Source organism: Nycticebus coucang, chromosome 3 (genome assembly GCF_027406575.1).
Source record: "Nycticebus coucang isolate mNycCou1 chromosome 3, mNycCou1.pri, whole genome shotgun sequence".
Lineage (NCBI taxonomy): Eukaryota > Metazoa > Chordata > Mammalia > Primates > Lorisidae > Nycticebus > Nycticebus coucang.
In genome coordinates this window covers 5,613,683-5,893,908 of record NC_069782.1, presented here as the reverse complement: position 1 = coordinate 5,893,908, position 280,226 = coordinate 5,613,683, and the positions used below count along the sequence as shown (strand labels likewise).

The following is a 280,226-nucleotide window of genomic DNA, read 5'->3' as shown; positions in this document are numbered from 1 at the left end:
GTGGCAGGTTCAAACCCTGCCCCAGCCAAAAACTGCAAAAAAAAAAAAAAGCTAAAAGTCCCCAAAGGATGGCCAGGTGAGTCCTACCCCCCTCCTAAGGTGAGGACATGGAGGCTCGGGAAGTCAGGTGAGCAGCCTGAGGTCTCTGGGCTGTCAGAATCGGAGACCCCTCTCAGGCTCGGCCAGGCTCCTGCTGCAGTGTTCTCTCCCTCCACCACCCGGTCTCTCCCTCTAAGTTAATTCAGCAGACATACGATCCTGTGTCCATGGTGCTGGGTGTGAATAAAAAACACAGGAGACTCATATTGGAGGAGGGACTCTTGGAGGAGGAGTTCAGGACACCTTTGAGGGAAAGGCAGTGGAGCATGAGAGTGGAGAGCTGGAGCCAACAACCTCCTGACAGTTTAAGAGCCAAGGTCAATGGTGGCCAACAGGGCCTGAGCTGGTACCTGGCCCTGGGCTCCCTCTCAGCAACCGCTTGCTCAGCATCTGGATGCTGGCAGCCTGGGGTGGCCTAGAATACAGGAGAGCAGGCCAGCCCCCTCCTGCTGTCCCTGTGGCAGGCACTGAACCGCCCTTCCTGTTGTGACAGCTCTATTCTCTGTGCAACTGGTTCCAGCCTGGGGCTCGGGTTTCAGATTGCGGCATATGCCACTGGTTAGGGCTGGTGGAAGTATCATGTGGGCCCTGGGGACAGCCCGCCCACCTGCCCGCCTGCTGAACCAGCCTAGGTTAATCCCAGGGCACGGCGCTCCTGCTGTGCACCCATGCCAGAACTAGGTCCTCCCTGGGACTGCCCTAGGACCCAGCCACCCACTCACAGCTGGTGGGGCAGCCCCTGTCCCAGGTGCCCAGGGAGGGTGCAAGGGGCTTCACTGGCTGCCACTCAGGTGATCCCCTTCCATGGTGCACAGACACATGCTCAGCGTGTTACATGTAGCAACTCATGACTCCTCCCAACGGTCCCACTTTGAGGTTGGTGGGACCAACAGGCAGAGGCTGTACAACTCTTGTATGGTTCCCAAGCCATGGCCTTCTCACTCCCCTAAGCACTGGCCTTGGAGCCAGGCTGGGTCTCAATCAATGGTGTGGCACCCTCACTAGTCCAGTCCCCAAGCCCAGACAGAGGACTTGATAGTGCTTCTCCTGGGAGACGCTGGTTGGGAGACTCTTCCTGGAAGGCCTCAGACCACCCTCTCCCTCTCTGGAAACAGTGCTGCTTCCTGAGGAAGCAAACTAAGCTCCTAGGACTCTACTCCAAGTAACTTCTGCATTTTTTTTTTTTTTTGAAACAGAGTCTCAATTTGTCGCCCCCAGTAGACTACCCTGGTCTCAGAGCTCATAGCAACCTCTAACTCTTGGGCTCAATTGATTCCCTTGCCTCAGCCTCCAAAGTAGCTGGGACTACAGGTGCCCCCCACAACACCCGGCTCTTTTTAGAGACAGAGTCTCGCTCCAGCTCAGGCTGGTCTTGAACTCGTGACCTCAGGTGATCCACCAACCTCAGCCTCCCAAAGTGCTGTACTTCCGCAATTTTTTAATTCTAATCTTCTTTTATTATTTTTTAAATTATTATTATTATTTTTTTTTTTTTTTTTGCAGTTTTTGGCCGGGGCTGGGTTTGAACCTGCCACCTCCGGCATATGGGGCCAGCACCCTACTCTCTTGAGCCACAGGCTTTGCCCTACTTCTGCATTTTTAAAAAAACACCTGGCCTCCTCTTCCCAGCCAGATGACAAGGGACCCAAGGCAAGGGCCATAGCCTAAGCCTAATGTTACGGGCGGGTGCCCAGACATGCCACAGGTCCTTGCACTGACTATGACCCTCCTGATTTACTGAAAAGAAAAGTTGGGCTCAGAGAAGTGGGAAACTTTGCCCAAGAGGGTGAGGGGAATACCAAGGTCTGAAACCAGCCATTTCTGACCTGGCTTCTGAGGGCCCCTCCCAGGTTGGACCTGACCCAAGCCCCCTAGGCCCACCACCCAAGCCAGGTCTTGAGAACTGTTTGCTGACCAAACCCTCAGTGTGCACACTCTTTGGCAGCAGATACACCGTGTCGCCCATAGCTGGCTCCCCCACAGCACAAGCATGATAGGAAGTTTGTCAAACCTCTGCTGAGGTCTTTGAGGAAGAAAGGGGGGATTGAGTAGACTTCCAAAGGGAGAGCAGAGAAATGGGGCAGAAAAAGAGTCTTCGGTGCAATACAGAAGAAGGTATCTATCTAGCTATCTATCTATACATATACACACTATATGTATTATATATTTTTTTTTAAATTAGTAGACTTTATTATTTTAGGGGAGTTTTGCTTTATAGAAAAATTAATGGGGGGCAGTGCCTGTGGCTCAAAGGGATAGGGCACCGGCCCCTGGAGGTGGCAGGTTCAAACCCAGCCCTGGCCAAAAACTACAAAAAATTAATTAATTAATTAAAATAAATAAATAAATAGAAAAATTAATAGAAAAGTGAAGAAATTTCTCACATACTGCCTTTCTCCCTTCTCCCCCAGTTATTTACATCCTGTGTTAGTGTGGCACATATATTACAGTTGATAAAACAATTTTGATATGTTTTTTTTTTTTTTTTTTTTTTTTTTGTAGAGACAGAGTCTCACTTTATGGCCCTCGGTAGAGTGCCATGGCGTCACACAGCTCACAGCAACCTCCAACTCCTGGGCTTAGGCGATTCTCCTGCCTCAGCCTCCCGAGCAGCTGGGACTACAGGCGCCCGCCACAATGCCCGGCTATTTTTTTTTTGTTGTTGCAGTTTTGGCTGGGGCTGGGTTTGAACCCGCCACCCTCGGCATATGGGGCCGGCGCCCTACTCACTGAGCCACAGGCGCCGCCCTTGATATGTTATTATTAATTCAAGTTCATAGCTTACATCAGGGTTTAGGGTCTGGGCTGTACAGTCTATGGGTTTTGACCAACACATGTGTCCATCATTGCTGTATCCTACATAGGGGTTTTACTACCCTAAAAATCCCCTAGACCCCATCGACTCATACCTCCCTGTCTACCTCCACACCCCTGGAAAACACTGATCGTCTTACTGTCTCCATAGTCTGGTCTTTTCCAGGATGCTGTAGAGTTGAAATCACACAGTATGCAGCCTTTTCATTTGGCTTCTCTCACTTAGCAGCATGCTTCTTCCCTCCCCCATCCTTCCTTACCCTTACCCTTCCTTCCCTTCCCTACCCTGAAAAGTTTTTATTTAATTTATTTATTTATTAATTCATTTATTTTTTGAGACAGAGTCTCGCTTTGTTGCCCTGGGTAGAGTGCTGTAGCATCACAGCTCACAGCAATTTCAGTGAGCCCAAGAGATCCTCTTGCCTTAACCTCCTAAGCAGCTGGGACTACAGGCATCTGCCACAATTCCCAGCTATTTTTAGAGATGGGGGTCTTGCTCTTGCTCAGGCTGATCTCAAACTCCTGAGCTCAAGGGCGGTGCCTGTGGCTCAGTCGGTAAGGTGCCAGCCCCACATACCGAGGGTGGCGGGTTCAAACCCGGCCCCGGCTGAACTGCAACCAAAAAATAGCCGGGCGTTGTGGTGGGCGCCTGTAGTCCCAGCTACTCGGGAGGCTGAGGCAAGAGAATCGCTTCAGCCAGGAGTTGGAGGTTGCTGTGAGCCATGTGATGCCATGGCACTCTACCGAGGGCGATAAAGTGAGACTGTCTCTACAAAAAAAAAAAAAAAAAACTCCTGAACTCAAGCACTCCACCCTCCTCAGCCTCCTAGAACACTGGGATTATAGGCCTGAGCCACCGCACCTGGCCTCCCATTTTAGTTTTTAGAGACAAAATCTTGCTCTGTCACCCAGGGTGGGGTGCAGTGATCTCCTCGGATCTCACTGTAACCTCCAACTCATAGGCTCAAGTGATCCTCCTGCCTCAGCCTCTTAACTGGCTGGGACTAGAGGTGCCTGCCATGACACTTAACTAATTTTTCTTATTTTTTCATAGAGACGGGGTCTCACTATGTTGTCCAAGCTAATTTCAAACTCCTGGGCTCCCACACCTCAAGTCTCCCGAGTTCCTCAAGTCTCCCTAGTTGACAGCCTCAACTAGGTCCTCCCTGGTTGTTTTTTTTTTTTTTTTTTTAGACAGAGTCTCACTATGTCACCCTCAGTAGAGTGCCATGGTGTCAAAGCTCACAGCAACCCCAAAGTCTTGGGCTCAAGTGATTCTCTTCCCCAAGTAGCTGGGACTACAGGCACCCACCACAATGCCTGGCTATTTTTTGTTGCAATTGTCATTGTTGTTTAACTGGCCCAGGCCAGGTTCGAACCCACCACCCTCGATGTATGTGGCTGGAGCTATAACCACTGTGCTACGGGCGCCGAGCCCTCAATGTCTTTTTATGGCTTGATGGTTCTTTTCTTTTTTTCGGTGAATAACATCCAATTGTATGTGGTGCCATCTGTTTATGCATTCAGCCATTAAAGGACATCTTAGTTGGTTCAAAGTCTTAGCAAGTACTCATGAAGCTGCTTTGAGCATTTGTGTGCAGCTTCTTTTGTGGACGTAAGTTCTCAGCACCTTTGGATAAATTTCAAGGAATGGCACTATCATTTCTCGGTACAGACTCTGTGTCAAGGATGGAAAACTATGAGAAGTCTGACTATTGTAGAGCTGAAAATGCTCAAGGTCATCAGAACTGTTAGACATTAGGTAACTATTCAAGTCGGGGCAGTAAAGAAGGATGGCTTCATGGGAGGAGAGCGGTGTTAACACCACTGAAAGGGCGGCGCCTGTGGCTCAGTCGGTAAGGTGCTGGCCCCATATACTGAGGGTGGCGGTTCAAACCCAGCCCCGGCCAAACTGCAACCAAAAAATAGCCGAGTGTTGTGGCAGGCACCTGTAGTCCCAGCTATTCGGGAGGCTGAGGCAAGAGAATCGCTTAAGCCCAGGAGTCAGAGGTTGCTGTGAGCTGTGTGAGGCCACAGCACTCTACAGAGGGCCATAAAGTGAGACTCTGTCTCTACAAAAAAAAAAAAAAAAACACCACTGAAAGCCAGGTGTTATCAAGGACTGAAATACCAAGGACAGGCCGAGGGTGGTAGCAGGGGCTGTGCCATAAGGTGGTCGAAAGCCTTGGAGCAATGTGAGGTTTTGTTTTGTTTTGTTTGAGACGGGGTCTAACTCTGTTGCGCAGGCTGGAGTGCAGTGGCATCATCAAGGCTCACTTCAGCCTCAAATTCCAGGACTTACGTGATCCTCCTGAGTAGCTAGGACTACAGGCACCTGCCACCACACCCAGCTAATTTTTTTTTTGTGTGTGATTTTTTTTTTTGGCCAGGGCTGGGTTTGAACCCGCCACCTCCGGCATATAGAACCGGCGCCCTACTCCTTGAGCCACAGGCGCTGCCCAGCTAATTTGTTTTTTTTTTTTTAGATACCAGGTCTCACTATATTGCCTAGGCTGGTCTCAAACTCCTGGCTCAAATGATCCTCCCAGCTCAGCCTCCCAAAGTTTTGGGATTATAGGTGTGAGCCACCATGCCTGGCCATGTGTTTTAGTTGGGGTTTAGGAATGATCAGAATTTCAGCTGGGGGGAGGGAGAGTGAACACGAGGTCCAGGCACAGCACGACCTGTGTCAGAGGCAGGTAGTCAGGGGCACTGGGGATGCTGATAGCTGGGAAGGTCAGCTGCATCTGTGACAGGGAAGGCCCCTCCAAGCCAAATGGAAGGATCGGGCCTGGGTGGGTTGAGGTCTGACATTCCAAAGATGAAGAGATACCTGGGCAGCTATTGGTCACAAATTTGTATTTGGGGGCAGTGCCTGTGGCTCAGTGAGTAGGGTGCCAGCCCCATATACCAAGGGTGACAGGTTCAAACCCAGCCCTGGCCAAACTGCAACAAAAAAATTGCCAGGCATTGTGGCAGGTGCCTGTGGTCCCAGCCAGTAGGGAGGCTGAGGCAAGAGAATCACCTAAGCCCAGGAGTTGGAGGTTGCTGTGAGCTGTGACGCCACAGCACTCTACCGAGGGTGACAAACTAAAATTCTGTCTCAAAAAAAAAACAAAAACAAATTCGTATTTGGCCTCCCGTTTCCTCTCTTTCTCAAAGCCTTTCTGCTTGACTCACTTGCCTATGAGGCATGAGATGTAGCACCCTTCAGGCCGGAAGTGGATGTCCTGCCACCATGATACACTCCCAGTTTTATGGCTGTGACTCAGCCTTCACCCAGCTCAGGGCTCTTCTAGCCCCATGTCCATCCTCCCTTGGCACTGGCTCACATTCCAGCTCCACCACCAACCTGCTCTTCTCAACAAGCCAGCGGGCAGCAGGCAGGACAGGGCACACCCAGCAACAGGTATGTCATCATCACTGCTAACATTAGTAGGAAGGCAAGGGGGCTGGGCCTGGGTGCCCGTGCACGAGCTCAGCCACCAGGCAGGTTGGCGTAACTGTTACCCCACGTCACTATCTGCAAGGAAAGAGACTCAGAGAAGTGGAGGAGCCAACCCAAGACCACACAACCAGAAGGTGGGCAGGGCTGTCCTCAGGGCCTCAGATTCCAGAGCCCAGGCTTTGAGCACCAATGTATTGCAAATTTTTAAAACTTCTTTATTTTCTCAATGCCATAACATCCCCACACACAGGCTGGGGGCAACTTGCCCTGGTGACCAGGTGCGCTGATAACATAAGCCTATCCAGCCTTCCCTTGATGGTGACCAAGTTATGTCCAAGCATCTCAACGATATCCCCCATAAGTCTTTAGCTTATGTACTCCACATGGACCCCCCAGTCAAGGCACTGGCCCCCAGGTCTCTCTCTTGGCTGCCCACCTGCTAGGTGGAGCCAGCTCCCACTGGGTCCTCCCATCCAGCCCCCTGTGGGGTGTCCCATCCTCCCTCTCTGGACCCTTGAGGATAACCAACCCCAAGTCTTTCCTTGTGTGTGCCTCTCTGAGTGTGATTGCCTGTTAGAATGCACCCAGAGGCTCCCGCACACTGTCCTGCAGCTGGCCCAGCACCCAGCACCCCCCACCACACATTCCTTCTGCTGCATATCTGTCCTCAGAACACACATCACATTACACTCTGCATCACCTCACGGCTCCTAAATATTTCCTACAAGTATTTTAGCCTGAAAATACTTCGTACCACTCCTAAATCTTCCCTTCCTGAGACCACACTTCTTTGATATTCTCACCACCCCTCACCAGCCTTCTGGTCTTTCTCTGGCCTGTGTGTTGCTCTAGCATTGTCCAGAAATGGTTCACCAAGTGACCATGGAGGGCCCTGAGCATGGAGGACAGAATGGCATTCCTACCCTTGAGTTCCCCCTTATCTCAGCTCAGGGGTGCATAGCAAAGACCCAGACCACAGGAACACCACTGGCAGAGGGTGTGGACCCCCCAGATGAGTGACACCCTGGGTTCCTCTGTTCATTCATCTGTCATTTGTCGAGTGCCTGCTGCATGCCAGGTCAGGGCCAGATGTGGGCTCATGGTTTTAGGGGAAGAAAGCAGGAAGGCAAGCCAGTGCCCTAGATGGATTCAGAGAGCAATTAGTGCTTCGCAGGGAACAGGAGGTGATGCGAGAGCAGGACTAGAAGGACTTCGGGAAAGCCCCTCTGGGAAGGCCAAGGACAGGCTGCTGCAAGTGATAGGAAGGAACGGGCCTTCCAAAGGTTAGAGAGCGAGAATTCTGACTGCCCCTGCACAGGCCCTGAGCTCCGCATGCTCACAGATTGAGTGTGGTGTCTCCAGGGAAACCAGCAAGAACAGGAGGGAGAGTGTAGTGGGGGACGAAGCCAGAGGGGGGGAGGCGCTTGAGTTTAGTCTACATTCCAGGGGAGGCCCTTGGAGTGCACCAGGGCTCTGACAGGATCTGACTTATGCCTTAAAATCTAAGATAAAGAAGAGTCTAGCATTGGCTAGGTGCCCTTAGCACAGCGGTTACAGCGCCAGCCACGTACACCAAGGGTGGTGGGTTTGAACGGAGCCTGGGCCAGCTAAACAACTGCAACAACAACAAAAAATAGCCAGGCGTGTGGCAGGCACTTGTAGTCCCAGCTACTTGGGAGGCTGAAGCAGGAGAATTGCTTAAGCCCAAGAATTTGAGGTTGGCACTCTACCAAGGGTGACATAGCGAGACTCTGTCTCAAAAAAAAAAAAAAAAGGCTCAGCGCCTGTAGCTCAGTGAGTGGGGCACCCACCAGCCACATACACCGAGGCTGGGGGGTTCAAGCCAGACCTGCTGAACAACAATGACAACTGCAGCTTTTCCCAAGCAGCTGCCGAAGATGGCGGAGGGGCAGGTCCTGGTACTGGATGGCAGAGGCCATCTCCTGGGCCGCCTGGCGGCCATTGTGGCCAAACAGGTACTGCTGGGCCGGAAAGTGGTGGTTGTGCGTTGCGAGGGCATCAACATCTCTGGCAATTTTTACAGAAACAAGTTAAAGTACCTGGCCTTCCTCCACAAACGGATGAACACCAACCCATCTCGTGGACCCTACCATTTCCGGGCCCCCAGCCGTATTTTCCGGTGCACTGTGAGAAGCATGCCGCCCCACAAGACCAAGCGCGGCCAGGCTGCCCTGGACCGACTCGAGGTGTTCGATGGGATCCCACCACCCTATGACAAGAAGAAAAGGATGGTGGTTCCTGCTGCCCTCAGGGTTGTGCGACTGAAGCCTACAAGAAAGTCTGTCTACCTGGGGCACCTGGCACACGAAGTTGGCTGGAAGTACCAGGCAGTGACAGCAACCCTGGAGGAGAAGAGGAAGGAGAAGGCTAAGATCCACTACCGGAGGGCAGCGCCTGTAGCTCAAAGGAGTAAGGCGCTGGTCCCATATACCGGAGATAGTGGGTTCAAACCCAGCCCCGGCCAAAAACTGCAAAAAAAAAAAAAAAGATCCACTACTGGAAGAAAAAGCAGCTCATGAGGCTACGGAAACAGGCTGAAAAGAACGTGGAGAAGAAAACTGACAAATACACAGAGGTCCTCAAGACCCACGGACTCCTGGTCTGAGCCCAATAAAGACTTTACGCCTTAAAAAAACAAACAATGACAACTGCAGCCAAAAATGGCCGGGCGTTGTGGCGGTGCCTATGGTCCCAGTTGCTCTGGAGGCTGAGGCAAGAGAATTGCTTGAGCCCAGGACTTTAAGGTTGCTGCGAGCTGTGATGCCATGGCCCTCTACTGAGGGTGACATAGTGACACTCTGCCTCAAAAAAAAGAAAGAAAAAGAAAAGAAAGTGGATCTGTGGTCACTAGGGTCTGGGAGTAGGAATGGGGAACAACTGCAAACGGGCATGAAAGATCTTGCTGGGGGTGACGGAAGTGTTCTAAAATTGGACTGTGGCAATGGTTGCACAATTCTGTAAACTTAAAATCATGCTAAAAATCACGTAACATGAGTGAGTTTATGGTATGTGAGTTGTACCTCAATATAGCTATTCAAAAAGATGCTTTCTCTTCATGCACCCACTGGACCTTTGTGTGTGTGTGTGACAAAGTCTCACTCTGTTGCCTAGGCTAGAGTGCTATGGCATCAGCCTAGCTCACAGCAACCTCAAACTCCTGGGTTCACGTGATCCTCCTGCCTCAGCCTCCTGAGTAGCTGGGACTACAGGTGTGCCCGCCACAATGTCCAGCTAATTTTTTTCTATTTTTAGTAGAGACAATCTTGCTCTTCCTCAGGTTGGTCTCAAACTCCTGACCTCAAGCAATGGACTTGACTTCCCAGAGTGCTAGGATTATAGGCGTGAGCTACTATGCCCAGCAACTCATTAGATCTTATGCTCCATAAGGCCAGGGGCTGTCTCCTTTTGTGGAGCAAAATGTCCCAGGTGTCTAGAACAGCTCAGAACACACAGGGAGCAGCCAGGAAACTGCCAGGAATGAGTGAAACTTATAAGACGTCACCACCTTGAACTGAGTGCACAGCCCCTCCTGGAACCCCCTTTTTTCTCTGATACTTGTTGTCACTTATCTACTTGAAAGACTTGTCTATGCAGCTAAGGCACTTCCTCATGGACCTGGCTACCACACTGTGTCAGAGCTCTCCCAAGGCCACCCCAGATGCCAGCAATGAAGTCCAAGGCCATCTCTCAGGCCCTAGCCCAGGACACTTTCCTATATTCCTGGGGTACCCTCTCCCCTCCTCAGGCAATTTCAGTCTTTTCCACAAAATCCCTTCCTCTCTGAAACATCCCTCAACTCTGTGTCCCTGTCCAGCACAAGGCCCTCATATTGCCCATGTGACATCCCATTTGAGTGTCCCTGAGATTCCTCAAGTTCAACATCTCTAATACAAAAGCTGTAAGGCCAGGCGCAGTAGCTCATGCCTGTAATCCCAGCACTCTGGGAGGCCAAGGCAGGTGGATTGCTTGAGCTCTGAAGTTCAAGATCAGCCTGAGCCAGAGTGAGACCCCTATCTCTAAAAATAGCGAGGTGTGGTGGCAGGCACCTGTAGTCCCAGCTACTTGGGAGGCTGAGGCAGGAGGGTCTCTTGAACCTACGAGTTTGAGGTTGCTGTGAGTTATGACCCTACACCACACTACACAGGGTGACAAAGTGAGATTCTATCTCAAAAATAAACAAACACATAAATAAAGTTGTAGTCTTCCCTTGACCCCAGTTCCCACCCCCACCCCTACCCCACCATCCCTCCGAGCACCATGGAACCTCCATCTAGAAACCCAGGCATCCTCCCTGGGACACCTGTGTACCTAAAAGAGTTTGCCTACACATCCGGCTTTCCCACAGAGTTTAACTCTTACTCTGAAAGTTCTGATTTCCTTTTAACCAGTACAAGATGCAGGAAGGGAAGCAAACCAGTGACTTTCTCATGATCTGTTACCTCAAAGCAGTATTACTCCATAACCACAAGTAACATGACCTCTCTGATCAGCTGCTGGAAAGTAAGTAGTTAAGGCAACTTTGCAAAGTTTACCTACTTCTAGTTTGAAGGTTCCAACCCATTTTACATATACGCCCCCTGCTGGGCCACTGAGAACTGTTCCTGGCTCTGCGGGTGCCCTCTGCCAAGTGCGCAAGGCTCCTTGGCACGCTCCCACCCGGCCCCTTTTCCACAGTGTCCTGCCTTAGTCCCTATCCTCATCAGCCACATCCACTGCTGGGCCTCTATCCAGACTCTCCCCACCTGCACAATCCTCTGGACCACTCCCAAAAGCACATCCTTAAGAATACAGATGTCATCATTCCATTCCTCAAAAACACTCAATGGGCCTGAGCGAGGTGGCTCACACCTGTAATCCCAGCACTCTGGGAGGCCAAGGAGGGTGGATTGCCTGAGCTCAGGAGTTCAAGACTAGCCTGAGCAAGAGCAAGACTCCATCTCTACTAAATATAGAAAAAATAGCCAGGCATTGTGACAGGCACCTGTAGTCCCAGCTACTTGGGAGGCTAAGGCACGGAGATCACTTGAGCCCAAGAGTTTGAGGTTACTGTGAGCTATGACCCCATGGCACTCTACCCAGGGAAATGGAGTGAGACTCTATCTAAAAAGAAACAACAACAAGCTGGGCGTTGTGGCGGGTGCCTATAGTCCCAGCTACTCGGGAGGCTGAGGCAAGAGAATCGCCTAAATCCAGGAGTTGGAGGTCGCTCTGAGCTGTGAGGCCATGGCACTCCACTGAGGGTGATAAAGTGAGACTCTGTCTCTAAAAAAAAAAAAAGAAAGAAATAACAAACAAAAAACAACATTCAGGCTTGGCACCCGTAGCACAGTGGTTGTGATGCCAGCCACATGCACTGAGGGTGGTGGGTTTGAGCCCAGCCCGGGCCTGCTAAACAACAATGACAAATGCAACAACAACAACAAAAATAGTTCGGCGTTGTGGTGGGCGCCTGTAGTCCCAGCTACTTGGGAGGGCTGAGGCAAGAGAATCGCTTAAGCCCATGAGTTTGAGGTTGCTGTGACATATGACACTACAGCACTCTACCAAAGGGGACATAGACTCTGTCTCAAAAAAAATTCAGTGGTGCCACACTTTATGGGGGCAAGACATGATTGCAAGAGGGACTTTACCTAACAAATGCAATCAGTGTAACCTGGCTTATTATACCCTCAATGAATCCCCAACAATAAAAAAAAAAAAAAAAAAATTCAGTGGCTCCTATGGAATTGGTCCAAGTTCTATTTTTTTTCTTTTTAGAGACAGCCTCATTTTGTCACCCTCGGTAGAGTGCTGTTGCATTACAGCTCACAGCAACCTCCAACTCCTGGGCTTAGGCGATTCTCTTGCCTCAGCCTCCCGAATAGCTGGGACTACAGGTGCCTGCCACAACGCCCAGCTATTTTTTTGTTGTTGCAATTTGGCCGAGGCTGGGTTCAAATCTGCCACCCTCGGTATATGGGGTTGGCGCCCTACTCACTAAGCTATAGGCACCGCCTCGAAATTGGTCTAAATTCTTTAGCCAGACACCCACAATCCTTCATAACCTAACCCTGAATCACTGTGAAATTGACCCCCACTCTTTCCCTCTCCTGTGCAGTTTCCCCTCACTCGCTTAAGATGCAGCTTGAGCTGCTCCTCCTCCAAGAAGCCACCCTGGATCATATAGCCAGCCAGATCAGAATTGTCCGAGCACCTCCTGTGCACACGACTTCTCTGGCACTGAGCCTACACTCTCCTTCATCACCACATATGCCTGTGCACGTATGTTGGTAAACTCCTTTAGGGCAGGAACCAGGTCTTTTCTTTTTTTTTTTTTTTGAGACAAAGCGTCACTATGTCACCCTCGGTAGAGTGCTGTAGTGTCACAGCTCGCAGCAACCTCCAACTCTTGGACTTAAGCAAGTCTCTTGCCTCAGCCTCCCAAGTAGTTGGGACTACGGGCGCCCACCACAACACCCAGATTTTTTGTTGTTGTTGTTGTTGTAGTTATCATTGTTGTTTGGCAGGCCTGGGCTAGATTCAAACCTGCCAGCTCCAGTGTATGTGGCTGGCGCCCTAGCCATCGAGTTATAGGCACCGAGCCAGGAACCAGGTCTTAAAACAAAGGTTACAGCAAAAATTTGAACTAATACTCGTTTGACATTTTTTCAGCCTTTATCTTCCCTTCCTCATCATGGCTGTGTGAGGTAGTGGGGCACAGTTTACAATTGCCACTGAGCAAGTGAGGAAGCAAAGCTCAGAGAAACGAAATAACTTGCTTGCAGTCACACAGCCAGCAAACTGCAAGGCAGGCAGACAGCCTGGATCTTCTGACACCTGATTCTGTCCTTGTGTCATTACCCCAAGCAAAATCTCTTATATATCTTCTGATTTCCCAAACCTTACACGTGGTGAATGATTGTCAGTATTTGTCAATTTTATAATCTCCAGTTTCACCCCCTCAATTTTACCCCACTGCCATTGTGACCAGAAGTTTCCTGCTAATACAGCCTCAGTCTCCACCTCTGCCTTTCCGATTCAGACGCAGCACCTTGTGCTGGGAAGAACTAAGTGTTAAGTCACACATGACTGGTTCTAAAGCAGCCTCTGCCTTTTGCTAGATACCTGACCTTGGGGAGTCCCTGTGCACTCCTCTGGACTTGCTCCCCCTTTGAAGGACTGAACCTGTGAGGGCCAAGTCTTTCTCCTACGGCAACATCCTTGGTTAAGGTCTTACTTTTTTTTAATATGTAATATGTATGTTTGTTTACATGCACACATTATATATATATATACAGCCTTTCAACATATTTGTGTATATGTATACTGCTACTATAAATCCTTCCTTCCTTTCTGCCTTCCTCCCTCCCTTCCCACTCTTTTTCCCTGGGAAGCGTGCCCTGCATCATCATACCTCATAGCAACATCTCGCCTCAGCCTTCTGAGCAGCTGAGACTACAGCTGAACGGCCAGCTACGGAGGCCCTCTGGTTGGAGGGTGGCGAGGAAGGCGGTGGCACAACAGAGGCCTCAATCCCTGAAAGTCAGCTGGAGGACAGCTCCCTCTCCCCGTAAGGAAGAGACTTCCCCCTCCAGGAGCAGGAGGAGCTGCTGGTGCCACCGCCGCCGCCGCCGCCGCGCGCGTTCCTTCTCCTTCCCAGCGACCCCATCCTGCAGGGGTCAAGTTTTTGCTGCAGCAGCAGGGGGTCTCAGGGCTGGGCGACCAGCACACCGAAGGGGCTGAGGACTCACCACACAGCCTTGCTGTTGCGCCAAATGCAAGAAGGGGGTGCAGTTCTCGGACACGCTGGGGCTGAGCCTGGCCAGCGTGAAGCACTTCAGCGAGGCCGAAGAGCCGCAGTTGCCGCCCGCAATGCTCTCGCGCCTCCACAGCTTCCCCATGCGGGCCGAGGACCTGGAGCAGCTGGGGTCCTGTTGGCCATGGCGACTGCGGCCGCGTCCCTCTCCGCGCCGCCTTCCCGGCTCCGACCTCGGGGGCGGAGGTGAAAGACTCTGGCCGGGTGCTCTGCTGCCTCGGGCCCAGGGCCATGACCGTGCGCTACACCTTTACCGAGTGGCGCTCTTTCCTGGACATGCGGGCCGAGCTGCAGCCCGAGCCCCCGGAGCCTCAGCACCCAGAGGAGCCTTCGAGGGACGCCAGACCAGGGTCTGAGGAAGCTGAGAAAGAGCTGGGCGCCGAGCACTTCCACGTCTCGCTGTGCCTGACCCTAGGCCTGCGCCCTGAGGATGTAGAAGCGGGTGCGCACGGTGTAGCCATTCACTTAGCTGTCTGTTACCGCGCGCACAGGACCAGTACTGGGACCACAACGCGGAGGCCAACAGCACCCTGCGCTACACTGATGCGCCCTGAGCACCGAGCGCTTTGAAGGGCTGTGGGGCAGCCGCACTCGAGGGCCTTGCTGACGCTTTACTGAGTATTCTTTTTTTTTTTTTTTTTAATTTAGTGCATCCTTAAAGCTTTCTGGGAATGCAATTTGTAAAGGTAAAACAATTATACCACTGCCCCCTGCTAGCCATGCCCAGGCCTGCCTGGTCCTCCCTCCACTTTGCAGCTAAGGCAGCAGCCCCTGCACAGTGACACCAAGGCAGCTCCCTTCTCCAGCCACTTCTGAGGTCCTACCACCTATGACACATTCGCCACTTACAACACCTGCAGCACCCAATGAAGAAAAAATGTGTTTTACCTGTTGTCCAAGGATAAACAGGCCTTCTGCCAACCTTGGGTAAGAATTCAATCTTTCTTCATACTTAACCATGTCCAAACTAGTGAAATTACGCACGATAATGTTCTCATAGTCTCCTGTTCTACCCCCAAGGCCCGCAGGGAATTCTCATAGTCTCCTGTTCTATCCCCAAGGCCCGCCGGGAGCAGCCCTATGCGGAAGCAGGTTGGCGATGGCTTGTTGCAAAAATAGAGAAGAAAGATGGGTGCAGTGGCTTTCTCCAGTAATCCCAGCACTCTGGGTGGCCGAGGATTTGAGGCTGCTGTGAGCTAGGCTCACACCATGGCACTCTATCCGGGGCCATGGAGTAAGATTCTGTCTTAAAAAATAATAGTAATAATAATTTTTTTTTGAGATAGAGTCTCACTTTCTTTCTTGAATAATCAAGTGAGTTTAAACATGAAGAAAAGCAAAACATTGGCAGGCAGTGAGAGCCTGGGCTACTTCAGAAGAGGCCACAGGCCCCCAGGCTTATTTCTGCCAACAGGGCCTGATGGCCTTGGCAGGAGCATAAGCAGAAACTGGGGGCACTCCTGCTGAGGAGCACCCGGAATGCTCCCGCGAACAAAAATAGGAATGCTTTTCTTCTTATTATTTTTTTATCTCTTCAAATTTCTTTTACCAGAGAATGCTAGTTTTAACTTAGCATATGAGATGCACTATGATCCAGGGCAAATCAGAAAAGACTTAAAATTCCTTGTCTTGCTAAATAAGAAACAAGAATCAAAATTAGACGATGGTCCTGTTGGCTCACAAAGCGTCCTAAAGTGGCTGCAGGCACTCCATTTGGGCACAGTTCAGGGTAGGTAAGTCTGGGGGCAGGGCCCCTTAGCAGGGAGCTTGGCCCTTGGCCGCTGGCTAGAAGCTCAGAGGCCCAGGGCCAGCAGTGCTGGACACAGAGTGGCCATCGGGGGCGGAGGAAGGGTGCCTCACACAGAGAAGAGTCAGTGAGTTTGGGGCTGGTGGCCTCTGTGTACAGAGCCGTGTGAGCTGGGCAAACAGGCCAGCAGGGCAGGCAGATAAGAGCCTGGACCAGAGGACCTCCAGACCCTGCTGAGCTCAGGACTCTCCATGGAGCGTCCTGGAGAAGCACTGTGTGAAGGGGCAAAGTAACACCACATTAGAAAAATCCTGTGGGCCAGAGGGTGGAGCTCAGTTGTCCGCAGGCTGAGACTGGTGGGGACTCCAGCAGTGGCCTAGATGGGAGGTGGTGAAGAAGGAAGACAGAGTGAGGAGGCTGTCACGGGCGTGGGGACTGCCGCGGGAGAGCCGCACCTCACTAGCATGGGAAAATCAAACCTATCAGGGAGGTGCCTGTGGCTCAGTGGGTAGGGCACCAGCCCCATATACTGAGGGTGGTGGGTTCAAACCCAGCCCTGGCCAAAACTGCAACAACAATAAAAAACTAACACAGTTTAATATAAAAAAAAAAAAAAATCAAACCTATCAGACTGGGAAAATGACCAGATGGTGCAACCCTCAAGCCAGGCCTGGGGACCCACCCTGTCAAGGAGGAAACTGTCATCCTGGACAGTTCCCAACAGAGCCCACTTTGGGGGAAACCAGCCAGGCTCCGAGCAGTGCTGTGTACAGCCCTGCAGTTGCCCAAGGCCAGCTGTGGACACCGCACACTTCCCACCCATGTGTGTTCTGGAAGCTCTCAGAGGAAACATCTGCCTAAAACATGACATCACTAATGCGACAGTCAATATTTGACATAAATCCATTTAGCAGAGACCCACCCTCACCTAGCAACCTGGCCACCAAATGAATAACTCTGCTCCTCCAAGGAGACTAGTTGCCCTCAAGCCTCAGAGGCCCACATTCCCAGCCAGGGCCCCACCCTTCTCCCACAGCCATTGAGAGGCAAAAAAAAAAACAAAGTAACCGAGGGCTGAGGGCTGGGGTTGTCAGGACTGGTGGGTGGAAAAGCGGCAAAGATTAACAGGCATGTCTTTCCCTCTGTGTGTGGGGCTGAGGTCACCAGCCAGGAGGTCACACCCTTCCAGGTGAGGAGGGCAGGCAAGGTCCCTGCACTGTGGCACTGTTTACTTCTGAGGCAGAGGTCATTAATTCCCATTTTAGACACTGGGAAACAAAGGCCAATGAGCCTGGAGGACAGCCTTGGCTAACACACACAGAGCCAGGCCTGAGCCCAAGTGTGACTCAGAGACCCAGTGCCACACCCTCCCTCAACTTCACAAACATTAAACCTAAACATGAAGGAACGCACAGAACGCACATCTCGGCCACGTGGGTAAGTCAGAGAAGCAGACGTTCCCCCCAGAGCAGTTTTCTGATTCTGGCAGCGCCCCCTGTGGTGTGCTTCCTTCACCTTGTGTTGTACCATCTGCATTGACTTATCACCACCCCACCCTCTGCCATGTGCACTACAAAGGATCTGCTCCCTAATTGGCAATGAAATATCATTAAAGATCTGTGCATCACAGGACAGATGCCAATGACAAAAAAAAAGTGTGCAAACATACGGTATGACGCGCTTACTCCACACGCCTCATACAGGTGCTCAGCTGGAGTCAGGACCAGGGAAAGACCCAACCTGAAATATACATTCCGTGAGAGCAAAATCCTGCTACCAACATTTAAACAAAAAAATAGGGCCTTTGTTTTTGTTTTTAATTTGGTGCAAAATATATTTTCCTTTTTTTTTGAGACAGAGTCTCACTTTATCCCCCTCAGTAGAGTGCAATGGTGTCACAGCTCACAGCAATCTCCAACTCCTAGGGCTTAGGTGATTCTCTTGCCTCAGCCTCCCGAGTAGCTGGGACTACAGACGCCCACAACAATGCCCGGCTATTTTTTTTTGTTTTTGCAGTTTGGCCAGGGCCGGGTTTGAACCGGCCACCCTCAGTATATGGGGCTGGCGCCCTACCCGCTGAGCCACAGGTGTCACCTGTGCAAAATATTTTAAAATGTGTATACCTTGTAATAAACTAAATCCCAGGCCAAAGTTGTGTGTTTCTGTCTAAAAAGCTAGTTTTATACATTTATGGGAATCAGTTCTCCCAGCACTAACAGACCTTTCAGAGAAGTGCCTTTATTTATTTATAGGGCTCATGAAAGGAGAAAAGCTCTAGAAAAAGGACATTTCAAAATAGGTCTTCAGCAGGAGCCCAGGTAGAGTGAGTGGTCTCGACAAGGTCCAGGTGGAGTCACTTCCAGGTTGTGAGGACAGTTCTCCCCAAGTCTCTCGATCGACCCGCTCTGGGCCCTAGCGACTGGCCTGAGCGACTCCTCATCTCCCGGTCAGCCCCTTCACCCTGGGCCAGTTCCTCATCGTACCTAGAAACAGAAGCAGCTACAAGGCTACAAGATCACAGTGAGCTCCCATCCAGGAGTAGCAGCTACAAGCACTGAGCTGCCATGTGGCAAACGTGACATCACCATCGTGACTGGGTCCTGGCTCCCCTAGCCCCACCTGACTCCAGCCCTGCTCCCACAACTCTACCCAAGGCTATGGCATCTATGAGTACAACCTCGTGGAGTTGTTACTATGGACAGTCCTCCCTGCCCACCCTGCAGGGGACATCTCATATAGGCCACCAGATCAAATTTGGCAGTGACCCCAAAGGAAATGAATGAGATGAACTTGAACCAGTCCGGGGTGGACAGGGACAGAACTTACTGTGCACAAAACATCTGTGTGCAGGGGTTAACTAACTTCATTTTAGCCTGGGAATGGGGGTGTGAGTAACCTGCCAGGAGGGGACCAGGACAAAGAGAAGCCCGACAGTTCACACTGGGCACAAGACTGCCTGTTTCTCGATTAACATTCAAGCTTCAGGCCATGGGAGTGCTGAGGAGATGCCACACCCCAGCAGATCACGACAGGGCAAGTCCCTGGCCTTTATGGCTGCAGAAGGTGCCCTGACCCAGGTTCCCGTGGGTGGTGAAATGCTGCCTGCACCTGGTGTGGAGTGGGGCCACCTACCCCGACTTCACACCACCCTCCAGACTTACATTCTGGAGTGCATCAGAAACAAAGTGCATACCCCCCTCTTACCTGAGGAACTGGGCTCTACAGGCCTGCTCAGTGACCCAGGGTTAACATCTAGGACTCCTGACTCCAAGTTCAGAGCCCTTCATGCTGCAGAGGGACTATAAGAAGCATCTCCATCCACTGTTAACCCATGTCCCCAGCTGTAAACATTGTCACCCTGATTAAGGACCCACATTACACGCAGATATCTATGTCAAACTCACAGGGACTCAGATGCTGGGTGACACTGCATTAGCTAAATGCTAATTTTGTTGACTTCAGAAAAAGGGTGTGATTCTATGTTAATTTCCAAAATTGCAATCTGTGGGCTGATTGCAAGTAAGGAAATAGGCCAGGCATGGTGGCTCATGTTTATAATCCTAGCACTCTGGGAGGCCAAGGCGAGTGGATTGCCTGAGCTCATGAGTTCAAGACCAGCCTGAGCAAAAGCAAGACCTCATCTCTAAAAAATAGCCCGGCATTGTGGTGGGTACCTATAATTCCAGCTATTCCAGAGGCTGAGGCAAGAGGATCACTTGAGCTCAAGAGTTTGAGGTTGCTTTGAGTGACAAAGTGAGATTCTGTCTTAAAAAAAAAGTGAGAAAATAAAAAAGAATGCATTTTCTGCCTTGGTCCCTATAGCACAGTGGTTATGACTCCAACCACATACACTGAGGCTGGCAGGTTCGAACCTGGCCTGGGCCAGCTAAACAACAATGACAACTGCAACAAAAAAATAGCCGGGCATTGTGGCAGGCTCCTGTAGTCACAGCTACCTGGGAGGCTGGGGCAAGAGAATTGCTTAAGTCCAAGAGTTTGAGGTTGCTGTGAGCTGTGATGCTACAGCACTCTATGGAGGGAGACATAATGAGACTCTGTCTCAAAATAAAGAAAGAACGTATTTTCTTTCTTTCTTTTTTGCAGTTTTTGGCCAGGGCCAAGCTGGGTTTGAACCTGCCACCCCTGGTATATGGGGCTGGCGCCCTACTCCTTGAGCCACGGGCGCCGCCCAGAATTTATTTTTTACATGGAGGTTCTGGTGGCTGAAAGGGAAGGAGGGAAGCAAGCCTGTGTCCTGTTGCCCATGTGGCAGACACTCCAGGGACCACTGCGCTAGGGTGGGGATGTCAGGATGATAACAAGAGCCTTGCTCTCCTCCCTGGCTCTGGCTCTCCAAGGAGAGACGTGGCTGCAGTCCCTTCGAGACAATGAACCTGGGCAGAGGACATCCCAGGACACTGAAGGTTCTGTCTGTGAGGGGCTCTCCCAGGTTACACACCTCTGCCCCAGGGGACTGCTGAAGCCCCCTGGACTCCCATTCCTATTATCTTCCTGTCTGCCTGTGACTATGTTACTGACTCACGGGCTGGAGTGACAGCCTGCCCGGCTCATGGTTACCCCCAGGAGCTTGCTCAATGTGGGCAGATGCTGTGAGGGGGTGGAGGAAGGACCACGAGCAGGAGCCAGTGCCCCTGAGCATGGGCTGCTTGCTCTGTGTTGCTTGAAAAACAAAACAAACAAAAGGGAGCATTTGGCAGGCAGCTGGCACCTGGACGGGCTGTTCTTGGGGACACTTTGGCCACTTAGGAGCTAATGCAGAGAGAAACAAGCAGAGACGGGGTGGTTCTTCTAAGTTTCTATTCTAGAGGCTTCTCTTTTGGGTTTGACAAGCAGAATCTAGGCACAGGCAGGTTTCAGCACAGCATTGTTTAAAAGGCTCTAAAGAGGCCTGAAATATTTCTAAATATTCCTTCATTCGAAATTTTAAATGGAATGCTCCCTTTGCTTTGACGGTGTATGTAAATGTGACCCTGACACACTCCCCTTCTGCCATCTTTTCTCTTCTGTTCCCTGCTCCCCCCGCAGTGCATATTCACACGGATGCACAGGTGTCCCTCCACATCTCCCTGCTCATCCAACCTTGAGGCCCCCAGCACAGCTCTGAGTCAGCCACCCGACATCCACCACGTGAATGAACCATCCTTCATTCAGCCACTGCCCTCCTGATGGGATCTGCTCCCCTTCTGTCACTACGAACATGCTGCTCGACTCTGTAAGCCTTTGTTTCCACATCTGTAAAATGGAGCTAATATTCCTACTTACTTCACAAGGTTGCCAGGGAAAGCAACGTGACAACGTGCATAAAGCACTCGGCACAGTTCCTGGCATGTAGTCAGCCCTCAAGGATGAGCTATCATCATTTCATTCTTCCCCACTCTGTAAGACAGATCTTCTTACCCCCATTTAAAGGTGCCCAAACTGAGGCTCAGACAGTAGCAGTGGGGAAAGCTGTAGAGCTGGAGCCAGGGCGTGAGCGACTACGTGAGACCAGAGTGCCTTACCAAAAAGCCGAGGGGTTAATGCTGCTAGGAAAAGCCCTCAGCCGATAACATATAAGAACGGGAGGATCAATTCTCACTTCACCACCCCCGTGCTGAGACAACCAAGGATGCTCTGGGAAGTTTCCCAGAGGCTTTCTTTTGAGACAGCCTCAAACTGTCGCCCTGAGTACAGTGCCATGGCCCAGAGGCTTTCAAAGGGATTGAGCCCGAGCGCCTGTCCATCCTGCTCCAAGTTGTCCCGACAGCCAATGAGAAGCCTGGCATGTGGTGAGTGCTTCGTAACAGAACAGACCACGATCTAGTTTAGCTCCCAAACTGCTTTTCTGCTACCACATGACCTGTCCCCTACTGTCATTAATAAATGACACACTCTGCCCAAATAATGTGAGTCCACATGTGCCCGGAAAACCCCTGTGGGGTCTTGGCATCCCTTAATCTGACACGCAGAAGGACAAGTGTCCACTCCCATGCAAACTTACAGAATTTCGTAATTGCCAAGAACTTCCTTTGGGGGGGACTTGTTCCATTTGCAGTCTGGAATTTCGCCATTAGGGACGGCAATATTGAGAGTGTCGTTAATCAGGTTGTACTTAAGGATTCGATCGTTGGCGGTGCTGGAGGTGAGAGACGGGGACGCATTAACCTGTGAGAGGGAAGATCATGGTCCTCACGGGCACTGCGGGAGACAACGCGGGCTGCCACACCCTTCAGATGAAGCTGTTATCATTTTTTTTTTTTTTTTTTTTGTAGAGACAGAGTCTCACTGTACCGCCCTCTGTAGAGTGCCGTGGCGTCACACGGCTCACAGCAACCTTTAACTCTTGGGCTTACGCGATTCTCTTGCCTCAGCCTCCTGAGTAGCTGGGACTACGGGCGCCCGCCACAACGCCCGGCTATTTTTTTGTTGCAGTTTGGCCGGGGCTGGGTTTGAACCTGCCACCCTCGGTATATGGGGCCCGCGCCCTACTCACTGAGCCACAGGCACCACCAGAAGCTGTTATCATTTCAGATTGCCAATATCTGATGCCCTCAGAGCACCTTGCACGGGAAGCATTTTGTGACCTACTTCTGTTAGCTGTTCCATGAAACATAAATAATACTTAATGATGGGATTAGGACTAGGATTTGCAAATCAGCTATCATATAAATGGAAATTCTGGGTCAGCAGACACACAGACGTAATTTCACTGTGTACCAGTGTGATCAGCTCTGTCCTAAGGACTGAGAGCTGCCCAGTGGTCTGCTAGAATCAGTGAACCATGAAACCCTTTGCAGGGTTTCAGTATACCTAACAGGCTCCCTGCTTTTGCTAAGCGCGACACCTCATCAATAAAGCCGTATTCTAACTCGAACTCCAGGAAAGTTAGTCCCATAAGCCCTCTGAGAAGCTCAGCAATGTCACAAAGTGTGTATGTTAAAATGCAGGCATTCGCTCTGTGGAGAATCCCCCCGACCCTCAGTCATTACCTGTTCACTCGGGCTTTAGGCAAACAGTTCTGGTGACCAGGGTTAGCGTTTCAGGCTATGGGAGACCAGGCCAGCAAACATGCGACCTGCCCAGGCTGCCCGGCAGACCGTCCCTCTGGATTGCCAGCAGGGCATCTGATATGCATGCCCTACCCTAAAATGACCACCGTGGTATATCATAACACTAATTCTTACTGTCACTATGCGAAGATTAAAGCATTATTATAGTAAGAAGTAATGTTCACAATTAAGATCCTCACTCATCAAGGAAAGCATGATTCTGTTCAAGTTACTGTTTAAGAAGGTGGATAAGAGGCTTGGCGCCTGTGGCTCAAGCAGCTAAGGCACTAGCCACATATACCTGAGCTGGTGGGTTCGAATACAGCCTGGGCCCACCAAATAACAATGATGGCTGCAACCAAAAAATAGCTGGGCGTTGTGGCGGGCGCCTATAGTCCCAGCTACTTGGGAAGCTGAGGCAGGAGAGAATCACTTGAGCCCAGGAGTTTGAGGTTGCTGTGAGCTATGATGCCACAGCACTCTACCCAGGGTGACAGCTTAAGGCTCTGTCTCAAAAAAAAAAAAAAAAAAGAGGGTGGATAATAAAATGTCAATATTGTATGTCTGTTCCCCCTCGCACACACACTCTGGCAGCGTAATAAGTGGGCTGCCTGGAAAACACCCTCAAGGAACCAGCTTGCTTGCTGGTAACCTGGCCCTTCCAGCAGCTTCCTGTGTGGGGTTCTCACTGACTCTCCCTACAGGGGACCACTTCTTGCAACTTGCTATTGGAGATTTAGGTACCCTGGTTCAAAATGTGACCAAGGCCTTTCTGCCTCCAGGGCCGCCATGGTTCCATGTAAAAAAACTTGTGGCAAAGGGGGACAAAAAAAGAAACAAGTTCTGAGGTTCACTCTTGATTGCACAAGTAGGCTCTTCTCATTCATTAAAAATAGCAAGCCAGGGGCGGCGCCTGTGGCTCAGTCGGTAAGGCACCGGCCCCATATACAGAGGGTGGCAGGTTCAAACCCGGCCCCAGCCAAACTGCAACCAAAAAATAGCCGGGCGTTGTGGCGGGCGCCTGTAGTCCCAGCCACTCGGGAGGCTGAGGCAGGAGAATCGCTTGAGCCCAGGAGTTGGAGGTTGCTGTGAGCTGTGTGAGGCCACGGCACTCTACCGAGGGCCATAAAGTGAGACTCTATCTCTACAAAAAAAAAAAAAAAAAATAGCAAGCCAGGCCAGGCACAGTGGCTCATGCCTATAATCCTAGCACTCTGGGAGGCTGAGGCTGGCAGATTGCCTGAGCTTACAGGTTCCAGACCAGCCTGAGCCAGAGTGAGACCCTGTCTCTAAAAATAGCCAGGCATTATGGGGGGCGCCTGAGACAAGAAGGATACCTTGACCCCCAGAGATTGAGGTTGCTGTCAGGCATAAGGCCATGGCATTCTACCGCGGGGCAACTGAATGAGACTCTGTCTCAAAAACAAACAAACTAACAAAAAAAACCACCCAGGTAACTTTTAAGATTCTCTTGTGGAAAGAATGGCAGTGTCAATAAATGCAGGTTTCTGCTCCAAAAAAAGTGACCAAGCTGAAGAGCCTGAGCCATCCACCTCCAAATGAGCTTGGCGAGAAGACACGGAAGGTGAACCAGATGCCTTTGTTCTGATGTCCCAGACGCCTGAAGCTCTTCCTCTCGGCTTCAGATCAACTGCAGGGCAAGCCTGGTAAGGCTGGTCTGAACTCTGGGCCTCAGACGGGTGCACCTGCAACCAGCCAGGCTCCACACCAGGACAGGGAGGCTCCACAGTGGGGGTAGGGTCAGGCGCAGTGGCTCCCACCTGTAACCCCAGCACTCTGGGAGGCAAGAGGATGGCTTGAGCCTAGCAGTTTAAGTTAGGCCTGGGCAACAGAGAGAAGCCCCGCTTCTAAAGTTCCAGTTACTCAGGAGGCTGAGGCAGGAGTATCACTTCAGCTCAGGAGTTTGAAGCTGTAGTGAGCTATGATGATGCCACTGTACTCCAGCCTGGGCCACAGAGTGAGACCCTGTCTCTGAAAAACAAAACAGGGAGGGGTGCAGTGTGTACACTTGGCCCTTTCTGGAACAGCCGCCACTGCAATTTCTCAACTTGGAATAGACAGATGAATCCATTTATGAATCGTGCCTTCACATACACCAAAGAACAGCACAGTCCTTGTCTCTGGACAGTATGCTACGCTGGCCAGGGTCTTCTGAATTGGTGAGCTCCTTTCCAGGATGGAAGCAATGTCATGAGGACAGTGCAGGGCCAGGGGACAGGGTGCGAGGCTGATGGAGCCCACCCTAGCCTTGGTAGCACCCTGGATGCCACGGTGGCGTCACAGCATCCCTGGGGATGGCTCCCTCCCCGTGGGTGGGGCTCCCAGAAAGTGAGAGAGCCGTGTGCTCAAACTTCCACCACCAGCGACTGTCAGACCTGGCCAGGGGATAGCCTTGCACAATTCTGGGCAGAAGCATCTTGGGGGGTCAGGGAGGTATTCACACTGGTACCTCGATCAGCCAGGGCTTCAGCTTGTCGTCAATGATGATATCGTAGCCGTAGCATTCAAAGCAGTGCTTGTCGTTGTTCATCACCGGCTGCAGGGAGAGTGACCAACGGGTTACACAGCCGGGGTCCGAGGGCACAGCCCAGAGCCACACCTCGGACACCTCCTCACGGTTCCCATCCCCCACCCCCAAAGATGCCCTTCCCTCCTTCCACTTTTCCTCCCGAGCAGTTTCCTCCACCTGACAGAGGGAGCTGAGGAAGGGGTAAGTGGAGTCTCTGGCCCCCACTTGTCAGAGGCTCGACCACTAGCACTGAGCACCTCTGTCAGTGTGATGCCATCCTCAGAGTGGACAGACGTTGGCCCCAAGCCTGGAAACCAGTAGGGAAGGCCTGTGCAGCTTCACCAGACAGACACCAACCACGGCCAGCTGCCTGTTACCCCTCCCCAGGCCCTGAGGGAGTCATATTATCACCTGTTGCCAGGGACAAAAGTAGATCTGTTTACTTACAATGTTTGAATTTCCTTTGTAATTTTCTTTTTTTGGTTTTTGGCCGGGGCTGGGTTTGAACCCTCCACCTCCGGCATATGGGACTGGCGCCCTACCCCTTGAGCCACAGGCGCCGCCCTCCTTTGTAATTTTCAATTCTATTTACCCTACACGGACCCTGGATCAGCTGTTCTCCAGGGAGAACATGGGGAACACAGACTATCTGCTCAATATGCAGATTCCTGGGCCCTCCTCAGCCTGCCTGGGTTCAAACCTCTGAGAGCTCCCCAGAGATTTGGTCACCAGTCAGTGAGCCAGAGATGAGCAGTGAAGCCTTTTGAGACATTAGTGGGCATGTAGATTCTGCTTCAACAAGACACTTGATTAGCTGGAAAACTCCACAAGGAGAGAACTGGGGCCACCCTCCTTACTCACCGAGGGAGGAGAGCCAGGCTCTGGGTGCAGATATATTCCCACTAAAAGTCTGCCGCCCTAACCCAGCGAGTGTTCACACCACTGTTCCAGAAAAGTGTCTGTAAGACAGGAATTTGCTAGCCGGGCGTTGTGGCGGGCACCTGTAGTCCTAGCTACTCGGGAGGCTGAGGCAAGAGAATCGCTTAAGCCCAGGAGTTGGAGGTTGCTGTGAGCTGTGTGAGGCCACGGCACTCTACCGAGGGCCATAAAGTGAGACTCTGTCTCTACAAAAAAAAAAAAAAGACAGGAATTTGCTAGCCCCACTGCAGTTCCCCAAACCCTGCTGTTTCCAGCCCCACAGGCTCTCAGCACCTCTGTCCCACCTCCTGCTCCAGGGCTGTCACCCTGGGTAGAGTGCTGTGGAATCATAGCTCACAGCCATAACCTCTAACTCTTGAGCTTATGTGATCCTCTTGCCTCAGTTTTTCTATTTTTAGTAGAGAGGGGGTCTCAGTTTTGCTCAGACTGGTCTCAAAGTCGTGAGCTCAAGCAAGCCACCAGCCTCAGCCTCCCAGAGTGCTAGGATTACAAGCTCGAGCCACCGTGCCCGGCCAGGAGCACAGCTTTTCTTGATTGAACAGCCAACTTTTTCTCAAAGTTCTGCCAATCCAGGGGGAGGCTAAAGTAGGCTGGGAAGGGAGTGGAAAGGACCGGTTTAATCAGGCAGGAAGAGTCACAGAGGCACATGTGTTAAGGAATTAACCGTACTGAACTCTTCCCAACAGTTACATTAACTCTGCAGAGCACTGTTCATATAACCACCCCGTGACGCTGGTGTCATGGTCCCAATTTCACAGATGAGGTGTCTGAGTCTATGAAAGGATGGGCCCTGGAGCAAAATCACCCATTAGGTCATGGTAGGGCCTGGCCTGAAACCACACGGGGGTAATAAACCACCTCCTAGACTCCAGCCATAAAGCATTGTGGCCAGCGGCCAGCTTGCAGGCTCGGTGTGCACCTGCTTTACAATGGTAAACCAAGCCTGAGTATCACAAGATTGGAAAACAAGCATCACATGTACTTAAAACCAATTTGAAACTAGGTTAATAGTATGACCATGGTCTCCACTCACACAAGAAAAAAAATCTCAATTAAACTCAAGAAGAAAGCTCTAGACTTAAGACCCCTAGATAAAAGAGCCCACATGGAGAATCCCAAGAGAGTTCTTCAGTTCTTTCCCCTTTCCAGAAGCTCTGGTGCTTTTTTGTATTCCTTTCTAACTTCTAATAAAAGTCCTATCTTACCACTGGGGGGAGGGGGGAAACTCAAGTAAAAAGAGGAGGGGGATCAGCAGCTTCCAACCCCATGGTCACAAGGACACACCTGCAACTCTGACTTTACCCTTTCATATGCAAATCGTATAACCTAGTGGTTATATTAATCTCATATTAATCTGAAATTTTAAAAGAAAACTACAAATCAAAACACAAACACTGCAAACCAGCAAGCAAATAGATCTGAGTTAAATAAGATAGAAAAGGCAGGATATTTTCAGTCCTAAACATCTGTGAAATTAGTCAAGATGCCCCAAAATGAGACTGTTAAAAATCCACCTCTGAGTTTCGGTTCGTGCCTAAATATTCACTATCAGCTCCGTGGGTGTAAGCGGAGCTGTGGCTGCCATGGCCAGGGCCCAGCTATGGCAGCACCTGGCCCCTGGCCCTTCCTGAAATCCGCTGGCCTCTGTAGACACAGGCAGTGAAAGGAGAAAACAGGTATTTTTAGCAAAAGAACAAGAAGCATCCTGCCCCCCACACTCACCGCCACGGCCTTGAGGGACTGTACAATGATCCAGTGCACCTCGTCGAACAGCTTGCTGGTCACCTCCCTGCCTCGGGTGCTCTCTAGGTAGAGACGCAGGTTGCTCACCGTCCACTTGCCCCCGTGGATGTGGTTGTAATCTTCCTGGCAGTGGAAAGGCAGGGTCCCCTCAGGCTGCGCACCCCAGAGGAATCCAGCCGCTTGCTCTTGTGCTGCTCAGACATTTCTGGGGGTGCCTCCTGGGTGTGGGGCAGGCATCTGGCACCAAGGCACACAGGAACCCCCCAGGCGGGTCTGGGTCTCCTATTACTGTGCATGGTTTTAAAATGCTTAGCTCCCTAATGTTCGCATAATGAACCCCCTTTTTTTTTTTTTTTTTGAGACAGGGTCTGACTCTGTTGCCTCAGGCTAGAGTGCTGTAGGGTCACAGCTCAGAGTAATCTCAAACTGCTGGGCTCAAGCAATCCTCCTGCCTCAGCCTCCCAAGTAGCTGGGACTACAGGCTCCTGCCATAATTCCCAGCTAGTTTTTCTCAGCTCAAGCAATCCTCCCACCTTCGCCTCCCAGAGTGCTAGGGTTACAGACAGGTGTGAGCCACTGCGCCCGGCCTAATCATTTCTATATTACAGTGTGCTGTGCACTGCTGCCCCGATCTCCAAGACCAAGGACTTATTCTAGGAGAGACCCTCCCTGGGAGCTGCCTAATCCAAGCTTAAACCTCTCCCCAGGGCAACTGGCATGACCTGGTAACTGGCTAATGTCTGCCGGGGGACAGTCATGCAGGGCCACCCCGGCTCCACAGAGCTCTGGGGCCAGCTGGACCTTCCCGGCAGCAGCATCACAGCTTCCCTCCCAGCTGCTGCTCCTGACACTGGACCCCATAAACATCATACACGCTGATCTCTGCCCCCAGCTCCCTTCCTAAGGAAGCCAACCTAAGATACACCTGTTCTAGGCACTATAGTTCACAAACACCACACTTGTATTTCTCTAACAACCTAGCAAAGTCACCATTACCATCCTGTTTCACGGATAAGACTCACTCAAAGAGGCTGTGACTTGTGCAGAGGGGATGACACTGCACCCCAGCCCAGGTGTTGTGATGCCGGCTCCAAGCTCCTCCTACTTTACTGTTCCTGAAAATTAATTCTCTATACACCACTTGCCTTTGAAGGCAAAGAGCTAGAAAATGGAATTTGCTAAGTATAAAGTTGAGAACTGTGAGCCAAAACAAAACCAGCCTACTAATAAACAAACACCACTGACTCAAAGCAGATTAGAATCAGAGATTTAAGAACATTTTAGGGGGTGGCGCCTGTGGCTCAAAGGAATGGGGTGTCGGCCCCATATACCCGAGGTGGTGGGTTCAAACCTAGCCTTGGACAAAAACTGAAAAAAAAAAAAAGAATATTTTTTAAAAAAAATTTCTTTCCAAAATAGGAGATAATGAAATCCCTTTTATTCTTTTTTTGGGCCCATTTTGCGTGTGCATTCTCACCAATCTCTGCTGCCCCCTCCTGGGCCACTGCCCTCTTGCTAGGGGCCGAATTCCTTTCAGCTCCTGCAATGCTCCTGCCTGCCGCACGCTGTACCTCCCTACTCCAGCTCTTTCCCCACCTCCTCCGATTACTTCAGATCTCACCTCACGCACCACTTCTGCAGGGAAGTCTTCTCCATGCACCGGGCCAGGGGAGTTTTTTGTTCTTTGCTCTCCCTTCTCAGCGGTTGGCTTAGTTTATAATTACATCAGTGTGATTACTGGATAGCTGACTTTCCCTCGGCTGCTCTGGGCTCCATGAAATTAGCTACCAAGGTAGTTTTTGCCCATTACTGTACCTATCTTAGAGTGGGACCAACTCACACAGGTGCTCAATGAGTACAGATGCTTCTCAACTTATGATGGACTATGCCCTCGTAAACCTATCACATACTGAAAATATCATATGCCAAAAATGCACTTAGTAGACCTGATCTCTCCAGCCAGGCGTAGTGACTCACACCTATAATCCCAGCACTTCTGGGAGGCTGAGGCAGATGGATCCATTGAGCTCAGAAGTTTGAGACCATCTGAGCAAGAGTGAGACACCGTCTCTACTAATAACAGAAAAACTAACCAGGCGTTGTGGTGGACACCTATAGTTCCAGTTACTCAGGAGGCTGCGGCAAGAGGATCGATTGAGCCCAGGAGTTTGAGAGTGCTGTGAGCTATGATAACGCCACTGCACTCTCTCCCAGGGCAACAGAGTGAGACTCTGTCTCAAAAAAGAAAGGAAGGGGGCGGCGCCTGTGGCTCAGTGAGTAGGGCGCCGGCCCCATATGCCGAGGGTGGCGGGTTCAAACCCAGCCCCGGCCAAACTGCAACCAAAAAAAAAAAAAAATAGCCGGGCGTTGTGGCGGGCGCCTGTGGTCCCAGCTGCTCCGGAGGCTGAGGCAAGAGAATCGCTTCAGCCCAGGAGTTGGAGGTTGCTGTGAGCCGTGTGACGCCATGGCACTCTGCCCGAGGGCGGTACAGTGAGACTCTGTCTCTACAAAAAAAAAAAAAAAAAGAAAGGAAGGAAGGAAGGAGGGAGGGAGGAAGGGAGGAAGGGAGGGAAGAAAGGAAAGAAAGAGACACAACAACAAAAATAGACCCAATCTTCCAAACACCAGAGCTCAGCATAGCCTACCTTAAATGTGCCCAGAACACTTGTATTAGCCTACAGTTGAGCAAACCATCCAACACAAAGCTGTTTCATATTAACAATAAAGTGCTGACTCTTGTGTAATTTATGGAAAGTAAATTACATCAGAATGGCTGTGTGGGTACTTGAAGTGTGGTTTCTACCAAATGTTTTAAGTACTTGTACCATCGTAAAGTGAAAAGTTTTAAGCCCAACATCACAAGTCATGGATGCTCTGTACTTGCAGGATGGATGAATGACCAGGCATATAAACCGTCTCATGCAATCCTCCCAACAACCCTGGGAGGTGATAATCTCCTTTTACAAAGGGAGAAGGTGAGGCTCTGACAGTTGAACTGACTTACCCAAGGTCATAGAACTAGAAAAGTAGGATTTGAATTTGCCCCCACCCCATCCCAAGCCGGTATCTAGCTGAGGTACCCAGGACAGCCACACTGAGGCTTAGAGCCTCCCGTTCCCCCCAGTGCTGGCAAAATAGAAAAATAAAGAAACCCACACGGTCAGCCCATTTTGGTGGCACAAATGACAAGACACTCACCCCGTGTTTCTGAATGGCAACGTTGGTGAGATGGACGAACATGTTATCCAGCTCACTGGTGCTCGGGGTATACTTCACAGTGCAAAACCGGCAAAACCCAAGTTTGTACCTGTGCAGGAATTTAGATTAATTCAAAGTCTGAGGAAAAACATAAACAAAATATGCCACTCTGTGCTCCATAAAGAGCTGCTTTGTTATTTGTAAGATTCACATTAGCTTGGGGCTGACTGCTCTTATTTCCTTAATCATTAGCCTGTGCCGGCGCCATACGTAGTTTTACTAAACTTTATGATGGTGTTTAAGTAAGAAGCATTAGATTAAAGCACAACCTTAAGAAGAGAAACAGGGATGGGTGGTGCCTGTGGCTCAAGGAGTAGGGCACCAGTCCCATATGCCGGAGGTGGCAGGTTCAAACCCAGCCCCGGCCAAAAAACGACAAAAAACAAAGAAGAAGAAAAACAGGGTGGTGGGGCCTTGGTGTGTGCCACATCTTTTGGGGGCAAGACACGATTGCAAGAGGGACTCTGCTTAACAAATGCAATCAGTGTAATCTGGTTTATTGTACCCTCAATGAATCCCCAATAATAAAAAATTAAAATTAAAAAGAAAAACAAGAAGAAGAGAGACAAAAGGGTGACACCTGTGGCTCAAAGGAGTAGGGTGCTGGCCCCATATGCCAGAGGTGGCGGGTTCAAACCCAGCCCTGGCCAAAAACTGCAAAAAAAAAAAAAAAGGGAAACAAAACCCTAAAGCCTCTTACATGTAACAGCGCAGTGGGCGATACGTAGACACCAGAACATACAACCGCAGATCGAACTTCCTGCCACCAATGAGTAACGGGTTGTTAATATAGAGAGAGATCACGTAGGCTTCTTTAGTAGACTGAGACACAAACCTAAACATCAGAGAAAAAGAAAAATGAGACGGGAAAAGATATGACACCAGAGACACACTCCATGAAAGAAAGAACTGACAAGCTAGACTTCATTAAAATTAAAAATTTCTGCTGGAACATATTCTTCTTAGTAAAGTATCTCAAGAATGGAAGAAAAAGTATCCAATGTACTCAGCCCTACTATGAAACTAATTTATGGCTTTCATATGAAAGCTATAACCCAGTTATAACCTAAGAATAGGGGGAAGGGAGAGAAGGAGGGAGGGGGGAAGGGGACAGAGGGAGGGTGATTGGTGGGATTACACCTGCGGTGCATCTTACAAGGGTACATGTGAAACTAAGTAAACGTAGAATATAAATGTCTTAACGCAATAACTAAGAAAATGCCAGGAAGGCTATGTTAACCAGTGTGATGAAAATGTGTCAAACGGTCTATAAAACCAGTGTATGGTGCCCCATGATCGCATTAATGTACACAGCTATGATTTAATAAAATAAATAAATAAATAAAATTAAAAATTTCTGCTCCGCAAAAGACACTACCAAGAAAGTGAGAAGACAAGGCACAGACTGGGAGGAAATATTTGCAAAAGACATATCTGATAAAGGACTGTTATCCCAAATATACAAAGAACCCTTAAAACTCAACAATAAGGGCTCGGTGCTCATGGCACAGTGGTTATGGCGCCAGCCACATAGACCAAGGGAGCCGGTTTGAACCCGGCCCAGGCCAGCTAAATGACAATGACAACTGCAACAAAAAATAGCCAAGCATTGTGGCGGGTGCCTGTAGTACGAGCTACTTGGGAGGCTTAGGCAAGAGAATCTCTTAAGCCCAGGAGTTTGAGGTTGCTGTGAGCTGTGATGCCATTGCACTCTACTGAGGGTGACATAATGAGACTCTGTCTCAAAAAAAAAGGGGGGGCAAAGACTTTAAGAGACACCTCACTCAAAAGATGCACAGACGCAGTTCGGCCTGTAAAACTGTGAAAGATGCTGCACTTCGCACATCACCATGGGATACAAGATGAAACAATAATGAGATACCACACACACCTATTAGAATGCCCACAATTCACAACAGTGACAACATCAAATACTGGTGAGGATGTGGAGCAACAGGAATGCTCACTACTGGTGGGAACTCAAAATGGTGCAGCCACTTGGAAAGAGAATCTGCCAGTTTCTTACAATACTATACCCATTCTCACCATATGATCTAGTAACCACACAAAGGAATTAAAAACTTATGTCCAGGGTGGCACCTGTGGCTCAAAGGAGGTGGCGGGTTCAAATCCAGCCCTGGCCAAAAACTGCAAAAAAATAAAAAATAAATAAAAACTTATGTCCACACAAAAACCTGCACAGGGATGTTTACAGACGCTTTATTCATAATTGCCAAAACTTGGAAGCAGCCTTTAGTAGGGGAGTGGATGAACTGTGATCCATCCAGACAACAGAATGATATTCAGTGCTAAAAAGAAAGGAGCTATCAAGCCATGAAAATACATGGAGGAACCCTAAGTGCTTAAATGAAAGAAGCCAATCTGAAAAGGCTACACGCTGCAGGATTCCAACTCTATGATGTTCTGGACAAGGCAAACCTATAGAAACAATAAAAAGATTGGTGGCTGCCAGAGATTATTGTGAAGAGAGGGATGAACAGGCAGGTCATAGGTATTTCTAAGGAAGTGAAATACTCTGCATGATCTTATTACACATTTGACCAAGTTCCAAGAATGAGTTACACAAGAGTGAACCCTAATATAAATACCAGCTTTGGGTGACAATGATGTGTTGATGTCAGTTCATCAATTTGTAACCAATACACCACTTTGGCAAGGAGGCTAATCACAGGGAGACTGTGCACTAGTGCGGAAGGGCAGGTGTGAACTCTGTACTTTCTCTTCAAAACTGCAGTGAACCTAAAACTTCTCTCAAAAATAAAGTCAATTGGCTTGGCGCCCGTAGCACAGGGGTTATAGCCCTGGCCACATACACTGAGGCTAGCAGGTTCGAGCCCGGCCTGGGCCTGCTAAACGACAATGACAACTGCAACCAAAAAGTATCTGGGCATGTGTCAGGCACCTGTAGTCTCAGCTACTCGGGAGGCTGAGGCAAGAGAATCACTTAAGCCCAAGAGTTTGAGGTTGCGGTGAGCTGTGACGCCACAGCACCCTACCAACATAGTGAGACTCTGTCTTAAATAAATAAACAAATAAATAAATAAACAAAATAAAGTCAATTAAGAAAACCTGACAGTGAAGACCAAAGGTGCCTTTATTTGACTGGTAGCAAGCTCTTTGCCCCTTGCAGGGTGAAAGGATGGTTTGCCAGGGAGGAAATGGGGAGGAGGTGGTAGTCACAGAGGACGGTGGCTAGGGGACAGTGCCAGCAGATGCAGGACAGCCCCTGCGAGCCAATTCAGGGAAGTCCTCCTTGGGGGTGACCCTCTGGGGGCTAGCAAAGTGTAATCACATTTAAATGGACACAATGAGAAAGTGTCCCCTGCCACCCTGGGAATCCCTGACGGATAAGTCAGCTGCCTCTCTGGGGAAAGATCACACCGAGGCTTTGCTCCAGTGGCCCCTGGGCACGATCAAGTGGCTAAGTAAACTGCAGAGGCAGGGCAGAGCCGGCAACCCAGGAGGACACTGGACTGGACCTGCGGACTAGTGATGAGAACGGTGACTACTCACACTGAGGTGTGCTCAGTCCCCATGTACTTTACACCCCTATGACGCCACTACCGGTGCCTCCGGTTTACCCAGATGAAGAAGTGAGCCGCTGAGAGTCTAAAAAGCAAAATGTATTCAGTAAGTGTCAGACTGGGATGCAAACTCGTGACCTCAGGGCTCTGAGCCCCAGGACTTTAGCTCAGTGCCTTGACGCTTCAGAACTCCAGTGGCGGGCCGGGCATGGTGGCTCATGCCTGTATTCTCAGCACTCTGGGAGGTTGAGGCGGGTGGATCGCCTGGGCTGAGGAGTTTGAGAACAGCCTGAGCAAGAGTGAGACCCTGTCTCTTAAAAAAAAAAAAAAAAATAGCCGGGCATTATGGTGGGCTCTGAGGCAAAAGAATCACTTGAGCCCAAGAATTTGAAGTTCCTGTGAGCTATGGCGCTACAGCATTCAACCCTAGGGCAACTCTGTGTCTCAAAAAAAAAAAAGAAAAAGAAAAAAAAAGGCCAGGCGTAGTGGCTCATGCCTATAATCCCAGCACTCTGGGAGGCTGAGGTGGGATTGCTTGAGACCAGCCTGAGCAAAAACGCGAGAACCCCATCTCTACTAAAAATAGAAAAACTGTGTGAGCCTAAGAGTTGGAGATTGCTATGAGCTATGATTCGACAGCACTATGACTCCACAGCACTCTACCCAGGGTGACAGCTTGAAACTCTATCAAAAAAAAAAAGGAAAACAAAAAGCAGCCTGCCAGTGACCACGCCCATTCCTCCTAACTCCCAACCTCGGGAGAGTCTGTAATTAATCACACTATTTCAGCCACAGAGTCCTGCTACCGTGTGTGCCGCCTGACAAGTGATGCACACCTGTAAGGGCTTGGGCCACCCAGCAATTAGCCAGAAGACTGCAGAAAGGCACGGAACTGCTAACGGGACCCAGCACACGGATCCCACACTTACGAAGACGTCTTGCTGTCCCGGGACCACTTTTTAATCTGGGAGAGCTTGTTGATAAGAAAGATGCCCTTTCCCTGGGCCTTGCCACAAGGCTTCATGATCCAGGTGCTGGACGGGCTCTTCCGGAACTCCTCCACGAACAGGTTGTAGTCGGCAGGCAGCATATAGGTGACCGGGACAAAGTCTGAAAGGCAAAGACACCCGGTGCTGGTAATAAGCCAGCCCAAGAGTGGCCATGAACAGAAAAATACTGCCCCTGCCTGGTTGGGCCTCTCATCATCCCCTGCACACCGAGCACCTACAGAGCAAATGCAGGGCACTGACAGGCTATTGCTGTCAAACTCTGCCAGCTGCAAGCACTTCACAAACATGCATCATTTAATCCCACAGCTGCCCAGGAGCCGTGAGTCTCACTTAACAGATGAGAAAACTGAGGCCCAGAGAGGTCAGTTTTATACTGTAATTCTGCCCAGGAATGAGCAGGGATTGTGGAACTACCCAACAGTCCAGCTTTTACCCCAGATGGGACAGGGACACACAGTCCCTGTGTCTGGCTAGACGTGTGATGATGGCAGTATGGGGCAACTCCAAGGGCACTCACAGAAATTTGGCTTGTAAACTTGAGCCCTGATTCTGAAGAGGTGGCTCACACCTATAACCCCAGCACTCTGAGAGGCCAAGGCAGGCGAATTGCTTGAGCTCAGGAGTTTGAGACCAGCCTGAGCAAAACTGAGACTGTCGCTAAAAAATAGTCAAACGTGGGGTGGCGCCTGTATGCTGGAGGTGGCGGGTTGAAATCCAACCCCGGCCAAAAACTGCAAAAAAAAAAAAAAAATAGTCGAATGTTTTTGTGGGCACCTATAGTCCCAGCTATGTAGGAAGCTGAGGCAAGAGGATCTCTTATTTTTATTTTTTTTGTAGAGACAGAGTCTCATTGTACCGCCCTCAGTAGAGTGCCGTGGCATCACACAGCTCACAGCAACCTCCAACTCCTGGGCTTAAGCCATTCTCCTGCCTCAGCCTCCCGAGCAGCTGGGACTACAGGCGCCCGCCACAACGCCTGGCTATTTTTTTGTTGCAAGTTTGGCCGGGGCTGGGTTTGAACCCGCCACCCTCGGTATTTGGGGCCAGCGCCTTACTCGCTCTTTTTTTATCTTTGAGATAGAGTCTTACTTTGTCAACCCTTGGTAGAGTGCTGTGGTGTCATAGCTCAGAGCAACCTCAAACTCTTGGACTCAAGTGATTCTCTTGCCTCAGCCTCCCGAGTAGCTGGAACTACAGATGCCCTACACAACGCCTGGCTATATTTTAAAGATGGGGGTCTCACTCTTGCTCAGGGTGGTCTTGAACTCCTGAGCTCAGACAAATTCACCCGCCTGGGCCTCCCAGAGTGCTGGGATTACAGGCATGAGCCACTGCGCCCGGCCTGCAAGAGGATCACTTGAGCCCAGGAGTTTGAGGTAGCTGTGAGCTATGACACCAGGGCACTCTGCCAGAGGCAACAAAGTGAGACTCTGTCTCAAAAAAAAAAGGGCTAGGTGTGCACAGTGTCTCACACCTGTAATCCCTAGCACTCTAGGAGGCCGAGGTGGGATGATTGCTTTAGTTTACAAGTTTGAGACCACCTGAGCACAAGCAAGACCCTGTCTCTATTAAAAATAGAAAAGCGGGTGGCGCCTGTGGCTTAGTGAGTAGGGTGCCGGCCCGATATACCGAGGGTGGTGGGTTCAAACCCAGCCCCGGCTGAACTGTAACCAAAAAATAGTTGTGGCGGGCGCCTGTAGTCCCAGCTGCTCGGGAGGCTGAGGCAGGAGAATAGCGGAAGCCCAAGAGCTAGAGGTTGCTGTGAGTCCTGTGACATCATGGCACTCTACTGAAGGCGGTAAAGTGAGGCTCTGTCTCTACAAAAAAAAAAAAAAAAAAAAATTTAAAAAATAGGGTGGTGCCTGTGGCTCAGAGGAGTAGGGCACCGGCCCCATATGCCAGAGGTGGCCAGTTCAAACCCAGCCCTGGCGAAAAATCTGCAAAAAACAAACAAACAAACAAAAAAATAGAAAACCAAGGCAAGAGGATGGCTTGAGACGAGTGGGAGGTTGCTGTGAGCTATGTCACCAGAGCACTCTACCAGAGGCAACAAAGTGAGACTCTGTCTCAAAAAAAAGGGCCAGGCGAGGCATCTCACACCTGTAATCCTAGCACTCTGGGAGGCCGAGACACGTGGATTGCTTTAGCTCACAAGTTTGAGACCAGCCTGAGCAAAAACAAGACCCGTCTCTACTAAAAATAGAAAACTGGGGCAAGAGGATGGCATGGGCCCAAATGGGAGGTTGCTGTGAGCTATGATGCCGCAGCACTCTACCCAGGGCAACAGCTTGAGACTCTGTCTCAAAAATAAACTAACAAATGAAATAAAGCAGGGTGCATTGGCTCATGCCTGTAATCCCAGCACTGTGGGAGGCTAAGGTGGGAGACTTGCTTGAGCTCAGGAATATAAGACTTATCTGAGCAAGAATGAGACCCCCAACTCATAAAAACATTGAAAAACCCAGCTAGGTGCCGTGGTGAGCACCTGTAATCCCAGCAGCTTCTGGAGACACAGCAGCTGGATAGCCACAGCCCAAGTCTCAGGTTGCAGTGAGCTATGACGCCATCGCACTGCTCAGGGCACAGAGTAGGGCTCTGTCTCAAATAAATAAATAAATAAAATGTTGGGCGGCGCCTGTGGCTCAGTGAGTAGGGCGCCGGTCCCATATGCCGAGGGTGGTGGGTTCAAACCCGGCCCCGGCCAAACTGCAACAAAAAAATAGCTGGGCGTTGTGGCGGGCGCCTGTAGTCCCAGCTGCTCTGGAGGCTGAGGCAAGAGAATCGCATAAGCCCAAGAGTTAGAGGTTGCTGTGAGCTGTGTGACGCCACGGCACTCTACCCGAGGGCGGTACAGTGAGACTCTGTCTCTACAAAAAAAAAAAAATAGCTGGGCGTTGTGGCGGGCGCCTGAAGTCCCAGCTGCTCGGGAGGCTGAGGCAAGAGAATCGCTTAAGCCCAGGAGTTAGAGGTTGCTGTGAGCCGTGTGACTCCACGGCACTCTACCCAAGGGTGGTACAGTGAGACTCTGTCTCTAAAAAAAAAAATAAATAAATAAAAATAAATAAATAAATAAATGTTAAAAAATAATAATAAACTTGAGCCCTGCCCCCGCCCCAAATTTTGGGAGCTGCCTGGAATGAAACAAGTGCCCACCACGACCTACATGGCACATTCACAACTAAAAACATGAGGCTAGGGAAAGCGCTACAAACCCAGGTAGAGGTATTTTCCATTTTCATCTTTTTCTGCCAGGGGACTCCCTTCTTTCTCCAGCTCCTTCCTGTATCTTTTAATATTCTTCACCATCAGATCCTTGCGGGTCAGTTCATAGTGGTTTGGAAAATGGTTGACTATTTGGTCATCTGAGAGCCGATACCCAGTTTCAACGCTGAATACGTTTCGGATGGTTTGCACGCTCATCCTGAAAAAGAGGCGCAGGGGAGGACATGTGCAGGATGAAGCTCAGTGGCCACCTCAGTGGCCACGTACTCATTACAGACCCCAGACCGCTGACCAGGGGCTCAATGCCTCAGCGCCCTGTCCCACTACCCCCCCAGCCACTCCCAGCACCTGAGCCAGGGGCTGCCCAATGCCATTGGCACAGGACACTTGTCTGGGGACTGGCCACGGCCTGAACTGTGTGAGGGCAAGAGTTTTGATTCTGCACCATGAACTGTTTCACTCTCTGGCCCAGAGAAAGTACTAGATAAATGTTTATTGATTAGTGACATTACTAAAAACACTGTAACAAAAAAACAAAAGAGAAACCCCTTTCAGACTCTGAAGTCGGGAAACTCACATAATATTTTCACCCAAATTCAGGAGGGTCAAGGACCCCTTAAAACTAAAATCACAGGGGTTATTTTGGGGCCCTGAGTCAGCACTTCAAGTTCTTGGCGAGCTTCTTGGGGAGGTGACAACAGAGTAGAGAGAGAACTCGATTCCTTCAAGCCTCTGAGAAAGCCATCAGCTCCCTACCATACCCTTGTCATCGCCCACCCCCCAGAGGGGCAAAAAAGGGGTATAGAAAGGAGCCTCCCAAAGGGAGCCAAGGAGTCACAGAACAAGACAGGTTGCCAAGTGGCCTCTTGGCTGTGGTCTCTGTCCCCCCAACCCTATTCCCACTGAACAGCACCACCCAAAAGAGGGTGCCCAGAGAGCCCAAAGAGTTTCTTCAGATTCCATGATCATTAGAATAAAGGGAATCTGGGCCAGGCAAGGTGGCTCAAGCCTATAATCCTAGCACCCTGGGAGGCCAAGGCAGGTAGAGTGCCTGAGCTCACAAGTTCGAGACCAGTCTGAGCAAGAGCAAGACCCCCATCTCGAAAAATAGACAGGTGTTGTGGTGGGTGCCTGTATTCCCAGCTACTTGGGAGGCTGAGGCAAGAGGATCGCCTAAACCCAAGAGTTGGAGGTTACTATGAGTTGTGATGCCACAGCACTCTACCAAGGGCGACAAAGTGTGTTAGCCAGGCATGGTTGTGTACTCTTATAGTCCAGCATTCAGGAGGGTTGAGCCCAGTAGTTTGAGGTTACAGTGAGCTATGATGACACCGCTGCACTCTAGCCTGGGCAATAGAGCCAGACCCTATCTCAAAAAAAGGAAAAGAAAAACTAGCTGGGTGTTGTGGTGGGTGCCTGTAGTCTCAGCTACTCAGGAGACTGAGTCAAGAGAATTGCTCAAGCCCAAGAATCTTTTTTTTTTTCCTAGACAGACTTTCATTGTGTTGCCCTGGGAGAGTCCCAGGGCATCATAGCTCACAGCAACCTCAAACCCTTGGGCTCAACTGATCCTCCTGCCTCAGCCTCCTGAGTAGCTGGGACTACAGGCATCCACCACAATACCCAGCTAGTTTTCCCGTTTTTAGTAGAGAAGGGGTCTCACTCTTGTTCAGGCTGGTCTCAAACTCTTAAGCTCAAGCAGTCCATCTGCCTCAGCCTCCCAGAGTACTAGGATTACAGGTGTGAGCCACTACATCCAGCCTAATAAAGAGAACCTTTTACTAAGGAAAAGCTTAGCCACACACAAAAGTAGAGAGAGACTGTAACATAGCCCCTCTGCCCAGGTTCGACAGTTGATAGCACATGGCCAGTCCTGTCTTTCTTCATTGCCTGTGTCCCCACCCACTCCTCACAGCACTGGCTTATTCTGGAACAATCCCCAAACATTGCATCATTTCATCCATAATATTTCTTTCTTTTCTTTTTTTTGGAGACAGAGTCTCACTATGTCACCCTCAGTAGAGTGCTGTGGCATCACAGCTCACAGCAACCTCAAACTCTTGAGCTTAAGCGATTCTCTTGCCTCAGCCTCCCGAGTAGCTGGGACTACAGGTGCCCACCACAACACCCCATTATTTTTTGGTTGCAGTTGTCATTGCTGTTTTAGCAGACCTGGGCCAGGTTCGAACCCACCAGCCTCAGCGTATATGGCCAGCACCCTACTCACTGAGCTACGGGTGCTGAGCATTCATCTATAATATTTCTGAGACTCTCTAATAATTCTTTAAATCTCTAATAGTTAAAGACTCTTTTATATTATATGATATCCTGTTTTATACCATTATCACAACTAAAAAGACCAGCAATAGGCTGGGCAAGGTAGCTTTACACCTGTAATCCTAGCACTCTGAGAGGTTGAGGTGAGAGGATCCTTTGAGCTCAGGAGTTCAAGACCAGCCTGAGCAAGGGTGAGACCCCATCTTACTAAAAACAGAAAAATCGGACCAGGAAGTGAGAGCCAAGATTGGGAAGAAGGAGGAATCAAGTCCAGTCAGTAGTGGAAAGGTGACAGAGCATCAGGACTCGCCAGTTTCCTTCTTTGCCGGTTACTGGGCTGAGGTCCCTTCACAGCTGAGAGCTAGCATCTCCGTTTGCTTGTCTTTTGGAGGAAGAGGCTGGGGGAAACACCTGAACATGTGGAATCCCAATGCTGGGCAACCAGGGCCAAATCCATATCCCCCTAACATCACGTACCCTGGAGGTTGCAATCCTGCCCATCCACCACCTGTCAATCCAGCCTTTCCTCCTGGCCCCATTCCTGCTCCCCCAGGAGTTCCCCAGGGAAATCCAGCTTTCCCTCCAGCTGGGCCTCCTCATCCTGTGCCACAGCCAGGTATCCAGGATGCCAACCTCCAAGTCCCTACCCTCCTCCATACCCACCACCTGCTCCTGGCATGCCTCCTGTGAATCCCTTGGCTCCTGGCATGTCAGGACCAGGAATGATGAATGACAAGAAGATGAGGAGGAAAATGAAGAAAGCTCATAAAAAGATGCACAAACACCACAAGCATGGCAAGCATGCCTCCTCCTCTTCCTCCTCTTCCAGCAGTGACTCTGACTGAATACAGGGCCTGGACCCTTCCCTCAAGTCTCACCAGTTCTGCTCTCCCAGCAAGCTTCAGATATCATGTTGTACTGGTGGAAATTACCCCTTGCACCTCCTACCCCCATCTGAGCCTCACTCTGCTGTTCAGCCCTGACTGGCTAGGGAAAATGGGAAAAAGATTGTTATGGGCTAGCAAAGGCTGTCTCTTCTTGCTGCTTGAATAGATCTTATAGCTGATGAGTTTAGCAGGGGAACTATTTCTTGAAGATGGTGAGATCTTTGAGCTAAATGCTGAAGACAAGTTTAAGATCTATAAAATGCAATTTTTTTTTTTTACTTCCTTTTGTAATACTTGTGGTTGGGAGGTGTTGTGGAAATTTAACTGTGAAGAAAAAACTACCTTTTTTGTAATGCTTGGCACACTTGGGCAATTAGTGAGAAGTATACTTCCCAGCAGAACTTTTATTGGTTATACTAACTGCAGTGTTCTTGGGAGGTAGATCCATGTGGTTGATGAGCTCTGTCATATTGGAACCTAGTCTCTACTCCTTAGCTCTATATGAGATTTCATGTCCTACTTTCATTATCCAACTCTCAGACCAAATAAAGCTATTTCTCCTGGAAAAAAAATAAAAAATAAAAACAGAAAAATCATCTGAGTGTTATGGCAGGCACCTCTACGCTCAGCTATTCAGGGGGATCACTTAAACCAGGAGTTTCAGGTTGCTATGAGCTATGATGAGGTCATAGCACTTAAACCTGGGTGAGAAAGTGAGACTCTTGTCTCAAAAACAAAAACAAACAGGGCATCCCCTGTGCTCAAAGGAGTAGGACACTGGCCCCATATACTGGAGGTGGCGGGTTCAAACCCAGTCCCGGCCAAAAACTGCAAAAGAAAAAAATTAAAAAAGATATGTAGCCTCATGCATTTGGAAGGGGGAGAAGGGAAGTTACTGGGCTGTCCCAGTTACATGTCTCAAGGCGGGGCAAGAAGAAGGGTAGGGCAAAAAAGCCCCCACAGGGGCTCAGCACCTACAGCTCAGCGGTTAGGGTGCTGGCCACATTCACCAGGGCTGGCAGGTTCGAACCCAGCCTGGGCCTGCCAAACAATGACAACTACAAAAAAAAAAAGAAAGAAAGAAAAGAAAAGAAATAGCTGGGTGTTGTGGCAGGTGCCTATAATCCCAGCTACTTGGGAGGCTTAAGAGAATTGCTTAAGCCCAAGAATATGAGGTTGCTGTGAGCTGTGACGTCATAGCACTCTACGGAGGGTGACATAGGAAACTCTGTCTCCAAAAACAATGAAAAAAGCCCCCCGGGTGGTGCCTGTGGCTCAAGGGAGTAGGACACCGGCCCCATAGTCTGAAGGTGGCAGGTTCAAACCCAGCCCCTGCTAAAAACTGCAAAACAAACAAGAAAAAAAAAAAAAGCCCCCAAAGGCCCTGGTATGCTCCCCCACCAGTCCCCCAACACCTCAGGAAGTCATTGAAATGCTCCAGACCGAGGGAGCTGTAAGGGCTGGGGATGGCAGAACCCAACACCAGATATATCTGCATATTGGCACCAGGTAAGCCTGCTGGTGAGGGGCTGCCCCAGGCAGGGAGACCAGTTCAGAAGCCATCACTGTCAACCAAGGGAGGGAGCAGAACAGGCCCATCTTTGAACCTGCCAGCCCTGGTGTATGTGGCCACTGTGGGAGGAGAAAAGAGGAGAGAGTATAAGAGGACATGAACCTCACCCCAGGAGGTGGGGGAGGCGGAGGGAGGAATCCAGGGTGGATCCCAGCGGCACCTACAGGCTCCCCTTTCCATTGTTGTTGCTCCTGTCTATGGGTCAGCCCTCCCTCCTACACTTTCTGTAACAAACACTCACTGGCCAGCGGGGTGGGGGCTCTTGTTTCTCACCCCAGTTCCCCACAGTGTTAACTACATTTGGCTGTGCAGATGTACCTTGGACTTCACATCCCAGACTGACAGGTGGCACCTGTGGGAACATTCCACAACGTGTATGCTCGTGATGCATGTGACTTAATAACAAAATGTGTCCCAAGAGGCGGTGACTGCCTCTGAGGACACAGTCCCTCACAAGGCACACTGCATCTGCGAGTTAATACCAGTAAGTTGGCTTGAGAAAAACAAGAGTCCTCCCTTTTATACTTACCAGTAAAAATTCCAGTCCTCATTTTCTGTCACTTGGACCCATCCTCTCTTTTCAAAGTTATTGATCAGCACCGACTTCTCGATATCAGTGACCCATTTCACTTTTCCGGCCATAATCCTGGAAGAGATTGAGTGATTAGAACTATGAAACTTCAACTAACTACCCCTCAAGCCAAAGGGGTCATCTGCCCCACAGAACCAGCCTATGTGCCCCCACTCCAAGCTTTACCTTACCCCAGCAGTGGTCCTCAACCAGAGGCAATTCTGTCCCCAGGAGACATCTGGCAGTGTCCAGAAACACTGGTTGTGACAAGTGGGGAGGTGGAAGCCTCTAGGCAGGGGTCCTCAAACTTTTTTTTTTTTTTTTTTGCAGTTCTTTCTTTGGCCGGGGTTGGGTTTGAATCCACCACCTCTGGCATATGGGACCAGCGCCCTACCCCTTTGAGCCACAGGTGCCGCCCGGGTCCTCAAACTTTTTAAACAGGGGGCCAGTTCACTGTCCCTCAGACCATTGGAGGGCCGGACTATAGTTTAAAAAAAAACAAACTATGAACAAATTCCTATGCACACTGCACATATCTTATTTTGAAGTAAAAAAACAAAATGGGAACAAATACAATCACGCTGCCTCATGGGGCCTGAGGGCTGCAGTTTGAGGACCCCTGCTAGTGTCTAGCATGCAGGGGCCAGGGATACTGCTCAACTTGTGACAACGCATGGATGGCCCCTTATGACAAATTATGCAGCCCCAAATGTCACCTTGTGTCAAGGCTGAGAAACCCTGGTCCAGTGGGAGATGAAGGCAACTGTTAAATAATCACCAACAAGTGTTCAACTGCCATTGTGCCAAGAACCACAAAGGACAGATGCACAGCCCAGCAGAACTCTTGAGCCAACTTCTAAAGGGTGAATGGGGATCAGCATGCCTGTCCCAACCAGAGTACTCCTGCATCTCCTGCAGGCCTGGCCTGTAACCACAGAGTGACCTTGAATGTTTACCTGACCACATCCTTTTCATTTAATAACCTCCATGAGCTATCAGGCTGGGATGAGATGATTTCTACAGAGTATGGGAACATCTGCCTGTTGGAGAGGCTTACAGGCCCAGGAAGACAGACACTTTGCCAAGAGGCTGTTCACACCTAGTTATTACTACCCCTAGACAAAAGTCAGGCCAACCTTCCAAGAGAAACAGCAAGCCGGGGAGAACATACATTCACAAGAATCATTCACCCTTTTGCTCTAGCCATCAGAAAAATGGGAGTCCTATCTTCGAACCCTGGCTCGCGCCTGTAATCTCAGCACTCTGGGAGATTGAGGCGGGTAGATTGCTTGAGGGCAAGAATTCAAAACCAGCCTAAGCAACAGCAATATCCTATCTCTATTAAAACAGAAAAATTATTATTATTATTATTTTTTTTTTTGCAGTTTTTGGATGGGGCTGGGTTTGAACCCGCCACCTCTGGCATATGGGGTTGGCGCCCTACCCCTTTGAGCCACAGGCACTGCCCAAAACAGAAGAATTAGATGGGAGTCATCATGTCTACCTGTAGACCCAGCTATTCAGGAGGATCACTCTAGCCAGGAGTCTGAGGTTGTAGTGAGCTATGATGATGACATTGTACTCTAGCCAGGGTGACAGAGCAAGGCTCTGTCTCAAAAAATAAAAAAGAGAAAAAATAAATAAATAAAAAAGAGGGGCGGCGCCTGTGGCTCAAAGGGGTAGGGTGCCGGCCCCATATACCGGAGGTGGTAGGTTCAAACCCAGCCCCGGCCAAACTGCAATTAACAACAAAAAAAAAAGAAAAGAGAAATTGGGAATCCTGGCTGGTTCAGTGACTCAAACCTCTAATCCCAGCACTTTAGGAGGCCAAGGTAAGAGACTGCTTGAACTCAAGAGTCTGAGAACAGCCTGGGTAACAGATTGAGACCCCGTCTCTACAAAAAACTAAAAAATGAACTGGGAGTGGTGGTTCATGCCTGTATTCTCAACTACTGGTAAGGCCAAGTTTGGAGGATCACTTGGGCCCATGAGTTTGAAAATGCTGTGATCACACCACTGCACTTCAGCTTGGGCCATGGAGAGAAATCTTGTCTCTAAAAGAACAAAGAGAGGGCGGCGCCTGTGGCTCAGTGGGTAGGGCACCAGCCCCACATGCCGAGGGTGGTGGGTTCAAGCCCAGCCCCAGCCAAACTGCAACAACAACAAAAAAAAATAGCTGGGTGTTGTGGCGGATGCCTGTAGTCCCAGCTACTTACTGGGAGGCTGAGGCAAGAGAATCGCCTAAAGCCCAGGAGTTAGAGGTTGCTGTGAGCTGTGTGACGCCACGGCACTCTACCGAGGGCAATAAAGTGAGACTCTGCCTCTACAAAAAAAGAACAAAAAGAAAGTGGAAGTCCTCTCCATCCCTGCTACCCTACACATTTTATTTATTTATTTTTTTTGTGTGTGGTTTTTTTTTTTTTTTTTGGCCAGGGCTAGGTTTGAACCCACCACCTCCGGCATATGGGACCTGCGCCCTACTCCTTGAGCCACAGGCGCCACCCTTATTTATTTTTTTTGAGACACAGTCTCACTATGTTGCCCTGGGTAGAGGACCGAGGCGTCACAGCTCACAGCAACCTCAAACTCTTGGGCTCAAGTGATTCTCTTGCCTCAGCCTCCCAAGAAGCTGTGACTAAAGGCGGCCTCCACAATGCCTGGCTATTTTTTGGTTGCTCAGCAGGCCCAGGCAGAGTTCCAATACGCCACCCTAGGTGTATGTGGCTGATGGCCAGGGCCCTGCCGACTGAGCTACGGGTGCCACCTACCCTACACATTTTGATCACTACCAGTTTGAAGAATTCCCAACGAGGCTAAGATTCTGGGGCAACTGGATTGTTTTCTTGCAAATCTTCTTTGTAAGGGGAAAAAGAACCATCTTTAAAGAAAAAAATAACAATGTAAACGATGACTTCACATTGGCACAGTGCATTCATTCGAAGCTACACGTCACTGTCCATCTCCACACTCCCACCAGTCCACAATGCACCCTCCAGTGAGGCTGTTTATCACCCTCTGTAATTCTTTGAGGGCAGAGCAGGGCCCATCTTTCTGTACTGCTACAACCCAGTACCATAACGTGCTTGTTAAATGTTTCCTGAACTAAGAAATGCTTACAATTATAAAATGCTTTCACCTCTAGAATTAATCCCCAATAAAGTCCCAGCTACTCTATGGATTAGGCAACTGGCCCAACCCGGCTCCGCCCTCTTAATAGAGAAGGAACCAGGGAGGGGAAATGTCTGGGTCCAGTTACCCACAGGCTCGTCTCCTGCCCTGAGTTCTCTCCACAGGTGCACTACACCCTGCAAAAGATGCCAACGGAAACAACCCAGATCGCAAATGAATGGGAAACGTCTAGGAACAATGAAAGTCTAGGAATCATCAATAATAAAAATAATAATGTAATTACAATAATCGGACGACACAAGGTAAGGCATAGGAACTCAGAGGAGGTAGAGGAGCCCAATGGTCAACGCAGGCTTCCTGGAGGACGCGGGTTCCGAAAGCAGCATCTAGATCGCTCGGTCGCCGCCGTGTAGACACAGCCTCTCGCTCACGCATGCGCGCTGGCCCGCACGCGCACGGCCACACCCTCCGCGGCCTGGAGGCGGCGGGGCCTGTGGGCTCGGAGCGCAGCAGGGTGTCCAGGAGCGCGCTGGCCCCAGCCCGCCTTACTCGGGCTCGCGCAGGAGGACACCGCCCGGCCTCCTGGCGGACCCGCTGGTGGCTCTCTTCTTCCGGGGCGGTGTCCTGGCAACCGAAGACGCTACTGCCGAACACTGATTATTTCCGGGATCAGACGATCCTGGCGCGTCTTCCTGCTCGCTATCCCGGGAGCCCGCTGTGTCCGGGGCTTAAATACCAGGAAAAGCCAGGCAGTGCACTACCCTGGGATCTTCTGGGCCGGGAAGGGAGATTGAGCAAGGTCTAGGGCGCGGTACTGAGTCTAGTAAGTGAGGGATAGAGTGTCTGATGCTCAGCGCCTTCTGTTCAAGCCGCTGTTGGCCCCTCTGCCCCCTCCCTCTTCCTCTCAGCTTGGTGACTGCCAAGTCCGTGCTGTTGGTAGCACCTACCTCGTAGGGTTATTGAAGGAAAATCATATCTTGCGCTCAGCATGTAGGAATACCCTTTTGTTAGGAGGAGGCTGACCGGATCAGTGAGAAGTTTAAAATTGAAACTGAACTTGGATCTGAATCCCAGCTCCAAAAATTAACTTGCTTTGTGGATTTAGGCAGGTTACTTCACTTCTCTGCACCTCAGTTTCCTTGTCTGTAAATTGAGGATAACATCTACATTGAAGGGTTGTTGGGAAAATTATATATTAAAAAAAAAAAAAGCCAGAAAAAGGCCAGGCAGATGGCTCACTCCTGTAATCCTAGCACTCTGGGAGGGTAGGGCAGGAAGAATCCTTGAGTGCAGAAGTTCCAGACCAGCTTGAGCAAGAGTGAGATCTGTCTCTATTAAAAATAGAAAACTTAGGGAGGTCTTGTGGCGGACACCTGTAGTCCCAGCTACTTGGGAGGCTGAGGCAGGATGATCACTTGAGCCCAGGAGTTTGAGGTTGCTGTGAGCTATGATGACACTGCACTCTGGCCTGGGCAACAAAGTGAGACCCTGTCTCTCCAGCCCCACAAATTGTAGAAACCTGTGCCGCTTGTAAATGGCAGAGACTGAATTTAAACCCAGAAAGCTTGACCATTCATTCTGCTTCCCTGGAAAATAAAAAGGGGCTGGTGACAGGCTTTCCAGGTGATGCTCTGAACTTTACTTACATCCTTTTTTATGTCTTCTCCCACCCAGGGCCTTGGAGCTCTTGCAGTCCATCATCATTTAGTTTTGGCACCATATAGTGGAACCAGAACTAATCTTGAGTCCAACTTGCTGAATTCAAACTGCTTCTTCCACTGTCCTGTTGTAAGGCCTTGGGACATCTCTCTAGCTAGAGTTCCCACTCTAAACTGAGGTGAATGAGGCCTTGCACAGCACCTGAGGGAAAATTACACAGATGCTGAGCTTAGGGCCTGGCACTGCTGACTCTCAGCAAATGTTTATTTAAACATTGTGGCCTGGAGGTGACTTAATTGCAATGGCTAGTTTCTGGGGCTCATCTTTGGGGCCAGGTTCTTCTCAAAAAGACTTGAAATACCATCTCCGGCATGGACAGGGCCCTATTGTAGGACAATTTGAGCTCAGCCCTTTTCCAGCTTCTGCTGTCTGTGAATTCTGAGATGTACACTCAGTGAGAAGCATCCAGGGCCTGTGTCGATATCCTCCTGGGCAGGTGGTCCTGCTGCTCCTCAGCTCCTCACCCAGATGTGGTGCTGTCATCACATGGCCCCGGGCTCCTTCCTCACCTACACTCCGACACAGCCCTTCCCCTAACTATTGCCCAAAGTTGTTGATAAATTCAGTTCTGGTGATTCTCCTACCAAGAACCCCAAGCTCCACCAGCCTTACTGACAAGGCCAGAACTGGATGCGTAATTCATGCAAAACGAAAATGTGGGTCCCCTCAGTCAATAATTTAGAATTTTAAGATGGTGACAGTAGCATTAAGGCAAATTTGGGGCTGTCTGAGCATGGGGCCCTGTGGGACTACCCAGGTCACAGGCCTATGAAGCCAGCCCCAGTCTGTGGCAGGCAGGACACTACCCTAAGAAGCAGGCTACAAGTACCCTCAAGAATCCCCCAAAGAGGTTGGCGCCTGTGGCTCAAAGTAGTAGGGCGCCAGCCCTATATACCGGAGGTGGCGGGTTCAAACCCAGCCCCAGTCAAAAACTACAAAAAAAAAAAAAAAAATGAAGAATCCCACAAAGAACCTGGCTGAGTTAGTGGTATCATCTGCACTTTTTTTTCTAAGTGTCATAAAATTTACTATCTTAACCATTTAAAGTGTAGAGTTCAGTAGTGCTAAGTATATTTACATTGTTGTGCAACCAATCTCTAGAACTTAATCATCTTACAAAACGGAAGCACTGTACCTGTTAGATCAGTGATTTTCAACCAGTGTGCTGTGGCATCTGGGTGTGCCGTGAGAGGAACTTAGGTGTGCCACAAACATTTTTAAAGATCATTAATTGGCTGGGCACAGTGGCTCATGCCTATAATCCTAGCACTCTGGGTGGCCTTGGCAGGTGGATTGCCTGAGCTCACAGGTTCAAGACCAGCCTGAGCCAGAGCAAGACCTCGTCTCTAAAAATAACTGGGCATTGTGGCCGGCATCAGTAGTCCCAGCTAATTGGGAGGCTGAGGCAAGAGAATTGCTTGAGCCCAAGAGTTTGAGGTTGCCATGAGCTATGAACCTCAAAAAAAAAAAAAATATATATATATAACAATAAAGATCATTAATTAAATTATTTTTCAAAAGAAGTTCAAAGTACAGTAAGTATACTCTTTATCTTTACTTTTTTTTTTTTAAACAGAGGTTCACTCTGTCCCCTGGATAGAGTGCCGTGTCATCATCTTAACTCACGGCAACCTTAAATTCCCCAACCTTCTGAGTAGCTGGGACTACAGAAGTTTACCACAACATCCTCTAGTTTTTCTATTTTTAATAGAGAAGGGGTCTCACTCTTGCTCAGGCTGGTCTTGAACTCCTGAACTCATGCAATATACCTCCTTGCCCTCCCAAAGTGCTAGGATTACAGGTGTGAGCCACTGTGCTCTGCCTTTAGTGTTTTTTTTTTTGTTGTTGAGACAGAGTCTCACTATGTCACCCTTAGTAGAGTGCTATGGCGTCACAGCTCGCAGCAACCTCAAACCCTTGGGCTTAAGCGATCCTCTTACCCCAGCCTCCCAAGTAGCTGGGACTATAGGTGCCCGCCACAACGCCCGGCTGTTTTTTGTTGTTATTGTCATTATTGTTTAGCAGGCCCAGGCTTGGTTCAAGACAGCCTCTGTGCACGTGGCCGGTGCTATAACCACTATACTACAGGCGCCAAGCCTTTTTCTTTTTTTTTTCTTAATCAACATAAGTTAAGTGTGCCATGGAATTTCAACTATAGGTTCAAATGTTCTGTGAGATAAAAGAAGTTGAAAAACAGTGTTTTAAGACAATAACTCTCTTGGCTCGGCGCCTGTGGCTCAAGCGGCTAAGGCACCAGCCACATACACCTGAGCTGGCGGGTTTGAATCCAGCCCAGGCCCACCAAACAACAATGACGGCTGCAACCCAAAAATAGCCAGGCATTCTGACAGGTGCCTGTAGTCCCACCTGCTTCGGAGGCTGAGGCAGAAGAATCGCTTGAGCCCAGGAGTTTGAGGTTGCTATGAGCTGTGATGCCACGGCACTTTACCCAGGGCGACAGCTTGAGGCTCTGTCTCAAAAAAAAAAAAAAAAGACAATAACCCTCCATTCTCCCTCCTTCAGTCCCTGGCAGTTGCCACTGTACTTCCTGTCTCTATGAACTTGACTCCTCTGGATACTTTATACCAGCGAACTCCTCCACTATGTCTTTTTTCAATGGGCTTATTACACTTAGCATAATGTCCTCAAGGTTCATCCCTGTTTTAGCATGTGACAGGATTTCCTTTAAGGCTGAATAACATTCCACTGTATGTTTATACCACTTTTTTTTTTTTTTTTTTTTTTGGCCGGGGCTGGGTTTGAACCCGCCACCTCCAGCATATGGGACCGGCGCCCTACTCCTTGAGCCACAGGCACCGCCCTATACCACTTTTTTTTTTTTTGAGATAGCCTCAATCTGTCACCCTGGGTAGAGTGGGTAGAGTGCTGTGACATCACAGCTCACAGCAACCTCCAACTCTCGGGCTTAGGAGATTCTCTTGCCTCAGCCTCCCAGGAGCTGGGACTACAGGTGCCTGCCACAACACCCAGCTATTTTTTTGTTGCAGTTTGGCAGGGGCAGTTTGAACCCACCACCTCGGTATATGGGGGCGCCACCCTTCAGCAGTTTTCATAGAGACCCCGTGTAGGCGTTCTGTAGGCAGGAGAAGCAACAGAGTCAGAGTGAGCAGGTCCATAACAGAATGCGCCCCTGACTGCCTGTTCCTCCAGCCTCTCATAGACACACTCTCGTGGCTCTCAACACCACAGGTGTAGAGACTGCCAATCACCGCTGCTCTCTCCTCGCTCTCATGTTGTTAGGAGCGCCAAATCCCTCCGCATGCCCTTATCGCCAAGGTGTTACATTACCGAGCTATACAGATGTTTCTTATAACCCTCACTCCTCTTCGCCCTAAACTATATGGGCTGCTACAGCTCAGGCTGAGCTCAAGCGGTCCGCCCGCCTCAGGCTCTCTGAGTGCTAGGATTATAGGTCTGAGCCACGGCGCCAGGCCCCTATCTTGTTTTTTTGATAGCAGCCATCCTGATGGGTGTGACATCCTCCCCACCTGTATACTTGGGAAATGAAAGAAAGGGCATAAGTAACTTGCCCAAGGTTAGGCAGCTGTGGCGCCCGATACAACAGCCCCACACGGACCCTGGTCAAGGTGCCAGCCAAAAGCACACTCAAGGACTTCAGTGCCCCACCCCATTGCTCACTGAGGCCATCATGAGCTTCCCAATGATGCCCCAGCTTCAGCTCACTGGCCCAGTCTCCCTACTCCTCGAAAGGCACTGGATTATGAGTCCCATGGCCTGGGTTCAAACCTCAAAAACATCACCCCTGAGTACCCTACTGTTTGTGTTCCATGACCCGTATCCTGGGCACGCAGAGGGGAACCTATGGGCAGTGCACCCTGAGCTTCTGGACTGCTGCAAGAGAGTCCCCAAGGAGGGACTGGTGTGGAGTAGCCTAGTGAGGAATAAATGCACAACTTGGTCACAGTGCCACCTCCCCTGTGTCCCAGGTCTATCCTGGAAGCTCACTGACCTGCAGCCTATGAGAAGAGAGGACATGTCACATATGAAAATTTCACTGCACAGAGCTGGGCACTCTTACACAACTAACACATCACTCTTCCCAAAGAAACTTCAATCCCCAAAGCTGGTGGGAGATAAGGGCCACTTGTCACCTGTTCATTGCTCTAAGAACACCCATCTGGCAGGACTATTGCCTGTGGGAGCCTGGCCTTCAGTCCTCTGCTTCCCTCCCCTGCCCCTTCCATTCCTTCTGCCCCTGCAGTGACCTACACCCCTTTACCTTCAGGCTGGGCAGCCAGGCCCCCCTTCCCTAGTTCCCTAGCCCTGGGAGTCCTGGGTGTCCAGACCCTCCACCAGATAAAGCTGAGTAGGTGTTTAGTCAGTGATGAATAAAAACAAGAACAAAAGAATCAATTTATAATCCAGGTCTGGTGGTGGCACATGCCTGTGGTCCCAGCTCCATGGGAGGTTGAAGCAGAAGGATCACTTGGGCCCAAGGAATTCAAGTGCCCACCACAAGGCCCAGCTAGTTTTTCTACTTTTAGCAAAGACAGGGTCTCACTCCTGCTCAAGCTGGTCTTGATTTCCGGAGCTCAAGCAATCCTAACGCCTTGGCCTCCCAGAGTGTTGGGATTGCAGGTGTGACCACTGAGCCGCCCAGGGTGACACACTTGTGAGACACGTATCTACTGAAGGTCCACTATTTGTAGCACAGAGAAATGAAAACACACAGCCTGATGGCTGACAGATGGGGGATGCCAGGCCAGAAGAGGCCCTTCTCAGGGTGGCCTGAGAGCAGTGTGGACAGCGGGCACTGACCCCATGGCCAGCCTGTCCTCGTGAATGCTCATGTCAAGCCACATGAGCTACTGTGGCTGCCATTGTTTGAAAAAATCTGCTGTCACTCTGATAAGCTCAGCTGTCAGAAGGGATGTTATTTCTGGGCAAAAGGAGATTCTGCAGGACCAGGCTCCTTCCTGCCTACAGCACGTGGGCCTGGGCCCTCCTGCCAGACCTGACTTGAGTGATAACCTGGGGTCTTGAGCCTACTCCTGGCAGGGGACAGCAGTGGCCATCGCTGCAGGACATCCACAGCTTGCTGCCCGAGGTCTCCACAAGGCAGCAGCTGACATCACCGCCCCTCCGACCCTGGATTCCTGGAATTGTCTGACAGAATGAAGGCCTGCTCTCCATTCCCCTGACAGGACACACAGATTAGGTTATTTTGGTCACACCAGCCATTGCCTTTTTGGCCCCAGTGAGTGTCTGTTAAATTGCTGTGGCACTGCTCCGGAATCTGCTCTAAAATGCCCCAGTCCTGTTTTTTCTTTCTCTTTTTCTTTTTTTTTTTTTTTTGAGACAGAGCCTCAAGCTGGGTAGAGTGCTGTGGCATCACAGCTCACAGCAACCTCCAACTCCTGGGCTCAAGCGAGTCTCCTGCCTCCGCCTCCCAAGTAGCTGGGACTACAGGCACCCGCCACAATGCCTGGCTATTTTTTGGTTGCAGCCATCATTGTTTGGTGGATGCTGGCTAGATTTGAACCTGCCAGCTCAGGTATATGTGGCTGGTGCCTTAGCTGCTTGAGGTACAGGTGCTGACCCCCGGTCCCATTTTTTCAAATATGGACATTATTCTTATCACCAGCAAAACTGGCCCCTCAGGTCCCACTGGGGACTTGCCCTCCCAAGTGCCCCTGGTAGCTGTAAATCCAGATCTGGATTAAAATCCTCGTTCTTGGCTATTTTGAGTCTGATCCATTGTGCTTTGTTTTGTTTGATTTTTTTTTTTTTAAATTTATTTTTTTATTTTTTATTTTTTTGTAGAGACAGAGTCTCACTGTACCGCCCTTGGTAGAGTGCCGTGGCGTCACACGGCTCACAGCAACCTCTAAGTCTTGGGCTTACGCGATTCTCTTGCCTCAGCTTTGTTTGATTTTGTTTTTCAGGATTGAGTTTTAATCTATAAACCCAAAAGTGCACACATCTGAAACATTCAGCTCAATGCAGGTGTTCAGATGTGTGTTTCCCTGTGACTACCATGGATGTCATCCCAGAAAGTTCCCTCATGCCCCTTCCCACCCAATCTCCACTCCTCCCCTCCAGAGATAGTCACTAATCTCGCCTCCACTGCCAGACATGAGATGTGCTGCTCTGTACTTCATATAAATGGAGTGACAGAATGTCTTCTTTTGGGTCTGGCTTTTTCCACTCAACGTGAGCCACCATGCCTTGCCTAACACAATTATTTTTAAAAATCAAGGCTGGTTCTAAGCTGCTCGAGTAACTTCTTGGAAACCCAGACAAGTGTGTTACCCAGGCCTCCCCCGAGGCTGTTGGCCCAGAGCAGCTGTGGATATGCAGAAGGCTTTCTCCTCTTCAGCCTCTTACACTCTTTGACCTGTCACAAACCACTAGAAACAAGAGGTCCCAGGGCCCGCAGAGCTACCCATGCTTGCAGGACTCCTGGGCCTCTTCTGCCTCCAGCCAGGTCTGCTGAAGCAGGACCCGAGAGTGGTGAGCTGGCGCAGGCTGAGGCAAGACGGAGAGCCGCTGGCCAAGACCACAGTCCACAAAGAGTGGGACAGAGGTGTCTGAAAGCAGCTGGCCAGGCCACCAGGAGAGTGGTAGACAAAGAGGAGAGTGGAGCGGATAGAGTTGGAAGAAGCCCCCCTCAACATCTCCACGGGTGGGGTGAGAGGCCCTACAGGCCCCGCTGAGCTCCTCCTCTCTCTGTCTTCCTGTCTCATCCAGTGACAGCTCCATCCTTCCAGAGGCTCAGGCCAAAGACTTCAGTGTTGTCCTTGACTCTCTCTCTGATCCCTCACCTTGAACGTGGGCCAGGCTTGGGACTCACTTCTAATGAATATAATATGGCAGAAATGATCTCTGTGGCACGTCTGAGGCCAGATCAGAAAAGAATAGCTCCTGCCTGGCCCTTAGTTTCCTGGGGAATCCAGCCACCATGTTCTGAGGATGCTCCAGCAGCTCTGTGGAGAGCCCTGGGTGGGGAGGAGCTGTGGCCTCCTACCCATGTCTAGCACTGAGTGACAGAGCCACTGCTGAAGTGAATCCTCCTGCCCTAAGCAAGAGGGAGACCCCATCTCTAAAAATTAGCTGGGTGTTTTGGCAGGTGCCTATAGTCCCAGCTACTCAGGAGGCCGAGGCAACAAATTGAGACTCAGCTTTAAAAAAAAAAAAAAGACTTAGGGCAGCGCCTGTGGCTCAGTTGGTAGGGCGCTGGCCCCATATACCGAGGGTGGCGGGTTCAAGCCTGGCCCCTGCTGAACTGCAAACCAAAAAAATAGCTGGGCGTTGTGGTGGGCGCCTGTAGTCCCAGCTACTCGGGAGGCTGAGGCAGGAGAATCACTTAAGCCCAGGAGTTGGAGGTTGCTGTGAGCTGTGTGATGCCATGGCACTCTACCGAGGGTGATAAAGTGAGACTCTGTCTCTACAAAAAAAAAAAAAAAAAAAAAAAGACTTGATTTAAGTTGAAAAACAAAAAAAAAATTTTTAAGACAGAGTTTCACTTTGTCACCCAGGCTAGTGTGCAGTGGCATCATCACAGCTCATAGCAACCTCAAACTCATGGGTCGTGGGCTCAAGCAATCCTCCTGTCTCAGCCTCCCCAGTGTGTGGAACTACATGTGCCCACCAAAAGGCCCAGCTTGTTTTTCTATTATTAGTAGAGACAAGATCTCCCTCTTGTTTAAGCAGGTCTGGAACTCCTGAGGTCAAGCAATCTCCCCTCCTTGGTCTCCTAGCGTGGAAACATATTTTCATTTGCCCTGAAAAGTATGTAAGGTCCACATTAGAAGGTCAGAAGTGGTTAACTAGATGGACTTTTTTTTTTTTTTGGAGACAGAGTCTCACTTTGTCACACTTGGTAGAGTGCCATGCCATCATAGCTCACAGTAACCTCAAACTCCTGGGCTCAGGTAATTCTCTTGCCTAAGCCTCCCAAGTAGTTGGGACTATAGGTGCCCACCACAATGCCCAGTTATTTTTTAGAGATGGGGTCTTGCTCTGGCTCAGGCTGGTCTCAAACTTGTGATCTCAGGCAATCCACCCACCTCGGCCTCCCAGAGTGCTAGGATTACAGGTGTGAGCCACCATCCCCAGCTGGGGTGGACTTTTTTTTTTTTTAATAATCCATTTTATTTATTTATTTGTTTTTGTGTGTATGTGGTTTTTGTCTGGGGCTGGGTTTGAACCCACCACCTCCGGCATATGGGACCAGTGTCCTACCCCTTTGAGCCACAGGTGCTGCCCCTGGGGTGGATGTTTTTAAGTGGTATTTTCTTTCTCTTGTACATTATTTGGAAATTTTTCAATGAACATGTATTATGTTTCCCCACAGAGAGTGATCCAGGAAAGCAAGGGCCAGGCAGAAGCTATTCTTTTCTGATCTGGCCTCAGACGTGCCACAGAGATCATTTCTGCCATATTATATTCATTAGAAGTGAGTCCCAAGCCTGGCCCACGTTCAAGGTGAGGGATCAGAGAGAGAGAGTGTCAAGGACAACTCTGAAGTCTTTGGCCTGAGCCTCTGGAAGGATGGAGCTGTCACTGGATGAGACAGGAAGACAGAGAGAGGAGGAGCTCAGCGGGGCCTGTAGGGCCTCTCACCCCACCCGTGGAGATGTTGAGGGGGGCTTCTTCCAACTCTATCCGCTCCACTCTCCTCTTTGTCTACCACTCTCCTGGTGGCCTGGCCAGCTGCTTTCAGACACCTCTGTCCCACTCTTTGTGGACTGTGGTCTTGGCCAGCGGCTCTCCGTCTTGCCTCAGCCTGCGCCAGCTCACCACTCTCGGGTCCTGCTTCAGCAGACCTGGCTGGAGGCAGAAGAGGCCCAGGAGTCCTGCAAGCATGGGTAGCTCTGCGGGCCCTGGGACCTCTTGTTTCTAGTGGTTTGTGACAGGTCAAAGAGTGTAAGAGGCTGAAGAGGAGAAAGACTTCTGCATATCCACAGCTGCTCTGGGCCAACAGCCTGGGGGGAGGCCTGGGTAACACACTTGTCTGGGTTTCCAAGAAGTTACTCGAGCAGCTTAGAACCAGCCTTGATTTTTAAAAATAATTGTGTTAGGCAAGGCAGGGTGGCTCACACCTATGATCCTTGCACTCTGGCAGGCTGAAGTGGGTGGATCCCTTGAGACCAGGAGTTTAAGACCAGCCTGGGCAACATACAGAGACCCTCTCCCTTGTTTTTTTTATTTTTTTCTGTCTTGTTTGTTTGTTTGTTTGTAGAGACAGAGTCTCACTTTATCGCCCTCGGTAGAGTGTGGTGTATCACACAGCTCACTCCTGGGCCTAGGTGATTCTCTTGCCTCAGCCTCCTGAGTAACTGGGACTACAGGCACCTACAACAATGTCTGGCTATTTTTTTGTTGGAATTTGGCAGGGGCTGGATTTGAACTCGCCACCCTCGGTATATGGGGCCTGCACCATACTCACTGAGCCATAGGTACCGCCCTTTTGGGTTATTTTTGAGACAGTGTCTCACTATGTTGCCCTCGGTAGAGTGCTATGGCATCACAGCTCACAGTAACCTCAAACTTATGGGCTTAAGCGATTCTCTTGCCTCAGTCTCCCAAATAGCTGGGACTACAGGCTCCTGCCACAATGCCTGGCTATTTTTTGGTTGTAGTTGTCATCGTTGTTTCTTAGCAGGCCCAGGCCAGTTTCAACCCGCCAGCCCCAGCGTATGTGGCTGGTGACCTAACCACTGAGCTATGGGTACAGAGCCTTTTTCATTTTTTTCTACCAAAAAAAAAAATTATTATTTTTTTTGAGACAGAGTCTCTTTATGTTGCCCTCAGTAGAGTGCTGTAGTGTCACTGCTCACAGCAACCTCAAACTCCTGGGCTTAAGCTATTCTCTTGCCTCAGCCTCCCAAGTAGCTGGTACTACAGGTGCCCACCACAACACTAGGCTATTTTTTTGTTGTAGTTGTCATTGTTGTTTGGCAGGCCCGGGCTGGGTTCGAACCCGCCAGCCCCTGTGTGAGTAGCTGGCTCCCTAACCACGGGGCTACAAGTGCTGGGCCTCTACAAAAAATGTTTGAAAATTAGCCAGAGATGGTGGCATGCTTCTATAGTTCTGGCTACTCTGAGGGCTAAGGTGGGAGGAACACTTGAACCCAGGAGTTGGAGGCTACCGTGAGCTATAATCATGCCACTGCATGCCTGCTTATGTAACAGAGTCTTGTCTCAAAAAGAAAAAAAAAAAAAAAAAAGAAATTCTGGAAAACACGAAAAACACTAGGCAGAAAACTAAACTGCCTATAATCCTTATGCCAGAGACGAACATTATTCCCATTTTCCTGAGGTGCATTTCCTTCCATACTTTTCATACGTGGGTTTTAAAAAATATACGGGAGGTGGCGCCTGTGGCTCAGGGAGTAGGGCGCAGGCCCTATATGCCGAGGGTGGCGGGTTCAATCTCAGCCCCCGCCAAACTGCAACAACAACAAAAAAAAATAGCTGGGCGTTGTGGCTGGCGCCTGTAGTCCCAGCTGCTCGGGAGGCCAAGGCAAGAGAATCGCGTAAGCCCAAGAGTTAGAGGTTGCTGTGAGCCGTGTGACGCCACGGCACTCTACCCGAGGGCGGTACAGTGAGACTCTGTCTCTACAAAAAAAAAAAAGAAATACATAAATAAAAAATATACGGGGATATGCAAGACCCACTGATTTACAAAGCATGTCACTCATCGCACAGTGCATCTCTAGGATAGTTTCCTTGTGAATGCGTGCAACTCTTTATCAGTTCTTAACCAACATATGCAGTATCCTCTGCATTTATTTATTTATTTTTTGTAGAGACAGAGTCTTACTTTACCGCCCTCAGTAGAGTGCTGTGGCATCACAGCTCACAGCAACCTCCAGCTCTTGGGCTTAGGTGATTCCCTTGCCTCAGCCTCCCAAAGCAGCCGGGACTACAGGCACCCACCACAACGCCTGGCTATTTTTTTGTTGCAGTTTGGCTGGGGCCGGGTTTGAACCTGCTACCCTCGGTATATGGGGCCGGCGCCCTACTCACTGAGCCACAGGCACCACCCTCTTCTGCATTTATTAACCACCTACTGTGTGCCAGTCACCAGACTGAGGGCTTCGTGTGCTTTCATCCTTATAACAACCCTGGGCCATGCAAAATTTAACAGAGGAGAGACTGAAGCTCAGAGAGGCCTAACCCCTTGCTGTGAGATTGGTGACAGGGTTCAACTGGGTCTGAGGAACTGCAGAGTCCTGGCTCTCATCCACGTGTGGAAGGTTCCCCATCCCAGAAAAGGTTCATATCTTAGCTACAATTTTGTTTTGCTTTGAGGGGCTCACAGACCTGAAGCCCAAGTTAAACGGGACAGAAAAACCTGGCCTCAAACCCCAGCTCTCCAACCTCTGTGCTGTATGGCCTTGGACTGATTAGGACCCTTCTCTGGTGCTCAGTTTCCTCATCTGTAGTCTGCAGGGGGTATGAGGGGTACAAGAAATAAGCCAAGTATGGGTGGCCCCTGTGGCTCAGTGGGTAGGGCACTGGCCCCATATACCAAGGATGGCACGTTCAAACCCGGCCCCAGCCAAACTGCAACAAAAAATAGCGGGGTGTTGTGGCGGGCACCTATAGTCCCAGCTACTGGGAGGCTAAAAAGAATCGCCTAAGCCTAAGAGCTAAAGGTTGCTGTGAGCTGTGACATCACAGCACTCTACGGAGGGAAACGGAGTGAAACTCTGTCTCTAAAAAAAAAAAGAAAAGAAATAACCCAAGTAAAACACTGATGCCCCAGGGCTCTTGATGACCTCTGTTCCCATGAGGTGTCCCTATGCTGGACAGGTGCAATACTGCCCTGAGGTGCTGGCTTCTGGGCTCTTTCAGCTGCTGGTGGGGAGCTCAGGCCAATTTAGGAGAGGACAGAAAACCCTTTTGATGATCCCTCTGACGTTACAAAGCTTCTCCCAAAGCTGGAGGATTTTTCCAGGTAAGGTGTCACCACAAGGTTGGGGTTAAAAGTCTGGGTTGGTCTGTGGTATATGTATACCATGGAATACTATTCAGCTATTAAAAAAAATGGAGACTTTACATCCTTCGTATTAACCTGGATGGAAGTGGAAGACATTATTCTTAGTAAAGCATCACAAAAATGGAGAAGCATGAATCCTATGTACTCAATCTTGATATGAGGACAATTAATGACAATTAAGTTTATGGGGGGGGGAAGCAGAAAGAGGGATGGAGGGAGGAGGGTGGGGCCTTAGTGTGTGTCACACTTTATGGGGGCAAGACATGATTGCAAGAGGGACTTTACCTAACAATTGCAATCAGTGTAACTGGCTTATTGTACCCTCAATGAATCCCCAACAAAAAAAAAAAAAAAAAAAGTCTGGGTTGGTAAATGGAAAGACAGGGCCACTTAAAACCAGAGAATTGGGGTGGCGCCTGTGGCTCAAGGAGTAGGGTGCCGGTCCCATATGGCGGAGGTGGTGGGTTCAAACCCAGCCCCGGCCAAAAACCACACAAAAAAAAAACAACAGAGAATTGTAGGGCGGCTCCTGTGGCTCAAAGGGGTAGGGCATCAGCCCCATATGCCAGAGGTGATGGGTTCAAACCCAGCCCCGGCCAAAAACAAACAAACAAAAAAAAAACCCCAGAGAATCGCTTAAGCCTGAAAGTTTGAATCCCAGCTACTCAGGAGGCTGAGGCAAGAGAATCGCCTAAGCCCAAGAGCTGAAGGTTGCTGTGAGCTGTGATGCTACAGTACTCTACTGAGGGCGACAAAGTAAGACTCTGTCTCTAAAAAAATAGTTTGAGGTTGTAGTGAGCTGTGATGCTACAGAGTCTGTCTCAAACAAACAAACAAACAAACAAACAAAACCCCTGTGCTGGAGGAGGTGTGTATGAGGAATGCCTGGCCAAACTCCTTACCCAGCTGCTCTCACCTGCCCTTACCCCTCTTTCTGACCTTTGTTCCTGGAAGTCCTGTCCTCACTTCCCTCAAGTTTACAAAAGGTCACCTCTTTACCAGGGTTCTTCTGACAACCCTGGCTAAAGGACCCCTGCCTCCCACTACTACCACCTGCCTGTGGGCCTTCTGCTAGAAGGTGTCATCTCTAGAGCCTAACACCTACCCTATGCCTGCTGAAGTGCAGGTATCCATTAATATTTGTTAAATGAATAATTGAAAAAAGCCAATAATTGAAAAAAAACTCAACCTGAACTTGGCGCCAGAGGGGCAGCTGGGCCTCAGAACCTCCATTTGATCAGCATATCCTGATACCTTCCAGAATAAACCACCCCCAGCCCTTTCATCTCCAAATCTATCCCAAAGCTTCTATCCCAAAACTATCCTTCTAGGTAGCTGAGACTACAGATGCAAGCCACCACACTAGTCTAATGTTTACTGAACAGCTACCGTGTGCCTGGCACTGCGCTTTCAGCCTCCAGACACCTCTGCAAACAACATACACATCAACTTTTTGGCTCCTGAGACTGTGTCATTGCTTCCCCTCTCTGGAAAGTCTCACTATCTCCATCTGCAAAATGCATTTGGATAGGGCTCTTATTAGGTAGGGCTCTTATTAGGTAGTGCTCCCCACTGCTGTCAGACTGCAAGGCACCCTGTGGCTGTTAACAATAGTCAGGGTAGCCAGGCTTCTTAGGGCATAGAGATGATGCAATCTGAGGGTGGTAGAAAAGGAGGGCAAAGGGGCCCTGCAGAGTTTACGGAACTTTTATCTCCTCTGTTCCTCCCTACAGCTCTGCTGGGTAGGTGCTGTCATCCCATTTCACAGCTGAGAATGTTGAGGGAGACGTAGGTATTTTATCATCCCAGAGGTGGGAAGAACAAGGTGAGGGTATTGAACAGGTAGCAAAGGACAGCCCGGGGGGAGGGGGGCCCTCTCTGCAGCCAGCCCCTCCTCAGGTTGCAGAGAGGAGCAGGATAGAGGTAAACAAGCTTCGTTGTTGTGCTCCAACACAATCGCTACTTTGTTATTCTAGCACCGGCTTTGGCCTTCCTCTTGACAACCCACCCCTAATCTCCAGGTTTACGGATTTGAGACCCCACCCACCCCTGGGGCTGGCTCCCTCCCAGCCTGCCAAGAAATTTTCCGATTTCGCCTTTCTCCCTTGGCGTGTCAAGGCATGGGGGGTTGGGGGTGTGTCAGTGGTTCCTAGGCTGCCCACCTCCCATCCCTTTACCCGGCCTTGCAGACAGGGCTGCCCCCCAGGGTTGCGGGGGAGAGGGGCTGCAGGGAGGCGGGAGTTGGGGGAAGCCCCCTGGCTTCGGGTCTAGCGCGCTGCTTGCGGCTTCTTACCAAGTGGGAACCTCAGTGTCCACCATGGTGATACAGGCTTAAACACACCTTGGCTACCAAGGCTGCTGGCCTAAAGAGCATGCATTTTTATTTTATTTTTTCCGTGCTTAACTCTGAACAGAGAACACTTTCTTTTCTTTTTTTTTTTTTGTAGAGACAGAGTCTCACTTTATGGCCCTCGGTAGAGTGCCGTGGCCTCACAGAGCTCACAGCAACCTCCAACTCCTGGGCTTCAAGCGATTCTCTCGCCTCAGCCTCCCGAGTAGCTGGGACTACAGGCGCCCGCCACAACGCCCGGCTATTTTTTGGTTGCAGTTTGGCCGGGGCCGGGTTTGAACCCGCCACCCTTGGCATATGGGGCTGGCGCCTTACCGACTGAGCCACAGGCGCCGCCCCAGAGAACACTTTCTTAACGCGGTGTTCACGCTCATCCAACAAGTCATCTTGTCCTCTCTGAGCCTCAGTTTCCACACGGGCATAAGGGACATGAAAAGATGCACCCAGTTGTTTCCCAAACTCGCGCTCAAAGGAGAAGATCCTACACTCTTCTCACGAATTGAGCACGGAGTGCAGCGATCGGTGTAAAGAGCTCGGATTACACACCCGGGTTCGGGCACCGGGGCTGTCCACGAACAGCCCAAGGCTCACCAGATAGCTCGCTGCAAAATAGTTAGAAGGGAAGATGGGGCTTAACAGGTGCTGGGCGCCAGGAAAGCAGCGCGGGACGAAACCAGCCTACAGATCAGCAGGGGGCAGAGAGACAGTAAACAAGTAAACCCACGCACGTGTAACGGTTCTGCGGTCCTAAAGCCGTAGTCCCACTCGCCAGGCAGAGGCGGCGCCCTGGGCGGGGCGCCCGCGGGCGGGGCGGGCCTATTAGGATCCGACGTGAGCCCGGGACCAGACAGTACGCCCCCTGCCAGGCGCGCCGCGAACTCTGCCGCCGCCGCCGCCGCCGCCGCCGCGAGGTGAGTGCGAGCCTCCTACCCCGCTACCGCCGGCCGCGCCAGCCAGCCCGAGCCCGGCAATAAGCGCCCGGGCAGCTGGAAGGTTGGGGATCCCTGCCCAGGTCTCACCTCCCTGGCACGTCGCAGGTGAGTCACTTGTGAGCAGCATCTAGAGACTTCGGCTCCGAAACGTCCCCTTTCTGGCCCCGGGCTCCAGGTCCCCGCCCTGTGATCCTTCCAGCCCCAGCTCCTGCGGGCCTCAGTCTCTGCCTCGGAGCAATGGGGTGGCCTCTCCGCCTAGCGTCCCTAGGCATGACCCCTGGCCCCTGCACCGCCTTCTCGCGCAGCCTGCGGGGACTGTGCTCCGGGTCTGCGCGCCCCGTGGCGCCGCCAGCCCAGGGCTGGAACGGCACAGCCGCCGGTTCCACCGAAATAGAGAAGATGGCGTCGGGCACCTGTCCCCGCCACAATCCGAGGCTCCTCGAGGCGCCATGTACCTTCGGAAGGGTCAGCTCAGAAAGGCTTTATTTTGCTTCTCGGAGAGTCCGGAACAGGAACTTGTACGCGGAGCCGGGCGCAGCCGCCGGCCGGCACAGCCCGCGCGCCTCGCACAGGTGCGCCCCGCTGTGTCGGGGTTGGAGCTGAGCGCCAGTCCGACCTTTTTTGGCAAACCAGGAGCCCACTGGCCGGCGTGCTGAGGGTTTGTATGGTCCGGGGACGAGCTCTCTCCCGCAACCCGGGAGGGTCGGGCGGTCTGCGGGGCGTGGCGGTAACAAGCCCTGGGCTCCCTCGCTTTCGCCTCTTGGGAGCCCATCGATGGCTTTGTAAACTGACCATTGCTGCTCTTTTTTTCTAGAGTGAGGCACGACATGGGGCGGGAAGTTGTTGTTGTTGAGTGAGGCACGGCATGGGGCGGGAAGTTGTTGTTGTTGCTGCTGCTGGTGCTCTTTGTAACAATTTTTTGGTAACATTTTTGTTGTTGCTGCTGTTGTAACTCTGCCCCTGCTGTGGTCTGGGAGCTCCAGCTCCCCCAAGAAAGGGATGATTGACAGTCTTAATGTGGGAAGGCCCACATTAAGAAGGAGACAGACCTGGCCCTGAGCGGTGGCCCACTTCTGTAATCCTAGCACTCGGGGAGGCCCAGGCTGGTGGACTGCCTGAGCTCACAGGTTTGAGACCATCCTGAGCAAGAGCAAGACTCGACTCTACTAAAAACAGAAAAACTAGCTGGGGCATTGTGGCGGGTCCCTTTAGTCCCAGCTACTCTGGAGGCTGAGGCAAGAGCATCACTTGGGGCCAGGAGTTTCAGATTGCTGTGAGCTAGGCTGACAACACAGCGCTTTAGTATAGAGACTGTCTCACATAAAGAGAAGGAAGGGGGGCAGCGCCTGTGGCTCAAGGAGTAGGGTGCTGGCCCCATATACTGGAGGTGGTGGGTTCAAACCCAGCCCCGGCCAAAAACTGCAAAAAAATAGAAAAAAAGAAGAAGAAGAAAAAGAAAGGAACGAACAGGACAAACGGTCCAGCCAGCACTGGGATGGGGATGTGCCTCTTGCCTGCCTCCTGGAGCAGGAGGCCTTGTCTGGCAAGGAAATTCCAAGGCTGTCTGGCCAGAAGCCAAGCAGCAACCTCTCCACATAGCCATTGTTCAGTTGTGTGGCCTTGGACAGGCTAATCTGCCTGTCTGAACTTCAGTTTGTTCATCTGTAAAATGGGTCCCATTCAAGTTAGTAGCTTCCCTGGAGTTAACACCTTATTTCTACTTAATTTGGGCATGGATTGTTCTGTGGTTCTGTAAAGGGTCCTCTGGGGCCTTAGCTGGGCTCCCACTTGCCCAGGCCCTCCCAGAAAGCCGGAGCCAGCCCTAGTGCTGGGGCAGGTGTGCACATCTGGCTGTCCTTCCCACTCTCATCTCTTCGCTCTTTCAGGATTTGGGAGTCTCCTGCCATCTTCTGACCCCTAAGGTCACAGGGCTGTCACTGACTGATGTAGCCATGGATTCTTCACAGCCTTGCCAGTGTTAGGTATTCCGAGGTTTATTTTTACTTGTTTTTCATTTAAAATGTCAAAAGTGGGCAGTGCCTGTGGCTCAGTGAGCAGGGCGCCGGCCCCATATACCGAGGGTGGCGGGTTCAAACCCGGCCCTGGCCAAACTGCAACAAAAAAATAGTTGGGCGTTGTGCGGGAGCCTGCAGTTCCAGCTACTCGGGAGGCTGAAGCAAGAGAATCGCCTAAGCCCAGGAGCTGGAGGTTGCTGTGAGGTTGCTGTGAGCTGTGATGCCATGGCACTCTACCGAGAGCGATAAAGTAAGACTTTGTCTCTAAAATGTCAAAAGTGTCTGGGGATGCTGGCCTCTGAGGTGTGGGCATTCAGCCACTGCCTGGAACTTGTTCCCTAGGCAGCAAACTCATTTCACCAGGCTTCTAACCTGTCTCCCAGTTGGTCTTTTATTGGTGGTGAGCTCTCAGCAGCGGTATTTCTCCCCTCACCAGGGATACTGAGGCCTGTGAAATGGGGCCCTGAAACAGATCACTGGAGTGACTGGCTTAGCCTAGTCTCTGTGGGTGTCTGGTTTATCCTTTGCTATCTAGGCTCAATTCCCACCTCTGAGAAGTCTTCTCTGACTATCCTATCTCAAGGCATAGTCCCCTTCTCTCCTCCCACTGCACCTCTGCTCTAAGACCTTATTTTACCATCTTAAAGATGCTATGGCTGAAATTATCTCATGCACTTCTGTGCTCACTCAGATCTGACAAGTTCCATGAGAAAAGGAGTGACAAATGGCAGATCTCTGGTGCCTGGGTTGGATGGAGGTGCTGCATACACTTTTTAGGTGGTTACCAGATATAATATTAAAATCACACCTGTTGGGTGGCGCCTATGGCTCAGTCGGTAAGGCGCCGGCCCCATATACTGAGGGTGGCGGGTTCAAACCCGGCCCCGGCCAAACTGCAACCAAAAAATAGCCGGGCGTTGTGGCGGGCGCCTGTAGTCCCAGCTACTTGGGAGGCTGAGGCAAGAGAATCGCTTAAGCCCAGGAGTTGGAGGTTGCTGTGAGCTGTGTGAGGCCACGGCACTCTACCGAGGGCCATAAAGTGAGACTCTGTCTCTACAAAAAAAAAAAAAAAAAATCACACCTGTATTCACTGAACTGCAAAGAAACCAGAGCCCACTAAAACAGTCCAATTTTTCACTTCTAATTGTCTTTTAAATAAATGGAAGGAGTTCATTCTGGAAGGGCTCATTTGCCAATGAGTCCTGAATCTGGTACCACTGCAGGCTGCATTTCCCCTCTCCTTGGAAAGCATCCTGTTTTTAGTGAACCTATTAAGTTTGTAGACAATTAATGGCTTCTTGTTTCCCCTGCTTCAGACTTAGAGGATCCCACGAGGGTCTGGCTACGCTCTGCTCAGAACAATTCCGAGATATATTTGAGGAAGTTCTCGGCACGCTTGGGTTTTGTTGTTGGTGGCCACCAGGAAGCCAGTGGTGGGTCTGGATGGACATAGGTGGCTGCCCTTGTCCTGCCACTGGTTGGTTGGGGTTGAGTGGGGGAGTAGTACAGAATGTGAGCAAATCAGTCCATGGTCCCCAGTTCCTTGCTGGTCCTGGGGCAAGCAGGAGAGGGGCGGGGCGTGCACCAGGCAGACAGATATGGCAGCTGATTTTCCTAGTGTCAACATTAGGATGTGACAATACAAAACACCCTCTGGGCCCGCCAGGCACTGCACAGTAAACCTGTTTTTCTGGGGGTAGGGAAACCCAGTTGCCAAGACTGAGGAAGTGCAAACCAGGGAGGGCAATGTAGAGAGAAGGCTTTCTGGTTTCTGATGAGGGTCCCTGTGATTTTGAAGATTTATGATGAAGTATTCTAAATCCTGTGCGCCCTCCCCCAACCAAAAGATGACATTTATTGTGTTCCTGTCATCTGGAGCTGAGAGGCTGTTTCAAGGTGAGGGCAAAGAGATCTGCCTGCTCTGGGGAAGACCAAGATTCCCATGTGTAGTGGTGGGCCATGAACATGAAGCTGAACTTGCCCCGAGGCGGCCAGCCTGGGCATGCACCTCGCCTGGGCTCCAGCCTCCCTGGATGACGGCTACCGGTTAGTGAGCATTTCCTGCCAACTCTGCGTGCAGCACTGCCTGTCAGGGTTACACGTGCCACTTGCCAGTGGGGCTCTTCCTCCTGGTCTTGTGTAGAAGGTGACATTGAAGGCCAGTGAAGGTGTGTGTCAGTCCAGGGTCCCTCAGCTGGGAATTGCCACCACTGTGAGTCCAGGACCTGTTGAGCTCCATCTTTCATTCTCACTATTTTGCAGTGAGCTATCTGGTCCCTTGGGCTGGCCACCTCCCCGCTCCCACTTTTACTGGGTCTTTGCTCTGTGCCTGGGCCACCAGACAGAGAGGTAAATATTTAGTGAGACCTTGATGGGCTGGGTGCCTAATCCGGGTCTGTTTACCCAGGGTACTGGGACAACACGGATGAGGAGCAGTTAATTCTGTCCTGGGAGGGTGAGGAGGAAGTGATTTCTGGGTTGCTCATGCCTGTCTGGGGGATGTTTGGGGCAGAGGGAAGGTATTAAGGAGGGCTGGGGTGAGCTCAGAGGGGAGCCCCAAACACCTTTAGGAGGGCAGGAGAGCCTGAGGGTTTGTGTCTGCTTCTGGAGGTCTGAGGCCCCATGCCTTGGCCTAAATATTTCAAAACTCATTTTAGATACGCTTTTGAAATTCGACACCCTCGGACCCAGGTGGTGTCTTGGTACTTTGTCCTTTGTTAATTAATGGTGATTGAAAAGCACAGTGTTCCCCTTTTGGGGATCAGTTCAAAATTAGACAAGAGCTATTCATCTGTTACACTTCCTCTACACTTTAGAGTCAGGAAAGCACGCAGGAGAAAAATCTCTCCCCCAGTTCTTACCTTATAAATGAGGAATTAGGGGTCCAGAGGAGCAGCTTTCCAAAGTCACACAGCTGATCTGGCTCCAAAGCCAGGGGACCAGCTGGCTGAGCCCTCCTTGGCAGAGCCAGGGTCATCAAGAGCCCTGACCTGGTCTGTCTGTGCTCTAGACTGAGGAGTAGGCTTTGCCTTCTTAGATAAACAGACATTAAACCAAGGACTTGGACCATCTCTCTATAATTTACCAGGTAGAAAGGAAACAAAACTTTTTCTCTGTCTGGGTGATACCCTGTGGCTCCAGCGCCCCACATCTGCCTCTGTGCAGGTGCCCTGGAGCACTGCGGGGGAGAAGTATGATTAGAGATCTGAAAGTAGCCTCCTCTCTGTGATGCCTTGAAATTAATTTCCGGACAGTTTCAAGGTTTGAAATCTTTTATACATATATATATATATATGTATTTTAGAGACAGTCTCACTTTGTCACCCTCAGTAGAGTGCTATGGCTTCACAGCTCACAGCTACCTCCACCTCCTGGCCTTAGGCAAGTCTCTTGCCTCAGTCTCCCGAGTAGCTGGGACTACAGGTGCCTGCCACAACGCCCAGCTATTTTTTGTTGCAGTTTGTGCGGGGGCTGGGTTTGAACCCGCCACCCTCGGAATATGGGGCCAGCACCCTACTCACTGAGGCACAGGTGCCATCCCAAGGTTTGAAATCTTATTTAATCCTCACAGCAGGCCTGAGGGTGGGTCATATTTTTATCCCTGTGAGTAGTTGAGGAAATGGGCAGATCATAGTGGTCAAGTGACCGGGGCCACCCAGCACAAAGTCTCCCAGTGGAGGCTGGAGTACTAGAGGAGGCGTGGCTAAGTCTGTTCCCTCTTCCTCTGCCAACAACCCCCCTCAATTCTGTTGCCCTCTCAAAGATAGTCACTGTTAGTTTCCAGATATTTCTCCCATCCTTTTCCATTCGTATAACATGTACACAGTCATGACCAGTGAGATGTAAATATTTGCATACACGGCATTGCTGAGAAATGGTTGCCCTCATCTTGATCTAATCCCTCAGCCACTCACCACCTGTTCCTTATTGATGACATTGGATTGTTTCTAATGTTCTATATTAAATAATAATACCTAGTATTCAGAGAGTCTTCACTCCTGAGTGCCTCACCTGAATTGTCTTGTTTAATCCTCACAGCAACCCCAGGAGGTTGACTTTACAGAGGAGGAAAGTGAGGCGCAGAGAAGAAAGCTGGCTTTCCCTAGGGCTGCTTGAGCAGGCTGGTTCTGGACCCCAAGTCCCTGACCCTTCCTGGAGATGAAATTTGGGGATGATTATGTTCAAGGGGCTGTACTCATGTCCACCCCCAGCAGGGAAGGAGAGAACCTGCCTCCCTTACCCTGTCACTCTCATTATGACTTTACTATGACTTAACTGTATAGATATCCCGGAAGGACGGTGTGAAATTGATCCACATTCATTAGATACTGTAATTGTAATTTGTGTATCCACACAGCCATTCTGTTCACTTTCAGTACAGTAGTCAATAAATTCCATGTGATACTCTTTTTTTTTTTTTGAGACAGAGTTTCACTATGTCACCCTTGGTAGAGTGCCGAGGTGTTACAGCTTACAGCACCCTCAAACTCTTGGGCTTAAGCAATTCTCTTGCCTTAGCCTCCTAAGTAGTTGGGACTACAGGCGCCCCACCACAACGCCCAGCTATTTTTTTCTTGTAGTTGCCATTGTTGTTTAGCAGGTCCAGGCCAAGTTCAAACCCACCATCCCTGGTGCATGTGGCCAGTGGTCTAATCATTGAGATATGGGTGCCAAGTTATTCCTTGCAATATTCAAAACCTTATGATAAAATAGGCTTTGGATTACATGGTTTTGCCCAATTGACGGCTAATGTAAGTGTTCTGAGTACGTTTAAAGTAGGCTGGGCTAAGCTATTAATGTTCAGTAAATTACATATATGATGTGCATTTTGACTTGATATTTTCAACTTAGGATGGTTTTTATTTTATTTTTTTGTCACCCTCTGTAGAGTGCTGTAGTATCACAGCTCACAGCAACTTCCACCTCTTGGGCTTAAGTGATTCTCTTGCCTCAGCCTTCTGAGTAGCTGGGATTATAGGCGCCCAGCACAACGCCTGGCTATTTTTTGTTGCAGTTTGGCCGGGGCTGGGTTTGAACCTGCCACCCTTGGTATATGGGGCTGGTGCCCTACTCACTGAGCCACAGGCACTGCCCCTTAGGATGGGTTTATTGGCGATAGCCCCATAGTAAGTCATAGCATCTATGCAGTGTGTGGATTTGGGAAGGAAAAGGGGTTGGTTTTGTATTCTAGAAGTGGACATTCCTGAGCATACAGGGCAAAGCCCCGGGCCTGGAGGGGGTCAGAGCTGAGTAGCTCCCAGGGGAGGTAGCAGCTGGGTTACTGGAGATTGTGCTGGAAATCAAGGCAGCCAGTGGGAGTGCACTTGCTCTTCTCTGGTGGGAGACAGTGGCTGCTCAGAGGAGGTGGCGTGTGAGTCTAAGATTGGGTGGGAGTTTTGCAGTAAAGCAGGGAGGGCCCTAGGCAGAGGGAAAGGAAGTGTGGAGGCCTGGAGGCCTGACAGCTGAGCAGGCAGGGCAGGGCACAGGGAAAGAATCTTGGTGCAGGGGGCTGAGGCAGGAGGTAACCTAGGGTGAGGTGGACATCCTGTCCAGCTGCACATCTTGTGACATCTGCCCAAGGAAGCCCTTGGTTTCCTCATCTGTAGATAAGGGGATATTGTCCCCCTCCCATAGGATTGAACTTTCCATGTTTTCATGTCCGTTCTCATGCCAGCCTCAGCCTTCATGTACTTGAAGAGCAGGTGGCTCTGTGATGATGTCTCATTATTGAGCCCTTCCTGTGCCTCTCTGACAGGAACCCAGCATTTTCCATCCACCGTTGGACTCAGTGCAGAATGTTGCCTTTCAGGCCTCAGAACATTTTTGGTCAGGGCTAAGTTTGGCACTCCCCACCCCAAGTAAAGAGAACCCTTTGGGTAGCAATCTGCATTGCTAAGTCAGTGTCATTTTGGAAGCTGAAGGTGGCATGACTGCCATCTGTGAGATGGGGTACACTTTCCTTCTGGGGAACGGTTCTGCCAGTGAAAAGGAAGTGGTTCTCCAAGAATGTGAAGGTCCCAAAGAGGGCAGTCCTTCCCTGAGGTGACAGCAGCTCTGGTCCACTGGACCCCAGCGAATGTCTCTGCTGAACCTGGTTTTTATTTTTTATTTTTTTTTATTTTAATTTTTTTTGTAGAGACAGAGTTTCACTTTATGGCCCTCGGTAGAGTGCCATGGCATCACACAGCTCACAGCAACCTTCAACTCCTGGGCTTAAGCGATTCTCTTGCCTCAGCCTCCCGAGTAGCTGGGACTACAGGCGCCCGCCACAACGCCCAGCTATTTTTTGGTTGCAGTTTGGCCGGGGCCGGGTTTGAACCCGCCACCCTCGGTATATGGGGCCGGCGCCTTACCGACTGAGCCACAGGCGCTGCCCTGAACCTGGGTTTAAAGTACATCAGGCCAGTGGGCAGGACTGAGTGGCCCTGCCTCCAGGAGTCCATTCCAAGCTGCACTTGACAAATTACTGAACAACTCCCATCTACCACCATAGATGAATTTGCAAGTTTTAGCCAAAGAAATTCCTTCCTTCCTCTCTCCCCTCTCCCATCTCCACTCTCCCTTCCTGGCTCTTTCTCTACCCCTCCCTTACCCCGTTTTCCTTTTTCCCAGTTATTTCTCCATCACTTACAGAAGATACCGTGATGTGAACTTCCTGATGTGACCGTGAGGACAAATGTCAAACATTTCGGACAAACTCAATCCATTAACAACTGTTTGTACTTTAGTTTTGAATGGGTGTTGTCAGCCACAGACATGTTAGCAAAATTTTGAAATTACAGGGCATATGCTAAAACTTGAATGTCCCCGCCTCTCTCGCAGGCACGTCGTCTCCTTCCTCATCTCATTTCTGTTTGTCGGTTTACCCTTTTTACTCGGGTGGAGGCATAGGTGTGAACCGTTTTCTTCTTGCTTTTTTTTGAGACAGAGTCTCCCTATGTCACCCTCGGTAGGGTGCTATGGCGTCACAGCTCACAGCAACTTCCAGCTCCTGGGCTTAGGTGATTCTCTTGCCTCAGCCTCCCGAGTAGCTGGGACTACAGGCGCCCGCCGCAATGCCCGGCTATTTTTTTGGTTGCAGTTCAGCTGGGGCCGGGTTTGAACCCGCCACCCTCGGTATATGGGGCCGGCGCCTTACCGACTGAGCCACAGGCGCCACCCGAGAGGCAAGGTTTTTTTTTTTTTTTGTAGAGACAGAGTCTCACATTATGGCCCTCGGTAGAGTGCCGTGGCGTCACACGGCTCACAGCAACCTCCCAACTCCTGGGCCTAAGCGATTCTCTTGCCTCAGCCTCCCGAGCAGCTGGGACTACAAACGCCCACCACAACACCCGGCTATTTTTTGACTGCAGTTTGGCCGGGGCTGGGTTTGAACCCGCCACCCTCGGTATATGGGGCCGGCGCCTTACCCACTGAGCCCCTGATAGGAAATGGCAGAGAAAAGTGTCTTTTCAGCCTCTCAGCAGCCCTGGAGACTGTGCTATTTCTGTGCAGAAGAATCAGCAGGGCTCAGGTTAGGGGACTCCCAGCAGGGGCAAAGCTGGGAGTGGAACCTGGGTCTGTGCGGCTGCAAGGTCAGGGCATTTCCTGGAGGGCTGTGCTTGAGTTGAGCAGCTTCCCGGGGCGTTGCATCACCTCATGCTTATGGTCCAGGGTCAGGATGGTGGTTACTGGGAGGAGGGGGCAGGTGGTTTCCCAGCCAGCTCCACCCTGCTGACTCTTCCTGTGACACGCCTCATACCTCCTCCTCTCAGTCTGTCCATCTGTGAAATGAGAAGTGTCATTCCCACCTGCTGGACCTCAGCGGGACTGGGGAGATCTTGTAGGGCTGAGGTTCCACCCGGAGCTCCACCCTGGCACTGTGCCCTGCAGCTCACCTCCCATCCCTACCCCGTTTGTTGTACATTTCTTGAAGGCTGCCGCCGGCCCATCTCCTTGCTTGGGTTTCACAGGACCTGGGAGGGAGATGGCATTTCTTCCATTTCCCAGATGAGCTGATGTCACACAGCCCAGTACAGAGCTGGTCACCAAGTGTAGGCTGCTGGGTCCAGCACCTGCCCCCTCCAACTCAGCCCCACAGGCCAGGGTGCGGTGCTCTTTTGCCCATGTTAGATTTGCATCTTAACCTCTTTGGGGTAAAATAGGGCTCCAGACTGGGGACTGATTTTTCCACTGGTTTTTCCACTGGTGAGTGTCTAGTTGAGTGTGGGCTGCAGCCTGAGTGGGGACACAGGGTAGGTGTGTTTTCTTTTCACCAGAAAAGGGTTTCAGCTACATATTTGCAAATTTCCTGGAAAAAGAAGTAGATGATAAAAGCCAGTTTGGTTTCCTGCAGTGCAGCTGCAATGCATTGACACAGGGGTCCTCTGGGAATACTTTGCCTTAATTTATTCATTCAACAAACAGCAGTCTGCTCTAGGCAAGCCCTGGGGCTGTGGACTGGGACTCAGCTGTTTCGTAGCAGCTCACTCTGTCAGGTCTATTAACATGGATCCTATCACTCCTTCTCACAGCAGTCCTGTGAAATTGGTGTTACTACTACTTCCCTTCTAGAAGTAAGGACATGTGAGGAACAGAGAGGTTGATTAACGGGCCCAAGGACACGCAGCAACCTGGTTCCAAAGTCCATTCTCTAAACTACCATAGGCAGGAAAGTGGGCAGCAGCTAGTGTGGTCTGCTGGGGACACAGGAAACAAGGCCCGCAGGAAGCCCAAGGAGGCCCCCGACCAGATTCTCTGTCTGAACTGAGTTTTTATTATTTTGTTTTATTTATTTATTTAGTTTTTGAGACAGTCTCATTTGGTTGCCCTCGGTAGAGTGCCATGGTGTCATAGCTTACAGCAACCTCAAACTCGGGGGCTCAAGAGATCCTCTTGCCTCAGGCTCCTGAGTAGCTGGGTCTACAGGTGTCTGCCACAGCACCCGGCTATTTCTTTTTTTTAGAGACAAGGTCTCACTCTTGCTTAGGATAGTCTCAAACTTGTGAGCTTAAGCAGTCTACTTGCCTTGGCCTCCCAGAGTGCTGGGATTACAAGTGTGAGCCACTACACCCGGCCCTGAACTGAGTTTTTAAAGAACGCGTGGGATTAGGCTAGTTTGAGGATGGCCATACAGCGGGCACTGCATGTGCCGAAATTCTCAGGCAGGACACGCCCAGGCATAGTGTACAGAAGCATGTTTTATTGAGTGTGGTCAGAGTAGGGCTACAAGAGGGAGGGCCCTTTCATAGGTGTGGCAGAACTTTTAAGGGGGTCTGAGAGCCAGATAGCAGTGAGAGGGTCTGGTCTGAGACTGCTGTCTTGTAAGGGTTCAGATTAAAGAGCCCAGCTGTAGGCCAGTGACCAGCAGAGAACCCGGAGCTAGTGCCAGCCAGGAGCTGATAGGCTCTCAGGTCCCCCCGGGTTGGTGGGGTGGCCAGGAGAGGCCACAGTAGGAGGAGGCAGCTGTAGGGACCTGGGGTGGGCCCAGCTCCCTGGCCGCATTGTTTTCCCTCTGAGATCCAGAGCCCAAGGCCCAGCTAGTGACAGAGGCTTCTTCTGTCACACCAAGTCTGAAGGGCACGGCCTGGGGACTTACCCACAGCCTGTGATAGCAGGTGCTCAGAACAGCAGCCAGGGTTATAACAAGCAGTGGTGCTTGTTCTTGCCTGGAAAAGAAGCCTCGTTCATTCAGGATCATTATTCCAAATTACAAAAGATGGGGAAACTGAGGCTGGGAGGGAGGGTGAGTGGTTGAGTTAGGCTTTAAATCCAGGGTGAAACTGGCAGCTGTGTCCCGGGCCCATTCGGACAGGAGGGGCTTGGAGTCTTAAAGGAAGGTGGAGAGTGGGTGACTGACCGGCTTCCCATGTAGGCCCAACCTACTGTGCTGCAGACCCTGGCAGAGCAGCCCGCCCTGGGCCTGGGACCCTCATCCTGTGGAGTGTCTGCTGGGTGAGGGGGATGTGAGGACAGTGGGTGAGCTGTCACAGGGTCCCACTGTGCCCTCTTCCTGTGGAACATTGAGAGATTGTCTTGCAGCAGGGGAGGAAAAGGGGAGGAGGGGCAGATGCAAAGTAGGGCTAGAGCTGCTTTCCCAGGGAAATGACCGTTTGCATAGACACCACTCCCTCCCAGGACATCCAGAGGTTCTGGATTCAGATCTTAAATACCGCCTTAACACACGTGCTGCCTACTCTCCATGCAATGTCAACATCCCACCCACGAAAATCCATTGTCTGGGTCTTTAATGTACTTTAAAGGAGTTTTAAACTTCTGTGCATCCTAGATTAGGTTCATTTATGACCAAAAAGGCTTATTTTTCTAGGGGCACCGGCCACGTTCTCTGGGGCTGGTGGGTTTGAACCTGGCCTAGGCCTGCTAAGCAACAACAACAACAACAAAAATAGCCCGGTGTTGTGGCAGGCACCTGTAGTCCCAGCTACTCGGGAGGCCGAGGCCAGAGAATTGCTGAGGTTGCTTGGAGCTATGACACCACGGCACTCTATCCAGGGTGACAAAGTGAGACTAAAGATGTATTTAATTAATTTTTTTTTTTTTTTTTGTAGAGACAGAGTCTCACTGTACCGCCCTCGGGTAGAGTGCCGTGGTGTCACACGGCTCACAGCAACCTCTAACTCTTGGGCTTACGCGATTCTTCTGCCTCAGCCTCCCGAGCAGCTGGGACTACAGGCGCCCGCCACAACACCGGCTATTTTTTTGTTGCAGTTTGGCCGGGGCCGGGTTTGAACCCACCACCCTCGGTATATGGGGCCGGCGCCTTACCGACTGAGCCACAGGTGCCGCCCTAATTAATTTTTTTTATAAAGATGTATTTATTTTCTACTATATTCTGGTTGACAAATAGGAATTCTGTTGACTTTTGTGTGTTAATCTCGTATGTGGCGGTTGTAACTCCACTGCTAGTTCTAGGTGTCTTAGTCTGTTTCATGTTACTGTAAAAGAATGCCTGAGACTGGCTGACTCCTAAAGGACAGAGACTTACTTCTTACAGTTCTGGAGGTTGGGAATTTCAATGTTGAGGACCATATCTCGTGAATGCAAAGGTGCTGTGTCGTCACCATGGCAGGAGGTGAACGGGCAAGAGGGGAGGAAGGAGGCTGAGCTTAGCCTTTTATCAGGAATCCATGCCCCTGACACCTAACCCACCCCAAGCACTCAGGACCTGATGGCCACCTAAGGTCCCACCTGAACATTGTTGTATTGGGACTAATTTTCCAACAGTGCAGCAAAATGGACAAGGTACATGGGTTCTGCTGGTTGAAGATGGTGTCCTTGTCTAAAAGGGGTGCTGAGCTATTGGTCAGTGCTATGGGGCTCCTGTGAGTCCAAGTTTGGCCTGGGTAAAGGGGTTTGCTACATTAGCACATCCCATGCAAAAGCACCACCCCTGAATTAAAAGGCAGTGGCAGGCTCAGCGCCTGTGGCTCAAGCGGCTAAGGTGCCAGCCACATACACCTGACCTGGTGGGTTCAAATCCAGCCTGAGCCCGCCAAACAACAACGGCTGCAACCAAAAAATAGCCGGGCATTGTGGTGGGTACCTGTAGTCCCAGCTACTTGGGAGGCGGAGGCAAGAGAATCACTTGAGCCCAGGAGTTGGAGGTTGCTGTGAGCTGTGATGCCACAGCACTCTACCCAGGGCAACAGCTTGAGGCTCTGTATCAAAAAAAATAAATAAATAAAAGGCAGTGGCAGTTGTAACTGCTAGTTCTAGGTGAGGCCGGGCACCATGGCTCACACCTATAATCCCAGCACTTCAAGTGGCTGAATTTGGAGGACTTGGGTGACAAAGTTCAAGTTCAGCTTAGGCATTATAGTGAGACTCTCTCTCTAAAAAAAGGGCACATGAAAGTTAAGTCATCTCTGGCTTGTCTGGCCTACTACAAAAGTGGCTTCAAACCACACTCACTTTGGTTATCCAATGTTTTCTAAACGTTCACCTCTTTGCATTATAGATTGATCTAAGTTTACCTATTATTTTTAACTGCTACCAAGCACTCCCTGTGACAAGTGTGTCAAGATTTTTGTTGTTGTTGTTTGAGACAGAGTCTCCTTATGTCGCCCTCCATAGAGTGCTGTGGCATCATAGCTCATAGCAACCTCAAACTCCTGGGCTTAAGCAATTCTCTTGCCTCAGCCTCCCAAGTAGCTGGGACTACAAGTGCCCGCCACAATGCCCAGCTATTTTTTGTTGTTGTTGTTGTTGTTATTGTTGTTTAGCAGGCCTGGGCTGGATTTGAGTCCACCAGCCCTAGTGCATGTGGCTAGCACCCTAACCACTGAGCTACGGGCACTGAGCCTGTGTCAAGTTTTTTGTGTCCAGAATGGTATCTCTTGGGTATTTACAGCTTATACAAATACCAGGATCCTCCCTATAGAGTGTCCCCATGCCCTGGCCCAATGGTTTAGGGGAGTTGCTGAGGCTCCGGCTTTGAGCTTACAACTGTCTGTAGGTGCCCTCAGCAGGTGGCAGCCCTACTCCCTCCCCCTCCCTGGGGTGCTGGGGGCCATCTCCTCCACTCACTAGGTCAGACCTGGCAGTTTCTCCGCCCATGGTGGAAGGTTACCTGACAGGTGTGGGCTGTTTGTGTCTTTGTGGCTGTGTTTACCAGTCTGAATCCTCCAGTCCAGCTCCTGTTAGCATAGGGTTTTCATCTGAAACAGATCAAACCTCTTTTCAGCTTTCCTCTTAGGGAACTGAAACAGACATCTCTTTGCCTCTCAACAGAGACATTCTGGGTGTTTTTTTTCTCCTCCAACTCCCCCATGAAGAACAGTGCTATCCTGTGGTTTCTCCCTAAAAGGCTGGAGTGCCCCACACCCCATACTCCTGCCGAGGCTGATGACATCACCCTGCACTCCCAGTTCCCTGACTGTGCCTTTTGAATGCATTGTTAATGACCTGCCTCAAGTCAGTCCCAGGACACCTGGAGGGGCCAAAGCTTCCTGTTCCCCTAGCCCCTGCCTGGCTCTGGCATTTGTAGCCATCTCTTTTTAATGCTGAAAGCAGTAAATGAGCAAGCAAGTGTCCCAGGATAGAGGGCAGTGCTATTCGTATTGTCTGCAGCCACTTCAGGGACCAACTTCGTTCTGCCTGTTCTGGGGTGTGGGAGACTTGGGCCTCTGTCCCTTCTTGGTTCAGTCCTAAACGTCACCAGCCAGTGTCTGGTCAGAACAAAAAATCCAGTAAGTTAGAGGAGTGTGCTGTCAGACGTAAAGAATTAAAGAATTACAAGTTTAAAAGACCCAGGGAGTATTGTAAGCAAATAATGGGCTAAAGGACAAAGGTCATAATGGTTAGTGTCTACTGTGTCACAGCATGCCAGGCACCAAGCCTGTTCAAAGTACTGGACGTGGGGAACCCTCCTTTTATGGAGACAGAATCTCACTCTGTCACCCTGGGTAGAGTGCTGTAGTGTCATCATGGCTCACAGCAATCTCAAACTCCTGGGCTCTAGTGATCCTCTTGCCTCAGCCTCCCAAGTAGCTTGGACTATAGGCACCTGCCATAACACCCAGCTAGTTTTTGTTTGTTTGTTTGTTTGTTTTTGTTTTCTATTTTTAGTAAAGACGGGATCTTGCTCTTGCTCAGCCTGGTCTTGAACTCATGAACTCAAGCAACCCATCTGCCTTGGAATCCTAGAGTGCTGGGATTACAGGTGTGAACAACCATTTTCTGGCCGGGATTCCTTTATTTCATCCTCCCCTAGCCCAGTGAGGGATCCGCATCAACCCATTTCGCCGAGGAGGCAGCTGAGCAGGCTGGGGGCAGTGGCTCACGGGCTACTAACTGACAAAGCTGGGATTTGAACTAGGCCTCTGGATTCCAGGATCACACTTTACACCATCATACTCTGGACCTAAGGCAGTTTGGTACAGTGTGGGGTAAATTTTGGTGAATCAGGTCACAGAATCCTAGCCAGAGATCATTAGTGATATACTTATTCACCTGAGAATTCACACTTACAATAGTTAGGTTATTGGCTGCAAGGAACCAGAAACTCAGTGAACGGACTCTTGAACACATTGGTTTTTTTCCCCACACACACGGTGAGAGGCAGGCAGTGACTTATGGGCCACAGTGGCTCAGCGGTCGGGTCTAGTCTTGGTTGGCTGCTGCTGCTCTGGCCACAGGAGGAAGAGCTGCCCTGCCTGTGTCCGCTCCCTGCTGCCACACCCAACATCTGTGTCCTCTGAGACCTCATTGGCCAGCAGTGAAGTACACCGCCACCACCAGCTAGGAAATGAGGAAGAAGGGGAGATGGTGATTGGCTTAATAAGGACACGGGGCCACCCCAAAGAAAATGGGTGTCCTATTAGCAAAGAGCCAGGGGGAAATGGGTATCAGAGGCGCCTGCACACAGGTCTGCAGATGCTGTGTGGAGTGATCATGTGTTCAGCAAAAAGATGGGAGGAATTGTTTTTTTTGGCCGGGGCTGGGTTTGAACCCACCACCTCCAGCATATGGGGCCAGTGCCCTACTCCTTTGAGCCACAGGCGCCGCCCGACGGGAGGAATTGTTAACGGTTCCTCTGGGAAATGGGGTTAGGATGACTTGCTCCATTTTGCCTTTTTTGCTTTTCTTGCCCCAGAGAAATAGCAGATACCACAAAATAGGAGTCATTCTCAGCTAGTGGTGCTGAGGAACTGGGCCTGGTGGAGCCGGCGTCAGTCCCCTCTGTTGGCAGCAGATGCCTGGGCTTCCCAGTTTGGACACTGGCCTCGTGAGGTCCAGTGTTAGAGGCCACCTTATATTCGTGCTTTACAGCAGGGACCCCTTCTGAGAGCAGAGGCTTGGTAGCTGGCACAGCCAGCGTGCAGCAGCATTCGTGTCTCGGGAGCTGGGTTGGGCGACAAGACCGAGAGTGGGTGGGGTAAGGGGCGAGTGTCTCATGGGTGAAGCCCCACACTGCTTAGGTCAGGGGGGTCCGCTCATACTGTGTCTCTCTGCCCCAGAGGAGAAATGTCGGAAGGAAGGCCAATCTCCATGGACCAATTAATGGAGCCCTTCTCATTTGAGCAGCTCCTGGAACCTCTGACAATGGAGGTTCTTGGCGTGACCGAGCCCAACCCCATGGAGTGCCTGGAAGACAGGTAGGTTCCCGGGCATGCTGTGGGGTGGAAGAGCAGGCCTGTGTGAAGAAGGGAGCCTCTGTGGATGGCCAGCACCTCCCCCATACACACACAGAGCTCAGAAGGAGAAAATTCCCCGGGTGTGGTCATGGAGGCCCGTGACCAGGTGCATGACTGCACTCCCACCCGACTCTGGGGCTTCTGCCTGCTCTGCCATCAACTCACACACAGGGACCCCTCAGCACCCAGCATGCTCATGGTCCCAGGACGGGCCCTGGGCACTGGCTGCCACAGTGGCTCAAGCCTTTGGCTTTAGGGAACTAGACATGGGGCTGTCCTGACCTGCAGGCCACATCAAGTTCTCTCGAAGGATGTGGGGTTCCCCTTTATAAGCAAGGAACCTGGGGAGGACCTGAGGAAGCCACACGATTCCTGGCTCTGGCTGCAGTGGCAGGAATCACCAAGACAGGCAGGAAGCCAGGATCTCCCAGAACTGCAGGGCCCCTAAAGGTGGCAGGACTGCCAGCTGGGGTAGAGGTGGGACCTGAGCCCAGCACTCTGCCAGCTGCACCCTGCTGTGTCCAGGCTCAGCAGCTGCCCAGCAGCAGGGAGCATGTGTATGTTTATTCCTCCTGGTGCAGACAGGAGAGAGAGGGCCAGGGGCTGCTGGCCTCCATCCACCCTGAGCTGGAGAAGACGGCTAGCCGCCACCCCCTCCCCCACCCCACCCCCAACGGCTGCTGCATCAGCTGCAGGGTTCTGGGTGTTTCTTTTAGGATTTTTAGGCATTAAGGTCCTGGATGTAGGGTTTGTGCTAGTCAGGATTTTAGAGCCTGAGGGGCCTGAGGGCCATCTGGCCCCTCCCTCCTCCTCCTCGCTCTATTAAATAGACGAGGGCAGGGGCTATTAGGACAGGACAGTGTTTCCTGAGGTCCCACAGGGATTGGGCTACATCCCTGACCCAGCTTGTCCAGTCCGCCCTCCATCATACTTTCTCCCCCCATCCCCACCACCCCAGAGTAAGGAGCTCAGACCTGGGAGGCAGCAGGGTGCTGGGGGCCCCTCTGCCTGGAAATTCCCAGCTAAGCTGCCCGGTCATCAGGATGGAATGTGGCAAACCCAGAGGGCAGGGCTGAGGCCCAGCAGCTCTGAGCCAGGCAGGGAAGGCGGGAGGGGGATTTTTTAGTCTTTGTGTGTGCGTCCATGTGTAGAGCACCTCAGCCTCTGTTTCACTCTGGGATTTGATTTAGGGGTGGGGGACCCAGGCAGGAGCTTCCATTCCCAGAGGCATGATGACAATAGGGTTGGTTTCAGGATTGAGGACCAGAGAGGAGTCAGTTCTTGGCAACCCCCTTGCCCCACCAAGGAGGGGGTAAGTTGAGACTCCTGTGGGAAACCAGCCTTTGTCATCCGGGGGGGGTCAGCACCCCTACATCTACCCTCCCCATGGTCCAACATCCCCTCCAAGCCCCACCAGGCGGGCCTGTCCCAGGCTTCTCCGGGGAAATCAGGGCACTGAGGTTCTCTGGGCATCTGTTTATCCATAGTGCACAGGTAGGCTGCCCCGGGAGCCTGCCACACTGTTCCCCCAGGCATCCCAGGTACAAGTGTCTACTCCCCTCCTATCCCATAAATCTCAGACCATGCCCTCTTACCAGATGGCTGGGACAGGCACCCCCATGGCGAGCCCGGCAGGGATGTCTTTTGAAATGGCTGGCACCTCAGAATCCACCCATGGGTGGGACCTTGAGGGCTTCTATAAAGCAAAGTGGCTGCCAGAGGAGGGACATGGGAAGACTCGCTCACTGCCTGCCCCAAATCAGACACTGCCCCTCACCTCTAGACCACTCCTGGTCCCACCAGAAACTTCATCTAGGTGGGGCTGGGTGCCACTGGCCTCACCACAGCCACACTCTGACTGCCAAGTGTGCTCCCTACAGTGACCTGGTGGCCCTGCGTCTAGCTTGCATTGGGGATGAGATGGACCTGCATCTCAGGAGCCCCCGACTAGCCCAGCTGTCCAGGATGACCATGCACAGGTAACCAGGCTGGGACCTTCAGCTCCTGGGGAGGGGCCCTGGGTCAGTGGGTGGGCCCAGAACCCAGCACAGGCCTGGGCCTCAGGAAGCACTGGGAGAAAGTGGCCCTGAACTTCCTAGATAGTTCGGAAGCTCTTGGCTTGTCCCAGCCCCTGCTCCTGGGGCTGACACCTGCCATCACTCTGTTCTGGGCCTGGGCAGTAACACAGCTGAGCCAGGAGCCCTTTTCTTTTCCTCATCAAGTGAAGATTGTACCCTTTCAAGAGGGTCTTTTTTATTTTTTTGAGACAGTCTCTCTTTGTCCCCCTTAGTAGAGTGCCATGGTGTCATAGCTCACAGCAACGTCAAAATCCTGGGCTCAAGCGATCCTCTTGCTTCAGCCTCCCAAGTAGCTGGGTCTACAGAGGCCTACCACAATGCCTGGCTATTTTATTTACTTACTTATTTTTTGAGACAGAGTCTCATTATGTTGCCCTGGGTAGAGTGCTGTGTCATCACAGCTCACAGCAACCTCAAACTCTTGGGCTTAAGCGATTCTTTTGCCTCAGCTTCCCAAGTAGTTGAGGCACCTGCCACAACACCCGGCTATTTTTTGGTTGTAGTTGTCATTTTTGGCAGGCACGGGCTGGATTCGAACCTGCCAGCTCCAGGGTATGTGGCTGGTGCCCTAGCTGCTGAGCTACAGGTGCCTCCCTATTTTTTTTTTTAGAGACATGATATCTATTGCTCTTGTTCAGGCTGGACTCAAGCAATCCACCTACCTCGGCCTCTCAGGGTGCTAGATGACAGGCATGAGCCACCATGCCCTGACTTAAAGAGGGTCTTGACTTAAAGGGACTCGCTGGATGAGCTAGGATCCTAAGTCAGGAAGGCAGGACCTCTCAGCTGTCTTCTGGGGAGGAATTCATAGGCAGAGTGCCCTCCCCAGCATCCTACAGAGTGGGTTTGGTATTCCACAGGTCCAAGCCCCTGGTGGGCTGGCGGACAAATGGGGAAGAAACAGGAAATCAGAATGAATTTAACCACAAACAGCACATGCAAAGAGGGACCAGGGTGGCAATGGGGGTGAGAGGACAGGATCTCTGTTCCCCACATCTGTGACAGTGCACTCAAGTGGTGTCTGCCTGCTTCTGTCGTAACAGCTGTGCTCCCTTGTGTGTGTTTTGTAGCCTGGGTCTATCCTACAACCAGACCGACGGTCAGGGCGTCCTCGGAAGTGTTATTGGCGGTTTCACCAACCTCAGGGAGAAAATAGCAGGGTTCTGGAGATCCTTGAGCCCCGGGCGCTGGGTAAGAGCCTCGATTCATGACTCTGATGTGCACTGATGCCAGTGGGGGCTGTCTGGTTGGGACATCCTCTGGTTTGCCACAGTCCCCACCACTCCCTGTCACCACCTGTTTGTGCATCTGCCTGGTCCCACTGGCTTTCGGGGTTGAGACTGCAGGTCTCATGCATGAGGTGACCCCACAAACCAGAGGCTGTGTGCAGGCCTGGTTTTCCCTCTGCCAGGAACGGCTTCATCTGGCAGACAGGACCCTCTCCTGGCCAGGACAGGTGTCTCCTCCTGAGCAGCTTTCCTGGCCAGCCTTTTCTCATGCCTCCTCAAGCTACTGCTGTCCACCAGGGCAGCGGGTGCCCCTTACCCGTGTTTGCACAGTGTCTTCACCTGTGGTGCAAAGAATTGGCTGCCCGGTCCAGGCTGGACTGCTGTTTCTTCTCAGGGCCACGTCTCTCTTCTCCCTCCCTCTCCTGAACTCAGTTATTTCTCTGGTCTCAGCTTGTTCTGGCTCCCTCCCGTGCTGGGGAGGCACTCCTTCCTGCACCCCACTATCACCCTGTCTAGGCTCTCACCCTGTCTGTCTGGCTCGGGCCTCACTGCTGCCTTGCTTTTCAGGTGCTGCTGCTGCTGCTGCTCCTGGTGCTGCTGCTGGGGGCGGGCCTGCACCTGCTGCTCAAGTGAGGCCCCTGCAGCCTGGGGTGGGGCTGGACCCCCCCCCTTCCCCGACCACTGCCCTGGAGGTGGTGGCTGCTGTGGTTTCTTTGTCTTTTTAAATACAGTTTTTTGATCTCTTTTTATATTTAAACTCAGAGATAGTGCTGGGACACTGCTGAAGTTTTGTACTCAGTTTATGTTTTTTTTTCCAGATTTTGTTTTTTGTAAGACAAATGAATTTGTTATACCTCTGGGCTTATGAGGCAGCTCTGCTGGGCCTGCTCTCCTGACCTTGACCTAGCCCAGGAGGCATCCTGTCCCCAAGAGGAGGCCTTCCTGTGCTGCTGATTGGTCATGCAGCAGGCAGCGGGGGGAGTGCTGGTCACACCCCCGTGTCTGTGATGCCCCCACCGGAGAATATACTGGAATGGGTTTCTGCGAGAGCTCAATAAACTGTTGGTTTGCAGCCATCTCTGGTCCTCTCTGGGGGTCTGCAGCACCTGGGAGGGTAGAGGTAGGTCAGGCTGCTAATCTCCCCCTGCGCCTGAGGACCACAAAAGCCATCTTGGGGTTTGCAAAGATATATGGTATCCTTGCCATGCCCTTATGCCTAAAATCCACTGTTAGGGATTATTTCCTTCGGGCTTTCAGTGCCTCTTAAAATGAGAGTTCCTATCCCCTTCCCTGCACACACCCACCATGGCTCTGCTCACAGAGGGGCATGGTGTGGGGTGGGTGCCTGCCCCAGGCCTTGGCCTAGGGGCATTTCTAGACCCTACCAGGACCCCCCCCCCCCTCCACTTCAAATGGTGTACCTGGGCTGGGCTGGACCACAGCCTTCCAGGGGCCCCTGTAACCTTGTACCTTTGGCAGCCTTGTCACCTTCCCAGCCAGGCCCTTTCTGTACCCTGGCTCTAGGCTGATCAGCAGATGGAGCTGCACCAATAGCCAGCAATAGCCAGGCTGGGCAATCCCTGCTTCCTGCTCACACCCATCCGCACCCGGCCCTCAAAAGTAAAGGGCCCCCATGGCCCCTTAAATGCTTCAGCTCCCCAAGGTCTGGCTCTTTTCCAGGCTTTGTTGCCCAGGCCAGCCTCAGATCCCGGTCTCCTCCTAGCTGGGACTGCAGGTGTGAGTCACCATTGGCCCTCTGCAGCTTTGAGACCTTGGCTTCACCCCCTTTATCTGTTAACTTTTTTTTTTTTTTTGCGGTTTTTGGCTGGGGCTGGGATTGAACCTGCCACCTCTGGCATATGGGGCCAGTGCCCTACTCCTTTGAGCCACAAGCGCCGCACTATCTGTTAACTTTTTTTTTTTTTGTAGAGACAGAGTCTCACTTTATGGCCCTCAGTAGAGTGCTGTGGCATCACACAGCTCACAGCAACCTCCAACTCCTGGGCTTAGGTGATTCTCTTGTCTCAGCCTCCCGGGTAGCTGGGACTACAGGCGCCCACCACAACGTCCGGCTATTTTTTGGTTTGCAGTTCAGCCGGGGCCGGGTTTGAACCCGCCACCCTCAGTATATGGGGCCGGCGCCCTACCAACTGAGCCACAGGCGCCGCCCCTATCTGTTAACTTTTATTTGGAATCACACAGTTCCCAGGAAAGGGAGGACTTCCCACCTCAGACAGAGGCTTGGAAGTGGTCCCAGAGTTGGCCTGGTGTGTTGACACCCAAGCCCTTGGGGACCCACTACAGAATCACCATGACTAGGACGACAGGTCACCTTTTCCAGGAAGCCCTCCCTGACCGCCCAGCCCCCAGCTCGCTTCCTCCTGCAGTCAGGATAAGCCGTCCCAGGCATGTGCCCACTGCACCCACCGTGTACTTGGGGCCGGGTGCCTGTGGATCTTCAGGAGCCCAGGGCTCTTCAGGAGGAGCAACAGAAACCACCTCCTCCCACCCCCAGTGCAGTGCTGAGCCAAGTCTCTCATTCTAGCAGTCTCTATGGTAGGAATCGGGGATACCCCATGGTCATCCTGCGCTGGGGTTTGCAAAACCCTTTCCACACCTGGATCTCAGGTGACCCCTGCTGTGCTGGGCTCTGTCACCAGTCATAGGAGTGTGGGGGTGTTAGAGACACAGTCCCTGCCTAGGATTTTGTATTCTTGTTGAGCTGAGTGCAGGCACTGAGGGCTGAATTCTAGAGAAAACAAAGGGCTGAGGAAATGGCTGCTGGGAAGTGGGGCAGTGAAGGAGGAGTCTGCTGTGGAGAAGGTGCTGGAGCAAAAAGCCCTGGGTCCGAGGCAGGTGGAACCCCAGCTCCGACACCTGTGTCTGCTGCAGGGTCCAGCCTTCCTCTCCTGAAAGGCCTCCACTTCTCCCCTTGGCCTTCTCTCTGGGTGGGCTGGGGTATCAGGTCTTGAGAACCAGTGCGAGGAGGGGAGATAACCTGAGTGGAAATGGTGGGAAATTAGAAAAAAAGACACGCAAGAGACATAAAACACACAAGAGACAAAGGTAGGACAGGATGGAGAGGGCTGACGACTGCCTGCAGCCAGCCGGCCCAAACTGTGGAAGCAGCTTTATTTATAAAGTATCTTGAACAAGGTAAATCTTAACACCTGGGGTAAGGATTAACTTTAAGGAGGAAAAGCTGTGTACTTGCTGATAATAGGGAAAGTACACAGGGGCTAATGACTTCTGGCAGGTGAAAAGAATGTTTTTAAAGGAGAAGTGGTTGGGAGTTGCTCTCTGAGCTTCCCAGGCTGTGGGGGACGCTGCCACCTCACAGCCTGTTCCCCACAATCGGGTGTTAGAAACTGCCCCGAGGGAGGAGGTGCAGGGCAGACAGGAGGTGTTTTCCACCTGCCAAGAAGGAGGTGGCAAGCAGGCTGCCCCAGGCCAGCCTCACCCATGGGGTTTCTGCCCTGTCCACGCAACCCTATGGCCTTGAGACTTCTGAGGCTATGGCGCCCCCATGTGGCAGCACAGTCTCAGCTGCCTCCCACAGTCTCAGCTGGCCATCTGGGTGCATGTCACTCATCAGCTCCAGGTAGCCCACCACTAGCAGGAAATTGGGACAAGGAGGTCAGAGGCTAAGTCAGGGCCTGGGCACACTGGGATCCCCTAAGCAACCCCCCGCCCGGCTTCCACTGGGCAGTGTGGACATGAGGCTCACACAGGGGAAGGGGTTTCTGGCATTGGTCCCATTCCTAGACAATGGCTCCAGGGTTTGCCCCTCTTGGTGGAAAGAGGTGGGGGGACACAAGCCTGCTCTTGGGGCCTGCTGCTGAGACCGGAGGGCACATGACTGACATTGGGACTGGAAGACGAACCCATCCTCAATGACACCACATAGCTGGGTACTGGGAGATTCTCAGTAACAAGGTGACGAGGAAGGAGTGTCCTCACAACCCCAACTGAACCCAGGTGAGTGGGTAGGGTGAGGTTTCCACCTCAGGCTCCCCACTGGGCTGGGCCTCAGGAGGTGAGATGCAGGTCTGGTTCCTGTGCCCCTCCAGCTACACAGTCTGGCCGTGCTGTGGGTTCTGGGCCCTGGTCCTCTCGAAGGTTGCACCTGATCAATCCACTGAGTTGTCAGCCAGGGTCATGAGGAAATGTGTGGGGTGTTTGGGGTCAAAATGCCAGGAAGCACTACTGGCGTGCAGTGGCCAGAGTTAGGACATCTGTCCACAGAGTGGGACAGTCTCGTATAAGGAGTAACAGTCCTGCCCAAAGGCCAAGAGGGCCCTGCTGAAAAACAGAATAATGAGAAACCAGGCTGGACATGGTGGCTGACACCTGTAATCCTAGCATTGTGGGAGGCCTAGCAGGGGGATCATTTGAGTTCTGGAGAAGCAAGACCCTGTTTCTAGGCGTGGTGGTAACTGCCTGTAGTCCCAGTTACTTGGGAGGCTGAGACAGGAAGATCACTTGAGTCCAGGAGTTGGAGGCTGCAGTGAGCTATGATTAGGCCACTGCACTTCAGCCTGAGCTTTCGTTAGAAAAGAGAAGCCCTGGGCGGCACCTGTGGCTCAAAGGAGTAAGGTGTCGGCCCCATATGCTGGAGGTGGCGGGTTCAACCCAGCCCCCGCCAAAAAAAGAAAGAAAAGAGAAGCCCTGTCTAGGATTTGACATGTCTACGCAACAGTAACATTCTAATATAAACTCAGAGATTTCATTCCCACTGTTTTCCCCCTATTGCCCAATGAAAACACCACCCTAACAGTTTAGAATTTCTCATATTTAATATTAATTCAAAGAGCTTAAAATTTTCTCAGATACATCTGTGCCTGGCTCCTGGGGTACAGCAGAGGATGAGCTCTGAGGGCCTCCTCCTCGTCCCACCCAGTGGGTTTCTTGTGGGCGGTTCTCCATGGGACCCTTCTCCAGGGCAGAGGCTGCTTGCTCTGGCACCAGCAGGTGCTATGTATTTCCAGGGCGTGTAAAGGAATGTGGGACTTGGCCTCCCGGCTAACGAACGAGGGGGCGAAAAAATGGGCAAAGCAGGAGTAACCCACAGTTTCCACTCGGGAAGACAGATGAGGGTCAATCATCCTCTTTGAGCCCCCGGGTGGTCATCGGGGATACTCCTCGGGGTCCAGGTCTGGGTCCTTGGTGGCCTGCAGCACGTCCACGTGACTATACGACTTCCAGGCCTGCAGGTTACAGCTCTTCAGGATGGTCCCCAGCTGCTGCCCTGGGCCTACTTCAAAAGTCTGGGGGAAGGCAGTGCCTTTCTTCCGCTCATATATGGTGTGCATCGTCTGCTCCCACTTTACTGGGGAGACTACCTGCTGGGCCAGCAGCTTCTGGATGTGCTTGGGGTGCATGTATCTATTCCCATTAATGTTTGAGTGGACGGAAATCAGAGGTTCCTTAATGGTGATTGTCTTTAAAACTTGCGCCAGGGGCTCCAAGGCTGGCTCCATGAGGCGGGTGTGGAACCCCCCACTAACAGGCAACATCTTGGTGCGTCTGAAATGAAACTTAGAGGAATTCTTCTGGAGAAACTGCAGAGCCTGGAAAAGAAAGGAGGTTCAAGCTGAACAAATCTTATGGCAAAAGTCAGCATCAGCAACCTCACAGTCTTGTGTATATGACTGATTTTTTAGAGACAGGGTCTTGCTCCATTGCCCAGCCTGGTCTTGAACTCCTGGTCTCAAGCAATCCTCCTGCTCCAGCCTCCCTGGCAGCTGGCACTGCAGGCTGAGCCACTGTGCCTGGCAGCCCCCCGCATACAACATGCTTATCTGTGCATATCTCATCTCATGAACCTTCTGCCATGACCTTAACTCACTTTTTTAGTTCCAGTTAAAATTAACCATACAGCCAGTGTCCCAGAAGTCTTCCTTTAGAGATGTGACCATTCAGATGCCCCAACTAGTAAGGTGACCACAGCATGGTTGAAAGAGACTCAAAGCTGTTAAACATGCAAACACTGGTTTGCACCCCCAGCCTGGCACTGTCATTTATTACCTGGCAAACTACTTAACATGTTGGAATCTCTCCTTTCTCATCCTAAAATAAACACAATTCCATCTACTTCACAAGGTTACTGGGAAGAGCAAATCCCTTAAGGTGTACGCCTGATAAAGGAAAAAGCATTGTCTAATTAAGTGTAGTTTATTTTATTTTATTTTATTATTATTATTTTTTTTTTGGCCAGGGCTGGGTTTGAACCTGCCACCTCTGGCATATGGGGCCGGCGCCCTACCCACTTGACCACAGGTGCTGCCTTAAGTGTAGTTTTTAATGAGAATTGTTATCATCTCATAATTTTTTTTTTTTTTTTTTGTGGTTTTTGGCTGGGGCTGGGTTTGAACCCGCCACCTCTGGCATATGGGACCGGCGCCCTACTCACTGAGCCACAGGCGCCGCCCAAATTATTATTTGTTTATTTATTTTGCAGTTCTTGGCCAGGGCTGGGTTTGAACCCGCCACCTCTGGCATATGGGGCCAGCGCCCTACCCCTTTGAGCCACAGGCACTGCCCCTCGTCTCATAATTTTTAATGTCTATTTTCTTCTTCTTTTTTTTTTTTTTTTTTGGAGACAGAGTCTCAAGCTGTCACCCTGGGTAGAATGCCATGGGGTCATAGCTGACAGCAACCTCTAACTCTTGGGGTCAAGTGATCCTCTTGCCTCAGTTTTTCTATTTAGAGACAGAGTCTCACTTTATTGCCCTTGGTAGAGTACCATGGTGTCACAGCTTACAGCAACCTCCAACTCCTGGGCTTAGGCGATTCTCTTGCCTCAGCCTCCCGAGTAGCTGGGACTATAGGCGCCCACCACAATGCCTGGCTATTTTTTTGTTGCAATTTGGCTGGGGATGGGTTCAAACCCGCCACCCTCGGTATATGGGCTGGCGCCCTACCCACTGAGCCACAGGCACCGCCTGGCTCAGTTTTTCTATTTTTACTGGGGTCTTGCTTTTTTTTGTTCAGGCTGGTCTTGAACCCGTGAGCTCAAGCTATCCACCTGCCTCAGCCTCCCAGAGTGCTAGGATTATAGGCGTGAGCCACCACACCCAACGCCTATTTTCTTGAGTCCATAATCTTCAAGATGAAAATTCAGAAGGAAAATCCAAACCCCATTTCATAACACAGGGTTTGGGATACTCATCTGGGGATTCTTTAGAGAAGAAAAGAGCCCTCTTTCCCTTAAGCCCAAAGCCTCTCCTATAGGGCACCTTAACTCAGAAAGGGTCTCAGGGACCAGCCAATAGGTCTGAACACTTCCAACTACATAGGCTGCAAATCACAAAATTTGCAAAGATCTTTATTTTTTTATTTAGTTATTTTTTTTTTTTGGGGGAACCTGTAATTTATTTATACATAAATGTGTATAAAGATAAATATATTTATATAGTTACTATTTTTTTTTCTTTTTTTTTTTTGGCCGGGGCTGGGTTTGAACCCGCCACCTCCGGCATATGGGACCGGCGCCCTACTCCTTGAGCCACAGGTGCCGCCCGTTACTATTTTTTTTTTTAATTGAGACAGAGTCTCACTTTGTCACCCTCAATAGAGTGCCATGGTGTCACGGCTCACAGCAACCTCAAACTCTTGGGCTTAAGTGATTCTCTTGCCTCAGCCTCCCTAGTAGCTGGGACTACAGGTTCCCACTACAACGCCCAGCTTTTTTTTTTGTACTTTTTGGCGGGGGCTGGGTTTGAACCCACAACCTCTGTTATACGGGGCCGGCGCCCTACTCCTTTGAGCCACAGGCACCGCCCCATCGCCTAGCTATTTTTTTTTGTTTAGCAGGCCCAGGTCAGGTTTGAACCTAGTAGCCCCTGAGCACGTGGCTGGCACCCTAACCACTGAACTAAGGGCACCCAGCCTGCAAAGATCTTTAAAACGGATTTTTTTTTTTTTGCACACAAATGCTAATTAAAAACTATATTTTTATCAAGTATTCAAAGAAAGGAAAAAGAACCTTTTTTTCTGAGACAGAGTCTTACTATGTGGCCCTCAGTAGAGTGCTATCGCGTCACAGTTCACAGCAACCTCAAATTCTTTGGGCTTAAGTGATTCTTTTGCCTCAGCCTCCCAAATAGCTGGGATCACAGGCGCCTGCCATAACACCTGGCTATTTTTTTGGTGCAGTTGTCACTGATGTTTAGCTGGCCTGGGCCGGTTTCAAACCCACCACCCTCAGTGCATGTGGTCGGCACCGTAACCACTGTGCTACGGGAGCTGCCCCTTTTGTTGCTTTTTTAGAGACAGGATCTCACTTTGTCACCCAGGCTGGAGTGCAGCAGCATGATCATAGCTCACTGCTGCCTCCGACTCCTGGAAGTCCGCCTGTGTATCCTCAAGCTTGTTGTTATATTTAATTAATTTTTTTTTTTTTTGAGACAGTCTCATGCTGTCCTCCTGGATAGAGTACGATAGCGTCACAGCTCACAGCAACCTCAAACTCCTGGGCTTAAGCAATTCTCTTGCCTCAGCCTCCTGAGTAGCTGGGACTATAGGCACCAGCCATAATGCCCGGCTACTTTTTGGTTCTAATTGTCATTGTTTGGCAGGCCCAGGCCGGATTTGAACCTGCCAGCTCTGGTGTATGTGGCTGGCACCTTAGCCGCTTGAGCTACAGGCGCCACCCATACTAGTTGCTTTAGAGCTGCTTGGTTAAATGTCTGGAGAAGCAGCAAATGGAAAGGAGGACAGCAGAAAGGAAATTAACGCCGTTGCAAAAGCAGACACCAGAAAAACATCAAGGCAGGGAACAGCATTCCAACAGAAAGCAGCTCCCCTTTCTCTAAGTAAACTAGATCAGGGGTTCTTTAGAGGCCTAGAATGTGTTATCAGTAGGCCCTTGGAGATACCTGCCCCTTTAAGTTAAACACAGGCTGGGTGATTTGTCTCCCTAGTACACACTGGAGAGCAGGGCAGTGTCCCGGGCTCTGCCTCCCTCTGCAGCACTAGGTTTACCACACATTCCCCCACCCCAAATACTTCTAAGACTGCCCCACTGCCAGACCTCACAGATGCAGGGTAGTCCAGCCCTCTGTACTGGACTGGTGTCTATCAAGGCAGTTCCCATCAACACCAACCTCTAGGTGTCCTGAAATCACTCTGCAATCAGGAAAGAGGTAGTTGGACACTTCACACACTGGGTTCTCTATGCCCAAAGACTTGCAGTGTTCCCGGGCTTCCAGACAGGCAGAGTTGAACTTGGACTGGGACTGGCCGAGGACTGATAACATTCCACTGGGGACAGCTTCTGAAGCTTCCTGCATGGCCTCAGCTCGGATTTTCACTGCATACAGACCTAACCAGAGAGAAGAGCATTTGGCAAAATCAGGACTCAGAAGGAAGGCAGGCAGGCCAGACCTGAAAAAAAAGAAAAAAAAAAGCACGAGCTCCACTCTGCTACAGACACTGAGAGTGGTGTGGGCTACAGCCCATGGGGCCAGCGTTCCGACTCTATCACAAAGTTGTTACTGCCATTGCCAAAAAGCAAGGAATTTCCTGCCTTAAAGCTGGTTGGGTGTAGGACAGTGGCTCTCAACTGGGACTGATTCTGCCGTAGAGCAGAGTCTGGAGAAATTTTCTGGTTGTCACAGCTAGGGTAGACAAAGAGTATAACTCACATCTAGTGAGTAAAGCTTAACATTTCCGCAATGCACAGGACTGCGACCCCAAACAGAATAGTCTGGTCCAAAACGTTAATAGTGCCACTGTGGAGAAACCCTGGTGAAGGGTAAGGAGGAAGAGAGTTGGAGGTTCACGCCTTGGGCAAGTCACAACCTCCTTCTGGTTCAAATTTTTAGTAAAATAAGGATAACAATACCCAATCTGCTTGGGTTGTTGTGAAAACTAGTAATCATTAACATGGGCTGCTTTACAAAACTACAAGTACATGAATTTCAGTAACACAATTATTGCAAATTAAATATTGTATTACTGTCTCTGCTTAGAGCTGGAGAACCTGGCGCAGCCAAGGCCGATGAGCTGACACATGTAGCTCCAAATCAGCGGGGCTCAAGTGCATGGTGAGGACTGGGTTGTGCCCAGGCAGGTCCAAAGACTACGACATTAAGAGTGGGCTGTAATGTCCTGGTCTGGGCCCGCTCCTTGGACAGAGAGGGGAGAGGACCAGACCAAGGAGATTAAGGGACTCACTCAGGGTTTGAAGGACAACAGAAGGGGGTCTGAAGAGTAAATCTTGCACCCTTCCTCATTAAGACATTTTCTTTTTTTTTTTTGAGACAGAGTCTCAAGCTGTTGCCCTGGGTAGAATGCTGTGCGTCACAGCTCACAGCAACTTCCAACTCTTGGGCTTAAGCGATTCTCTTGCCTCAGCCTCTCAAGTAGCTGGGACTACAGGCGCCCGCCACAACGCCCGGCTATTTTTTTTTTTTTTTTGGTTGTAGGGGCTGGCACCCTAGCCACAGGAGCTACAGGCGCCCAGCCTCATTAAGACATTTTCATTCACTCAGCACTTATATGTATTTACTGAACTTTCAGTCCCCTTACTAAGAAGGTGGAACACATACAGTAAGCACTTGTGCCAGGAAGTCAGAGAAGTGGAGAGGGCATGTGGAAGTCCTCCATGCATGCGCCAAAGCAGTAACTATGCAGAATGTCAAGTGACAAATTGAACACCAAATTGTAAATATGCTGTCATTCTTCAAGTACACGTAATGATAAAATGACACATAATACAGTAGTGTCATTAGGATGTGGAATTACGCAACTTTTCCCGTTAAGTCATTGGTGCTACAATGCTTAAAATAAAGCTGAAGTGACGGGGCGCCTGTGGCTCAAAGGACTAGGGGTGCAAGCCCCATATGCCAGAGGTGGTGGGTTCAAACCCAGCTCCGGCCAAAAACTGCAAAAAAAAAAACCAAAAAAAACTAAAGTGACACATTGTACCCCTTGATTGCACTAATGTACACAGCTATGATTTAACAATAAAAAAAAATAAAAAAAAAAAACTGAAGTGAAATTCACATATAACCCAACCATTGTAAAGTGTGTAATTCAGTGGTATTTGCTCCAGTTCTAATGTCTTTTTTTCATTGAGACAGTCTCACTTTGTTGCCCTCTGTAGAGTCCTGTAGCGTCATAGCTCACAGCAACCCCAAACTCTTGGGTTCAAGCAATTCTCTTGCTTCAGCCTCCCTATTAGCTGGGGACTGCAGGTGCCCGCCACAATGCCTGGCTATTGATTTTTGTTTAGTAGGCCCAGGCCAGGTTCGAACACACCAGCCCCAGTGCATGTGGCCGGCGCCCGAACCACTGAGCTACAGGCGCCTCTAGCTCTCTCTAGTTTCAAAACCTTTTCATCACCCCATAAAAACACCCACTAAGTAATCACTCCCCATTTTCCTCCTCCCACCCCTGGTGACCTCTAATCTGTTGTTTCTATGGATTGGACTCACGTATTCCGGACATTTCACATAAAAGGAATCATACGTGTGACCTTTACTGTCTGCCTTCTACTTGGCTAACATTTTTAAGGTTCATCCGTGTTCATACATGATAGCATGTATCAGTATTTTATTCCTTTTTACAATTTGAAAAATATTCCACTGTATGGATGTTCCACAATTTGTTGGTCCACTTATCAGATAATGAACATTTGGGATATTTCTACCTTCTGGCTATTGTTAAAGCTGACATATATATTAAGTACAAGTTTTTCTGGGTGGACATGCTTTTTTATTATTTATTTTTTTTTGGGAGTCTCACTTTGTTGCCCTCAGTAGAGTGCTGTAGCGTCACAGCTCACAGCAATTGCCCAAGAGCTTAGGCAATTCTCTTGCCTCAGCCTCCCGAGTAGCTGGGACTACAGGTGCCTACCACAATGCCTGGCTATTTTTTTGTTGCAGTTTGGCCGGGGGCCGGTTTTGAACCCACCACCCTCAGTATATGGGGCTGGCGCCCTACTCACTGAGCCACAGGCACTGCCCTGGGTGGACATGTTTTAATTTCCTAGGTATATACCTATGAGTAGAATTGTTGGGTCATGTGGTTGTGAGGAAATGGCCAAACTGTTTTCCATAGTGGCTTTACTGTTTTGCATTCTCACCAGCAATGTATGAGGATTTCTATTTTTCCATATACTCATTGGTACTTAATTTTTTGGAGACGGATTTTCACTTTTTCACTCTTGGTAGAGTGCTGTGGTATCAAGTGATCTTTTTTTTTTTTTTTTTTTTTTTTTGTAGAGACAGAGTCTCACTTTATGGCCCTCGGTAGAGTGCCATGGCATCACACAGCTCACAGCAACCTCCAACTCCTGGGCTTAAGCGATTCTCTTGCCTCAGCCTCCCAAGTAGCTGGGACTACAGGCGCCTGCCACAACACCCGGCTATTTTTTGGTTGCAGTTCAGCCGGGGCTGGGTTTGAACCCGCCACCCTCGGTACATGGGGCCGGTGCCCTACCGACTGAGCCACAGGCACCGCCAGTATCAAGTGATCTTGTCTCAGCCTCCCAAGTAGCTGGGACTACAGGTGCCCACAACACCCGGTTAGTTTTTCTATTTTTTGTAGAGATGGGGTCTCGCTCGTGCTCAGGCTGGTCTTGAACTCCTGAGCTCAGGCAATCTACCCACCTTGGCCTCCCAGAGTTCTAGGATTATAGTTATGAGCCTCTTTGCCCTCTTTTTTTTTTTTTTTTTTAAATAAAAGCCATCCTAGTGGGTATGAAGTGCTATTTCATGGTGGTGTTGATTTGCCCCTCCCCCGATTATTGTGACGATGACCATCCTGCCATGTGCATACTGTTATCTTCTTTGAAGAAGTATCTATTCAACTCCCTTGCCTGTATCTTAAGTACAAGCAAAAGTTGAACTGTTTTAACTATAAGCAAAAATCTCAAGTAAAAGTGATACATCTCAAGATCAAATATTAATTTACTCCTTTTCATTCATTGAGTATCTATTGAGCATTCTCCTTGTATGGCGGCACTGGGGGGGGTGACAGCACAGGCAGTGAGAAAGGCAGTTAGGCAAGCAGAGTTTATGACATTATAAAGAGAAGGATGCCGTGGTTCATGCCTATAGTCCCAGCACTTTAAGAGGGCAAGGTGGGAGAATCTCTGAACCCAGGAGTCTGAGACTAGCATGGGAACACAGCAAGACCCTGTCTCTCCAAAAAATGTAGAAGTTAGCTGGGCATGGCGGTACATGCCTTTAGTCCCTCCCAACAACTTGGTAAGTTGAGGCAGGAGGATTGCTTGAGCCCAGGAGTTTGAGATTGCAACGAGCTGATAGCACTGTATTCCAGCCTAGGACCCAGCCTAGGACCCTCTTGAGAGAGGAAGAGCTAGAGATAGATAGATAGATATGGGACACCCCGAACGGATCTTTAGATTTACAAAGAAATCATGGTAAAATACGGTCCTCAAGATCCAACGCCAGCCCTGTCCACTATCATTTAAAAAACTTTTTTTAAGAGATACGGTCTTACTCTGTGGCCTAGATTGGAGTACAGTGGCATGATCATACCTTACTACACCTTGAACTCCTGGACTCAAACTGTCTTAGTCTCCCCTTAGCTGGGACTGTAGGTGTGCACCACTGTGTCTGGTTATTTTAGAGATAGGGTCTTGCTATGTTGCCTAGGCTGGTCTCAAGCAATCTTCCTGCCTCAGCCTTCCCACGTGCTGGAACTACAGGTGTGAGCCAACACTCCTAGTCTCCAGTATCATTTTTGGCAGTGTTCTTTACCCCTGAATGACCCCGGTGAGACCACACCCTACATAAAACCAAACTCCTTCCTGTGTACCTTCAGAAAAGTCCATGGCTCCCGCAAAAACTAGGGCTGCAAACTCTCCCACACTGAATCCAGCAGCAGCAACACAGTTCTCAATAACCTGCGGTAACAGATGCAGAACATGAGGCCAAATTCTCTGGAGGAGTTCAGTTCTGACGCACTTCAGTGAGCCAGGTCCCATTGGCCTGGTGCTCCAACTGCACAAGGACACATAGATGTGGCCTTGACAGTCACTGAGTACAGCCCCTTTATTAAGGAGGAACTTCTCTGGTGAGTTAAAGCCCAGGCAACGCCATGGTCATGCTGACTCCAACTCAGGGCTCTACCTTCTCTTGCCTTGGCCCTGCAGTGATATCTCAGTCCATATGGTGTGTAGAAGGTAAGTGCAGAAGGGTGTGACTTTGGAGTCACAAAGACTAGATTTCTTAGCGGAGTTCCCTAATAGCTCAGCTTGCTATTACCTCATGTGTGAAAGGAGAGAGGAGCAGGGTCTCTTGCCTCAGGGTCTATCTCAAAGGGCTGCTGAATTACATGAAGATAACATCTATAAAGTGCTTAGAGCAGACATGGCCCAGGGTAAGCGGTGAAATGAGTGTTATTATCATGACTCAGTAGAACTACTTAACTAATTCCTTTAATATCTCCAATTCTCCTTTCCTCTTCCATAAAATAACTTCACAGATAGATGGCTATGGAGGTGAAATGGGGTAAAGGATCTCAAGTGTTAGCTTAATGTTTATTGTCTTGATTTTTTTTTTTTGGAGACAGAGCCTCAAGCTGACGCCCTGGGTAGAGTGCTGTAGCATTTGGAGCTGGGTAGCAGCTCACAGCAACCTCCAACTCCTGGCCTCAAGCGATTCTCCTGTCTCTGCCTCCCAAGTAGCTGGGACTATAGGTGCCCGCCACAATGCCCAGCTATTTTTTGGTTGTAGTTGTCATTGTTGTTTGGCAGGCCTGGGGTGGATTTGAACCCACCAACTCTGTTGTATGTGGCTGGTGCCTTAGCCGCTTGAGCTACAGGCACCAAGCCACTGTCTTGATGTTATTATTCTTCTTGGTTTTTTTTTTTTTTTTTTTTTTGAGACAGAGCCTCAAGCTGTCACCCTGGGTAGAGTGCTGTAGCGTCACAGCTCACAGCAACCTCCAACTCCTGGGCTCAAGCGATTCTCCTGCCTCCGCCTCTCAAGTAGCTGGGATTACAGGTCCCTGCCACAATGCCTGGCTATTTTTTGGTTGCAGCCATCATTGTTGTTTGGCGGGTCAGGGATGGATTCAAACTGGCCAGCTCAGGTGTAAGTGGCTGGCACCTTAGCTGTGTGAGCCACAGGCGCAGAGCCTGTCTTAATATTATTAAATAAATAAATAAATATTTTTTTGGAGACAGAGTCTGACTTTGTCACCCTCAGTAGAGTGCCATAACGTCACAGCTCACAGCAACCTCCAGCTCTTGGGTTTAGGTGATTCTCTTGCCTCAGACTCCCGAGTAGCTGGGACTACAGGCGCCCACCACAATGCCCGGCTATTTTTTGTTGCTGTTTGGCCAGGGCCGGGTTTGAACCTGCCACCCTCGGTATATAGGGTTGGAGTCCTACTCACTGAGCCACAGGCACCACCCGATATTATTAAATATTAATATCAATTCACCACCTTCAAGTGAAGGGACATTTTCATATACCATCTTCTTAATGATCTTTCATTTAAGGATGAAGTTTAATCCTTTTAAAATCATCTAATAGTTGGGCTGCGCCTGTGGCTCAAAGGAGTAGGGCGCTGGCCCCATATGCCAGAGGTGACAGGTTCAAACCCAGCCCTGGCCAAAAACCGCAAAAAAAAAAAAAAAAAAAAAAAAAATTCTAATAGTTAAACAGATGATTGTGGATCACTTAAAATAGCAACCCAGCCCTTCACTCCCCATCTCCTTAACCTGTCCTAGATTTCTTTCTGTAATGTTTATCTTCTTTAACACACTATGTAATTTACATAATTAGTAAAGTTACTGTCTTTAAACTGTCTCCTCTAAGATGCAGGGGTCCATGTCTTATAACAGGGCGCCTAGAACAGTGCCTGGCATATTATAGGATCTCAGTAAGAATCTGTTGAATGAGTCAGACATGGGAGCCCACTGGCCTGGTAGGCGACAGCCTCAGGGAAGGCCCCGGCCTGGTCGCTAGAGCTTGGGCAGAACCCACCTAACCCGACCTACTAGGGGGCTCCGGGCCTCACCGCTGGCTGCAGGTGATGGAGTTTCTCGACCGCGGCCAGCGAAGCCACGAAGACAGCGGGCTGGCAGTACGCGGTGCGGTCCAGGGCCTCCTGCGGCCCATGCAGGCTCAGTTCCAGCAGGTCGTAGCCCAGCACGCGGTGGGCGGCGGCGTAGAGCTCTCGGACGCGCGGGTAGGCGAGCAGACCGCGACCCATGCCCACCACTTGGCTGCCCTGGCCCGGGAAGAGCAGCACCGAACACTGGCCCGGCATTCGCCGCGTCGTCGCCGGCACGGGCTCCTCCTCCGCCACTGTAGCTCCTCGCAGCAGCTCTGCCACCCTCTCGGCGCCCGGTGGGAACACCGGAAAGCTTGAGGTGCCGCGGCGGCAGCCAGAATACCAACTCCAGGCCCACGCCGCCCTGGCAGTCGGCGCGCTCATGGTGCAACACCGGCGCCGCGCGCGTTACTGCGGCGACCGAGGCCCGACTGCGGCGGCGCTGCGCTGCGTGGTCCCTGGCGCATTTCCTGTCGGGCCGCCCGGGGCACCCGGGAGCAGAAAGAAAGGTTCCGTAGTTACTGGTTCCGCCTGGCTTCCAGTCGCTTCGTGGCTGTGTGCTGGGGTCCTAGAGTGAACCAAGCGCTTACTTAAACCTCCACGGCCAAGAGTGGACCTGAACACCCCTGCACAGCGAGCCCTCGACAGATACTTATGTAATAACGCAACGCAATGTAATATTTACTCGTTCTACCTAGCTCATGAAGAGTACTTGAGATTTTCAAATTCTCCTTCATATATGATTTTCCCAGCATGAAGCAAGATAACAGCTGTGTTTTATAATGTTTCCTACAAATCAGGCACGGAGTCTGTTACAAGAGGCATTCAACAAATCTTTATGCCATTGAACAAACCCTGGATATCTTTCAGATATTAGCTTATGTAATTCCTCATGTAAGGCTGTTATGGGTAGGTGATATCCTCAACTTAGAGGTGAGTAGATGGAGGTCACAGATTGGGTGACAGGTAGTTAGGAACAGAACAGGAATTGGAAATTGGGGTTATCTAGTGTCAACCTAAAAGAAACTCAGAGAGACAGGCTATCCAGAAAAAAATGACTTCATTTGGGAATAGCAGAAGGATAGCAATCTGAATGCAAGTGGGGCAGGCAGGGGTAGCTAAGTGAGTGGGGGGTGGGGTAGGGAAGGGCGATCTTTTTTTTTTTTTTAATTGGGGATTCATTGAGGGTAAAAGAAACCAGGTTACACTGATTGCATTTGTTAGGTAAAGTCCCTCTTAGAATCGTGTCTTGCCCCCAAAAGGTGTGGTACACACCAAGACCCTAACCTCTCTCTCTCCTTCCCTCTCTCTGCTCTTCCTTTCCCCCACTCCCCTCCCTCCTTCTTTCTCTCCGAAGGGGAATCTTTTAATGATAAAGAGAAGTCCACTGAAGCTGTTTTGAAACTAAACGTTACAAAGATCAAACTTTACAGGGATTTGTTGCAGGAGTTGGTGTGAGCTTATCAGCCATTGCTAGGCAAGTGTTGTGCAGGTTATCTTTTCTGTGGCTCACAGGGGTAGGGTGCCAGCTCCATATGCCAGAGGTGGTGGGTTCAAACCCAGCCCCGGCCAAAAACTGCAAAGGAAACAAAAAAAAAAAAAACAAAACAGGTATCTTTTTGAATAGCTGGGACTTCAGGGGCCTACCACAAGGTCTGGGTAACTTTTCTATTTTCACTAGAGACAGTTCTCACTCTTGCTCAGGCTGGTCTGGAACTCCTGAGCTCAAGCAATCTACTTGCCTTGGGCCTCCCACAGTGCTAGGATTACAGTCCTAAACCACCTTGCAGGCCTTATTTATTTATTTATTTATTTATTTATTTATTTTTTGAAACAAGAGTCTCTTCCTCTGTTCCCCCAGGTTAGAGTGCTGTGGAGTCAGCCTACGTCACAGCAACCTCAAACTCCTGGATTCATATGATCCTCCTGTTTTAGCCTCACAAGTAGCTGGGACTACAGGCACCTGCAGTGTAGTCCAGGACCTCTTGTGGCCTCCACAACACCTAGCTAGTTTTTTCTATTTTTAGTAGAGCCAGCGTCTTGTTCTTGTTCAGGCTGGTCTAGAACTCCTGAGCGTAAGGTATCCTCCCACCTCAGACTCCAGAGAGCTAGGATTACAGGTATGAGCCACCATGCCCAGGCTTTTTCTCATTTCTTTCCAGCCACATCTAAGGAGCCAGGACACACACACACACACATACTCCACACATCATACTGAGAAGATCTAGGTAGTCTTAGTTTGTTTGGGTTGCTATAACAGAATACCATAGACCAGGGGCTTAAACACCAGAATTTTATTTCTCATAGTTTTGAAGGCTGGGAAGTCCTAAGTTCAAGGCACCTGCAGATCTAGTGTCTGGTGACAGCCTACTTCCTGGTTTCCAAATGGCTGGCTTCTTATTGTATCTGCATGTGGTAGAGGGTAAAGAGTGAGAGAAAGCCCATGTCTCTTCCTTTTTTTTTTTTTTTTGTAATAAGGATATTAATCCTATTCAGGAGGCTCCATGAGATGAAGTGATGATATAATAACCTCCCAAAGGCCCTGCCTCTAAATACCATGCACTGGGGATTAGGCTTCAGCACATGAACTTTGGAAGGACACAAAATTCAGTCCATAGCAAGCCACATCAGCTAATCTACTTCACTGTTCTACAAAAAAAAAATCAAATAAAGCCGGCATAGTGGCTTATAGCTGTAATCCTAGCACTCCGGGAGGCCAAGGCTGGTGGATCACCTGAGCTCAGGAGTTTGAGACCAGCCTGAGCAAGGATGAGACCCTGTTTCCATTAAAAACTGAAAAACTGGCTGGGTGCAGTGGCTCACGCCTGTAATCCTAGCACTCCAGGAGGCCAAGGCAGGTGGACTGCTTGAGCTCATGAAGAATCAACTAAGCAAAGATCTAAGTCTCAAGACATCTATGGCAGCCCTGCTTTTGATAAGGAAATAGCAGAGAGAAGCTGTATGTCCAACAAGAGAGGATTAGTTCAACAAAGTTCCATTCAGTGCTATGGTCATAAAAGATAAGGAGGAGATTTTCAGGCTAAGACATGCATAGAGCACACACTGTCTCTGGAAGCCCAAAATCCACAGCAAAGGGATATTTTAAAGACACAAATCCGCAAGAACAGGAAGAACAGGAAAGGGGACTGCAGCCCCAGAGCCTGGAATGTGGAAAGCGTAGATTGATGCCGCCTGACTTAGTTGATCTCAGCTGAATCCCTCCCAGCAGTGGGCAAAGCTGAGAACCAACAACCCTTTACAACAGAATGTTCAAAGGCTTAAGAATGAGATAACAACAGTTATAAGTTCCTTTGTTCCTTCTCCACTCCCACAGCTTCACTTGAGTAGTTTTTAATAAAACTTAAGAGCTGGGCCAGGGGAGCAGTGGCTCATGCCTGTCATCCTAGCACTCTGGGAGGCCGAGGTGGGTGGATTGCTCTGAGCTCACAGGTTCCAGACCTCCTCTCTAAAATTAGCTGGGCGTTGTGGTGGGCGCCTGTAGTCCCAGCTCCTTGGGAGGCTGAGGCGAGAGAATTGCTTGAGCCCAAGAGTTAGAGGTGGCTGGGAGCTATGATGCCACAGTACTCTACTGAGGGTGACAAAGTGAGACTGTGTTTCAAAAATAAAAAAAACTTAAGAGCTGATAGCAGCACCTGCTTCTAGGACTAAAGATGAAAGAAGACTGAAACCAGAGGACTATTTGAAGGTGTCTTTGAGAAGCAAATCTTTAGACCCCACTCTCGTTCCCTGGCCACTGGGCAAGGCCCCTTCCCTACTCTGGCAAATATCTGGGATTTAGTTCTGGAAAGGGTCCAAGGCTCTCCAGGCTAGAGATGGCAGGGACAGTGGTGAATGTAGGTAATCTGCCCAAACAGGTTGACATCGAATGCTGAATGCAGAGACCTCCTCCTGTGGTGACCCTAAGTGAGCTCCCCCAAAACCTGGAGCCAGACCTTATCCTCCAGGCAATAGACTGCAGGACTCTGAGGAATCTGACTGGCCCAAAAGGAAAATGCTGACAGTCCAGAAAGTTTCCAGAACTTGCAACATCAAGTTCACCTTAAACTAAACCAACAAATATCACCCATGGGCTTACTTTGTTCATTTCTTTAATCCTGAGCATCCTGCCTAAGATTTCCAAGCATTTGAGAGAAGTGGGGAAAGCAGTGAATAGGACTCAGAAAATATAAAGAGAGAAGGAAATTATTGTCACTGATAACCTTAAGAGGTAAGAGAAGACACTGTCTCCACAAAACAGGAACTGGAAATTGCCCATATTCTGAGTAATAGTTCCGGGAAGAGAAGTGAGAAAGTGGAAAGAAGGAAATTAAAGAAATAGTCCAATTTATGAAAAAAAAAACAAAAAAACTATGAGTTTCCAGATGGAAAGTGTCTCTTGAGTCTGGCACAATGGTTGAAATCAGACTCACATAGAGGAATATCAGTGTGAAATTTCAAAACTCTGAGCCAAAAATCTTTATTTTTATATATATATATATTTTTTTTTGTAGAGACAGAGTCTCACTGTACTGCCCTCGTGCCATGATGTCACAGGACTCACTGCAACCTCTAGCTCTTAAGCTTCCGCGATTCTCCTGCCTCAGCCTCCCGAGCAGCTGGGACCACAGGTGCCCGCTGAGCCAAAAATCTTAACAAACTTGCAGGGAGAACCAAGGAGGTTACATTCAAAAGCTCCAGCAACAGGCCAGGCATGGTAGCTCACTCCTGTAATCCTAGCACTCTGGGAGGCCAAAGTGGGAGCATTGCTAGAGCTCAGGAGTTCAAGATCAGCCTGAGCAAAAGTGAGACCCCGTCTCTACTAAAAATTGAAAAACTGGCTGGGTATTGCAGTAGGCGCTGTGGTTTCAGCTACTCGGGAGGCTGAGGGAAGAGGATTGCTCAAGCCCAAGAGTTTGAGGTTGCCACCATGGCACTGTACCCAGGGTGACAGAATGAGACTGTCTCAAAAGAAAAAAAAATCAAAAAACGGGTGGTGCCTGTGGCTCAGTGAGCAGGGCGCCGGCCCCATATGCCGAGGGTGGTGGGTTCAAACCCAGCCCCGGCCAAACTGCAACAAAAAAATAGCCGGGCGTTGTGGCGGGCGCCTGTAGTCCCAGCTGCTGGGGAGGCTGAGGCAAGAGAATCGTGTAAACCCAAGAGTTAGAGGTTGCTGTGAGCCGTGTGACGCCACGGCACTCTACCTGAGGGCAGTACAGTGAGACTCTGTCTCTACAAAAAATAAAATAAAATAACCCGAAAGCTCCAGAAACAGTGTCTCTAGTCTGCTTGTCCACCATGGGTGGCAGCTGGACGACAGCACATCTTCATGATTCTGATGAACCACAATCTCCAACTTTAAATTCTTATGCAGCCAACCACCAATCAGCCATGAGGTAGACTGCAGGATTTCACAAATGTTACCTTTCTCGAACTCTTTCTCAAGAACTGGATATGCACAACACAAACAAGGGGAACCAAGAAGGAGGAAGATGGGCGGTGCCTGTGTCTCAAGGAGTAGGGCGCCGGTCCCATATGCGGGAGGTGGCGGGTTCAAACCCAGCCCCGGCCAAAAACCACAAAAATAAAAAAAAAAGGAAGGAGGAAGATGAGCAATCCAGGTAATAAGGACCATCCGGGAGAGGGGCAAGGGGTGGGGGTGGAGGAAGTCCCAGGATGATGTGTGTGTCAGGAGTGTGCAGCTAACGAGCTGGGAGCAGCGTGACTCCAGATGTATTGGGAGCTGTCATTACGCAGATAAGAACTGAATGTCTGGCGAGCCCTTGGCTGGTCCTAATCACAGGACCAGGTTGATGAACCCCTCTTCTCCCCACTCCATGTCTTACTGGCTGGGCCAGCTGAGGACACTTGGTCCCCCTGACAGAAGCATCCAATTTCACTCCTGAGATCTGAACAAAGGGCACAGTGAGCTCAGAAGCAAGGAGACAGAGCAGCCTCTCTGTCCTTGACTGTTTCTTGCTGCATGTCTATGCCACAGCCCTGTCAGATGTCCCGATGGGGCAGCCCCACCCACAGCCTTGCCCTTTGACTTCCCAGAGGGGACTCTTGTCAGTGCTCTTAGAGGCCTAGGCCAGCCTGTGCCCCAGAGACTCAGCTGAGTGTTACCTTCCCAGGCATCTTCTTCTGGTCTGGCCATGCTCCCTGTTTGTCCCCAGCCAGGTGTGTGCTGCCTCAGCTGGTCAGAACTCATCAACACAGGGCGGCGCCTGTGGCTCAGTCAGTAGGGCGCCGGCCCCATATACCGAGGGTGGCGGGTTCAAACCCAGCCCCGGCCAAACTGCAACCAAAAAATAGCCGGGCGTTGTGGTGGGCGCCTGTAGTCCCAGCTGCTCGGGAGGCTGAGGCAAGAGAATCGCTTAAGCCCAGGAGTTGGGGGTTGCTGTGAGCTGTGTGAGGCCATGGCACTCTACCGAGGGCCATAAAGTGAGACTCTGTCTCTACAAAAAAAAAAAAAAAAAAAAAAAAAAGAACTCATCAACACAGTGCTCAGGGAAACTGACCCAGTGAGGATTCACAAAGCTCTACAGGACAGCAAGGGGGAGTACAACCAGAAAATCAAGGTAGAGGTCACCTTTGGGTTGGGGGCAGGAATCACCAGTCAGGGCACTGGGCGGGGGGGTGTCCTAGCACATTGGCAATGTTCATTAAGCTGGGAGTGGGCACCCTAACATTCTTTTTATTATTTTAAAGTGTACACATATACATTTCTGTTTGGAACATTTCACGACAGCACATTGTAGACGTGTGTTATTGTAAAAAGAGGTGTCGGATTTATTGTCAAGGGAAGAAAACAATAAAAGCATTTATATGGCTCGGCGTTAGCCACATACACCAGAGCTGGTGGGTTCAAATCCAGCCCAGGCCGGTCCTGCCAGACAACAATGACAACTACGACCCCAAAATAGCCGGGTGTTGTGGTGGGTGCCTGTAGTCCCAGCTACTTGCGAGGCTGAGGCAAGAGAATCACTTAAGTCCAAGAGTTTGAGGTTGCTGTGAGCTGTGACGCCACAGCACTCTACCCAGGGCCACAGCTTGAGACTCTGTCTCAAAAAAATAGATAGATAAAATAAAAGCATTTATAGCATTAAGGTGTTCTGGCAAAGGAATGTGTGCAGCGCCCAGAAGAAGGTGCTGGCAGTGCTTTGTTCTAGAAGATGGGAGAGTGGGTGACTTTATTTTTTTCCTTTTTCTTGTCTTTATTTTCCATTCCTTTATAATAACCATGGATTATTCATGTAATAAAGTAAACACACACATAACAAATAAGTAATACTGCACTTGAGTCACACTAGGACTGTGGTGTGAACCTGCTGACATCTCTGAGGAGCCGTGTGGCCCTGGGGCTGTCTCTTCACTCTTCTGAGCACAAGTAAGCTCAGTCCTCTGGGGTGTGGGAGGGTCTGCTCCATTTTCTTCCCCTGATGGACTGACACTGGGGCTGGGCTGATTGTGCTGCATCTTCTTTGAGGTGCCCCTTTGAGCTCTCCAGGTGGCACATGCCACCTGCCCCAGGGGCTCCCATGCTTCATGCTGTGGAGATGATACAGAATTGGGGTTCTGGAAGAGCTTCCTGGAGAAGTGGTTAGACTTAGATGTGTGGAAATGGCTTGGTGGGGCAAAGAGTGCTCTAGGCAGGGGGAACAGAGTATGCAAAGGCACAGAGGTGGGAAAAGGTTGGGTAATCAGCTTGACTCCAGCTTGGTAGGGCCTCACGTGCCAGGGTAAAGGACTAAATTCTAAGGCAGTGGGAACTACAGGGGCCTGCGCAGAGGAAGGGCAAGGTCACATTCCACGGAACAGCAGGAAGAGACAAGGTGGGAACTAGAGGCCTGCAGGGGAGAGCAAAGGCTGTGCCCAAATTCCAGCGGGGTCTTTGGGAATGGACAGGAAGGAGGCAGAAGTAATAGGGAAGCTGCCAGGGCTTCCTCCATCTGCATCCAGACCTGCAGAATCGCTCTGGCAGCAACCCGCCCCTTTGACCTGCAGTGTTGTCATCTGTGAAATGGGTATGAACTTCATGAGGGCAGGCATCCTGTGTGCTTGTCCTCATCCCTCCCTTTGGCCCTGGTATGCTGTAAGTATTTGGGGACAGAAACCTCTGCCTCCCAGGGTGTCCCCATGGGCCTAGAGCCCTGGGGGCAGTAGCAGTAAGGCGGAAGGGAAGCCACACTGCTTCCTGCCCATGTGTCTTCTGGGGCAGGTGAATTGGCTACTCTGCCAAACCTCAGGCAGCTCCTTACTGGAAGGCAGTCAGGGCTGGCAGCCCAGGGAGACATGGCCAGCAGGAGCAGCAGGCACACAAAATATTACACTTTCTATTATTATTATTATTTGTAGAGATAGAGTCTCACTTTATTGCTTAGTAGAGTGCTGTGACATCACACAGCTCACAGCAACCTCCAGTTCCTGGGTTTAGGTGATTCTCTTGCCTCAGCCTCGGAGTAGCTGGGACTACAGGTGCCTGCCACAACGCCAGGCTATTTTTTATTGCAATTCAGCTGGGCTGGGTTTGAACCCGCCACCCTCGGTATATGGGGCCGGTGCCCTACTCACTGAGCCACAGGCGCCACCCTACACTTTCTTTTAAATCAGAAGAAAAAGATGAATAGAATCTAGCCTGGCTTATGCCTATCTTTAGACCAACATAGTAAAAAATAGCATGTGTATGTTTGCTTGCTTTTTAATGGAGGAAGGGTCCTACAAAGGCAAAAATGACAGGCCCTAGGTAAGTCACATGCAGCCTTACCTGGTCCCCAAAGAGGCCTCGGGCCTGGGAAGAAGCAGCTGCAGTTCTCCCGGGCCGCTGGAGGACCAGCTGGGGTGTGTGGCTGAGGGGCACTGCCAGGCTGCGACAGCTGAGCGGGCTGGGAAGGGTCTGGGTTGCAGCAGTAAAGCACCGCCCTCCCACCTGCGGATGGGGAGGGAGTCGCTGAAGACCTGAGCATGGACACGCCAAAGAGAAGTGACTCAGGCAAACGGGAGGTCCCTTCTGGGCTGTGACAACGGCAGCCACCCCTTACTGAACCCTCCATTTACTGAGCGCCAAACATCTTCGAGGTGCCCGGCCGCGTTACCACGTGGCATCCTCATCCGCTTGTCCAGACTCTGCATTTTACAAATGAGATGGAGGCTGAGAGAACCAGCCATAAAGTGGCCGAGCCAGCCTTGGGACAAAAGCTAAAGGAACTGGGGTGCCCCTCCAGAAACGGGCCCAGAGCTACTGTGCAGGAGGTTGTTCTAGGCCAAGACGGTCCGTGCTGTTGCCCCACTTTACAGATGAGAAAAGTGAGGCTCCGGAAGGAACGAGCTCTGGCTGTGGATTATCACTCCCGGGGCCTGGCCGGGAAGGCGGCTGTCACCAGTCACTGGAGGGAGGAGTAGCCGAGAGACCTCCTCGCAGTCCGGGGAAGGCAGAAGCGGGCTTCGCTAGCTGGGCGACTCAGAGGAGCGCGCTCCGGGTCCCAGAACGGGATCTCGGTCACCCGGGGCGGGGCGGGGCGGGACCTGGCGGGCGGGGCCGGATGGGCGAGGGCGGGCCTGGCGGGCGGAGCGGGTCCGGAGAGCCTGGCCACCACCTCCCGCTGCTCACTATCCTTTCCTGAGCGTGTCCTCACCGCTGGTGAGTGGGGACGGGACGCGGAGGGGGTGGGGGTGGTGGCCCACGTGGATGCGACCTGGACAGCGCCCGCCTGCCGGCGCAGGGCCACAGGGGAAACCGAAGCGGAAGCCGCGGTCCCGGGACCCCAGTGGGAGGCCGCGGGGCAGCACTTGGGGCTCGGCCCCTCGGTCAGCGGGCGGAGAGCCGGAGGTGGGCAGCTCAGGCCGGGCCTCCGCAGCCGGGGTTCCTGCGCCGAAAGGATCCGGCTGGTTCGGGCGGGGGAGATCTTGGGCAATCCTGCCCCGCCCTCCTGCCCCCTCCACCCAGGCTCTGGTTCCGCAGGAAGCGCGGCCACGGGGGATGGGGGGGGACACCCAGATCTCCCGCCCATTCCGCGGATGAGCCACCCTATCAGGGGCCCCCTTGAGGATCACAAGATGTCTGGGGGACCGTGGGCTCCCGCGCCGCTTGTGACACTCCTTTCATGCGGGAAGCAGACAGGCCAGATCGCGAAAGTTTTTGCCCAAAGCCAGTTAGAAGTCCTACTGGCCCTTGAACCCGGTCCTTGGATCCCCAGCCCAGTGCTCAGGCGCGCTGTGGCCTGGACAGGATTTAATGTCAGCGGAGTCCCCTGGGGTCCGGTCTGAACCGCCCTCCCCGCTATCCCCGCGCCCTCTTGCAATCAAGAATCAGAACCCAGGTGAGAAGGGACGTGGGGCTTCCACTGTGACACACCGTGAGTGCACGGTCAGCTTCGCGATGCCCAGCCCCCGCGGCCTGCAGGGCCAGGTATTAACTGGTATGAGCTCTGTGCCTTGAAGAGACAGCAGGAGGGGCAGGACTTGCGCCTACCCCTGGGGGATAGGGATCCAGGCTGTTCCAAGTTCCGAGATAGTCCCGGGCAGGGAGGAGGTGTCAGAGGAGGTTGTGTACAGAAAGCAGCCGCCCTGGGCGCCTAGCACACAGGGGGCCCGCCTCCAAAGGCCTGCTGCTGGGGGTGGGGCAGGGCGGGTGTCTCTGTGGAGTTGCCTCCCCACTCACAGCAGGGGAGGGAGGCAGGTTTCCACTGGCCCTGAAAGGGGAGGCCAGCAAGCTTCTTAGTGGAGAATGTTTGAGTGGCCACATGGCTGCTCCCAGGGAGGATCCAATCCTGGGCCCCTAAGGGAGCACTTAGACTAGCGGGGACTGATGCTTACCAGAGGAGCCCTTTGCCCAGAGCTGGGCTGTGGTGGAGTCAGGGCTTGAACCTGAACCTTCTGAGCACAAGGCCTGTTTTGCTCCACTGTGCACCAGCCCCGTCCCCCCCCCCCCAATGTGGAATATGATATGTACACATTTGTGCCTGGCCATGAGGGTTCAATGTCTGGCTGGATGTACAACAGACTGTTGATAGTGGGTCTCCCAGGACTGGAGTGGGGGCTTGGACTGATGGGAGGGGAGCTACTTCTATATACACTTTATATGGTGTCTTTATTATTTTATTTTTGAATCTCTTTCATTTGTGTTTTCTTTTGCTTTAAAAACAATTTTTTTTTATTGTGCTGACAGTACCTAAGTGTGTTCTCTAAAAGAATAGTCTCTCTCCATAAAGCAAATTCCCCCTTAATGTTGCACCCACGCCCCCTGCATACTTCTCTATTACCTGTTGTCTATTACACCGGTTACTTTCATAATGAAAAAGGTTCATGGCTGGGTGTGGTGGGCTCACTGGGCCCTCAGAATCCCAGCACTCTGGGAGGCCAAGGCAGGTGGATTGCTTGAACTCAGGAGTTTGAGATTAGCCTGACCAAGAGTGAGACTCTGTCTCTACTAAAAATAGATAGAAGGGCGGCGCCTGTGGCTCAAAGGAGTAGGGTGCCAGTCCCATATACCAGAGGTGGTGGGTTCAAATCCAGCCCCGGCCAAAAAAAAAAAAATAATAAATAAATAAATAAAAATAAAAATAGATAGAAAAGAAAAACTAGCTGGATGTTGTGGATGCCTGTAGTCCCAGCTATTCGGGAGGCTGAGACCCTTAAGAGATTTCTTGAGTTTGAGGTTGAGGTTGCTGAGATCTGTGATGCCACAGCACTCTAGCTTGGGGTGACAGAGGGAGACTGTGTCTCAACAACAACAAAAAAAGGTTCACAAAGGTTATAATGAGGATGATTAGGTGTGAGTAATTTTTATAAGTATGGCACGCTAACCGATTGCACCACTGGAGCTCCTATGAGTCATTTTTTTAAAAAGCCCTAAAACAAGTCTCTGGGACAGTGACATCTTTGAGAGAGAGACAGGCTAAGTAGATGCTGGTTGCAGCAGGGAGGGTGGGCAACAGAGGAAGGGCACAACTCTTTGTTTTGTTTTTGGGTCACTTACAGGGAGGTCAGAGAACAGGAAGATACCCCAAGATCTACTGGCCCAGACCACTTTCACAGATGGGGCACAGAAGCTGAGGATATAGGACTTCCGGCAGCGACGGGTGTGGGGTCTCCTGGCCAGGGGCAAAGCCTCGGGAGAACTGGAGATTCTGGGTCCCACCCTCAGTTGAGAAGGGTTTAAAAAATCCTCTAACCAGTTGCCTGTGGATTGAGTTGGGCCCGACACTCTTTGGGATGGGTCATTGGCACTGCTGGTGGACAGAGTGATGTAGTTGGCCCTAAGAGAACCTCTGGCACTGGGTGAGTGGAGTAGCCTGTGACCCTATTAGGGATGAGGGAAGAGGCTGAGGGGGTGGTGACACAGCCAGCTAGCTGTAAGTGGCCCTGTGCCCCAGAGGTAGGCCAGCAAACTCCCTGCTGTAGGGGAGGACCGGGGTGGGCTTTGGAGTTACAGAGACTTAGAAAGTTGTGTGACTTATCACACCTCAGTTTCCTCATCTGGAAAGTAGAAACAGGAATGAGTCCTCCACAGAGGCTGAGCAGGGAAGAGAAGCAGAGGGTGCCTCCCCTGAGGCAAGTGTGGGAGTGATGACCAGCTTTTCTCCATTCCTTTGACCAGCCTTTCTCCATTCCTTTCCCAGAGGCTGGTGGTAGCCAGAGCCAGAAAGGCCTGGAACCTCCCTGTCTCCACATCCTGAACCCTCCACTCTGCCCGCTCCCTGGCCTCTGTCTTGGGGGGCTCTCCCCTGTGAGTGGCCCTGTGTGTCATGGGTGGGACTTCTGTGCCGCGCCGCTTGTGACACTCCTTTCATGCGGGAAGCAGACAGGCCACATCGCTGAAGTTTTTGCCCAAACTACAGACACTCATCTGTAGTTTTCCAGGGAAATGTTGCTTTGTTCTTTTGTTTTTCTTTTCTTTTTTTTTTTTTTTTAGAAATGTTGCTTTCTTGCCCTTCCTCCCTTGAGCTTCCCAGAGCTGTTTGAAGCGGGCAGGGTAGGTGATGCTCCCCTGACTTAGGAGGGAGCTAAGGCCTGGAGAAGACCTTGGTCTGGGATCACCCAGCAACTTGGCAGCAGAGCCAAGGCCTAGATTCTTATTCATCTTCAAGGAGATAGAAAGAAGGTGTAGACGGGGGCTTTGTCCTTCTGCCTGAGCCCCGAGCCCTATCATGGTGATCCCTGGGCACCATCCCAAAGCAGCCTGGCCCTGTGTGATTCACCTTGGTGGGCACCACCCCCGCCTACCTGTGCCCCAGCCAGATGATTCAAGAGTTGGACAGTACCTAAAAGGCCCCAGGAGGCTCCTTGCCAGACTCTCTCCATGTGAGATGTTTGAGCACACTGTTTTCTGACCCACAGCAGGGCAGACATTCTGATCCCCTTGGCCCAGTGAATCTTAAACACAGCCAGGCCTGAGAAGGGGGCAGCCTGGGGTAGGGGCGGGAGCACGGGACTCAGACCTGGTCCAGACCCTGCTCTTTTGCTGTGGCCTTGGTTTGTTCTGTACGGTAGGGGACCTGGAGGGTGGTCCTTAAGGATCCATCAGTTGGAACACTGGACGAGTCCTGTTGGGAGTTTTCCTAGCTGCCGAGTGTGTGCCTGGTGCTGGGTGGTGGGCCTTGATGACATGAGCCCTCTGCCCACAGTCCCTTGCTACGAGGTGGGGGCTTCTAACACATGGGGCTCAGTGAAGGAAGGCGGAGAAAGGCCACCTGCTGCATGATAGGAAATGTACAAAAGTCTGCAGGATACAAAGCAGATTGTGAAGGGACAGTGGGGGTGACTGCTGATGCGTTCTGGGTTTCTTTGGGGATGATGAAAATGTTCTGAAACTTGATACAGATGGAGGTTGCACAGCAGTGGAAATATACTAAATGCTGCTGAATTGTGCAAATTGACATAACGAACGTATTGTGTAAATCCTGCTGCCCAGGGTGCTGTGGGATCCTGAGCCGCCTGCTCGCTGAAAGGCCTTGGCAAATCCCTGCGTGGCTCTGCCCTTGGGCCTTTGTTGGCAGATGAGCATAAAGCAGTACAGCTCCCTTGCAGGGCACGGGTTAAAGGGCATCATTCGGGTTAGAGCTCTGATTGGCCCGGTTTGCAGGCCCTACGATTATGGCCACTGCAAACATTGTGCACTGGTAACAGTTTTAAAAATGTGTGTTCATGTTATCTATTTTTGCTAAAATTGAGGTCATTCTGAAGTTGATGCTACAGTTTGCTTTCTTCACTTAATGTTGTTTTTTTTTTTTAGCGTTCTTTCTGTATCTTCACTTAATGTTATATTGAGAATAATTTTTACATCATTAGCAAGTCTTTTAAAAGGGCCAGGTGTGGTGGCTTACGCCTGTAATCCCAGCACTTGGGAGGTTGAGGTGGGTAGATTGCCTGAGCTCACAGGTTCGAGATCAGCCTGAGCCAGAGCAAGACCTCATCTTTAAAAAATAGCCGGGCGATGTGGTGGTGCCTGTAGTCCCAGCTACGCGGGAGGCTGAGGCAAGAGAATTGTTTAAGCCCAGGAGTTGGAGATTGCTGTGAGCTGTGATGCCACGGCACTCTACCGAGGGCAACATAGTGAGGCTCTGTCTCCAAAAAAAAAAAAAAAGAGCCTGAGTTCACAGGGCTTCAGGATAAACATACTCTAACTCTCAGCCCTGTCTTCTTTCAGAGCTTTCCAGAACAGCAGCAGCAACTATGGCCCCAACCTGGGTGCCCGCTGTGGGCTTCACACTGGCGCCCAGCCTGGGCTGCTTCCTGGGCTCCCATTTTGTCCGTGGCGAGAATCTCCGCTGGTATGCCAGCCTGCAGAAGCCTGCCTGGCACCCGCCCCGCTGGGCACTGGGCCCCATCTGGGGCACGCTCTACTCAGCCATGGGGTAGGTGGGCATGGGTGCTTGCCCCCTTCCCAGGGGAGGCCCAGGCATGGGGTGGAGGTTCTCCTGGGTGTCAGTGCTCCAGGTGGGCTGTGGGCAGCGGGCACGTCTCTCCAGCCTAGTCTGGGAAGTCAGGGTGGAAAGTGAGGACCTCTCAGTTGCACAACTGAACTCTTCCCTCCTGGGCTTCCCAGGAGGGCAGGCCTGATGCTTAGCCCACACTGGCATCCTGGTGTGTTCCTGCTGTGGGCGGAGGCCTCTCTGTGTATAAAGGTCAGTGTGGGCAGTGGCCTGGGCCCCTGCCAAGATGAATACAGGCAACAGTAGCAGTGACAGTGGCTCCTCCTTGCTGAGCCCCTGCTCAGGGCCAAGCTTTATCTCACTTAATTCTCATAACCCCCATTTGATGTGGGACCTACCAAGGACACAGGGCTAGAAACTTAGGAGCATCTTAGGCCCCAGACTGACCTCAAGGTCCCCTGCCTCTAGACCCAAGGAATTGCCCCTGGTGGCTATGTTGTCATTCTCCTGTGGTGTTCTCTACATCCTGTTTTTGTGCCAGCCCAGTGTAGGGCAACAGGCACCAGGTGCCACAGGGAGCAGATAGCAGAGGCTAGGCCACTGCCAGGGGTTCTGATGGGAATACAACCCTGGAACTAGGTGTCACCTGGACACCCCTCCCCCACACTGCTGCCCAGCCAGGGTTCCTGCAGGTGCCTGCTTTCTCCTGTATCATACCAGCCCTGGAACCACTGTTTCTGCCTCAAGCCAGCTGCAGCCTCTGGGCTCCTCATGACTTTGGCCTATCTCCACCATCCAGGTTTGACAAGCATTAACTTGGCCCCAGCCTCTCTTTTGTGGGACCTTTGGAGGCTCCCTGTGGCCCTGGATGAGGTCAGACCTCTCTGGTGGAGGGTAAGGACCTGGGCTCTGGACCCAGACCACTTGGGTTCACATCCTGACTTTATCTGACGAGTGGCTGCCTACAGATCTCAGTCACGTCACTGCTCTGTGCCTCAGTTTCCTTACTGTAAAGCAGGGGTGATAACACTGCCCACCTCATAGCACTACCATGAGGATGAAAGGAGATGAGGAGGTGAAGCTTGGAAGGTGCTAGAACAATGCCATCCTCTGTAAGTGCTGGAGGGTGTCAGCTGTCATTATTGGGGGTGTTGTTGCTGCCCTGAGGTGACAGGTCCCATGACCCATCCACCATCTGCGTCCCCACACTCCCCCCCTCAGTGGTCACACAGTCTTATCCCACCTCTAAGCCTTTGCAGATCCTATTCTACCCCCTGGTAAACTCCTACAGCCCCAATGTCCCATTTTCTGTGTGGGGCCCTTGGATGGGTTAAGAGCCTCTGACTCCCTCAGAAGGAGACATAGACAAAAAGAAAAAAAAAGCCTCCTCCTTACCCACACACCTCATATGCTTCCTACTTCATAGTACTGATGAGAATGGCAAATATTTACTGAGTGCCCCATGTGCTGGGTACTGCACGGAGTGCTGCCAACATGGTGATGCAAATCCCCACAGCAATCCTATGAGAAATGGAGGTCTAGAGAGGTCAAGCAACTTCCCTGAGGTCACTCAGCAGTCAGTGGCAGGGTGTGCCCGAGCCATCCTCTCTGTGTTGTCCGGAGGTGGATGAGGCTCCTGGCTTGTTTCCCAGTGGTGTCCTGACCTGCTCCATCTGTCTCAGGTATGGCTCCTACATGGTCTGGAAAGAGCTGGGGGGCTTCTCAGAGGAAGCAGTGGTTCCCCTGGGCCTCTACACCGGCCAGCTGGCCTTGAACTGGGCATGGCCCCCTATCTTCTTTGGCGCCCGGCAGATGAGTTGGGTAAGTGTGCGTTGGCCTCTCTCTCTGGTTCCTGTGACATCATGTCCAAGACAGGGTCAGCATCTAAAGAGGGGGTGTGGGGTGGCTCCCAGTCAGATGCTGCGGCCCTTTAATACAGTTCCTGTGGGTTGCGACCCACAGGTTGAGAACAGGAGCTCTAGAAGCTTTTAGCTAGTGACGTGCGGAGGCAGCGTGTTAGACACTGGTCCCTCCACCACTTAAATGTCAGCTCCTATTTTAAAAAGAGTCTTGCTGAGTCCTTGGAGTGGACTCCACACCACAGGGGTGTGGCCCACCTGCTGGCACCTCTGGGGTTAGCACTTGGCGGTTTACAGTGAGGGTCAGTTTGGGTTCAGGGAGAAGGGACTTGTGAGGCCTCCAGGCACCGCCTCCCTTCTGGACATGCTGTGTCCACCTCAGGCATGGCATGGTCCAGCAGGTGGAATATTTGCTATTCTACAGGTGAGGATGCTGAGGTTGGGGGGGGAGCTCGCTGGGTGCTAAGGGTGGAAAGATGGTTCCATGAGGCTCCTGACTCCTGCATGTGGCTGGCTGGTGGGCTTGGGACACAGAGCCTCAAGCCCTGTATCCCTCCCCCATGTCTCCGCAGGCCCTGGTGGACCTTCTGCTGACCAGTGGGGCAGCGGCAGCCACCACTGTGGCCTGGTACCAGGTGAGCCCACCAGCTGCCCGCCTGCTCTACCCCTACCTGGCCTGGCTGGCCTTTGCAACTGCGCTCAACTATTGTGTATGGCGGGACAACCGCAGCTGGCGTGGGGGCCGCCGGATCCCGGAATGAGTGCCTGGCCTGCTGAGGACTGTGACTGCCATGAGCAGGTGCCATTGGTGGTGGTGGCTGTCATGCTTTTACACTCACTGTACCTGCTGCTCTGTCTGGGTCTCAGCCCAGGGGTAGCACAGCTTCAGAGATGGTTCGGTTCAACCTCTTCTCCCTGCTGGAGAATGGCGTCCTGCACTTCTGCACTGCTCAGAGCACTCTGAGAACATGCAATTTTATAAGTCAAATGAAATTTTTAGCCTCTTGTTCAGTGGCCTTTTTACTTGGGCAGGACCCTGGCTGTGGGAGGGAAAGGGGCTCAGGCTCATCCTGCTATTGGGTCATCAGATGAGGCTCGGCCCAGCTAGGGCTTCCCCACACTTTCCTGGGACCCACCTAAGAGCCTGCAAGAGGTGAGGTGGGGTGCCTAGTTGGGAGCAGCAGACTGGCAGAGCAGGAAGCAGCCCCAGCTGGACCTCAGAGCCCAGGCCAACTTGTGCTGCTGGCCAGCTGGCACAGTTACGGCTGGGGCCGAGGGTTTCCACCCAAGGAGGGGGTCCTACTTCCTACGGCTTCCAGAACACTCAGTTAGGCTTTGAGTGGCTGGGCCCACAACCAGAGTCCAGCACCTGGATCTGTCCAGACCCCATGCAGGGTCTTCAACTGGGCTTGCCCAGGACAAAGCTGGGGATGCTGACCGATCCTTCTCCTGGGTGCCCAAACTCATGCAGGCTACATTCCACCACGGTGGCCCCACAGTCAGCAGTGTGTAGGTGTCGGAGGTCTGTATCCCAGCAGATGGGGCCTCCTTGCTGGTCTAAACTTGTTCAGGTTTGGAGGTGTCACCCTACCCTGACATCCCTCCATCCTGAATTCAAATTGGATGGGTGACCCATGACCTCTGCGGGCAGCTGTTTGGGGTAAATGAGCCGGGGTAAAGAGCTCATGCACAGGCAGGCTACTGCCCGGGCAAGGACACTCCCTATCCTGTTTCTAGTCATCGGTTCCATGTAGCACTTGGCAACCCATCTGGGCCACCCCCCTCCTTGACCAGGCCTGGCTGGGGCGTCTGTGTTTTGTTTTTGGTGGTTAATGTGAGTTAAATCTCAGCTGGCAGAACGTCCACAGAGGTCTCTTAATCATGTTTCCACCTGTACCTTCAGAAGTGACTGTTACCAGCAGCTCTGGGAGATGAGTGAGGATAGGACTACATAGAGCTGTACCCTGACCCCCAGCCCCCCTCACTCAATGGGGGTGGAGTCGGACACCTGACAGATGCTGCTCTGTAGGAATCCAGCAGCTTCTCCACCACAACTCAGCTGTACCTCAGGCAGCCTGCAGGGTTTTCCTGATGCTCACAGGTGCAGAGGTGGCAGATGGGGGACTCTGTATTGTTATTTCTGAAGTTCTCCAAGAACTCAGAGTTTAATCCCTCCAGAGCTTTGTCCGATGGCAGAGGTCTTGCTCCAGCACGTCTTGTGTGACAGTCCCCACAGAGCGCAGAGGTACCCCTCAGATTGCCAAGGGACAGTGGATTTGCACCAGACACTTAGGATTTAGGGAAAATGCACCAGAGACTCTTGGGTCTTTTCAGGAATATTCCAGGTGTTTGCCCATTCCACACACTGGTGGGTTTGTTCCTCTCTAGTTAAATATTCCACGCATTCCCCACTGGCCACAAAACATGCACTGCCACAAAAACGCTCTGGATTAAGTGGACCAGAGAATGCATTTAGCCGTTTGGTTTGCCAACGTTCTATTAACAGGCTTACACTGCTTTCTCTGTTCTTAACAGACATTATTCTCTCCTTTTCTAGCGGTCACCACTGAAGGTTCCTTACAGTTTCCATACCCACAGCCTGGTTAAGTACAGGGGTCCTCAAACTTTTTAAACAGGGGGCCAGTTCACTGTCCCTCAGACTGTTGGAGGGCCGGACTATATTAAAAAAAAAAAAAAAAAACTATGAACAAATTCCTATGCACACTGCACATATCTTATTTTGAAGTAAAAAAACAAAATGGGAACAAATACAATCACATCACCTCATGTGGCCCACAGTTTGAGGACCCCTGGGAGTTACTGCTCTAGTTACTGAGCTAGAGTCACCTTGGTCTCTAGCTGACTGGTTGCAGAGGGTGCACGTCCAGGATGGCTCCGCTAGCCGGTCCAACGGTGACTCTTAGAGGGAGTTTGTCAAACACTTCGGTTTTGTGGTCAGCTGCTGTGGGTGAGGTGGGGAGAAACCCACCACCCATGCACTGAGTTTCCAGCTAGGTAGGTTGGTGCTTCCTGATGGAAGAGCCACCATCAGATGTGTCTGGCATGTGGGTGTGTTATGTAGCCATAGAAGGTTACCAGGACATTTTCTAAGTGCCACTGTCAGAGTCTCAATCTTTTACCCTTTGATATCTTCCATATGGCTCTGTACAATCACTGTTAATACTTGGGACTCTCTTCGGTCAACTCTAAATGTCTCACACTGACAAATCATGTTTTTTTTGAGACAGTTTCTCACTCTGTTGCCCAGGCTAGAGTGCTATGGGATGATAGCTCACAGCAACCTCAAACTCCTGGGCTCAAGGAATCCTCCTGGCTCAGCCTTCTAAGTAGTTGGGACCATGGGCACCCACAACCAGCTAATTTTTCTATTTTTAGTAGAGACAGAGATCATGGTCTTGAACTCTTAAGCTCAAATGATCCTCTTGCCTTGGCCTCCCTGAATGTTAGGATAACAGGAGTGAGCTATCATACTCAGCCCTTTTGATGCATTCTTAGAAAGTGATGAGGGTGTCAGTGAGTTCCAGAGATTAATATTTAGTAGGATAAGCACCATCTCCATGGCAACCACCTCAGTGTGTGGAGCCTTGAGCTTATGGCCTTTCTTGGGGATTGTCCCTTTGCACTGGTCAGTCAGAGGTGGTAGGACATCTAGGAATGTAAAGAAGCCCATCTATCATTAGGGAGAGCTAGAACCATGTGGTCTCAACTCCAGGGACTGTCCCTGCCCACTTCTGGGCAGCCAGATTTTAAAAGCCTGGGGAACAGGCAAGAGCAGCAGCCTGGCCAGGCTCTGGACCATCAGCCTGGTGTGGTCATCCTACTGAGGGCCACAGGAGAGAAGAATCCAGCTGCTCCCCCTTCTGAGTTGTAACTTCTTCCAGGTGGCGCCTCTACTGCCTGCTCAGACACTTGCCCTGCCCAAGCCTGGGGAACCCAAGATTAGAGTCATCCCTACCTAGCACAAGGTGACAGGTACAGGGAGAACCATCCAACCACATTGCCCAGGGCCAGGAGGGGTGTGGGCTGTCACAAGAACTGAGGCTCCTGGGTGGTGGTGGCACAGTTGGAGGGCCTCAGCCCTCCATCCATTACTTGTGGAGTTTCCCAGCCCTGGGAAACCAAACTTCGGGTGTTTTCAGCAATAGCAGGAGAAAGAGCTGTGACACCAGGCTAAGCCCATGGCTGCAGGGCCCCAGAGAGAGGAGGGCAGACCTGAGAGGAGTCTTTTATTGCAGCACAAATCCAGTGAGAAGGGACTGCAGGATAGCAGCCCTCCTGGGGGAAACAGAGGCGAGGTACCTGCCCTCTCCGGGCACAACAGACTGGGCCCGCTGCCACTAGGGAGGGCGAGGCTCTCCTTAACAGAGGATGGTGGCCACCCAAAAACACACTGAGGGGGCAGGCAAAACAACCATGTGCAGTTTTGCTACAAGAAAGATTCACTTTTAGCTTCAAAAATGAAACACCACTATCCACAGCCCTGCCTTCCTGCAAACCATAAGGTCCTAAAAGGAGTTTCCAACTGCTTGAAGAGTCAGGCCCACCCCCTGCCCATGAGTGGGGCCCAGGTGTGCTGCGGCCACACAAAAACACTGGCAGGTGACTCCAAATTTCAGAAACAAAATTAGGAAAAAACTAGAATTTTACATTTTCCTCCCACAAATTAAAAACAACACAAAGCCAACAGTATGACTGTGGACCCTGGTAGGAGCTGGCGTCTGACTTTAAGTTCTCCTTGGAATCAACCTCTGGCTACCCACACTTGGCCTCAACACCCCCACCCCCAGAGGGTCCCAGCAGAGTGCCCGGTGAGGATTCTAACAGGACAAGAGTGTCCCTATTTGGGTCTGGGACCCTTGGGGAATGGAAAGAAATGCTAACAAATTGTGCTGTCCCTCCTGCCTGGAAATCAGCCGGATGTTTGCTGGTGACGGTTCTGGTCAGCTGGGGAAGGATAAGAGGGCTTTGGCTAGTGGTTTCTCCAGGCTGTTCTGGGGCACCTGACACAAAGCCTTCTAGGCAGAGTGAGGCTTTGACATCCGAAGACTCTGGAATTGAAGCACCCCCTCCCCAGGCCCCAACAGCACAATCCAGCTTGCCTCTCAGAACCCTCCCACAATCCTCTGGAAACACGGCAGCCCAGACACTCTCTCCTGATGCCAGGAGGAAATGCCTTAGCAGAGGAGCAGATGCAACAGATGGTGGTGATGGGATGTGACTGGGTCAGCACTTGGCCCTGGGGACATCATCACTGTCTGTCCTGCTTGGACCCTCTAGGGCAGTGGTTCTCAACCTTCCTAATGCCATGGCCCTTTAATACAGTTCCTGTGGGTCGTGACCCATGGGTTGAGAACCGCTGGTCTAGGGGCAGGAGAAGGACCCTGAACTCTCAGAGTGTGAGGCCAGAACCATGGCTGAGGAGGACAGAGGGGCAGGGGCTGGGGCTGGGGCCGGAGGGAGGAAGAGGGGGAGGGTGGGGCCTTTCAGAGGCAGCTCAGAGAACTGAGATGGGAAGCACCCTCCAGCACAGGGTACAAGGACGGCAAGTGCCTAGACGAGGCAAGTGACATGGCAGTTGCTGGGCTGGTCCAGAAACAGGGTGCTGAAGACATCGTTGAAGAAGGTGGGGTGGTACCGGCAGGCTCGTTCGCAGTCAGGGTTGAAGTTCACCTCTAGGATCTGCGGCTGCATCACTTGCTTCCCTGATGGCACAAAGCACAGCTGGTGTGAGAGCTCTTCCTCATCTTGCTCCTGGGAGGGCAGCTGGAGACCCCTTGGAGGCTGGAACAACTGCAGGACCCAGAACTCCTGCTTTGTGGGGAGGCCTGGCCTGTCACCTGCTCCTCTGGGAGAGGCCAGAGCTGCCTCCAGCCTCAGGGACAAGTGATTGTCACTTTAAGCTTATATGTTCAGTTTGGTCAAAAAGAGATGCAGGGCCCAGTGGGAGGCAGGGAGAGAGAGCTTTGACACCAAGGGAGCCCTAGCCAAGGCCATGTGGGGACAGGGTGCCTTCCATATGCACTCACAGCCCCCACCCCTGTGTTCTGTGCTACAGCTGTTTCCATTCCTGGTGGGCTGAGACAGGGCCTCCCCCAGGCCTGGACCTCCTGGCCCATTCAGGATAAAAGATAAGTCTGGGGCAGTGGCCTCCTACCCCTTTTCTCCTGTGGTGTGGTTGGCTGGGGAAGCCTGGTAGTCTGGACCGGGGGACACAGGAGCCCCTCTCACCATCTGGACGAGTGTTCCACTTCAGCATGAGGTCGACAGCATACATGGCCCGGGAGGAGGGGTAGTCACACAGGCCCTGGGGTGGTGGCTTGGCACAGGCTACCTGGAACAGCTCTGTGAAGGCCTGGAAGATCTCTGCCTGGGGAATAGGATAGGCCGAGTCACCAGGCCTGCTTGACTCTGATGTTGGGACTGGCTGCCCAGAGCAGCCTCTCAGTAAAGAGTTTGCTGCCCCTGCCTGGATCCTGACCCCTAGATGGCCAGAGTCACCCCTTCCTATACCCTCATGTCTCTAGAGCTGGCCATGGCCCCCTCATTCTTGGTGTCCATCTTCTGCAAATCTGTCCATGTCTTCAGCTGCAGAGACCCTGTGGCTCCCCTGCACCGAGCAGCTCAGCCTACCACCTGAATGCTCACTGTGGGACATGGCAGTCCACTCTACCTCTCCTCATGGCCTGGATTCCAGGAGCAGGTGGGAGCCATTGCCCTGTGGCTGCCCTAGGAGTGCCCAGCTCACTTCCTCCCTCTAAAGAGACCCCACAAAGGCCCAGAGTGGGAGGGAGTGGAGCCCATGTTATCTCCTCCATGGCAAAGGACCATCCAGAAGAGATAGACTTTACCCAGGCCACGAGAGAGGGGCGGCTCCTGCAGGGCCCAGTCTGGCACCTGACCCCCCAATACCTGGTAGCACTTGGGACTCACCTGGATGTCCTTCCAGGGAAATTCTGGATATTGCTTCTCAAACTCTGGGATGAACTCATCATGGTGCACCTGCCATAGACACAGGCCCATCACACCCTGCCAGGGCCTCCTCGGGGCAGGGGGTAGGCAAGGCCACTGCCTTGGCCAGCAATCTCTAACACTTGCTGGGGGTGACAGGAAGTCTACACAGGCAGGAGGATATCTGGTTTCAGCCCTTCAGGGCACAAATGGGAAGCAAGGGACTTGGTTTGAGCTCTGGATCTTACTGTGTGACTCTGGCCAAGTGAATTAACTTCTCTGAGCCTTAGTTTCTTCCTCTGTGAAATGGGAGCATGCTCCCTGTCCAGCAAGCTGACTTTGCATGGCTGGCAGATATAGTCTTTCTGCCCCGGGAGGCTCAGGGGTGAACGACTGCAAGGCTGGGCCAGTGTCCGTTCTCATGCCCTGTACTGGCAGTCGAGCTGGGACCCTCATTGGCAGGGCCAAGCTGTTTCATGCTTAGCTCTGGCTTAGAAGTGTCTGAGGAGCAGCAAGATATTCTTGGGCCCAAGACTTTACCCATAATAAACCTGAGTAAGGTGGCAGTCTGCTCAGGTTTCTCTTGGTTAAGGATAAGCCAGGACAGGTTCCTTATAGAAACCCAACACTCAAGCCCTGCTAGACACAGTCCCAGGCACTGGGATTAACCCCCAGGGCGACTCATGCACAGTACAGAGGGAGGGTTCCTGGGTGCCCTTAGGGATGACTTCCAATACCTTCTGGGCTCCAATGGGGCTCTGGGTCCTAGAATCTGGCCTTCGATTCAGCCAAGGACAAGAGCAAGACACAAGGCAACAGGACTACTGAGCCTGCGCTGGGAGTGTGTGTCAGCACCGCCAGAGCTGGTGAGCCTTTCTGAAGTCCTCTAGATACTGTCTGGCAAGGCGCCCTGGAAGGTGTTCACGGCAAAACAAACAATACAAGAATGCCCTCCAGCTCTGCTTAACAACAAAGACAAATCTAAATATATACTCAGCAAAAAAGCTGTTGAAGAAGAAGTTCACTCATATTTATGCAAACACCTAAAAAGGCAGAACAGTAGTGCTGGAAAGAATCAAGGCGTGGCTGCAGTGCCAACCACGGGCGGGGGGTGGGGTTGGGAGAAGGTCAGGCACCCACAAGCCTGGGCCAAGCAGGGTGGGGTTAAGTGGGTGCTCAATACTTTGTTTGCCAGCAGGTCAGAGGGCTTCTGTGATGTTAGTCAGTGACCTCGCTCTCCTCCTATACCCAGAGCTGACATCTCGCTTCTGTGCAGGGGGTGCCCACCTGTCTCAGGTGTCCGGGCAGGCCAGCTCTGGCTTCCCACTCTCACCTTGGAAGGAGCTTTGCCCTGATGCCTGAGTGCCATGTGGGCTAGGGGAGGGTCAGCTTTCTCTATGTGGGGCCACCTATGCCTGTCCTGGTGCTCACAGTGGAGTGAGGGAAGGCAATCCCTTCTATCCCAATGAGGCAGCTGAGGGGAATCTCTGGCTGAGAACTGATCTGGCCAGCTGTAGACTCTGGGAAGCCTCCCAGTCCCTGTTATCACACAGCAGGTGCACTGCCGTGTTGTGGATAACACAGCACAGGTACTCCAGCCTAGAACAGCATGGCTGTTTTTTTTTTTTTTTGGAGACAGAGTCTCACTTTGTCGCCCTTAGTAGAGGGCCATGGCATCACAGCTGAAAGCAACCTCCAACTCTTGGGCTTAAGTGATTCTTGCCTTAGCCTCCCAAGTAGCTGGGACTATAGGGACCCACCATAACGCCTGGCTATTTTTTAGAGATGAGGTCTCAATCTTGCTCAGGCTGGTCTTGAACCTGTGAGCTCAGGCAATCCACCCACCTCGGCCTCCCACAGTGCTGGGATTATAGGCAGGAGCCAGAGCGCCTGGCCCTTGGCATGGCTGTTTTAAAAACTGCTTCTGTGGCTGGGGAAGGTGGCTCATAACCTATAATCCCAGCACTCTTAAGAGGCTGAAGTAAGTGGATCCCTTGAGCTCAGGAGTTTAAGATCAGCCTGAGCAAGAGTGAGACCCCCCCATCCTATTAAAAATAGTAAAACTAGGGCGGCGCCTGTGGCTCAGTCGGTAAGGCGCCGGCCCCATATACTGAGGGTGGTGGGTTCAAACCCAGCCCTGGCTGAACTGCAACCAAAAAATAGCCGGGCGTTGTGGCAGGCGCCTGTAGTCCCAGCTACTCGGGAGGCTGAGGCAAGAGAATCGCTTAAGCCCAGGAGTTGGAGGTTGCTGTGAGCTGTATGATGCCATGGCACTCTACCAAGGGCCATAAATTGAAACTCTGTCTCTACGGAAAAAAAAGTAAAACTAGCCTGGCATTGTGGTGGGTGCCTATAGTCCCACCTACTCCTGAGGCAAGAGGATCATTTAAGCCCAAGCGTTTGAGGTTGCTATGAGCTATGCTGTCACAGCACTCCACTGAGGCTAACAGAAGATGACTTTATCTAAAAAAAAAAAAAAAAAAAAAAAATTGCCTTTGAAAGCTAGAACCCAGAAGGCAGCTCTTTGGACTTGCCTGTGTGCCCAGATGGCAAGTATGACCTCACATAAGGTCTACATCTGCTCTGGCTTCCTAGTGAGCCTGCTCCGAGACCCCACCTGCCCTACCTGCTTAAGCACCACATCTGGGTTGTAGTTCATGACTGTGAAATGCTTCTCGTAGTCATCCAGGTCGTTGAGTTCGAAGGGCCTAGAGGATAAGGTGATAGAGACATGTGTGGGTTCCCCCAGCTGGCCTGGTCCACATGGGAGACCCAGAGCCCCACTTAGAACTGGGATCATTACAATATTTTATTTAGTAACAATAGAAAAAAAAATAGAACTGGGGTCAAGGTGAGTGATGTGCTAACTGGGAAAAATCTCCATAGGCCCATAAACCATCCTTGTAATTTTCACACACTGTTGCCTGTTTTAGAAAGATCGTTCACGTCCATTACTGTGGCCCATGTGAGAATGCTGGCTGGGTGATGGAGGAGGGGCTCCAACCCAGGGTCACAGCCCAAGTCAAAAGGGCCGGTCACCTGGCCCCTCCCGTCCCTGACCCCACAACACTGCCAGGCCCCCAGTTACCGGTTGGAGAACCGCAGCCAGAACACGTCATACACGAACAAGCTCAGGGGCTTCACTGACCGCAACAGCACGATGTAGCGGATGTCGAACTTGACCTTGCCCACGTCATCTCGAAGGAACAAGACGGGACTTTCAATGTACTTGGACACAACCTGGAAGACACAAATGTAGGCTCTCAGCAGTTCTCGCTCCCCAGGTCCAGGTCAGAGAGAGCACCTGGGGCTCCCCAGCCCATCCTGAGCCCCACTCAAGGGCCCCCTCCCCTCCGTCCCGGGGGAAACCAATGCCCAGAGCCAACAAGGCAGAACTGCGGCTGCGCTTCACTCCTCCTGCTGCCCTTTCAAACCCTGTTCAGGGTGCAGCAGGTTCTTTACATTCACCTCTACTTAAATTAAAAAGAAAAACCAAATCCTGCCAGTTTCCAGGTTTTGATAATGGAACACAAATCCTTGCCCTTAACTCTCATCCACCTCGTCCCAATGCCTGAAACCATGACAAAGCCCTTCCTTGCAATGCATTCTCTTCTAGGCTCTGCTCAAGGACACGTGCCACTGCTATAGACACTGCCTGGCTGGCTGTCATGTCCTGCATTCCCAATACTGCCTCTGATGTCCTGTCACTATGGAACCTTTGCCATGGCCCTGAGGGGCTCCCTGTGTACATCTGGCCACACCTTTCCTGTCAGGCAGTCATATCCAATGCAGTACATGCTGGGACTGGGAGGTCAGATGCCCCCAAGATGCTTCTGAGGGTCTCTTGCACCTGCACTCACCTAGTCTGTCACACAGCCCCCTCCTTGATGGCAACAGTGAGGGTGGGGACTGCAGCCCCAGGTGGAGTCATTGCTGACCTTCCCTGAGCCTCCCCACCACCTGGCCTTATGTGCAGAGGTCCCTGACAGTGAGTCCCCTTCTCCCCAGCTGAGCGTGGCCCACCTTGGGGGTGCTCTCTCGGTGCCGGATGATGCTGTGGAGGCTCTTGGTGACGTGGGTGTCCAGGCTGCGGGCCAGGTTCCAAGGCTTGCAGATCCAGTGGTTGTCCTCACCCCTGGGGGAGTGGAGGGAGATGGCTGGGCTGCACCTGAGGTCCATCCTCCCCAGGACCCTAGCAGCAGAGTTGGGGTGCTCGGGGAGTAAGGAGGAGTCTACCAGAGCCAAGGGAGCTATGTCCCAGCGGAAGCAGCAGCCCCGGCAGAGGCCTGGGGTGAAGCTGGCAGTCTGCATGGTTCCCATGCCAGTTTATAGGCTGCACAATGGGGATGGGAGCTGCAGGAGCATGAGGGACTGTCCCCATTGCCCGCTGTGCTTGGGGTTTACCTCTGCTCCCGTTGCTGGAAGTAGCTGATGAACTGGGGCAGCTCGGTACGCAGATTGAAGGTTCGGGGCAGCCAGTGGGGGCCCTCAGGGCCCCCAGCCCTGCGCGAGATGGAGGCCAGGCAGTCCTTCACGGTCAGCAGACTTTCACAGGGGAACTGATTCAATAGCACGCCTGGCCTCTCCTGGCTGAGTCTCCTGTGGGCAGAGGCAAGCACAGCTGGTCATAGGGAGGCATGGGGCCTGGACAAGGTGTAGGGGACCAGAGATGCCCTTACCTGTAGTCTTTGAAGTGGGAGAAGCTGAAGAGGATGTCGGCATCTGCCTCACTCTGGGTGAAGGTGAAACGTGGGTGAGTCAGGCCCTTGAGCACCTGCTGCATGTCTGTGTAGACCCTGTGGGGAGGTGCAGAGCTGAGTGGGGCAGCCCACACTCCTATACGGAGCCCCAGCTTGGCTGCTGCTCAGCCTGTTTTGAAATTAATCAGGCCATGGTGAGTCCGGAGCCTGAGTCTTGATGTGAGACAGCCTGAACTCAGGCCTTACCTCTGCAGACCTGCCAAGGGCTGAGGCAACTCACCCCCTGCATCCCCAGGCTCCCCACCTGTAGGACAGGACCATGAGGTCTCTCATTTGTCACTGGGTGAACAGATTATTTGGGTATTTAATAAATGTTAGTTCTTTCCTCCCACACAGAAAAAAAGAATGCGGGGACACTACCAATCTCACATCGACATGCCAAATGGCCCTCATGAGGCCTCTGCCCCAGAGGCGCAGATCGCTGGGCAGGGGTCACAGCCAGACTGCGTCTCAGCAAGAGCCCAGCAGGGGCCAGCAGCAAGGAGACCCCCAGGACCTGGTGGAAGGGGCAGAGGGGAGCATGTTGCCCATTTTTGGACCAGGTTTGGGCAGCCCTGGGTGGGGGTTTGGAGAGTACCACAAAGGCAGAGGCCAGTCTCTGCTGTGGCTGTGGTGGCATCTGCCTGAGCCCTGCTCTGTACCAGATGGGTGAGGCTCTGTACCCCACTTCCTTCCCTGCAGAATATAGCAACTGCTTCTGCAAGGAGGGGTCCAGCCTGAGCCTGCCTCCCTAGTCTGCCATAACTCACCAACCTACACCTGCAGACTCCTAGGGAGGGCCCCTTCCAAAGGGTGCCTTTTTTAGATGCCTGATGCGTTCACAGCCAGCACAGCCTCTGTCCTCAGGAAAGGCTGGTGTGCTTGGGCCTGGCTGTGTGTATTTCTTGGATCAAATGAGCACAAGGTGTCTAGGTGGGCAGAGCAGCCGTGCATGGCACAATCAAGGACATGACTCTCCAGGCTGGGAGGACAGGGGCGATGGGGACCTATAGCAGGCCAACCCTTTTGCCCGGAGTGCCTTTTACCCACTGCCAGCATTCCCATGGCTTATTTCTTTGTATCTTTCAAGGGTGGGTTTAAAATCTGCCTTCTCCAGGAAGCCTTGCTCATCTTCCCACTTCCCGCAGCATCCTCTCTGGGACCCTAAGATTGGTACCCCTGGTCTTAAGGTCACCACCATGCCCAGACTGCCTGCTGCCAGCATGCAGCGGACTTATAGAGTACTTCTGTGTGCCAGGCGCGGTTCTAGGGCCATGGGAACAGTGGGGAGTGTGGGAGACAGTGGCCAAGGATGAGTTCCAGCAGGAGCAGAGATGGGGCTACACACCTGAAGATGTGGTCAGAGGGATGTACCACTGGACTGATGCCAAGTGGCAGCTGCTCCTTGTTCTCCTCCAAAATGGCCTAGAAGGAAACACACTGGAGGTAGAAACACACTGAAATGGAGGGAGCGAATGAACACATGCCTCCCGCCTGGCAGGTCAGGCTTCTGTGACGGCGTGGGGCACATGCTGCCCTCAGACAGAGCCTGTAGACTGCTGCCACCAGCTCCCACCCTGGGATCCTGGGGCTCGGATCACAGCCCCAGTTTGGTGTTAAAACAGTATTTTATTTATTTATTTTTTCTGAGACAGAATCTCACTATGTCATCCTTGGTAAAGTGCCATGGTGTCACACCTCACAGCAACCTCAAAACCTTGGGCTTAAGTGATTCTCTTGCCTCAGCTTCCCAAGGAGCTGGGACTACAGGCGCCCGCCACAATGCCTGGCTGTTTTATCGTTGTAGTTGTCATTGCTGTTTAGCAGGCCGGGCTGGGTATGAACCCACCAGCCCCAGTGTATGTGGCTGGCACCCTAACCACTAACCCACAGGTGCCAAGCCTGTAAACAATATTTTAAATCTTCTCAATGCTACTCCCAATCAGATAGCCTAGAGGGTGCCCACCCTGTCCTAGGAGGGGGGGTGCTTGGTCCTAGAGGAGTCCCAAGGACTGCTCTGAGTTTAGGCAATATTGGTGGCTTAAAATATGTCCATGAACTCTTTGACACTCCCTGGCTTAACCCACTTCACCCGTGGACTGGACCTAATGAGTTGTTTCTCATCAAGAGCAACTGAGCATTGCTTCCAAGATTGGTCCTGAAGGGCCCGCAGCCTCTTCCTGGCTTTGTCCCGATGAATCATCCCAAGAGAAGTCAGCCACCATGACCTGAGGAACTTAGGCAGCCCTGTAAGAGGCCCCCATGGTGAGGCACTGAGTCTCCTGCCTACTCGCCGGGTATGTATGTCACCAGGGAGCAGGTCCTCAGCCCTGTCACACCTCAGATCACGCAGCCCTAGGGGGCAGCCCGCACACCTCGTGAGCAAGAAGCACCCAGGGGAGCCACTTCTGAGCTCCAGTCCACAGATGCTGTGTGTGATAACGTGTTTACTGTTTTGCAGTTATCTGTCACCCAGCCAGAGATGGCAGCATTGGCAACCCCGGGCATGAGCCTGATGCTCACTGGGAAAATCTAAGAGGATGTTTCAGACAAGGCATGTGGCCTCGTGTCTCCTTTTCCGGGTCAGCACCAGCTTCCTGAGGAAAAGTACTAACTTTAATTCATGTTCCGTTAACAAATAACCTCAAGGCCAGGAAGTGTTTGTCCCTCTGCCATTCACTGGCTTGTTCGGACAACTGTTTACTATGCACCTGCCAGGAGCAGGCACTGTGGGAGGCTCAAACACGGCTCTGACCAAAAAGAGCAATCTAATTGGCTGAAGAGACCTGGTCAGTGGAATCACTGCTGACTTAAAATAAGCTGTGCCATCAGGGCCGCTGCCACAGCAGCTCCCCCCGCCCCACCACGGCATCATGAAAATGCTGAGACCAGACAGTGCTTCCCCGCACTAGTAAGTTAATTTGTTTAATCCTTCCCCCGACTCTCTGAGGCACCAGTGAGCAGCTGATTTGCGAGTGTGGCAACTTCAAACACAGTGGGGCAGGTCAGCAGCCTCTGCCCACAGCCATCAGGTCCCCTTAGTTCTGGATTCCAGCTCTCCCGCCAGCTGTGTGGCCTTTGGCAAGCTACTTAATTTCTCTATGCCTCGGTTTCCTCATTCTCAGTAAAATGAAGATAAGATAGAACTGCGAGGTTGCTGTAAGGAACACAGTAGGGCAAGCCCTTGAATGCTAAGCGCAGGGCCCAGAGGCAGGAAGTCGGAGGGGTCAGGGTAGGGTGTCCCTGCTCCCCTGTATGCTCCACATCGTCCCTTCCCTGGGGCCTAACTCTGGTTTCCTCACAGCTGCTACCCCTGTGTCCTGAGCTCTAAAGAAACCCTTAGCACCAGCTGGCACTTTGAGGTGGCAGGTTGAGTCCTGGCAGGCCCTGACGAGAGGCTGTTTAGACAGGAGTAACAGTGACAGAAACAAAGACTGCCTGTGGAGGGCATGCTATGTGCCGGGACACGTACTCCAGTGTGTGAACAGAGGGTCCTCCCATCCCCCAGTGTGGAGGTGCCAAAAGAGGAAAGGGGACCAGGCAGGGTCATGGCCAAGTCCAGCAGCAAAGACCCCAGTGTTCATCCAGAGGAGCTGCACTGACCACCTGCACCCCAGCTCCGCCCAACCCTCTGAGAGTGGACTTCCAGCTCCAGCACCTGGGAGCCGGGACCGGTGCCTAAGTTGTGTGGCCAGGGCATCTCGTGCCTACTGTCGGAGGCCCTTGTCACGCAGATACAGCCAGACTCTTCTCCACCTCCCATACAAGGTGCCTGGCACCCAGCACGCAGTGGCATTCAATTACATTTGGTGTCTGGATGGAGAACATTCCCAAAGCCTCCAAGAAGCAGACCCAGGGACAAAGGCGGAGGCAGAGGCGGTCACACCTGGTAGTACTCAGCAGGCGGCTCGGGTGTGGCGGGGCTGAGGTCCTGCAAGTCGGCAGGGGCCCAGGGCAGCAGCAGGCATCTCCGGAGCAGGGGATCTGCCTCTCCGTAGGCAAAGTCCCGGGTCACCTCCTCTGCGCCAAGACACAGTGCCCATCAGAGGGACAGCAGGAAGCCAGACCTGAGGGCATCCTCCAGGGCAGATGGGTATCAGACTTACCACCTGTGTCCAGGTCCCGGAGAGGCCACAGCATCGTGTAGGCCATCTGTTGGGGCATGTAGAAGAAGGGTGCAGTGGCAAAGCTGGGCACGTCCGCGTGCTGGATTCTTGAGCCGAATTCGTCCATGATGTACCAGACTGGCACTTTCTCCTCGGCAGTCTGCGGGCAGAACACACGTGGCGACCTTCGTTCATCTGCCCACTCACCTGAACTCCCTTCACGCACCCAAACACCAACCACTCATACCTCCATGCCCACCTCACCAAGACCGCAGGCTCTCTCACAGCATCCCCTTTAGTAAACCCAGGACCTTCCGGCCAGCAGCCCTGCCCTCATAGACCAGGACACACACCTGTGCCACACAGTGGGCCACCCCATGTGGTAATATGGTACTTAAGCACACAGCCCAGAAGCCATGTGGGTGTGTGGAGGGCAAGGGGAGAGAGGCTTGGAGTCAGGGAAGGCTCCCTGGAGGAGGTGGCATCTGAGTGAGATGACAAGAAACAAGCATGTGTCTTTCCTCAGGCTAATGGTGGTGAGGGGTGGAGCACATACATGAGTCTGGGGAGGCCAGCAGGGGTGGGTGAGGAAGGCTTGAGGATGTACTAGAGGGACTCAACTTCTCCCCTTGGTGGAGAAGAACTGTTGAGGGGCTTTAGGGGGTGACAGAATCAGAGGTGCTGGGAAAGAGGCAGCTGAGTCACCTGGGCCCAAGTTCAGGGATCTGAGAGAGTTGTGGCCTGTGAGCTCAAAGGCGGCAGGCATGTAGCTCCTCAGCACTGGGCAGCCCAGTGAGTGTCCTGGAGCCACAGGAGAAAATGAACTTGCTCACTCTGATGGTCCTTGCCTGCCCTCCCTGCTCCAGGGCCTGGCTGACCACTCACCCCCTGGGACAGCTGGTAGGTCTGGTTGAACTTCCACATCTCCTCCAGAACCAGGGCCACAGCATCCGCACTTGGCAGCTCTCCATGGAACTCCACGCCCATCAGGTTGGCCATGCGGTGCAGCAGCCCTGGCACCTGCTGCAGCTGCTGGCGGGCATGCTCCACGCGACACGTCCATGCGTGGTCAATGAGGAAGATGCTGTGGGCATGGGCCACACAAGAGGCTGCTGGGCGGGCAGGGCATGAAGGGAAGGGGGAAGACAAGGACCAGGGAGAGGACCTGGGGCTGTGCCCGGGACCTGGCACCCAACCTCCCCGAGACTTGGTCTCCCTAGCACCATGGCCATGCAGCCACAGAGTCTAGAGTGCCTGGGTCATGTCCTGGCTCTGCCACTCACTCACTGTGTGGCCCTCACACAGGGCAGCACAGGTCTCTACCGCCACTCACCAGCTTGTCCTAAGCCCCAAACGAGAACAGACACATGCATGCCAACTGCAATCACTAGTACTGAGTGTCCTCAGCTGGACTCTGAGACACTGGAGGATGGGTCTGTGCTCCCTACGGGGCTGGCACACGGCAGGAACAAAGGCAAGGCAGTGGCAGGTGGCACGCACAGGAACTGCTATACAGAGCTTGTACACACATGCTCTGGGGGGAGGAACACAGCCTTTCTGTAGGACAGGCTTTAAGTTACCACACAGAGATAGCCCACATGCTGACTTCCCCAGAAAAGCCCAAGCGGACCAGCTACACAGCTCCCACAAGATAGGACATGGCTATGGCAGGTCTAAGGCCATACCCAGCAACTGTCCCAGATCCTTGTAGACCAGCAGGCTCCAGTGCCAGGGCCCTGACAAGCAGAGCAGCCCCTTGTTGGCCGCAGGACTCTATTAAGATGAAAGGAACAGCAAACATCCCAGTTCTCAGGGGAAGAAGTCCAGTATTTATTTTACTATGCTTATGTTTGCTGTGCTTGTTGCAAATCCTAAAATAAATGAAGATTTATTCCCACTTTTGTGCTCAGAGCTGGTGACTCCATGATACAGCATGCAGAGCCAGGACTTCCAAGTCCTACCCTTGGGGGTGACTCCAGGCAATGTGATGGGGTCTAGTGCATGCAGGCAGGTGTGGAGAACAGGATGGAGGAATTCCCTGGGGATGGGCAATCAAGGAAGGCTCAGGGGACAAAGGCCTGGGGACAGAAAGGCGCAGGAGCAGGTGGAGCTGAAATTAGCTTCTCCTGACCCTGGCTGGTGGCAGTGTGTATGATTAGGCCAGAAAGAGACCTTGACTTTCCAGGATGGCCCTTTTGTGGCACAGGCTGAGAGCAGACCATGTGGGGGTAGGTGGTGGGCTGTCTGTATGACTAGATAGGTATCCGCTGTCACCCACTCATGGCTGGAGCTGCTCTGCAGGAGACCAGACCGTGCCAGAGAGCTGTGTGTGGACATAGAGACCCAGTGACCCTTGGAGACCAGAAGAGTTTTTTTTTGTTATTTGTTTTTGAGACAGGGTCTCACTCTGCCACCCAGACTAGCTCAATGTCACCTCAAACTCCTGGGCTCAAACAATTCTGCCTCAGCCCCGAGTAGCTGGGAGGTGGAAGTTTCCTCAAGGCTTCAACAATGCCTTCTGCAGGGAGACCTGTAGGCCTGCTCTGCCTGAGGACAGCCCCTTTCAGATGCCTGGACTTTAGCCTCAGCTCTGCTGCTTCCCAGGGCCCACGCTAGAGAATCAGGTCCACTAGGACCAAGGAAGAACTCAGAGAAAGGCTGATCTGGGTTTAACACCCGCACCCTCCGGCAGCAAGTGACCATGGGGAAGCCCTCCTCTCTGTGTCTCTTTCCTCATTAGCAAACTCAGAACCCCTGACATGCTGTGGCAGGACCACTGCAATGCCACAGTCTCCACTTGTGCCCTCAGGATCTAGTCAACCCGGTCACCACAGGACTAAGATAGTACTAACATGGACACTGCTCCGAGGCCTTGATGGAAACCTAGCTGGCTACATGCGCGATGCTGAGGGTAAAATCCAGCCAGGTGTCTGGCACACAGGGAGCACGAGTGTTGACAGCCATCACTTTTTCCCCAATAGTGATGATCTTGGCAAAATCTCTAACAGGAAAACAAGCCCTGAGAGTATGGAGCAGCCCCAGCCACAGCTCCTACCTGTTGGGGTCGGCTGCTTGGAGCCCACTCTCCCTGGTCACAATGACCTTGTAGCACAGCTCGCTGCCTGGGTTGGGTTGCTTCTTCTGCGCCTCCTCCTCCTCGCCCACCTCCTCCACTTGCATTATCCCAAACACTTCCCCAGCGTCAAAAACCTGGGGGCCAGAGCAAGGTCACCCATGGGTGTGGGCAGGAGACCCCATCCCAACCCCTTAAGGACACTGAGGGGGCCACAGCCAGGCCTCAAGGACAAACCTGACTCCTTCAGAGGACCAGGGCCTATGTACTACAGCTACCCATACCACCTTATAGGTGGGCAAACTGAGGCTGCCAGAGAAATCAGTCACAAGGGAAACTGAACTGCCGCCCAAGGCCCCTCGCCCCATAGGCCACCACACTTGGAGACAGAACTGCTCCTGTAGTGCTGTTCCTTCTAGTCCAGCTACTTGCTTCACAGGGAAAAGAGGCCCAGGTGGGAAGAGGGCTCCAATCACAGTGGAGGGTGATGGAAGAGTCGGGATCTTGAGGCCAGGGAGTACACCCCAATTTCCTTCTCATCATAAAACCCATCCAACACCAGGATAGCGGAGGCAACCCACAGGGCAGCTTCCTCCATCTCCTGCCAGCCCCACCAGCAGCCAGGCTTGCAGTGAGGGCCTTGGTCCTGGAGCTTCCCCAGCAAAGAAGACAGGTTGGCCTCTTCTCACACCATCTGGAGCCAGAGGGGCCACGGGCCCCGCCACTCCTGCAGTGTCCATCATAGGCTGGGGCAGGAGTGGATGGGAGGGGGGCTCTGATAGATTCTGGAGCTAGGCAGTATGGCTCCACCAATTCCTAGATGTGTGACCTTGAACAAGTTACTTTACCACCTTGTGCCTGTTTCCTCCTCCCTACAATAGGAGTAACAACCTACTCAAAGTGTTAATAGAGGATTAAATGATTAACACATGCTCTGAAAGCACTTGCAGGTCTGATATTCAGTCTCCTCACTGTGCGGGCATGATGTCCCTGGCACACAGCCAGGATTCAGCAAAGGCTAGTCCCTCCTGCAAACCTGCTCCTCACCACTCTGAGAATGGCCACTGGAAAAAGCCAGCTTTCTACTCAGGCACACCCAGCTACTGTGTGCTGGTGTGGGGATGAGTCACTCCTGAGCTTGCCTGGAGCCGGTGGTAGCTGAATGAGGTCCAGGCCATCTGGGTATCAGGTAAACTGCTCTGGGGCCTGGGAAAACTTCATGGGTGAGGAGACAGCATCTTTATATCTCAAGGGGAGATGTAAACATGGCTAGGGGTGGTAGAGGAACGCCCAGGAGCCAGGAGGGGTGGCACCCACATCCAGAAGAGACCAGGGATCACCTCAAAGACAGGGGAGCTCAGACGCTTCCTGGGAGCAGGTGGCCTGAACCTCAACTTCTCCTTTACCACTCTCGGTGGCCCTGCTAAGGCCACTGCCTTACTCTCCCCTTTAAAGAGATTAGGAGAGGCTTAGGGGTCTGGAATCCATACCCTGGACTTCACTCTAGCACCCCAAATGCCCAGCCTTCCTCCTAAACCTTACTGAGGACTGTGGGGGCAGTGTAAGGCTAAGGGACAGAGGGCCTTCCTCATGGGCTGGGCTTCTCCCAGCTGTGAAATGGGGATAACTACAACCCCTCCATGGCAGGACTGGAAGAGCCCTAAGGAGACAAGAGAGGGGAATGGTTTTACAACTGCAAAGTTTGTGCAATTAAGTAGACACTTATTTTTAAAACATCCTTTTGGCCAGGCATGGTGGCTCATGTAATCCCAGCACTTTGGGAGGCTGAAACAGGATTAGCTTGAAGTCAGGATCAAGACCAGACTCGGTAACATAACAAGATCCCAACTCCAAATTTTTTTAAAACTTGGGTGCGGTGGCATGTGCCTGCAGTCCTAGCCACTTAGGAGACTGAGATAGGAGGACTGCTTGAGCCCATGAATTCTAACATGGGCAACAGAGCAAGATCCTGACTCTTAAACAATAGTTCTGCTTTTAGGGTGCTGAAAAAAACCAACAACCTCCACCCCCCAAACCATCCTTTCACATCTCCCCATCCATCCTAAGGGAACTAACCTCAGGCATGACCCAGCCAGTGGTAGCAGGTGCCTGTTGTGCAGGTGTGTGCCCTCCCCCACACCTGGGCGGGCAGCAGCAGGCACCTTCAGGCAGGAATACTGGCTGCACGTTTATGCCCGGTGAAGTGGTGACTCAGCTCTGCCTGTAATGGCTTGGCTCAGGAGGGTCACAGAAAAACAATGCTTCCCCTCAGTAGGGCACCAGCAGCCATGGCAGCCTGGGCAGAGGGGACCTGCCACTGTGGCCACTACCTTCTATGCGCCAGGCACTGACTGCAGTTTACTTCTCATGCCACCCCCCAACCACTGTGGAAGCCAGATGCTCCAGTCTCACCATTCCCTTTTCACATGGGGACAAGCGCTCAAAAGGGCCAGTGACCTGTGACCCGCTAGGTGCACGGCTACTGCCTGTGGGGACTGGCTGGGCAGAAGCGGGAGCACTCCCACACTATGCCCCTTTCACCCAATACACAGGGATGCTTTATCTTCTTTATCAAACCGGGGTTTCCTTCTACCCTAGCCCAGGCCTGGGACCAGGGCGAGTCCTCAGGAAATGGTGGCAGAAGTGAGGGCACAAGTCTTATGGGCAAAATAGTTCCTTTTTAAAAGTTATCTCCGCGTTTTGAGCAGGAAAGTTCCTGTCCAACCAGGGATACATAAAGACAGAAACTGGTTCAGAGAGGGTTGGGCTTGCCCAGCAGCCAGGCTCGGGCTTCTGGTTCCCTCCGGGGCCACCCTGTTCTTGGCCCTGGGGTTCCACTTCATTACCTCCGCCAGGGTTTGTCTCAGTCCTCACAAAAAGGGAGAACCGAGAAGCCTCAAAGCTCTTTTCATTTCCCTCTGAATTCCTTCCCCACTTCCCACAGCCTGTTTCCTTTCATCTGCAAAAAGATGGGGCCCAGAGGCTTAAGGCAAATGAGGAAACACGGAAGGATTCTAAGAACCAACCAATTAAAGCTGCACAAACTCACGAAGCCCCTATTGTCCCCATGGGAGATGAATCCGACTCTTTACAGGGCTGTCGCGGGGCTGGGGTGTGTGGGCTCAGCTCCGGGGCTGGCACACTCTGGATCCAAGTTCCCACCGCAGCCCCGGCAGGAGCCTGGCCACAGATAGCACTCTCCTGCGGTCGCTCTTCCAAACCGCTCCTTTTTTTCTTTTGCTAAGGCGTAGCTCACACCGGCGCCCGCGTCCCCAGCCTCACCTCCCTCAGGGACGTCCGCGCTCCGCCTCCCGGCCCCTCAGTCGCCCTCCTGCCCACAGCTGCCGCGCCCGTCCCCGCACCTCGTGCTCCAGCTTGTGCAGGAGGCGGCCCCAGTACCGCTCGGGGACCCTCGAGGCGCGCAGCGCGGGGCCGTGCAGCGCCGCGAACTCAGCCAGGGCCCGCGCGCCCTCCTCGGGAGGGTTCTCCGGCCCCGACTCGGCCTCCATGGCGCCTGCACCCCCGCCTCAGCCAACTCCAGCGCCACCGCCGCCGCCCGTGGGCCCGGCCCTAACGACGCGGCCCGCCCGCCAGCGCTGCGGGCCCCGCCCTCCTTCTCGAGCTCTCCCCGGGCCCTGCCTCGTCCCGCCCTCCGCCTGTTCGCCACGGATCCCCGGGTCGCCAAGGTAGGGGACCAGAGATGCCGAGTGTATCCGCAGGCTGAGAGCGTGAGAGCAGGGTCCTGTGCACTGGGTCCCCGCGTGTGTGTCAGTGTCTTGAAGTGCCTGCGTGTGCGCACGCGCGCCCGACGGGGGCGGTGTCTTTCGCACGCACCTGAGGCCGTCGCAGGGAATGCCGGGAGGCTGGGCTGCCCGCGCCCCGCGTAGTGGGAACCGGAAGAGACGAGAGAACGTCCGGAAGCCAGGCCCGAGCACCGCTGCACTACCCACGTTTTGACGCCTTGCTGACTCTTTCAGTGCGTCGCCAAATTTAGGTGATGCAAAATCGTGGTCTTCTCGATTTCTTTATACAGTATTTGGATTCAGAATGTAAATGTATCCAATGAAAACCGGATGTCCTATCAAAATAGTTTTTTTTTCCCAAGTCAAGTTGAGCCCGGTAGCGGGCGTCTGTAGTGTCAGCTACTCGTAAAGTGGGACGATCGCTTGAAACCGGGAGTTGGCAGCCTGGACAACAGAGGGAGACCCCATGTCTAGAAGGAAAAAAATGTGTAGTTACAGAATTGTGAAAGTTCCTCATTTTATTTTTCAGTTCTGTTGGGTCCTAGGGGTGCGTTTCATTGTCTTTCTGTTTGAGCTTTTCTAATTATTTGTAATTTGCCGAGAAAGACTGAACTTTTCTTTTGGTGCTTCAGTTGCTGTTTTGACTTAACATTTTTGAACTGAATTTGAACAAAAAGCACTAATTTAGAGGAGTTGCTCACGGGTTGGCAATGGCTCAAATTTCCAAACTCCAGTTGGTGAGTGGTGCAGACAAAAACACATTACTGTCATATAGAAGTAATTTTTTTGCAAGAAAAGTAATTTGATTATATGAAGAGTCAAGATTCACGAAGGTGAATGATAATGTAAACTCATTTCTGCAGCTCTGTGCATTTTGATTTTGGAGGCAATCTACTTACTTTTAAAGTAGGTACGATGCTTCTGAGTTAGAATTATGTCTTCTGGTGTGTGGTATTTCTTTGGCCTCCAAGATGGAAAGAAAAAGTCAACATTTGTGGAAGTTTCAGTTTCATAATAAGCTTCTGAGAAATGGAAATCCAGAACTTAAGTTTTTATTTACAGTGAGGCACAATTTTTATTAATAGAATTTACAAACAGAACTACAAAAAAAAAAAAAAAAAGAAAAAACCACTCCCCACCCACAGATAGGAAAGTTGGCTAAGGAGTGAGAACTCCTCAGTAGCAGGAATTGATGCCATTTATCCCCACAAATGGATGAGTTTGGATTTGAAACCATTGTCTGCCATTTTTCTCCTTTGCGGGCAAAGAAATAAACTTTTTTTTTTTTTAACATATATCTTTGTTGCTGGAGGAGGTTATAGTTAATTCATTTTCATTGCTGTACTCCAGTATTCTACTGACAGATTTATCTTCAGTCTTTTGCCTTTTTTTTTTTTTTTTTTTAAAGACAGAGTCTCACTGTTGCCCTGGGTAGAGTGCCTTAGCGTCATCATAGCTCACAGTAACCTCAAAGACTTGGGCTCCAGCTATCCTTTTGCCTCAGCTTTCTGAGTAGCTGGGACCAGGTACCAGGTACCAGTCACAAGGCTGGGCTAGTTTTTTCCTATTTTTTTAGTAGAGACAGGGTCTCACTATTGGTCGGGCTGGTCTCAACTCCTAGCTCAAATAGTCCACCCACCTCAGCCTCCCACAGTGCTAGGATTACAGGTGTGAGCTACTGCACCCAGTGGCTTTTTGCTCTTACAAGCATGATACTATGAATATTCTGGTATGTCTTATGGTAGTTACATACGTAAAAAAGAGATCCTCCATTTGTATCTAATACGTTAATCCATATCTTCTCTGATTCTAATTATATTAGACTAAATTTTTGCCAACCTAGTGCCACCATGCTGTGTTTTTGTTGTCTTAGTTTATAACTCTATGATTATTAAAGGGATTGAGCACCTTTTCAAATGGTATCTGGCCATCCTATCTTTTGCTCATTTTCTTTTCTTTTTTTTTTTTGGAGACAGATTCTCAAGCTGTCACCCTGGGTAGAGTGCCGTGGCATCACAGCTCACAGCAACCTCCAACTCCTGGGCTCAAGCGAGTCTCCTGCCTCCGCCTCCCAAGTAGCTGGGACTACAGGCACCTGCCACAATGCCTGGCTAGTTTTTGGTTGTAGTCGGCATTGTTGTTTGGCGGGCCTGGGCTGGATTTGAACCCGCCAGCTCAGGTGTATGTGGCTGGTGCCTTAGCCGCTTGAGCCACAGGTGCCGAGCCCTTTGGCTCATTTTTTTTTTTTTTTTTAAAGAGAAACTTTTCTTTTTTTTTTTTTCATTTTTATTTTTTTTGTGATTTTTTTTGGCCGGGGCTGGGTTTGAACCCGCCACCTCCGGCATATGGGACCGGCACCCTACTCCTTGAGCCTTTGGCTCATTTTTTATTAAGGGGTTTGCCTTTTTGCTTTTTGGTATGTAGGCGTTCCTTATATGTTTCGGATACTAACCTTTTGGCAGCTATATGTGTGGTAAATGTCTTCTTCCATTTGGCCTTCTCTTTTTTTTCTGTGTGATGTCTTTTGAAGAATGGAACTGTAAAATTTTAGTGTAGGGAAATTTATATTTTTTTCATTGTTGCTACTTTTTGTCTTGTTTAAGAAATCTTTTCTACTCTAAGGCCAGAAATATATTCTCTTAGATCTTTAAGTTTTTCTTTCATATTTAAGTGTTAATGCATCTGAAATTGATTATGTGTGTAAGATACGAGTGAGGGACTCAATCCATTTTTTTCTGACATGTGGATAAGCACTTTTCCAATCACTATTTATTAAGAAGTTAATTTCCCTCCACTGAGTATAATGCCACTTCTGTCCATCCAAATAGTGTGGGGCTGTTTCTAGGATCAGTTGTGTCCAGTTGGTCAGTTTATCTTTGCACAAATTCTTTTATTTTTATTTTTAATTGACTAATAATCATTTATATTTGTATTGAATAGTTTGATACTATGCTATCCGTACACATGGCAGAATGATTAAATCAAGCTAATTAACATATCTTTCTTTTTAGAGACAGAATCTCATTCCATTGCCCTTGGTAGAGTGCTGTGGTGTCACAGCTCACAGCAACCTCCAACTCCTGGGCTTAGGTGATTCTCTTGCCTCAGCCTCCACAGTAGCTGGGACTACAGGCGCCCACCACAATGCCCGGCTATTTTTTTGTTCCAATTTGGCTGGGGCTGAGTTTGAACCCACCACCCTCGGTATATGGGGCCAGCGCCCTACTCACTGAGCCAAAGGTGCCACCCCTGCACAAATTCTTTACTGTTTCAGTTTCTCCAGATTTTAGTAATACTTCCTGTCTCCTTGGTTTAGTTCTTCCAATTCATCCCTCTTCTGCAGAAGGGTCTTGGCCATTTTAAGGCATGTACTTTTCTATATCCAGTGATGGAAAGTTTTTGGAGATTTTTGGGTAGTCAAGTGAAGCAGTGAGAGTGGAAAATAAAGAAATCTATAACCAGTTATGATTCATTAATTGTAAACACCACTGTACTCAGATGAGACAAATTGTTTTAAATTATGGGTTCAATTTTAGATAATTCTCAATTCATGATGAGAATGTTATATCCAATAAACAATTGTATATTGGAAATATTGTAAGTCAAAAGTACACTTAATACATCTAGCCCACCAACCGTGATAGCTTAGTCTAGCATACCTTAAATATGCTCATAACACTTACATTAGTATAGTTGGTCAAAGTCATCCAACATAAAACCTATTTTAGAATAAAGTGTTAAATAGCTCAAGTAATTTATTGACGACTGTACTAAGAGTTAAAACCGAAATTATTGTATGTTAAAACCATGCAAGTTTCTTTTCTTTCTTTTTTTTTTTTGAGACAAAGTCTCACTGTTGCCCTGGGTAGAGTGCCATAGCATCCTAGCTCAGAGCAACCTCAAACTCTTGGGCTCAAGAGATTCTCTTGCCTCAGTTTCCCAAGTAGCTGGGACTACAGGCATCCAGCACAACACCTGGCTAGTTTTTCTATTTTTAGTAGAAACCAGAATCTCACTCTTATTCAGGCTTAATTCCTGAACTCAGGTGATCTGCCTGCGTTAGTCTCCCAGAATGCTAGGATTACAGTGTGAGCTGCTGCGCCTGGCCACAACATACAAGTTTCTATGGAGTACACGTCACTTTCACGCAATTGTAAAGTTGAAAAATTATACATTGAACCATCGTAAGACAAGGACTGCCTATGTCAGTTATTCTGATTTTCTGTTTCTTCTTGTGTTTTACAAGTTTTCTAGGGATTTGTCCATTACATCTAAATTTTCAGATCTGTTGGCATATTATTCAAACTCTCCTCCCACCAGATACTTAAGAAGGGCTTTAAAATGTGAGTTTCATTGGTCCAAATGTGTTACAAAGTACATAATCTCTTAATCTTAAAGTGAAAAGGCAGATGGCATCTGTACTTTATTTGCTAAAATGCCTGAATTTGATTAGCATGTTCTCTTACAGAGTTTAGAGACAGAAAGTCTAGAAACACCGTAATGTGTAACAGGTTAGTCTTAGACTGATTAGGGGCCACATCTCCTGACTCTCATACCACAAGGCCAGAACAAGCTAGATTCGGGTCTCGTGCTCTCCAGGGCATCCGGAATTCATCTTGAATTTGGGATCTGGGGAATAGATCAGCTATGTGCACCCTGTACTTCTCTCACATTTGTGAGCTAGGCCAGCTCATTATCCATTCCAAGAGGCTGAACCTTTTGATCCTATCTTTATTCTTTAGTAGAAATTTGGTAGAAGTGTCCAGTGTGTTGGCTTGGCGTCTGTAGCTCAGTGGCTAGGGCGCCAGTCACATACACTAGAGCTGGCGGGTTTGAATCCAGTCTGGGCCTGCCAAACAAAATGACAACTACAACCAAAAAATAGCCGAGCACTGTGGCGGGCGCCTGTAGTCCCAGCTACTTGGGAGGCTGAGGCAAGAGAATCGCTTAAGACCACAAGTTTGAGGTTGCTGTGAGCTGTGATGCCACAGAACTCTACTGAGGGTGATATAGTGAGACTCTGTCTTGAAAATAAATAAATAAATAAAATAAAAAAACCCCAGTACGTTCACATTGTTGTATTACCATCACCACCATCTCCAGAACTGTTTCACCTCTCAAACCAAAACTGAGTAAACACCAGCTCCCCATTCTCTCCTCTCCCAGCCCTTGGCCTCCACCATCATGCTTTCTGTCTTTGTGAATTTGCTAGAGATATTGAAGTGGAATGATACAGAATTTGTCCTTTTGTGTCTGGCTTATTTCACCTAGCATAAGGTCACCCAGGTTCATCCACGCGCCATGTTGTCAGAATTTCCTTCTAAGGCTGAATAGTATTCCATTGTATGCCTAGACCACATTTTGTTTATCCATTTATCTGTCAATGGATTATTTGAGTTGTTTCCACCCTTTGGCTATTGTGAATAATGGTGCTGTGAACATGGGCATACAAATATCTGTCCAAGGGCCGGGCGCGGTGGCTCATGCCTGTAATCCTAGCACTCTGGGAGGCTGAGGCGGGTGGACTGCCTGAGCTTACGAGTTCAAGACCAGTCTGAGCAAGAGTGAGACCCTGTCTCTAAAAATAGCTGGGTGTTGTGGCGGGCGCCTGTAGTTCCATCTACTTGGGAGGCTGAGGCAAGAGAATCGCTTGAGCCCAGGGGTTTGAGGTTGCTGTAAGCTGTGATATCACCTGCCTCTAACCAGGGTGACAAAGTCAGACTCTGTCTCAACAACAACAAAAAACAAAAACAAGTATCTGTCCAAGTCCCTGATTTTAATTCTTTTGGGTACATATGTAGAAGCTTCAGTCTGTTGCCTGGGGTAGATTGCAGTGGCGTTATCATAGCTCACTGCAACCTTAAATTCCTGGGATCAAGTAATCCTCCCGCCTCAGCCTTGCCGATAGCTAGGACTACAGACATGTGCCACCACGCCTGGCTAATTTTTGTGTGGCTAATTTTTGTGTTTGTTTTTGTAGAGATAGGGTCTCAATTTGTTGTTTGGCTGATTTTGAGCTCCTGGCCTCAAGTGTTCCTCCTGTCTTGGCTCATAAGGTGCTGGGATTACAGGTGTGAGCCTCTGTGCCTGACCTTCTTTAGACTTGTAAGTCACCATGTTAAACCAAGAAGTGACCTGGTGTTCACCCTGTCATTTATTTGGAAAAATACTTGATAGTGTATTTTATAAAAATTATTTCTTCTCCTTTTGAGTGTTTGATGCCTGGAGGTCTCATTATTTTTTTTTTTTTGAGACACAGTGTTAATTATGTTGCCCTCAGTAGAGTGCCGTGGCCTCACGGCTCATACCAACCTCAAACTCTTGGGCTTAAGTGATTCTCTTGCCTCAGCCTCCCTATAGCTGGGACTACAGGTGCCTGCCAAAATGCGTAGCTATTTTTTTTTTTTTTTTGTAGTTGTCATTGTTGTTTAATAGGCCCAGGCCGGTGTGAACCCGCCAGCTCCAGTGTATGTGCCCAGAGCCCTAACCACTGAGCTACGGGTGCCGAGCCTTGCTCATTATTATTATTATTTTTGGGGGCTCATTAGTTTTTTATTCTTTTTTATTTTTTAAGTACCAGTGTGGCCTGTAAAGAAGTGCTCATTATTGAGGAGAGTAGTTGTTTTAGCTTTTCCTGGGTTCTAGATTTCTTTTAGAATCTGATGAAAGCTATGGCCATATTCCCAGAGAAATGTGTACATGTGTGTGCAGGAATACACACGTAGCATTTTATACCTAATTTCAAGAGGTCCAGGATTCCATGAGGTTCACTGTGACCAGGACTTCCAGATCAAATCCCCATTGTAAAAGAACATCACTCATTTCATAATATTAGTTATGAGGAGAAACAAGATCCAAAACATGGACTTTTTCCTTTCTGGAGGTTCATTTGGGAACACATCTGCTCCTTCAATTCGGGTGCCCCTCCACCTCTGCACACGCAGATCTCCAACCCACTCTTTGCTTCCCAGAAGGTTATAGTAGCCCCTTTACTTTCAGCCCTCAGTAATGTCAGGACATCTCTTCATTTCTTTTTTTCCTCTTCTGGATTCTGGCTACCATTTCTCCCCCAATCATAACCTCTGATGAATAAAAGAGCAGTAGTTAGACTCATTTCTTGTTTATTATTAAAGTGATTTTCACAATGTTTCATTACATGCATATGGGGGAACATGATGGAGAAAACACAACTTTGAATATTTGAAGCAACTAAAAGGCAGATGTGGTTAGATTGATACCTGTCACTCATGGAGGAAGGGTCCTTGCCAAGTGCCTACACAGCACAGCACCTGCCCAGAGGCTGCAGGCATGACAGGGCAGCTCTCTGTCATCCCACTGCCAGAGCATGGTGAACCAGGTCTGTGCAGAGTCTAAGGTTCTGATCTCAGCAGAATCAGAAGTTCCCTGCAGACCTACAAGACTCTGGACTGACACTTGGCACCGTTCAGCTTCCACTCCGTTCTGCTTTCTGCCACCCTGTGCCCTTCTCTAACCTGTGTCTCCAGGGCGGAGAGCAGCAGGAGGGACCTGCAGGAGAGCCAGGCACCTACCCTATCCCCTTGGTAGGGAGAGGAGGTCCCGTCCTTCGTCCTTCGAGTGAGTTTTCACGGTTTGTTCAGGAGGCAGGAAGTCACCAAAGTCACCAGGGCCCCAGCGCCTCCTTGCTCTGTCCTCTCGCCACTCTTCCTAACTCTGGCCCTGCACTCCCTGTCACCAGGGCTGTCCTAGCTGGGACTTTTTGGCCTGTATTTCAGTTCTGCTTTATCCGTGCATCCCAGACCTATGCTGGCAGGCCTCCACCTTGGGCCCTGAAGCCTGGTTCACTCCAGAGCTGGGGGAGGGGCCAAGACGGCTGTCCCCTGGGAAGGCAGAATTTGAGAAACTGGCCACCCTCACTGGCTAGTGTGGCCTGTGCAGGGGTGAGGGGCACAGGGACAGGCCACACAGGCGCACTGCTGCTTGAGAGGCTGGATAAGGAGCCCGAGTGGGAGGAGAGAGGGTAGCAGGGCATGGCCGGGGCACAGCAGATAACAGAGGAATTGGGAAACACGAAGCCTAATTCTGTGGAGCAAAAGAGGCTCACCTCGTGCACTGAGGGCCCAGCCAGCCGCTGACCTGGAGGTAGGTTCTTTCTCTTCTCAGAGAAGCAGAGTGTGGGGGGTGGGACGCCAAGGTGGGCTCCAAAGGCTTCTCCCAGGCCCTGCTACTGCGGCCCCCTCACTGCTGGGTCCCACCTGGGGAGCGTGCAGGGGCACCTGGCTTTTCCACAACTGTCCTCACAGGGTGCGATGATCCACCAGGAACTGAATCCGGTGTGCAGGAGCCTGGAGACCTTGGCACCCTCTTTTAGTCCTGACCAAATGGCAAAACTTGTATTTCCAAAGCTTATTCCTTTGCTCCTTTCCTTCGGAGCAAAGAATGCCGTGGGGCTGCTGGGGCTGTAGGCCAGGAGTGGGCCGGCTGGCTTCCGGCCCTGCTCCTCTACCTCTGGCCTCTCCCTCAGCATGGGAGGCTCCTGCATTCTCCGGCCTCAGCTTCCATTCTTCTTTGGGCCTCATCATGTGGACCCACCCTGCCTGGGCCCAGTCCTTGGCCCTTCCCTTTCTCTACACCTCCACCTGAGCGAAGTGGGACAGCCATCTTATGTCAGCCACAGTATTGCCGTCTTCAACCTGCAAACTTGGAGAAACATGCTCTGCTGTCCAGGGAGGGCCCCAGGCCCTGAGGAGCAGGGTCAGCTCTGGGTTTAACAGGTGGGATCCCCAAAGTTCCCCAGCAGGACTAATGTGGAGACTCAGGGCAGACTCCACTTTGGACTTCATGTGGCCCAGAGGACGTGGGAGGCAGTTTTACTGGGAGGCCTGGGGAACTGTGCCAGCCGCTGGTGAGTCTGGGCTGCTGGCACCACTTGCGTGGGGTGAGAGTTGCAGATGGGCTCTAGAGCCAGAGGAAGATGAGAGGCCTATGTTTTCAGGATGCTGGGCACAGTCTGACCATGGTCCTGGAATATGAGAGGAGAGTGCAGTGGATCTGTGGGTATGCGGACACCAACTGCCAGAAACCACTCAGGATTTGCTGAGATTTTGAGAGATTAAGAACGCTTTCTGGACGTCTTTGGTTTTTAAAAGAAATAAAAAACTTCCAAACCTTAAGTGTGACGGTCAATTTCTTTTTGGAATCTTACTATGTTACCCAGGCTGGTCTTGAACTCCTAGGTTCGAGATCCTTGTCCCTCAGCCTCCCAAAGGACGGGGATTACAGTGCCAGCTGCCATGCCTGGCACGGTAGCTGATTTCATAGAGTGGGTTGGCTGGATTAAGGGATACCCAGGTAGCCGCTGAAACACTCTTTGTGGGTATGTCTGTGAAGGTGGCATTTCCACAAGAGACTGACATTTAAATCAGTAGACTGAGTATAGATCGGCCCTCACTATAGTGGGCGAGCATCCTCCAATCTGATGAGGGCCCAGTTACAACAAAAGGCGGAGGAAGGGAGAATGCCCTGTGTTTTGGAGCTGGGACCTCCATCTCCTGGTCCTCAGGCCTTTGGATGCTGGGACTCATTTGAGTAGCCCCCTAGCTTCTCAGACTCAGATTGAATTACATCACAAGTTTTCCTGGGCCTCCAGCTTGCAGGCTGCAGAGTGCAGAACATCCAGGTTGGCTTCCAGAATTCTGTGAGCCAAATCTCATAATAAATCTCCTCCCATATTGCTATCTCTATCCCATTGGTTTTGTTTCTCTGGAGGACCCTAAGAAAGAAGCAACCCTCCTCACGGTCTCCTCCTTCTGGTAGCATTGCTTTGGGCTCATCCTGGAGAAGTTTGTCTCTAATTTCTGGGCATAACCAATAGTTTCATACAGGGAGGGAAGCTGGCCTGCATGGGCTGTGACTAGGAGAGGGGCAAAGTGGCTCCTGGCAGGGCTTGGCAGTGGACGCGGACCTATCCACTAAGTGGGGGCTCTACCTCACCCCCTCTGCCAAGTTGAGTAGGACTTTAGTGGAGAAGGCAGGGGAGGGCAGCAGTGTCCAGCTGAGGACTTCTGCTGCACACACCTAATGGCAGTGACTGATCCCTGAGTTCCAAGCCTTTTCTGGGTGGGAGAATGTGTCACGACCTGCCTGCCTCATCATCGACCCTGAATCTCCAGCAACCTCACTCTCCTACCTGCCACCTGTACGGTCCTCAGAGTGCCGCAGCCATCTCTCAAACTGCGCTCACCTCTCATCAGTCAGACTGGCCCCGGGGTGGCCAGGAGGGCACCTAGAGGCAATTCAGGCCTGGTGACCCGAGTTCATTTTACGATTCTCCCACAGTCCCTGCAATTTTCAGTATTTGTTAACCCCCCAAATACAGAGCATTTCTTAGTTGCCAGCAAGCAGACTGAGGAACAGGTAAGGCCTCCCGGACCTCAGTGCCTCAGCAATCTATTCCAGGCACTGGCTTCCTGTCTGGGCGGGATACAGTGCAACTTGGTCGCACCTAGACTTCTCTTTTTATTTTATGTATTTTTTTTATTTGTCCATTGAGACAAAGCCTTGTTCTGTTGCCTATGCTGGAGTACAGTGGTGTGATCATAGCTCACTACAGCCTCCAACTCTTGGGCTAAAGTGATCCTCTTGCCTCGGCCTTCCAAGTGGCTGGAACTACCAGTGTGTACCACCACACTCAGCTAATTTTTCTATTTTTTTGTAAAGACAAGACCTTGCTATGTTGCCTAGGCTGGTCTTGAATTTCTGACCTCAAGTGATCTTCCTGCCTCAGCTTCCCCAAATGCTGGGATTACAGATTCAAGCCACTGTGCCCTGCAACTTCTCCTTTTTAAAAAGAGACTTAGGGGAGGCAGCATAGGTTAGCAGAAAGGAGATTGCTCTGGAAGCCAAGTTGAGTAGGACTTTAGTGGAGAAGGCAGGGGAGGGCAGCAGTGTCCAGCTGAGGACTTCTGCTGCACACACCTCCTGACAACCTCGCCTGCCTCTGTCTTAGAGGTGGCTGCCTGCTTTCCCTGTGCCGCAGTTTTCCTCCCTGGGCGGCCACCCTCTGAGGCCCCTGATGGTTGCACAGCCTGAGCTCTTGTGGAAAGGCTTTGCTTCTTGGATGGACCCTGAGGTGGTAACCGTCTCCTGACCATAGGGTCAGAACTGAGGCCCCTTCCCCAGTTTACCGCTGGGTGCCTACATCTCCTGGGAATGGGTCCGAGGGGAAACTGCCTTCCTGCATCCCATCAAGGGCAGTGATGTTGCTCGCGAGAGGACTGGGATGGGGCCAACACTCCAGCGAGGTGGCTGAGTCCGGTCTCAGAATTCACATTCAGAAGTATTCAGAACTATGTCCAAGAAAGCTGTGCCCCCACCAGTCCTGCGGGCTTCAGGCCTCATGTGAATGGAGGCCAGGTGCTTGGAGAAGCAGTTTAATCTCTCAGGGAGGCCAACAATGGCTGGGACTCCGGGTGTTCGTGTGAGAAATTGGGTCACAATTAATATTTACAATTACTAAAGAGTATTTTCCAAAAGTCCCCACAGATAGAAGTATATATATACTTTATATATATATGTGTGTATATATAGTACTTACTTAGATGTTCTATGAAGGGCAAGCACAAACCTACAGTTTCTTCCCCTAGCAGCTCTGTTCTGTTCCATCACAGAATCCTTAGAGCCCAACAAGGCACCATGGTGTCCCCGCTTGTGGCTGGAGGAGTCACCAAGGTGCGGAAGCCCCATGGGCATCTGGGCTTCAATGACACAGGCTCATTCACTCCCCAGGGCGCCTTCGCACACCCCTCCTTCCATGCCTGGCTTCCCATCTCCATCACCACGGCTAAGCCTCCCAGAGCCTCCGTGGGAAAGTGTTGGCCACGCCTCCCTCTCTCCTGAAGCACCAGGTGGAGGGCACTTGCAACTCTGCCCCTGCCTGCTGGGCACGGGGCATCCTGGCCTAGGCAGTGTCCTGCTACAGCCAGCTCAGGAGAGATACTCTCGTGTCCTGGGAAGTAAAGAGGTAGGGGTGGGGAGGGAGGGCCTGTGAAGCAGTGTTTTCCCACAAGGGCGGTGGAACGGAGGGGCGCCTGGGCTGGGTCTCAGCCCTCACTGGTGCTCGGCTTCCCTGAAGGGCACAATCATGGATTTCCTCCAGTGTACGTGGAGGCCTGTGCAGCCGCCTTGCAGCTTCTGCTGTGGAGGGAAGGAACTCTCCCCTCCCCCTCAGGAGACCCAGCCACCCCTAGCAGGGTAGCTCGTGAGCATTATTTGTAGGGCCGCAGGAATCGGGACACTTTGGAGCGCAGCAGTTTGATGAAGGACCTCGGGAACATCTCCTTGGACTCCTGGGCTGTGTACTTGAAGTAGTTTTGGGGATGGGCCAGCACGTCAAAGAGGGCCTTGATCAGCTTCTTGTCCTACAAGACACGGTGGGCCACAGTCCTGAGTGCGGGGAGACTGAAGGGGCCAGTGGGGTGTGTGCCGGGGGGTGGGGGGGCAAAGGAGAGGTGAGGCTGGCTGGTGATTTGGGGAACCCACAGACCCTCTGCCACAACGGTTTTTTAGTTTCAATAGTGTAAGGTGATTGTAGATAGTCTGTGAGTTGGAACTCCTGGGATTCCAGTAGGATTTCATGTAAAAAGGATTCTGCTGCAAAGCACACTCACTCAGCACTGAAAACTGCAACACACCGAGGCAAGAGCACAGGCCACACCCGGGGTTAAAACGGTTGCTCCGCCACCTGCCCACTAGCTCCTTGACCTTGGGAAATCATGCTGCAGCTCTGAACTTCATACTCCCCTCCCTTGCCGCCCCCCTACCTGCAGAGGATAATGGTGCCTTCTCCTTAGGGCTGGATGAAGGTTAAATGCCCGATGTGAGCATAGAGCCTGGTCCACAGCGAGGACAGGTTTGCTGTGAGGCTCTGAGCAGCAAACAGAGGCTGTCCTCACTGAGTGGCTTTTGGAGAAGTAGACACAGCCCTCAGCAGGTGCTGTCACTTACCAACCAGGCTCCCTCTCCAAGCCCCAGTGCTCGGAGGTGGCACCCTGGACCAGAGACTGGGTGAATGTGAGGCCTGGCCAAGTGTCCATTGGGGAGGCCCACTGTGCCTGGCACCTGGCAGAGTCCTCAGAGCTTGCCCAGGAAGGCGCAAGCCAATGGCTGAAGTGACCACGCCTGGAGCCTCAAGACTCATTGTCTCAGTGACTTTGGCTGCATTTGCTGTCTTTGGGTTTTACCTGTCCTGGCACAAACTCAGTTTCCCTCCCTCTCACATACAAGACTCCCCCACTCACCACACTCACACATCACATCACACTCACATACACTCCCCCACCCACCAAACTCGTACACCCACATCACACCACACCACACTCACACACACTCCCCCACTGACACTCTCACACAACAGTTGCACACTCACAATACACTCACCACCTACACCTCCCACATGCTCACGTACACCACACTCAGTCTCTTGCACACCCACCACACTCACATGCACACGCACACACACCCATGCCCTTGAGAAGCTCACTCCTGGCGCTGCATCTATGCCCAGTGCTGGCTGCTAGTGATGAAATGCTGACCCAGAGTCCCCACAGCTCCTTCCCATGAGGGGGACCCGGTAATCACTGAACAGACCTAAGGTGCAGTGTGCGGGGTGCTGAGGAGGGGCACGGGGAGCTGAGCAGGGAAGTATGGGTGGGCATTCACTGAGGAAAGAGGTGGGGCAGAATGTTCCAGAGAAGCCTTGGACAGCAAGAGTGTGGTGGAGGAAGCATTGGGAGCCATCGCAGAGGTAGGGCAGGGGCCTTGCTGGCCACAGTTTGTGTCCCAAGAGCAGCAGCAGGTCACTTCCAGTTCAGGAGAGAAGTGAGCTGCAGAGGAGCTGGGGCAGAGCCGAGGGCCGGGCGGGGAGGAAGGGTGGGGAGGCGCTTGGCTGCAGGAAAGCCTGGGTGACTGTGAAGGGAAGGAGGAACCTGAGTGTGGCAGCCGGGGGCAAACCACAGCCTGACAAGCTGCCGGCTGCACAGGCTGGGGGGTGTCGGTGGATCTTCCCCAAACTCTGCAAACCGTCCCCATTCTCAGATACTGTGGCAGCTGGAGCAGGGTGGGCCAGGCCCTGTCGGTCCTCCACACCACCCTGAGCTTCTTGGCCTGGGCCTCTGACCAGTGCTTGCTGGGTGACAGTCACAGCCTCCCCTCTATGACAAGGCTCTGCTTCTTCATGCCATAATCAGGCAGAGGGGTGGCGCCCAGGCCCAGGGTAGGGGTGGCTCCCACTAGGACACCTCCTGTCAAACCACCTCATCTCCTAGACAAGGAAACTGAGGCTGAGAACTGGCAAGGAACCTGCCCAAGGGCATGTCACCGGGTCTTGGTCTCCACCTCTGCACCAGGCAGCTTGTCTCAGGTCTCCTGGTCTGGAGGGACAGTCCTTGCCCCCAGGGTCCTGTGACTCCTAGGCCTCCTTCTCCTGTCCCATCACTACCCTCTTTCCCTCCCTCCCTTCTCCAGGTGGCCAAGGGGCAGGGCTGACCCATCACAGGCCACATCCCAGGATTACAAGGGTTCCCTTCTAATAAACTCACTTTCAAGATCTCCTGGTGATTCTCTGAGGCGTACAGCCGCCCGTCACGCACGATGTCCTCTATCAGCTGCTGGTAGTCCTCTGGGGAGTGGTGGGCAGGGGAGAGAGGAGGGCCAGGGCTGTGAGGCCCAGCTGCTGCCCCCTCACCTCCAGCCGCTGCCCTCCTCTGGCCCGCCTCGGGCTTCAGGTGTGGCGACATGCAGCTCTGCCTCTGTGTACTTGAACCTGAGGTTCCCTTCACCTGTACTGTCCTCTTAGGGAACTCCTATTTAACCCTCATGACCCTGCCTTCCCAAAACTGAAGCCTGCAGACACCACTAACCACACCCTTATCTGCCAGCTGCTATCACTTTTGGGCCTATCTGCATCCGGCTCCTCAGAGTATTCTGTTTCTTTTCTTCTTTCTTTCTTTCTATTTTATTTATTTTTTTTTTTTAGAGACAGAGTCTCATTTTATTGCCCTCAATAGAGTGCAGTGGCGTCACAGCTCACAGCAATCTCCAGCTCTTGGGCTTAGGTGATTCTCTTGCCTCAGCCTCCTGAGTAGCTGAGACTACAGGCACCCGCCATAATGCCCAGCTATTTTTGTGTTGCAGTTTGGCCGGGGCCAGGTTCGAACCTGCCACCCTTGGTATATGAGGCCGGCATCCTACTCACTGAGCCACAGGCACCGCTCGGGAGTATTCTGTTTCTGTACCCCTGCCAGGCTCTGTGGGAGGGGGTGTGTGACCCATCTCTGCGTCCTGGGGCCCAGCCTGGGCCTGGACTGTGATGAGATGGCCGTGCCTTACCATCATAGGTGACATAGGGCACTTGGAACCCTTTGCCGCTGTTGCCTTCATTGGATTTGAACTGGATCCAGAGCTTCCGGGAGCGGGAGGTGAAAGCGATGGGCCTCTCATAGGTCTGGCAGGTCTCGTAGGTGGTGATGGACGTGGGCGAGGCTGCAGGGGCCACACCGTTGCTCAGCGGCTGTAGATGGCAGCTCCTCTGACCCTGCCCTTCTGCTGCAGGCAAGTGCCCCCGCCCAGGCAGCACACCAGCCCGTGTGATGACCCTGGTCCCCCAAACACACTGGGTTTCCACTTTTCCTGTTTGTCTCCTCCGTCTTGGGTGCCCTTCCCTACCCTCACCCTGGTTCCTGTTCATCCTTCTGAGACCTATGGCTGTGCCCTCCTCCAGGAAGCCTCCCTGACTGCTCCCTCCCCCACCCTCCTGCTCCACTCTGCTGAATCACCTGTGACTGCCCCTCCCATCAGCTGGTCTCTGTCTCCCTCTAGAGGAGAGATCTCTGCTCCTCTGTGACAGGGCTCCCGCCTGCACCCGGCGCACAGCCAGGGCTGGAGAGGAGGCTCAGGGAGGGCATGGGAGATGAGCAGGCATGGACTGTAGGGCCAGAGGCTTAGACTTTGGAAGCCCCTCTCCCTGCTGGCCCAGGATGCCCATCTCCTCGTTGCTCCCTCCGGAGTCTTCCTGAGGTGCCTCCAAGGTAGAAGATGCTGATGTCCCTTGAGCCCAGCTGTGGCTGGACCGTGGAGGGGAAGGGGCTGGGAGCCAGTGGAACTGGTGATGGGGGGCGTCCTCAGACCTGCTGTGGGAACCTGCGCGGGTCCCTTGCCCTATCATAGCAGGGATGAGAGGCTGGCTTGTGGCCAGAGTGGAGCCCAGACCTGACCAGGTCCTGCCTCATGTTTAGGGCACACCCTCAGCTTCCTAGACTTCTCCACGGTGCTCTGCAGGGCCACTCTTAGTCAGACACAGGGGGTTTCACCCCAGTCCTCTCTGAGCCCTGTGGGGCAGCGACCCCAATTGTACCAAGATGGTGAGGGTTGGGCGCATGTGGCTGAGGCTGCCTCTGTCCCCCATCCCACACATACCGCTCTTTCTCATGACCAGGACATCACCGCACTCATCCTCGATGGGCAGGAAGATTTCGGGAACCACTATGAGGATCCTGCGCTTGGGCGGGGGTGCGATGTGCCACACGCACTCAGCATTGGCCGGGTAGTCGCCAGGGTAGTTGGGGGACTCGATGTAGCCTGTGTAGTCACCAAGCTCACCACCGCAGTGCTGGTCTGGAGGCACAATGGCCCGAGAGCCTACTCAGGCTTGGCTGGAAGGGCGGCCTGGCTGGCTGAGGCCCCAGCAGCCTGGGAGGCCCAGGGCAGGGCTGCAGGTGCTCCTGTTCTGTCCCTAGCCCAGCCTCCACCCACCCCTCCTATGCCATCCAGGCCCTGAGCCAATCTTCCTTCAGGCTGTGTCTGGGCTGCCCATGAATAAGAGGGCAGGTCCCTCACTCAGCCTGGTGGTTTGCTGAGGCCCTGCCTAGGGGACTCCTTCTTGTTGGGCTGCCTCATCTGACAGAGGCCCTCCATGGCTGGGGCTCGTCAGCCTGTCCCCTCCCTACCAGGTCTAATCAGTATCCCCGCAGGCTGTTGGCTCCCCCAGCAGAACCAGAAACTAGAGCAGGGCCTGGCCCAGAGGCTCACGCTGTCTGGTGAGTGATGTGACTGACTGATGAATGATGGACACAGCTGTGGCACTCTGCAGAGCAGGGCCCGCTGAGATTGCCCCCTCCATGTCATCGGGTCCAGATGGATATAGGGTTCCCGAGAGCAGACGTAATGGAGCAGGGAGGCAATAGTCTCCCTGGGCCGGTAGTGTGTGATCAGGGCTCACCTGCCCCACAACCTGCTTGGTCCCCCCCAAGTCCCCTGTTTCTTACTGTGGAAGAGCAGTGCCTACTTTTGCAGTGTGTGACATTGGTGGAGCCATCGAAGTCAGTGCTGGTGTTGCCTGGACAGGTGATGCAGTGGTTCTGGCCAAACTCAGGCTGGTAGGTGCCGACAGGGCAGCGGATGCACCGGTGGGTGGAGGTGTTGTAGTGGTGGCCAGGGGAGCAGTGCACTGCGGGGAGGGGACACACAGCATGAGGAGTGCTGGTGGGAAAGGCAGGCAGGGGACACTCTCCCCAGGCCCTCCTTGCCCTCCAGGTCCATCTCAGCACAGAGTTTCAAGGCCTCCTCTCCACCCCATGGCTTCCCACCACAGGTGGGGGAAGGCAGCCAGCAACGTTGGCCGCCTAGAAGCCAAGAAGAGCACTTTGAGCGGGCACATGGCAGACAGGCTGGGAAGTGATGCTCCAGTAACACAGGGGCCACCCGGGCCACCTTGATGGGTCAGTGGGGGTGATAGTGTGACCAGAGGAGTCAGGAGATAAATGGAGCCAGGGGCCAGTCTTTCTGTGAGGTTGTGGGGTGGGGCCGGAGGGGTGGGGACTGGGAGGTGGGGACTGGGAGAATTCAGAGCAGCCTGTGTGTTCGGGGAGCCCCTGGCAATGCAGCAGGTCCCACAGCGGGACCGCGGGGTGGGCCTCCTGGCTTCTGCTGGCAGCACAGACAGACTGATAGCTGCTGAGAGGCAGGTGCAGAGGGTGTTGTCACCTGCCGAGAGTGAGGGCTGGGGTTTGATGGGTGAGGAGGGAGCTGCAAAGGCGAGCCTGCCCCTATCTGGACCTTGCCCCTGCCCTCCCAACATTCCTTCTAAATACTGCTCAAGGCCTCCTATTCCCAGAGCCCTCTCAGGGCTCCCTGGCACTCAGCAAGCTGGCAACTTTAATTGCAGCCCTGTCCTAGTGCTGGTCATCTGTGTCCACTGCCCCACAGCTTCAGGCTCCCCCTCTAACCACAGAGGTTCGCTATGCTGAGGAGGTAAGAGGGGCTCGGGGGATGTTCCCCAGATGGCCCTGGGACAGGCAGGTGGAAAGCAGCCTCACCTTTGGCCTCACAATCCTGGAAAGATGCGGCGCCCTCGTGCTTGGTAAGCAGCCCCCCTCCGCAGGGGAAGCAGCCGGTGCGCCCAGGCTCGGGCTGGTACGTGCCCATGGGGCAGGCCTGGCAGGGCTTGAAGCCGTCGTCTGAGAAGAAGCCTGGAGAGCACTGGCCTGGAAGTCAGAGTCATGACTTAGGCTGGAGGGATGGGATGCCGAAGCCACTGAGGCTGTGGGTGGTCCTGGGCCTTGCTGTTGGCCCTTGCCTGGCCCTGGAAAGGCACTGAGACAGCAGAGGTCGGGGGTGGGGAGAACACAGCAGCCTGGGTGGCAGGAGGCTGGCCCTTAGTCCCAACGCCACTAGCGGTTTGCTGTGTAGCCATGACCACGCCTGGCCTTACTGCTCCCGACAGCAAGAGAGCCTGGTGGCTCACACCTGTAATTCCAGCACTATGGGAGGCTGAGGCAGGTGATTGGCTGAACTCAGGAGTTTGAGACCAGCCTGAGCAAAAGACCCCATCCCTACTAAAAATAGAAAAACTAGCTGAGTGCGGTGGCAGGTGCCTGTAGAGTCCCAGCTACTCGGAGGCTGAGGCAAGAGGATCACTTGTGCCCAAAGAGTGTGAGGTTGCTGTGAGTTATGATGATACCATGGCACTCTAGTCTAGGCAAAAAATATATAAATAAATAAAATTAAAAAGGGCTGGGGGTCAAAGAGTGAGTGACCTTGTGTTGAGCAGGGAAGTGGGTACCCCATCAGGGGGCAGTGATTTATCTGAGTGGCACCCCCATGGGGCAGGAGGAACTGTTCTGTTTAGCTCCCGACTGACACGGCCAGCTGTGTCCATCAGCAGTGCCAGGCGGAACAGATGGAAGGGGACCTGCGAGGGTCTTTGGGGTACCCAAGGGCACCACTGGGACAAAGGGAAGAGACCACAGGAAAGCCAGTTTTAGCTCAACATACAGAATGTTGTGGCATTCCAGCAGGAAGTCAGAATGCAGAGGGTCCTCTGGAGCTGAGGGAGGGTGGGCTTAGTGTCCTCACAGGCCAGACTCTGGAATGCTTGCCTTCTAAACAAACAGGGATTTTCCCACCAGTGGCCACCCTGTGCCCTAAAGCTACCAGTGACCTTAGCGGGTGGAGACCACACTCCAGAAGGTGGCAGTCGGCCAGAGAGCAGCCAGCAGCCCATGGACTCAGTGCTAGACGCTGATCTCTTCTGTCCCTGGGAGAAGGCTGGAGGTTGCCACCTCCCTCACTCAGCCACCCTCACAGGTGCAACACTTCTCGGGGTGCTGAGTCTCTCCCCACAGGGACCTCAAAAATGGAGGCTATGAACCCATTTCACAGATGGGGCTAAGTGGGCGGGGGTTGGGCAGTAACTGGAAAAACTTTGCAAACCCAGTTATGCTCAGCACAATTGAAACAGGGCTTTCCAAACCATTCATAAGGCACATTGTCAAGTCCTTTGTGCAGAGCAAAGCTCTTGCTCAAGCATGCAATATACTCTGCAAAGTGTTTTGACTGTGCTGGAATCATCCATAATATGCGGTATATTTGGTCAACCATAAAGCACTCGAGCACCTCGTTATAAACCCTAAGTCGATCTGTAAGTGTTTGCATGTTGTGAAGTCCTTTCCAAACGGCACAACGCAGGTTTGAAGGTAGGCTAAGTGCAGTAGGATCCAGTGTAACCACAGTGCACTCTGAGATGTGGCGACACTCTGGGAGCTGTCATGTGCTCTGTAAGTGGTGAGTGTATGGAAATTGTTGGAGGATTTGTAAATGGCAAAGAGCTTTGTAGAACACCATGTGGCCACACTGGGCCTTGGCTCCGGGAGCCTCAGCAGAGATAGGAGGGGCCCTGCCCTGCCCCCTCCCCACCTCTCCTTCCTTGGTGGGCCCACACTTGCCTCCACATTCGGACACGTTGCGGGCACCTGCCACGCCAAGCCCGTCGCTGCTGGGGCACGGTGTGCAACTGAGCTGGCCTTCCACATCCTGGTAGGTGCCTGGCAGGCATGGCGCACACTGGCTGAGCTCGCCGCTGAAGTAGGAGCCAGGCCTGCAGGCTCCTGCAGAGGCAGAGTGGGGAGACTGCTGCGGGGAAGGATGTGGTGGCCGGCGGCCATCTCCTGTGTGCTTGAGGCTCTCCCGAAACAGATACAGCACAGCCTGTGTTCTCTGGGGCTTGGAGGATCCAGAGAGGCCCCAGACCCACCCCAGAAGAGCCTAAGGCCTGACCCCTCCGGCTGCTCCTTTGTCTCTGCTCTCCCCTAAACACCTGTGCTCTCTCTGCTCCACATCCTGGGCTTCCTGGCCTGACCTGGATGTCTCCACCTGGGTGTCCCACGGTCAGTTTGTCCACCCCAAACCAAGCCTCCGTTCTCCTCCTGTCCCCTTTCCTTCCCATGTGGAGAAGTTGGCACCTGGGGCCATGGGGCAGGGCTGAGGGGAGAGACTACAGGGGCAATAACAGAAAGATACAGACTGTGGCCAGAGAGAGCAGGGTGGCTACACTGAGCAAAATGGGAACTGACAGGGAAGGAAGGAAGGAGGCTGGGTGTCGCGGTGAGCAGAGGAGAGAAGGAGCGCGTTTCTCGCCGCAGGGAAGATCCTTACAAACATGGGGTGGGGGTTAGAACAAACCCTGGGGGTTTGCATTGGAGGTATCATATGAACTCGTGGTTATAATTATAACACGCATATGCGCACCCTCCAGAAATGATACGGATGCGCGCATGTGCACGTTACACCCACCAATACTTCTCAGTTCTGTCCAACGAGAGGGCCTGGAGGCAGTGACACTCCAGGAACAATGAACACCCCAGACTTTGGTCTACATATCACCCTCCTCCCAAGAGAACGGGGGTCCTTGAAGACTGGGCTGATTCCAGGGCTTAGGGGGGAAAACAAGGGATGCCCAAAGTCTGTTGACACAGGTCAGAAGGATGCAGGAGCCAGTCTCATGGGGTGCCCACTAGCTGGCTGGCCCTGGCTAATGTGGGGACAATGAGTTGAGCTGGGACATGTTGGGAATGAATTACAACCCACTGAGCAAAAGAGGAATGTGGGTCCACACTGCTGTAGATACATAGGCATAAGGACGCACAGCTACCTAGACAGACAAACGGGCAGGGAGGAAGAGCTGTCTCTTACAGGGGATAACGAATAAAAGTAGCAGGAATGACAGGAACAGGGCACATCCACTTGGCAACCAACATGGAGGTGGCCGATTTGGTGGGAGTTGTCAGTGTATGCTGTGCTGGAGGGTGGGAGCTGGATGAGGATCTGGCTGTTGTACAAACTCAGAATCCCCAGAAAATACTCATCAGCCACAGAGGGCAAATCGCAAGACTCTGAAGGAGCCAGTGGAGGGCTGGGTCAGCGTTCTGTGGGTGCCAAAGAGCAGGGCTGCGTGCGTGGCTCCTGCCAGGATGGCGGGCTCTGAGTCAGGTCAGGAGGAAACACCAGCAGAGGAGCTGAGGCTCAGCCTAGAGGATGCAAGGACCTGCCAAGGACAGGAGGGCAGGGAAGGGGGAGGAGCTGTCCAGGAGACACGATGCTGAGATGCAACTTGTCTACCAGGACAGGCACTGGGAGCAGGAAGACACGGGGACACCGTGGGAAGGACGGCAAATGTAATGGTGCCTGTGGGTTGGAGGGTTCTGGAGAGACTTCACATGTGCATGTGCACACATGGACACGCGCACACACAGGTGCACACACGCAGGCACATATGGACACACTCATGCACACACACGCACACATACAAGAGAACACGAGGGAGCAAACCCTGTAAAACGTTCACAGTGTTCACAATTAGGGAATCTGGATAGAGAAAATATGGAATTTTTTTGTTCTGCCTATTTCCGATATTTGAAATGATTTCGAAATAAGTTATTATTGTGGTGGGCGCCTGTGGTCCCAGCTACTCAGGAGGCTGAGGCAAGAGAATTGCCTAAGCTCAAGAGCGGGAGGTTGCTGTGTGCTGTGATGCCACAGCACTCTACTGAGGGTGACAAAGTGAGACTCTGTCTCTAAAAAAAAAAAACCAAATAAATAAATAAAAAAAATAAGATATTAAACCCAGGTGCAGTGGTTCATGCCTGTAATCCTAGCACTTTGGGAGGCTGAGGCAGGACAATTGCTTGAGCTCAGGAGTTTGAGACCAGCCTGAGCAAGAGCGAGACCTTGTCTTTACTAAAAATAGAAAAACTAGTCAGGTGCTGTGACAGCGTTTGTAGTCCCAGCTACTCAGGAGGCTGAGGCAACAGGACCTCCTGAGCCCAAGAGTTTGAGGTCGCTGTGAACTGTGATGCCACAGCACCTTACCCAGGGCAAAAAAGTGAGACTCTGTCTCAAAAAAGAAAAAAAAAAAACACATAAGAAGGCCAATGCCTAGCTGCCTAGCTCCCCCTACCCGATGCTCAACCCCCCTCCACTCCTAAGCACCCCTCTGCCACCACCACTAGCTCATGGCCCTGCCCAGCCAGGCTTTGATCTGGGCTCTGGCTCGGTGGTTCCACCAGCCCAGTCAGCATCTTCAGACGGACTCCTGAGCCTTGCAAATCTGCCTGGTCCAGTCAGAGCTCTCCCCCTCCCTGCCCACTCTTCCTCAAATTTCCCTCGACCAGGGAGTCCTTGTTTACAGCCCACATTCCTCTTTTGCTCACACAAACTGGGTGTGTATGTACACGAGTGCGTGCCCCTATGTTGTCCCTGAAGCCTCCCTCTCTAAAGTGTACCCTGAACATATCTAGTTCTTTCTACCGCTCCTGCTGCCACCCAGGCTCCAGGTCCCCTCTCATGCTTGGCCTCCTCCATGGGCCACCCTGCTCCACTCGGCCTTCCTTTGAGCTCTCGAGCAGCATCTGCAGCCTGCAGGGCTGTCCTTTCTGGCCCTTCTTGCCTATGGGTGTTACCTTGCTCACTGTCTGTCTTCTCCATGGGACTGTCAACCCCACCCGGACTCGACTGCCAGGTGGAGCACCAGTGGGGCCCTGGGCAGGTGCTAGCATTCTCTGGATCTAGTCCCTTTCAGCAGGCCACACCCTTAGGGGGTGGTCACATCACCAGCCACGCCTACCTGGACTTAGTTGGTCTCCAAAGTCTGCCTGCAGCCCTCCAGGCCTGCTGGGGGCCTCCTCTGCTTCCCTGCCCCACCCATGGCCCTCCTGGGTGGACCCAAGACTCAGTGGAATTGTTGCTCTGTCCCTTTCAGTCTCCCCAACTGCTCATCAGCCCTGAGGTCTCAGCTCTTGTGCCTCCCCTTCCTCCAAGAGGCCTTCTTGAACCACAGCCCAGGCTGGGAGAGCTTCTTCTAGTCCTCACAGCTCCTCCAGTCCCTCCACTGTGGCCTTGCTGACCTGCCTCTCCCTGTCCCTCCCTCCTCATGACTGTGGTGAGGATCACAGGCTGGGGCCCAGCACCAGGGGAATGGTCTTTAAATGGCAGCAATGATATAAGTGGTATCATTCTTTGTCTTGGCAGGCCTCCTCATCACTCTGTCCCCTCCTCACGTGCCTACTGCTCGTACCCAGTCTGTACGGGCAAGGAAGGACAGAGAAAGTTTGCTGAGTCAACATCTGAGAGGCCACCGGCAAGGACTCACCGCATTTGCTGTCCTGTAACACCTGGCCTGTGGTGCATGTCCCCTGCCCCTCCAGGGCCTTGGCTGGCCGCTGGGCTACCTCATACTCGGTGCCTGAGACCTGGACATAGAACTGCTGCCGGCCGATGGACCTGCGCAGGGTCCTGATGGCGGCCTGCAGGCTCTGCTCCGCCCGCTTCCGCATGCAGTCTGCTTCGCAGGAGTCTGCGGGGATGGGAGGGAGAGAACATGGACAACTCACAGCCCAGTAGCAGCTGTCGTCTTTGCTCAGGGCCCCCTGTGCCAGGCCCCGTGCTGGGCTAGGCCTCTGCTTGGACCACCTCAGCTCATTCTTACTGCAGCCCCGGAAGAAGGCGCCACCGTTGTGCCCATCTGGCAGGTGAGGAGGCTGAGGTGCCAAGAAGCGTGACCTGCCCAAGGCCACAAAGCAGATCTGAGTGCACACCAGGCCTCTGCCACTGCAACACGTCACACATACCTCAGTAGGTGGGTGCTCTTCTCTGTCACACCCCTGAGAACTGTCGCTGACCCCAGGATTGTATTTAGCTCAGGCCTTGAATCCAAGCCCTCTGAGGTGCAGCCCCCACATGCCTTGCCAGCCTCAACCCTCATCACTTCTGCACTCATGTGAACTCCACTGTCCAGCCCCCCTGCTGGCCCACTCTTCCTGGACACATCCTGCTCTCTCTGAGCTTTGTGCCTTTGCCTATTCTATTCCCTCTGCCTGAATGCCATTCCTTGCTACCTCCTCCACCAATGGACTCTGACTTCAAGCTCTCACTCGAATTTTTCTGGGAAGGCTTCCTGAGCCCCTCCCATGGGGAGAGACCTCAGCTCTGTGCTCTGCTCTCACAAGCCAGACACCTGGAGTCTCACTCGGCGCTGGGAAGTTTGTGTCTACCTGTGTTTGGGCATGTTGCCTGAGCAGGGACTTTTCCTTCACGTTGCCCAAGTCCACGGCCAGGCATACTCCACACACACCTACAGACCCCCTCCCAACTCCCTTGTCATAGCTCAGTACTTGTTTACAGCCCAGAGGAAAGTGTTAATATAAAACAAGCCAGCATCGCAAGCTCCCTTCTGGAACCTGGGAGAGACAGTCCTTGATTCCACCCTCTGGGAGCTGCACACATGTGCCCTTCCAGGCCCCAGCCAGGGGCAGAGAGGCCTCTGGTGGCTCTCTGGTCCCTGGAACCCTTCCTCTCATTTTCCTGGCTGCTCATCCACCATGGGCTGCAGGCCAGTTCCCTTTGCTTGTGGGCTGGCTCCTCCTCTAGAAGCTGTGGCTGGGGGGTGGGAAGAGCCCAGCTTCATGTCCAGACCCCCTGCCAGCACCCCAGTCTGCTGCCTTCCCGTAGGTCCACAGCACCCCACAAGAGAAGCCCTCCCCTACCTGACGCCTCTTCCATCTTCACCTCAACTTCAAACTCTGCTGTGATGTGGGACACCTCTTTGGATGGGGACTTGCGGCCACGGCGCTTCTTCTTAGAGGAGTCACATTTGAGGGTCATGAAAGTCACGTGGCAGTTGTCTAGACAAGGAAGGAACCATTGTGGCAAAGGAGGTCTGGGGTAGGAGCAGGGTCCTACGTGCCCCCTCCCCACCAGACTGCTGTCTGCAGGCTGGAGACGGCCAGGTGGGTGGCTGACCTAGGTCTTGTGCCCAGCCCTCCGGAGTCCACCACGCTGCTGTGTGTGAGGCACCTCCTACATGAGCAGTGCACCCAGCTCAGGGCTGCTGAGAGTCTGGCCAGTAGAGACTCAGGCCTCAGGCTAAGTAAACCTGCTGAGTGCTATGAGTTTAGTTGGGTTTGAGAAAGAATCTTCAGGAAAACAGAGCTGGATGCTTTCCTCCTGGGCCCTGAGCCCCAGCCCTGGCCCTAGGTGTGGGGGCTCCCCGACTCCCTGCTGGTAGGAATGGCAATAGGGTGGCCCACTCACCCAGAAGTGGCAGCCTCGGGGTCTCTTTTGCTCGCTCCCGGCTGTGGGGCCAGAGGTGGCACTTGGCATCTCTGATCTTGAAACGGGCCTTCTGCTTGATGGCGGCGGTGGGGGCATCTGGGGAAAGCCAAAATCCCCCAGGTGGTGGCCTTTCCTGTGGGCAAGGAGGTGGTGGGGGACAGGGGCTGCCAGGAGACAAATCCACCTGGAGCTGGGGCGGGGCCTGGTCTGAGTCACTCTCCCCTGACAGCCCTCCCAAGATAGCGGAAGCCTCCCTGCCCCATTTCTCCCTCTGCAAGGCCTAGTAAAGGTGAATGTGTTGTGTGGAGGGCATCCAGCCCGGGGCTTCTGCAGAGGGTCTCTCCCTATCACCAAACCACTAACATGCCTCGTGCCTTCAGGAGAGAGGGCAGAACAGAAGGGACAGGGGGACAAGGAAGGGAAGGGGTGTGAAATACTACAGATACCCAGAGCTGCTGACTCCTTCAAGACTAAATAAATCACAGCCCCTTGGACTAAAAAATCCTGCTGTCACAGATGTTTAGCATTGTAGGTGCAGTAAAAATACACAAATGCACCCATCTCATCGAATCCCGCATTTGGAATAAGAAAAACTGCAGAAGCCACAGACCCTGCAGCTAGGCTGGCAGGAAGGCTGGCTATGTCGCGCTGGCAGGCCCTGGTGGGTTGTTCCCGAAGGACCTGGGCTCTTCTTGGGCACAGTTTTCAAAGGCGGCTGTGGCTTAGAGAGCTTTTAGCCTAACTGCCTCAGCAGATGCTACTCACTCCACAGAAACAGAATCTGAGGTCTGTGGACTTGCATTTTAGAGTCATCAAAACATTGTTATTGTGACCCCAGAGCCAAAAGGGCCCCGCTGTGATCCACAGCCCTGGACTGGGCCCCCGCCTGTGGCATCAATGTCCTGGCCTGCCTCATCTCCAGTCCCTGGGGGCCCAGACCAGGAGGATCTTCTCAGGCTTTGCCCTTCCCTCCCCCTCCATGGTGCTGGATGCAAAGTCAAGGGGTCCCCCGGGGTGTGCAGAGAGGACAGGCCCCAGGGCTACCTGAGCAGCCGGGCCCGCCACCAGAGCTGGTGCTGTTGCGTTTCTGCAGCATCTTGCCCTGGAGGCCTGGAACGCCGCAGCTCAGGACGTAGCTGTTTTCAGAGTCTGCAGAGAGGCCAGCGGGTAAGGTGGGCCTGGCGTACCTTCCTGTTAGGCCCTCAGATTCCTGGGGTCTCAGTGGGGTTGCTGAAGGAGAGGGTGGTCAGGACTGACCCCTATGCCGATTTGTTTCTGCTATGAGACCACAGGTCCGTGGCGGCAGGAACGAGTCATGGCTTTTGCTGAGAAGGACAGTGAGACCCACAGAGAACCGGCAGTGGCCCAGAATCAGGGCCCCGCATTCCTAGCTTGGGCTCTTTCCTGGAGAACATCAGGGAGCAGGAGCCATGCCAGGGGAAGAGGCCCTCACTCAGCATCCCATCCCAGGGACAGCCTGGGGTTACCTGGCATGAAGAGTGTGTGGCCCGGGCAGGAAAGGAAGCAGCTCTCCACGCCACCTGCCTTGCCGCAGGACAGCTGGGCCTGCAGTGAGGTCGTGGTCCGAGAAAGGCACTTGCCCGCCTCTGAGGAGAAGGAAGATGTAAGAGTCAGCTTGAGAAAGGCTGGGGGCAGGGGGCTTCCTGGAGTTGTCAGGGCCCTGAGCGTGGGCCAGCAGGGACACAGGCCATGCTTCCTTCCATGCTAGACTGTCGTAGTGGGCAGGGCTTTGGACACGGTGAGTCCAGAGCCATTTGGCCTTGTGGGGCGCCAGACCCAGAGAGCTGGCTTAATCCCTCTTCCCCTTCAGACACTAGTCCTAGCTACCTAGGAGAAGGTTCATGCCCCATCCCAAGGCCAGGAGCTCCCCAGGGGCAGGCTGAGTTCTCCAGAACAGGTGCCATTCCTGTCTGGAGGAATGAACAGCTGTAAATGAACTTGAACTTCTTGGCAGTGACCTGACTTCTGAGCATAGGATGGGCCACTAGGAACCATGTCTCTGAGGCAGCCCCCCGACATACCCATTAGGTGTCTGAAGATGCCCAAAGCAGCTGGTGTTTGTTCATCGTTAGAGGATTAAAAAGTCCACTGGACCTCAAGAAAAAGATGGACTTTTCTATAGCTATGGTAAACACCAGAACAGATTTTCCAGAAGTCTAATCAGTCAGTGACCCTTGGCTGAAGGGACATGCCCCTGAAAGCCAACTTCCTAGTGACAGTCCCGTGTTCTGAGTCAATGCTCAGTGCAGAGTCACTCCACTGACCAGGCGTCCAGGCTCAGACAAGTCACTTCCCTTCCATGACCAACACAGGCTTCTGAGACATTCACCAACCCTGATGTGACCTGAATAAACTTGCCCCGAGTCCCTGGAAGACCAGCGGCTCCTCGCTCGTGAGCGTGCCTGACAAACCCAACTCCCCTTTACTCAGCCTTTAGGTCGAAGATACTGAGCAGGGGTCTCATCCTTTGGTAGTTACGGAGACTCCTCAAAGGGTGTTTTAGAAAATGCTGCGGAAGTCCAGAGCTCACCTTGTTCTGTCTGCCTTTCAAATTGGTCTCCAGGAAGGCAGCTCCACAGAGACCTGAATCTCACCTGCCCTGCTCAACTCTCACGCTGACTACTAACAACTTTGCTACCAAATGGACAAATGGAGCTCCGACAGGGTAATCAGACCCTCAGCCGCAGGCGGACCTGTACCTTGGGCGTCTGCTGTCACTCTTTGCTCTTTGCTTTTGCTCTTGTTTAACTATTATGTAAAATTTTATCCCATGAGTTTTGCTGTGCTCTGCCTTGTCTTGTGTCTGCTGGAGGGATAAGGAGGAGCAGACGGAGACAGTACTGCACGCTTCCCACTCAGTCCAAGGTGACCCCCCTTGGGGGCTAGAGGTCTGTTCGACTACAGACCAGTCTTTGCAGACCTTTCTCTAGGTCCCTTGTGAAATCTTCAAGAGGGCCCTTCTGTTCTGCCAATGCATGAAAGGAGGTCACTTTGTTCTCTGATTCTAAGGTAGAAATTGTCAGGTCATTGATCGCAAGGCTCTTTCTAGCTTCTGCTTGGCTGGGGGAAGCTGGGGAACCATTCTGAGCACATACTTTCAGGTGACCATGGTGACCATCATGGTTTGTTATGCCAGAGCTGAGCTGGCCTACGGAACCCCTGCAGGCTGACGCGTTAGACTACAATCTCAACTTGTGCTCGTCTTCGTGAATGGCCACCCACTCCCAACATCCAAATAACGATGACAGGCAGACAACCAACAGCTTGGAATAACACTGATCATTTATGGGAACTTCTGACGTGTCTAAACTAATAAATTAGTGCATATTTAAGAGGACTTCTAAAAAGTTAGGAGACAAAATACTGATCACTCAGCAGTCAGCTTCTGTCATTGGTACCCCTCAGTCTCAGTTTCCACCCACCCACGGCTTCTGAATCTACCTCTGGAAGCTTTCTCTCTCTCTCTCTCTCTCTCTCTCTCTCTCTCTCTCTCTCTCCCTCATCTCTCTCGGTCCCACCCAGCTCCATCTCACCAACCACGTAGCCCCATCCATTCCTGCTCTTGTCCCTCGCCTCCTGCACAAGCAACTTCTTCCTCAGGCTTTATGCCAGGAAAAGAAAAGTCACATTGTACAATGTTCCATTCAAATTGCTAAACCAGAAAACATTACCTATATTGTTGAATTTATTTTTTTTTTGAGACAGAGAGAGATGGAGCCTTCCTCTCTCACCCAGGCTGGAGTGCAGTGTGTAATGATGGGTCACTACAGCCTCGAACTCCTGGGCTCAAGCCAAGTGATCTTCGGCCTCAGCCTCCAGAGTAGCTACAGGTGCAAGCCACCACGCCCGGCTAATTAAAAACAATTTTCTTGTGTAAAGACAGGGTCTCACTACAGGTTCCCTCCAGCTTGGTGTAATGTTGAGTTTAAACCTGGTCTACAGCTAAGGTGAGTGCTAAATAAAGTGCTAAATTCAAATTTCCTAAATTTCAGGAGATAGATAAATTTTTGCTTCAGAATTAAGGATTTCATGGGATAGTTATTGTTCTGGGTAATCACATTTATACCAACGAATTCACTTAACTGTTAGGATCTTGGATGTTGAGCAAAGCTTAAATATAACATATGGTAAAAATCAGGAGAAGATTTCAATACTTAGCTATGCAATTTTTTTTTCTTTTTTAGACAGAGTCTCACTTATGTCACTCTCAGTAGAGTGTTGTGGTGTCACAGTTCACAACAACCTCAAATTCTTGGGCTTAAAGCAATTCTCTTGCTTCAGCCTCCCAAGTAGCTGGGACTACAGGCGCTCACTACAATACCTGGCTATATTTTTTTGCTGTAGTTGTCATTGTTGGTTAGCAGGCCCAGGCCAGGTTTGAACTCGCCAGGCCTGGTGTATGTGGCCAGTGCCATAACCACTAAGCTATGGGCACCAAGCCAGCTATGCAAAATTTTAATAAATAACCCTAAAGGAATAAGAAAAATAGGAACCATAGTATAAAGCCATTTCAGAAGGCTTTCCCTTAAGAAAAAATTAAATAAATGTGTAAAATTGTAAATAAAAATCATGCAAAATAAATAAATAAATAAATAAATATCACGCACTTGTAACCCCAATGAGGCAGAGGATTGTTTGAGTCCAGAAGTTTGAGGCCTGAGTGATATAGCAAGAGACCATCTCAAAAAATAAAATCTACATATGATTGAAGAGAAGATTTTAAACACAGACTTTAAACTTCAAACAATATTTTTGAGGAGACCTAAAAGCCAAAATAAAGAGAGTCTTGTCCTTTCTCTTAGTAAATGGACTCAAACCTGAAATAGAGGACTTAGCTGGAAAAATAAATTGGAGATTGCTGGTTTAAATGATCTTCAACACATGAGTGCACATTTTCAAGGAGTCTTAGAAAATAAGTCATTTAGAAACAAACAAACAAAACCCTCACAGCCCACTGGATAAAAACATCTGGCCCCCAGTTAAATGCAAAAATTCCCCAAGCTTGGGTTGGGTTGCCTGGCCTGTGCAGCGTGTGCTGGGACCCCTCGTAGTCACCCCAGAGTCCTCTGTTCCCAAAGGATTGACAAGTGTGTACAGCTCAGAACATCTGTCGAAAAAGCCAGCCCAGGGGCCGTGGGAGAACCCACCTTCACACTGGTGAAGAACAGAAGGACAATAATCTCCCAACTCAGTTCTCTCTAAATCAGTGGTTCTCAACCTTCCTAACGCCGACCCACAGGTTGAGAACCACTGCTCTAAATTCTCAAAGGGACTGTCAATACATACGGACACACAGAAACACAGTCTTCTCCTTTAACGTCACAGGAAGGCAGCCCATCATATCCCTGAGTGCTCCTGCTGGGTAGCAGAGGATGAGAAGCCTCAACTGTGTTTTCCCCTGGGGCCATTTCCTGGGCTTGTTTGGAGCCAGCAGTTCCAGCGATGAGGTGACACTTCCCCACAGACAAAGAGCAGCGGCCTTCACTGTGAAAGTGGTGAATTCCCCAAGGTCGGCTTGGGTTGCCGGGCCTGTACAGCATGTGCTGGGACCCCACATAGTCACTGCAGCAGGGTAGGAGCAGGGGAGCCAAAGCAAACACGATGCTCATGCTGTGAGTAATAAAGTCCTCTGTCTCCTGCCCGGAAGCTCAAGACTCCTGCCAGCACCCAGGAAACAGGAGCAGGGCAGCTTACTTCCCTGGTAAGTAGGGTAAACCTCAGACCCAGAGTCCACCATGTACACCATGAATTCCACTACCATAGAACATCAAATCCCTCAGGACAGGTTAAAGTCGCCTGTAAAGCAGGAGGGAAGGCAAACTGACCAGCAGTAATTAAAAAAAAAAAAAAAAGTGTTTGAACCTTAAAGTAAGAATGTCTGATTGTGTCAGGACAGGAAGGCAGACGGTGAAAGGCAAACTTGACCGGGACACGAAGGTGCAGAAGGCTTGAGGGGTGGGGACTGGATTTGTTTTTATTACTAAAACCACTCGAGCAGTGAGGCTTCCTAACAGTCCTCAGTTCCTTCCCATGTTCCAACCTATAACTATCCCTCTGGGACCATTACCCCAGAGAACACTCTTCCTTTCTCTGGGACAAGGGCCCCATGTGTGTGGCCCAAAGGGCACTTAAGAAGGTTATTTTGGAAGTCCCAGAAAATCCTCTTACACACAATTCTAATTCCAGATGGCTGGTAGGGGCCTTAATATGCCTACAATACATACGATTCAAAAACTGAATCCCTGGGCCAGGAGTGTTCACAACACTAGCAGAACAGACACGAGGCCCAGCAGAGTCCACACTGAGTCTTCCCAGACTGCTAAAAAATTTTTTTAATAGGAACATGCCAAAATTAAGCCATGCCCTCAGGTACAAACTCAACAACGCAGCAACATTAAGGACCCACTCATCCTTGACCAGGAGCCAAGGGTGTTCTCCCAGCTCAGAGTGATGGTAGCCCTGCTGAAATCAGCTGACGCATCTTCAGATCTTGTCCATTACCTGTAAACCTCAGGGGCCACTTGCAGGATGATCCCTACTGTGAACTGAAAACGTCCAGGATTTTTTCTGCTTGCCAAGGAACTAATTACGGCATCTGGTCATTTTCTCCTTCTCATATTCACCTGAGGACCTTTTACCCTCTCCTGAAGGAGAAACTTAACTTGGTGTTTCTGTGCTTCAGAAGTTTTCACATCCAGAACAGAGCTTTCGGACAATCCAAAACAAATCTCAACTTGATATTCATCACTGATGGGACTGATCTTAAAAAGGAACAAATCCTAAAATTCATACTGGAAATTCAAGGAAAATTCAAGAATCGTCAGATTGGTGTCTTGCGTAACAACCCGGACGGACCTGGAGACCGTCTCCTAAGTGAAGTGTCTCAGGGATGGGAAACCAAACACCAACATACTCTTTACCAGTTGGGAGCGAACCGATGGGCACATACAGGCACAGAGAGGTGTAAAGGTCCTTGGAAATCAAGAAGGGGAGGGGAGGGGTGAAACCCACCCATCAGGTATGGTGAACACTATTCAGGGATGGGTACGCGAAATGCCCCGACTTAAGCATTGTGAGAGGTATCCATGTAACAAAACCCTACTTGTGCCCTTTAATATTTTGAAATTAAAAAAAGGGGTAGTCAAATAAATCTTGGAATACAGAGTTGGAGGACTCACAATTCCTGACTGAAAAACTTCCTATGAAGCTGCAGTACACAAAGAGATCCAGGGACAGAACTGAGGTTTCAGAAATAAACCCACACTGCTTTGGGCAACTGATTTTGACAGGGATGATGAGACACTTCCACGTGGGACAAGAATGATCTTTTCCACAAATGAAATTGTGACAACCAGGAGGGCACATGCAAAAGAATGAAGTTGAACCCCTAGCTCACACCATTTAAAATCATCTCAAAATGGATCAGAGACTTAAATGTAAAAGCTAAAACTATAAAACGCCTTGGAACATGACACAGGTGCAAATCTTTGGGTGCTTGGATTAGGCAATAGTTTCTTAGAAACGATACCAAAAAACACAAAGCACCAAGGAAAACACCAGATAAATTAGATTTCATGACAATTGTCATCTTTTTTGATTCCAAGGACACCATAAAGAAAGTTAAAAGATGATTTACATAAAGGAGACAATCTCTGTAAATCATTTATTGAATAAGGGGCTTGTAAATAGAATATGTAAAGAAACTTTGTAATACAATTAAATAATAAAGACTATCCCATTTAGAAAGGGCAAAGGATGGGTGGCACCTGTGGCTCAGTGGGTAGGCCGCTGGCCCCATATACTGAGGGTGGCGGGTTCAAACCCAGCCCCGGCCAAACTGCAACAAAAAAATAGCCAGGCGTTGTGGCGGGTGCCTGTGGTCCCAGCTGCTCGGGAGGCTGAGGCAAGAGAATCGCCTAAGCCCAGGAGTTGGAGGTTGCTGTGAGCTGTGACGCCACAGCAGAGGCAAAGGATATGAATAAATATTTCTCCAAGTAACATATACCAATGGATAACATGCACAAGGGAAGATACTTAACACCATTAGCCGTCAGGGAAATTCAAATCAAAACCACAATGAGAACCAGGTATGGTGGTATAGGCCTGTAGTCCCAGCTACTTACGAGGCTGAGGTGGGAGGATAGCTTGAGCCCAGGAGCTCAAGACTAGCATAAGACAACATACCAAGACACTGTCTTAAAAAACAGAAAACAAAAAACAACAACAACGAAAAAAGGAAGAACCTCCCCCCTTTTCTACCCACTAGGATAGTTACAGCCAAAAAGTTAGATAACAAGTGTTGGTGAGGATATGGAGAAACTGGAACCCTCTTCCATTGGTGGTGGGAATGTAAAATGGTATAGCCATTTTGGAAGACAATTTGGAAGTTCCTTCAGAGTTAAACAAAGAGTTAGCACCTGACCCAGCAATTCCGACTCTAGGTATACACTCAAGAAAATTGAAAATATGTACACACAGAAATGTGTACACCAGTGTTCACAAAGTATTACTCATAACAGCCCCAAAGTAGAAACAACCCGACTGTCTGTCAACTGACGAATGGATGAACAAAATGTGGTCTATGCATAGGACGGAAAGGAACAGCAGACTGATCCCTGCTGTGACACGGGGAATCTGGACAACATCATGCTGAACGAAATAAGCCAGTCCCAAGAGATCACATATTATATAATTCCATTTATGCGAAATGTCCAGGAAAGGCAAATTCATGGAGACAAAAGTCAATCAGTGGTTGCCGGGGCCTTGGGGGAATGGACTTGAGGGAAACTGGGGAGTGACGGCTATTGGACATGGGGTTTCTTTTTTGGAAGAAATGAGTTCTAGAATATATGTGGTTACAACTCTATGAACAAACAAAAAAACCCCGCTGGACTGTCTACTTTAAGTTGTGTGAGTAAATTGTACGGCACACAAATTGTATGTCAATAAAGTTGTTAACAAAAACATAAAACTGAGAAAGACAATAGCAGGCTGGAGACGCAAACATTATGCAGACTGGAGTCAAGCCCTAAGGGTCAGACGGCCGCTGGTGGCCCAACGTGTGGCCCTCTAAGGGCAGGGTAAAATGCTAAAATAAACTAGGATAAAGAGGGCAAATATTCCCAGAGAACGGAGAAGCTTGTGGATAATGTGCGGCGACTTTGGAATGCTGTGAAAACCTGGAAGTTTACTGTCCGTGACTGAACACAGAGAGGTCGCAGAAGAGCTAGAAGTTAGAGAAGCAGCTTCGCAGATCACCACTCTGAACAGGCTGCTCGGACTCCAGTCCTCAGGCAAAGACCTCCCAGTGCCGGGACTCAATCCACACGGAGGTTCAAGGTCCATCCCAGTCACACTACACTGGCTTCCTCTTGGGAATGACCAAATTGTAAGATCCATGAGGGTGCGGCCTGGCGAGGCCACCAGACCACCTCACAGACGTTTGCTAACTTATTCCCTAAGACAACTCACACCCATAGGGACAAATCGGCTGTGACATCAGGCAACATGGCGAGCAGAGGAAATGATCAGCTTGTGACTGTTCTGTAACCAGAACAACCCTGCAATCCTGGGCAAAAGGGACAGACGTGGGGACCAAGCCCTCGGCACCTTCTGAGCAGGGGACTTTGTGGCCACACACGTGCCCTGGGAAGAGTATGCTTATGTTCTTCGTGGATGAAGCAGTTGCTTGTTGAAAAAAGAGGAGCACTCATGGGGCCAAAATATGAGATTTTGTGCTCCCCGTTTGGGATATTCCAAATGTGGACATTTTATCGGAAGAATTATTTATAAACTACTCAGACATTTCAGTGTCTTTATTAGCCCTACTGTTTTTGAAAAATAGCAATGAATTTTTTTTTTTTTGCAGTGTTGGCCAGGGCCAGGCTTGAACCCGCCACCCCCGGTATATGGTGCTGGCATCCTACTCCTTGAGACACAGGTGCCACCCAAAATAGCAATGAATTTTTCAGAAATGTAAAGTTACCATTTACAGCAGTGTTTTCCAACCTTTTTTAGCTCATGGCACACTCAAACCTATAGTTAAACTTCTTCAGCACACAAGTTATATTGATCAAAAGAAAGGGTAAAAAAAGAATATATTTACTGTGCTTTGAATCTCTTTTGAAAATAATTTCATTAATTATCTTTAAAAATTTTTGTGGCACACCTAAGATTCTCTCCTGGCACTCCTGGCGCCATGGCACACCGGTTGAAAATCACTGCTTTTGATCAGGTACAGTGTCTCACACCTGTAATCCTGCAGTCTGGGAGGCCAAGGCAGGTGGATTGCTTGAGCTCAGGTGTTAGAGACCAGCCTGAGTTAGAGAGAGACCCCGTCTCTAAAAACAGCCAGGCATTGTGATAGGCACCTGTATAGTCTCAGCTACTCAGGAGGATGAGGCGTGAAGATCACTGAAGCCCAAGAGTTTGAGGTTGCTCTGAGCTATGATGCCACAGCACTCTACCAAGGGTGACAAAGTGAAACTCTGTCTCAAAAAAAAAAAAAAGATTGTCTCAAGTGTGTGACCTCCAAGCCCTCAGTGAACTTGCAAAGAATGTGAAGTACAAGCCCCTTCCTAGGGGTACAAATGACGGGTACAACAGACTGCTGAAGATACCGAGTCCGTCTGTAGGAACTGGACAACTCAGCGTGGTCACCAGAAATCTCCCCTTTGGGTGATATAATGACTAATACAACCTACACCACGGGTGGGTCGTGGGGTGGGGGGAGGGGCAGGGGAGGGGTGCCACAGTGAACCGGGCCGCCTTGCTAGCACAAGCAGTCTCAGACAATAGCACAACCTTGGATTTTCACTTGCCAATGAGGGGGTTCTGCACCACTGCCAGCGTCTCATTTTGAACCAGCATATATGGCAGCGTCTCATTTTGAACCAGCATATACCAGCATATACGGCAGAGCATATAATGCTCAAGAGTGGTGCAGCGTGAACACTTAGGGCAGACAGAGGGCATTGGGACTTGTTTCCTTGGTCAGGCCTAGGAAACCTTAGACCATGGTTCTAGAGAAGCTTCCAGCACCTTCTAATAATACCTTTAGTTATGCTTGTCCCGCTCATGGCATGCTTGTTATCCAGACTATTAATGCTTTTATGTAGCCTCAGTCCTACCAGATGACTTTAAGACATAAGTGGGATAAAACTATACTGACTGATCTGATAAATGACCTGAAGGTCAGAGCTCCCTAGTGACTCTGCACGGAGGGTTAGTGTCATGGTGAAGATCTGGACAAGCACTGGTAGCCTGTCCTATAGCTCTGACGGAGGGAGGCCCAATAGGAGGACTGAGAAAAGCAAAACAAAAAATTCCCTATACCCCTAGACCGTCAGCCCTAGAGCTGTGGTGACAAGTAAACACCAGCACTGGCGTGACTCCAAAGGACCGACCCTCTGGAAGCCTCAGGCAGACTCAGGCAGTGCACTGGTGTGAACCCCTTCTTGCCTTGGTAGTTGGCTTAAGCCAGGCTCTAGGACTCCCGTCCCCCAGTCCTGCCCCTGCAACTAATACGAGCTCCTTCCAAAACTCAACTTCAGATCAGCATTTTGCTTTGTTCAACAAAGTCTTTGCCCGAAGAACACAGCAATTCCTTACTGGAGTGAGCAAATGTGTTCAGCTTTTTGATTTCAGATATTAACTAATATCATTACTCTTCAATGGGTTCACTCATCCAACAAATATTCACTTCGTGTCTGTTATTGTCAGGCTCCCTCTGAGGGGCTGGGGATACAACGATGAACGGGAAGGCCAAGAATACCTGTTCTGTCTTGTAAACTGATATTCCAGTGCAGACAGCCAGCCACAAACCAACAAGAGCCCGTAAAATGGTGAAAGTGCAGACGGGGAAAAGACAGCTGGAAAGTGGACAGCAAAGAGGGCCGAGGGGGGCCGGAAGGGTACAGGGCAGGCCTTGCCAAGCAGGAGTGAGGAGAGCCCCGGAAAGCCGGCCGAGAAGAGTGGGGGCTCGGGCCTAGGGGAGTGAGACTGGCATGAGAAAATGAGGGGGAAAGGGGAGGGCGACCAGGCCAGCTGCCAGTAGCCTTCCGGCCATTCTAAGTGTGGTTTGGATTCTGAGTGACATGAGGAGTCACCAGGAAGGTTCTGATTTAAAATGCTCACTCCAGTGGTCCTGGGGATGTGAGCGGGGTTCCAGGAGGGCAGGCACATGGCCCCTACCTAGAGCAGGAGCCGGCAGGTGTGTGCGACCCAGTGAATGTGCCTGTCACCCAGTACTCAGCCTGGAGGTTCCCACAGAGCCCAGCGTGCACCAGCAGAGGGCGTGTGAACCCTGCACTTTCTGGGGCCCTGCCCTGCCCCAGAGGCCTGGGTCTGGCAGTTGTACAGGCTGAGGGTTTGGAAAGACAGACCGGACTGATGCTGCCTGCTGTAGCCCTTGTAACTGCTACCACCCCACCCCACCAGCTTCCTCCACAGGACAAGGGGAAGCTGGGTGAGGGGGCCTCTAGGTGCGCTCCTCCAAGCCTCCAGACCCTTTCAGACATCAGCAGAGTGCCCAGCCCCATAGCCCTGGCTGCACACTGACTCCCAGACCTCTTCCTTGTGACCCATCTCTGCCACAGGTCCCTGTTTCTGTGTCTCCGGCTGACCTAAACTTGCTGTCACCTGTGACCCACTCCATCAGCCACATCCCAGCAGCAGAGAACTCCTGTCTAGTAACCCAGGCCCAATGGAAGGGGATGGCCCACCTTGTTCACCTCCACCTGGGAAAAGCCCCTGCCCCGCTGCCCCACCCAGGTGCAAGGAGAGGAGCCAGCCAGGCGGCTGCCCCACTCACCCACGCAGTCCTTCCTGTTCCAGTGGAGCCGCCTCCCCAGGGGGCAGACGCACTCATAGCTGCCCTTGGTGTTGACGCAGCCGTGGCCACAGCTCCCGTTGTCCATGCTGCACTCATCCACATCTGGAGGCACAGAGGGGTGTGAGGGCAGTGGGGAGGTGGGGCGGCCAGCCCAGGCCACACCCACATTGCTGGCAGGGCAAGGGCCCCCCCAGGACAGGACTGCCGGACACCGGCATGCCATGCTGACAGAGAGCTGTACACACACACACACACACACACACACACACACACACATATTCACACACGGCACTACAGGCCCACAGACCCCTAGCCAGCCCACACCGGCTACACACATCCTTTCCTCTCGAACCTCAGCAGTTTTCTGAACTCAAGCAGTTGTGCCTGGCCTGGGGCAGGGCAGAGGGGTCACGCACAGTTCAAGTTCCCACCCAGCTGGGTCCTGTGGGCAGGAGGGGCCGATCTCACTGGGTGTGTGTGTGGGAACTCTGGACAAGCCCCCTCCCAGCCTCAGTGCCCCTCCTGGAAAGTAGACAAAGGGAAAGAAGTCACCAACAAGGCCCTGCCTCCTCTGACCAAAGCCCCCACTGGAGAGATTAAGGAGGGATGGGCTGCCTGTGTGCCAGGGAGCAGAGGCCCAGAGAGGAGAGGGCATGTTCTGAGTCTTTCCAGAAGGATCTGTGGCCCACTTCCAGTAGCCAACCAGCACCACCTGTGACCTGATCACTCTATCACTGACCCCACCTGATCTCCATGCTGCGATAGTGAGTATGGCTACCCCCAGGCCACAGAAAAGGAAGACCCACCGCCTTTACCAGCCCACCTGCTCAGCACTAAGTCCTGTCGGCTCTGACTCCTGAACACATCGAGAGCCTTCCCCTTCTTTCCAGCAGTGCCTGAGCCATGCCTAGAGCTGTCTCCCGCGGGGACCTTGATTCCATGCTTTTACACGCGGCAGAAGGAGAATTTTGTGACATGAACTTGGCCACATTATACCCCTGCCCAAACCCTCCAGTGGTTTTTCCTCTCACTGGGATAAAACCCCACGTCTCCCCAAGGCTCATTAAGCCCCACACATGGAGTCAAGTTGCCTCCTCGCCTGCCTCCCCCGCCATGACCCCTTCTCTCGGAGGCTCCAGCCACAGAGGCTGCCGGCTGCTTCCTCATACCCCCTGCTGTCAGGTGCTCTCTCGTACCCCCTGTTCAGTGCCTTCTATGCAGAACCTTCTGGAATGTGTCCCCAGAATGACTCAACATTCTTCCTTTAGGGTGCCCTCGCTGTCACCATGCATAGCCCTTCTCTGCTATGACCCTTCGCTAGAAGAAGCTGCCTGTGGGGTTTTCTGTGTGTTGGCCGTGGGTTCTGGCCCAGTGTTCTCCAGTACGCGTGGATTCTAGGCGTCTGTGCACAACCTGGCCAAGGCCTAAGCACCAGCTAGCTCTGCTCCACCCCCTCCTATTCCCTGCACCACCTCCCCCACCCCCGCCTTGCCTATGTTGACCCCTCTGTCCAGCAGTCTACAGCAAGATCCCTCCCAGGCACACCAAAGTTGAGGTCAGGGTTGGGATATGGGGTGCAGTGTAGGTGGCCGTGTGGCCAGGCGCGTGCCTCGGGGGGGAGGTGGCCCTGGTGGGCAGGCTGCAGACCTCCGCAGTGGGTTGTCCCGTAGAGAGTGTAGCCATGGTCACACAGGCACTGGAAGCTGCCCGGGGAGTTGATGCAGATGTGGTCGCAGGTCCGCTCAAAGGAGCACTCATCAACGTCTGTATGGCCCCAAGGAGACAAAGTTTGGAGAGGAGTTGAAGGTGTGCTGGGTGCGCATGGCCTTTCACCCTGTCACACAATGCACCTCTGCAGGGACAGTCCCTGGGCCCTAAGGCTCAGTACAGAGCTGATCCACAGTAAATATCAGACTGCTTGTGCTGGTCTAGTCTCCATTTTTGTCTGATGTTTCTGCATTAGACGCCACCTCACCTCTTTTCTAGAGTTAAGCAAGGTAGGAATAGTTCGGATAGAAGGGATTATCATGAATCTCTGCTATTTTAATATCTCACATTCAACTGTGATTAGAAGTATTGGATCCACATCTGCACGAAACTGCAGCTTGCCCCAGAGCCCTGAGGGAGCAGCCGAATTGGGATGTGAGCCCAGGTCTCTGGGATGCTAACCAAAGCATATTTTCCTATCACCCCAGGATACTTCTTGAGAAAATAAGGAAAACAGCAGAAATAGGAAGTGGGTGAGAACATGCTACTCATGAAGGGTAAAAAGGGAGTTCTGATATTATGTGAAATTTGATTATGAGCTTCCTGGAAGCCAAGGTAAAAAGGGAAAGGAGAGCAAATGAACCACATGCTGACTGGAGACAAATCTGTCCTGGCTATAAATTCTGAGGAAAATGGCTCCTACAGGACAGCTGATGGGGGACCCTGAGGGTAAAGCACACACCGACTTGACACTCCACAAGCATAGCAGTTAAGAGTTCATTCTTTGGGGTGGCCCCTGTGGCTCAGTGAGTAGGGCGCCAGCCCCATATACTGAGGGTGGCGGGTTCGAACCCAACCCCGGCCAAACTGCAAGAACAACAACAACAAAAAAGAGTTCATTCTTTGAATATATTATCTGATGAAACTTCATATGTATTCATAATACATATGTGTTTATAAAAACACTAACACTAGGAAGGAATTGTGCTCTAAGGATCTGGGAAGGGAGATCTGTGAAGGTGCTTCTGGCACCTGGGTAAGGCCTTGAAGGATAGGCTGGCTTAGAATGTGGGAATGAGAGTAGAGGAAGAGCTCCACACAAAGGCTGGGAGGAGGCCGCCTGGGGTGCCCAGGGGATTGTGTGGAGCTCAAGAGGGACTGGGGAGGTGTCGCAGGTCCCCATCCCAAGGGCCCTGAGTGGCAAGCAAAGGAACACGAAACCCTCCCTGATGGACCTGAGGAGCTTAGAGTCCCAAGGTGTCACAGGATAAGCCTGGAAGAAGGTGGAGAACGTACAGGTGGGGGTGAGGCAGGGGAGGCCAGAGCAGATACTGGGCCATCTCTCCATCTCAGGGGGCTGCTGGGGATGCAAGGCCAAGGGCATCCCTCAGCTGGGTGAGTTTCTCTCCCTGACTCCTGGAAATTCATCCTTCAAACATTTCACTAATGAACCCTTCTCAGGGTTCCTTCCCTGACCAACCCCTTGACTGTCCATCCTCTAGGCTCCAGCTACATCCTAGACTCCATGGGGACTGTCCTAGGTTGTGATTCTTGGCTTCACCACTGACCTCTCCGCCCACTACCCTGGTTTCTATCTGGTACCCAAGACCCCCAAGGAAGGAACTGTAGGGGAGTGCCTGCAATGTGCCATATTTCCCACCAGGTGGCAGCACCCCACCTCTGAGCCCAAGCAGTTCAGTCCCGGGGTCACCTGGAGAGAGGGACAAGTGCTGACATCTCCCTGGGCCTCGTTCCCATCTATAAAAGGACAGGTTGGACAGGATGGCCCCCTAGACTCATAAAGGACGAGGAAGGGAGGGTGCAGCGAGCACCACCCAGCCTGGCAGAGGGAACCACCCATCTTTTAAGAGCCTGAGCAAGCCCAGGAGAGGGGAAGGTGCACTGAGCCTGCTGAACCCAATGAGGACGGGGACCTTAGGCCCTGAGGGCTGCCCAGGGAGCTCACCTTGGCACGTCCGCTCGTCAGTCAGCAGTTTGTGGCCCTTGCGGCAGCCGCACTCGAAGCTGCCCACCGTGTTGCGGCAGGAGTGGTCACAGCCCCCGTTGTTGACCAGGCACTCGTTGATGTCTGTGGGGGTCAAGGGGGCAAGGAGGCGAGGAGGATGAGCCTGTGCACCTGCCTGGTGGGGCACTGCCTGACCACGAGGGGATGGCACTGTCTGGATGTGCCTGCTCCTACTGCCCGGGGCTGGCCTCAGGCCCCAGCTGAGCACACTGAGGAGGGGGTCGGGGAGGTTCAGAGCCCCATGCTCCCCAGCTTCCGGAGATCCAGCAAGCCCAGCATTAACGACACACAACAGAGAGGAACGGATATCGGCTGTGCCACACGCAACAGCAGGGATGGTGACGTCCCTCAGGTCCTTTTGTGTGCAGACTCAGGGAGGCAGCCTGGATGGCTGTTGGGCTGGAACAGGCAGGTGCCACTTGGGCTGACCCTGATCAAGCGACTGCCTCTCACATGGCCCTTGTCTGCTCAACAAGGGTAAGGAGTGTGCCCTCACTGAAGACCATCGCAGGACAGCACGCACTCACATTCCTGAGGCGCTGGTGCTCATCCAGCACTCGAATAGTTTTTAAAAAGAAGGTGTTGGGCGGCGCCTGTGGCTCAGTGAGTAGGGCGTCGGCCCCATATGCCGAGGGTGGCGTGTTCAAACCCAGCCCCGGCCAAACTGCAACAAAAAAAAAATAGCCGGGTGCTATGGCGGGCATCTGTAGTCCCAGCTACTCGGGAGGCTGAGGCAAGAGAATCGCTTAAGCCCAGGAGCTGGAGGTTGCTGTGAGCTGTGTGATGCCACGGCACTCTACCAAGGGCCATAAAGTGAGACTCTGTCTCTAAAAAAAAAAAAAAAGAAGGTGTTAGCAGAGCATGATAGCTCAGGCCTGTGCTCCCAGCTACTCGGGAGGCTGAGGCAGGACTGTGAGGTTACAGTGAGCTGTGATCATCCTGTGCTCTCCAGCCTGGGCAACAGAGTGAGACCCTGTCTCTAAATAAGTAATTTGAAAAGGTCTTATTGCCCCTATTGGAGGAGGAGACTGAGGCTTACAAAGATAAATAACTGGTTTGAGGAGGCTTCTCTGGTCAGTGGGGAGGACTCACTGACCTCCCACTGCCCCACCCACATGCCCCACCTGTTTGACCTGTTTCTTTGCTCAGCAGTTAATGAACTGTAGCTATATTCTAAAGGTCACCTGGCTCAATCCATGAAATAAGCGACACCCTTCCGAGCAATCCTGCCAGCTTTCCTCGCCCCAGCACAGCCCTGTCCTGAGTCCCCCAGACTTTCTCCTTCATCCTGCTCATCTGGGTTTCACTCTTGGGCCCCCAGCCAGCCTGACATCCTGTGCTGTCAGAGGACCTCCTTGTCCCTGAGGGGTCCCTTCTCCAGGGACCCAGTCACAGCTACCCCAAAGTTTCTCTGAGGGTTGGGCCTCCAGGACCCCATGCTGATTGCCCCCTCCAGTCATGACCTAGCAACTGGTAATAAAGTAAGAGGTGACAGGATGGGTGGTGGCCTCACCCTGATGTGAAGACACATGAAGGGAGAGATGGGAGAGGCTCTCTCAGCAAGGAACATGGACAGAACAGCTCCCCGCGGGCAATGGCCACAGCTCAGCTGAACTGCCAGACACTGATTCCAGTGTCTGCCAAGACCGTCCTGAGTGTGGTTGCTGGGCCAGGCGCCCGGAGCCCCTGTCTTGTGTACTTGGCACTGCCCCCACGAGGAAGGTCACAGGAGGGGTCCCCGAGGCCCTGCCATGGCGACTGACCTCAGGCCACTACCACTTCTTTTTCCGCAGACCAAGTAGTGTGGACTCGATCCCTGCACAGTCCTAAAGCAGTGTTCCCAGAGCATGTCCCCAAAGAGGACAGAACAAAAAGCCGGGCTGTGGTTTAGGGTGTTAGAGGAATGGGGCTGACATGTCCCAGCCGGGCTCTCTGGAAGCCCCGGGAAGCGAATGCGCTGCACACTTTGTGGCAGCATCTCATGAGACCGTCACAAAACTGGGGGAGCAGGTTCCCATCTTACAGGTGGGTAGTGGGACATGTGCAGGGGCCGGTAAACCTCAGCCAGATGGTGCGTGCCCACGGTGGGCTTCTTCAGCACATCGCCTGTCCCGTAGCCCCCAGAGAAAGAGACATCAAGTCCAGTGCGTCCCCCTGGATCACAGCAGAGGGGGCATTTCTGTCCCTCCACCAGCTCCGCCTTAGCCAGCTGGGTGATCTCGGGCAGGGAGAGGCAGGTTCCCACCGCACACCAGGCTGCTAACATCTTGGCACTTCCAGGGTCACCTGTCCTAGCATCCTTAGCAAGACCAAATAGGCTGACGCTGCTAAGCAGACAGGGCCCCTGCCTCAGGCCTTCCGGAACCCCTCAACCCAACCCCTTCCCCATCTGGTCCTGTCTCCTACAAGCTGTCATAGCAACCAGACGGGCAGAGGGAGGCATGTTTGCCTGAGGCCCAGGCTGGTGTAGCAGGCTGCCAGGGGTCAGACTGGGAGAAGCCCCCGCGCCATGCTAGTCCAGGATACAGTGGGGGGTGCTGGGCTCACACGGCCCCTCGACCTCTGTTCCAATAAGCCCCCAGGGTGCAGCTTCTTCCTGCCTCTCTCCATGTCGCTCCCACCCTCCCTGCACCAGGCAGGCTGCACCACTTTCCACACACAAACCTGGCTGAGTCCCCCATACCGTCAGCTGCCTGAGACCCCAGGCCTCGCAGGCTGAAGCTGTCCCTTTGCAGAGGCTCGCAGCCCTTCCCCTTGTAGCCCAGCCCTGGTTGCCTCTTTTCTTTTTGGCTCCTGCCTCAGTGGTACAGACTCCGGGCACCCCACCTCGCTCTGTCCACCTGTCACCTGCTGACTCTCCGCAGGGAGGGCCCTTGTCCCTTCTTCTCCCCACCCCACCCCAGGAAGACTGCCCTTCCAGGAACCTATCCTGATGGTCTTGCCTCAGTTGGCTGCTCCTCTGTCACAGGACCTGCCTTCAGGGCAGGAGGAGGGCCTTGGTTTGGCAGAGAGGAGAAATCTGCTCCTTCCTTGGGCCCAGGTCACCCCCAGGGCCCACGGGTGACCACCCAGGCATGTTCACTCACTGAATGAGCAGACAAACTCATGAGGGAGCCAGGGCAGCACCGGACGATGGAGAGGGTTTGAGGCCCAGAGAGGAGCAGAGTAGGGTCTCAGGCCATGACAGGGACACACCCAGTGGGAGCAGTGTCCACATGCCTGAGGGGCCAGGAGATGAGGTGAGCTGCAGGAACACACAACAGGGCACTGGCTCCTGTCCCCTCCTGTCTGACCAACCAAGGGCATAGCCTGGCAAGTGGGGGTGGGGGACCATGTGGGTGAAAGCTTTTGGGGGGAGCAGAGGGCATGGGAGCATGTGATGGCATCACTTTGGGGTACCCAAAAGGAGGGCCAGCCACTGGCCAGGTGGAGGGTGGCAAGGGGCTGGGCTGTGAGGATGCCCAGATCTGCACAGACCTCTGGCATCTTTGGCGAGTAGTCCTGGCACCAAGTCCATGTGGCAAGGACTCAGATACCATCCACCTGCCCACCCGCCTGCAAGGAATGCACCAAGGCTATTAACAGGCTGAGCAGTGGCTACAGAAGGGCTTTATTTTCAAATAAACAGGCAGAAGAACTGTTATTTCTGTCAATAATCACCGGGCTCTTCCCAGTGAGCTGGCAGGGAAGAAGTCATACACTGTCTGTTTATTTTTACAGGCTTAAAAAAAAATCCACCTCAAACTATTTTAAATCACCCTAAGCTCTGCTTTCAATATTTTCACTCATGGGACTTTAAAAGCTCTAGGTCCTCTCCCCCTCATGCCGCACCCTTCAAGGCCCCCTTCCTGGCAAGGTTGGGGGAGGAGAGAGGCCAGAGCCACAGGGGGCACAGAGGCTTTGGTATTCGGGGACGATGCCCTGCCGAGGGTCCAGGGCTTCTCTGGCTCACAGCCACCTGGCCCGGGGCTCAGCCAGCTCCCCTCTTCCCAGCCCGCCAGGCTCCCCAAGTCCTAAGGGTCCCTCGCCCCCAGGAGACACTCACTAACCCTTTATGGGAGGAGTCAGGGACCCGGTGCAACGATAAACCTGGTTTTGATTGCTGCCAGCCCCCAAGCACTGACCCTTCCCCGCCCTGCAGTCATTCTCAGACCCCGTGGGTCCCCATTTTCTAAGGTGAGCGGGTGAAATCCTTCTGCCCCCTTATCCCTCCTTGTCCCTCAGTTGAGATTTTCCTGCTCTGCTCACCCAGTGACGATGACAGTACCCTTGTTCTTCCCAGTATGGCAGATCTGCCCTTCCCCAAAGGCCCTGGGACCAACTGTCCCCACAGCTCTGCAAGACCCACTGTACCTAACTGCAAAGCAGGCAGGAAATGAGCCACGCTCCCCTCTGCCTTGGGGGGCCACGAGTCACCAAAGGCTCAGGAAAGACCACAGCGGAGACATCGGTTGAACTACTTTAACCCAGTGCGCCACCAAATTCTTTGGCTTCAGGACTACTTTGGGCCAGGAGCCTACAGGTGTGCCATGGAACTGGTGCTCTTTGGAACCCTGCTGGGACCATAGTGCTGCCTGGCCCTCCCCCTTGGCCTCTCCAACAGCAGAGCCAGTGATCTGAGTGCCCAAGTTCCAGTAGCCACACGCTGTCTCCCACCCAGCCCTGCGCTGGGCCCAGCTCATGGGTCTCCCCACCCTGCTTCCACCCACCCTCTTTTGGGTTAGGCGAGTCAGGTGGGGCCTGGCCAGGCAGCGTGCCCCCATGGTGCCACACACTGACCTTTGCATGTCTTCCCGTCCGGCTGCAGAGTGAATCCGACCGGGCAGCTACATCGCACGCCAGTGGCCGTGTCTTTGCACGTCCGGTCGCAGCCTCCGTTATTTACTGCACATGTCTCTGGGGAGGGAAAGAGACAGAGATACTCAGGCTCCTTGGGCAGAAGCCACCATCTTCTCCCCTGCCTCTGAGACAGGAAGACCTAGGTTCAAGTCCCAGCTCTGCAACTCTCTAGTGTGGGCTGCCTCCCTGAGCCGCAGGCTCCCGTCTGTGAAATGGGAGAATGACACCACTCCCATGGGGTTGTGGATGAAGATCCAAGGTGGTGAGGGATGGGATAGCTGGAGAAGGCTATGCTTGTGCAAAGGTTCCCATCGACCGGGTCGGAATTGCTATCTGGGGCCTGTGCCGAGATTGCCCTGGCTGGTATTTAACTGCCCAGGGCCAGATTCCTCAACCTTGGCCCCGCCTGAGCTCAGACTACAGATCAGACTGGTGGTTACTAGGGGGTCACTGGGGCTGGTGGGCCTGGTTGGTGAGTCCCAGGGAGGGTCTTAGGGCCCACACACCATACATCACCTTGATGAGGCTTTCAGCCAACATCTGTTCTCACTGAACAGTAAGCCCAAAGCATCTGGTTTTTGTCCACTTGAAGCTTGTCTAGGGCTTTTTTTTTCTTTTGCAAAATTCAAAGAGGCTAGAGTGGCTGGGGGCATAACTGAGGTCACCACAGCCGTTGTGTGGTGAGAGTGATCCTCCCCAGGCCTGGAGATGGGGCTGGCAGAGCTGGCTACAGGGCTCTGGCGGCTCGCGCCAGGGGAGCCACCCGCCCACGCCTCTAATCCCTGCCACCTGGGTTTCTTCCTGAGCATCTAGAGGGCTTTTATCTTGTGGAGACTGTGCCTGCATGGGCTTCCCTCTTCCCTTTGCTGCTGGCAAGTGGAGAGCTGGTGGGCACCCATCTTTAGTGACCCAACCCCCCTGGCCTGGCCTCACTGTGGCCCCTTGAGTGCCTGGCCCTGGCTCTCCGCGGAACCGTGTGTTCTGTGGGTGTCTGTCCTTCTGTGGTGTGTTTCTGCAGGCAGCCTGCAGCTCTCTCCAGAAGGAGTCTGGGACGAGCGCAGGAGTGAGTACATGGATGCGCACTTTCAGAGGCCAGGGTTGCTGTGCACTAAAGCAAACTCATGGTGCCTTTCCTTTGAACTTCACCTGAGTGGGTATGTGGGGGGGAGAAGGAGGCCTGACGTTCCCCTCTGTGTGTGCGCACATCTGTGATTCTGCAGGGCCACGCTGTTGGCTGCGGAGGCCGCCCATCCTCCTCCTCGTGCTAATGTCTCCACTATCGTGGAGTGTGCTGAGGCTACGCTGATCCCAACACTCCTCCCAGTCTGTCTTCCAGTTTGTCCTCACACATCCTGACCTGCGGCAGCTAGGTACAGGCAGTCCTGTGACCCCTTCCTGCCTTCCCAGCATGCTGGGCTAGGGCGTGGAGGCCTCCTTCCTGCTCGCTCTTCAGGTCCCAGATCTAAGGCCACCTCCAGGAGGAGCCTCCCTAAAGCCCCAGATGGAGAGGGGTGGCTGCCCCTTCTTGTACTCGTGCAGCTAAGTGGCATTTGTCCTGCTTGTGCCCTTGCGTCTTCCTGTAGGGCCACCTACTGGGCAGTGGAGGTGGGCAGGTCAGTCAGGCTATGAATCATGGCTCTGTCCCTCATGGGGTGACCAGGCAGGCCATACCTGGGAAATGATGACAACACCCCCTACCCAAAGGCAGAGGTGAGGAGCAAACAGATGGTCCACTTAAAAGTGCCAGCCCAGTCCACAAATGTTCGTTTCCTCTCCTGTGCTGACGGCCAGAGCAGAATCCTGCCTCCCACCTCAAATCAGGGAGCCATGAGCTCCCTCACATACTTTTTCAGCTTTTCCCATGGTAGATCCCCTCTGGAGAGGGACAGAGGCCTAGGTGGGGAACAACTGATCCTGACAAGTGGACCTGGCCAGGCAGCTTCCAAGGATCCTGCTGGTCCTTCCCTTCCCTGGAGGCCCTGATGGGACTTGGACTATCCACCCTCCAGATGTGCTGGCCTCCTGCCACTGGGCAGGCTAAGGCCGAGAGGGGCTTGGGGCCCAGCTTCAATGGACCTCCACTGCAGGACACCCTTTCCCACCAGGCGGTCTGTCTCCCTGTGCCACCACAGCCTACAGTGCTGGGGAAGAGCCCTGGGGTGTCCTTGGATATTGACTACCCACCCACAGGCTTGTCAAGGCGGCTGCCTCATGCCAGGCCCTGCTCTGCCTCCCATATCACACCCCCACCTAAACAGCTCTGGTGCCCTCCACTGCCCTCTGGGCAGTGTGTGAGGGACTTGGCCCAGGCCACGCAGATGACGTGGTGGAGCTGGTGGGACCCATTCAGCCTGACTGTAACCCTGCAACCCCTCAAGAAAAGAGCCCCCTCAACCCCTCTTCATTCCCCCTAGTCTCTGCTGGAAGGCCTTCCCACCTACTCCTCCTGAGACCAAGCTTGCTGCTTCCACAACACCCCTCAACTCCAGTCCCTGCTCTTCCTGCTGCTGCTGGGCTGCACCACAGTCTCACTGTCACAGACTCCCGGTAGTCCTTTCCCCTGACCACTGCCTCACTCAGGATAACCAGGGAAATGTACATTCGTCAGCTCATGCGATGATGCCCAGGGCCGACCCCCCAGGACTTCCCCTGCACCAGGTCCTGCTGGCCGTCCCACCTCTGCCTCTCCCCTGCAGCATCCCCACTAGGACACAGGGGCACAGTTCCTGCTGCGCCCACCTCAGCTGTACTGCCCTGAGGCTATCAGTGTCCACCATTCACATGAAGCATGGGCCGGCACAATGAAATCTACATTGGCTCCTTGGGCCAAAGTGCGGTTTGGGAACTGAAGTCTACCAGGGCAGACTGCCTGGGTGAGTTCCAGGGCCGTGCCCCTGTAAGTTTGGAAGTAGAGGCTCCCAGGTGCTGCCAAGAGCCCCTGGCCTTCAGTGGCAATCAGCCCAGGGCATTGACCCAGCCCCCAGTCTGAGTGCCTCAAAAGTAGTCTCACCTCTGTTCCCCAAGACCAGAGGCCACCCTGACCTGGTATCAGTCCACCACTGACTCGGCCGAGGTTAAGAAGCCAGCCAGCCCTGTGTGCTCCCACAGCAGGCAGTCTTAACAGCGGGCTGCCCTAAATGCCGGCAGCAGATGTGAGCTGGGGACTGCAGCAGTGGCACCTCTGACCTGGGAGAAGGCAAGGGGTGTGGGCTCTGGGCCTTTTCTGGGTCCCATCCCAGCACCCCACACCAGGGGCATGAAGGAGCTGGGGCTGGGGGCAGGTGGCTACCCCAGCCAGCAGCCCACACGAGAGTGAGGTTCAAGCCTGGACTGTGAAGGGAGGAGGGCAAGGCTCAGCCTCAGAGCTTTTGTCCCAGGGATCAGAGGAAAGAATTCCTATGGGCCCTGCGAGGCATCTGGCCTCTCTCCCAGTCCCAGCCTCTGGCTGAGGGCTGCCAGGGCTCTTCCCAGGGCCTGGCCTCTCTACCCAGAGAAGCAACAGGAGTCCACTGCACACGGCACAGCCCTGCACAGTCACCAAGGTGCCTTCTCATCCATTGACCTCAGCAGGCCTCATGGCAGCCCCGGGGGGCGTGCTTTTGCAGGCAGGGAACTGAGGCTCAGAAAAGTGAAGTAACTTGTCCAACCAGTATTGGCTATGTCATTTGTGGGACCCGGTGTGAAATAAAAATGAAGTGCTTTTGTTCAAAAGTTGCTAAGAATTTCAGGACAGAGATAACAGGACACGAAGCCAATTGTGGGGCCTTCTAAAGGCAGGGTCCCGGGCAACTGCCCAGGCTGCACACCTGTGAGGCCAGCTGTGGGTTGGTGCCATATGCCTGTTGGGAGGAGCCAGTACTTGAGCCCAGGGCTGCTACTCTGCAGGGTAGGGCTGAGACTGTGGCAAGAGTCCTCAAGTGTGGGGGACTGTCTGCACTCCTGGCATTCTGGCTTCCTCTTCCAGCCGGGGAGAGACCTGCCTCACCCCATGGGCCTGGGGTGGCAAAGGTGCACAGGGCTGGCTGGGACTCTCAAGTTTTAGAGGAAACCCCAGACACATTAAAAGGTCCAGCCTTTGCTCTCTCCCCACAGCAGCTCCTGTAGGGGAGGCAAGATGCTCCCCTGGACCCCTGTGTGCAGCCGGGCCAGCTCTAAGAGGGGAGCACGGGTGAAGGGCAGGGGGATGTTGGGAGCAGCAACTGCCAGCCTTCAAGTGGGTACTGGCTGCTCACATCAATGCAGAACTGGGCAAGGTCCAGCAAGGTCCTTGAAGGACAGTCTCAGTCAGCCTAGTGGCCAAAACATGAGCTATGGAGTCAGAAAAACAGGGTTCCTTGTGCCGACCATGTGAGCTTGGGCAAGTCCTTTTGCCTCTTGGAGTCACACAGAGATGATGACATTTACTACACAGTACCTGCAAGGTCCAGACAAGACAGTGGATGTGAGGATGCCTTGTAAGACAGCTCTGGGATGTGGCCACATGCTCACTCTAGGTGCCATTTCACAGGACCTCCCAAGGCAGCTGCTGGGTCATTCAACACGTGTTCCCTAACTGCTCCGTGCTGGGTGGAGCAGCCCTTGGTCTTGTGGATGCCGGGGTCTAGTTGGCAGCAGACAGGCCAATTTGGCCGGGAAAGGGAAGCTACGGAGAGGACTCTGGCACGTGTCAGGAGTAGACAATTCATCTGGGAAGATAAAATGAGGCCCAGACCTTGCCCTTCTCACACGAATCTGGGCCCATCTCTCACACTGCCCATTTTCCCATCCATAGGACAGAACCCTTGGGCTAACAGACTCCTCAGGGCTCAAAGGCCCCCACTCACCCCTGCAAGCTTCTGACTCCCAGGGTAGCCCTGCCTACCTGTGTGGTGGCTTCTCCCATTGACCACATCCCCAGTCCCCCCAGCCCCCCGGCAGACAGGTGTCCAGGTAATCCTGCATGGCAAAGGTGCCTGATGAGGGACTCAGGGGACTTCTGGAGGAATGAAATGAAGGGGATCAAGTCCCTGCCCCATGCCAGCCTGGAGAGAGCCTGAGATAAAGCCGATGTACATCCAGCAACAGAATCAAGGGTGCTGGGACGGTGATGTGGGCAAGCTGCAGGGTGAGTGGGCTCCCCAGCTGAGGTGGCAGTAGGCTGGCCACAGTCGGTCGCCCCGTAAGAAGAACTAGGCACGGTGCCCAGCTCAGCTTCCTATGGTGAGCCTGGGAGGTCACCTGGGTGCTTGTCAACACTGTGGGGCCTGCCCAGTCCCGGAGGCTGTGATCAGTGCGTCTGGTGTGGGACCAGTGCCCCACAGAGACCCTGCAGCTTGTACCCGCCCTGTCTCTTGAAGGGGGGGCATGAGCGGCCCCAGATCCTGATCAAGCCACATTTAGGGCTGGTCCGCCTGCCCTCTGCCACCAGGGTTGGCTGAAGTTGGCTACAAAGAGTTAACCACTGGCTCTCCTGTCCGGTCTGCTGATCCTCGGTCCCACTTCCCTCAGCTGATGGCTGAGCGCTCTGTGGCCCCCGTCCTCTGGGATAAAAGCCAGGCCACAGCAAGGCCCTTATACACTGGCCCTGGCACCTCTCACCTGGCCTGTCCCTTGAGGGGCCCTCTGAACACTAGGACGGCCTGTCGCCCATCACTGGTATAGTGTGATAGGCTTGTCCTGGCTCTGTGTGGGGCATGAGGGTGGCTTCTCATGCTACCTTCTGTCTCTTGGCCGAGAGTGGTGGGGTGGGGGCCTGGCCCTGTCTATGAATGCCAGTACCCTGGTCCTGACCCCAGAGCCTCTCCATCTCTGCTGGGGACACTGGATCCACCTCTGGCTTCGTGAGGGCTGTGGACCTTCTAATGGGGGCCCAGGACTCTGCCTTTTTAGCCCATAGCTTTGATCCCTACTTGGCTAGGCCCTTTGCTGACTTTGGCCTGGCTGTGCAGAAATGAAACACCCCTGCTGGGCCATCCCCCTGAGAACTGCCCCCTCAGGGGAATTTTCTGTGAGGTCAATTTTTGCCAGTGGAACTGTTTTCCAGGGGCACCAGGTGGGTTCACAAGTCCAGGGATATGCTGTGAGTGGGGCAAGCCACCCCCTCATGTGCCCGGTTAGAGGGTGGGGATTTCCACACTGGTGCTTGGAAAGCAGAAGCCACCAGGACCTGAGGACTGAGGACCAGCGTCCTGCATGTCTGCAGCAAAGGGTGGAAGGAGGCCCAAGGGCTGATGGTGCCAGGAGCAGAGGCCAACTCAGAAGTGAGACAAGCAGACCCTGTGATGGGAGAGGCCTCCTGGGAGAGGCCACTCATCTTTGGAAGGACAGGGGTGGCGGCAGGGCCACTGCCTCCTCACCTGCTGCCTTTACTCCAGCTGTTCAGAGGGGGGTGCCTGCGGCACACAGCAGGGCAATGTCACATGCAGTGTCTCAGAGTCCACCCTCAAGGGGCGGATGGGGTGGGAGCCTTGTGTCCCACCCCCCCCAAAGGCAGGCTCAGGGGACTAAGGCATGGTGAGGGGAAGGAGTAAGCTCCCTAGCTGGTGAACAGCTGGGCTGGTGCTCTTTCTCCCCACAGGGCTGCCCTCCACTTGTGCGATCTGGGAGGACTGGGGGTCAGACCCTCCTGCCTGGAATGCTCCACAACAGTTGAGGCTCGCTGGGCACACATATGCCAAGGCCCCGTGCGAAGCACAGGGAGGCAGAACCATCCCGTCTGCCCCTGGAGGGAGTGTGGCGTGGTGTAGAGGGGACCGGGCAGGCCACCTCACCTTTCTGAGCCCCAGTTTCCTCATTTGTGCAACCCTGCAGGTCTCTGGGAAAGCTAAACATGTTTAGGCATACACAGACCCCAGCCCCGAGGCTGCTCGGCAAGGGAAGCCTTGTTCCAGGTTCTTCCTGGCTGCCCTGGGGACTGGGCCAAAGACAGATCTACTGGGGGACCAGCGTCCTGCATGTCTGCAGCAAACCTCTGTGCTTGAGGTGGGGGCCCTCAGCAGTGATGTGTCCCTCAGTCCACCCCTCCTGCCCTGGCACTGCATGGGGATAGCGGCCGGGCCAGGGAAGTTGGCACTTGGAGCTCACATCTATCTGTCTTCACCCTCTCCAGAGCTCCTGCCTGTGAGCTGTGCGGGCCTCCTGGAGGGGCCTGGACCGTGGCCCCTGGCCAGGCTCTGAAATGTGCTTCTCAGTCCTGCCGTTCTCCAGGTTTCCCGCCAGCCCACAGGGTGCTCTGACCAAGGCCATCTTGCTGCCTGGGACTTGCTGGTAGAGTCTGGCCTCTCCCTGGCATCACAGGGTGGCTGGGTAAAACAAATGCTACTGGCAGGGAAGGAGGAGGTGGGAAGGATGGGAAGCAGGATGGGTCACCTGCTCTGTGCCACACACGGGCCCAGGTGCTGCACAGCCGGTGTTTCATTTGCAACCCCCTTTTTGAGGGAGACAAAAGTGAAGCTCAGAGATGCTGCCGCAGGGCCTAGGGTCGGGGGGCACAGGACAACATACTAGACAGGAGAGTCACTTTCTTTGGTGGAAACAAAATTCTAATCACAGGTTTCTTTGCTCTAAGAACAAATGCACCATCCTTAAGACAGACACAGGCTGCATGAGCAAACTCCAACAGCCCACCTTCCTTAGGCCAGGCTAAGCTCCGGTCTGAGCTCCACTGCCATCCTTAGTTGGCTTTAGTCAGAGATGCACAGGGGCAGAGGAGAGGAGGGCTGGGGGGCCAGCAGGAAGGGCAGGCAGAGGGGCCTGCTTGCCCTCTGGGGCTCCTCCTAAGACTTTAAGGACTGTGCTGCCTTGGGTGCCTTTCATTTGCAGGTATAGGGGACTGCCAGTGTTACCACTCCTGGGTGCTGGTATAGGACTGGGTTACCAAAAACAGGAGGGAGTAGGGGTGTGATTAGGTGGCAGAGGCATTGAAGTCACATCTGGAATGATTTTGGTGCCCACTTGGATCAGCGACCAAGAAACCCAGGAAAGAATTAAGGCGGGGGCTGAGAGAGGGGCTCTGCCACCATCTCATAGCTGGTGGGGCTGGGGGAAGGGAGGGGCTGTGTCAGAGCCCAGGCAGAGAAGCCAGAGCAGGGCAGTGGTGGGTATTTGGACATTGGTGAGGAATAAGGCTCAGCAAGAGCATGTGGGGCCCACTGTGTCCAGTCCCCACTGGCATGGGGTAGAGCATGAAGAAATCTGGGAGGGGTCAGCTCCATTCTCTGCTGCCCCGAGCAGGTGGTGAGGCAGCAGAGGGACCCCTCCAGCCAGGCTTGGTCCTCAAGTAGCAAGGCCCCAGGATCCCTGGTTCAGCCCAACTTACAGGGTGACCCTGGGTGAGCCTCAGTGTCCCCACCCGCTTCTTGTCTCTACCGAACTCTGCCTGGCACTGTGCCCTCCCTCCCTGTGCCTGCCCCAACCCTGTGTGTGTAAGACAGTAAACTGAGGCAGGAGCTCAGCCTCCAGCTGACCAGAGAATAGCCACAACTTGAGACTAGTCCAGTGAGTGGGGTGTAGCCTGGCCAGCTGATCCTTCTCTACCAGAGCCCAGTCCCCCAAGTCAGTGGGCAGGGAGGCCCCAGCTCAAACAAAGGCCATCTACCCCCTGCCCCCTACTGGCTGGGTTTCCTGCGTCTGGCCTTAGGGAACTGCCTTGTGTCACCACCTCACTGGCCAGCACTCAGATCTGTCAGAATCCCTCCCATTGCTAAGCACATTCAAGCTCTGGGTCCCGCCTTTACTCTCTGAGCTGGACATCTGGCTGTCCGAGCAGTGAGCCCCCACACATCCCTGGCACCTCCTCCAGGAAGCCTTCTTGAGTAAGCCAATCAGCCAGGCTCCAGCTGTGGGCAAGGACTTGTGCTGCATGCTAAGGGGCACCAAGCTGGTGCAGACCTAGCCTCTATCCCCAGGAAGGGGGGTGCTGGCAGGGGAGAGTGGGCAGAGAGGGCAGGGAGAGAAGGTCCAGTGGTAAAACCATCCAAGATGGCGCCTGGGTAGAGTGATTGGTGGCAAGATGGGCCCATGGGACAGAGGGTGGCTTCAAGGAGGTGTATGGATGTGTGGGGCAGGGGGCCTGGGACAGAGATTGGTGAAATCAGGAGTGACCAGGAGACAGAGGAGCTGGCAGAGAGCCAGCAGCTGGGCAGGAAGAAGCAGGTGTGCAAGTGTGTCCAAATGAGAAATGGCTGTGTAGGTATGTGAGGCTGGACCCAGCCTGTGTCCCTTATGTATCAGCCACTGTGAGGCTGGACCCAGCCTGTGTCCCCCGTGTATCAGCCACTGTGAGGCTGGACCCAGCCTGTGTCCCCCGTGTATCAGTCACTGTGAGGCTGGACCCAGCCTGTGTCCCCCGTGTATCAGCCACTGTGAGGCTGGACCCAGCCTGTGTCCCCCGTGTTATCAGCCACTGTGAGGCTGGACCCAGCCTGTGTCCCCCGTGTATCAGCCACTGTGAGGCTGGACCCAGCCTGTGTCCCCCATGTATCAGCCACTGTGAGGCTGGACCCAGCCTGTGTCCCCCGTGTATCAGCCACTGTGGGGCTGGACCCAGCCTGTGTCCCCTGTGTATCAGCCATTGTTACCATCATGCCCCCATCCTCCCATCTTCCCCACCTTCTTATTCTCCAAGCCCTTTGGCCCCCTGCCTGCAACTCCCATGATGAAATAGCCCTGTAGGGAGCCTGCCTATGTGCCAGGCCCTTCCATCTTTCTCTCTCCTCTACTCCTTTGAGGCTGGCAAGGTGAAACAGATCATGCCCATTGGATGGGTGGAAAATCTAGGGCTCAGAGAGGAAGGTCACTGCTCTGTGGGCTGCAGCAGAAAGCCTCCTCCCTCTTCCTCTTCCCAAAAAAGATAAGGGGCCCTGAGTGCAGCCAGGAGGCTCAGGGTCAGCTCCCTCCTCATGCCCCAGAGGACTTGGCTGGGGGTGACCAGGACAGATGGGTGGGATGGTGGGAAACAGGCTTAGGGGACCAAGGGCCAGGGAAGACCATGATGCCGGCCAGGCCCTGTCTGCTCACCTGCAACTCAACTCCTAGTGGCTTCCCTTTCTGCTGCCTGCGCCTCCTCTGTGTCTAGGCACTTTTCTGCACGTTAGCTGTCTCATCCCCATAGCTCTAGGCAGTGCATACTGGTGTGATGATCAATTAACGGGCCAGTGCTGCTGCAGCAGGGGAGGGGAGGAATTCTGAGCTGCCTTTCTGTGACAGTTTCCTCCTCTCCAAATCACTTTCAGCAGGTTGTCCGTGAGGCTGAAGTGAAGCCTGGGAGGAAGACGAGGTCCAGAGTGAGCAGAGGCTGCCAGTCAACTCGGGATGGACTGGCTGTGGACGCTACTGAGTTAGTGCCCAGAGGAGGGACGCTCAAGGCCTGGAATGGCCCACGCTGCTCCTGACAGGGGCCTGGACTTGGGCATCCACAGGGCTCAAACACTGGCCCAGACTGCTGTTTACTGACCGTGTGGCCTCCCTTCTCAGGGCCTCGGATTCTTCATCTATAAGATGGGGACAGTTGCCTTACAGGGCAGTGGGGAGACTCACTGCTGAGCTGACTGGAAAGTCCTTTGCCAACTGTAGAGTGATGCAGTAATTCTGGCGAGGCGGAAGAGCTCAGCCAGGGGGTCGCTGAGAGGCATGAGGCTGCCTAAGGCAAGAGGGGGACAAGAGAGGCCCTCCTGAAGGGGGTGGGTTGCATCCCACGTACTCAGGACTGGTTTGGAGGCCCTACTGCGTGCCAGGATATCCGTGGGCCTGGGACTGAGCCATGAGGAGGGCAGGTGTGGGCTCCACCTTAATAGAGGTTCTCCCAGCCAAGTTCAATCACCTGGGAATAGGTACTTAATATAGGCAAAATAATGGCCCCTCATATGTCCACGTCCTGACCCCAGGACATTCGACTCTACATGGCAAAAAGGACTTTACAGATGTAAGTTCAGAACATTCAGATGGGGTGGGAGTGCCTGCATTACCTGGGCCTAGTGAGCTCACAAGTGATCTTTAAAAGTGGCAGAGAGAGGCGGAAGAGGTGGCCAAGGGACACAGAGGGTGGGCCTCAAGCCAAGAAACACAGGCAGCTCTAGAAGCTGGGAAGCAAAAAATAGGGTTCACCCAGGAGCCTGCAGAAGGACCAGCCTTGCTGGCACCCCAGCTGAGCCCAGGGAGCCCCATGCTCAGTTTCTGACCTACAGAACATGATAAACATGCGTTGTTTTAAGCTGCTAAGATTGTGGTGATTTGTTAACAGCTGCAATAGGGAATGAAGGCCCCGCCTGCCTTCAGGCTGCTTCTGGGAGGGGAGCCAGGCTGAGATCCTGCTCACAGCCCCCTTGTCAGCTGCAGGCCAGGCCACGGGAGCCCGTGGTGAACCCCAACTTCGCGCCTCGGCTGGGCACTCAGGTGTTTCACATGAGTTAAGTCTACCAGATCCTTGAAATGTATCACTTTTAACCTCTAACTCCAAACATTTAAATCAATTTTTACCGGAATCTAAAGTTGGTTACATGTTTTGAGGTCTCTTTAAAATAAACATAACTTACCCTGTGCTTAGCGACTGGAGTGATTATTAAAAACCGCAATTGTGGGGTGCCTCTGAGAGCCCAAGGGTGTGGCAGGGCCGCCTGGCCCTGAGTGGCCGCACACCGGTGTGCTAGAGGAGAATAGCTCTCTGGAGGTTGTTCTCTGCCCTGTCCACGCTACTGACTGCTGCTGGGAGCACGCCCTTCCCTGCTGGAGCCAGAATCCTGCCCCATCTTGACCACATCCTGCATGGCTGTAGCCACCAAGCCCTCTGAGCCACGACTTCTCACAGAGAGGCTCACTTCTGCACCCTGGTGCTGCCAGGGGACGGAGAGCCGAGTGTCTGTGGGAGCACAGACTCGCTGCAGGTAACACTGCAAGATTTCAGGGCCTGCTGTGTTCATGTCACTTCATGTCCATGTCCTGCCACTCTTGGTTTCTATATCTGGGAACCTTATAACCAAAAAGTTAGAACTTAGGCAAAGAGCAGGCAGCTTTCAAGAAAGGAATTGCGAGGTTCAGGGATGGGCAAAGCGCCTTGGTTTTGGTTCATGTATTTTATGCCTAGCATTTCTTGCTTCTGTCCTGGCTCTTGTCTGTGTTAAAAGGACAGGCTGCTAATTAAGTGACTTGCTGACATCTAAGGGACTGTGACCTTGTCAATCTGGGCACAAAATATTTCCAAAAGAGTTCTGATTCAAACAGCTGGTAAGAGTGTATGAAGACAGAATTCTGCATGTCCTCTGTGGGAAGTTGGAAGAGGAAGCCTGTAACACAGAGCTGTGGCACTGAGGCCACTCAGCGTCCGGGAGACTCTGATGGCTTGTCTGTCCAGAATGGAGGGTGTGACCCTGGACACCTCACGGGGGGGGGGAGAGAGCTCACAGAGAGAACGATAGAGATGTGTGAGTGCCCAGAGGTTCACAGGGCCCTGGGAACCCTTTGCCCTGAGCTCCCTGCAGCTGCTCATTTCCTAGGGGGTGGACAGGGAGCCCTCTCTCCATCCTCTCCTTCCCTCTCTAAAAATTGGACCCTCAGCACTGGGGATACTTGGCTTTTCAGGGCCAGAAGGAGCCTGCAGGGTCTCTTAGCTACCACGTGAGTACGGCACAGGTACCCTGCTCTGGAGAACCCAGGTCCCAGGGCTCCACCAGGTCTTGCTCAAGTCCCAGTCCTCTCTCATACCCATCTCTGTCCTCTTGTGGAGCTGGCCAGTGCAGTGGTTCAGGGCACTGATGGGAGCCCAGTGGCGCAGGATATGACCCTGCCTTGCAGTTCTTCAGCATCTCACCTTCCCCTCCTCTTGCTGGGTCCTCTCCCCTCTGCCTGTCCTGCCCTATTCTCCACCTAAGGCCCCAGACAAGGCTCAGACTACCCACCAGCCCCGGGGACTGTCGGAATAAGGTGCTCGTGCTCTCTCCCTAGACCGCCTATCCTGGCAGCATTAACAGATGGGCCCAAACAGCTCCAAGAGCCCTCCCTGTCCAGGCTGCTCTGTCTACACAGGGCCTGGCTCTGAGTGAGGCCCAGGTGTGCTCTGACCAGTATGGGACAGAGGGAAGGTTCACCTCCCTTGCTCCCTCTGTTTTGCCTCTATTAATACAGTGTGGGGCAGCCACACCTCCTTGGGGCAGGTCTTTGTCACACAGGTGGCTCTCAGAGGGGATAGGCACTCAGAATTGTGAGCTCCTGAGATAGGGGCTCCCCTGTGCTCTAGATCTGGGGCCTCAAGATCGACCTTTCATGGAAGCTGCTGAGTCTGGCCACTTAGTTCCAAGTGTGAGGCCATGGCTGTTGGCCTCGTCCCCTTGTTGCCGGTAGACCAGAGGAGGGAGCAAGACCCTGGGGGATAAGACAGGCTCTAAGGGGGTGAGATGGGGGAGATTCTGATAATCAGAGAGGTGGGCATGCGGGGAGCCACTTCCTTGATTCCTTTCCCAGGGCCTGGCACTGACCCCCTGAAGGGACTCTCATTTTTCTCCAAACCCAGGTGAAGTAGCCTGTACTCTCTCTAACCTTCCTCTCCCCTTCCTCTCTAACCCGCTCCAGGGTCTGGTCCTGGGCTGTGTTCCCTAAACTCTGATTACAAAAGGCAAGCAGAGCCCCCTCCCCACCCACCTCCTTCACACCAATACGGCTTGGCCTCTTTTGCCACTCCAGGAAGGGCATGGGGAACCTGAGGGGTCTAGCTCCTGGTCCTGCCCTGCTCTGGGCTTGAACGGTACTGCCCACCTCTCCTAGTAAGTGACGCTGAGGGCCACAGGCCCCCTGAGACCTGAGCACGGCCTCAGAACACTGACAACTCTGGACTCCCACTGCCACTTCCAGCTACCTTTTCCGGAAAGTCCACAGTGCTAACTGGAGCCTTCTGGAAGTTACTGGTCATATCCATTGGCTGAGGCCTAGGATGGAGGCTCCAAGCCTGCTCCCTCTGCCACTTTCACCTCTGACCAGGCCGACCCAGACTGCTCACATCAACAAGGCAGCCCTGTCCAAAGGATCTGGGGAGAGCCAGCATCCAGCCTGAGCTCATCCTGTCTGAGTGTCCAGAGGAGGTAAAGGCTCCGATCTCTCCAGCCCTTAGTGTTCTCACCTGCAAAACAGGGACACACATACCTGCCCTGCCAAACAACTTTAACACCGTCAGCCAGGCCCGTTGGCTCTTTGCTCCTCAAAGCCCCCCAGAGGCAGGCCACCTCGAACTTTCTCACCAGCACTTCTCTCCTTGTGCCCCTGCCCTGTGGCCTCCTGCCTGCTTCTTCTCTAGATGCCTGAGCCCCTCTAAAGCCTATATGTGGTCCACAAAACTAGGTGACCTCTCTGGGACCTTCCTGTGATCCCAATACTTGAGACAACCCACATGGCCATGACCTCTGGGCTGAGCTCGGCTAGGTGGGACAGTGTATGACCTTGGGCAAGTCAGGGTACCCCAATGAGCCTCAGTTTCATCCTCTGAAAAACTGCACTACCCAACCCCACAGCTGCCAAGAGCCACAAAGAAAGTTTCAACCACCCCAGGTGACCACAGCTCTGCTCAGGAGGCCCCAGGCAGCTGGGATAGCCAGAGGCCAGCAGCCCTGGAGCCGTGGAGCTGACTGATGGAGAGCAGGATGAATGAACGAGGAAGCAGACCTGCTTTTCTGCCTTGCAGACTGAGCTCTGTCCAAGAACAGTGATTGCCTCCTCCGCTTCCCCCTCACACTGGCCCTGGGTCAGCCCTGCCAGCAGCCTCCCAAGACACTCTGAGCGGCGCCTGAGAATGAGGTGGCTTTTCCCCTGAGAGGTACCACATACTAGAAGTCCTGGGCGGTGGCTTGTCTGCCAGGGGAGGAGGCAGGTAAGGACCCCCTTCTACCTGACCGCCTCCTCTGTGGTTGAGCCTCTATGTTGCTCTGCTGACCCGAGGGTCCTGATGGAAACATGGGTGTCTCCTGCAGGTAGGAGCTTTACAGCAAATGTCTCCTCATGAGCATGGGCCCCCAGATGCAGAGAGCGAATGCGTGTGATGGAGGGAACGAACTTTAAAAAGGAAAAAATGAGTTCACATCTGGAGTGGAGCCCCCCTCACTCACACACAACATATGTGACTGCACACACGTGGGCACACCCCACAACATATAGACGCACACCAGCACACACAGTCACACCCACACACCAACACTCGCCTGAGGCGCGCGTACACACACACACACACGTGCAAGTAAGACAAAGGAAGTGGAAGAAAAGTGTTACCCATGAGTAGCCGCCGTTTCACCCGCTTGTCCACATCAGCTACTGACGTGGCATTGAACTGAGAGCGCTCAATTGCAGCCTCATCCTTCTCTAAAACACAAGTAAGGGACAAACACGGAGCCGGTGGTTAATGACAGCCCACTTCCCGCGGCCCGAGACAGCCAGCCTCTCGGCGTGGCGCACACAAGCCAACACGGCAAGCTGAGCCAGCACAGCGTCCTCACCGAGGGGAATCCCAGGAACCTCCAGGTGGGGGTGTTCAGGGCAAAGCAAGAGGCAGCAAGGGCAGGGGGACGTTCGGAAAAGGAGGAATGACCACAAAACGCCCCAGGGCACAGATGGGACTCAGGTGTGAGCTAACAGAGGTGGCGCCAGCTTAGGCCGAGGCCAGAGAGTGGACAGCACCTCTGAGGTCTCACGGAGACAGGCGGTTACAGCCCTGGCTCAGGCTGGAGAGGCAAGCACAGGACAGGGGACAGGGACAGAGCCGCAAGGTCCGGTGATGTATGTGCCTGGGACGGCAAATGCCCTGTCACGAGGACGTTAAGTGTACCAAACACTTGTGCAAAATTAAGAACAAAACATGCGGAGGGACACGCACACATACACACAACAGTGGACCCGATCAAACAGACAGAAAAACCACGGGACCCATTCGGGCAGCGCTGGTTGCCTGCTTGTCTATAGAGGACGAGAGCTGAACATTGGGGTGCCCGACAAGGGGCTGCAGACAGGGTCACTCATTTTAGGAGTGTGTGGAGTGTGGGGCATGGGGGGTTAGCTGGCTGGAGACTCTTAGCTCAGCTGGGAACCTGGACATTCGTTCCCAAGGAGGGACTGGTGAGCAAAGTCAGATGAAAGGCGCTCATCCTGGCAGGGAGGGGGCGGCGGCAGCGGGGGCACGGGGAAGATGTTCTCTAAGGAACGGGGAGGGAAGGAGGGCTCAGAAGGTACTTTAGAAAGCAGATCCAAGCAGGGACCTTCACATGCAGCAGACATTAAAAATAAAAAAATCAGAGAGGATGAGTCAGGCGGACAAAGACAGGATGTGTTAGACAAAGGCCGTGTGCATCTGTCCCGGCAGCGTTTGCACTGGTCCAGCGGCCGCAGAGCCGTGTACCAGAGATGGCAAACCCTGAGAGGGACTTGAGCACACAGACAGCAGGGAGGGGCCCCTGGGCAGGACAGCAGGGACAGAGGCTGGAGGGGAGGAGGTTCTAGATGGGATCAGGCTGCAATAGAGACACTGGTCTGAGACTGGGTTTGGCTTTTGATTTTTTTGTTTTGATTATTTGGTTGGTTTGGTTTGGCTTTTGGCTCTGAAAATAGTGAACGTCAGTTATCAGACAAGACAGGCAATCAGGGACCATCACCAGAGAAGCGAGAGGAATGAGATAAAAATGAAATTAAAAAAATGGTTGTCTGAAAGAGGAGACCGCACAGAGGAAGGGGAACCACCGCAGGCAGCAGCGCCCTGTGACCACAGCCCTGGACACCCAGCCACGGCCTGGACCCCCATCCGGCCCAGGGCCCGGCTCCCTGAGATGCACGGAGCAGAGTTCCTGCGGACAGGCCAGGAAGCCAACTCGGGGTGCTTCTGTCTGATAACCAACCCCTCTCTGCCCTCTGAAAGTCCCTCAAGAAATACCTTCTGAGTCTACAATGAGAAATGGGCCTTCTTAAAAAAAATGTGCTAACTGATCTGTGTTGGGTTTCTAAAGTTTGCTAACAGTGAAAGAAAAGAAGAGGGTCAACTCTGGGTATCAACTTTGAAACTTCTCTTTCTCAGTTAAAAAATTCGTTGTTATTTCTGAGTGGGAGAAAAAAAATCTACCTAGTGATTATGGCATGAAATAATCAGAAACATTCAAGCCTCCCACTGGAAGTATGGACCAGGCGGAAGGAGGTCACGAGTCACGTGACAGGTGAGGCGCTGGGGCAGGGCTGCGCGGGGAAGCATGGACTTCAAGCAAGACAGAAGTCCTGAGAGAGGCCCACTCCTCGAATAAAACCCCACATGGGATTCACACCACCTGTTTCCCCTGGACTTGTGGACAATGATGACTTAAGGCAAAGTTCTGAGAAAAACCTCTTGTTTTGAGACTGCTGTGGGTGGGCAGCTCCATCATGCAGCTGAGGGAATCTGGCTGTGTGCTTTCCATAGCAGGGGAGGAGACTCCTGCCCTCAGGGAGAGAAGATGTCCTTCTCAGGCACATACCCCTTCCACCTCCCCACAGACCACTTGCCTGGGCCCCCCCTGCCGCTTTGAGGATGAGGATCTGCAGAAGACCCCATTAGGCAGTCTCTGGGCAGGTGCTGCCAGGCAACACAAGTCAGAGGAGCATGGCCCTGGGTGGCTGTAGGACCCTGGAGAAGTTGCCACAGAAAGCTTCCCTTGGGACACCTGCCATCTCCGTCATCACCATGGGCCTTCCTCTTGCTTGTTTCCTTTACGCTTCCTTCTGAGAACTGGGCACTCAAGGGGTGCTGGCAGGCTTCAGGCCACATGGTGCACCCCACAGGCGGCCAGGGTGACGCAAGGGTGGTGCGCGGCAGAGGCGCCTACTTACCGATGCACGTGCGACCGTCTGAGTGGAGGGCGTACTTCTGGTGGCAGCCACACATGGGGCCCGTGTCTGTGTCCTCGCAGCTGTGCTGGCAGCCTCCATTTCCATAGTTACAGGTTACTAGTTAGGCCCCAAGTGTACACACGTGTGTATAAACAAAATAATAAAAACAATTAGTTTGCCGGTATTGGTTTTGGCTATGGGGAAAGAGAGGCCCATGATGGTCAGCAGGCAGGATCATGGAGGCCTGCCGGGCACTGGACACACATCTCCTGCACTTCAGCCCCTCCAGGTCTTCCCTGGAATCGCTCACTCTCTAGAGCTGAACTACAAGGACAGAGAATGAGGTTGGCATTGTTTGGGCTTTGAACAGAGAGGCATCCAGCTGATGTGCTCAGAGGTCCTTTAAGAGAGGGATAAGCCAGACCCCTTTATCCCTCCTAGGATGTGAAGCACTTTGCAATTATTTGTCTCAATGGGACAAATGTCTATTGACACCAGGACAAACTCCACAAGGTGTCAGAGGAGGGGAGCTGGCAGGTCACTGGTTAGAGAAGGCACTATGAAGGATGTCCCCAAGGATGTTCACCCACTCCAAGTCCCAGTGGCCATCTCAAACTCCATCCCCTCAAAGCCCTAGACTTCCTGGAGCATGGAAATGCCTAAATGGACTTACGCAAATTAATGAAATCTGAGCTGCAGTTTTGAAAATGGCCTAAATAAAAAACATGTGGCATGGTTCCTGACACCTGTGGCAGGAGGAGCTAGAGCCCTTTAGCCCAGAGCCTCGGGCGTTCCAGAGCAACAGCAACCTGCGCTGGCTGAAAGAGGAGCTGAACAGAAAGGAGTCAGTTTGAAGTAGAGAAAATTACAGATTCCAGTTTATTTAAAAGAAAACCCATCATCGGTTTCCAGGGAGAGAGAGATGGCTAGAGAACAGGTGATCCAGCATCTCTTTGGGAGGGGATCTTAGAGTCCCTGCTTCATCTTGCTAGCTAGACTGCAGGCCCATCACCTGTGCACAAATGGTGCATGCAGGGCCTTGGGACAGAGTGTGTTTTTTGGGTACCTTAATCAGTTGTCCAGAATTCCGTCTACACTCTTTTTATTTACTTGGCAAAACCCTAGGGATGATCAAGCAAAACTAAATCTCAGACCAACCATAGTCAGAAGTGCAAGAATTCTACACCCTGAGAGTTTGAATTACATTTGACTAGGTTGGCCCATTAGCATGGCTGGTACCAGAGGGAAGTCGTTTGGTGGCAATTCCCCTGGGAAGGATCCCAAACATCTTGGAACTGACTCCTGCAGCCCCACGCCTCAAGCACATCTCCTTTCACAAAGGGACAACACGGAGCCCTCTGGGAGGCCTGTGGTGAATGCTGGTGGGGTCTTCACAGCAGTGAGGAGAGTGGTTTTGTGGGGACAGGTGTCCCAGATGCTGTCCTCAGCAAGCAGAGACTCTAAGAGGCTGCCCTCTCCTGCAGGAAATTGATGACTATCTGAAGGAGGAACTTGACTTCTAGGGTGAAATAGAAAGGGCCTGAAAAATGCTCCCAGAGACACAACTGGGGCTTCCAGCACAGAGCCCTTCGGCTACTTTTTTCAGAAGCGACTCTTCTCTTAGCATGCTGGGATGGAGCCCAGTGTCCTGAAGCCACATTTCATCCCTACAGCAAGCTTGTCTCTCTGGCCAAGAAGAGGCTGAGCAAAGCCAAGGGCTCTAGGAGGCTGCATCTTTGCCCAGAGCTCAGGTGACAGGGAGAGACCCAGGCAGAGTGCTGCCTTGGGCTGGACACCCTGTGTCCTTCTGGGACTGAGAAGAGCCCTGTTTCAGAGCAGGGAGAAGCAGAGAAAACAGTGCAAACGGTTCTCTCCCAGCTCCACGGGGCTCCTGGAGATGAGCTGTGCCCTGAAAGTGACTTAAAGGAGGACCTGCCTGAGGCAAGTAGAGGAGGTCTCCACGCAGGGGCATCTCACAGACCCCCAAGGGCCAAGCCTTCGGGCACCTGGACAGCCCACAGCTCTCATGGAAATAGCCGGGCCCAGCTCTGGGGGGAGGGATGGAGACAGACTGCTCTGGCCCTGGACAGATGAGAGGACCCACAGCGCCCAGTGGTCCCCTGGTCAGAAAGGCTGGCCAAGTCAGGCCTCAGCCCCCAACCCAACTTGAAATCCAGAATTTCCAGGGCCACACATGACCCCAAGGGCTAGGGTGAAAGTCTCAGAGTTAAGGTCACACCAACCCTGCCTCATTAAGCACACAGAGGAACTAAAGCTGCGCTGGCCGGGCAGCCACCCATGCGAGCACTTCGCTGGAGGCCTCAGGGCCCCAGAAATCACACTAGATTCTCCACATCTGGGCAGTGCCCAGCCACCCAGTGTGGATGTAGGACAGCTGTTCTGTAAACCAGCAAACGTTCGGGCAAGGTTTGGCAGCCTCTGACTGCGCAGGCGGGATGGAGGTTTTAGCCGCTCACAGAGCCCTGCCTTATCTCTGACCTCTCACAACAGGCTAGCTCCTCAGGAGACGCTCTCTCAGCAAACTGTCCTTGTAGTGCTTGTCCCAGCTAGCACTATGGATGCGGCAGTAGGCTGGTCCCAGCCACACTGGCCACAGCCCTGTCCCCAGCGCTGGTCTCAGGGTCTAGCCCAGAGTAGGCTCTCAGCCTGTCCTCTGGGGAATGGACTGTCCTTCTGGCTGAGGCTATCAGAGCCTACTGCCTCCATGTATTCTTGCCCTTGGCCTTTAGGAAACTTGGATCATGCAACAGGGAAGCCTGGGAAAAATGAAGTTAGCATTTTCTGTTCTGAAAGTAGCCAGGTAGCAGGAGGTTTCTCTGCAGTGAAAGGAATCCACCTGGTGTAGAGGGAAGGGGGCCTGGCTGGAGTCCCAGGGCTGGGGCTGGGCATTCCCAATCCAGACTGCACCTGGTCCTGCCCTTGGTGACAGCTACGTGCTTATCTTTGCTATGCCACAGGAAAAGGCCAGGAACCCAGGAAGGCTGGACCACAGCTGGGGCGAAAGGAAGCACTTCCACTTTGGGGAATGGGGGAATCAGATTATGTCTGATGCGTATGTCCCAGGGCCCTGGTGGCTGTTTGAGGGCAGCATGAGTTGGAAAAATGTGGCAAGATGCCCAAAGGAGAGCTGAGGACAGCTGAAAGAATCAGAGCAGCTAAGGAAGAAGGTCTAACAAGGGCCGGCTGTCTTCTCCACAGGATGAGGATGGCAAAAGGTCATTTTCTTTATGACATGGCCAGTCAGCCTCACTCCCCCTTTTCAACATCTCGGTGAGGACTACTTTCTCTGTTGAGAGTTAAAACTGGATGCCTCTGTGACATTTTTCTGTATCAGAAAGTGGGCTTGGTATGAAACACCTGTCTCTGGTCAGAGATGGAAAGTGCTTACAGTAGCCCCCCTCTGCTCTTTGCAGACAAAGGGCAAATGTGATACCAGCCTGGATGTCCTGCTGCCTGGTGAAGACAGGCCTCATCCTCACTCCCCCGGTGGTCAGGCAGGTGTGCTGGGTCTGAAGCATCTGAGGATTAGCTGAGTGTGCTCAGCTCTGTCCCGCTTGTTTCCCGACTGCCACTCCTACTGAGTGTGACCCTGTTAAGAGGCTGGACTACCCATGAGCCCTGCAGACAGATTTCCAAGCAAGTCCTGCAATAACACTGCTGGCCACAGGCCTCATTCAACCCAAATCTCTCAGGGTCTCATAGTTTGCAGTCAGCCTTTCAGGGGTCAGAATGTGATCTTTGATCCTGGAAATAAGGTCAGCACAGCCCAGAATGGGACCCTAGAACCAAACTTCTTTCCTTTTTTTGTACTGTCCCATCACCGAGGGCTTTCTAGGCCTGCAGCAAGACCTGAGAGTTCAGACCTCTGAGCCCCAGCTCCTCTATTCCTGCAGGAGGGCTCGGGCTCAGGGCCATGTGGGTGGTGTCAAGCCTGGCAGGGAAACTCTGAGCCTGGGGTTCACTGCTTGTCCCTTACTCCTCCCCCGGGCCTGCCCTTCTGTCCACCCCTCCAGGCTGATAGCCCTCCCTGGCCAGCATGCCGCAGGCTGGACAGACCCTCCACAAAGCAAAAGCAGGAGGCGCGTGGGGATGTCTGACCCATTGCCTCCATCTACCTACGTGCGCAGTCCTTCTGGTTTTGGGCAAGGTCAAAGCCGGGCCTGCAGTCGCAGGCCACCCCACCTTTGGGCGTCTCCCGGCAGATGTGGGCACAGCCATGGTCTTTGTTCATGCAGTTCATACCCTCTGGGAAGAGAGATAGACAAGAAAGGGTGGGGACCAGGGAGAGGGAGGGAGAGAGAAAATTTCAGGCTGAAAAGAGATAGCCAGATGACATGTCGCCATCAAATGTGCTCTTGGGCTGCTATTACACACGCTGTGCACACACATGTGAACACTGTGAATATGCCCTCATGGGCACACTGCATGCACCCACGCGCACACATTGTACACACACACACGCACACACTGCGTATGCACCCATGTGCACACTGTGTGTACACACGTATGCTGTGCATATATGTGTGCACACTGTGCCTGCTTTCACGCACTCACTGTGCATACCTGTACACACACACACATACACTCGTGTGTGTCGGCCACTCACATGGAGATCCTGTATGGAGAAACCAAGGCCTGGGGATCTGGGTCTAGAGTTAGGCCTTGTTCTGTGAGTTACACCGTAAATGGCACCTTGGGACCCATGGAGGCAAAGTCCCTGCTCTAGGCCGGGCTACAGATGTGGTCTGTTGAAATACTGTTGGGTCAGAGTCGTTTGTGGGTCCCCCCGCCCACGATTGTAGGATACCACCCTCCAACCCCCACAGACCTGATCTCCCCTCCCTGCTGCCTGGGGCAGCTCAGACCCCCTTCCAGTGACCCCAGCTGATGTTTATCTTCCTGGTGGTTTGTGAGGAGTTTCCAGAATTTATGAGGTCAGGGATCAAGTGAGAGGTTGTAGGTCACAAGTCCATAAAGAGGCCAAAGGCAGAAGAAAGGGAAGAACTGCTGTCTGCTGACACACCGGCACTGGGACCCGACTCCCACCGCCACCTTGAGAAGCTAACGTGGGGGCCAAGCTGGCCTCAGAGGGGACGCGAACGCCGCAGACAGCTGACGCACACAGGGCGGCCTCCTTCTGCAAGGGACACCTGGCCTCTTGTGAGGCCTAGCTCAATTTCAGCCTTGTCCAATTAAAACATGGGTGCACAGCACTTAGGTAGATTGAAAATACAAATCCCAGCTGGGCACAGTAGCTCCCACCTGTAATCCCAGCTCTGGGAGGCTGAGGTGGGTGGACTGCCTGAGCTCACAGGATTGGGACCAGTCTGAGTCAGAGCAGGACCTCGTCTCTAAAAATAGCTGGGCGTTGTGGTGGGCACCTATAGTCCCAGCTACTCGGGAGGCTGAGGCAAGAGGATCACTTGAGCCCGGAAGTTTGAGGTTGCTGTGAGCTGTGATGCTACTGCACTCTACCGAGGGCAACCAAGTGAGACTCTGTCTCAAAAAAAAAAAAAAAAGAAAACACAAACACCCTGGTAGTTATAATAACATCAGATAAAACAGTGAGTGAAGCCTGCATTCCTCCCAGCACCCTTAACCCCTGATCTTGCTACTGTAACCATTCTTTCACCTGGACTTTCTCACCTCCTCAAATCAAATTGTTGGACTAATGCAGAGTAAAACCAGCTAACCAAGGACAGGATTAGTAAAACACTTTCCTGCTGCTGCTCCTCACAGGTCCGCATGGAGAGATCAACCCTCCCTCACTGCCTCACTGCCAAGAGCATCTCCGCATGGGCGTCATGGGTGGCGCGTACTGCTTGCTGTTTAACCACTGGCAGGGTGAGGGCTGAATGGTGGCTGCCAAGGTCTGTGGTATAAATACTCCGACTATGGCTCATTTCAAGCTACCAGGGAGATGTCACCGAAGGCAGAGCTGGGAAGAAATGTGCATAGCTGGCTGTCACCAGCTGAGCAACATGGCTTTCTTAGAAAGGTCGCTGTGAAGTCTGGCAGGTGTGGGCGTGAGTCTGGCCTCTGCACTAGCTGTGTGCCTTGCAGGCAAATGCTTCCCTTCTCTGAGCCTCCTGTGTAGAGCAGGCATGGCAACCTCCGGCTCCTGGAGGAGGGATGCAAATGGGTTTGGCCATGCAGGCAAGTGCAAGGCATGAACAGGCCAGACCTCTGGCAGGGGACTGAGTTCTGAAGGCCGAGGCCTTCCCCTGCGGATCTGCAGGATGTAACTCCTGGGTGGCTTTCAGTAAAGGGACTTTCTCAGCCCACTGAGACACATTCAGTCTCTTATCAGGTCTTCTGGGAGACTGCAGGTGGTGGGCATCAAGAAGTCTCTCTGACCTTCATTAATGGCCATGGTCCGTGGGGGCTCAAAGCCCAGGGTCTCCTGCCCTCTATGCTGTCCAGCCTCTTCCCAGCCCTGTGTTCCTACCCTCTCACACATGCTCTGTGGGCCTGCGATCCCACACTGCTGGCTGAGTGTCCCCCAGGGGTGTTCCTTCCCCCATGGCTCCTCCATCCACCCAGGATACCCTCTCCTGTCTTCCCTAAACTAATACCTAAGCTCGCCTCAAACTCCACCAGTTCCTTGAAGGTTCTTGATTCATGGTTATACTTCCCAAGTCTCCCCAGCACCAGCTGCCCATGTCACTTTCCCAGGGCTGCTCCTTAGCTGTCCCAGGAGATCAATGTGGCAATATAATCTGTGCTTCTTTGTAAACTGGGAAGAATCCAAGGGCCCTTGTTTATGAGTGATGAAAAAAGGGAGACTGAAGTCCATTTCCAGCCAAAGCAGCACAATTTACGAGAAGCCCTGCTAATCATCACTGGCCAGGGCTCTGTCCAGATGCAGCCCTGGACTACAGAGGTGAAGCTGCAGAGATCGCCCAGTTTTCTCCTCCACTGTGGACTTGCTAACTAGTGATCTTTCTTTTTGAGAGTCTTGACTTTAATAATGAGCCGAGATGTTGTCGCTGTTTTGGTGGCAAAGGATAATTTGGGGAGTCATCAGGCATCACTTCTGACTGTAGCAATAGAGTTGCAGAGCTGGGAAGGGTGAGCCCCGGTCCCATCAGCAGTCTGCCTGTCTCAAAGGTCTCTACACTGGTCCTTCTCACCACTGTGGGGGAAGAGGAGGGGCCTCCACTCCACCCCAGGACCCAGAGACAGAGCCAAGGAGCTGTGTCAGTCCCCTCTCAACACTGTGTGCTGGGCCCCACACCCTGTCTCTGGCCCCCAGCCTCAGCACGAGGCCCCACTGTCCCCCCAGGGTGGGGGGACAAGGGACAGGGTGGTGATTGTTAGTGGGAATGGCTTTAGGACCTCTTTACATTTGTGATAATTATAGAGGAGCCCCGAGAGCTTTGGTGTATGTGTTTGTGTGTGACAGCTATCAACATTTACCATACTAGAAATTAAAGGACAGGAATTTGTTTGTTCATTAACTTATTTAAAAATCACATTTCCTGGGTGAGCAGAATCAGGAACTGGCACGGAATTAGCCTAATACATGGTGCCTGGCACTGCTAATTGTCCCCAATGTAATAGCCTATTAAAATTCAGGGCCGGTTCAGATGCTGCGGTCCCTGGCAAAGCACCACTCCTGGCTCTACTTCTGACCTTCCACGGCTGTCACTGGAAGACCCCAAGCAAGGATGGAGCCCAGGCCGTGTACCCAGGACGTCTCTGACCACATCTGCCACCCCCCAGCTGTTTCAAACACAGGAGCTTTCCCCCGCAGCTGTTTTACTATGTTTTATGACTGCTTGGGTCTGTGACTCCCTCACCGGCTGTCCTCTGAGCCCCGCTGGGCCCTTGGCAGCCACTGAGTCCTCCCCCTCAGGCCAGAGGCAGGCCAGGGTGAGCCTCACCCACAGCCCTCCCTTCCTGTAGGCTTGGCCTTAGAAACAGGTCCCTCTTTTGCCTGACTGGTGCCTTCCTGTTCCTAGAGCTGCTCAGGACCTGCTTTCGCGGCCCAGGCCACCATGCTTGGTTCTCTGGGCGCTGTGCCTTTCTCCCCAGGTAAAAAATGCCGATGGGGGCTCTGTGTCCACCCCTGCTCCTGGTCTCTCCCACTGGATGGGGACCCAGGCAGGGGATGTATCTCATTCACTGCTGGGCGCAGCACCTAGGGCCATGGCTGCACAAGTAGGATGCTCAGCCGATGCTTAGTGTGTGCCTGAAAAGCCACCAGCAGGAGAGGCCAGCTCTAGGCCCGGAGGCGGCCTAGCCATGTGCTTACCACCATCAAGACACCAGGAGAGGCTGGGCGCGGTGGCTCACGCCTGTAATCCTAACACTCTGGGGGGCTGAGGAGGGTGGACTGCTTGAGCTCACAGTTTCGAGACCAGCCTGAGCAAGAGTGAGACATCTCTAAAAAAGAAAAAAAATAGTTGGGCAGCTACTCGGGAGACTGAGACAAGAGAATCACTTGAACCCAAGAGTTTGAGGTTGCTGTGAGCTGTGACGCCAGAGCACTCTACTGAGGGCAACAAGTGAGACTCTGTTTAAAAAAAGAAAAAAGGCACCCAGAGGAAGACTGTCCTACTCACAAGATGGGCAGGGGGCAGGGACTCACCCCACACTATCCCTGAGCCTCTGGCCACACTGCTGCCCTCTCTGGGTCTCTGTTTCCTCAGCTATGAAATGGGTGTTTCCTGCCTCGGAGGACCGTGTGAAGCTCAGACAAGACGACGTAGTCGGTGTGGCACAGGGCGGTTCTCAGCAGAGCGGCCGTTTCTACTGCAGCCTGCTTTGCTCCTGCCCCATTCTGCCCGCGTTCAATCAGAGCAGTTGCTTAAGCTGCTCTCTCCATCCAGCCACCCGTAACTCGAGGGGGAGGGCTGAGCTTTCCTTTCTGCACCACAAGCACCCAGCACAGGGCCTGGCACAGGCCTGGGGATCAGCAGCCAGCGGCTGAAAGAAAGCGAAGAACCAGGGGAGAAAGAAAGTGGGAAGGGTAGAAAGGAGAGAGCGAGGAAGGAGGCTCTCCCAGCTCAGAACAGACCGCGCCATTCATTAGCTGTTATTTCAGGGGGCAAGACAAGAATTCTGAAAAGCCGTAGCAGCATTCCTTGCTGTGTGTTCCACGAGACAGTGCTTCGGCTCTCAGGCTCTGACGAGTCCTGCAGTCAGTGTAGACAGTCCCTCCCCCTCACTCAACATGGCATCTTGGACTGGAAGAGACCCCAGGACTAGCAGTGTCTAGAGATGGCATGCTCCAGAGCCTCGCCTGATAGATGAAGCCATGAGTGGTACAGGGACGGGGGGTGGGGGGGATGGCAGGCTGGAGCAGACAGGACACCAGTCCACCCTGGAGCCCGTGTAGCTTCCTCTGTGCCTGAAGCCCTGGGGGTGAGTGAATGGCACCCCCTCCCCGTCCTCTTCCAGGAGGCCCATCCTGAGGCCACAGGCTAATGGGAAGGGATACGGACAAGTCCCCTTCTGCAGGTGGTATTAGCCGATGGCGCCTGCAGGCCATGGGGGCCACGTGAAGGTTTGCGGGTGGGCCAAGGGGCATGTGAGGAGCTCAGGACCGAGCACTGCCCACTGCCACCACAGAAAGTCCTGGGCGCTAGACCAGAAGGGACTTTGTGGGTCTGCAACTCTACTCCCTGGGCCAAAGCCTCCAAAGCAGTCCTAGCCCCATGTCGACTCCTCTGAGCCAGCTGGGCCCACTGTGGCTGGCTTCAGCTGGCAGAGTGCTCACCTGCTGTGACCCTTGTGCTCCTGTAGAGCAGGGCAAGGTATGCTCAGCCAGCCCTCACCCAGAGTCCAGGCCTGGCCCAGACCCAGAGAAGACTTCCGTGAGCCTGCGGGACTGAGGGGCCAGGGCTCAGACTCTGTCCTATGGCTCCCACTTTGTTCCAAGTTTGCTTCTGGGAGCCACACGTCTTCCTTAGCCTAGACGCAGGGGCACCGTGGTGAGATTCAGCAGGAGGCATGTGGTCTCCCCTCCCTGAGGGAGGTGAGATAGAATTTCAGCCATTCCAAGAAATCCTGGTCCTCAGGGTCCAGTGCCCATCAGGCCCGGCTGCCCGCCAGGTCGAGTCTAATTCAATCTGACCCGTCCAAATCCAATTACGCCCTGCAAACTCTGACCAAGTGTCTCCTTGGGTGGGCTGGGGAGGGCTGGGGAGCAGCGAGGAGGGACGCTCTGCTACCACATTGCTAGGTTCACGTTTGGACTCTGCCACTTGCTGTGTGACCTTGGGCAATTCCCCACACCTCTGAACCTCAGTGCCCAGGCAGGGCTGGACAGTGGCAGGGCCTGCCTCTCAGACGCACAGGGGACGTGCAGCCCCTGGTCCGGGGGAGGGAGGTGCTGGCTAAGGGTGCAGATGAGGCTGTTGCGAGACTTTGTCCTGGGCAGGAGTTGTCCCAGGAGGGTGTCAATAGGGGAGCGACACACTTATGTATCAGAAAGATCTCTGGATGCCACGTGGAAAGTGTCCTGAGGCCACTGCTATCACCCTGAAAGGGACAAAGGAGCCAAGAGGGAGGGCAGTGGCTGTGGGGACAGGGAGGAAGGCTGGGGTGGACACATTTAGGAGCCACTTCCCCTCAGTCTTCTGGAAAATGTGACCTATGGATGCGGCTCTCACAACATGCCTGAGATGCAGGAGTCACCGTGCTCCTGTCACAGATAGGCAAGTAGAGGCTGGGACAGAGTAGGGGAAGGGCCCTCCTCTCCCAAGTGCCTGCACTCCCTCCTAATGGGCCCTGCCCCAGGTTCTTGACCTCGCGGGACTTTCTGGCAAGCCTCTTCCCCACTAGGGCCATTTTCCCCAAAGGCCCTCTCCATGCTTGGATGCTCCACCCGCCTTAGCAGAGAGAAACAACAGTAGGACCTGCTGGGCCCCGGGCAGTGTGCACCGTCCTGTATAAAGCAAGTTCATGGATACGTCCAAGGCAGGGAGTGGCGGCAAGCCCAGTGTGTCTGTACTCAGGACCAGGGCCTTTCTCGCAGCCTCCAGCCCAGGGTAACAAAGCCAGAAGGTGTCCTGAGGGTCATTGCTATGGCAACGTCATCAATAACATCATTTTCCACATCCATGTCCCTTAAACATGTGGGAAGGGTGGCAAGCTAGGAATGGTGGAGCCGGGAGAAAAGAACAATTACTGTGTTCCGCCCTTCCCCCCTCGACGTGGGAGGAAAGGGTTTTCCTTCCTTCCTCATCAATAGAAAGTTCCTTCCCCAACAGCACCCGCAAGCTGGCCGGAGTCAGGAAAAAACCCCCCAAAACACAGGCTCCTACCCAGAAGGGGATTAGAGAAAGTACCAGAAAGGTCTGGCAGGGGGGAAGGTATGAGAACAACGGCAGGGACTGAACGGGTGGGAAAGACTATGATGACAGCAGTGTCACCTGGAACTGCCCGTGTGCCCAATTCTGTCCATGCACTGCAAATGCTCACTCGTCCTCGCTGCAACCCTAGGAGGCAGGAATATCGGTATAGGTCGAGCTGACTGCAACCAAAAACTTGGAATCTGAAATGCTCCAAAATTCAAAACGTTTTGACCATGACCCCACAAGTAGAAAATTCTACAATGAGTACTTAACACAAACCTCATTTTATGCACAAATTAAAACACGGTATAAGATACTTTCAGGCTATATGTCTAAAACAAATGAAAGAGACAAATGAATTTTGTGTTCAGACTTGGGTCCCAGCTTTAAGACATCTCCTTATGTAAATGCAAATATTCCAATACCTGAAAAAATCTAAACTCGTAAATGCTTCTGGTCCCAAGCATTTCGGATGAGGACCCTCAGCCTGCTTTACGTCCACCTAATGGATGAGAAGAGTGAGCACACTGGGGAGGGTGACTTGCGGGAGGGGCTGCTTCTGGGGACAGACCAGGAAGCAGACAGAATGGTGCAACTTTGGCTGCAACACAGGCCACCAGAAGCCTGTTGTGAGCTGATGACAGCCAGAGATGCCATTTGCTCAGCACTGGAGCATTAACTGTGACTGGTTATGTACCATCTCCCCCCACCCCCAGATGGGGATGTCTTAAGGGGGCAGGACCCACACCTGGGTGACCTCTTTGGCCCCAGGTTCCACGCAGTACTTAACCCCCAGTGAATGCATAGAAACATCTGGTGAGCCCTGGTGAGGGCCCTGGGCTTGGCTGCTCTGAGATTTGGACTCTGCATGGAAACAGGGGCTGACGCTCAGACAATGGCATGTGTGTGTCTATAGGCCCAGGCCTGGCCGGCCTGGCTCCCCCATCCCCTAATTATATGCTAATGGCATCTGCCCCTGCAGTGGGGCTCTGAGAGCCTCTCATTATCTGAGGGCTTTAGCAGAGAAGCAGCACTTTGCCTCTCACTCTGTCCACCCCAAATTATACCCTCTGGGGTAAATCCAAGCCTGGCTGGGCACCAGTGGCTGCCCCAGACCAGAGCTCCAGCTGACCCTGAGCGTAGCCACCCCAGGCAGCCCCACCTGTAAAATGGGAGCTACTGAAGAGGCTTCTACCCACCCAGAGCCCCTCTGTGCCAGGCCCTCGGCAAACTTTCCTAATTAAACTTCTTCACAACCACATGCCAGCCAGGATCCGAGGCTCAGAGAGGAAAAGAGACTTACCCAAGTCCCCCAACTTGTATGATGAAGCCCAGATCTGACATTCCAGCAGCCATCCCAACAGTGGTCCCAAAGGGGTCCCAGCCTCAAATGCTCACCTTGCTCCCCACCAGTCTTGGTGCCCACATGGCAGGCATGGCCCCTCAAGGGGGCTCTGCTCCTCCCTCCCACTCCCCTCTGCTTAGTGGAGCGGTTCTCAACCTGTGGGTCGTGACCCACAGGAACTGTATCAAAGGGCCGCGACATTAGGAAGATAGAGAACCAGTGTCCTAGTGGATGTAGAAGAAAGGGCTTGTCCCCTGGAGCCTCTCTGCCTGCCCTTCTCCCTGCCTACCCCACACACCCGAGTACTGGCCCTCTGGTCTCACACCACCCGCGCCCCCCTCTGGGGCTTGGAGGCTGCTGCCAGGGCCCCAGGAGGACTAGCCTCTCTGGGCGTGCAGCCCTGTGCGAGGCTGTGAGCAGAAACAGCAGGTGCCCGTGCCACAGGCATCTTCGAGTGTGAGACTGGGCCCCTTGTAGGCTGCTCACCACAGGCGGGCACCACATACACAGACCACAAAGCACCAAGGCGTGGTCGGCTCCTGGCAGGCTGGATGGGAGCACAGGGGATGCTGGGCAGTGCCTCCCCTGAATGCAGGATGGACACCAACCTCCCTTCAGCCCCAGACCCACGCTGGTGCTGGGAACCCCTGGCAAGCTGCCCCCATGAAACAGGAGGTGACCTCGTCTCTGACGGTTGGGAGGACCAAGAATCATCTGCAGGGCCACAAAGTGCTGCGTGGGTATAGGGAGGCGGGGCAGGTTGATTTCAACAGCTCTGGGTCACGCCCCCATTCCTGCCCTTCCTAAGGGGTGTGGTCTTGGAACACTCAGCTTCCTCATCTGACTGCAAGGGCACTGAAGGACAGTACGAGGGCTGGGGGGAATGGGCTCCAGCTCAGATCCCTGATGCCCCCCAGACCGGGTTGCTCAGGAAAGGCAGGCCTGTCTCCCCCACGACACCCTCCCAGGGCCGTCCCTCCCTCCCTCTTCCTCGCTTCTTGAAGTTTCCAGGTCTGATCACCAGGTGTCACCCCATTCAAGTCGACGCCTCTCTGAGGCGTAGAGCCCTACCAGCCTCCTGCGTCTATGCTCCCTACTGCCCGGGAGGCTAGAGGCATCCGTCCTTCTTCCCTCCTTAGGGTTGCTGGATTTAGCAAATAAAAACACAGGATGCTTAATTAAATCTGAATTTCAGATACACAACAAATACTTTGAGTATTAGTATGTCCAAAAGTTGCATGAGTCATACTTATACTAAAAAAGCTCTTTATTTGAAATCCCAATTCAAATGGGCACCCTGCATTTTATCTGCCAACCCTACCCCTCCTTCCTTAGGGACCCCAAAGGAAGATATTGGTGGGAGGAATTGATGTCCAGTGCCACCCTCAGCCCTAGACAAGCTCCAGACAGCTCACACAGGCCAGGGCCTGCTGTGAACAGGAAACAAGTCTGTTCTCCTTCCCAACAGGTGACCAGACAGAGGGAGTCCAGGCACAGGGGTGGGGGGCACAGCATTTGCACAGCAGCCCCTGGGAACCCACGAAGAGAAGCCAACAAGAACACTGGGGGTGTACCAGCAGGAGGTTCTCTAAGAGCGTGGCCAGCTTCCCAGTGCCACAGCCTGCCACCCTCTGCCACTGTGTACCTCTGTACCACAGGGGACGTCCTGCCACAGCTCAGCAGCGGCGAGCACTTGCCCTCCACCACACTCACAGTGGGGTGGCAGCCAATACTTCCCTGGTCCTTCAGAGGACTGAAGGGGTCCAAGGGCTCGGGGCACAGCAGGCAGTGGAGAGGAGCTCGTGGGCAGAGCAGGATGTAGTTGGACTGTGAGAGGCCTTGGAAGGCAGCCTGGGGGCACAGGGGCCTGGCCTGGGGGCACAGGACTCATGTGTGCTTTGGAGAGAGAGCACCCTGGCCACAGTGTGGAGCCGGGAAGGGGAAGAGGCAGATGCGATCACAGTGTCTGAGGGAAGGAGGAGGCTGATAAGGCGGTGAGTTGAGAGGTGCACAGGGTGTGGAGGGCAGAACAGGATCTGGCTGGGTGTGGAGGATAAGAGCAGGGAAGGCGCCGTGCCTCTCCCTGACATGGGGCACGCCAGGGGCGTGGGAAGACAATGCATTTGGTTCTGAGCAGCTGGGAATGCTGCAGCTGCAGACCCTGTCCAGGGACAGTCAGCTCTGGGGTCAGGGCTGGAGCTGGGGAAGTGGCCACTGCTTGTTAGGGAGGAGACTAGAGCAGACCTGGGGACAGCCAGGAGAGGGCTGAGGCCCAGGAGGAGACAGGGTCAGGAGGCAAGGAAGATGACACGTGGGATGTGAATACAGAAAGAGTCCCACGGGACAATCAAGGGGCGACCAGAATGAGGGACGTGAGCCTGCCTGCCGGCCTCATTCAGGTGAGGAGGCCCTGGGAATGCTGCGGCTAGTGGGTGTCTGGGCAGACGTCCTGCCAGGAGGTCGGCCTGAGGCTTCGTGGCCACAGTCACAACTCAGTTTCCCAAATGAGGCCCACAGAGGCTGTGAAGGGATCAGACCTTGAATGACCCAGGATTACTGTGTTCCATACTGCCAACCGGGCATTTGCTCACACTCTGGATCTGCACAACTTTTCACATGATGGGCCCTGCTCACAGCCCCCAGTCTGTACGCGAGGCTGTGGCTGCAGGGCTGGGGTGCTGTTTGGCTTGGAGCCTAGAGGCCTCTGTCACTACCATGTGAAGGGACCTCCAACAGACCACAAGTCCTTTCTAGGGCCTCAGCTACCTTACCCTAGGACAGGCGTGTGGGGCCAGCTTCCCACCAAAGACGGGTCCTTTCAGTTCTGGTACATCTTGGCTCGATGACATGTCCTCAGCATCCCCTGACTACCTGCTCCCCACCAGGCCACATGCTGGACACTGAGGGTCCAGAGGGTCCTTGTGTCCCAGGGAAAAGGCTCATTTGAGGTAGAAAGGCCTGGGCTTGGAGACACGGGAGCCAGCATGAGGAGGCCAACGTAGGGTGTGAATGAGCCAGGGAAAGGTCTGAAGGGCAGGGGCCAGATGGGGTCTGTCGGGAGGACACAGGGAGCAGGCGCGGCTGTGTAGAATGCTTCTGAGTGAGTGATGGTCGGGTAAGAGGGCGTTTCAGACAGAGGGAGCCCTGTGAGCCAAGGCTGGGACCAGAAGTCTGCTGTGGCTGCTTCATGGCACACAAGGCAGGGAGAGGCTGCAGACAGCCAGAGACCCTGGGGAGCCCTGAGTGGAGAGGGATGTGGCCACTGCCCCACGTGGGGCACAAAGACCCATCAGGAGTTAGCTGCTGCACTAACTCAGGCAAAGGACGGCAGCCCGGCCCAGGCAGAAGGGAGGATGGCAAGGAGGGGGGCTCTCTGTGTCTCGGGGCTCTGGGCTGTGTGGCACCTTCTGCTCCTGCCCATCTGTTTCTTTATTCAGTGTCTTTGATCTGAGTTCAAATCCTGCCTCCACTGCTTACTCATTGTGGACAAATCTCTTTGCTTTTCAGCTCCATTTTCTTACCTGCAAAATGGGGATAATAGCAGGTACATGACACATTGTTCTCAGGATCCCCTGACTTGTGTCATTCTGAACACAATGTTTGGCCTATTGTAAGGCTCAGCTATGATGCGTGTGACAATCAGGCACAGTTCTACCGACCCCAAGGCCAGGCTCTACACTCGAGGATATATCTTGTACATATGACCTAATTTTAATCCTCATAAACAATTCTACAATGAAAGACTCTAATGTTTGCCATACTTTACAGATAAGAAACCAGGGCCTGTGCCCAGGCCTTTCTTCCTCAGTGAGGGGAGTCAGGGGTGAGCAGTTAGCTCTTGGCCTGGTGCCCTCTCAGCTACAGATCACCCTTGCCGTGTCCTGTCCTCTCCGGGAGACTTGAAGGTTCTGCAGCTTGGAGAAAATTTCCACCCCTGATGTCGTGAAATCAGTATGGGGGTGGGTACCCCCAGAGCTGGCCCAGAGCCAGGCCAGGAGAGGGGCGTGAAGCTGGGCTCACCAGTCGAAGGAGTTGTTTATGGGGTGGGAGGCTCATAAAAAATAATGGGCTGGATTTATTGTCCCCGCCTTGAGGGCCATTCCGGACCGCACAGTGCCAGGACAGGCCCTCTCCAGTAGCACCATAAATCTCCCCACTAAGCAGGAGAGCTGTTTATTCCACCGCCCGCCGGGTCTGAGCAGGAGAACCTGCAATAACACATGTCTTGCTCAGCCCTTGGGCCTGCTGGTCCACCCCGGGCAGCGCTGGGGGGCCACTGCCGAGGCTGACGGCCTGCTCACACCATGTCCCCTCATTTTCAACAGGAACTTTCTAGCCATGCTACCCCAACACCCACAGCTGCCAGGGCACGTTAGGGCCTCTCAAGTCAAGGCCTGGTCCATCCAAGAAGCCAACAGGAGCCCAAGAACCAGGAATGTGGATAGGATCCTAAGCCCATCTGCAGTTGGGGTGTCTCGGGAGGGCTGTGGGTCTCCGTCCATTTGAGGCTGGGAGCAGGGGAGAGAGAATCAGCTTTGGCATCAGACATCCGGGCCCTAATTCTGAAGTGCTGCCTACAGAGTGGCACAGGGAAGCTATTTTGGCTCTGGTGATGGGGACAGTGGACTCCTCCAGAGCACCTTATGCTGGCTGTGGGCGTCAGGCAAACCCACAGGAGGGGGTGGGGCTGCCAAGCACACCTATGGTCTGAAACAGGACTGGGGGAAGGGTGACGGCCAGTCGGCCATGGGCAAGCGAGAGCAGGAGACAGAGCTGAAGACCAGTTGGGAGGAGGACCAAGGACAGCCTGGAGGAGGGTGGTGGGAGGGCCTAGGAATTTCAGACACAGGCTTCCCCAGAGGCTGCCCCTACAGTGAGATCTCCCCGCTCTCTGTCCTGATTCTGCACCCAAAACTCCTGAGCGGCCTGTGTCAAGGAGCTCCTCCCACTGCGGGCTTGCAGCGGTGGGCTCAGGACCCAGGGGCAGGGTGTGCTTGGTCTCCTGGAATACTTCTGAGCACAGCCCACCGGAGCGGGTATGAGGTACTAGACGTCACCCCCACTCACTTAGAAGCCTGAGTGCTGGTGGGAAGAAATACTTCTTTTTATTTTATTATTTATTTATTTATGAGACAGAGTCTTACTCTGTTGCTCTGGTTACAGTGCTGTGGTGTCATAGCTCCGAGCTACGGGCTCAAACTCAGGCTCAAGCGATCCCCTGCCTGAGCCTCCCGAGTAGCTGGGACTATAGGTGCTCATCACAACACCTGGCTAGTTTTTCATTTTTAGTAGAGATGGAGTCTCGCTCTTGCTCAGGCTGGTCTAGAACACCAAAGTCAAGCAATCTGCCTGTATCAGCCTCTCAGAGTGCTGGGATTACAGGTGTGAGCCACCGTGCTGGGCCGAAGCACTTGATTTTAAAGCCCACCATGCAGGAAGCATATGCTGTGATTTGAATGTGTCTGCCCCCTCCAAAATTCATGTTGAAGGTTTATCCCTGGTGCCACAGTATTAGAAGGCTCTGCTCTCATGGATGGATTCATGGCTTGTAACATGGCCAGAGAGACAAGGCAGGGCCTTTTGCCCTTCTGTCCTCTGCTGTGTGAGGACACAGCATGAGGCACCACACAAGAAGCAGAGAATAGCCCTCACTAGACATTGGCTCTCCCAGCGCCTTGATCTTACACTTCCAGCCTCCAGAACGGTGAGAGGTACATTTCTACTCTTGACACATTATCCTGCCTCAGCTATTTTGTTACAGCAGCAGAAATAGGCTAGGACAGCCTGCGATCTTCTGTGTGGACTGACAGAGTGAGCTCTCTCTCTAGCTCCCGTGTCCCCGGGGACGTATCTGCTGAGCCCTCCACGTGCTGACTGGTCAGGACCTGCTTCGGGTCTGTCTCTCCTGCAGCCTGTGGGCTCAGAAAGGATCTGCCCTGGCACAAAGTCCTACCCACGGAGGTGGATGAAGGGGCCTGGGGGGAGCAGTCAGAGGACAGGAAGGGTCCTGCCTTCTCTACCGCCCTAGTGTACCTACAGGGAGAGCTGACGCTCCAGGTGCTCCCAAGCTCCTGACTCCGGATGAAGCCCCAGTTCCTGAGCTTTTCCTCATTCCCACCAGTTGAGTGCCTGCAACAGACTCAGGACCCTGCCACTTCCCTCTCAGCCATCCTGGGCCAGCCATTAGGAGAGGGAGAAGAGGGAGGGTGGACACCTGTCCTTTGCTGGACACTTGAAATAGATAGGAAAGTAGATCCTCCAAGAGCCCCAGGTCACCAGACCCCAGAGATCCTTGTCATAAACAGAACAAGGCCCCACCTTGTCTACAGACACCTGCCACTAAAATATTCCATACCTATGTGACTTGAGTAACAGGCCTCTCTGAAGTGTAAATCTGAGTCAGACGGAGGGCTCAGCTGGGGGTGGGCCTGCCCTGCCTGTCACCGTCCTCCCAGCCATCCTGCTCTCTACCCAGGCTGCCCCAGGTGAGTTCAGATCCCGACAGCTGCCTGTGCGGCCTGTCCTACCCCTTGCATCCTCCCCGTGTCCAGCAGAGGCAAATGCGATCTTCTCAAAATGGGATCAGACACTTTGGGAACAATGTGACATTTCCTCTCATTTGCGTGTCTGTCACTGTGGCTGAGGCAGGATGGTAGTGAGAATCTGGTAAGGCTTCAGACAGGACAGTCCTCTGTGCAGACCCACAGGCTGTCACCAGATCAGTGCTGGTAAGAGGAGATATGATTGTGAACATCTCTGCTGATCATGATGAAATCAAAGCTATAGAAGCCCCTGAGAAAAAGGGTCTTGTTCTAACCCTGGCTGGAACACAGAGGTATGATCATAGCTCACTGCAGCCTCAAACGCTGGGGCTCAAGTGATCCTCCTGCCTCAGCCTCCTGAGTAGCTGGGACTACAGGTGTGCACCACCATAACTGGGTCATTTTTTTTTTGACTTTTTTAGAGATGGGGGTCTCACTATGTTGTCCAGGCTGGCCTCAAACGCCTAGGCTCAAGTGACCCTCCTGCCTCACCCTCTCAAATCACTGGGACTACAGAGGAGCCACCGCACCCAGGTTGCCAAGAGCATTTTCTCAGCTCAGTGTTGTACTGTAACTCTTAGGATGCTTGTTTACCATTTGATCCTCTTTTTGGACTGAAAGCTTGACAGGGGACCAAGCCTGGGAGCCTAGGGACTAGCTGAACACCTGGTACACGAGTGAATAAATGAATGAATGAGGGAATAAATGAAACAGTGACCTGTGGTCACATGGCAGGCCTTTTAGAGCCCTTTCTACTCCCAAACTGGCTCTGATCAGTCTGACAGAAAGGATTCTTCGTTGAAAGAAAAGGAGAAAGTTCCTCCAAGAGGCAATACCTTCGTGGATCATAAACATGACATAAGTTGAAAAAGAGAAGAACAGTGTGGCAGGGAGAGAAAGCACGGAGATACTGGCTCCTGGGCAGCCCAAGCTCATGGCTGACAGGGCAGTGGAGGCTGGGCCTCGGGCTGGATGGGTCCCTGGGCTGAGCGGGAGGAGAGTATGGGCTGTCATCGTGCCAGAACCAGCACGGGGAACACGGAAAGGAGGGAGACCAGCTGATCCCAATAGCTCTGGGTACCCACCACCCAGTGCATTGACAAAGGAGTAGTCTGTGCCTGTCCCCAAATCAGACCTGAGTTCTGAAGACCTGAAGAAATCAGTCGCCACCCCAGGACAGGTGCCCCACTTGACCACTTCCAAGCATTTCCCTGAGAGGCCTCTCACTCGCCAGAGGGACTCTCACACACAGCCCACTGTGCAGGGGCCACAAGGCCATGCAGAGAGCTGGGGCAGAGAACTTAATACGCCCAAACCCAGGGCTGGCGCCTGGGAAGTGGGGCCACTCAGAAGGCTAAGCCCCATGGCCAGGACCTGGGCTGACTCAGACCCAGCTCACGCATCCGGTTCTATCTAATCAAAACCAGTCTGTGTGCTTTGCTCCTGTTCAAGGGCAGGCTCCAAAGACTTGGACAGGCCTTCGCAAGAGTCAGGTTACATGAGGCTCTGGACCATCGGCTCTCCCAGGAGCCTTGGGAATCGGAAGTCACATGCAAAACAAGCTCAGTCTCAGCATCCCCAACATGCTATGATTTTGAGCTCCAACAATTGTTATTATAGTTGACACTAATGGTGGGCTCACAACAGACTGAAGCCCCCAGAGGCAGACAACCTCCTATCACCAGCTCTGCCCTCTTCTCCCTGACACATAGCCCGGAAGCCCTGGGATGCTGCTGCCTGTGCTCCGGGAGGTACGCAGGAGTTACCGGTTGCTTTTTAGATAGGTTTCATTGCCCAGATTTAAATATTAGGAGAGTCTATACAAAAACACTAAGGAGAAAAGGGACATTTTTAACCAACGTGCTGAGGCTAAGGCCTCCAAATGTGTATACTCTGGTTAAATCTGGCTTTCCAGGTTACTTAAAAAAAAAAAAATCAGGATCTGGCCACGTGGACCTTTGAGTGGGGTGAACCGTATGTGCTCAAGGTTCCATACAAATCCAGGTGTGGCACAATTCATTTGCTCCCAGCCCCTGAGGTACCCATGCTTCCCTAGAAATCCCTCACGCTCCCCTTGGACACCATCTTCCCACTTCTGTTCAACCAGCTTTCCATGGTTGTCCTCTACTTGAAATCTAAACTCCTGCTGCAGCCCAACTCCATGTCCTGCACTCCTCTGTCTGTCGTTCACTGTGCTCCTCTGTCCTGCTTTGCACAGGTGCCTGGCCCGTTCCCACCTCAGGGCCTTTGCACAGGCCCTGCCTGGTACACTCCCCCTCGGCTCTTTCTCATCATTCCATTTCAGCTCAGATGCGGTTTCCTCAGAGCGGCCTCCAGCTCTAGATGCTGTCTACTACTCCACCGTCTTTCTTTCTTTACGAGCTTCACTGCCATCTGAGACGTGAGCCCTGCAGTGAGTGTGCCCAGCTCTGCCACATCCTAGGCTCTGGCCTCCCCCACTAGCAGTCCGTCCCTAACGGAGGGAGTTGGTCCCCAGGCAGTGCTCAGCCCAGAGCAGCTTCAGGCCCTGCAGCAGCTCCTGCCATTGCACCCCACATCACCACTGACCCTGCCCTATTCCTCTGGTAGAAGCCAAGTTCACACGCTCCTTAGTACAGCAAATGTGTACCGGCCAAACTAGGACCTCGCGATAAACAGGCCACGGCTGCCATCCCACATGACTCTGGCCTCCCTTCCTGCATACGCTCCTCTTAACCAGCAGCCTCATGACTTCACTTGGAACCCTGCTTGCAGGGAAGCCGCTCTTCAGAGGACCAGAACACATACAACCTGGCAAGACGGAGGCTCAGGCCACCCTGGCCTTGGGACTTTCCAGCCAGCTGAGAGCAGTCAGCCCTTGAAATCCCATCTCCTGCCAGGACTCCTCCTCCCACCTGCACTCTCCCTCCCCATAAATCTGCTTCTTCCACAGCCCTGATGGGCTCAGAGTCTCATTTACACGATGAGCCTCCACCTTGGGCAGCTCTTCCCACAGTGCCACAGCTCAGAGGTCTCATGAGGAGCACAGTGAGCTCCGGACTGCCCCAGAGCGACCGGGTGGAGTCTGGATGGTCCTGCGTGAGTGTCCGGGAGCCTCAGAGCTGCGGTCACGGCCTTGGGAACCTGGCAATGCTGGGGATTTGCAGGCCCACCTGGTCTTTAAGGAAATCCCCAAACAAACGCTAAGTCTCTAAGGAGCCCATGAATGTATTTCCACATTATCACTCTGAGCTTTGTACTTTTAAAATGTTTTTGTCGTTACTTTCTCAGGAATGGTCTTCTACTAAAAATCATGTCAGGGTCCCCAGAGTGTCACCACACAGCCTCCCTGGACCCAGGGCACTTCATACCCAGGGTCTTGCCCATCCTCTGAACACCTTGCTGGGTCAATAACACATTCCCCATTTCTCAGATGAGGACGCTGGGATCAGAGCAGCTAGTGGAGCTGCCCGAGGAAGGGCTCCCGGCCAGGGAGAGGAACTGGATTCACCCCCTAATCCAGCTTACCAGGAGCCCATCCCGGGCCCTTTCTTCCCCCCCCCACCTCCCAGGCGAGCCCCTCCACAGGCCTCTGCTGGTGCCCCCTGCTTACAGGAGGCCTCTCCATGCCCTCGAGCCTCCAGCACCTCCTTCTGGCAAAGGCCAGTGGTGGGAGGGGCTTTGGGCAGGGCAGGGGGCCAACCTGGCCTCCTTCCTTTCATTCACCCATGGACCGCTCAGAACTCCTAGCTGGGCTCTAGCCTCTGCCCACATGGCTGCTCTGTGGCAGAACACAGCCCTGCCCTGGGAGTCTGTGTCCTGCCCTGGGAGTCTGCATCCTGCCATTATCTCAAGTAAGAGATGCCTTTGTGCCTTTGCAAACGCTGTTTGCTTTGCTTGGAAGCCCCTCTCCTCCAAGCACATGTGTCCTGGCTTCTGGCCAGCTCTTCCCCCACTTCATAGCTCTGATGTCCTGGTCCCAAACTCCAGAATTTGACCACTAATGCCCCGACACCAAGTACACTCACTGCTGGGCATGGTGGAGGCCAGTCTCCATCCCAGCCTGGGTCTGTCCCCTGTCTGGCCTGTACTCTAGCAGGTGGAGTGTCTTCCTGGGGCTTTCTGTACCTATCTAGGCTGGTGTGCCATCCTACCTGGCCTCCAGAGGATAGCAGGCTCCTGACCACAAGGACCCTCTGCTGGTTAGGGACCCAGTTAACACAAAACAGCTGTTGGTGCTGCCAGAGTCACAGAAATGGGGACACTGGCATGCAGCCTGGGTAGACCTTGAGATGGCCCAGAGAAGTGGACCATAGGAAATGAGAACCCACTCTTCCTGGCCACAGTCAGCCCATAACCCAGAAAGGGAAACAGCTTTTCTGGTCACACCTGCCACTTGTGGCCCCACCTTGTCTCCACACAAACATGAGAACACCAACTCGGTGCAGCGGGCAGAGGCAAGGGGCTGGAGGGACTCGCGTGCAGATCCAGCCCCACGAGCACGACATAGGTATTTAGGCCACTGCCAGGACCCCCTGCCCTGACCCTGAGGGGCCTTGGCATCAAGACGCAGACATGGGGTTGCCGGGGGTGCCCATTTCTTTGTAGGGGACAGCCTGGACAGCCCACACTCACCATTGGAGCGGTGGATGCAGGTGTGCTGGTTGTCACTGAGGAAAAAGCCACTGTGGCACTGACACTCGTAGCTGCCCATGGCATTGACACAGATCTGCTGGCAGCCACCATTGTTGTCCTGACACTCGTCCACATCTGTGAGAGGAGGAGGTGAAGAGAGAAGTTAGAAGTGAGGAGGGACGGGCTACGGGGGACTGGGGGCAATGATTCTCCCCAGAAGGCCCTGAAGGGGCCCCAGAGGGACACCGTGCCCTGGTCTGCAGGGGCACCCTACACTAGTGCTCCACCATGCTGGACACAGTGCTCCTCCCCAAGGGGACTGCCAGAAGTGGCCAGTCACCATGGCTGCAATGCCAGGAGATCCTGTTTCTGGAGTGCCTAGCACTGCTCTAAGCATCTCACCTGCATTAACTCCTTGGATCCCTCAGCAAACTTGTAAGTCAGATCCCGGTATCAGCCCATTTTATAGATGAGGAAACGGAGGTAGAGAGGTAAAGTTGATTGTTGGAGGTCCCACATATAGTACGTGACAGGAGTTAAAGCTGGTGGTCTGACTCTCAAACCTGGGCTCTCACTGATGGTCCCAGACTTTCCCTCTCCAGGAAGACAGAGCAGCCCATACCACCTCCCCCCATTGCACCAGCTACTCTCCCCCCAGAAGCCTCACCAGCCAGCCCCACCACCTCCTCCTTCAGCCATCTCAGCCAGCAGCATAAGACCTGGGTGCCAGAGGCTGCAGGATAAGGCAACATCCAAGGTTTTGTGTCCTCCAAACTGATCCACAAGCCTGGGGATGGGAGGTTTTTTAAAAGATCCTGCCCTCTGGCTGCCGAGAGAGGCATGGAAGGCTGCCTGGAGGTCTTTCCCACTCTGCAGCGGAGATAGACCTCTGGGATGACACTGGGTTTTGACCAGAGGCCACTGGCACCAAAGGTGCTATTGGCTGAAGAGTCTTTATGGAGCTCTGGTCTTGAGCAGACAGCAAGATCAGACAGCATGTTTCAGTTAGAGTCACAACCCTACTCTGCCAGTTTGTTTCATGGAAGAAGGGCTTCTTGAACTTCAACGCTCCATGACCATATTGTTGTTTTAATAGGCAAATCCATAAAACCACAAAGGCAGTATGAGCTACTGGCTGTTCCTGGGCAATCCCCGGCCTTGAACACACACACACACACACACACACATGCACGTGCACACACACTCTTTGGCACTGAGCTTTTTTTTTTTATACAGTTCTTTTTAGTACCGACATCATTTACTATTTGGACCAGAAAGATGTGGAAAGGTAAAGTCAGGCAGAGTGACCTATAGTGAACCAGGAGACTCAGCTAGGGAACCATCTCAGCGGGGTCCTATTTAGGCTCACGGACAGCAGACCACTTTACCACCCAGGAGACTGCGTGGCTGCCTTTGAGGCCAACTGTGAGGTCTTTATTCTCTTGCAACCTCAAATGTCTCTGTGCAGCAGGCGGAGAAGGGAGGCCACCAGCAGTTACAACTAAAATGGTAAAGGTGGCTCTTGCTGAGAGGAGCCATGTGATCAACCTCTCCCCTAGTCTGCTGAGGGGATGCCTGGATGTACAGACAGGGGTTATTCTGAGTACGCTTCTCCACTCAGCAAAGTCTTGGTCATAGCTCCCTAAAGGCCCAGGGCCAATGTCACCTCTGCTGGGGGGAGCCCTGAGGCGTGGCTAGTATCTGCTTGGGAGGATTCGTTCCCAGGCTGCATTGGACCACAAAAGCGCCGTGTCCTATTCATCCTCCTGAAAACACACATCGACAGCACGTGGGTGTTTATTAGGTGCCAGGCTCCCTGCATCCTCCCAGCAGCCTGTGCGGTCCATCGGGCTACCGACTCCACTTTATAGGTGGGGACATGAGGCAGAGAGCTGAAGGAACCGGAGCAGTCACACAGCGGGTGCTGTGGGCCCCGTGCTGAGCTGGGTGTGCCTGAGTGTTCAGCCTAATGTTGTGCAGAACTGGCCACTCCCAACAGGAGGGGGAGTCTGGCTGTCAACTTGAGCACGTGCAGGTGAGCCCCCCGTGCAACCTGCCTCATAGCCAGCACCAAGAATGACCCAGCATTCCTGGAGTTAGTCCCACCTCTGGCCCCAGAAGATCCTGCAGAGGCACCTATGTCCACTTTTTTTTTTTTAGACAGTCTCACTCTGTCACCCTAGGTAGAGTGCAGTGATGTCATAGCTCACAACAACCTCAAACTCTTGGGCTTAAGCAATCCTCCTGCCTCAGCCTCCCAAGTAGCTGGGACTACAGGCAACTGCCACTATACCAGGTTAATTTTTCTGTTTTTAGTAGAGATGGGATGGGGTCTTGCTCTTGTGGGCTGGTCTTGAACTCCTGAGCTCAAGCAATCTACCTGTCTTGGCCTCCCAGAGTACTGGGATTACAGGTGTGAGCCACTGTGCCTGCCCTACCTACACCCACTCGACCTCATCATCAAGTGTGTGCCACAGGCAGCTGTCCCCAGACTCAGTCTAGTCCCTCTCAAACCAGAACCACTGCCCTTCCTCCTGTGGTTCTCAACCTCTTTGCTCTGCACCCTGGCTTCGCAACCCTAGCAAACAAAACACATACAGATCCTCAAATGCTGAATTCATGGTAAAGAAATGCTACCTCGACCCTGCCACAAATAAGCTCCCTGGTGCCACCCATCTGCAGCTAGCTGGCCTGGCCCAGCTCCTCACTTCTTTGAAAGCTACGAACCAGAGGGCAGTTGACATAAAGCATCTACAAACCCTTGATGGCCTGGCAGGGTGGCTGGGCCTTGGGACAGGGCTATTTACACTAGTGGGGAACAATGACTCACCAACGCTTATGAATAATTGGAAACAAATGCCAGGCCATGTAAACATTTCTTTTCCCCACTCCCCAATGACAAAGCCCAAGATTAAGTACGCTGGAAGAGGGGGCTGCCCCTCTACACCATTTTTCCACTGTAGCCCCAACTCAGGCCTCCCCTTTTCTCCCCCACCACCCCACCCCCAAGCAGAGTGGGGGGAACAAACCCCTCTGAGCAGCCTGAGGCTGCTACCCACATCTCTAAGGGCCAGACTAGGGACTTGGGGCTCCACTCATATTCCTTTGTACCTCTGTGTCTCCAGCCCTCCAAACAGGACCCATGGTAAGGTGTGACGAGTGTCCACCTGGGGCAATTAGGCCAATGAGGCAGCTGCCCATGAGCCCAGGACAGAATGGATTCATTTGGAGGCCCTGCCCAGGCCTGGCTATAGAAAATAGCCCCTCGGCCCTCTCCAAGTTGTGGGTCAAGTCTAGCACACTCTGCCCATGGTCCCCCAGTACTTGGCATACTCCGTTGGGAGATGTGCCCTCATGGCAGGAAGGGAGTGAGACGCCCTGAGTTCTGCCCCATTCTGCCCTGTAGCCTACTGGTTGTGCCTAGACCTTGTCCACAGGAAGTGCTCCCAGAGCTTCAGGGAACCCTCTTGGAGTGCCCGTGGCACGCGCAGACCTATTTCTGGCCCGTGGAACTGGCTGCTCTGTACGCTGACGTGTGCCACATGGCCAGCCCTGGGCCTGCACACAGCAATGAGTGCCCAGGCTGGCTGGGTGGGGCACAGGTGCTCAAGTGGCTCCACACTCGCCATGTTATTATCACACCTGGGTCTCAGATGAGAACACTAAGGCCCAGAGAGAGGAAGAGATGCGCCCAAAGCTATAAAAAAAAAGCAGAGGGGGTTTGAAGCCCAGGAAGTCCCAATTCTCACTCTACCCTCATGTGACTCAGTTAGTCTGAATGAGGACACCGCAGGCCCAATCATGGTGGTAGGGTGGAGCTACCCAGGCATTCCTCCTTATAACCCTCTCCAACCTCTCCAAAACCCAGTGCCAAGCTCCCTCCTCTGTGTAATCTTCCCCGTGCCCAGCGGAATTCAGTCCACTCTGGCTTCCAGACCCTGCTCTGCGTGGACCAGAGGGCTGGGTTTCCTGTCCCTGCTCTGGAGTGAGGACAGCCCTAAGACTCCTTTATATACCTACTTCTAGCAGAGGGCTGGGCTGTGAGAGGGTGCTCAAGGGCCAAACTAGGTGGTACACACAGTGCTAGGGAGCTCCTACCCCCTGGAGGCCAGGCCAGTAGGGCATAGCACTGTGGGGTCCCCCAGGCAGCCTGCCCACCTCTCTGGCTACTCTCTGGTGTGCGTGCACACCTTCTTCTGAATAGCCTGCCCCACTCCCACCATCCAGACTCAAGTTCTTCTGGCCCTTTTAAATTCACCGGAAATATCTTTGTTCTTCACTCCATAGACACAAAGCACCTAATATGTGCTACGCTTGCAGTAAGCTGCCAGCGACACCAGGGAGCACGCTGGTTAAGTCCCTGCCCTCATTAAGCTGTTGTGTATTGGAGCAGGGCACAAGATAGGAGGCTTCCTGGAAGAGGTGGTGTGGGCATGGGGCTGAGGAGAGCAGGGAGACTTACAACCTGAGGCTGGAGGAGCCTGGAGGAGCCTGGAGGAGCAGGTGTTCTGAGAACAAATGCAGGGCAGAGCCCAGCTGGGTAAGGGCCTGTGCCCAGTCCAACAAGACAGGTGTTCTGGAATGGACTAGGGAGGAGTGGCTGGCTGGGTCCTGAGTGCTGGGCTAAGATGAGTAGGACAGCTGGGCCTGAGAGTAGAAGGGAGTGTAGAGTTAGGCTCTTGCTGCCCTGTGGCCTGTACCCTGTCCCAGGGAGACCCCATAGGGCTCTCCAAAACTCAGCTTCCAGGCAAGCCCCCACACTAGTCCAGCTGGCAGAGGAGACAGCCCTTACAGAAGACATCTATGCCGCCTGATAAACAGGGGCTGAGCCTGTGTGCTGAGGGCCCTGAAGCGGCCTGTTTCCAATCCAGGATCACTAAGAGGACCCCAGGAGGGGTGGGGGGAGTTTCTGAATCCTGCTGACAGCTCACGGCCCTTCATCTTTATTTATGATCACAGTTCCGTGTCCCCAGAAGGCAGGGAGCTTGCTGACTAGCACAGGGGTCTAGAAAAGAGGTGTCATGGGTTCTGGGGCAGACTCTAGGTACCAGAGTCTAGGACAGGGGTCCTCAAACTGCGGCCCGCGGGCCACATGAGGCGGTGTGATTGTATTTGGTTTTGTTTTGTTTTGTTTTACTTCAAAATAAGATATGTGCAGTGTGCATAGGAATTTGTTCATAGTTTTTTTATTTTAAACTATAGTCCGGCCCTGCAATGGTCTGAGGGACAGTGAATTGGCCCCCTGTTTAAAACGTTTGAGGATGCCTGGTCTAGGGGATCCTCTCCACTGGCAAGAGACTGGAAGGATGCCGAGCGGAGAGTGGACCGTCCAGGTCCAGCTCTGTGAGGTCTTTCACTGCTGCCTTGACCAGCATGGTCATCCTCGGGGTGAACGTGCTCCCTCCTTTAATGCATCTGTGATTGTGTGAATGCTGGGGCCCCTAACTCATCTGGACCAGGGGCGGGGCAGACAAGGGTGCTGGGAAGGGACCTTGGCTAGTCCCTGCCTCAGGAGGCAGCTGACGGGGTTGGGTGACACCCAAAGAAATAGATGATTCCCATGGATCATAGAGTCCACGCATCTGTGATCTATGTGGGATCAGAGATGCGTGGACTCCCCGAAGGCTGCTCCCGCTGGGCAGAGAGTTCTCTAATGAGAACAAATGTTCAGCCAGCAGAGCTGGGGAGGGCAGAGGTGGGAAGAAGGGAGGGAGACAAAGAAGGCTGAGTACTTGGAGGGTGAAAGGGGCCTCACCCTACCCAGCCATCCAGACCTGAGAGCCCTCCTGTCCTTGAAGTGCCGCCCTCTGACCAAGGTGGGGGCTTCTACTCCCTACACTGTGGCATAACCCTGGGAGGTGCCTGGGTCTCTAGGCCTCCTCCCTCCCTCCCGATCCCTTCTCCATGGCAGCAGCCACTGTGACAACTCTAGTTGGAGCAGGACATTGCATCTTGGCACGAAAGTTCAAGTCCCAGTGGGGTCTCTGGGACCCCCGTGGTGCGCTGCATGAGCACAACTCTGACTGCCAGGTTGGGGTGGTGGCCCTCAGCTGTAACTCTTGCCCACTTCCATTCAGGGTGTCCCTCCTTGTGGGCACAGGCCATGTCTCCCTGCAGCTGCTAAGGGGTCATGACTGGGATGGGGCTCATACACTGTGACTCACATGGTTGTTTTCCAGCAAGAAGGGTTTCCAGAGCTGATGCCCCAGGCTGTAGGTCGCTCAGCTTCCGAAAGGCCTGGTTGGCCTGTGAGGTCTGCTTTTTGGCCCAAGGTGTTGATGTTTGTTTTCATTAATAGCTGGTTGTTTGTCCTACTTTGAACCAAGAATCCGGGTTTGCAGTTATTTGTAAGAACAAAAATTACTTCTGGATCCAGCTTCGATGGCTTTGTGTTTCCCATGAATGTTTCACAATTTGAAACAGACTCTGCCTGGACGCCACCCATGTTTCCATGGCTGTCAAGAGCCTACTGTGCATCAGGCCTTGCATTGGCTCTGTCGCCCCAGCTCCCAGCAAGGGTCTGCAGACAGAGGCAGAGGCCCCTGGCCCATCTTAGGAACCAGATCAAACTCCAGCAACACTGAGTGCTCCCACCTGGTCCCTGAGGGCCGTGGCCCCAGCCCTCCCCTGGCTCCTTTCAGAAGGGTGGCTTAGGCAGAAAAGCCTCTTGGCTATCTAGCGGCTCTTGCAAAATTGCATTTGATGAGTTAAGTGTAAATAAATGAGAACCAGATGGATTAGATTTTGGGTAAAACACACATGGGTCCTACAGCATTGGGGCCTGGGTTCTGCTGGATCCAGACACTCCTGAGCTGTCAAGAGCTGCTGGCATAGGCAGACGGGAAGCAGACTGGGGTCTCCTGGGCCCTGTCTGCTTCCTGGACTGGGCATCAGCTGGAGCCTTGCCTGGGGCTCCTGACTCCCCAGAAGGCCAGCTGTGTGCAGAAGACACAGGGTCAATGGCTGTAGCCCCCTGGGCAGGGCCTGTGTCCAAGGCACATGGATGGTGAGGTCTGCTTGGCCGAGCAGCAGGCCCCTGCTCACACAAAGGTCCAGTGGGCCAGTCCAGGAGAGGCCGAGCTCTGCTGGAGCCTACTGGCCATCAGGGCCTGCTCGCCATGCACCCCCTCCTGAACTCTGCCTCCCCCACAGCAGCACATCGCTGAGGAAGGGCAGTCTGGTGCCAAAGGCAGACTGCTGACCACTCGTCCTTGGGATGGTCTGCATCATGCTGCCCTGTGACACTACCTATGGGACCTGGCTCTTGCCCCACATGTCCCACCAGATGGGGTACAGGATTCAGTGAGGTCAACCTGCTCTGTGACCTTGGGCAGGTCACTTAACCATTTTGGACCTTGGTTTCCTGTTCTGTAAAACAGCTGACAGCACCTGAGGTGTTTGGGGGAATTAAGAGAAACGATGGAGGCAAAGCAGTGGGCACAGCGCCCAGCACATGCGACACGCAGCCGCAAGCACCGCAGGGAATCGCCAGTGTGAATATGATCTGGGGACAGCAAGTCCCTTCCCAACTGAACGGCAGCAACAAATCACGCTGGAACGGAAGGCTCAGGCTCCGGCCTCTGTGTGCAGCAGCTCTGCAGCTCCTTACTCTGCTCCCTCCCGACCACACTTCCGGTCCACTCACCACCTGGCCGTCCTTCTCTGGGGGACCCCAGCTAAAAGGTGCTCAAAGCTGGCCCAGAGCTGGACACAGAGCTGTGTACATGGTCTGTTCCGAGGGAGAGGCTCTGCACATGCCACGTCTTTTATTTCTCGATACTTTTTAATCGAGATGGAATTCACACAGCATAACCTTAATGTGCACATGCCTCAGTGGTTTTTAGTATGTTCACTGTCTTGTGCAACCATCCCACTGTCTAAATTCCAGAATATTTCCATCACTTTGAAAAGAAGCCCCAGGCCCACTCTCATCTAATACTAACTCCTCCTTCCCTCCCTGCCGGCCCCTGGCAACCGCAGTCTACTTTATGTCCTCCTGGGTTTGCCTACTCTGGATATGTTGCGTAAACAGAATCATATCATACTTGGCATTTTGTGACTGGCTTCTTTTACTTAGCAAGTGTTTTGAGCTTCATCTGTATACACACATGTTAGTACTTCACTCCTCTTTATGGCTGAATAATATTCCATTGTATGAACAGACATTCACCAGCTGGTAGGCAGCTGGGCTGTACGAATGATGCCGTGAGCATTCACGCAGAAGCTTTTGTGTGGACTCTGCCTTTACTTCTCTTGGGTACACACCTGCCAGTATCAGCAGTAGATCACATGATGGTTTCAATTTGCATTTCCCAAAGTGCTAATGATGTCCAGCATCTCTTCATGGGCTTAGTGGCCATTTGTGTGTCTTCTTTGGAGAAATGTTTATTCAAATCCTTGGCCCATTTTTAAATGTGTTGTCTTGAGTTGTCAGAGTTCTTTTTATGTCCCAGACACTGGACCCACAGCAGATGTGACTGACACATACTTTCTCCCAGGCTGTAGGGACCCCTCTTCCTTCACAGCAGCCTTGGGCAACACTAGCTCCCTGCTCTGTGCCGGTGCGGGGACCAGGTCCGTGGAGGCTTGGGTTCCCCTTGGGCTCTGCCTTTCCCCCATCTACATCCTGTTCCTGGAAGATTTAACCCTGCCCCATGGCTTCACCAGTATACACTTGCCAATGCCACCCCAAACCTCAGGCCTCTCTGCTTCATCATCCTCCAAACTCGGTCATCAACAGCAGACACAGTGCTCAGGCAGTTTGTAACTGTTTGCACGCGGGGAGCCTCAGTAAGTGGGTGCAGCTCAGCATGTCCTCTTGCTTTGCTGGGAACTTCACTTATATGAGGGCCGAAGTCTTCCACTACGGAGAAGCTATTCGAGGTGCAGGCAGTGGGTGGAGAGGGAGGGGCCTGGAGACCCAGAGGGATCCCTGACTGAAGGTCACCTCGCTGACTTCTATCTAGGCCACTTGGGCAAGACCAGCTCCCCCTCTAACCTCTAAAGCAGCAGTTCTCAACCTGTGGGTCACGACCCACAGGAACTGCATTAAAGGGCCTCGGCATTAGGAAGGTTGAGAACCACTGCTCTAATGCGTGGGCAGGGGAGGAGGCCGCCGATCCCCTTCCTGTGGCAGGCATTTTTCCGGCAGTATCTCATTTAACCTTGGCCCAGGGCGGAAGCAGCCTGCCTGTGGTCCCCAGCCCTTGAGGGACAGAGCTGGGATGGAAGCCGGAGGCTTTCATCTCCGCCCTCAGGCCTCGGACAGCACAGCTGTGAGCATGACCCTGGCTGGACATCTGTGGGAGGTACTCAAGTTTTTAAAAATCTCTTTTGATGGGGGTAAGAATGGAAGACTGGAGAGAAGAAAGGAGGAAAACGAAACAAACAAATCACAGAACCAAAGTGAGAAGCTCTAAGAAAAGAGGATAGAGGCTCTGACAGGATTCTCACTGAACAGCTGCAGAACTGAAGCAGGCCAGCTGGAGGTGATTACCTGCCCTGGCAAGGGAGTCCCTTCCTTGCATAATAAAAACTCCCCTGAACCAAGGAGGGGCCCTGGAGCTCCCCACGACTCCCCAGTTGACATGACTCCCTCCTCTGACCAGTCCATCCCACGTGACTCTACCCAAGTTGATCAATTTCTTTGCAGCATAAATTCCCCAGTCTCAGTACTATTTGGAATTCTGAACCTTTAGGCATTAATTCTTCCCAGTGAAACTTGGTGATCTCTCCCACCTTCCAGCACTGTGAGCGTGAAATCCAAGCCTTTCTACTTGCCAGGCTGCTCTGGCTTTCTGTTCTCTTCCTCCTCCTCCCCTGTACCCTCCACTCACACACCAGTCCCCTCTGGAGAGGTCTCGGGGAGTGCGAGGGCCCTCAGCACACCTGACTGCAGCCACACCCTGGCCCAGGCATTTGGCCTCCTGCCTGTGTCCTGTGTGTTTCTTAACTGGGCCCAGCTGTCCCTCACTGGCAGGCTCTGGGGTGGGTCATTCGACAACACTCAGGAACACTTTGTGTCATTAGAGTTGGCACCTCTGAGGAAGCGGCCGACGGAGGGTCGTAAGAGGGCAGACGGGGACTGACTGTGGGCACCAGGGAGCTTTGTGGAAAGGGGGCACTTGAACTTGGCTGAAGCACCAGGGTGACCACACACTTCCCCATGGCCAACCCCAACCTCTCCAGTCTTGCGCCTGTGGCCACTTTCTTTCCACCTTTTTGTACCCCACTGTCCCCCAGCCCCCGTCTACAATCCTATCTGGGGAAGCCTTTCCCATCTCTAGGCTCTGCACATGCTATTCCTGTCTCCTAAAATGTAAAATGTCCCCCTCTCCCCCCACCTCCACCATTCCAGAAGGGCGAGTGGCCCACCTGCCCCGTCCCTCTGCACACACATCTGGTGTGAATTACACAAAGGATGCCATTTCGAGAGCATTTCTGCACGTGGCCTGGGAGCTCCCTGAGGATGAGAAGTCACATCCAACTGAACTCAGAACCCCAGACCTGGCAGAAATGGGCACTCAGGGGGCACGTCCTGACAGAGAGGAGTCTGGGCGCTTTCACTGTACCTACCAGACTGCCTGCTGGCTCCCCATGTCCTGAGTTTTGGTGACATTTCCACATTTCGGTGACAAGATTATGTAGCAACAGTGAAGAAAGTGCCGCGGGCCCAGCAGCACAGCAGCATCAATGTGAAGATCATGACCGTGTAAAGCTCTGCCCAAACCCATACAGCATCGGACACGGACACCCGGACATGGAAACTATTGATCTACTGAGGTGGTGAGGTGGTGGGGGGTTGTTTTCTGCCTTTTCTCTTGTTTTCTCTGTTTCTGTAGAATTATTACATGTGTGGAAGATGGATAAATAAACAGACATTTGCAACTCAGTCTAAGCCTGGCTGGCCCAGCTGCAGGGATAGCAGAGTGCAGGGAGGGGGCTCTGCCCAGGGCCCCAGAGAAGAGGCACAGACAGAAGAACTAGAGTGCTGGGACAGGGAGGGGAACGGGATGTGCAAAGGCCCTGAGGGCGTGGGGCACCTGGGCACAGGTTTAGTATTTAGTCTGCTGGAGGTGAGAGAAGGGAAGCTGGAGTGGCCGGCAGGGGCCAGGTCATGGGGGGCCGGCTGCCAGGCTGAGGAAGCCACACCGCTCCAGTAATCACTGGGGTCTGCATCAATGTTTGGTCTCAAATGACTCCACTGGCCAGCAGATGAGCCAAGGGGAGGACGAGCCCGCGGGACCCTCACCCGTAACCCTCCCATTACGGCAGCACCCAGGAGGCTACTAAAGACCTTGGACCAAGCAGCTGGGCTGCTGCCATGGCCGCCCACTTCCACAAACACAGAGCGCCAGCCAGGCACAGGATGTCTCTGTGGGCAGTCTATTTCCAGCCACACGTGGCTGGGGTGAGGTGGGTGACAGGGAGGGGTGCTGGGACGGTCTGGTGTACAGGGCAGGCTAATGGCCACTATAAATAGCTTGATTGTGTCCTGCTGGTGCTGGGGAGAAGTCACTGCAGCATCTGCCAGACGCAGCCCGGCCTAGCAAACGTCCAGGGTGACCCCAAATGCCACACAGACCCAGGCTGCTCCAAGATAAGCAAGACTGCTGGCAGAAGATGTGCTGGACTGGGGACTCTGGGACCCCCTCCTTTGTCACTAATGCCCCTTTTAGGAACAGGCTCCAGGTCTGGTTTGCAGCATATGTTTTGGTAGTAGGATATTTTCAAAGAGCCTTCACAAGACACTTTTTTGTTTATTTCTCAGAGTTATGACCCAGCCCTTGGCACAGGGATTGCGGACAGGGACAGATGAAGCAAGTGTAAGCAGCGGCGTTTTTCTTTGCTGTTTATGGACTTGACATTCTCTGCCCTGGGACAGAGCAGGACTTCTTCCCCAAGCCATCAATACCTATCTAAGTGGGGCTGGTGACATCAGATTTCAGCTCAGAGAAGGGAGGACGGGTCTGACCATTAACAAACACCTCTTCTAATTGGAAGGGTGGCCTCGTATGGAGATGCAGACCCTGACCTGAATGGCTGGTTGAAGGGAGGGGGCGGGGGCAGCAGGTGAGTGCTCCCAGTGCCTACTGTGCGCCACCGTTCTTTCACACAGACTACCTCACTGAGCCCCTAGAGGTCCCTCCCAGGAGTGTCCTCACACTTTCTGTCCAGGTAAGAAAAGTGAGTGCAGAGAGCTGGCCCCAAACCAGCAGCTAGGAGGGGAGCAGGAGTCAAGGCCCAATGCTCCTGATTGCCAAGGCCACGCTCTCCCTGCATCTAGACAGAGGCTAGAACAGCAGTTCTCAACCTGGGGGTCGAACGACCCTTTCACGGGGGTCGCCTAAGACCATCCTGCACATCAGTTATTTACATTACGATTCACAACAGTAGCCAAAATTACAGTTATGAAGTAGCAATGAAAATAATTTTATGGTTATTTTCATTGGTGATATGGCTCACACAACATGAGGAACTGTATTATAGGGTCACGCGGCATTAGGAAGGTTGAGAACCACTGGGCTAGAAGGAGCTGGAGATGTGGGCAGGCCCTGGGAGGAGGCTGGGAGACTGCCAGCAGACCTCCCTAGGCTTGAGGGCGTGACGCTGTGCCTAGCGGCAGGCCCGGGCCCCACCGTTCAATCCTGCTCCCTGATGATTGAACCTGCCACCTGCCTACCACTCCATCGCCACCTGCCTACCACTCCATCGCCAAGCCAGCCTGTCCTGGGCCTGGTGTCTGCAGGCCTTGGGGTGAAGAACTAAGTCCATCCGGAGCTCAGCAGTCTAGGAGTTCCCAAGGAAGGCAGGGAGAGCCACCAGGAGACACCCAGTATCAGTCCTGGCAGCTCAGTGCTGAGCTGGGGGGAAGGGACGCGAGCAGCTCAGAGAGCTTTCCTTGGGGGCCTGGGCTGCAGCTCAGTCCTGGGGGGCAAGGAGGGTCAGCCAAATAAAGCACTAATTACGAGGTTTGGGAAGGACACTGGGGGCAGAAAGAACAGCAGGTGAAGGAAAGTGCGGAGAAGGGTGGCGGTTAGGGAGAGGAAAGTCATCTCGCACGCCACCGTTACCGTTCTGAGAACCCAAGGGAGAGAGAGACAGACAGGGACTGGGCCTGGGTGGGATCAGGAGAATACAGGAAAGAGCTTAGTCGCTGCCCCTGGAGCCAAATCGTATGAACACCATGCTCCCAAGTCACAAGATGCTGGAGGGAGAGGGCTCTGGTGGGGCAGCCGGCCAGGGGGTTCCAAACTGCTCCTGGGGCTGAAGGGACCTTTTGGAGTGGAGACAGCCTCCAGGTGAGTCCTGCCTCCCAGGCCAACAGTTCTGCTTGAAAAGCATGGCCCTGCTGTTCCACACTAACCCCACCAAGTCTGAAACCAGTGATGGACGGCATCCTTTTATTTCCCATGTGGTGGAGAAACTGAGATCCAAAGAGCAGGGGGTTTCCTGAGGTCCTCAACCAGTTAATAGTCCAGAGCCTGGCTTCTGGCCCATCGTCTTTCACCCCAGCCCCCACCCAGCCCCTCTGTAAGAACCACCCTACTGTCCTCACCAATCCCAAGCTGGCACGGGCATGAAGTTGTGGAAGGCCTCTGCACCCCCAAAACACAACCAGGTCTGAATCAGTCTGCCTCCCTGTACCCCACATGGGATCTCCCTATTTTTGCAGTGATTTTGGGGAAGAAGAAAGCTTGTTTATAAAGATGCACAGAACTGTCCACTGCATTTTTCTCAGACCAAAGAATTCCCATCAGATTAACAGCTGCTGAAGGCTGAGAGAAGTAGGCTGAATCTGACTCGTGCTCTCATGGCAAGTCCCTGCAACCAAGCATGTTTCGGTCACCTGAATGTGGGCCAAGAAAGGGGAAAAGTTGGGGGTGGAGGTGGGCACAGAGGAAGAGATCAGGAAGAAACTGCTTGAGTTTACCTTAGAAAATGTTGGTGTTTATGGAGTAACTATATGACTGTCTGAAATTGTTTAGTTTTACATTAAAACAGCCAGCGTTTTTTTTCCCCAGCAAGAAATGCATTTAAGCTGTTGAAGTATAAAGACAAATAAACATAAGCAGCTCGAGCCTTCACTAGAGGGTTCAAGAGAGCAACACATTGTCTCCAGCTGTCCTGTGGGATGAGAGGGGCGCCTTGGAACAGGCAGAAGTGGCCCAGGCCCTCTCGTCCAGCCAGGGCCATCCCAGCCCAGTGCCCAGAGAGCTGGGGCAGCATCTGAGGCGTCTGCAGCGGTCTTCCCCACCCAGGTGCAGCTGGGCCCCTCGCCTTCTCCTTCCACTTGGCAGTCTCCAGGGTCACTTGCCCACGCGTGTCCTCATCTGATCCTAAGGGACTGGGATTGTCCATGTTTCACAGAGACCCTGGCAAATGAAGTGATATGTCCTAGGTTATAAAACAAATGTGGGGCAGAGCTGGAATTTGAAACTCTGTTGTCATGTGGCGCCATGGTCAGTTGGACGATGACAAGGAGCGTGAGAACCAGTGCGGGAGGACGAGGATGCTTGCTGGCCCGGGGGTAGGGATCGCTGGTCTGTGGGCAGCAGCTCATCTGTCAGGAGCATCCCATGGGATGGGAGGGGCAGGTCCCAGCCAAAGGCCTTTCCACACAGCCCAGGGTCCATCTTTGTCCCGTACACATTTGCCGGCTCAAATATACATCCATTTTCTCTGAAGTGTGTTCTGACTTGGCACACCAGGAGTAAGTGATGAACAGACAACTCGCATGGCTGAGCCCTTGCTACGCACCAGGCACATGGTACGTGCGTGACAAGCTCACCCCTTAGGCCTCTGTGTCATCCCCCGACCTTCCAGAGAAGGATACAGAGGCCCAGAGAAGGTAAGTTACTTGCTCCACGTCACAACAGTAAGTGACCGATCCAGGGTTTACAGCCAGGCAGGATGACTTCCTGTCTCTTTGAGGGCCAGAAATAACGTCGTCCACTTCCTAACTATGAGCTCCCAGCCAAGGGAGTGGCACAGGGCAGGTGTCCACAGAATGTTAATATCTTTGGCTTCCAAAGCCATCGAGGAGCTGACCATTCTCATATTATCCCCGGTCTGACTCCTCCACACACTTCGGATCTAGTATGCTGTTTCCATTTGGATGGCTATTTATCATTCAGACAGACTCTAGAATCCTGCACCCCCACCTCTTCCCCCAAATCTGTCCCCTTCAGCCTGTCCCATCTCAGCCCTGGCAGCAGAGCCACACAGAAGCTCAGCCGTGATCCTCTCTCCCTCTAACCCCTCACATCTCTTCCACCGGCCATTCCCATTGGCTGTTTTCAAAATACATTGAGTTTGCTCATCCCCTCCTACCACTGTCACCTGAATTGAGCCACCAGCGTCTCTGACCTAGACTGCTGTGGCGTCTACCAGCTCAAGCCACTCCACCTCCTACAATCTGTAACACATCTCTAGCCAGCAGCCAGAAAGGTTTGTTATTAAGATGTCAATCAGAACAGGACGATCCCTGGTGAAAATGTCCCAAGGCTTCCCAGGTAACTTAGAATAACATCCAAACTCTTTTCTTGCGGTTCCAGAGCCTTGTGTGGCCAGGGTGCACCTGTCTCCCCGCCTCACCTCCAGCCCCTCTGCCTCATTCCTGATCTTCCAGGTGCACTGACCTGTCCCAAAATTCATTTAGCTCATCCCGACTGCAGGGCCTCTGCACTTGTGCCCCTTCTGCCTGCATGGAGGACCTTCCTACATCTTCAACTGGCACTCCCTGCTTCTCACGGAAGCCTCCTTCCCTGACATCGGGGTGGACCCTATAACTGCCCTCACTGGGCAGACTGGATCTTGTTCTCTTGGGATCCGGCTGCCACGCTGTGAGGAAGCTCACAGCAGCCCCTGCAGGAAGACTGGAGGAGGCTCCCCATGGGATCCTGGCTGACAGCCAGCATTATCCACCACAAAGGCGCACAGAAGCTTCCAGATGGTTCCAGCTCTTGGTCATGATCTTGGCCTGGGCTTCGCAGCTGAGGCCCTGATGCTGTGGGGCAGGGACTAGCTGATCCCACTGTGTCCTGTCTGAATCCTGACCCACATATTCAAGGGCAGAATGAGACGCCTCCTCTCCAAAATCACCTCCATCTCTGCCTTCTGCCAGCACAGAGGTTTGCTCAGAGCAAGGGTTTTTAGGTGACAAGGCATTTTTACAAGTCTGTTTATTCATCCATTCAATAAGCATTAATTAAACACCTATGAAATGTCTAACATTGCACTAGGGTCAGAGAGCAGCAGGGGAGGTGTACAGCGTGGGCAGGTCAGGGGACCTCAGAGTAGGGGGAGGTTTGGGTTGGGGCTTGAATGATGAGCTTGACCTCACCAGGTCCATGCTACGTGTGTGTGTGTGGATCACAAGGGAGCAGCTTGTAGACAGCAGAGATGAGCAGAAGGATTCCATGGGTCTGAGGAAGGGTGGGCCAGAGGGCACAGGTGAGCCAGGGTGCGTGGTGAGGAGAAGAGGCTGGCAGGGCCCTGGCCTGATGGACCTCATAAGCCAATGGGCAGATGAACCAGTCTAGTGACAGCAATGGGAACCATGAGAGGACAGCTCCGCATGTTCAGATGGAGCAAAACAATGTCCCAAGGGAAACTCAAGGGTGATGAGAGGCACAGGCAGCAAGTTCTCGCATTGCTCAGGAAGGCTGAACAGGCTTTGAGGAGGCAGCCTGGGCATGGACTCTCTGAACAACGGCGCTTACCAGCCCCCACTGCCTAGCCTGGCAGATGCTAGGATTTTTGAACACCCTCAGAGACTTCTAAACTTACACACAGGTAGGGGGTGCTATCTAACATCCTAAGACGGGGAGGCCCTCCCTGATCCCAGCCAGCCTCCGAGTGCTGGTACTGTGCTGGGCACTGTAGGGCAGGGCAGGGCAGTAGGGGCTTCTGGCAAGAATCACAGACCTGGGCTCTGGTCCCGGGTCCACCACTTACTGGCTGTATGACCTTGGATAGGTCACTTTCCCTCTCTGACCCCCGACCTCCCCGTGTCCTCATTTTTGAAAAGAAGATACTAATGGCTTCCAGCTCTGGATGCTGTGAGGACTAAGGAGGAAATCTTAGCACAACATTCAGGGCAACTCCAGGCCCATGAGTTCACCTGAGCAGAGCTGTCTACCTAGCACCCGGCCAGGCATGTATATAGTAGGTGCTTGATAAATGCCAATGGGAATGGAGTGATCTGTTTAATAAATACATTCTTTTGCTGAACGTGGTTATGGATAACTTCTCTGGATTGGAGCAAAAAAGTGCTGAGAGGCAAGTCCAAACTTCAAACTGTCAGTGAGAAACATATTTTTTCAGTAAGTCAAGGTAAAGATCAGGGTCGAAGAAAACATCTGGCTAAGTGAACTAATGGCTTCAGAGAAAAAGGAGCCTTGCTTTGTGGAGACAGGAAAAAAATTATCCACCGCTGGTTTTAATTTAAGATGAAAAAAACTTACTCTATTAGCCTAAATATCGCTCTGCTGTCCAATCACATGGAGTTTGGAATAATATTTTTCAAACAGAACTACTGCTATTTCAAGTAATTACATGGCTAAAAGCAGCCATTTGGGGTTGAGCAAGAACTCATCATGGTTTCAATTCCCTCTGGTGTCATTTTCTGTTATATTTGAGAAATTCCTCAATAAAGATGTCAAATAGAGAGAGCGTTTTGCTCCCAGGAGGACAGACTTGGGCACCCTCCAGGACACAGTCACAGGCAAGCCATCTTCACAGGAAAATAACCTCGTTTACTCAGAAGAAAAGGTTCAACTGTGAAAACTTACTCAAGAAAATAACTCCTAAACCAACAGCCTCATTTCTCCTAATTAACTCAGAATGCTTTTCAAACTATGCTGTTTATTTCTAGGTGATCAGGTCATCATCCCTAAGGAATTCACAGTGGTTTGGAAAGGAATGTTACAACTGGACAAGACTCTTGACCCAGACTTCTGGAGAGGAACCAGCAGGAGATACAAACGGGCCCAACTCTCCCTGATGGGTGATGGGTGATGTCCCTGATTCAGTGAAGCCATCAGGACTGCATGTGGCAGTAACTTAGTTGTTCATGACCACTGAACACCCACCAGGGCCAGGCCCTCTGAGGGAAGCTTCATCAGGCAGCACAAACACAATTCCAAGTGGGTAATTAATGATCAAAGTCTATTGGTGGTAAGCAACAGTGAGTGGTGGGGATTGCAGGGAATAGAAGGGCCTCCTCCATGGGCAAGCTGTCGTGAGCTCCGTCCAGCTGCTGCCTGCACCACCCTGAGATGCGAAGAGGTGCTGCTGCCTGGGCCTCACTCTGTGGGGGTCCCTTCTCTGTCCCTGCTGTGGGTGCAGCCCTCCCCATGGAGTAAGGGGTCCTTCTGGGGGGCCATGGGTACCCGGAGCACACACCCACCACTTTAGCCCATATCCTGGCTATGTGGGACCTTAGAATTTTCCCCAGCTGGCCCTAAACTTGTCAGTTCCCAGAGGGACAGATGATTCTTAGGTATGAGAACAGCAAAAGTTAGCTGCTTTGGGGGCAAACATTCAGGTTAGGGTATCAGAGCATGAACATTCAGGTTGGGGTGTCCTGAGGCTCATCGTGATGTGGGGTGGAGCCAAGGGTGGACAAAGGAGGGCGGGGAGTTGGCATTGCCCCCCACTACCCCTTCCTGGTCACAATGCCAAGGTGGGAGACAGATATTCTAGTTGGGGAGCTTCCCAATTACTTTTAAATACTTAGCCACGTGGGACAGGGACCTCCACTCACATTCCTGTCCCAAGTCCCACCAATGTCAGGGGCTGGGTGACTGTGGCCAAGTATTAGTGTGCTGGCAGTAGCGACTTTCACGTGATAGCCTCTAATTTTTAAGTGTTGACAAATAATTCAATAATAACAAATGACACCACTGTGGGGATAAACCACACACGTTTGTGGGCCAGATGAGGCTGTGGGTGGCCGATGGCTCTGCTGCAACCTGACGACTACACGCGGTGCTTGTGCGAACTCACGTCCGTATCCACGGCTCTGTCTGTCTCTTTTCAGAGTCAGCTGTCACAGCGACCTCTGAGTAGGGTACAACTGACTCACTTCACAGTAATGGGAGCTAAAGCTCGGAGGGCGTGAGGAACAGGTCCCAAACTATAAAACGCACGAGTGGTGGTACCAGAATTTGAGCCTGAATCTTCAAACTCCAAGCCCAGCTCACTCTTACAACATTGTTTCAGCCCACATGCATGAAACCCCCATGATCCTGACACTGTTGCAGGTACTCCAATTCCCACAGTTTCAGGGATAAGGGAGCTGAGCCTCCAAGAGGTCAACCAACTAGCCCAGGGTCACACGGGCAGTCTGGGGTGAAGCCGGTGGGAACCAATGTCTGACTTCTCTAGAGCTGGAGTTTAGTCTGGCTGAGGAAAAAGACCAAACAAAAAGAAGCCTGCTGAGAAGGGCCTGCCCCAGCTAACAGCAGAAGACAGCAGACAGCGCCTTTTCTTGGCTGCCATATGTGGACGTTAGACCTGCATAAAGTTACAATCTGTGCTCAGAGGCGGTGGCGGCGGGTGGGGCAATCTTACCCAGTTCTTTTAAATTAATGAGTATGAAAAGAAGCCATTGTGAGAATAATGTTGTTGAAACAAAGACCCATACAGACCTCTCTGTTAGTCGGGAGGCTGGTGGCATCAGCTGTTAGAGTGGACCTGCTGTGGCCATGAACAAGGCTGTTTACCACCAGGTGGCTCTGCCCAGGTGAGACTGCTGTGGCCAGGACAGCCCATTGTCTGACACAGCCCCCGGGTGCAGACAGTGGGCTTGACCCTCCACAAGGTCTCGGAGATCTCAAACCAGACCACCTTGACCCAGCTCATCTGGAAGCTGATCACAGATGGATGCCCATTATTTGGTGCCGGGCACTCTGCCACATGCCCTACATCCGAGAACTCCCCGAATCCTTGAAAGGCCTCTGCAAGACAGAAAATACACACCTCCTATCACAGGTGAGAGGCGAGGCACAGAGAGCAGTGACTACCCGGGAGTCACACGGCTGATAAGTAGAGAGCCGGGATTTAAGCCCCAAATGGGCAGTTTCCAAAGTCTGTCCTCTTGACCACTGTGTCACACTGTCTGCTTTGAACTGGTTGTCCCACGGGCACTGTCAGCTCTGCCTTCAATGACTAATCACTTACTCAAATCACTTACTCTCTCTATCATTTGAAAAAGGAGCAAACAACTGGGAAAGCCAAGCACGGACAATCGGGAGGATTCAATGAGATAGCACTGGCAGGCTGCCTAACCTGGCCTCTGGCACGGTAAGTGCTGTAGGGCCCTTCACAATCCATCAAAGGCTCTCCTGCCGCCCAGTCCTGGCCTGCCACTCCTCCCCCACACACCCAGTGCAAGGAGCTGCCTGCCGCCCTCCACTCAGGCTGTGCTCTTGACGCAGAAAACTTCATCCTGACCTTTGGAAGTCCCACTCAGTGTTACCTGCTCTTTGAAGCCACCTGGGGATTTAGTAGCTCTTCACAGGCCACCTCTGGGCTTCAATAACCTGCTGTAATGTCCACAGATCTGTTTCCCATAACCAGCTCCTCTGAAACAGGTAGGGAAACAGGTAAGGCTAATACCTCACTGAGAGGCAGAGTCCCAGAGTACCCAGGGCGTCCAGCTTCTCATCCTGCGCACCAACAAACCAGCTGGCACAACGGAAGGTTTGCTGGGCACTTTAAAAAGTGGGGCCTTGACTCAGAAAAAATCGGAATGATCCTTTGCCTCAGTGCCACTTCTGTGAAGCATTCCTAAGGGAACAATTAAGGAAATAGAGAAAAAAGAAGTTTTATGTCCAGAACCACCTTTGGATTCTGATGATAAAAAACAACAAACAAACCACCTACAAAAAGGTAACAGAAAGGTGGCCTGTCACCCAGAGTAACAGTGCTTGTTTGTTGACTATTTAGCACCTACTGAATGTGACTCACTTCACACTGTCGTGTCAACCTCACACACAGCCTTGAGAAGTAGATGGCATAATTATTCCTCCTTTAGAGGGAGAAGTTGGAGGCTCAGAGACCTGATGACAGTCACAGCTCCCAGCTGCTGAGAGCCCGTGCAGGAACAGCTCTTCAGCTGTCTGGACGTTACCCCAGTGGTGGCTCAGCACAGTCCTGGGAGGCACCTGCTCTTGACAGCCTTCCTCTGCCATCAAGGGCTCAAGACCCAGACAAATCAACAATACATTCATGGCCATGCTCCTGCCAAATCCACGCCTGGACCCCACTGGGCCCAGTGGCTGTGCCCCAGGTCCCTAGCAGCCAGTGGCAGAAGAAGGACCAGGGACAGGCACATGTGCTTTAAAGTCATCTAATTTCTACCACGAGACACTGTTCCTCCTGTTACAGATTTCAAACCACCTCTGAGTTGAATTATGTTCCTGCAAAGATGTAGAAGTCCTTAATGGCCAGGACTCTGAACATGACCCTGGTTGGAAATAAGGTCTTGGCAGGGGATCAGGTTAAGAGGAGGTTAGTAGGTGGGTCCCCATCCAACATGACTTGTGTCCTTGAAAAAAAAGGGAAGTTTGGACAGAGACAGACACACACAGAGCTTAGACAAGGTGAAGGCAGAGGGAGAGTGCCATCTACAAGCCAAGGAGTACCCGAGGTCACTAAAAGCTACACGACAGGCCTGCACAGATTCTTCCTTGTAGCCCTCAGAAGGAACTGGCCCCACCAATCCCTTTGGTTCAGACTCCTGGCCTCCGCCAGTGTGAGAGAGAAAAATCTCGATTGTGTAAGACATCCAGTTTGTTGCTCTGTTATGGTAGCCCCAAGAAACCAATGTAGGTTTTGGTAATTTATGACTATGGGGCAACTGGAAAATGGTGGTAACGGGGGCCACATAAAAATCCCTGAGAGACAAATGATGTTAAGGGAAAAGCAAGGGACAAAATCACGCTGACCAGCTGATTGCCACAATGGTGAAACACACCTGGATATGGACAAAAGACTGAAAATAAACAGGCCAGCAAAACTCAGACGCTTTCTGCATTATCTTCCCTGCTCTCCCACAATTTTCTAATTTCATCCAACAAATATGGATTGCCCTTATGAATTTTATTCAATTGGCTTAAAAAATGTATTTGAACCATGGGGACCTGGGGGTATATACGTTGATAGGCAGAATTGTGATCCCTCAAATTTCCTAGGTTGAAGGCATTCAATGCCCAGGGCTTCAAAATGTGACTATATTTGGAGACAGGGCCTTTAAAAAGCTAATTAAGTTAAAAAATGGAGTTGCTCCGGTGGACTCTATCCCCAGTGATGAGTGTCCTTACAGGAAAAGGAGATTAGGACACAGAGAAACACAAGACCATGGGAAGACACGGGGAGGAGGTGGCCAAGCAGAGAGGCCTCAGGAGAAAACCAAGCCTGGTGTCACCTTGATCTCAGACTTCCAGCCTCCAGAACTGTGAGGAAATAAACTTCTGTTGTTTAAGCCACCCAGTCCACAGCCTTAGCACACTAATGCAAGGAGCCAAGGGAGGGCAAGCCTTCCCATAGCCCGCAACTCTGTAAGGTGGAACTGAGAACAGGCAAGGTGTACCCAGAGGGCGGGGCACGGCCGCGTCACTCACCCAGGCAGTTGTGTCCATCGTGTGCCAGCATGAAGCCATCGAAGCAGGTGCACCTGTAGTTCCCTGGGATGTTGATGCACTCGTGGACGCAGCCCCCATTGTAGTAGTCATTCTCACACTCGTCAATGTCTGCAAAATGAGTGGCAGGAGAGGTGTCAGAGGAAGAACCTGGGGGTCCCCTCTCCCACCACTGCTGAAGCCACCGGGATAGAAGTGATTAGGGGATGACTCACAGGTGTTAGGTGAAGTCCCCTCTAGGGGCTAGGGATCCAATGGTTATAAAAATGAAGATCCTGGCTCTGCAGCAAGGCTGGTCACCACCTCGCAGAGCACACTGATGGGCACACATAGGATGCCTTCCAGTTCCCACCACGGCGAACTAGGCAAGAGTCACACCTGGCTCTCTCTCCCTGGAAAGCCTCTCAACACTAACCACACGGGGCATCTTGTGTACAGTTGCCCAAAACTTGGCTCTCATGAAGCAGCCGGTATGAGTAGAATTAACTTTGCACATCACCAAAAAGCATGATGTCTGGAATGAAAGAAAAGTCCACTAACTCCTTCAAATAATTTCCTTCCACATCAGAGGTCTGATGCCCAAATTTTAACTGCTCCAGCCTCCTTGTTTTCACAAAGGCTTCTGTCTCATGAACAATGGCCAATAGCCTTTGTAAAGGTCACCCTTTTTGCTGTTTTAAGTCTTTTTCAACATTTCCCATCAAGGTTCAAAGGGCTATTGGTTCTGGAGTTCCAGAGAGATTTCAGAGACCTTGGAGGATAATAGGAGCATATCTAGTTAACCTTCAACAAGACGCTTTCTATGCCCAAGTCCTGCTTGGAAGACCATGTCATTATCTCTTCAATCCCCACTCTGAGATGTAGGCACCGTTATCACTATTCCAAGCTTGCAGGAGCAGTGACGAAGCCAGGGCACAGACAGGCTATAACCTCGCCAAAGGTCGCACCCCTAGGAGATGGTACAAGTGGAACCGGAACACCAATGGCCAGCGTAGGAGCCCCTGCGGCCTAACCCTGGTCATATCCAGTCTCTCCAGGAGTGTGCTGGGTACAGGGAGGCCCTGTCAGCCATGGCTTGGGGGTGCCAGTCTATAGCCTCCTCACCCTGAAATGCTCCCTGGCTTGCCCCTCTCAGCCTACACTCTCCCTGACATCCAGAGGCTGTGGGACATACGGAGGAAGGAGGAAGCTGTAAGTTTCCCCAAACAGTGAAACCAGAACTGGAACCAGAACTGGGTGTGCTGTGCTGAGTGGGACCAGAAGTGCCCCCAGCGAGCAGGGCCAGAAGTACCCTTCTCCAGCGGCAGCTGAGCAGTCCCTGACTACCGCAGAAGAGGGATTTTTGAGGCTGGTTCCAGCTGTTAAAGTGGGGATAGGGCCAGCCTGGAGAATTGACCAGAGGCAGGCCTGGCTGCTCCCTCCACTGCCGGAGGAGCAGCGTAGGGAGACCAGGAGCTCCAAGCTCCATGCTTTCTGCATGCTGCTCCAGACAGGAGGCAGAGCTGCTCCCAGCAGAAGCAATCCGTGGGGGCCAATTAACATTCATGGGTGGCAATGCCAAGTTGGAAGGCAAAAGCTCTCTCAGGAGGTAGCGAGCTCCGTGACTCTGCAGGTGACTAAGCACTGAGGAGACGCCTGCCCCACAGAGACACAGCAGAGCAGAGGAGATAAGTTTATGAAAACAGCAGAAGCAAGAGCACCAGCGTGCAGGGTCTCGCTGTATGGCTCACTCCTGGTGGGCAGCCCACCCAGCCCGATGAGGGAAGAACAAAGTGGCCTGGGTCTCCAAAGGATCAAGAGAGGCAGGGTACTCACTACCAATTTACTAAATGTAGAATATAAATGTCTCAATACAATAACTAAGAAAATGCCATGAAGGCTATGTTAACCAGTTTGATGAAAATATTTCAAATTGTATATAAAACCAGCACATTGTACCCCGTGATTGCATTAATGTACACAGCTATGATTTAATTAAAAAAAAAAAAAAAGAGAGAGAGAGAGGCAGGAGGCTCTGTCTAACCTACTCACAATGGCCATCTGCATCAGCTGGGAAGCAGACTCAACCCCGCAGCTCATTCAAATTGTTTTTAATCATGATATTTAATGCACTTAGACATTGCAAATATCATTAAGGGAGGATGTATGATTTTATGTTATTGAAAGGGCACATAGATTTACAAAGACTGAGAGATACTGAGGGCACATAGATTTACAAAGACTACTTCTCAGTCTCTGTCTGCAGCCCTGACCTTTCCCCAGAGTCCTGGATACATCAATTCAACCACCTCTCCCCCGGATTTTTCACTGACACTCTGAAGGCAACACAGCCCACCTTGAACTCACCAATCTCCACTTCCTTGGGGTTCCTCATCCCCCTGAATATTCTTTCTCTTTCACCTCTCCCTTGACATCCAATCAGCTACCAAAGCATGTTTTTACTTCACCCTTAAAATTGTTACAGTTTGCCCACTGGTCACTTATTTCCCCTGTCTGTCACCTTGAGTATCACCTCACCTCTGATCTGACAAAGAGGCCCACAAACTCTTCCTTCCTGACTTTCTTCCTTTGAGCAGGTGACTCAGGGTAAACTGGCCTGGTCCTGACTCTGGGGATGGAGCCTGATCAGTTTGATCTGAACAACAGATGCCATTAGCAACTGCTGTAGGCCCCAGGGGAGGTACAGGACTTAGGTTGGATTGATCAGACTGGGGGAAAGAACTTTTATTCCATGTCTGGGTGAAAGAATTTTCTTTCATGTTGCATCTCAGAAGAAAATAGGCAGACATTTACCCCTGAAACAAACACCAGCCCTTTTAATTCTCACAGCAACCCTCTGCAAGCCAAAAACCTCTGCAGGAGGTTTTAAACTCCATTTTATGGTCAAGGAAACTGCCGTGCAGAAAGATTAGGTAATCCTTCAAGGTCACATAGCAAGTGGCAGGGCAGGGATCAGAACAAAGTCTTGTAGAATGCCCATGACGTGCCATGCATTTGCAAAGGCGTATATACATGATACTTCCCTCTGGACACATTTACACTCTATACCAAGAAAGTATTATCCAATCATCCAAACACTCGTTTACCCATCTATTCTTTCTTTTCCTTTATTTTTTCTATATCGTAAGTCATTAAGCAATACCCATCTGTCTTCCACATGTTCCACAACCATCCGTCCACACACACATATGTGCACACATGCATCCCTATCTACTCAAATCATCAGCCAGCCACGTTTCCATTTATCCAGACACTCGTCCACTCACCTACCATTTATCCATCCATCTATTCACCCCCCCCAAATCTATTGGATCAAATACCTGCCCAACCATTCTTCTATTTATCTATTTGTGCTACAATATATCCAGCTAAATATCCAGTCAGCTGACCACTCTTCCATCTTATCACCTGTTCACTCATCCATCTATCCAGGCAATCAGTCACCCACACATCCAAACATGTGCGTACATGTATCTGTCTGTTTAAATATTCAGCCGGATGCCCATCCTTCCATTCATCTAAATATCCATTATCCGAACATCCATTCACCCATCCATCCATCCATCCAAATGTCTAGCTACCCATCCACATATTAATTGTTCCAAATACCTGCACTTTTTTTTTTTTTTGTAGAGACAGAGTCTCACTTTATGGCCCTCAGTAGAGTGCCGTGGCCTCACACAGCTCACAGCAACCTCCAACTCCTGGGCTTAAGCAATTCTCTTGCCTCAGCCTCCCAAGTAGCTGGGACTACAGGCGCCCGCCACAACGCCCGGCTATTTTTTGGTTGCAGTTTGGCCGGGGCTGGGTTTGAACCCACCACCCTCGGTATATGGGGCCAGTGCCTTACTGACTGAGCCACAGGCGCCGCCCAATACCTGCACTTTTATCCAAACATTCATCCATCCATCTATCCAAACCTCTATTAATTCATTCACCTATTCCTTCAAACACTCATCTGGACAGCACACAAAATGTATAGATTTTCATAGAGAATAAAATATGAGGATGAAAAAAAACAAATGAGCGTTGAAAATAAGATTAAGCTGGTGACAATATGCAGAAATCCATTTGGTAAGGTGCAGCACAGCGATACCAAAAATATCGTTCTGAGCTTCCTAAAAGCCAAGCAAAGAAAGAAACACAACTGGTTATGGAGTCACCACATCCATAAACTACACTCAAAACAGCTGTTTTAATGGTGTTAAGGTCTGGAGGATTCTTCTGTTTATTTTGATTAGAAAGATTCTCAGAAATTCTAATCCAGGGAATGTCCCTTCTCTTGGTTAGAATAATCATACGCTTCTTTTTTTATTTTTTAATTAAAACATAGCTGCGTATATTAATGCAATCATGGGGCACCATGCACTGGTTTTATCTACAATTTGAAATATTTTTATTAAACTGATTACATAGGCTTCCTGGCATTTTCTTACTTATTATGTTAAGACATTTATTTTGTACATTGAGTAAGTTTCACACGTACCCTTGTAAGATGCCTGATCACACACTTCTACTTGCCTGGCGCAGTTCCGGTTTATGCCTGTTGTCAGGGTATAATTATTAACAGAAACCTTTTCGCTATCAAAATGATAAACTATTTGAACACCATGCCCATAAGGCACATCACTGAACAGTCAATAAGGCATCTCTAGTCATTTTCTTCCTTTGACTCCCCATAGAGCAGATCACAGTGGTTGTGAAAGGGCTGGAGAGCGTAAGAATGTTTGCTGCCCTTGTCTCTTCCCTTAATTCATCCCCAGAGTCCTCCAGATGTGAGCATCTCTTAGAACGACCAGCCCCTCTCAAAACCCCAGGCCTGCCCTGCTCCTATGGGCTGTTGTGGCAGCCAGCTTCACCTCCTCGGTACCCTGGATGGCAGACACCTGCTCAGAACCCAGGCTTCCCTGGTTTTCTGTTAGTGCTCTGAATTTTTATTTTTATAAAGCATGTGAGCCTCTTCCTTTAATATATAAGAGATACACAAACCAACTAAAAAAAACCTCTGCCAAAGCAAATGGATTTATTATTGTATTATTTGAGACAGGGTCTCTCTGTGTCACCCAGGCTAGAGTGCAATGGCACCATCACTGCTCACTGCAGCCTCCAGCTCCTGGGCTCAAGCGATTCTCCTGCCCCAGCCTCTCCAGTAGCTAGGACTACAGGTGCCTGCCACCATGCCTGGGTAATTTTTCTATTTCTGATATAGAAGAGGTCTTGCTATATTGATCAGGCTGGTCTTGAACTCTTGGGCTCAAGCTATTGATCCTTCTGCCTCAGCCTCCCAAAGTGTTGGGTTACAGGTGTGAGCCACTGCGCCCAGCCCATGCGGATTTATTATTACAAAAACATGTCCAGGAATCCCCTCGCCTGAAAGGGACCCCACAGACTTCCACAACACCATCAGCCTCAGACCAGTTTTTAAGGCCTGTGAAAGCTGAGGCAGATGGGGTGAGGAGAGGGTAAAGGAATGGAGGGGACAGGTGAGCAGGTTATCTGGGTGTTGATCTTAAGGACTGTGGTGGGATGAATTGTGTCCCTCAAAAAGATACAATGAAGTCCTAATGCCCAGGACCTGAAAAAGTGACCTGGTTTGGAAATAGGGTCTTTGCAGATGTGACTGAGTTCAGATGAGGTCACACTGGGTCAGGGTGGGCCCTAATCAAATGGCTGGCGTCCTCCTAAGAAGAGGGGACCTGGACACAAACATACAGAGAGGAGAACACTGGTGAAGGCAGAGAGGTCCACAGAGGGAGGGAGGACAGCCACAGGAGACGGAGGCAGAGGCCAGAGTCGCGAGGCTGCCTGTGAAGCAGCCTCATTTCCCGGAAGAGGAGGCCGCGGCATGGCCGGGCTGAGGGCCTCGTCTCCTGGTCTCCATTCAAACGCAAGCTCTATTCCTGCAGTTGGAGCCACAGGAGAAAGATGTGGAGGAGATGTCATGTATGTTTCTTGTTTCTTTTTCCAAGGTCTGTGAGTTTGAAATGTGGTGACGGTGGGTGGTGACAGGGATGGTTCATAGGAATGAGAAAGTGGGCAGGATGAAACTTCTGGTCACTTCCAGAGCTCCCAGCACAGACACAGAGTGCAGCAACCCACTGCTCCTGCCCCTGCTTGGATTTTTTTGTTTGTTTAAAATGAAGACTCAATTCCCATCAAAGAAAGCTCCCAGCATCCAACAGAGAAGAGAAAAATAGAACAGGGAACTGCTCATTATGGGATTTTTGAAAAGTTGCTAAGTTCCACTTTTCATATATTTAAAATGGCAGCTGTGAAGTGTCAACAACAGTCTGGAACCCAAGGACAATGAATGGTTTCTTTTTTTGTTTTTTCCATTTAATTCAAAATTGATTCTTGCTGCTCCATAAAAAATATGTTCATTCTGTGGTGCCCAGGTCCTAAAAGATTCCACTGTAATGAATCAGAGTGCCTTCTCATTTTGTTTTAATACTATTTTAGAACATTTTCCTTAAAGTCAGGACTGGAACCCTCTCACAATGAGGACTGTAAAGCACTACTCTCTACGCTCAGCGTTCATTGCTGAAAACGTCTTCTCATTTCCCTCTGAAAGTGGCATTGTTCCAGACATTCCTCATAGATGGTGGAGACCAGGTGCTCTAACAAAGACCCTTCCCCGGCTGAAGACCCCTTCCCCGGCTGGCGCAGGCACGTCCTGGCCTTTGTCTGGGGGCTTTAGGAAAACCACGTACTCCTTAGATCAGGCAACCATTCTGGGAGAGATGTATGGCTTAGGAAGTTGAGTCCTTATTGATGAATAAATCTTAATCCGGTTTGTTGGCTAATTATGCTCTCGGGAAGGTAGTTTCTTGGGCTGCCTAGCAGGAAGGATTAAGCCCCTGTCTCCGGTGGCGCGGGGTTAAGCCCTGGGTTTGTAATGACTGAGTAATGAGACCCGCTCTCTGAGGACCCCTGGCATCCATCGATCAGGTTTCCCTTCTGCAAAGACAATGCTAGAAGTGGGCCCAGCAGTTAATTATGGGAAAGGTCAAAGGTCACACAAAACCAACACAAATCTATATACTTTCTCATTCCTAACTGCACACAATGACCATGGCTCAGCCAGAGGGTGAGAAGGTTCCCTCCCTCTTTCCACCCTGTGATCCAGGCTAACTACGGGGTCTGAGTGCCTCGATGACCTCTCCCAGTACCCAGTGTGGCTCACACTGATCCCTCTGCCTGGACCTCTTTCCCTTGCACAAACGCCTGCTCATCTCTGGCCTGGAGGCCCAGAATTACCTCCTTCCTGAAGCCTCTCCCCATCTTCTACCAGATATGCCCTGGCCCCACCCTGGGTTCCGTGGCTCCCAGACAGACACAATCATTCCTAACCTTGCCTGTGTCCTCCTGTGCCCAGGAGGAGGACTGTGGCCTGTTTAGTCAAAGCCTCAGAGCCTAGCAGAGCGGGCGTGAGAGAAGCCTCTGATCGCTGAATGGAGGAACAATCATGACTGTGGCCTCACTCAGGGACCCCCATGACGTGTGAGGCCCACCCATGATACCCTGAGAAGAGGGTGTCAACACCTTCATTTCACAGCAAGAGAAGCCAAGGCTCAGAGATGTTGCCTGCTCTGCCCCAAGACACACAGCTGATACAAAGGGAGCCAGGAATTGAGCCGGGCCACCTGATTTCAAAGTCAATGCTGTCTCAGGCACACAGGGCCACATTTATATGAAATTTCCAGAAAAAGAAAATCAATTGAGACAATAAATTAGTGGTTTCCTAGGGCTGGAGGGGATGGAGGCTTTAAGGGGAGATGGCCAAGGAGCACAGGGTTTCTTTTGGGGGTGATACAAAGACTCTAACATTGATTATGGTGATAGATGAACGTAAATATACTAAAAGGCATTGAATTGTATGCTTTAAATGATTGAATTATGTAGTACATGAACTATATCTCAATAAAGGCACTTTAAAAATAAAACAAATTCATGCTGTCAGGGCTCTTATCTACTTGGCTGGCTCTGCCCAGCTCACTTAGTATTTTTTAGACAGAGTTTCACACTGTTGCTCAGGCTAGAATGCCATGCCATCGGCCTAGATCTGCAACCTCAAACTCCCGGGCTCGCATGATCCTCCTGCCTCAACCTCTGGAGTAGCTGGGACTACAGGCACCCGCCATGGTGCCCAGCTAATTTTTCTAATTTTGGTAGAAATGGGGTTTCGCTCTTATTCAGGCTGGTCTTGTACTCCAGAGCTCAAATGATCCTCCTGCCTGTCTCCCAGAGGGCTGAGATTACAGGTGTGAGGCACCGCACCCCACCTAGGATGCTTACTTTGAACTGACCTCAGATGCCACCTGTCCAGGTTGGGCTCATGGTAGTTGTGGCTCCCAGGAACCATGGGGAATTTCCCTACCAAACCAGTTAATCATTTTTTTTCTCCCTCAAAAACACACTGAACCCTTCCCTGGAGGCTCTTTCCAGGCTTGGTCAACAGCACGAATGGACACTGAGGCGATCTGGTCAAGGGAACACTGACCTGTTGGGCTGGTGGAGATGGAAGTGAGGAGGGGCCCTGCATACCTGCCAGGCTCAGGGTCTGGCTCTGCCAGTCCTGAGTCAAGGGTCGCATTGCTCCCTCCCACCAATCCTAGGAGTGGTGATTCTCGCAGGTGGGAGATGCAGGGGAGATACCCCAGACCCCCGGACCATAGTCTTCTGAGGGGTTGCTCCACAGGCCCAACCACCCTGAGCTCAAAAGGAGGATAATCAGAAACAGGCAACCACCAGAAAACCCGAATCGGTGGAATTGGTAAGCCAGAGTCCCAGACCTCCTCTGATCCACGACCCTGGATTCAATCAAGGGGCAACTGAGGCCCAAAGAGGGCAACTGAGGGACAAAGGGTACCCTCAGCCTAGACCCTGGCCTCAGGGGCAGCCAGCCTGGAGGGGGAAAATGACCCAACATGGAGGAGCACAACGTGAGCTGCTCCCACCAACAGCCAGCCAAGCCCAGGTCTGCCCATGGGGCTGGCCGTGGGAAGGGACAGGTGGCTAGGCCCGGCTGAAGCCCATGCACCATCCCTACAATCTGAGCTAGCTTGGGCACCATGAAAGCAAGGATCATCCAGAGAAGGGGGCTGGCTGCAATAAGAGTCTCGGGCCCTCCTGAACTTTGCAGTCAGTAAGCTAAGGGCTAAAAGGTCCATAGAACTGCCCCAGGTCATGCAGGGCTGGGACCAGATCTCTACAGACCTCCCAGCTCAACGCCCCTCTATATGAGACAGAGGCATGGGGGCTCCTGGAGAGAGGCATACATCTAGGAGACGTGGAGAGAGTGGGGAGTGATCATCAGCCCAGGCCAGAAGTCCACGCCAGCCAGCGGGCTTCCACCTAGGGGCTGCAGCCCTGGCCCATCTGGAGGGCCCCCTCAGAGCACCCCCTGACCTTGCCCACACATATAAGCCCTTCAGCCCTCTTTGTCTCAAGGCCTTGGGGAAGGCCGTCATCCATGTCAGTAGCATTCAAAGGCACACAAGCCCACAGTTTATTTTCTTAGAAATAATGGTTTTTTCTGGTTAGCATTCCTCTGATGGAAAAACAAATACAGCCACTGTAATAAGAAGCGGCCAAGAGGCGGCGAGAGGGCCAGAGGAAGAGGGCAGAGAAGGGCTGCCACCCGGGAGCTCAGAGACACGGGGGACAGGAGCTGGGGGAGCAGAGACCCCCAATCCTGGCAGAAATGTGGATTCAGAGGAAAACAGCTCAACATGCAGACACCGGTGCTGCCTTCAACACGCGCTCAGACAGGGAGGCCTCTCCCTCCTTAGATCTCTACTCAAAGGCACAGTCTGTAAAGCAGGTGTGGTGGCACCTACGTGATGGGTGAGGGGACCAGGGCTCGGGAGCTTGTCACTTGCTGGGCTTGCTGAGTCAGCACAAGCACCAAACTGCAAGCCTCTAGCCCTTGCTACAAATGCTCCCCTCAGCCATCCGAGTGGGAAGGGACAGCAGAGACCTGCTCCTGTTCTGCTTCTCTAACTCCTTTCCCTCCCCAGGCAGACACACCCATGCTCTACTCCACCTCCACCCGATCTTGTCTGTATTTCCTTGGCTGCACGGTTCACATCTCGTTAGGATCCCTTCTTTTCCAGTCTGTCTTTCCCATTCACCAGCGAGGGCTTCAAGGGCAGGAAGCATGTCTTGGCCCCAAGCCTGGCACACAGTAGGTAGGTGCTCAGTGAACACAGCTGATCCCTAAAGGAATCCAGTCCAGTACATATATTTTGTAGATGGACAAACGGAGGCTCAGAGAGGTGAACTTACCTCCTGTGCTTAACTGTCACAGCTTGAGCTTTTTATTTTTCCTCCTACAAATGGACATGGGCTCCAAGAACTCTCCAAGAAGCCCAAACCCTGCAGCAGAGCTGGGACCAGTTACAAGCAACACTAATTGCCAGCTAACAGCAACTTGGAATTTTAAGTCGCATGCAATTTCTTCCTGCTCGCTGGTCTGCTGGTCTTGAATGCTTTCATCTTGGGCAGAGCACACGTTAGCATGCATAATTGCATGTTTTAAGACTCAAAGGAGAAGAATTTTCCCTTCCCCCTGTACTCTCTCTGCCCCCCATACCCCCACCTACCTCCTACCGCCTTTCCCGCCCTCCCCAAAAGGGGACTTTTATCTGGAGTTTCAATAAAGTGTGCAATAATGATAATGAAAATAATTTAATAAGGTCATGGACATTATTTCCTAAGAAGGCCAATTGGTTTTAAGGGCTTTTTTTTCCTGACGTTAAAGTAAATGGATCCCTGGGTATGTTATTAGGAGTTTTGTTAAAACGCTTTAATAACATGTTCTGTAATCCACCTAACTTTAGTGATTGACAAGCAGACCCTGGGGATATAAAACTCAGGAAGTGACTATTTATATTCATTACATACATGCTAATTTTGTGATTTCTGATGGCCAGAGGGTTGTCATTTTTCCCCTTTTCACACAAAAAAGGAAAATAGTAATATATTTGATATATTGTGGCCAAAACAAAAAGTTATTTCCCCCAAGAGTTTTAATTATAGCATTTGGAAAAGGCCAGAGTTGGAACTTGCAAGTGGAATAAACCACTTGAATAAACGGTCTAAAAATTACGTACGCATAGAGGGGTGATGTGCGCTGCTGGTTCAGACTAAGCAGTGATTATCGCCAGCGTCTTAGCTATCTAAACAAGTCATTTGAGGGTGGTTTGCTCCTCGTTTGGGGCCTGGTCCTGATTATAAACGAGAGCTTTTAATTAAGATTAGTAAGACCCAATTCAAGCTATAATTTGGTCCTTTTCCTTAGCAAATGTCTATGAAAACAAGGCAATTAAGGTTAAATGAGTTGGAGCCTTTAAAGGGGATGAAATGCCCCCTCCTTACTCCTGGCCTGCCCCCTCCCAGAAGGAGGACAAACAGGCCTGGCTAATTCAGACCAGGAGGCCAGTGCAGGGCTGGCCTGGCAGCTTCTAAAAGGCCCAAGGTAAGCTGGGGGTATGCAAGCTAGCTAAGTGAAGAGACAGAGGAAACAGAATATGCAAAGGTCCAGAGGTAGGAAGGAGCAGGCAAGTTTGGGAAACTGAAAAAAAGATAGCGATACTAGGGTGAGGCTAGGCAGAGAGGCTAAAAAATAATAGTAGCTCAAAGTGGTTGAACTGAGGCTGGGCTAAGCCCAAGGGCATCGTCCTCCAGTTGTACTGAGGGGTGATGAACCTCCAGCCATCACATTTGGTCTAGGGCCTGTCCTAGACCAGCTGGCAGCAGCCAGAGAGGGGATGTGAAAAGGAAAGGGTCCCTATACCCCTTTTATCACGCCATAGCTGAGGAGCCTCCCCCACTGCCTTCAAACAGGCTGACAGGGCCTAGCCTGCTGGGGAGACCACTCCCTCTGATGGTGGTTGGAAGCCAGACCCTACTGCCTCTCACTTAGGTGGCCTGGCTAGAATCTGATCTCTGTGGACCCAATTTCCCAGGCTAACTCTGCCACTGGTCCATGCCAGATATCCTTAGACTAGCCCCTTCCTGTCCGGGTCTCAGCCTCCTCATCTATAAGACCTCCAGTGTTTGTGCGGTTTGGGGAGGTCTTTCTGGGAACCCCTGGGTTGGATAATAGTCATTCACTGTCCATTGATGCCAGCTCTGCGTCTGGCCCTGAGTGAAGTCACACAAGCCGGTGGGACAGAAGCACTGGGAGAAATGAGCACAGGTGGCAGCTGACCTGTCCGGGAACTAAGGAAGGCTTCTGGGAGGAGGGTACCCTTTAGACTCATTCACCCACCCTTTTCCCAACAGATGCCTTCCATAGCCTGTGCCAATCCTAGTGCAGGATTTCAGGGATGGGAGCTGAACGGGTCACAGATTCTTCCCTTCAGGAGCCACACAAAGGCACAAGTGCAGCATGTCAAGGGCTAAAACCCAGGTGTGTGTAAGTTTGGGAGGGCAGTACAGAGAGATAGCATGTGCCCTCACAGCGGCTGCCCCGGCTACCCTCTAAAGTTCCTTCCAACTCTGCAGATCCATGAGTTTATCCTAAGTCACTGCACATCTCATCAAACGCCAGTGCTGAGGAAAACACAGACGTAGCCTCAGCCTTGCTGCCAGTTGTCAGAGGTGCCTCATCTGTCTGGCTACAGCAAGCCCCCTGCCAGTGCTGAGCTGCCCACACGGGTCCAGTCCACCCTCCCGACACAGCAGTCATACGGCTATATGTATGGAGGCCACTTTATCATCACATGTCCACCAGCCATGTGGCAAGATGGCCTGGAAGGTGTGGTAAGAAACTGTCCCCAGAGTGGGGCAGGTTGCCTCCACTGCAGGGTTTCACAACAGCAGAAGTTTCACAGCAGAAGTTCCAAGGTGAAGTTCCAAGGAGGAAGAGGTGAACCCTGACAGGGCTTCCCACATTCTGGGCTTATTTCATATGAAGCCCTAGACCATGAAAGCTATGCTCTCAGGACCCACTTTGTTGAGTGCTGCTTCTGTGCTTATCACAGCAAATGGCATCACTGATGAGATCTGTAGGACAGGGTGCACATTCCCCCAAAAGTCCAATGCTGACCTCTGCAGAACCTCACACCAGCTCAGGACCTGCAGATTCAGGAGCCCAGGGAGGAAAAACAGGTTTCAACTACTGTGGAAATGACTGGAGGGTGTGGGGATTACTGATGTCTGCTGTGGGAGAAGGAGGTAGCATATTTGCCATCCCTGAACAGTAGGTTTAGATGAACAAAGGAAAGCTTCTGTCCTGTGTATTTTTTATTGTACATTCCTTTTTTTTAAAGAGATGGGGTTTGCTCTGTTGCCCAGGCTGGAGTGCAGTGGCACAAACATAGCTCACTACAGCCTGGAACTCCTGGGCCCAAACAATCCTCCCACTTCAGCCCTCCACATTGTACCTTCTTGATAAACCAAGGTCTGTGAAGGGCACACCTGTCTGTACACTCTGAGGGGAGATGGAAGAGGTGACCCCTGACAAGGTTAGCATGGACAGGTATGCATATGGTTTGTATGAGCAATTGATGAACCAGAATACCCCATTTCCCAACCACTTTGAGGTCCTGGGAATTGTTGGAAAGAGACAAAACTTCACCTCTTTTACATATTGAACAACATTATGTTCATCAGCATTACCGTGACCATCATCATCAACCCTGCCATCATCACAGCAACAGTAGCGTGTCCTATGTGAAAGGCTACATTCAAATGCTTTAAATACATTAACTCATTTCATTCTCACACCATCTTTAGGAAGAAGGCACTAGCACAGCATCCATATTACAGATAAAACAACGGAGGGACAGTAACTTGACCAGGCTATTTAAACCCAGGCAGTCTGGGCCAAAAGTCAGGGCCCTAACCATATGCTCAACTAAACATGGACAGTTTATTCTCTTTTCTCAGGACAGAAAGCCACAGATAGGAAAAGCCATTTGCAGAAACGCAGGATGGAGCAATGGGCCTACCAAACCTGGGCTCCAGTCCCACCTTCGGAGAGACCTCCATTGCTACTTCTGTAAACCAAGGAAGTGAACATCTGGGTGGTCTCCAAGCTCCCTCGGGCCACAGTGCACGTGGCCGGACAGCCCTTCAGATTTCAGAGCTCCCAGCAGGCCATCCTGGGGAAACCAGCAGGGATGTGGTGACTTGTGGGTGAATACTCAGCAGGCTACCTTGATTCTGGTGGGTGAGAAACCTGAGTGCAAGTGGGATGGGGGCCACTGAGGTCCCCAGAGCCCACACCAGCACGCATTCACCCACTGAGGGTTTAGTGACCAAGTAACCACATGGAATTTTCCTCTTGGTTCCTAAGAGCTATTTTTGTACTGTTAGTATGGCAACTCAACAGATACTGACCCTTACTATCCTAAATCTGTTAAGAATGTCCAGACCACAAGCTCTTAGTGGCAGTGACAGGGTTGCACCATAACTATCACCTCTGAAGTATACGGTGTGGGGTGAGTTTCAAAGGTCTTCACCATTCATAACCTCATGTCAGCCTGAAACCACTGTGAGAGGTAGTGAGCTAATGATAATGATGGTGGCGGGGGTGGCGGTGGTGACAATGCCACCTGCATGTGGAGCACATAACTGCGTACGAGTGCCCACCCCAGTGCTCTGCACTGCATCTCTCTAGGTCTTCAGCGTGGGCTGTGGCGGGGGTGGTGTTTGGGGCCTATATAGCCAGAGAAGAAACTGGGGCTCCGTGAGGCAGATCAACACCCAAATTTTCACGTCAGAGGTGGGCTGCAACTCAGGCTCCCACGAGAGGTGAGGCCTGTCCCTGCTCTCCTCATAGCACGGCAAGAGGAAGCCCCCGGGACCCAGCATGCCACACGCCCCTCTGCAGGTGCCTCACAGGTTGCTCATATAACACGACCCAGTCTGGCGGAAAGAGAACTAACTCAGACTAAAGTGTTTTTTTTTTGCAGTTTTGGTTGGGGCTGGGTTTTAGCTGGGGCTGGGTTTGAACCCGCCAGCTCTGGCATATGGAGCCAGCGCCCTACTCCTTTGAGCCACAGGAGCCACCCTCAGACCAAAGATTTTCCACACATCCTTGTTAGCACCCGGCCCTGCCCCAGGATTGGGTTACATGGTGACAAGCATAAAGGGTCTCTGTAATGGAGGAGCTCACTGGGAACTCTTGGGGCCCGGCCTGAGTTTGACAGCTTCAGTGTGGCAGCCCCATCACCAAGCTCATGGCAGGCCCTCAACAAATGAGCTTCCAGCTCAGCAGGGAGCCAGACATGTAAGAATAACACGGAGACAGAGGGTGATGATGGGGCAGAGTGATAACGCAGCCCAGCGTGCACGGTGTGCAGGTGAAGTGGAAGTATCAGGGAAGGGTTTCCTGAGGAGGGATCTAAAGAATAATTAGCCTTTAGATTCAGCCAGGATGCTAAGAGAGGGCAAGAAGCTCTAGGCACTGGGAAAACCTGAGCGGGGGCTCCCCAAAATTGAATAGCCTAGGAGGTGTGTGTGTGTCAGGACATAGGTGGTACCGTGTTCCGTGGTGTGAAAGCCAGAGGCTGGAGCCTGGCTAAAGGGACGAGGAGACCCTGGAAGTTCACATGCCTCCTCCTCTCTCATCCTCAGACCCGGTAAGCCAAGGTGACTTCTCTTTCTAGTAAACGAGGATGTGAGGCCCACAGAGCCAGCAAGTGGCAAGGCTGGGCCTGGGTACAAGAGTTTGACTGCTGACCCAGGGCTTAAGCAGAACGGGGGCTTAAAGCTGGACTCTGAAGGACCTTAAGACAACAGGAGACAAAGTGTTGGCCGGAGGAGTTGGGCTAAGGAAGAAACAGGCTGGGCAAGTGGCTTAACGTGGCAGAGGGTGGGGGGTCAGTCATGACCCTCCCTTATGAGGGCACTGTGTGTGCGAGGCATTGCAGAGGGTGAGAAAGTGGTCACACACAGCCGTCATGTGCCACCTAAACCACCCAGTTAACCTCCAGGCCCTGCCAGCATCATAGCCAGCCTGTCCCACTAGGCTGCTTGCTAATGGCCTGCTCTATTTGCCTCCGGCCCGGCCTCCTGCCAGAGGTCTGTGGGTAGGCACCAGCTCCCAACTTCTGGTTTCTGGGCCCTGGGCAAGCCAGGAATATGACCGAACCATGTGTGATCCAAGAGATATTATCTGCCCAGCACTCAGCCCTAAGTATATGCTTGATAAACAAGAAGAATAAACACCATCAGCATCTCAAGGAGGCGTAGTTTGACCTACAAAACACCAGCCCCGTAAAGCCTCACACAGAAAGGACAGGTGACAAGTGTCACATGTCACTTTCCCAACACAAATGTCACACTTCAAAAAATTAAGCTGGCAGGGTCCAGGGAGAAGAAAATAAGTGCTGGAGTGTCATTGAGTGGGAGTTAGAAGACCTGGATTTCAGTCCCCATCATGTCACTGTGGAGCTTGGGGACCCTGCAAAGATGCTTCTCTTCTCTGAGTCTCAGCTTTCCTCATTCATGCAGTGGAGGCAGATGGGGAAGGCCTGAATCAGTGACTCTGACCTGTGTGCACATCAGTCATGGGAAAGCTATTTCCAGCCCCCGATGCTGAGTCCCACCCATGGAGTCGGGATGACCACACAGATCCTCACAGAACAAATGCTCCCAAGGTGCCATCTTGCTTGGAGAGACCTGGCTCCAAACACACTGGAATTCTCATGCCAACTCTTAGCTACCAGGGAGGAAGCTGCCAATGCCAGAAGGCCAAACCAGCACCCAGGTGCAGAGAAGGAAGGCAGGACAGACAGATGCCACAAGTCCCCTGTCTGTGTCCAAGCTCTGGAGACAGGAGACTGGCCAGCCTCACAAACACCATGGTTGGCTACTGGGCAGGTCCTTCTGAGGAAGCTACAGGCCACATAGGGTGGATTTTGAAGTTGCCATTAGGGATGTGGAGGGAAGGGGTCACCCCAGGCCCTAATATCACCCTATACACATCCAGTCAGGAACATGTACAAACACATCATTCAATGCTTCACTCCATTTCTTTAAAAAAACAGAGTGTTTCAAACCTGGGAGAGAGTCAGACGCCCCATGACTCCAGCTTTATCTTCCATGGAAGCAGCCCACATTCCCAGAGAGGCCACTGCCTCTCTCCCACTGCTGAGAAGGCCAGCTCTGCCAGTACCGACGGCGAGAGTGGCAGTGACAGCCAGAGGCTTGGCCCCAGCCTGTGTCAAACAGGGAGGGCTGGACTCTACTCACCTTCACATTGCCGCCCTTCCCCCTTGTAGCCAGGCTTGCAGAGGCATTTGTAGGACTTGGGTGTGTTCTGACAGATGGCATCGATGTGGCAGTCATCTGTGCCCTCGGAGCACTCATCTACATCCACTGCTCCTGGTGGGGGTGGGGGTGACAACAGATGAGCTGTGGTCTTTGGGGCAGCAGCAGGCAGTGTGGTGGGGGAGCTCTCGCCTCTGTTCTGCCACTGATCCCTGGGGTACTTAACAGCAACAGCTGTCACATGACAGCCTGGTGTGATAAGCAGCAAGTGGAAGCATCTTTGGGGCAGCTACTCTGCAGTGGTCAAATCCCACTAAGTAGGGCCATCCTTCCACGACAGATGGGAAAACTGAGGTTCAGGGACAGGCTGAGGAAAAGCCTCTCTCTGTGTGTCCAGCTCACCCCATAAAGCTTCGCCCCAAACCTCCTCGCCCTCCTTATTTTAGCTGCAGAGCCAGAAGGGTCCTTTGAGTATTTAAATCCACACACTTTGGGTTACAGATTGGGAAACTGAGGCTAGGAGCAGGGAGTCGAGGCCATGGCAGGAGGCTCCCTCAGATGCACATGGGATTCCAGCCAGCCCTGGGCTGTGAGGAAGGGATTCATCTGGCTTCCATGCCACTCACTGGAGGGTCCACTGGTGGGACCACGCCCTCACCGGGCTCACCTAGCTTACGGATGGTTCTGGGCTCCCCAGTTGTCCTTCCTCTCCTCCTCAGAAATCTAGGTGTGACCTGGTTCTCACATCCTGATGACTTCTAAACTGAAGTTCCATCTAGGCTGAGGGCCCTTAACACTCCCCAAATCCTGCCCCAACACACAGGTACACCTCCAGAGTGGGACAGCTGCTGGGGCAAAGTAAGTCCATATAGATTCTGTGTATCTGTGTGTGCAATCTAGAATGCATACATACACACACACCCACTCTCTCATACACATGCACACCCTCTCTCTCTCTTGCACACACATACATGCACACACACTCGCACATGCACTCTCACACACATGCGCCCCCCACACTCTCACACACACTCTCTCGCACACATGCACACATACACACTCTCTTGCACACTCTCTCTCGCATATACACATACACACACACACACACTCTCTCTCTCACACACATGCACAGCAGGCAGTATCACTTTTCAGGGAGTTGCATCTGCTCAGATGGGCAGCCCACCCCCTATAGCTGCCCAAGAGAAGAGTGAATGGGCCTTGGGAGATGGTGGGTGGAGGGGGTCAGAGCCCTAATCAGATGGTCAGAGGCCAGCAGGAACACTGGTGAAGGGCCTTCTGGGGAAGTGGCAACAGAGGGACCCCCCCAACCCCCATGCAGGGGTGGCACTGCCTCAAGGGCAGGAAGTCAGATGCCACAGGGGACCAATTACATGCTGGGAGTGGTCACTTCTAAGACAGGACCAGTGGGGGCAATGGCCACAGATATGGCTCTTGCTACCTCCCAGGGGTCAGTGCATGGGAATGAGGGAAGAAAACTTCCTGGGGCTCTGGAACCCCTTACCCTGCCCCCCCAATCTATCACCATGTAGGTGACCTTCCTCATCAGGATGGAAACAGACTGATATTGGTGAGGGGTGTGTGGAGCCATCTCCCAACACACATTATAAACATGTCCTTAGGTGGTGGGTGGGTAGAGGGCAGGCAAGTTCGGGAGCCACATGCCATTTGTCCCCACAGATCCTGCAACCATGCTCACTGGCCTGGTTGGGGATTCCCCCTGCGGGGCAGCCTCAGCCTCCCATTGCTGCTCACTTTGACTTTGGTTTGCTTATGCTGGGGGTTACAGCCTCAGGGATTGGGGGGGGCATGAGGGACATGGCGACAGGAGACAGAGACAGATGCAGAGAGATGGGGGAAACAGAGAGGTGGAGAGAGACACATGCAGAACCAGTCATTCAGAGGCAAAAGACCCCAAAGCTTGAGAGAGACACCCATAGGGAATGGGGTGTGGACCGCCCCGAGCCACCTGGTATCCTCACTCAGGGCTTGACTACCATGTGCCACCACACACAGACCTCAGGGAGCCCAGAGCCACAGGCAGGACTCTTCCTCCACCAGCTCCAAAGAGAGAAAGGGAGGAGAGAAGGTGACTCCAGCTCAGCCTGGAGACCCTCCTGACCACCAGAGAGCAGGAGGGACTGAGCAGGAGGATGGGGTCCCTGTGAAATTCCCTCACCTCTGGGCAGCCCCACGTGGCCTCAGACAGACCCCTTCCCCGGGCCTCATCCCCAACGTCCTGTTCCTGGTCCCCAACCTCTCTCTTTCCTGTCTGCTGGCTCCGGTGTGATGTCCACTGGTCCATCGCTTCCCAGGGAGCTCTGTCTGTCACCCTTCCCAGCTCCCTCCTCGCCCTCCTCCGGTCTCCAGGGTCCCTTGTCTGCACCTTTCCCCTCCTTCCCACCGGCCAGTCCCTCCCCGCTGTCCCTTTGCCTCCTCTCCTCTCAGGTCCCTCGTCCTCACCTCTCCCTCCTTCCCACTGGCCAGTTCATCCCTTTTCTGGTCTCGTTCCTCCCCGCTGTCCCTTTGCCTCCTCTCCTCCCAGGTCCCTCGTCCTCACCTCTCCCTCCTTCCCACTGGCCAGTTCATCCCTTTTCTGGTCTCGTCCCTCCCCGCTGTCCCTTTGCCTCCTCTCCTCCCAGGTCCCTCGTCCTCACCTCTCCCTCCTTCCCACTGGCCAGTTCATCCCTTTTCTGGTCTCGTCCCTCCCCGCTGTCTCTCTGCCTCCTCTCCTCTCAGGTCCCTCGTCCTCACCTCTCCCTCCTTCCCACTGGCCAGTTCATCCCTTTTCTGGTCTCGTCCCTCCCCGCTGTCCCTTTGCCTCCTCTCCTCCCAGGTTTTCTTTCCCCTCCAGCTTTTCTCGCCCCATTCGTCTCCTCTCTATCCCTCCGTGTTTTTTTCTGGCTGATTCCCGTGCCCTTTTGTCTGCTCCCTCTCCTCCTCTCCTGTCCGTCTGTCCCTCCACCTGCCACCTCCCCTCCCTCTTTCTCCGGGTCGGTCTCTTTTTCCCTGAAGCACCTCATCGGGTCTCCCCTCACTCCCCTCACCCTGGGCAGCGCCCTTCTGTCCTCCGGGGTCCCCGCCCCGCCTGGTCCGCATTCCGGGCCCCCCTGGACCAGCCGTCGTCGCGTTTTCTTTCTTCCTCCGGCCTCACACTCCCCTCCCCGGGTCTCAGCCCACCCCGCCCCTGCCGCGGCCCCGCGGGGCTCCAGGAGCCCCGGCCGCCCGGGCTGCGGGAGGGGCGCCCCGGGCCGGCCGCAGAAGTTACTTTGTAAAGAGGCGGGGCGGCCGCGGGCGCGCGGGAGCGGCCCTCGGGACCGGGCGGGGTGGGGGGCAGCAGGCCCGAGCCCCCGCCGCCCGCGCCCCCAGTGCTCGCCGCCCTCCGGTAGGGCGCTTACCTGGGAGCCCAGTTGCCCCTGCCAGCCGCCCACGCGTGCCCAGCGCGATCAGCACGCACAAGTGCCAGCGGACGGCCGCCGCGCCCATGCTCGCTGCGGGCCCGGCAGGGCGTGCGGGCGTGAGGGGCGCGGAGACCCGACCGACCCGCCGCTCCTGCGAGCGCTCCTCGCTGCTAGCGGCTCCGCTACCGCTCGGGCTCCGGAGCCACCGAGCCGGCGCTGCCGACGAGCTGACAGCGCGGGTCATTGGCCCGCGGCCGCTGAGGGGCGGGGCGACGCGCGCGGCCGGCCAATGGGCGCGGGCCGCCGGCTCGCGGGGGGAGGGGCGGGCGCGGGCGTCCCCAGCAGCCCCCTCCCCTCCCGGCGGGCGGCAGGTCGGGGGGTGGGGGCCCGGGCGGCTCTCAAGCCCTCTGGATGCGCGGTCTCCGCCTGGCTGGGGCTTGCTCGGGGGCTGCTCCCTCCCCTGCCCCCGTCCCCCGAAGTCCCTGTCGTCCGGAGTGGTCGCCCCTCCGGGGGCAGCACCTTCCCCGCCCCCAGCACTCACACTCGAGGGAGAGGAGGGGGCTGCCAACCGGCTCTCGGAGATCTAGAGAGGCCGACGCCACCCGTTCGTAGCGAAAGAAATGCCGAGGCGCGCACGGAACTGTGCGTGCAGCCGTGCGGTAAGCGTTCATTGAGCACCTACTGGGTGCCGGACTCGGGCCAGGCAGCGGCGACAAGCCAGACGGGGAAAAATAGTGAAATCATCGTGAAATTTACGTTCAAAACAAACGAACTTTTTATCCTTCTGCGAAGAACAATGGCTCGTAAGTGCGTTTGTCGTGGGGCAACCGCAGGACCCGCGTCTGGCACCGGGCGCCCAGGACGGCTCCCACCCGGCGCGGACAATACCCCTTTGCGATCGGTCCCGACGGGCGCCGCCCATGTGTGGGCCGAGCTCGGCCAGCGAAGTTCGCTGCCGGGTGAGTGCGCGGGCTGGCCCTCCCCAGTGACAGACCCGGCGGGGCCGGGGGCGGGGGGAGGGGCGGGAGGAACATCACGGTCATTGGACCCAGCACCGGCTCTAGCCTGGCTTGGGGTCCACACCTGACGCCTGTCCGCCCGGGGCGTGGTCCCACCCGCCCGGGAGGGAGGCGCGGCTGGAAATAAATGGCCCCTCTCAGCCAGAGGCAGGACGCTTTAAGGGAAGAAAGTTCAGCAAACCCCAAGGCCCATCTCCTTGACAACCACCAATAAGAGCTCCTTTTTTCTTCTCCTGCCCTCCAGGCCTGATTCAAAGACGAGACTTTTCTCTTTTTTGTCCACTCTGCCTTCACCAGTTCGTCCCAACAGTCCCCTGCACACCAGCTCCCCTCCCTGGCCAGCACAACCCCATACTCACACATGCAGACACAGGCTCTCACACACACTCGCAGGATCTTCTGGACAGGATGGCCTCAGTGCTAGAAAGTTAAATCTGTGTCCAGCCAGCTCTTGATCTGACTTCACATCAGCTTGTGGCATTGGCCCGGAGGCTGGGACAAGGGGGTCCCCACATGGGGATCCAGAAAGGGCCAGAGTGGAAGGAAATGCTGCTTCTTGTCTCCACTAAACCCCCTCCCCATTGCTCTGCCATTTACAGCGGCTTGGTGGGGGGACTGTTCCTGGCTGGTGGTTTAACTTGGGAGATCCCCTCTCAGTGTGGCTTGGGGGTTTCTGCGCATGGGTGAAAACTCCCTCAGAACCGCATATTATACTTATCATATTATAAGTATGAGGTGGGGAGGGGGGCTCTGATCTTCTAGAAACAATGCTCTCTAATTCATCAGGGTACCCCAGGTGGGGGGGGAATGCCTCAAGGTATCCCCCAGGCACAGGAGAACCTTCTTTCAGGCTCTGTCCCCCCCAAATCAGGGTGGGAATGGAGGCAAGTGATGGCCTGTTAGTCTATGACCCCCACAGCCTGGGACCAGCTCTCATACCAAGTATTAATCAGCAGCCTGCCCTCAAATAATTGCTCAGGTCGAGTTTGCTGGTGAATTACAGTGGTTCTCAACTTTCCTAATGCCAGGACCCTTTAATACAGTTCCTCATGTTGCGGTGCTGCAACAAAAATAATTTTATGGTTGGGGGGTCACCACAACGTGAGGAACTGTATTAAAGGGTCGCAGCATTAGGGGGGTTGAGAACCTCTGTCAAGGTGTGCTGACAGAAGAAAAGTGAATCTTTCCAGAAGGTGATCTCGTGGTCTGTGTAGAGGATCCAGAGAGCAGCGGAGGAAAGTGGAGAGAAACACACCTGTAAACCCTTCGTGTGTGCACTAAAGGACGTGGCCTATGGGGCAGAGAAAGGTGACTTCTGCCCTGGGGGTCTGTCAGGGAGACCCCACCAGGGCAGGTGACCTGGAGCTGAATACAAAGTATAAGGAAATTTTCCTGCTGGACAAGAAAGGACAGATGGACAGAATGTGCCAAGGTCCACTAGAGAAGCAAGGACCCAGAAAACAAGCCAGAGAATGTTCTCAGAGCATCTTAAAAACTGTAGAGCACATGTGAGTGTGCTGGCGATGTGATGGGGAGCTGCTCATGGAGACTGGGGGGTCTGTCTGGGTGTGAGAAGGGTGGATGGGCGAGAACCTGTATGCCAGGACCCTGCAAAGCGTGCCTTCGAGCCTCTGGACACTTATCTGGAAGAATTGCACAGTGACTGTGGGAGGGGGCTCTCCGTGGCTTCCATCACCCTCCAAATGACCTGTGAACTCCTTGTGTGGCAAACAAGGCCCCCTCACCACCTCCATAGCAGTCCCGGCCTCATGAAATTGCTGTGAAGAGAGCCCTGTAGACCTCCCGCTTCTAACACCCTTGAATCTGCAAGTCCCCCTCTGCCTGGACACCCTTTGTTCCCTCCTCTATGAGGCACAGCCCTTCTTTTCTGCCCACACCCGCCTGTCTGAGGCCACCACTCCCACTGGGCCTAAGAAATTATTGTCGAATGAGTGAATGAACAAATGAACAAGGAAACAAGACATGTTATTTAACTGAGAATTCTTGTTGCTCCATGGACAAGATTCTTTGTCTGTTAATGGGGGATTTGAGGAGTGAATCCAGCTGCCCACTGTCCCTGTCCACCTCCCCCTCTGCGCCCCAGGGGTCGGCTGAGCCAGTAGGCAGGATCAACAGTCCTCAGGTGCCCAGAGCAGTGACCTGGGATCCTTTGGCTCCCCCTGGTGACTCCTGGCACAGTTCTAAGAGAAGAGGAGGGGAGAGGAGGTGAGCTCTCCCCTTCCCTCCCTCTAGGCACACCCACTGTGACCCCAGCTGTTGACCTTAGTCCACAGCACAACATCCAACTGGTCTGGGCTAAGACCACACCCTCCATGCTCACCAGCCCTGTAACCTTGGCTAAATTAGTTAACACCTCTGTGGGCCTCAGCTCCCCACCTCTGTGCAGCTGAACTCCTAGAGTGGTCGGGAAGATTAAACACAGACAGAAGTGAAGTGGGACCTCTCCGAGCCTCAGTTTTCTCATCAGTAAAATGGGAGCCATGCTAATGTCTTTCTCACTAGGCTGTGGGAAGGATTTGATGAGATTTTGTACATGAAGCCCTGGCACACAGAGGTAGTTAGTACAGGCTGGTATAATTATTATACTTGTACTAGTACTACTAATACTCATAGCAGCAGATGGTAGTAATATTTCAACTGGTTAAAAGCACCTTACTTTAAAAATTTTCCTCATGAAGAATCTCTTGGTTAATAACAGTAATAAAAGTTCTTAGAGAAAGTGCAGTTCTCTGCAAGCATAAATTGCCATTACACAATGTCACGCCTCCATCTTGAGGACTTTAGAGGCTTTTGTCATCCTTTTTTTTAACAAAAATGAAATTACACAGTACCACCTGGAGTTGTTCATGTCTTTGGACCTTCGGGGGTAGTTTCCCTCCAATCCCTAGGGGACCCTCTATTACACAGGCCCCATTTCTTGATTTGACCTGTCAAGCGAGGGACAAGGACCAGCAGCTTTTCCTTTGCAGCACGTCCTGAAGAGCCTTGCAGTGTGCTAGGCGTGTCCCCACCCATGACCTCTGGGGCTGCAAGTTCATGGACGCTCTGGCAGGAAAAGCTGCAGGTCTATCCCAGAGACAGCCCAGCCTATGGGGTTCTTCATTTTACAGCTGGGTAAACTGAGGCACAGCCCCGCAGATCACTACCCCCAAGGCACATCCACCTAGAGCTCCCTCAGGCACCTATACTCTGCCAAGTGGGCCCTCCTGCCCAAGCCCGTCCTTCCCAGGCCTCCCTACTTGGGGTGGTGCCTCTCCCCTCTCCTCACTCTGCTCACCAGCCCTTCAGCCTGTGACTATAACCTCTCCTGTTCATTCCCTCAGCCACCGGCTTTGTTGAGCCAATACCACCTCTCACCCCAATGACGCCACCGAGGTTCAAACTCATACCCTCCAGGGTAGCTGGAGTCAGCTTTCAAAAGGCTGGCCCTCACCACTCCTTATTCTAAGAGGACGAAGTCCCCTCTAGACCCTTAGAGGTGGACCCCATGGACCTTGCCATCCTCACCCCTCTGTGTGCTAAACTTTCACGCTTCATCTTCCTTCCATGGTGCCTTGCACCTCTGAGCCACCATTCACTCTCTTCCACCCTCTTGCAATACCCTTCCCTGTCCTTCAGTCCTGGCAGACACAGACTCAAGCTCAGCTCAGAGATCCCATCCTCAGAGTCCAGCTGTGCCCTGCCTGGTTCCCCTCCATGGGCACTGGTGCAGCTTTGAAACTTGGGACCTACTGGCTAGTAAATGTCTCATTCTTAGGCCAAAATGTGTGCAGGTTAGTTAGACATCCTGGTCACCTAGTATCCCTTCCGAGTCCTCAGAGGTGAGTAGGTAACTGGCTGGGCCATTCGTTGCCTCCCTCCCCTGGCCATATAATTAGTCCAGACAGGGATACAACTAAGCTCAGATGGTCAGACGCCTGCCCCAGAATTCTGTGCGGAGCTCGTGGGGCGTGTCTTATTCCTGTGTGGGCATGAGGCATTAAGCATGGTCGTCCCTGCTGCCTGTCACTGTTGTTCCACCACTGTGGGGACTGATGGCCTGACAGAATGGATCCAGCAGTCATAGAGAAGCAGAAAGGAGAGGAAGAGAGGAAAGGAGGGACTGGAAGGTGCCTGCAGCTCTCACGAGTCATCTCTTCTGCTCTTAAGATGGTCGTGTAGGTGTATGCCACTTGCAGCCAAAATAGTCCTGCTCAATTGGTGGGTGAAGTTGGGGTTACCTCCAGGAAATGACACCATCAACCGATAGCACACATGTCAGGCCTCATCCTCAACACTTTGCACATATTAATTCATGTAATCCCACAACCCATGATGAGGTAGGTGCTATTATCCTATTTACAGGTGTAAAATATGGCACGGAGAGGTTAAAGTGACTTGCCCAAGGTCATACAATGGAGCCAGGAATCAAACTCAGATACTGTGACTCCAGTGTACATGCTCTTAGCTGCTCAGACATCTATAACAATCATAGTCAATTAAATCATTTAAAAATGCTCCTAGCTTTTCCTTCCTGACAATTAACGTTGTGATTTCTTATTAACATTTTATTTATCCAGGTGTGACAATTTCATGACTATTCCAACAACAGTAAGAACTGGAGTTCCTTGGCTGCCTGTGGAATGAATGGACAAATGAATGAGTGGGAAGTGTTGGCCTCAGTCTCCCAGCTGGTCAGGGCGAGGATGGGAAGGAACTGTGGGCCCCAATTCCCTGTCCAGGGCCCCTTCGTCCTCCCTCTGTTCTGTGGTCTCAGATGTTCCGTGGTGGGTGGAGGGAAGTGCAGGAACTTGGCAGATCAGAACTTTAATCTAGACTCCGACACGTACTTGCTGTGTGCCTTTGGGCCAGCCACTGTACCTCTCAGTACACTCATCTGTAAAACTGATAGCTGATAGGATAGCTGACCTCAGAGGGCGTGAGACTCTCACAAGTTCCCATGTGTAAAACAGGCCAGATATTTAACACACAGCAGCTTAGCAGGCTGTTCACTCAATGGCTTAGTGAGCACATGCTGTGTGCCCGACACCCTTCTGGGTGTTGGGGACAGAGCAGTGAGTGGGTTGGACTAGCTCCCTGCCCTCACAGAGCTCACAGCCCATCTGGGGAGGCAGGGAAACAAAGTAGAGAAGCTCAAGGTAGCGAAAGGGCTTTGCAGAGACTGAAGCAGGGCAGTGAGACTCAGTGTGAAAGCGAGTGTGTCTGTGTGTGGCGGTGGGGATTGTTCAAGGTCTCTTCCAGGAGCTGACACTTGTGGTTGAACCTGAATCTCAGAAGGAGCCATCGAGCTAAGATCGGGTGGCAATGGGGTGGGGACGGCAGTGGGGGTGAAGGGTGCTTGGAGGTCTGCCGCAGAGAGACAAGGAGTGGACTTGATCTTCAAAATTCTCTTAGGTGGAGTGCACCTGTAATCTCAGTACTTTGGGAGGCTGAGGTAGGAGGATCTCTTGAGCTCAGGAGTTTGAGGTTGCAGTGAGCTATGATGATGCCACTGCACTCTAGCCTGGGCACCATAGTGAGACCTGTCTCAAGAAAAAAATTCTCTTAGAATCTTTTCTTTTTTGCTAGCCCCTGCCCCCAGTAATGGTACAATGGAGCCTGTATCAATTCCCTGCCTCCAGAATGACTGTGCCACATCATGGGACCAGGGGCGGGCATGGGGTATGGAGGGGGCTTTGAAGGCAGGCACAAGTGTGCACTCACTGCCCTGCAAATGCTGGTTTGTGCAAGAACATCTTTTACACAGAAATTAATATTTCCTCCCATTTCAAGTCATGTCTATCTGCTCAGCATAGAGAAGACCCCGAGACCAGGACAGTTACCCTTTTACCGTATTTCCTGCCATTGTTTCTTCTATGAACACAAACATTTTAAAAAATAAAATTAAGACTATAAAATAAAATTTTAAAAAATAAAATTAAGACTAAAAAAATACTATGTTTTAGACATACAGCATATTTTTTTGGCCTCTATTTTTTTTTTTTTTTTTTTTTTTTTTGGCCGGGGCTGGGTTTGAACCCGCCACCTCTGGCATATGGGACCGGCGCCCTACCCGCTGAGCCACAGGCGCCGCCCCTTGGCCTCTATTTTTAATTATTAGGTTATTAATTATGAAATATCTGATTTCCTTAAGTGCTAAGTTTGACCATTAATATTGCTGACATTTCAACTCTTTTTGGTTTTTTTGTTCATTGTTAGGAAGTACATTCTCATGCTTTCAAATGCATGTTTTGCCTTGTGATTATCTTTCAAAAAAATTTTAGAGCAATTTTTGTGAAACCACGGGTAAAGCAAGAATTTGTGTTACTTTTGGTGCAGCACAGACAGCTTGAAATAGCAACACAGTGTTTGGGAAGGACATGGCTAATGAATGTACGTCAATGGCTTGAGAAATTCTGTTCTGGTGATTTTCATCTTGAAAATGAG

At 52.5% G+C, this 280,226-nt stretch overlaps 8 protein-coding genes and 2 pseudogenes across 22 annotated transcripts; 6 read left to right on the top strand and 4 right to left on the bottom strand.

Moving 5' to 3' along the window:
• Window positions 1-8,241: 8,241 nt before the first annotated feature.
• Window positions 8,242-8,987, top strand: LOC128582393 (60S ribosomal protein L13a-like). Its single transcript, XM_053586300.1, has 2 exons — window positions 8,242-8,769; window positions 8,886-8,987. Exons 1-2 carry the CDS (start codon window positions 8,260-8,262, stop codon window positions 8,985-8,987), a joined length of 612 nt encoding a protein of 203 aa, XP_053442275.1. The 5' UTR covers window positions 8,242-8,259.
• A 385-nt stretch (window positions 8,988-9,372) lies between these two features.
• On the top strand, window positions 9,373-14,731 carry LOC128580862 (protein phosphatase 1 regulatory subunit 3G-like; annotated as a pseudogene).
• Window positions 14,732-18,149: 3,418 nt separating this feature from the next.
• TTLL1 (TTL family tubulin polyglutamylase complex subunit L1) lies at window positions 18,150-48,221 on the bottom strand. Of its 4 annotated transcripts, none has more exons than XM_053586295.1 (10): window positions 47,941-48,219; window positions 44,487-44,603; window positions 39,211-39,419; window positions 35,918-36,098; window positions 32,144-32,278; window positions 31,384-31,492; window positions 28,165-28,308; window positions 25,444-25,530; window positions 21,926-22,089; window positions 18,150-18,407 (listed from the first exon to the last, which is right to left on the bottom strand). In XM_053586295.1, the coding sequence occupies exons 1-10, from the start codon at window positions 48,090-48,092 to the stop codon at window positions 18,278-18,280; spliced, it is 1,428 nt and encodes a 475-aa protein (XP_053442270.1). In that variant the 5' UTR covers window positions 48,093-48,219; the 3' UTR covers window positions 18,150-18,277. The 4 variants fall into 4 exon arrangements, 3 of the variants coding, with proteins under 3 accessions (XP_053442270.1, XP_053442272.1, XP_053442271.1); XM_053586297.1 differs by lacking the exon at window positions 47,941-48,219 and adding an exon at window positions 44,720-44,783; XR_008379041.1 differs by having other exon boundaries at window positions 18,267-18,407; window positions 21,926-22,060; window positions 47,941-48,220.
• LOC128582389 (proline-rich protein 13-like) lies at window positions 41,729-42,947 on the top strand (annotated as a pseudogene).
• A 16,321-nt stretch (window positions 48,222-64,542) lies between the features above and the next one.
• BIK (BCL2 interacting killer) lies at window positions 64,543-86,135 on the top strand. Of its 6 annotated transcripts, none has more exons than XM_053586280.1 (6): window positions 64,587-64,629; window positions 80,232-80,325; window positions 81,623-81,760; window positions 83,680-83,778; window positions 84,948-85,068; window positions 85,674-86,134. In XM_053586280.1, the coding sequence occupies exons 3-6, from the start codon at window positions 81,630-81,632 to the stop codon at window positions 85,737-85,739; spliced, it is 417 nt and encodes a 138-aa protein (XP_053442255.1). In that variant the 5' UTR covers window positions 64,587-64,629; window positions 80,232-80,325; window positions 81,623-81,629; the 3' UTR covers window positions 85,740-86,134. The 6 variants fall into 6 exon arrangements, with proteins under 6 accessions (XP_053442253.1, XP_053442255.1, XP_053442256.1 ...); XM_053586279.1 differs by lacking the exon at window positions 64,587-64,629 and adding an exon at window positions 64,637-64,755; XM_053586278.1 differs by lacking the exon at window positions 80,232-80,325 and having other exon boundaries at window positions 64,543-64,629.
• A 3,748-nt stretch (window positions 86,136-89,883) lies between these two features.
• MCAT (malonyl-CoA-acyl carrier protein transacylase) lies at window positions 89,884-101,659 on the bottom strand. 2 transcript variants are annotated; one of them, XM_053582983.1, is made up of 4 exons: window positions 101,109-101,648; window positions 98,898-98,985; window positions 94,214-94,431; window positions 89,884-90,676 (listed from the first exon to the last, which is right to left on the bottom strand). In XM_053582983.1, the coding sequence occupies exons 1-4, from the start codon at window positions 101,526-101,528 to the stop codon at window positions 90,233-90,235; spliced, it is 1,170 nt and encodes a 389-aa protein (XP_053438958.1). In that variant the 5' UTR covers window positions 101,529-101,648; the 3' UTR covers window positions 89,884-90,232. The 2 variants fall into 2 exon arrangements, with proteins under 2 accessions (XP_053438958.1, XP_053438959.1); XM_053582984.1 differs by lacking the exon at window positions 94,214-94,431 and having other exon boundaries at window positions 90,378-90,676; window positions 101,109-101,659.
• Window positions 101,660-110,672: 9,013 nt separating this feature from the next.
• Window positions 110,673-118,767, top strand: TSPO (translocator protein). Of its 2 annotated transcripts, none has more exons than XM_053582987.1 (4): window positions 110,673-110,781; window positions 115,789-115,996; window positions 117,697-117,835; window positions 118,446-118,767. In XM_053582987.1, exons 2-4 carry the CDS (start codon window positions 115,815-115,817, stop codon window positions 118,632-118,634), a joined length of 510 nt encoding a protein of 169 aa, XP_053438962.1. In that variant the 5' UTR covers window positions 110,673-110,781; window positions 115,789-115,814; the 3' UTR covers window positions 118,635-118,767. The 2 variants fall into 2 exon arrangements, with proteins under 2 accessions (XP_053438962.1, XP_053438961.1); XM_053582986.1 differs by lacking the exon at window positions 110,673-110,781 and adding an exon at window positions 111,220-111,460.
• A 3,339-nt stretch (window positions 118,768-122,106) lies between these two features.
• On the bottom strand, window positions 122,107-140,856 carry TTLL12 (tubulin tyrosine ligase like 12). Of its 3 annotated transcripts, none has more exons than XM_053582981.1 (14): window positions 140,123-140,853; window positions 136,743-136,897; window positions 134,573-134,771; window positions 133,688-133,847; window positions 133,468-133,601; window positions 130,930-131,006; window positions 129,522-129,638; window positions 129,247-129,441; window positions 128,866-128,977; window positions 127,991-128,082; window positions 127,469-127,550; window positions 124,825-124,893; window positions 124,123-124,261; window positions 122,107-123,596 (listed from the first exon to the last, which is right to left on the bottom strand). In XM_053582981.1, exons 1-14 carry the CDS (start codon window positions 140,267-140,269, stop codon window positions 123,445-123,447), a joined length of 1,830 nt encoding a protein of 609 aa, XP_053438956.1. In that variant the 5' UTR covers window positions 140,270-140,853; the 3' UTR covers window positions 122,107-123,444. The 3 variants fall into 3 exon arrangements, with proteins under 3 accessions (XP_053438956.1, XP_053438955.1, XP_053438957.1); XM_053582980.1 differs by having other exon boundaries at window positions 127,931-128,082; window positions 140,123-140,616; XM_053582982.1 differs by having other exon boundaries at window positions 123,451-123,596; window positions 124,049-124,261; window positions 127,931-128,082; window positions 140,123-140,856.
• Window positions 140,857-152,027: 11,171 nt separating this feature from the next.
• Window positions 152,028-272,953, bottom strand: SCUBE1 (signal peptide, CUB domain and EGF like domain containing 1). 3 transcript variants are annotated; one of them, XM_053585699.1, is made up of 23 exons: window positions 272,758-272,953; window positions 269,324-269,455; window positions 252,098-252,226; window positions 229,467-229,601; window positions 209,782-209,907; window positions 205,642-205,758; window positions 203,071-203,160; window positions 187,789-187,905; window positions 182,950-183,072; window positions 180,924-181,040; window positions 179,256-179,378; window positions 167,911-168,030; window positions 167,468-167,572; window positions 166,403-166,519; window positions 165,856-165,993; window positions 164,463-164,666; window positions 160,762-160,923; window positions 158,854-159,021; window positions 157,824-157,985; window positions 156,956-157,153; window positions 155,870-156,022; window positions 155,080-155,159; window positions 152,028-152,901 (listed from the first exon to the last, which is right to left on the bottom strand). In XM_053585699.1, exons 1-23 carry the CDS (start codon window positions 272,843-272,845, stop codon window positions 152,749-152,751), a joined length of 3,057 nt encoding a protein of 1,018 aa, XP_053441674.1. In that variant the 5' UTR covers window positions 272,846-272,953; the 3' UTR covers window positions 152,028-152,748. The 3 variants fall into 3 exon arrangements, with proteins under 3 accessions (XP_053441674.1, XP_053441675.1, XP_053441676.1); XM_053585700.1 differs by lacking the exon at window positions 203,071-203,160; XM_053585701.1 differs by lacking the exons at window positions 203,071-203,160; window positions 205,642-205,758; window positions 209,782-209,907.
• LOC128580861 (uncharacterized) lies at window positions 272,844-275,040 on the top strand. The gene is made up of 3 exons (XM_053583339.1): window positions 272,844-273,120; window positions 273,240-273,719; window positions 274,994-275,040. The coding sequence occupies exons 1-3, from the start codon at window positions 272,844-272,846 to the stop codon at window positions 275,038-275,040; spliced, it is 804 nt and encodes a 267-aa protein (XP_053439314.1).
• The last annotated feature ends 5,186 nt before the right edge of the window (window positions 275,041-280,226 follow it).

Bases quoted from the DNA above. Each gene is read 5' to 3' on its own strand.
- TTLL1 (XM_053586295.1), bottom strand. From the start codon at position 48,092: ATGCGTGAGCGAGAGGCTGTGTCTACACGGCGGCGACCGAGCGATCTA. The intron at 44,604-47,940 runs GTAATTACATTA...AATCTCTTCCAG, and splicing joins CCTTGTGTCGTCCGATTATT to GATTATGGCCGGAAAAGTGA. The intron at 22,090-25,443 runs GTACCAGTGTGA...TCCCTCTCACAG, and splicing joins TGAAGCCCTGGCTGATCGAG to GTTAATGCGTCCCCGTCTCT.
- BIK (XM_053586281.1), top strand. From the start codon at position 81,630: ATGTCGGAAGGAAGGCCAATCTCCATGGACCAATTAATGGAGCCCTTC. The intron at 81,761-83,679 runs GTAGGTTCCCGG...TGCTCCCTACAG, and splicing joins ATGGAGTGCCTGGAAGACAG to TGACCTGGTGGCCCTGCGTC. The intron at 83,779-84,947 runs GTAACCAGGCTG...TGTGTTTTGTAG, and splicing joins TCCAGGATGACCATGCACAG to CCTGGGTCTATCCTACAACC.
- LOC128580861 (XM_053583339.1), top strand. From the start codon at position 272,844: ATGCTCGCTGCGGGCCCGGCAGGGCGTGCGGGCGTGAGGGGCGCGGAG. The intron at 273,121-273,239 runs GCGGGCGGCAGG...CGTCCCCCGAAG, and splicing joins AGCAGCCCCCTCCCCTCCCG to TCCCTGTCGTCCGGAGTGGT. The intron at 273,720-274,993 runs GTGAGTGCGCGG...TGGTCTGTGTAG, and splicing joins CCAGCGAAGTTCGCTGCCGG to AGGATCCAGAGAGCAGCGGA.
- TTLL12 (XM_053582980.1), bottom strand. From the start codon at position 140,269: ATGGAGGCCGAGTCGGGGCCGGAGAACCCTCCCGAGGAGGGCGCGCGG. The intron at 127,551-127,930 runs GTAACTGGGGGC...CTTATCCTCTAG, and splicing joins TGGCTGCGGTTCTCCAACCG to GCCCTTCGAACTCAACGACC. The intron at 124,262-124,824 runs GTGAGTCCCAAG...CCTATTCCCCAG, and splicing joins TTCCCTGGAAGGACATCCAG to GCAGAGATCTTCCAGGCCTT.
- LOC128582393 (XM_053586300.1), top strand. From the start codon at position 8,260: ATGGCGGAGGGGCAGGTCCTGGTACTGGATGGCAGAGGCCATCTCCTG. The intron at 8,770-8,885 runs GCAGCGCCTGTA...CACTACTGGAAG, and splicing joins CTAAGATCCACTACCGGAGG to AAAAAGCAGCTCATGAGGCT.
- MCAT (XM_053582983.1), bottom strand. From the start codon at position 101,528: ATGAGCGCGCCGACTGCCAGGGCGGCGTGGGCCTGGAGTTGGTATTCT. The intron at 98,986-101,108 runs GTGAGGCCCGGA...CTGTTACCGCAG, and splicing joins TCCATCACCTGCAGCCAGCG to GTTATTGAGAACTGTGTTGC. The intron at 90,677-94,213 runs GTTGGTGTTGAT...TTTCTTTTCCAG, and splicing joins TGATTTCAGGACACCTAGAG to GCTCTGCAGTTTCTCCAGAA.
- SCUBE1 (XM_053585699.1), bottom strand. From the start codon at position 272,845: ATGGGCGCGGCGGCCGTCCGCTGGCACTTGTGCGTGCTGATCGCGCTG. The intron at 165,994-166,402 runs GTGAGTGGGCCA...TTCCTTGTCTAG, and splicing joins CCCGAGGCTGCCACTTCTGG to ACAACTGCCACGTGACTTTC. The intron at 159,022-160,761 runs GCAAGTGTGGGC...TCTGACTTCCAG, and splicing joins CAACGTGTCCGAATGTGGAG to GCCAGTGCTCTCCAGGCTTC.
- TSPO (XM_053582986.1), top strand. From the start codon at position 111,376: ATGTCAGCGGAGTCCCCTGGGGTCCGGTCTGAACCGCCCTCCCCGCTA. The intron at 111,461-115,788 runs GTGAGAAGGGAC...GTCTTCTTTCAG, and splicing joins AATCAAGAATCAGAACCCAG to AGCTTTCCAGAACAGCAGCA. The intron at 115,997-117,696 runs GTAGGTGGGCAT...CATCTGTCTCAG, and splicing joins ACGCTCTACTCAGCCATGGG to GTATGGCTCCTACATGGTCT.